Source organism: Phodopus roborovskii, unplaced genomic scaffold (genome assembly GCF_943737965.1).
Source record: "Phodopus roborovskii unplaced genomic scaffold, PHOROB, whole genome shotgun sequence".
Lineage (NCBI taxonomy): Eukaryota > Metazoa > Chordata > Mammalia > Rodentia > Cricetidae > Phodopus > Phodopus roborovskii.
The window spans coordinates 20,002,176-20,221,814 of record NW_026126588.1 but is presented as its reverse complement, the minus strand read 5'-3'; the positions used below and the strand labels follow the sequence as shown (position 1 = coordinate 20,221,814).

Here is a 219,639-nt window from a genome sequence, read left to right as displayed (position 1 = left end):
CGTGATTGACAGCTCCCCTCTCCACCACTCACCCTTGCTCTCTCTCCTCTAGAAAGTGACTGCTGGGCAAAGCGAAAGGAGAAGAGGCAGAACTTCCCCAAACGGGCTGGGTGTGAGTGTGAGTACAAGCAACGCTAGCCACTGTCCACTAGATCAGGGCATGCGGCACTCCACCCACCCACACAGCCCTCAGTCACCACTCCCCGTTTGCTCATCGGGTACAACTGCTCCAAGTCACAGCAAGCTGAGGACGGAACCCAGAAAGCTCAAGCCCGTCCCTCCCTGTGAGCCGGGGGGGGGGGGGGGGGGGGGTGCTTACCCTTACCATTCACCTCCCTCCCTCTTCTCTTCCAAACAAGGTACCTTGACAGTTCTTGGCATCTAGCCTCATCCCAATTACTCTCTGCCAGTCATTCATCCTGCCCTATGTCATTTCCACCCAGTCATGTGATGGAACTATTTTATCTGACACTCTGTATGTAGAACACAGAGCAGTATGTGGAAATGTGTCAACACCTGACACTTCAGGGCACACAATGACAGACTCTGACGTGCCTTAAACAGAGTTCCTGGAGGACACCTGGGTCAGCAACCACCTAGCTAACAGCTGGGGGGCTCAGCCCCTCCCTTTCCCTCTCCCATCACCCACACTTCCCTCCCTGACTTTCGCGGGCTGTCCCCACTTCTCCACACCTCTCTCAACATTTATGTCCCCAGGGGCACCTAGTGATGGGACAGATGCCAGTCCTGTTAGCGCTTTTTTAAAAGACAGTGTGCAGCCCTGCCTAGCCTGGAACTTAGTAGGCTAGGCTTACCTACCACAGACATCTACCTGCCTCTGCCTCCGCCATAAATAGCCCCTGGAGCACATTTCCCAATGGGGCACACTGTGCAAAAAACACTTACCAAGACAGTAAAGGTGAGCTTCCACGCGTGTGACACACACGTACACACGCACACACACTAAGTAGAGTTTTATAAAACTTCTGCTGAATGAACAGGCTCACAGCCACAGACTCTGCTGCCCCTCTGAGAGTCAGGCTAAGCCACAGAGCCATCAGGAGCATCTGGCCTGGGTGGCCAACTACCACAGACCACAGCTCAAAGCAAGACTGAAATTGTCAGAGCTCTCTGTTGCTGCAGCTGCCACAAGTTCACCAGTCCCACGGCCCTCCCTCCGAGCTGTGTCTGATACCAAGGCCAGTCACCCAGGTTTTCATGAAAGTCACAGGCCCTATCCCCAAGAAAGGCCCATGTATGCACATGGGGTCATGTCCCACCCTCATTGCAAATTAGTTCCCCTGCACTCACTCCTAAGGTTCGACAACTCTTTACCAAACCCAGCAAGAGACATTCACACTATTACAATATTCACAATATGCCGTGTACAAATAACTGAATGCTTTATTTAAAAATGCTTACCCTTACTGTAGGAAAAACACGTGAATATTTGATATTTTATTTTCAACCTTAAAGTACCGGCCATAACCTCAAGCTGATTTCAACAGTCGCCCTTTGAGGCACACTGCGCCTCCTCCTGTCTCTCTGCCACCTCCGTTTCCAGTACCAGTGCAAAGGGCCCCGAGTGTGACGTGAGCCTGCTCTTCCTGTCGCCTTTATGAACTAAGATGAGGCATTGGAGTGGTAAGTCAAGGGAAGCAGACACACTCAGCTCCCCAGCTCCAGGGACAGCATGAACAGGTGGGCCATGCGGGGCACAGCTGTACTCGGTGGCGGCTGTCACTTCACCCAAACACGAAGCCAGAACTGTGCTGGCGAAATGAGGACACAGCAGGTCACATTAGGGGAAACCACAGTGCAACCAACCACCACTCCAGGTTCTCACTTGAGCCGACTCCAGGCAGCTTCCCCAAATACTCCCCCAGCCCCTTCCAGCCATACTGCGTACCACTCTCCACACGAGCAGCAGCAGCAGCGCTCAGTGCACCTAACGTATGAGCACACACTCAGAGACGCCATGGAACACTGCGTCAGAAGATGGACCCCAGCTATCTTCAGGGCCAGCCTGGGCCTGTGGGCCGCAGACAGAAGCTGGGGCTGGGATGTAGATCACACTGCTTCCTTTGGTACCCCGTCTCCAGAGAAGACACAGGCCACACTCAGAGAGGCTGGCACGGGGCAGGCACAGCGCCAGGAGACGCCGCTGGGTGGGGAAGCTAGGACACAAAGCAGAGCAGATTCAGCAGGGTCAAGCTCCCACAGTCTTAAACACTTGTCAGGTCACACCCTGAGCTGACCACCCAGTGTGGCTGTCCCTTCTGCATCTCAACGTCAAGGAAGGAGCCGTGGTTAAAATAAGGAGGCAGGGCCTCTGCATCCCAATCCGGGGCATCCGGGTTAGAGTCGGAGGGGGCTGACACACTGCACCTCCACCAAAGTTTCAGCCGGTGCTGGTGCTGCGGGTCTGGGAACACCTGGGGGAAACTGGTCAAAGCCACTCAGCACACAGCACTGTCCTGCTGCTGGCCTGGAGACCCTGGGCCCCTGCAGAGCAGAGGGAGGATGCACAATGACTGACTGAGGACCTGGCTTGCTTGTTTCCTTTTCTGTCCCGATGGATGGAAGTAATGAACCACGTAGTCCCGCCAACCCTAGCAACCACCTTGCAATCATGAGACAACCGCATCATCAGTGATGAAGACAGGAGACAAGAATCTAGGTCCCTGACAGGACTACTGAGCTGCTGACACAGAGCACTGTTTACTCCGCAGCTGAGAGCATCCAGCCTGATACCCTCTAATTCAGGGCATCCCCCTTTCTCAGAAGGACACTCTTCCCAGAGATGTCCCGTTGCCTAAACATACTTCCTTCAGATGTCCAGAATTTACATGCCTGGCTTCACCAGTCTTAAAACCCTGAGTCAGTGAGTTAGAAAACAGATCATCTAAAATGCAAGCAACACAGGAAAGACAAAGAAAGTGGCCCCCACCCTCTAGTGAATGAACTCAGACAGCTTCTGTAAGAGCCCACCCCAGATGGGAGGGGCTGTGGCCACAGGTGCCCAGCAGCGAGCACAAAGGGCATTTTCAAGGGACCGCAGCACCCTATCTAACTAGGTGCAAGAGGCTGTTGTGGGAAACTGAGGTCAGGAGGGGTCCCAGGTATGAAGGAGGGAGAGGAGAGGCCAAGGAAGGAAACATTAGGAGAAGCTGGACAAAGATTTTCCAAAAACTTACTTACATGTATACTATTCTTACAATTTTGCTGAGTCTGAAAGGATATCAAAATAAAAAAAAAAAAAAGTTAAAGAGAGCAAGGGGCACTCCAGGGGTTTCTGAGGGTTGGTTCATGATGGCCTTTTCCCTCCCGTTCTCCCTCCCTCCCTTCCTTCCTTAAGTTTTTCGAGTCAGGGTTTCTCTGTGTGGCTTTGGAACTAGCCTGGAACTAGCTCTTGTAGACCAGGCTGGTCAGGCTGGTCTTGAACTCACAGATCCACCTGCCTTTGTTTTGAACTCACAGAGATCCACCTGCCTTTGTCCCGAGTGCTGGGATCAAAGGCGTGCACCACCAGCCCAGCTGATGCCCTTTCCTTTGAAGCACAGAGAGGCAGTCTGAGTGAAGCCTGCAAGGGGTTGGTTAACACTGGTCTCCCTAATGCACTCTACTCAGAGCTCTGCTCCAGGACCACTGCTGTTATCAATCAAGTTCTGCAAAGGAATCCAGCTTCCTCTACCACAGAACTGTATTTACTTCCCCAGTGAAAGTCAAAGCCTCCTGACACCATTTAGTGAGCAGCTGATGATTCCAAGAACTTCTCTGGAATATGGAAGCTAAGGAGGAGTTTCTCCTTAAAAAGTCAAAGCAAGATAAAACTGGCTGGATGGGATGGGAGGCCTGCCTCCCCCTCCACTCTGCCTTACTGAGTTCTTGAGACGCTAACTGCTAACCGGTAGGGGTGGGGATGGAGGTTACCAGGTCCCCAGTGCATTCAAGGAGGCTGGCTGATAATTCCGCCAGCTAGGCAGCACACGGACCCCATTTCTCCAGTGTTCCGCCATCTACGTAACTCTTCCGTGCGTTTCCTTAAAGTGACTTTTTTAACAACTAATATTCATGTTAACAGTAGTGTCACCAAGTACCAAGTTTGCAAAACAGTGGAATAAACTATAATGCATGCCCTACACTCCGAGTCTGTTTGAGAGCCTGGGGTTACCTAAGCAGATTCAGAGATGATGATGACAAATGAAAAGTAAGTAGACAGGCAGAGTGGCTAAGTAAGAATGACACATGCTCTCGCAGAGCTCAGTGCAAACACGGCCCTAGTGTTCCTCTATACATCTGTCTGACATTGTTCCGGTAAGCTCCGTCTTTACGACGGCCCTCCCCAGTGACTTCGGCTCATTTCTACCTCATGTTGACAAGACACAATGAGCGCCACCTGGTAATGCTGTTCGCAGGCAGCGCTAGCCCGGAAGCAGCAGTGTGATCCTGACACCAGTACTCATACACAACCACCAACACTCGGACCTCCCCGGATGAGCACCACCTCCCATCAAAGCCCTGAATTTTCCCGGAGAGACCTTTCTGCAAAGTACTCCCCATACAAGGGCCTCAGCCCGGGTCCAAAGACAAAATCTGCCGTCTTCGGTTGAAGAAGGCAAGGCTAAGTAAGTAGGACAATCTGTAACTGTTCACTGCCTGACACTAATAGTTAGATCTGGAAACAAGCTCAGCAAATGAGGTTCAGTTCTCACCTTTTAGAGATGAGGACACTGAGAACGAGTGACAGGACTCTCAGGGTTCACACCCAGGTCAGGCCACTGTGTCCCCAGGCCCCTGTGACGTCCCCATTGTCCACACAACCTACTGGGCACAGGAGTGAGCCAAGCACAGTATCACCGCAACACCCCAACCTTGGTGCCACCCTACCCCACCCCCCATTCTCTTGGCTCAGATGCCCTAACTGGCAGGTGACAAATCACATTATACTCTCAGACAAGCTCTCAACCCCAAACACATTCAGAGGCAAAGCGAAAGACAAGCCGATGGGATTTGCAACAGCCTATACTTCCTTGTTACCCAGAGGGATGCTTTCATGCGCTGTCAACTCCGGGCAGGAGGAACCCACCATTACGTAATGTCAGAGGGCAAGCGACAAGGGGCAAGAGAAGCCAAGGCCCATCAAGGCTCCCTTCCCTCGCCCACAAAGATATAAATTTGTGTCTGACATTTTGAGTGTTTCAATGGCCTACACATTCATGACTGGCTTTGCAAAAGACGACCACGTAGCCCTGCAAACCTCTCAGGCCTCAATTAGCTCACTAGCAAAGCAGAGGAATATAAAATATATATTTAAAAAAAAAAAAAAAGGTGAGGGAGGTCCTGTCAGGGAGGATGCGCGGACGGAAAATGCTTGAAGAGTTGCGAGGATGCAGTCGGTGTCCTCCACCAAGATGCATGTTTATTTTTACCCGATGTTCTGACACCGGAGATGCCCGCGAGGCCTTCAGAGTCGGATGGATGCCCGGGATCCAGCAGAGATGCACACGGCTGGCGCACCGTGCAGCATCCCACAGCTCCCCAGGAGGCCCGAGGCAAGGGGCCGGCAAGTCTGGGACCACTCTCCAAAGGCGCAGCCAGCCAACCGCTAGGCTAGGCTGTACCACTGCCATGACAACGGTCCCCAGCGTCCTCAGCTCCCAGCCGCCCGGCATCTCCGCTCGACCCCGCTCCACCCGACCCCGCTCGGCCCAGCTCGGCCCACCTACCTGGCGAGCCCCGACCCGGGCACGCTCAGCCCCCAGCCTCGGTCCTCCGGGCCGCGCCCCGGCCTCGGCGCCGACGGCCACTGCCGGGTCCTGAAGACTGGCCGGGACTTGGGTTCTGGCCGCCTTGCTCCGGCCGCTGGCGTCCACCGCAGCCCCGAACCCGCCGTCCCCGCGCAGCGCCAACCCTGCCGCCGCCGCCGCCGCCTTCACTCAGAACCCGGCGTACAGCCCCGCCCCGGTCCCGCCCCCTCGCCGCGCATGCGCGCTCCACGCCCGGCCGGCGCCCTGCCCCCTCCCTCGCTGACTCCGCCCCCAGGGGGCCGCACCGCCATAGACCCCGCCCCTTGTGTGACGTCACCACGGAGCGGGCCGGGCCGTTTTGTCCGCTTCTGCTACACGGGACAGATAATTAGGAGAAAAGCGCGGGCGGTCCTAAGGGCAGGTGTAACCGGTCAATCACGCGGTGGGCGTGGTCACCAACCAAGCTGCTGGCAATAGAATGTCCTTCCAGACTCGTCCTAGCTTATGTGCGCAGATTCGCATTTATGTAGACTCCCAAGAGAAAAGGCTCGTAATACTTCTTCCTCAAAATTCGATTTTTTTCCATAGGGAAGAGTAGTCAGAACTTTCGGGAGATACGAGTTTATTTTAATTTCATCTTACTATTTATTTTAATAGGGACTGGAGTTCCCTGCCTGACGATTTGTTTTAACTTTTGCTATAACGTCCATATTTCTATCCGAAGGGAAACTACCGGGCTAAACATAAACATTTACTCTTCGGTTTTTTTTAATACATCACTTGTCCTTTTTGTTGCTTGTTTTGTATCGTTTTATTTTTTTTTTTTAAATAGGGTCTCATGTAAACCACGTTGTCAACACACTACATAGCTGAGCTCTCCATGTCCCCTCCACTGCCTCCCAAAAGCCGAGATTGCAGGTATGCCCCTCCACACCCACTTTTATCTTCTGAAAAGTAACTTATTAACAAAATGCTTATCTTTTGTTATTTCTTCAGAAGAATGGGTGGAAATATTGGCAGAACCTTAACCCTAAGCTCAAAAGCTGAGTAAATCAAACACCCTGGCAAGAACGAAAAATGCCTTCCCATTTCAGTCTCTAAAATTCTAGTGACTGGCACACCTGGTCTTGTCTAGGAGGGTCCCACTTCACACCTCTCTCCCAGTAAAACTATTAGCGGCGATCGATCCCCTCTCACTCGCAGAAGCATCCCCGCTTAGATAATAAATGTCATGGCCAGTGTCCGAGTTTGCTTCTCTATTGCTGTGGTAAACGAGTTTGCTTCTCTATTGCTGTGGTAAACCACTAACCAAAAACAACTTGGGAGGGAAAGGTTTATTTGACGTGCAGGTTACAAGGGAAGCCAAGGCAGGAACTCAAGGCAAAGATCTGGAGGCAGGGATTGAAGCAGAAGCCATGGGCAAAAGCTGCTTGTTAGAACGCTCAGTTTGCTTTCTTACACAACCCAGGACCACCTGCCCAGGGCGGCACACCGCCCACAGTGGGCCTTGCCCTCCCCCATCAATCAAGAAAATGTGCTACACAGAGGAGCTTACAGAGCAGGCTAATGGAGATATTTTCTCAATTGAGATCCCTTCTTCCTAGGTGAATCTAGCTAGTGTCAGCAACAACAGACTAACCAGGACAGCCATTCTATTTATACTCAAGTTAAGGAGGATCTTCAAATCAATAGCCTTGAAGGTTTTTTTTTAATTCGAAAGTTTAAAAATAAATGTCAGTCTCATTTGAACAGCCATCCAAGACAGTAACGAGGACTAGAGAGATGGCTCACAGGTTACGAGCATTGGCTTGCTCTTCCAGAGGGCCTGAGTTCAGTTCCCAGCAACCACATTGTGGCTCACAACCAGCTGTAATGAGATCTGGCGCCCTCTTCTGGCCTGCAGGGATACATGCAGGTAGAACACTACATTAAAAAAAAAAAAAGACAGTAACAAATCTGATCAGAGTTCCAATATTTGCCCCTTGACTCTTGCACACTTCTGAGTAATATTAAAAGACCACTTGTATTGATGAACATCCCCGATCCACTGTACAAAGAAAATTAGCAAAGAAATGGGAGGCTGAATTGCCGACATATATGTGCATTTGGACAACAGGACAGAAGATTTAGCCTGGGCACAACGTACCAGTCTTTCAACGTTCTTGATCCTGGAGCCCCAAACACCAGCAATGTGAGCATCTTGGCAGGAATGGAATTATTCCAAGCAGACAGGAGTACCCCTCCTTTTAACTGTCAAACTACTGAGATAATACAACCCAAGAAATTGGGATTGACTTAGAAATCTCCCATGCTGGGAAAGAGAAAAGGTTAGGAAATCTGGTGTCAGTCAGAAGTGGAGCCTGTCTCCCAGAAAGATGTCACACGTCTCCCACAACTTGTCAGAACACTCTGCATGCAGCAGAGATCAGAAAATGATGGTGAGCACAGATGACCTTGGCTGGGTCAGCTTAGCTACACAGAACTTTTATTTCTCTAAATGGCACACTGTGCCATGCACATGGCATTTTAAAAATAAAAAATACAACCACAAAAAACGCTGGAAATGTAAATTTCCAAGCCCCACCTCAGATCATTTTCAACAAGCCCTGTAGAGATGCTGAGGGGCATACCAACTTAAACCATCTATGTACAATACATAGCTAATACAAGAACTAAGGACTGGGCAGTGTTATCATTAGGACTAGAGCCATCCTACGTGAGACTTTGTCTTCAACCATTAAATATGATGATTATGTGTAGGGTAGTCTTGGTAGAAAATATACATAGATTAGAGTACCATGGGTTCTGAAGCCCTCAGAGCTGTGGGAAGTCACCCCAGTGGTGTCCACTGAAAGGTCCACAAGGACTTAAGTACCTCAAAAATGTCCTATTCCCCAAGACTTAGCATTATTTGACTTGTCTGATAACATCCTGGCAGGGCTTGCCTTTAAATAACAAGACTAACAACTTTCTCATAGAAATGGAGCTATCTGCCCTGGGTGCAGGAGGGGGGCTTCTGGTTGGAGTTAAGCAAAGGCTTACCTAAAATTTAAAAGGAGAAGAAAGTGATTGTGGTGGGAAAGGGATAGTGAAGGAACTGGAGGGGAGGGAAACTGGGGGGGGTGGTCAAAACACATGTATGAAGTTCTAATATACACACACACACATATACATATATATACATATATATATATATATATCCATTTTTAAAACTTTAGAAAAGATGGGTAGAGAGATGGCTCAACAATTAAGAACAGGGTTCAGTTCCCAGTACCCACAAAGACAGTTCACAACCATCCCAGGGAAGTCAATGACCTCTTCTGGATTCCGCAGTCACAGCATGCATGTGGCAAAACATCCATACACATAAAAATAAAAGTCATAAAAAAAAGAAACTCACCACCTTGAGACTTAGAGTAAGCAGGATGTGACACTTAGAAGTTATCATGCCATGCACACATAGTCCAAACTCTAAACTTGAGGAAGTCTCTAATCACTGGAGAGCTAATAAACTAACCAGGCAAGGATCTGTGATGGTCTGGATGTGACATGGCCCCCTAGACATTCATGCAGACTTCCTCTTGTTTTGATTTTGTGGGGTCTTGTTTGCTTGCTTGTTATTGTTTTTGCTTTTACTTTTATTACAAGAGGGGTCTTGCTAGGTAGCTGGTATGATGTGCTTTGTCAGAAAGAGACAAATGTGTTTATGTCTTTCTACATTGTCAGAACTTATTGGATAGAACAATGTTTTCATTGGCAGTAATTTGCCATATGGTTCCGTTTTCCTTCCTAGCCCTGCCAAAGGTTAACACCAGTTAATGCACTCCAGTCTTAATGACTGATGTTAACTCTTTGATCGCACATTACACAACAATAAATGCATCTAATGTACATATACATGTAGGTTACAGAGAGGCTTGAGATGTCAAACCTGGAAAACGGACAGGAATGCAAAGGCATGGGGGAGGGGATCTGTCTTAGCTTGCCTTGCATTGCTGTGATAAAACACCATGGCCAAAAGGAACTTTGGGGGAAAGGGTTTACTTGTCTTACGAAGCCTGATGTCTTTCTTCACTGGGAGAAGTCAGGGCAGGAACTCAAGGCAGGAACCCGAGGAAGGAACTAAGCAGAGGGCGTGAAGAAATGGTGCTTCCCGTCTTGTTCAGTTATTTTCTTCTACAAGCGAAGACCATCTTCCAGGGATGGTACAGCTGCTGATGGGCTGCACCTCCTCCGTCAATCATTAATTTTTTAAAAATGCCCCTATAGATGTACCAAAGGGCTAATCTAATGGAGGCATTTTCTCAGATGAGGTTCCCTCTTCTCAGGTGACTCGAATGGTGTAATGTTACCAGAAAGATAAGGAACACAGGTGTATTAGTCAGGGTCCTCTATAATACCAACTTACCAAAAGGATCTCTCCATATATAGATAGGGGATTTGTTAGAGGGACTTACAGGCTGTGGTCCAGCTAATCCATCAATGGCTGCATATGAATGGGAGGCATGAGAACCCAGGATGCATATATGTCTGTGTAAAGGTGTCAGATCTTGGAATTATAGTTGATAGCCGCCATGTAGGTGCTGGGAATTGAACCTGGGTCCTCTGGAAGAACAGATAGTGCTCGTAACTACTGAGCCATCTCTCCAGCCTCACCCCTGACAAAAATATTGAACAATTATAAATATAGTCAAAAATTAATTTAAATAATTTCTCAAAAAACTAAGGAGAAATATAAGAACAATGAATACATCAAAAGCATAATGTTAAGATGAAGAAATTATACTTTATTTCTATATGTTAAAGATGTAATGACTGAAATGACAATTCTGTTACAGAAATATAACTATGGATCGAGCCAGAAAAAGAGATTTAGCAATTTAGAGGGTTAGCCAGTTGATATTGGATAGTCTGAGTAACACATAGGGAAAACCATAGAGAAAAAAATCAAATTGAAAGAACTTAATGGTAGATTACAATTAAGCATTCTAGTAGTCCACATTGGGAACTTCGGTGGGGAGAGAAGACAGAGAGATGGAGGAAGCATTTTTGAAGAAATAGCTACTAAAATCTTACAAATTTGATGAGAAAATATTAATCTCCACATCCAAGAAGTCCCAATAGACTTCAACTAGAATGACCTCAAGAAGATTCATGCCTTGACACAGTATTATGAATTGTCAAAGACCAAAGATGGAGAGAGAGAGAGAGAGAGAGAGAGAGAGAGAGAGAAAGAGCTCTTTGAAAGCAGAAACAATTTATCACACATAAGTGGTTCTCAAACTGTTTTCTGAGCAGAAGAAACAATGAGAAGCCAGCAACATTGTCCAAGTCAGAGTTATTGTTGCTGTGATGAACACCATGACCAAAAGACAAGTTGGGGAGGAAAGTGTTTATCTGGTTTACACTTCCACATCATAGCCCTTTATTGAAGAAAGTCAGGGCAGAACTCAAATAGGGCAGGAACCTGGAGGCAGGAGCTGATGCAGAGGCCATGGAGGATGCTGCTTACAGGCTTGCTCCCATGGCTTGCTCAGCTGCTTCCTATAGAACCCAGGATCACCAGCCTAGGGATCGCACCTCGTACAATGGGCTGGGCCCTCCCCCATCAATCACTAATTAACAAAATGCCTTACAGCTGGATCTTGTGGAGACATTTAGCCTGTATTAAGTTGTTATAAAACTGTCTAGCACAAATGTAGTTCAAGCAGTGAAGGGAAAAGGCTTCAAATCTAGAATTTTATCTTTAGAAAGACTAGCCTTCAAAAAAGGGGGGAGAGAGTAAGACTTGAATTTATTTTGGGCAGACCCACCTTATAAGAAATACTTACGTTTATTTGTCAGGCAGTGGTGGCCACGTGTCTTTAATTCCAGCAAGAGGGAGGCAAAGACAAGTGATCTACAAGTTTGAGGTCAACCTGGTCTACGGAGTGAGTTCTAGGACAGCCAGGGGTACATAGAAAAATTCTGTTTCAAAAAGAAGCAGATCATGATCCAACTGTAACCACCTTAATACTAAAGAGCTACTCCAAGTGTGTTCTGGGGCCAGCAGGTCAGTGTCACCAGGGAACCTTCTAGAAATGTAGAATGCCTGGCCCTACCTGATCCTCCTGACAAACTGACTTGCTCATAGAATCCCCAGGTGAATCCCATGCATGCTAATGCCTGAGAAACAGAAGGTGTCGCACGAGCTCTTAATTGCTTGCTCAGTATAAATTTTATTTCCTCTTTGGTCCAAGGGTTTTTGCTGTCCTTTCCAAGGGTGTATCATAACTCATTCTCTTCTAAAGTAAAACGGAACCTCTAGTCTGAAAAAGGCTGCGGTTAGGTAGGGGTGGAATGGGATTGGCAGAGCAGAGATCCCTGAGTGCGGAGGGAACAGGGAAGGGGGCTCTGGTGGACACGTCGTCGTCTCTGTGGCTCAGCACCCAGCAGTCCTTTGATGGGTCACTTAGAAAGGAAGATGTCTGCTCCTGGCATCCTCAGTTCCTTTGGGGTGGTCCAGGTATGCTGGAGAGATGCCTCAGCCTCGGGAGCGGTCACAGAAGCAGGGCATTAACACATTAACCACACGTGTGTGGGCATGTGTGCGTAACAAACACAGTCACCATGGGACTTCTGGGACAGTGTCAACTGTCTGTTATTTTTCACCTGTATTCCCTTCAAACTTGTGATTTGATGGGTTCCATGACTCAAGAATGAATTGCAACCCACATTTTTTTTTAAGTTTTCAGTAGAATCATAGTAAACTTGCAAGGAAAGCATTTGCATGTATTCTGCTTAGATTTATGAAGTGGATCCAACCCCGTTGAGCATAATCTAACACAGAGATGACAGGCATAGGCTCCTGAGTCGCTTTGACTTTGAGGGCATATGCTATCAACACAATTTAACTTTTCCACCTGAAAATGAATATAATTAAAGCTCCCTCCTCCTCATCCCACACCTCTCCCCACCTAAGTTCACCTTTGGCTGTGTGTGTCACAGTGGTACAGAGTCCTGAACTACAGGGGTCCTGAAATAGGCAGAGTATACCATGGATGCCCAAGGACAAGGACAGCGCCCTCTGGAGCACTGGAGTCCAGGAGGCAAATTTGGTTTCTGTTTGTTTATGAGGTAGAGTTTCATGTAGCCAAGGTTGGCCTTAAATTTGCTAAGTAGCCAAGGCTGGCCTTAAACCAATGCTCCTGCCTTAGACTCCAAAGTGCTGGGATCACAGGTTTGAGCCACCATACCCAGCTAGGGGGAATGTTTGAAAATGACTGTTCAACTATAAATATATCCCTTATTCATTGGCACAGGATGTGTTTTTCTTTCATGTGAAAAGGCAGATTTTTAAAATAGCTTTTTTGAGGTAAAAACTGACAGTCTAAAAGTGCCTGTGTTTAATGGATACAATTGGATGGATTTGCATTTATGTACCTGCCTATAATGACAATACCATAATCAAGGCAACGAGCATGCCTATCTCCTGCAATGACTCAACATTTTTTTATAGTAACTACCTAAAAGGAGTCAAAAAATTACAAAAAGCAAATATGACCGACTCCCCAAAATGAAGTTTTATTTTCCCACTCACATTTCATACTTTCATACCTTCTTTTTTTTATTACATTTGTTCGTTTATTTGCTTATTTATTGTGTTTCTCTTTGTGTGTGTGTGTGTGTGTGTGTGTGTGTGTGTGTGTGTGTGTGTGTATGTTTTGAGGTTACAAGTGTCCCAGACCATCTGTACAGTTAGAGGTCTACTTTGGGGGTTTGTTCTCTCCTTCTACCATGTGGGTCCCAAGGATCGACCTCAGGCCACCAGGCTTAGCTACAAGAGACTTCCCCCACTGAAGCATCTTGCTGGCCCTCGTATCACACACATCTTTGAGGACTACAGGAAGAATACCGGGTCCACAAGCTCGGCCTGTGGACATATGCTATTCTCTGTTCTGATGGCAGAGCTTCCACTCCAGGTCAGCCGACCAGGGATGATGAGCCAAGGCGCCTGACTGCAAAGGGACTGAGGTGTAGACAGGGTCAGCCCAGGTCAGACAGGAGGGAGAGGAGAAGCCGATGTGACCACCGCTGGCATCATCAAAAGCCGCCACACATACTTAACTATTTACTTCTTATCAGCCATTGCATCTTAAATTTTATAAATGGCATCAACCAGAATGTTTACTTTGCAACTCTGACTTAATTACTAAAAGGAACAAGCAATGCCTTGCTACCAGCCTCCAGCGCTGTGCGTGTGAAAAGCAGCTCTCCCGCTCTACCTCCTCAGATCTGTGTTTCAATCATGTTCCCTACACAGGGGGAGGCTTCAGAGAGGAGTACATGCATAGTGCAGCCGTATGCACAACAGTCAGACATCTACAGCCCACAGTGTGCTGGCTCCAGCAAAGATCAGCCGGGGCCCTGAAGAAGGTCCACGTCTCTGCACTGGCCTAGCTGTCTAGATGTCTCTAAGCCCTTCCAATGCTCTACTCAAAGCCATATCTGGGCTGTTAATCCTTTTGCTCCAAGTTCTCACTGTAGGATCCTGCTTACTCAACTGCCTACCTAACTTGGTAAGACAGGAAGTAAATTCTGTTGACTTGTTAATACCGAAGGGATGAAATAGCCCACTGCCCTGTGAAGAGTCCGATTTGACTCAGGCCCATTAAGCCAGTGAGGAATGTAACAGGCACTCAGACTTCAATCAACTGATACCAAGTCAGAAACCCTGTTCCAACCTAAGGAACCATCATGGAGACACAATGCCTGCCAAAATGAAAACAAAGACCTAGCCCATCCTCGTCCACAGCTCTAGCAAAGTCCCTAAATGCACCAACCCTGCTTTCATGGCTTCTATAGCTCTGCATATTGCTCACTGTTCTTGCTAATTAAACAGTGTCAAACCAGGATGTGGCTTTTGTGCATAAAAAGTCAAACCAACAAAGCTTGGGGCACAGTTGTCTTAAGGCAAAGCAGTAAAACAGAAGACAGGGTGAATAAAGAATTATAAACAAGAGGTGTCTTCTCTGGCCTGGGCAGAAAGGGGAGGGCTCAGATATGGCCACCAAAGGTTCTGAGGGGCCCTGGCCTAGGACTCTGCCTTGTTTATCTCTCATAAACATACACACACCCAGGTGCACTAGAGAAAAAAAATAATGACAAAAGCAACACAGGCTTCCGATTTAAAAATTTCTGGAAGGTACCAATGAATAATGAAGAACAAGAGAAAAATGAAAGGTAAGATGATGGTGTCAAGGTTTGCTATCCATCTTCTCCTCCCATACCCAAGGCTCTTAGAATGAGGGGCACATAGAACGAACACAGACAGAATAAGATTGGCTACAAAAGTATTTTTCAAGGTCACTGTCTTAATCTGATTTACATTGCTGTAAGAAGATATGGGCGACAGGGTGATTTGTAAAGAACAAAAGATTTGTGGTTGTGCAAGCCTACAATCCCAGTTAGTCAGGCAGAGGAAGGTGGATTCCTGCCAGGTTGGGGTCTACACAGGGCAGTAAAGGAGAGCCAGGGCTAGAGAGAGAGACCCTGACTCACAAAACAAAAAACAAAGACAATTAAACAACAGCAAAGCAGCTTATGAGCACAGCAGAAGTCCATCTCCAAGCAAACCCAACGCAAACAGAATGGAAGGGCAGAAAGGAAAGAATGAAGGACTAGGAGGAAGCAGAGGCCTCGGGGAGGCCCAAGCTCTCTGGAGGCTGAGGAAGAAAGCATCACAAGTTCAAAGCCAGGCTGGGCTACATAGATGTTTACGGTTCTGCCGGCTGAGAAGGCCACAGTCAAGGGGCCCCTATGCAACCAGGGCCTTCTCTCTTCCCTAGGGAGCACCAAAGCTAACGGTGAGGGCTCCATCTACGGTCCGCCCCCTCCATCCCTCTCCCATACCCCATGCATGTGGATTTTTCTTTTATTCAAAGTAAGTGGATCATATGGATAAATGCTCCAAACAGTGGGGATTTTAGTTGAAACATGGTGTCAATTTGCAAAAACATTTCGTTGTTGTTTGTGTTTTGAGACAGGCTCTCACTAAGAAGGCTTGGCTGACTCAGAGCTCTGTCTGTCTGTAGACCAGGCTGGTTTCCAGCTCCTAGATCCGCACCTGCTTCTACCTCCTGAGCGCTGGGATGAAACATATACATCACCACACCCAGCTTTAAGTCATTTTACTGTGAATAACTGAGTGGCTTCTGGGAATAAAACTGGATTACAAGGACATAATTCTACATTATATAAGGTGCATCTAATTGGAACTATAGAAGTCAATAAAGCGCCCCTTCCCAACTGACTGTTAAAAACCTGAATTAATGGGTCAGGCATGATGGCTTTTGTCTGTAGTTTCAGCACTCAAGGAGGCTAAGATAGGCAGCTTACTGAAGTCCAAGGACATTTTCAGCAATGGTGAGTTAGAGGTCAGACTAGGAAAAATAGCAAGAGATTGTCACCGGGCAGTAGTACAGCAATCACCCAGGGAATTCTGGAGCTGTGTGGAAGGCGGGCTGGGTTGTCAAGGTGACTGACTGTAGCTACTAGTGGACTTTGTGTGTGCCTGATTTTTTGTTAAGTGTCTGGGAAGGGACTCCAGGTGATCAGCATCCTCCATGAGATGCCCTCTGTCTACACGACAACCTCATGGGCATTGCCAGTGAATACATAGAACCAGCTGCTTCCTTCCAGGTCCTGTTCACTCCCAGCATGAACACTTTTTTTTTGGGGGGGGTCAAGATAGGGTTTCTCTGTATAACAGTCCTGGCTGTCTTGGAACTTGCCTTGTAGACCAGGCTGGCTTCAAACTCACTGAGATCCACCTGTCTCTGCCTCCTGAGTGCTGGGATCAAAGGTGTGACCCACCATACTACCCCTGCCTGGTGTATGAACACAATTTTAATGCTGGGGAACACTCGTCAGGGCAATCTTAGGACCAATGGCCACCAGAGTCAATGACCAGGAGCCTGGACTTCTCAGTCCCCAGAACTATAAGAAATAAACCTCTGTGCAGCCTAGTCTGGCCTCCAACTTGTGGTGATCCTCCTGCCTCAGCCTCTAGAGGGCTAGATAGAGGTGTGAGCACTATGGAGACCACCCTATTCCTTCCTCCCTCCCTCTCTCCATCCCCCACCCCTTTTCTACTGGTAGGACTCCAGGCAGGCAGCAGAACTACAGGAACCTTGGGGACTGGCTGATCTGAGGTCCTTTGCCCTGTGCCAGGGACAGACAGATGCAATAGTTCTGGGGTCACCTGTTGGCTGTAACATTACCAGCCCACAACAGCCCCAGAGCCCAAACCCAGGATACGTTGCTGACAGAACTTCTAGGAACTTTGCTCATCCCTCCTACAGATTCAACTAAGTGTGAATAGGCAAAATTTTCTCCTAATAGTTCCTATCTAAGGTTGGCCGAATCCACTGTAACTGAAGTGGGCATCCCAGCAGCTCATCACCATGGCAGCCGGCCCCCCAGCAGCAGGGCAAATACCACTTTTTAATGCATCATCCCTTCCTTCGCCGTTACCTTTACGCTTTTCCTTGTCTTTACTGAGTCAAGATCTTATTAAACACCCCAGGCTGGCCTCAAACTGGCCACCCCCTGCCTCTCTACTCACCCGATCCCGGCAATATTTATTTCTCAGTACAAATAATGATAAAGAACAAAGCCATTCTTTAAAGCGAGGGCAACCAGCTGTCCAATATGAGTGTGATATTTTGAACTCCCAGTCACAGTTAGGAATGCAAGGACACTAAAATATGCACATTTGTGGGAAAGCAAACACCTTGGTTTTGTGAAAATGAAATTCTCTGACAACTTTAAGGCATGCGTGCCTCATCGTTTCCTTTGCCCGTGGAAACGAAAGCTTGATTATTTTTTTTCCTGTGATATTGTAAATCTTAAGGAGTTTTAAACTAATTCTAATTTTGAGACGTAAATCTATCCACTAGCAAGCAGCACTGGCAGAGTTAAATATGTACTAAAGAGTTCAGAAATGGGATATACCGTTTCGAAGAGTGGCTGCAGCAGCCTGGGGCGGGGGGGGGGGGGGGAATTAAACAGGAACATCTGATTAAGAACCCCTGTCTTGGGGCAGGAGAGATGGCCTAGAGGTTAACAGCATGTGCTTCTCTTGCAGTGGACCTAGGTTAAATTCCAAGCACCCAGATGATTCCAATTTCAGGGGATCCAGAATACTTCTTCTGGTCTCTGTGGGCATTGGACACACACACATTCATTCATGCAGGCAAAATACATACATACATACATACATACATACATACATACATACATATATTAAAAATAGATAAATATTTTTAAGAACCCCTGTCTTTATTTCTATAGAGCCACCCTGCCCAGACAAGACTTCTTAGCTCCTCGTGAAAACTATCAACCTGCTTAGCATCACCATATTCAAACTGGACCCTCTACTGCCATCTGCTGGAAGATCAGCATAATGGACACAACAAAACAATCTGAAAGTAAGAACATACACACACCTCTTTCAAAGGCGTGCTTTAGTGGAAATGCCCAGCAAAGTGTCCTGCAGTCATATATGGTACCTCTGAACACACGTGGTCACTAGAGAAAGGCACCAAACGAAGTTTTCCTGTCCTAACTTCGTTACTACAAGCTCTCCAATAGAAGAAGCTATATTACTGATTCAAGCAAGACCTGGGATTTGGGTTACTAACTCTGATACACTAAATTACACATTTAGAACCATAAACCAAAGGGAATACTTATGTGGAGCAGGAAAATTCATCAGGTGTTACCAATTGAAAAGGCTACAAGAAACAGAACAATGTTAATGTTTATCGGCTGATGCTACTGATTTGGGCTATTTATCCTAATGGATTATTTATGTATGAGGGGAAGGGATTTGGACACGAGTTTTGATGATAACAAGCCCCATCCACACTACAGGAGGGCCAAGGGCTCTGGTGGGTGAGCCCAGGGGAGATTCTTGCTCACAACCACTGCCTCCTTACTGCTTCTGCCTCCTCAGAACTTCAACTTGTCCAAATCAGGTTCCTACCTCAGCCCAGGACTTCTGTCCACATCATCTTCTGGCTCTAGTTCCCACAGATGAAAGCTGTGTTATGGATGGGGTTTGCTTTAAAATGCCTGACAGCATGGCCTCATTGGTCCGTCTAGTCTTTTTTTCAGAATGATGCCATCGGTTAGTATTGCCGGGTAAGTTGCCCGCTTTGGTCCCTGAGCTTTTGCTTAAGACGAGACACTGTGTAACCATAGCTACCAAGTCCTCTCGTGCCTCAGCAGGGAGCTTCCACTAGAAAAGGACAGAGGATGGCTGGACATGCTTAGGACTGATATTCATCCTTCAGCTACTGGTTTACAGGAGCTCTAGGTGTGTTAAGCAATAGTCTTCTCATACTGCAAGTAATTAGCGATCAGAGAGAAATGGGTGCTCACACGCTCCCGTGCTCACGTATGCTCAATTGGATCTCTGCACTCTTACGTAGTTTAGGACGCTTAGGGAATGGTGCCACTCACAGTGGGCTGGGTCTTCCCAAATCGATGAACTCAATCAACCTTGACAATCTCTCCACAGACATGCCCACAAGCCAACCCTAGATAGTCCTCCCAGGTGACTCTGAATTGTGTCTGGTGGACAATTAGGGCCAACCATCACAGGGGTTGCTTCTTATATGTGTTTTGCTAAGTGGAATCTTTGCATTTTGATACACAAGTTACGTAGCCCAGGATAACAACTATGGGAACCTTTGAAAGGCATTTGTGTGTTTCCTCATTCCCCAAAGTAAAACCCACAGCAGATTATAGCTATTCCTTTCCAACCAAACCAGTAAGAGACTCTACAGTGGTGATACAAACCCTCCGCTAGTCACAGGGAGCCCAAACTTCTGAAAGGTTTTACTCACACTCTGATCCCTTTGTGAGAAAACATAAAACAAATGAATCAAATGCTTGATCTACAGGTAGACATGCCCAACAAAATCAGTCCATGCATCCTCCAAATGCATTTACAAAGCACTGATAGCAACTTTACTGAGAATAACTAAGTACAGAAATAGCCCAAATGCCCTCTTAGAGGGGTGGATGGGGGTGGTGAGTTGTAGGAGAGGTGGGGGGGGGGTAGGCGGAAGGGAGGGGGAACTGTGGTTGGTATGTAAAATAAGCAATAGCACAGATGCCCCTAAGCAATACCAGAAGGGATAATTCCATGCTACACTTAACTAGAGGAAATAGTAATGCAGCCACGGGATTCTCACAGACTTCTCTTCCATGTTGAGCATTTATAGGTAAGTCTAAAAAACTATGACTCCATTTATATGGAATTTTAAAATCTGCAAAGCTAGCCTTTAGCAACTGATATAAAAATGTATTAACTTTAGCGGGTGCTACTGCCTGCAAAAGGGCACAAGGCAGCCAGCTGCGGGGCGGTCTGGGCGGTGTGGGCACGTCTACATGTAAATATGTGTCAGACTCTGGGTGTAGCATCTGTCTGCGTCACTGTATAGGTGTCACCCAGCAAGTAAACATTCCCTGGGGCCTTGTGGCCTCACTCTCTCCCAACCACTTTTACCTAAAAGTAGTCTTTCCATATGGATCAACAGGAATATCCGGGCCAAATATTTTCATATGTGATGAAGTTGTAAAAAAAGTTATAACAAAAGTATGTGTGGCTAAATTTCTACATCTCAGATGAAAGGGCTTCGATATGACAGATGCCAGAAGTGGTAAAAATCAGAGAGTGATAAATTTAGCCTCATCAAAACATAGAACCATGGCTCCAGGTCTGGTTCTAAGATATGTGAGTGTGGGCTATAACTCCACCAACTAAACGGAATGTCAAATAACTCACAGATGTCTCCCGGAATTCTCTTGTAAACACATCTGTCCTCTCACAGCTTATTTATTCTGTTATTTGTTTTCCGGGCATTTATTTATAGCATGAGTGCACACTCAATGACCTTCATGTTGTAGTTTAGACTAGAACATAATACTATATTTAAAAATTGCTAGATGGTTTCCATTTTGGCCACTGGGAATCTCTTTTGGCATAGTTTTTGTCTCTTTGACACACTCATTTGTGTTTTTCCAGCACTTTCTAGCACTGCAAGGGGGACCAGGCATTTGGTTTATTTTCTCTGCTGCAGACCTAGAACCATCCTGGTTCCTTTTATTGGAGAAAGATATTTGGATACCAAGATGGGTGTTGTTTACACTAGAGATTAGCCAGAGCTAGGAATGTATCTATGTGCACATACGTACGACGATCCCCGTATCTGTCTGTCTATATGTATACAGAAAAACAAGTTCATATCAAAGCTTTGGTCTCTCCTCCTCCGATGGTTGGCTTTAATTGTCAACGTCACACAATTTGAAGGAGAGGCACAATAAGGATTGTCTACATTGGGTTGGCCTGTGATCTGTAGGGGGTTGTCTTGGTTGATTGGCATCAACCCTAGATCCCACATCATTCCCTAGGCAGGCTGTCTGATCTGTGTAAGAGTAGAAGGGTCAAACTGGAAACACGTACACCTCAGTTTCTCTCTGCTTTTGATTGTGGATGGGACATGACTAGCTGTTTGAAGTTCCTGCCTTGACTAATCTGGAACTGTAAATTGAAATAAATCCCTGTCTCTTTTAAGTAGCCACTGCCCTAGGAATGCATTCTGGTGCTGACCCTAACCTTATGAAAAGAGCTAAAGCAGGAATGTCAGCAGATTTTAATCCAGGTCTTTATCTTTCCTATATGAATATGGATGCATTATGCATAAGTGATAGCTAAGGCTGTTAAAATATATTCATTGTTATAAATAGTCAATGTTATAAAATATATAACATCACGGACTACATCTTGCTGATGATATGAAGTTGAACCTATGTTCTTTAATAAATCTTCTAACCATTAAAAAGCATTAAACAGCAGATGGTCTACAAGAAATGGTCATGTGACCCCCAAGAAGAGACCCAAATGCATAAATGAACATAGAGTATCTTTTGCATGAACAATATTAGAACTCAATTAGAGATTATAACATTTGACCAACCCCTGAGACTTCAGCATTGTCTCAAAGCAAGGGTCGGGGAAATTTTGTTCGATAGAAAGAGAGAAAGAAAGAAAGAAAGAAAGAAAGAAAGAAAGAAAGAAAGAAAGGAAGAAAGAAAGAGAAAGGAGAAGAGCAGAAGGATGGAGGGGATGGAGGGAGAGAAGGAATGAAGATGGGAAGAACTTCCAACGTGCACTGAAGGATGGAACCCTGAACACATGATTCACAGAACCCAAGTGCAAAAATGTGAACGGCACTCTACTTGCTAGTTAAAAAAGAGTTCTTGCGATGTGCAAGCTTTCTGATAACTAAGAGCTCTTACCTGAAGATGCAATTCCATGGGGGGGGGCGGGGCTTGAAGCTTCCTCGGGGTAAAGGTGCAGGTTACAAGGGCATTGTTCATGGGTCTCAGCTTTTATGTTTCCGTTTTCAGCTTAACCACATGGGTTTTATGAGTATGGGTGTTTTGCCTGCGTGTATGCTGTGGACGTCATGTGTGCGTAGTGCCTGTGGAAACTAGAGAGGGCATCGGATACTTAAGAACTAGAGATATAGATGATTGCAGGCTAATATTTGGGTGCCAAGTATCAAACCCGAATCCCCTGGAAGAGCAGCAAGTGCTCTTAACCACTGAGCCATCTCTCCATCCCTAGTCATCTCCTCTTAGAACTTAGGCCGCTATCCAACCTTTCCACCTAAAAGTCTCACTTGAACATGGACCTCCACTTTGAGTTAGAGTAGGTGGCTCCAGGGAGCTAGGTGGCTCTAGCAGCAGGCTTCTCTTGTAGTGACAGTTGGATCTAGCCTCCCCGGGATTAGTCTTACTATCAAACGCCCCCTTGTAGATACTGTCCAACCTCTATGCTTGCCAATTTCTAGGAAATTCCCAACTACTATATCACTGGTGTCCAGGAGAAACCTCTACTCAAAGGTCTGGCTTCTAGGATAACAGGAAGATGTCTTTCAATCTGTTGGCAAATGAGAAGAAATGAGACAGGCTGTCCCATCAAGTGGAGAGATGCCATTGTGGCTGGATGTCAGGGGAGTCCAGATTTGCTTCTGTGACATGAAGGGCTCTCTGTCTCACAATGATGCGATCCTACAGAGTCAGTGTTTTCAGGGTCCCAGGAGGCGCACAACGGGGAGATGATTCCAGGCTCAGAAACAGCCCAGACTGTCCTGTGTAAAGCTGAACTTAAGTTACAACTTGTGTTCACGGCCTCCTGCTGTGTTCTTGGTTTCCTTTGTTTGCTGGTTTTTGGAGGAACAAGGGTGTGAAGCCAGAGCTGCTGTAAACAATAGGTAAGTGCTTTGTCACCTTTTGTCACTGACCTATATCCCCGATCCTGTGTTCTCACAGTCAGTGGTGAAGGAGTGAGGATGGGAGATTAAACATCCATTTATCAGGAAGCTGGGCTGAGGCTTAATCATTTCCACATGGATTGTGCGCGCGCGCACACATGTGCGCACACGCACACACACACACATACACGCACACACACGCACACGCACATACACACACACAGAGTGGGCCACGCGTGCACACACACACACGCAATGCACACACACGTACACACGTGCACACGCACACACATGTGCACACACACGTGCACACATGCACACACGTGCACACACATGGACACACACATGCACACGCACGCACGCACACATGCACACGCACGCACGCACGCGCACACACACAGAGTGGGCTGGAAACAGTGCAGTATGCCTTTGGTCCCTGCTTCTTGAGACACAGGAGTTGAAAGCTGGATTGAGCAACTCAGCAAGAGCGTCCCTTCAACAGATGTGGGAAGGGCTGCAAGTTTGCATCTGTGCTGGTTGTTTTTGTTTTTGTTTTATCTCAACCTGACACAAGCTAGAGTCATCTGAGGGCAGGGAGCCTCAACTGAGAAAATGCCTCCATGAGATCCAGCTCTAGGCAAGCCAGTAAAGCATGTTCCTAATTAGTGGTGGATGTAGGAGGACCCAGCCCATTGTAGGGTCCTGGGTTCTATAAGAAAGCAGGATTAGCAAGCTATGAAGAACAAGCCAGTAAGCAGCACCCTCCATGGCCTCTACATCAGCTCCTGCCTCCAGGGTTCCTGCCCTGTTTGAGTTCCTGCCCTGACTTCCCAGTGATGGACTATACTGTGGAAGTGTAAGCCAAATAAACCTTTCCTCCCCAACTTGCTTTTGATTAAGGTGTTCCATCACAGCAATAGTAACCCTAACTAAGACAGGATCCCGGCACCCACTGGGCAGCTTACAACAGTACATGTAACTCCAGCCCAGGGGGTCCAACACCTGCGTCTGGCCTCCACAACCAACAGCACATACCCACATACCCTGTTAACACATACTACATAACACACTTGATTGGGGACACTTCACACTTTCCAAAGCCCCAACCCCTTGCCACGTATCATGCAGACCTCACGATAATCTGGAACTCCATGGAGTTGCCTCCCATGAGTCCCATTTCCTAGATGGGGAAACCAATCTTGCAGTCGCACCACTTGCAAGGGTTGAAAGCACCGAGCTAAATCCCCAGCCAAGCCCTGTGCCGTCTGGGTGCAGATAGTGTCCACTGACGGTGGGAGGCAGGAGGCAGACAGCCACCTGCCTCCCTCACTCTGTCTTTGCAGCATCCCCAGAAGTCTCCCCATCAGGCGAGCCGTCACGACCCCTGCCAGTCATCTGGCTCTCTAGCTGGCTGAGGCGCTGTTTGAGTTTCGCCTGCGAGGCACCGTACTCAGCCAGGAGTCGCGCGAACCTCGTCTGCAGAGTGTCCAAGGATGATTCCAGGTAGTCCAACTTCTCCTCGACGTCTCTAGTACCTTCTCCGGCCTTGACCAGGTCCTCATCAATTAGATTGTCCTTCAACAGAATCTGTCGACCCTTTTCCTCCAGGGCCTTCTTAGCGTCTGGGTATTCCGTGAGAGCCTCCATCAGATCGTCCTTGGAGAGGCAGAACAGGTCTGAGTAGCCAATGCTCCTGATGTTGGCCGTCCTGCGGTTCCCCGACTTGCTCCCCTTAATGTTTAAGATGCTGATCTCCCCAAAGTAACTGCCGTCACTGAGGACCACAAACTGGGTGACCCCGTCATCAGCCACCACGGCCAGCTTGCCCTCCTTGATGATGTACATCTCCCTTCCAATGTCACCCTTCTTACATATGTAGTCCCCAGGGCTGAACACGGTGGGGCGAAGCTTCAGCACCAGCTCCACCAACAGCCCCGCCTCACAGTCCTGGAAGATTCGGACTTTCTTCAGGGTGTCCAGGTGCACGCTGATGGCGATCTCAGCCTTCAGCTTGTCGGGGAGACTCTTGAGCACTTCCTTCTCATCCACGGTCTTCCTGTTAGCCCACAGGTAGTCAAACCACCGGATAACCCGAGCCTCCAAGTCCTTGGTTACTTTCCGGAACTGCATGTACTGCTTGATGGAGTCGATCTTAGCCTGGAACTCTGCTCTTGAAGCATTCATGTTGGAAATCATGGAGCCCACGTTGCCTACTATAGTGGCAAAGATCAGAACACCCACCAGGAAGTCTATGACCACAAAGAGATACTCCTCATCTTTCACAGGGGGTGGGGTCTCGCCAATGGTGGTCAGGGTCAAGGTGGACCAGTAGAGGCTGTAAATGTACTTCCTGGAGAGACGCCCGTACTCTGGCTTGGAGATGTTTGGGTAGACCCAGGAGTCTGTCCCAAAACCAATGAACTTGGAAATGGCGAAGTAGATACAGGCATTCCAGTGGATGATGATGAGGATGTACAGAACCAAGTTTCCTATCCTGAACACATTGGGGTAGTTGGTCCTTGTCTCTGTGCGGTCAAAGAATTCAAAGAGTCGAGAGAACTTCAGTAGACGGTTGAACCTCAGTTCCGGGTAGTTTATGCCCAACTTTAAATAAGCCAGGTCTGTGGGGATGAGGGACAGGATGTCCAGCTTAAAGTGCGAGGTCATTGTGTAATGTTTCCACAGCCTCTTGGTATCCCTGACCATTAAGCCTTGCTCAAGAAAACCTAAGGAGGGAGAAGGGGGAGGTGTCACTTGGGCATCAGAGAGGCTTAAACTGGCTACAGAAAGGTATTCCCCGGTATTCCCCATCACAGTTACACAGCAGTGATGCGTATGTGACAGAAACAATATGAGACACGACATACTGATGCCGAGACCCACTCTGCTACGTTTCCTATAATGTTCTTCTGTTTAATTTTTTTCCTCTGTGGGAATTGAGCCCAGCGCCTTGTATAAGCTAGGGGTTTATGGCTAAGTTGTATTCCCAGTTCTCTATTCGGGTTTAAAAAGCATGACTTTGAAAATAGACTGGATATGACAACAGCAAAGAATGAAGATTAAGTTTTAAAAGGCAAACAGATTATTAGTGTAACTACTGAGATTGGGCGAGGGGGCGGGAGCATTCCTAATGCTATTCCCTCCCTCTGCTTTCCGTGTAAGCTTGAAAATACTGATCATCAAACTTTAAAAACGCAGATAAAAGCCTACCGAGCCGGTCTCGCCAGCTATGGTGTCCAGTGAAATATTTCAGGGCCTGTCCTGCAGGGCTTAAACCATGAGGCTCCTTCACAAGTTCAAGGTGTTGCTGCTGCTGACTCAGCCAAATCCAAGTCCCCCTTTTCTCTGTTATTCTTGTCAAATAATTGCCTTTCTGGATCCATAGGGGACTGGTTCCAGGACCCCCTTAACCTCTTTCCTTCCAAAGAAACCAAAATCCTTAGATGCTCTGGTGCCTTCCATGGAATGATGTCACATCTGCACATTACCCATGCATAGTCAGTCTCTTATTTTAAAATCCTCTCTAGGTTTCTTATAGTACCCAATGCAAACAGCATAAATGCCACAAAGTCATTTTTGGGCCCTGTGAGGATAATGACAAGGAAGACGAAAACATCCAAATGTTCATCACAGAATTTTTTTTTTCAAGTATTTTCTATCCGGTCAACTGGATCTGCAGGTGCAGGATCTGTAGATCTTGGGTATTTGTGCGTGTGTTTATGGAGAGCCGTGTGTAGCGTCCTGGCTTTCGTGTGTAGCATCCTGGCTTTGGGACTTCTTGCCATTTTTATGATTCTCCCAAGTCTGAGGGAAGCTCTTTTCCTTTTGGACTATGATCATGGCCACCTGGTGTCTTGACCCCTCTCTGCCGCTGAGTCTGGCATTGCCAAGGACAATATCCAAACACATCAAGGGGTGGAGTTGATTTCTGAGAGAGGGCATGTTGTTCCACTGAAGCTTGTGTGAGACAGGGCAGGGTCTCAGTGTCTATTCACAGACCACTGTGACTACGTACGCTGAAGCCAGAGCAGCAGAGCTCAGCGATGCCAACCTCAAGCCTTCTAAGTTGAGATGCTGGGTACTGATGTGGACGGGAGCAGTGGTTGCCAGTCTGGCCTGACTGTGGTGTGAATGTGGATGGAGGGCCTTTGTTTCTGAATCAGCAAGGTGAAGACAACCTTACCATTTGTTTCATGGTTCTAATGAGAAAGCAAGGTGAGCTGAGGGGGTTTGTGCATTGCGCTTTGCTGCTGCAATTTGGTGTGTTTCCCTTGAGCGTTGGGAGCGGGGTTGTTAGTTCCAAAATCTTAGATGCAACAAGAAGGGCCTCTACAAGGTGAGGGATGTGTGCACATTCGAGACAGATCCATGAAAGCCAGGGAGACCCGGTTCTCACACATAGGTGTAGGTGGGTCTCAACCCCAGCCAGAGCCTGTTTGGAAGGACTCATCATCTTCCTAGGCCCTGTTTTGAATTTCAGTTCTTCACATGCTGACACTTCTTTGAGGGGCTGGGGGAGGTGACTCAGCACTTACAAGCACTTGCTGCTCTTTCAGAGGATCTGGATTCAGTTCCCAGCACCTGTGCCCAATAGCTCACAAATGCCTGTAACTCCAGATCCGTGGGGGAATGATGCCCTCTTCTGGCCTGGGTAGGCACTACACTCACATGCACAAACCCACTCACTTTTTTTTGTTGTTTTTGTTTTGAGACAGGGTTTCTCTGTACTGCTTTGGAGCCTGTACTGGACCTTGGCCTTGAACTCACAGAGATCCTCCTACCTCTGCCTCCCAAGTGCTGGGATTAAAGGTGTGTGCACCACCAATGTAAAACTCCTCTGAGAACAATAAAGTAGTGGTTCCTGGATCTTCCACATTCCTGAGGAGAGGAATTAATTCCCAGACTGAACACAGTGAGTGCTGAAAAGGCCGTTCGTGTGGCAGTTTAGCCCTTATGTCACAGGTGACAAATATGAGGCTCAGAGAGCCAGCTTGACCTGCTCACAGAATGCTGGGACAGAGGGTCCCAGAGCCCAGGTGTCTTGACGATGCTCAGGTCTTACTGAAGGATTTAGCATACCGAGCATCAAGATACCAGCACCCATCTACTCTGTGTTTGGTGGGGCTCAGATCTCCCAGGCACATCTTAGTCAAAGATGGGCAACATCCAGTCCTGAGAACCCTATGCCCCGCCCCCCACTGAAGGTCTGTGACCTGGACTACTTAAGTCCTTGGGCTTGGGGTACACTCACCTGTCCGGGCTCTAACCAGCATATCCACAGCATAAAGGGCATCTGCAGAGTAGTCCAAGACCAGCCACAGCATGAGGTGCTCTGACTGAAGCTCATCAAAACACGCCCTGGAGAACCCAAGACGGGGAGATGTGAGTGAGGACAGGGCTGAGTGTCAGAGCACAGACCCCTCCCTCCCTGGGCCGTGAATAGACTCATTGTATCTAGTTGCAGTTCCTCCGGGTTACACATGTAATGTAGCAGTTTCCGCCCTGGCCTCCCAAAGTGATGCCCCTGCTCCTACCTGCACACAAGTAGACACCAGTTATAGAACACCGGCAGGGCAATGACGGTCAGCCAGCGGTAGTAGATGTTGCTAGAAGGGTCCACCACAATGGCATCCTTCTTCCTTCTGGGAAAACAGACACACAGTACTGTGCGTGGAGAGGCTTTGGGGGAGCTAAGGGTCTTGATTAGCTCAGTGACCTGAGGGTGGCGGTTTTAGGTTGAGGCTGAAGAAGCAGAGGTTACAGAAGTTCCAAGGGGGGTCTCTGTGGGGGCGACAGGCTGGGAGTCAGGCTGGACTTGGAGGTCTCTCCCTCTGTGCCGAACCTGCATGACTGCCTGTAAAATCTTGGTGGTGATGTTTCCAGATGCCCCGTGACACCCCCCTTGTCCTTCACGTGGCATCCCAGAATGAAAAGGCAGGGAGGCAACGCGAATGGGTGCTGGTGAGGGGACATGTGAATATTGGCTGAGCTCTGTGGCGACGCCAGTTCCCAGGGTCCACCCATGCCTTCCGCATAACTGAGGCTGGAAGTGCGTGGGTGCATGCGTGCGTGCGTGCGTGCGTGCGTGCGTGTCTGCAGCAGCTCCACAGGACTGAACTTGGAAGCAATGGAGAGTGACCTGGGACTCTCTCTACCTCTCACTGTATTTGTGATAAGAGAGTTCCGATTCCATCATGACTATTATTCTAGAAGTCTGAGGCAAACCTCTCTATTAAAGGACTGAGAAATTAGTATCTTGGGCTAGTGTTTTACAATTTATCATCCACTTCCACTAGTCCTTGGAAAGGTACATACAGCCAGAGGCCAGAGACATTTTGATGCAATGGGTTATATACTGAAATTCACATACAAGGAAAAGTGTCATACAGGCTTTTAAAAATCATATGTCATGCCAACTGGCTGAGTAGGTGCGGTTAATAAGCTAACTGCAGTGATCATGTATGGAGGAGGGAGGGGAGGAGGGAGAGGAGGGAGCCACCATTGCAGCAGGAGCAGCTGTGGCATTTCTTCATTTCTGGTACCATTTCCATCCTCCGTGTGAGCTATTATGACCTGCCTAACCCTTCAAAGTTTTGGCAATAAATACATTTTAAAAAATGTTTTAAATTCAACTTAAGCCCAAGGATGCCTTCACAAAAGAGCCCTATAACCTGCTTTCATAGAAAGAGTCCCAGCTTCATTTAGCAAATTACATGAAGCCGCCTGACTCCAGTAAGACAAACTGCCAAGCTCTAGCCTTTCCAGTCACAGTTGTACCTCATCCCTGGCCTTAAATGCTGTCCAGTTGTTACAGGGCGACAGCTCTGAGGTCCTGTTTGGTTTCTGCGGGGGAGGAGGAGCACATGATTGCAGAATCGTGGATGAGACAGAATTGAGATATCAAGAATAATGTTATCTTTTGATAGTGGATAAGAACGAAGAGTTCTTCCATTTGTTAATCAGGATGCACAAAAGGCAAGTCACCATTGATGTGATTTTGACCGCTGGTGTCTTAATGAGTGTCACCACCAGAGGGCACTGCCCACAAGCTTATTGGGCTCACTTGAGACTGCCCAGCCCCTCAGCTTGCTTTGGCCAGGCTTTGAGGCTCTGTGTTAATAGGTTTTGGCTTTTTCTAAAACCCCCGCTACCCAACCATTGAGGACCCAGCCCAGCACCATCCAGCTGACCCCTAGATCTACCCACCACTGCCCCCAAATCCTATACAGGCTTACAAAATACTAACGGTTTAAGCTGAGAGCAATTTGATCCCAAAGGGAGAGTTATACCATATTTAGGAACCAAATAAAAGTTCTAGAAATGGGAAGGAAACAGGAAGAAAGAGGCCCAGAGAGAATCGTCATTGTGCTCTGAAGGAATTAGAGTCCTACTCAAAGAAAGGAGCGGGAAGTAAGTACCAGTCTGGCCCGTTGTCAACTGCAAGTCAAGCAATTGGCATTTCTTACTGATGTTGATGGCTCCCCGTCATCTTTCCTGAGGACATTCCTGAGAGGCAGAAGCCGCAGATGTGTGTGCCCGTGCTTGCCTGCTGCCACTCATGGGCATAACCACTCCCCTCCACACAGTCCCAGGGTTCTTGGGTGGCATGTCACAGGCATACACTGAATGAATTCATCTGCCAGCTCAGGGACTGTGACTGAACCTAGTCATGGCAGTCACACTTTCAAGAGGCTGGTCATCAATTCAAGGGGGGAATTTTCTGCATAGGTTGCTCTGATGGTTCCCTCAAGATTAGCTTAGGCCACTCATAAAACAAGGGCACTTCCCAACTTCCCAGGACCTTGAGGTTGTACCATGGAAAACTCATGCTTGTAGTCAAGGAGACCACCTACTGCTCTGCAAGGAAATTCCAAATCTGCACCCTGGAACATGCAGTGGTAGAGGGTATTAAAGCTGAAAGGGCGTATCTCCTGAAATCCCTTGACTTTCTGGATAAGAAAAACAAAGAACAGAAAAGTAGCAAGAATTCCCCCAGAGAAGTCACACAGACTCGTCTCCTCCACCCCTCTGCCCTTGGGGATGGATTTGCAACAAAAGGAAGGACTCTAGAATGGTTTTCCTGCGTTCGGAGGAGATAAGCAGGAGTAGGAGAGAGAGGCAAAGTGAGGTTCTATGTAGAGGTGGGGTGGTGAGGGGTTGCTAGGGTGGTGGGGTGGCTCCTAGGATTGAGGGAAGTGAAAGCCAGTATGCTTGGCTGGGGCTTGGGTGCTTACTCTTCCTGTGAGTTGTTGCAAGTATTAGCATCATTTTGGGCTATGAACCAGGCCAATGGGGAAGGTTTCAATGACTCAGGCTGAGGAGATGATGCCAGCAGCTCCACCCACTTATTTCCAGCCTTTCTGTTCACAGCTTTCTGATCACAGGATATTGTTGTTATCAGGAACAAAGTGTGTGTGTGTGTGTGTGTGTGTGTGTGTGTGTGTGTGATTGTGTGTATGAGTGTGTCTCTATGTATATGTGCATGCCTCTGTGTATGTGTGTCTGTGTGTGCACATGTGTGTGTATGTGTGTGTCTGTGTGTGAGTGAGTGTGTGTATGTGTGGCTACTGATGCCTCAGCCAGACTAAATGTGCTTCTTCTATGCTAATGTGGCTACCTTTTCCCGAGACGACTTCTCCTTGTTTAAGATGTGGCCTCGGCCACTTGATTCTGAGTTGTTCTACTCCTCTGAAAATTCTTCACTGACTTGAAATTCCTGGGAGTGGTGGAGAGGGCACCCATCTCTTGGGGTACACTGGCCTTGCTCCCAAACACTAGATGCACAAGAGGGAAGCATCTCTAAGTGATATTTTGCTTTGCAGTTAGGACTTAGCTTCCAAACATTTAAAACCCTCCTTCTCCATGAAGCCCCCGACCCTGTGTGTTCATATTCATCTGAGCCTCCTGGTGAGCAGCCAGGCCTCTCTGGTCTAGCCCTAAGTGGTTCTTACCCAACCCTCCACTTGTTTGGTCACACTGGACTTATGCATTCAGTACAACATCTGTCTCCATTAGTCTAAGGTTGTAGGAAGAGAATTTAATCAGATTGCCCAAGGAAGTCTTTGTTTATATAAAACAGATTGAGCCAGTCTGGCTACTTGTAGAAAGTTCCAGACTGCCTTCATCTGAAAAGCAAGCAAGTGAAGAGGGCAATGGACTCACTATGTCCTTTGTCCGGGACTGTTGCAGTACCCAGCTCACCACCCCGCTCAAGGACAAACAAAAGGCTAGCAACCCTTTCCTGGGCTGGGGTGTAGACTGCAAGCTGAGCATACATCAAGCCCTGGGTTTGATCTTCAGCACTGCAACAGCCAGTGTGGCCATGCACACGGGAAACCCCAACCCTGCAGGCGGAGGCAGGGGGGTTAGAAACCCAAGGCTGTCATCCACAATACAGAGTTTGAGGCTCAGATGGGAAGGGCAGGGCATGAGACCCTGCGCTTCCCATAGGACGCGTCCCCACCCCTCAGATCCTCTTCTAGATCATTTGCCATGTCTCCTGTTTCTCTGTGTCCACACTCCATCAGGGTCTCCAGTGGCTGGTTCTGTTCTGCTCATGTCCTAGCCAGTACCCAGGACCCCTTCAAACCCAGAAGGGTTTGTAGCTGTAGCCTGCTCGGAACCTCACGTGTGAACACGCCTCTCCAGGGGGCCCTTGAACCTCAGCCAGGGACCTTGACACCTCTTGTGGTATTTTGAATAAGAATGGTCCTCATACATTTGAGCGCTTGGTCCCCAGGAAGTGGCATTCTTTATAGGATTAAGAGGATGAGGAGGCGTGGCCTCGTTGGAGGAAGTGTGTCGCTGGGGTGAGCTTTGAGGTCTCAAAAGCCCCTGCCCGGCCCAGAGCCTCTCTTTCTGGCTATGAATTAGGATGTAGCTCTCAAATAATACTTCTCCAGCACCACACCTGCCTGCCTCCATGTTCCCCCCACCATCATGCTCCCTGCCATGACGACGTAGACTAATCCTCTGAAACTGCAGCCAAGCCCTGAGTTAAATGCTTTTTTGTTGTTGTTTGTTTTTAAGATTTTTATTTATTATGTATACAGTGTTCTGCTGGGAATTGAACTCAGGACCTCTGGAAGAACAGCCCGTGCTCCTAACCCCTGAGCCACCTCTCCAACCCCCAATGCCTTCTTTCAGAAGAGTTGGTGATGGTGCGTCTTCACAGCAATAGAACACTGAAGGTGCCTTTCTTCAGTGCAGATCAGTGCAGAACACCAAATCTGGGTTTATTGGCACTATCACTTGCAAAGAAAAGTCCCACACACTTGTATGATTTGTGTTAAGTGTGTCTGTGCGTGGGAGCATGTGTGGAGATCAGAAGACAATCTCAGTGTCATTTCTCAAGTAACACATACCATTATTTTTTTGTTTCCCTTGTTTTTATTTATGTGTATGGATGTTTTGCCCGCATGTATGTCTGTGTACCGTGTGTATGTACGCAGTGCCCATGGAGACCAGAAGGTGACTTCAAATTCCCTGGGTCTGGAGTTACAGATGCTGTGAGCCAACATGTAGGTGCTGGGAATTGAACCCGAGTCCTCTGAAACAGCAGCCAGTGTTCTTTACCACTGAATCACCTACTCCAGCACTACGTACCCTTTGTAAGACAGGGTCCCTCACCGACCTTGAACTTGCTAGGTTAAGCTGCCCAGGTAGAGCATGTAGTACTCCCCGAAGGACAGATGTCCACAGGGGTCTCCTCGGGGCATCTCAGCCCTGAAGGACAGATGTCCACAGGGGTCTCCTCGGGGCATCTCAGCCAGACCCATGGGCTTCTCTGCTGGAATGCAGGTGGCCCTCTTCCCTTTTTCTGTGTCTTACCCTTTCCCTCTGTCTGGTGGCTCCTGTCCGCCTTCGTTGGGCTGGGCATTGCTTCCCCGGATGGACACCTCATTCAGCTCAGCTCCTTGGAAACGATCCAAGAAGGAATCAGGCCTCTGGTCCTGGTGGTGTAAGTGCCTGGCAGCCCATGCTCGAAGTGAGACGATGAGGCGTGACACCCTGGAAGGGGAAAGGATAGACTGACGGGAGCAGAAAGGACAGGAAAAGACCCTACTGTGGCCTCCAGGGGCCCAGAGGCAGCAGAGGCGCCCAGTGGAGGTGGGACTGGTCTCTGGCTCAGGGCCCCGTCTCCCCTTCCCTCTCCAGTCTGGGGCAGAGTCTCGTTGATAAATGATGCTATTTCTTTATTATATTGGAAGGCTTTGTCCTTCCAATTCTCCCACAGCCGTGCTCTCTGTCCAATGGGGCGTTAGCCAGCATTTGCACTCATCATTCCTTTTGCCCAGAGCAGCCCTCTTGTTAGGGTTATTAAAGAGAGCTGGATGGCTCATCAGTTAAGAGCACTCGCTGCTCCTGGAAGAGGACCTGGGTTTGGTACCAAACAGCTCGCGACATTTGTAGCTCCAGTTCTAGGGGTCGGATGCCCTCATGTGAACTCGACTGCACAAGTCACTCACGTGGCGCCATACATACATGCCAGGTAAAACAGTCATACACATAAAAATTGAAAAATAAAACCTCTGAAGAATATTGCTAGGCACGGGAACAGTGAAAGTATACAACCCTTGTGGTCTACATGTGACTTGTCCCCCACAGGTCCTTGCTGGAGAAAGTGGGCCATGGGGGGGGGTGGCGGGCTCCGATGTGTGATGCCCGGCCCTGCTGCTCTTGGTTTTCTCAGCTGAATGTGCGGTGTGCCAGCTGCGCCTGCGCCTGCGCCATCCTCACTGTGATGGGATTGGACGCCCTCTTCCCTTTAGTGGCTTCATGTCAGGTACTCTCTCAGACCATGAACGAGCAACCACACAGAGTGTGAGCCCCTCCCTCTGCAAGTGTGTTCTATTCCTTATTTTTCTCCCAAGCTCCAGGACTTTGCTGAGGCTGGTGCAGAAGTACCTTCGCAATGTGTCTGGTCCCTATCCTCACAACAGACCAGACCCCCGCTAGGAGCGTGCTATGGGCTCAGTCCCTGAGACTGCACCCAACCCGTGTCTCCAGAACATTCTTAGGGAAGCCTGCCCTGCCATGCCTCTCGCCTCCTGTGTTTTCACCAGAGAAAGAGAAGACAGGCCCAACCCCAGCTCGTTGCTTTTGTAGCTTTGCTCTCTCTCTCTCTCTCTCTCTCTCTCTCTCTCTCTCTCTCTCACTGTGTGTGTGTGTGTGTGTATGCTCGTGTCCGTGTGCACCTGCTTATATGTATCGTATGTGTGTAGAGCACTGTGAGGCAGCTTATGTGAGTTCTGGGAACGGAACAGCAGGTTCTCTTGACACCGGGCCGTCTCTCAAACCCTCTTTCCCCCTGCCTCTGTTTCTCCGCTTGTGCGCCTCTCTGGTTTCCTCCAGGTCATATCTGTAGAGACCTCCATAGATGGTGTTTCTAGTACAATCAGCCTTGAGCAACCTGCAAGTCATGAATCGCTAAACACCTTGACCCTAATTATACCCTCGCAACACTGAAGCAACAAAGTAGCCCCTCACAATCTCTTGCACAAAGCCTGGTTGCATAGACATATTTTGAGGGGCCTGCTGCAGCTGCTCTCAGCTCTGGACACTGTCCCTGCTTATCCTCTGCTAAGGGAATGGAAGGAAGACCCACCCCACCCCCCACAGCTCCAGCCAGAAGGATCACACAACTAGCCCAGAGTGCATCACCCCTGCCTCTCTCTGAACAACTGGCAGGCCCATGATGTTGAGGTTGAGGGTTTCACTCAAGGTCATCTTCCTGACTGTGTGATCAAAGAGAGGCAGAAACGAGGGAGGCATGTAGAAGGAGGCATAAAGTCGATGACAATCTACAGGACAAGGAAGGGGGTGGCAGCTGCCTCCCAACCCCCTGCATGTCTCCATCTCTATCACAGACCACATGGCTATCCTGAAACGGTGCCCTGTCCTGAGGTCTTTACTACGTCGCACTGACTCGAAGACGCTTTCTTCTTTGCAACCAAGAGGCTCGAGAGAGCAAATCTTACTGATATAAAACACTGGAAACCATTTCGATAGTAAATAGCATTCTCGCTGTGCAAGCACGAAGACCCTATTTCTGATCCCAGCACCCATGGAAACGGCAGCAGGGGTGGTATGTGTCTGTCATCTCAGATCTGAGGGACAGAGGCAGGAGGGCCTCAGAAGATCGGTGGCTAGTCAGTGACCTTCAAGTTCAGAGAGAGACTTAAGGTGGACAGCAACTGAGAAAGACAGTTAATGTCTCTCCCTCTCCCCCCCCCCACAATACAATACAATACAATAATACAATACAATACAAAATATAATAATAATAAATAAAAGAAAGAAAATGGATAAATAAATTCACTTATCTACTTATTTGACAGTCAGCTTAACCAACACTATAGACGGCTGGCTTAAGAAAGTTGCCGGAAAGTAACAGACTCAGCATCTGGGGAGCATCTGTCCTGAGATGGCTGCTGGGGATGCTGTAGCTGCAGCCAGCCCTGCAGCCAGCACTGTTAGAAGCATTTTCAGATGAAGCTCGGAAGGGCGGAATGGAATGACTTTCTTAAGTCAGGCATCCCCAGAGGGAGAGAGAGCTTAGATATTTGCCAGTCTGTCGGGTGCTTTTGCAAAGGATGCATGCAAGAGTCTAGACATACTAAGAAACCTTCCAGAGCTATTTCAGAAAATACCACCCAACGTCCTCTCGCGGCTACCCAGCCTTGCACGGCCTCTTTTGGGTTTGTTCTGAGTTTCTCCAGGACTGAGAGGCACTCCATGCTATTTTTTATTAAAGTCATTTCAGGCTAGAGCTATTTTTCTTTGACTTTTCTGAGCTCAGATGATCTGGCTCAAGAGGACAGAAGTTAGCCACTGACAGATTTCAGGTACTCTGCTCCTTGCCCTGTTCTGCAAAGCTTCGACCCTATCTAACACGCCTTCTGAGGTCTCTATTCTCCCAAGGTGAAGACTGTGCAGGGTCCATTACCTGGCTGGCCCCTGGCTTCTGAATAAGCTCCGTGCAGATCTAGCCAGTCCTTGGGTCTCCATGGCGATCCCCGGCTGCAGTGTGGAAGATGTCTCCTCACATGGTGAGTGAGACCTCGGAAATCAAATATGCAGCATGCTAATTGATTCCAAGCGCATCCACCTCCCAGACAGTCGGGAGTGAGAAGAGCAGATGCTGGCAGTAGGAGGAAAGACACCATTGCGGATTCTCAAACCAGAGGCCCTCTTCTTCCATCCATGGCAAATCTTGGCTTCTGAGCTAAACATGGCCCTTCTTCTTTACATTTATTTATTTGGTGTGTGTGTACCTTCCGTGCAAGTGTGGAGATCAGGGAACAACCTGGGGGAATATGTTTTGGCTTTCCACATGGGTGTCCCAGGGATTGAACTCAGGTCCTCAGGCTTGGCAGCAAGCACCTCTACCCACTGAGCCATAGTGTCAACTCTAAGAAACACTTTCTTTATAGCAATTCTGACCAAGGACAGCAGATTTTGATTAGCTACTATATATGAGTTAAGTGGCAAGTGTTAGTAGCATGGTTTCCTTCAGAGATCAGGCCAGGGGAAGTTCCAGAACCTGCCATCTTAGACCACAGCAAGTACTTCCATGCAAAGCTTCCAGAGCCAAGATTTTTACTTCCAACATATCACTGACTTCTGTGTCTGCTCTATCTCCTTCTAGAAGCCTCCCTTCCTACTCTGTATGCTGTGGATAAGCTTTCTGGACACTTACGTGTTTATCATCGCATGGGGTTGGCCTACTCCTCCAAGCACAGTTAAAATAATTTGAGCAGTGTTTAAAAAAACAAAAACCAAAAAACCAAATTCACTCACCCTTTGCCAAACTCTGTCTCTGTCCCCAGGAATGCAACGGTGAAGAGAGGTCACACTCCATCTATGCACTCAGGCTGGACAGCACATGTGTTGATAGGGCAGGAGACGACCACACTGGTACAGGTCCACGTTGGGCGTGGAGCCTTGTGTGTGTGTGATGGATAAGACCAGGAGCATTTCTCTCTGTCTTTTTAAAAACCACCCAAGGCTGAATTTGACCACCTCGATTAAAAACCAGCCAGGCAGTGTCCCATAGGGATCTGGACTTCACTCTATGACTCTTGAGGAAACCCAGCAAGGCAAATTAATTCTATCACATGGCCTGTTCCAAACTAATCGAACTAATCGGCTTTCTTAACGAGGTAGATAAGCAAGAAGCGAAGATTAAGTGGGAGTGAAGCTCACTCCCTGTGGTGAGAGAATCCCAGGTGCTGAGTTCTCTGTAGCAGCATTCTACCCGCAGGGATGGGTGTGTGCGGGAAGGGTAGGGACTCATTCCCATGCCACAGCCTAGCTAGGATGTCTTTGAACAGTCACAATTGCCAGCATGCACCCCCTTGTCCCAACTTCCTCCCAGCAACTCCACGACCACCCCCACCCCCACAACCATGTGAAATTAGACGGCCTCGTCTTTTGTGTTGGCCACCTTCAGTGATAGGGACCAGGACAAAGTCAGGCTGTTCAGGTCACAGATCCCATTCAGTCTTCCTGAGGTTCAAGTCTCCCCTCATCACAGCCAATTCACTGAGCTCTAGCTTGGCCATGCAGTGAAACCAAGAGGTCCCTGTGATTACTGGGACCAAACCAGGAAGTATGTGTTGGTTTCCAAGTCCCAAAGTCTTACAACACAGGTTGGTGGGAACTCTGACGTCCTTAACTTGTACTGGTATGACTGATTTTTTTTTTTTTTTTTTTTTTAGTTGACTCTTAGGCCTTGCCGTCTATCTGAATCATGTGATGTTTTGGGTCTTTGGTGTACAGAGAGAGCCATCCCCCAACATGATCACAAATACAACAAAACACAGGCTGACAGATTCCTGTGTATCAGCTACAACCAGTTTACCATGTATCAGAGCGACGATGCCGGAAAAGAGAAAATAGAAGTCCAGAGGGTTTCCTACCCCATTTCACAAAGCTGTCCTTTGTGTTTTCACTGACAACATAAATGAAAACAAAGTTTAATGGGACATAGCTAAGGATGGAGCCCTGTGGCATGCGGTCAGAGATAGGGCTCTGATTTGCCTGGCTGCACTACACGAATAGGGCTCTGTTTTCACACTGCTGGATACAAATACCCCCCCCCCCCCCGTACCTTTAAGAGACAACTTGCATCTCACCGGTGTGCCCAGAAGACACACTGCCACAGGTCCTGCTGACATGCTGCTGCTGAGACCAAGGTGGGAGGGATGTCCCACAGCACCTTGGTGCGTGCATGCCTGCGTGTGTGTGTGTGTGTGTGTGTGTGTGTGTGTGTGCGTGCCTGTGGCCTGTGTGTGTGTGCGTGCATGTGTGCGTGCATGCGTGCGTGCCTGTACGTGTGTGCGCGCGCATGCGCGCAGGTATACGTGTGAGCATGTCTTTCTTAAGCCCTTGACTCTTTGGAATGCCATGGGAGGTGGGTAGCAGCTGATGCCTAGAGCTCTTCAGATCAAAGTGTCTGGAAGATACAGAGGCAATTCTAAAGATGGAGGTGTTCTGTCCCTACCATCAGCTTTACCAATTCCAGGCTCCCTACAGCCCACCGAGCATTTCCACTCAGTCTCCTGTCTGCCCTTTGCATAGTACCAGACTTCCTGGCACACGCAGCAAAAGAATCAAACTTGTGATACGTGAGGAGGGCAGAGCTGTGAGACACTGCATGCAGACCGCCTCCTACCTACTTTCAGGACGGGTGGCAGAGTGGACAGCCAGGAGGCTGGATTTAATTTCTTATTCAGCATCTGTCCACTGGGTAACCTGAGGGCTGGACACTCACCCTCTGGTAAGTTAAGTTTCTTTCGTAAAGAAAGAAGTATGTGCAACCCCATGTTGATTTAAGTATTGTTCCAATACTCCAGCCCCTACAGGCACATTTATCCCCAAAGGATGATGAGAACCTTCTACTGTATGACTGTAGGGAATCCTAGGGGGGTTTTCTTCTGATGCATCTCCTCCCTTGCTTCAGAATGCCTGAAATTCTGCTACTCATTGTTCTTCGTTGGCCTCTAACTTTGGTAAATGTCTGGGGGGCATTTATACAGCAAATCTAATTGTAGCTCACACTCTCCGAAGATGCTCAGCTCAACAAGGGGACATATATAAAACATGGTGGTCCTATGAGATTAAAACAGACTTAAGAATCGCTCCAGCTAGTCTCGCACACTCCATGGCTATACCAATGCGACATTCCCTGACAGACTTCCAGTATCCTTACTGTCAACGTCATGACTGTCGTTACTTCTCAGAGAAACTTATCTTACCAAATGCATGGAAGGTAGATGGACAGAGCAGAGAGAAATTGAGTGTTTGAGGTGACACTTGAGCCCCCAGGAAGATGCAGATACAGATGAGATTAAAGTAGGTAGTCGGTGAAATGATGGGGATCTGGAACCTTCCAAGAGACGGACAGGCAGGAAACAGGAAGAGATGCCAGGGAACAGCCTGACACCAACTCTGGTGATGACTTCAGGTGTGACGCTGCCTTCTAGGAACAAATTGTTACTGGAGTTAATAGAGTCAGGCTGGACCCTGGCATCTCTGACAAGTCACTCTTAGTCACCGGCCCTAAGTAAGCCAGTTAAAGAGACAATTTAATAGTGAAGAGCAGAAAAAGATTTATTTAATATGGCCACATTGGGAAGAGGGGCTAAGAGGTTCAATCACTCCCCAAGTCCATCTTCGGGGTCCTGGCGTGAAGTTTATGTCGAAGGCCAAATGTATACAAAGGTAAGTCATTTTGGTCCCGGCATGGCCCTGCCTGCCATTCGTCCATCTGTCGGGCCTGCTCCAATGAGTCGCTGGGTAACCTGAGTAGGGGCGTGAGGACTGAGAAATGGAAGATAAAGAAACAGAGACAGAAACATGGGATAGATACCGGACGACTGTTCATGCCTTCAGCACACCAGACAGCCCTGAGTTTAATTTAGACCCTGCTTTTATGCAGACCAGAGGCAGAGCAGAACAAAGAGCGGTATTATTGGTTAACCATCTCTCTGCACTGTCCTTGAATTGAGGAGCAGCCAGGCTCACTCTCTACCACATGAGTCCTGCTAGCAGCAAGCAGCTTCATTCCCTATCTCCCTGTGCCTACGGTGGCATTGGGAGCTCATTAGAGAGATAATATACCCTAGCCCATGGGCTTAATCAGAACTTTCTAAGGGCTCTCAGGGAGGCTGGAGCAAGCAAGCTTGAACTCTAATGTCTTATAAGTCAGAATAGACTCCAGGTAGAAACTGAGTCACTTGTGGGCCCCACACCCATCTTTATCTTGGCTCCAGTATCTCCAACAAGGTGGCCTGATGAATTGTCAACCATGTGCAGAATCTGTTCTGAGGAGATCAGATTCCCCTCTGGGTGGTACCAGGTTTCAGCCTCCTTCCTCCTCCCAGCGTGAAAGGCTCCCCGTAGTCAACAAGGACAATGACAAGCAGTACAACACACTGAAATGACTTAAAACACAAGCGACATTTCAGACTGTGACATTCGATCTCCAAACACGTTTGTAGAGGGAAGTGAGTGTTGGGAAGGTTTCCCACGTCACCTGTCACTGGGCGAGGGCAGAGGTGTCCATACACCTCAGAGCTGGTGACTTTGTAACATCTTGTCTTATTCGGGTGACATGGGAACGGAAGAGTAAGCACACATGACCTGCTGGCAAGGCTAGAGAACACGACGCTGTTCTTCTCAAGCCCGAGGACCCCGAATGTCTCCAGTGCCTTTGGGCACACGTGAGCAGGGAACAGAAGGCAGGTGCATTTTTAAGTCTTTGGTCCCTGAGAAGCAGGGTGAAAATGTCTTTCTTTGGTGATAATTGCTTTGGGTTCTGCTCAGACAGCAGCATGAAGAAAACCTCTCTCCTGTGAGACACAGACCCCTGCACCCCCAAAGCGCGATCGAAATAGCTACAGCAGGAAATAGGTAGGGATTTAGGGTGGCCTCAGACCTCATGGTAATTCTCTGTAGTACAGTCTGAAGGGCTTTTGCTAGAGTAGTATCTTAAAATGGAGTCAAACAACTAAGAAGAAAAGAAAAATGCATTTGTGAGACATGTTTTCCTGTGACCCCGAGGTTGGCCTTGATCTCCTGATTGCCGTTCTCTGGTTTCCGGACACCGAGATTGTAGGCATGTGCCACCAGGCTCAGATTGAGACACTTTTATTTCTGGTATTCTCAAGGTGTATTTTTTTTCCATCTGAAGGAAGCATTTTCAACCTTTCTTATGTCATTCCCTCAGGAAAATCATTCTAATAACTTAATAAGAGAAAGGAAAACCAGACCTTCAATGTGATAAGAGAGCTGCTGTCTCAGGGGACAAAACAGTGGTAGCTCCGTCTTCTAGGGGCATTAGAAGGGCCAGGGGCACGCTGGTGATGGCAGGCCCCTTCTCCGATTGGGAACAAACAATGTCTTCTATTTCAGTACAAAAGTCTTAATTATTTATTCCAAGAGCTCCCCTGAAGGACTGGGGTTTGGATGTAATGATGAGGTCTGTCCAAACACGATTTCTTCCCCTAAAGTAGGGATTTTTGGACTCACAATGTTTTGTGTATGTGCCAGAGTCCTTTGTAAATCTGCCTTAAGATTTTTATATACATGGGTGTTTTGCCCACATGTATGTCTGTGTACCACATATGTGCTTAGCGCCTGAGAGGCCAGAGGAGGGCATCAGATAGATTCCCCTGGGACTGTGAGCTACCATGTAGGTCCTGGGAATTGAACCCTGATCCTCTGGAAGAACAGCCAGTGCTCTTAGCCTCTGAGCCATCTCATTTGTTCAACCTTACATGGAGAATAAATAAATGCTAGGTGGGGGTGAAAACCCCCGATGGACATAAGACTCTGCCTCAGTCCCCGAGGCAGCTTTAGTTTTATCTTGAATACATGCTGGGCTCTCCTTGCTGATCCCAAGGAACATTCTGGAATTTCCTGTATGTATGCAATGTTAGACTCCAATGGTTGTTCAGGCCACAACACCTTGCAGCATTCCATATCCTGCCTAAGACCCCGTGAGCCTCCAGATAACAGGCATCCCTGTGCAGTGACGTCTCCCCTGGGAAGAAAGTTTACATCAAAGTGGGTATTGGTGGCCACAGGTCCTGCTCCCAACCCCCTCTCCTTTCCCTCCTGCCTGGGAATCAGAAAGCTTGGCTGCAAGCTTAAACCATGAAACTTCCCCCATCCTCAGAAAGGTACAAGAGACTTATGCTTCTGCCACACAGGCTCTGGTTTCCTCTCTCCAGAGCCCTTGCCAAGCTGCTATCTGCCTGTAAACAGCATTAAATAAATATTGTAGCCTCACCAGGCAGTGGTGGCACATGACTTTAATCCCAGCACTGAGGAGCCAGGGACAAGTGGATCTGTGTGAGTTCAAGGCCAGCCTAGTCTACAGAGCAAGTTTCTGGAGAGTCTCCCAAAACTACAGCGAAACCCTGTCTTGAAAAACCAAGAAAAAAAAATCTTAATAGCCTCAAGGAACAGCCTCTGTCTCAGTGTCCACTGTGGTCGGGATTTGGGGTGGCCTCAGACCTCATCAAAGTTCTCTGTAGTACATTCTGGAGAGTCTTTTGCTATTGTAGTATCTTAAAATGGAGCCAAACAACTAAGAAGAAAAGAAAAATTTAAGGCTTTTGTGAGACATGTTTTCTTACGACCCCGAGGTTGGCCTTGAACTCCTGGCTGTACTTCTCCGGCTTCCGAATACCGAGATTGTAGGCGTGTGCCACCATGTTCAGATTGAGACACATTTATTTCTGGTATTTTCAAGATGTATGTATGTATGTATGTATGTATGTATGTATGTATGTGTACACACACACACACACACACACACACACACACACACATTCATTTGAAGGAAGCATTTCAACCTTTCTTGTGATGTTCCTTTCGGAAAATCATGCTCTTCATTGGGTTAACTTCTGCTTGCATGTGAGAAAGCCTGTTTCTCTCTCCCACAGGAAGTACTTCCTGGCTGTTCTGTGGAAAGCTCTGTATGATTCCAGGGGACCCGCAGTACTTTCACTGTGTTGGATGAGGACACAGGTGGGCTTCGGGAGACTCGGAGAGTGGTCAGGCTGAGAAAGCACCACTCCGGCACCGGCAAGGGAGGGCTAACTCTAGACACCTGGCTACCTGAGAGGTCTGAGGACAAGAGGCCAGAGAGGGACGGTGATTCCTAAGTAAGGAAGAAGACGACGGACTACAGCAAGACCCATGCCAAGAGCACTGTGTTCAGCAAGTTTTAATCTCACCACAAGCCAGGAGGTCAACGCTAGACTCAAGCCTGTGGATGTTCGAGGAAATGGGCTTAGAGCAGTTGGGCAACTTTCTATTGCTAAGCAACCGTAGAGCCTGAACCATGCTGGTCATGGGGGTGGGGGGTGGTTGTCTTTCTGTCTTAAGGAAATATCCGAGATAACCAACTTATAAACAAACAGGTCCATTTTGGCTCACAGTTTTGGAGACCAGCTCTGCTGCTTTGGGCCAGTGACTGCATGAAGGCAGCCCGTCATACACAGTGGAGGAAAAAGCAGAGGCCTGAGTCCCACAGCTCCTTTTGGGGCCATGCAGCCAGTGACTTTAGGTCCTTGCACAAAGCTCACCTCTAAAGGGTTCTGCCTCCTCCCAGTACCACCCTTAGACCCAACCATTAGCACATGGGCCTTTGGGTGACGTTCAGGATCCAAATCTAGGATGGCAAGTAGCACTTTTCGAAGGGCATCACTTCAGATCCCTTGGCCGTGATGCTAACACCTTTAGAGTGTATATGACTCTCGCCTGCTCAGAACATGGTGAGAGCCTGCAGCAAGGCTGGTAGGAGCCAGAGGCCCAAGGCAGGGAGTTAGCATGGCTTTGTGTGATGGCAATGCATTTGGCAGATGATCAAGAGCTCCCATGATCCCACAAGTCAGGTGGGGCTTACAGATTACTGTCAAGTCAGGGTCAGGACAGAGTCCACAGTGGTTTCTGGTTAGGCAAACATCTGGGCTGATGCCGCAGCTCACTACCTCCAATGGGCCTGCCCTTCTCTGAGATTCATCTCAGTGAAAAGAAGCAGATGGACACCCCTGTGGCTGTGCTCTCTGCCCAGAGGACCTGGAAGGTGCATGAGGAGCTCTTGTCCAGACCCACTGCAGGCAAGAGGCAACTGGGAGGAGTTCCACTTGCCTGTGGCAATCTCTGCTTCTTCCGCTGAACCCAAAGTCCCGGGAGCCTAATGTTAGTGCTGGGCCCTGTGCTGCGGCTCTTTCTCCTACACAGCCAGACCTGACATGGAAGGTCCTTTCAAGGGCATTTATTAGCTGATCGTGGCAAAGAAACTGTTTTTGCATGCGAACGCGTTAGCAGTAGACATGTTGTAACGGTGTTCTTTCTTGGAAATAAGAAGCAATGACTCAAGCAATAGGAATTGGTCCCCAGGGGTGGGACACCAATGTCAGCTAAACTGTCCTTGCAGGGAGCTTCTGTGTCAGGTTTGGGTGTGCAGGTAAAAGAGTCACAGCACAGGGCCCAGCAGTAACATCAGGCTCTTGGGATTTGAGATTTTCCTTGCTTTCCTGGCATCTTAGGAGGATATAGGTTTGCAATAATAGGGTCTAGTATTTGGAAATTGCTGACATCCCTTCTTGTGTTAAGTTATTTTCCTCACTGCTCTACAAAGCATCCAAGAAAAGTGGCTTAAAGAGGGAGGGTTTATCTGGGCTCTCAGTCCGAGGGTACCACCCACCATGAGGCATCAAAGCCGGGAGGCAGAGGAAAACGGACACCGGGCTCCCCTGGCATACTCCTTTGGTCTGGGAGGCAATGCAGCCCACGCAACGGTTTTTACAGTCAGGGTGGACCTCCCTGCTTGGCTGGTTTGAGATGGGATCTCATAGACCCAGGGTGGCCTCAAACTCCTTATAGCAGGAAATGATGCCCTTGAAATTCTCAGGGGCTGTGCCACCATGGCTGGGTTTATGTGGTACTGGCAACCAAACTCAGGGTTCTATGTATGTTAGCAAGGCAAGAATTCAACCAACTGGGCTACATCCCTAGCCTTGAATGTGGGTGACTCTAAGACAATCTGACACTCAAGCATGTGAGCTTAAAAAACAAAAACATGAGACGATGCCTGATGGATACATAGCTGTCTGTAGGAGATACTCCAGAATCCCCATCCCAGACAATGGCCTCATCTCCAGATGCCCAAGTCCATTATATAAAATTGTAGAATTATCATAAAATCTACACACATCCTCTCTTTTTGCACCCCAGTTAACTTAATCTGGAAGCTCCCTCCTGCACATGCTCAGAACTTTGTCTCCTAGGTAATTCTAGAGTCTAAGTTGACTACCAATACTAACAACCGCATTTGTTAGTAATTCGCTCTGAACACGCAAAGGGTCTAGACAAAGAAAAGAACAAGCGAGCATCTGAGAAAGGAATGGAGGCTTGCAACTGAGAAGAAATGATGGATGAGGGGTGGGGGAATGAGGGACTGCCATGGCTGTTTTGAGCCATCAGTCACCATGCATTTCCATAGCAGGGAGAAATTTCTAGTCTTGTATAGGTTGGACCATTCTATAATGGCAGGACAAAATGACAAGTATGAGAGAGTTTCTCATGGTTCAACTCAGTCCTCTCGGCAAGAACTTAAGAACCACAAGCTTGAGAGATGACTCAGCAGGTGAAGGTACTTGCCATGCAAATCTGAAAAGTTGACTTTGATTCCTGGTACCCCATGGTGGAAGGAGAGAGCCAACTCCCCCTGACCTCCAAATGTGCTGCGGTACACACACCCAGTTATAATAAAATACAAAATTAATAAATGTAGCAGTCACCCAATAGCTTCCTCAACATGATGGACTATATCCTTGAACTCACGAGCCACAACAAACCTCTTCATTAAGTTGCTTTGGTCAGAGTATTTGATCTTAAGGACAGGAGAAGAAACTAAGATAGCACAATGACCCGTGAATGCCCTGGACAGCATCCTGTGGCTGGCCAACACTAAGACACTCTTCTTCTTAGTCTCAGTCATGGGCCCAACCCATAAACCCACATGAAACAAAAATCGCATCGTACCTGCTGAGGCCGTCCTCAACGTGATTGAGATCCCTGTCCGGGGTCTTTACTGGAGAGTGGGTCGGAGAGGGCTGGGAGTACTGGGTGTTGACCTTGGCCATCTTTATACTTGTCACATTCCGCCCCAAGTGGCTGCTAAAATGTGAACACAAAGTAGATACATCATCAGGACACCCACAAAGCCAACTTACTGTAGACACGGGTGAGCAAATGAAGACAGGATAGATACCACTCTGTGTGGTGTCCTCAGGCATGCTCGGACACGTGTGTCTCCCCAAGCCCTCCACCTCCTGTTATAGACCCCTGTACCCTTCCTTCAGCCTGAGGCTCAAACAAGCTCTTTTACACAATGCAACAGGCTGAAGAGCTGCTCCCCATTCAGTGCTAAACGATAGATGACGGATAAGTGAATGAATAAATGAATGGCTAGATGGGTTTCTGATGTGAGAAGCCCACGCTTAGGGTTCTCCAGGGCAATACTCTATATGTCCTTTGGTCCCACATTTTCTCATTGCCTGACGTTCATCTTGTCACTGGTACATATGTCAGTGGCTCCCCTGAGTTCTGTTTTATAGCAAAGTGTGGTGGATTATGGTGGCATGTATGGGAAATCAACCAGCTGCAGAGGCTGAGGCAGGAGGATCATGATTTTAGGGCTAGCCTAAGCTACTTTTTATTTTCATTTTTAAAAAAATAGTTCTTAAAGCACAGCTGTTTTTTTAATTTAATTTTTTTTTTTGTTTGTTTGGTCAGTTTTTGGTTTTTCAAGACAGAGTTTCTCTATGTAGCTTTGGAGCCTATTCTGGTACTGGCTCTGTAGACCAGGCTGGCCTCGAACTCACAGAGATCTGACTGCCTCTGCCTCCCAAGTGCTGGCATTAAAGGCATGCGCCACCACTGCCCGGCTTAAAGATGTACTTTTATTTTATATGTACGAACTAAACCTGGATGCCTTGTAAGAGCAGCAAGCACTGTTAACCACTTAGCTATTTCTCCAGTTTCAATATAGCTTTTAAAGCTAGTTGTTCAACTCAACAGTAGATTGCACTAGCCGAGAGTAAGTACCAAAATTGGAGGGTTTACTTTTCAAAATAAGATGCTTGAGTCATTATAAGAGCTTAGGACCAATTACAGATGAGCATCAGACACTGGGAGCCTGCTAATCCAGCTACCCGGTCCTGACCCTGTTCGACATTGAAAATAGAAAATTACTGAGTCAAGCTTTGTTGACAATCTGCAGACATAACAACCGTGTACTCTCTAAGCTCTAAAGGAAGTGAGACATAAAGCACAGTTATAAAACCAAATGACGAATATAATCAGCAGCGGGAAAGGTAAGACGCAGATGGTGCTCAGGAGCCCGCCCTCCTGAATGCTTAGCCAATGAGAAAAGGGAGGGCGGGGCCTGTTCTCTGTGTTCAATCAGTAATGGCTGCAAGACAGACTCTCTGCTATTGCCACCCTGAGAGGCTCCGGTGCTCTTATTATGAAGTCCCGCAATCCTCACCCCCAGCACTTGTGGGGTCCTGAATTTGAGCACTACCATTGAAAGAAAAAGAAAAGAAAAACCTCTGGACTTAGCATGTGAAAGAAAATAACAGTATTCGCCACAAGGTCCTTACAAAAGGGTGATACCAGGGCCAGGTTCAGACTGCCGGGAGTTCAAGGCCAGCCTGATTTATATAATAAGTTCTGGGCCAGCCAAAGCTACATAGTGAGATTTAAAAAAAAAAAAAAAAAAAAAAAAAAAAAGTCAAATGCAAGACACATTCACCTCGTTTAATAAACAGTGTGAGCTTTTTTGTAACCTTTATCCCTACTGATAGATGACCAAACCAAGAGCCAGAGATGTAAAGAAGCATGTCCAGTCAAAATAACAGGTAAAGTCTACCCTGTGGCCCGTTCACTAAGCCACAAGTGACGCCAGGCTTCTTGTAGCTGGCCATGGAAGGTGTTCTTAAGACGGGGAGACAAGGACGTTGGTATGAAGTCACAGCTGTGATGGAGCCACTTTTGTAACTTCTGGAGAAGTCTCCCAGCTTCAATAAAGCCCCCCGAGGTTGGGGTCACTGAAACGGGCAACACAGGCTCTCTGGATGAGCCTCATAGCCCAAGCGTACCAAATGCCAGTAGAGGTCACCTCAGGGGAAGATGGTAATTTCTACAAATAGCCCAGTGACTCATGGGACTAAATGAATTCTATTTCTAAAGGAAGGTCAATTCAAAGTGCCCAAGACACTGTACAAAGCGGCTGTGGCCGACAACCAAGGTCAGGACACCCGAGCGGTGTCCTGATTTCCTAGGTCAGACTACCTAGGGCCGCCCTGGCTCAGCTGGGCCCTGACTCGTCTCTGGTGTTTATAGTTTCCAACTGCAATTTTAAATTTTATAACTTCTAAAGAAAGATAAAGCCTGTTGCTTTAGTTAGCCTTTCCCCCCTGTGATAAGCAACTTGGGGAGGGCAGGGTTTATTTCATCTTACAGCCTGTGGTGGAGGCAGGAACTCAAGTCAGGAACCTGGAGCTGTGTTTACTGGCTCGCTCTTGCTGGCTTGCTCAGTTTGTTTTCTTACACAATCCAGGACCGTGGGGGGGGGGGGGAGAGCACAATGAGCTGGGCCATCCCACACCAATCAGCAATTGAGAAAACACCTCATCAGCTCTAGCTGGTGCCCAGTTGACAAAAACCAAACCAAGGCAGATTTTTCAAGAGCCTGCAGTTTCGAGAGGCAGCTGGCACCTTCATGTGGTACCAAGGAACTTGAGCATCTCTCTGAGGGCCAGTGAGGATGTGACCAGGGGTTCTGCATCGGGGAGGGTGTCTTCAGGGGGACCTGAGTGGGAGTGAGGAGAGCAGCTAAAACCTGCGGCAGGATCTCAGGAGGAGAGGGAACCGTAGCCTGAACTAAACAGCCAGCTGGCCTCGATAATGAGCTGGATAAACGGAAACACCAGTGAATGGGTAGGAACTGCCAGGGCTAGGGAAGAGAGGTGCCGGACACCAGGACGGCTGGCCTTTAGGAGCACCGCCGCGAACCCACAGAAGCAGGAAATGAGGGGAAGAAACAGGCTTAAGAAGGGAATGACTCCAGTTGGAGAGACCTGGTGTAGTTGTTAATTTCCCTGTGCTCTTGGAAGACACCATGGCCAGGGCAATGTATAGAATAAAGAGTTTGTTTGGGCTTAGGGATTCAGAGGGATACGTCCCTCACGGTGGGGACGCGTGGCGGTGAGTGGTGAGCGACAGGCATGGGAGCAGGAACAGGAAACAGAGAGCTTACATCTTCAAATGCAAAGCTCAAAGCAGAGTGAACGGGAGGTAGTTCAAGGCTCTTAATCCCAAAGGCCCCAGTGCCAGGCTGCAACACCTAACCCTCCCCAGACATCACCGCCAGCTGGGGCCCGAGTGGTCAAAGGACTATGGGGGACATTTCTCATTCAAAATGCTACACCCGAGGGAACTTTAGAGCCAATGTGTGGCAATACACTCAATTTTAAATTGCCCAGTCTACATTTTTAACTGAGCACTTACTACGTACCACGGGACACCCTAGCAGCTGGGATTAATCAGAGACTAATAATAAATGATAAGCTCCAGATGTTAGAGTGTTTTCTGTGGACGGAGTGTACAGCCCAGTGCAGTCTACGGCAGGTTTTAAACCAATTTGGGGACTCTTTGTCTATTTGCCAGCAAATGGCACCAAATAAAGGACACTATCTCAAGCCTGTGTTCCCCGGCCGGCTCTGCCTCTCAACTGTACTCTCCATTCTAGGCAGAAACCCTGTTCAGTACCACTGAGTGGAGGAAGTGCCTTTGCCCCCTCACAGGCCTGCTTTCTGTCCGTGCAGTGGGGGTAGGTGCTCCGGGCACTTTCTCACTAGAGCCTCTAAACAGTTTCCCCTTCCTGCTTTACAAATGAAGAAGCCTAGCACTGGGCAGATGTATAAGGCTAGCTGCTTATGCCAGGCTGCCCAGTCTGCTACGGAGTCAGCAGACTCCAGAACCCCCACAGTGTAAAGTTTACAGCAGCAATGAGCAGGTTCTTGGTCCTAAGCAGCAGGGACCCCTGCTCTTTGCCACAGCTGTCCCTCCTCCAACCACATACCAGGTGTCAAAGGCACATACAAACCTAGAACTCTGATCCAGACTGTTAGGGATGCCTAGGACTGTGATCCAGACTGTTAGGGATGCCTAGGATTCTGATCCAGACTGTTAGGGATGCCTAGGACTCTGGTCCAGACTGTTAGGGATGCCTAGGACTCTGGTCCAGACTGTTAGGGATGCCTAGGACTCTGGTCCAGACTGTTAGGGATGCCTAGGACTCTGGTCCAGACTGTTAGGGATGCCTAGGACTCTGGTCCAGACTGTTAGGGGTGCCTAGGACTCTGGTCCAGACTGTTAGGGATGACTAGGACTCTGCTCCAGACTGTTAGGGATGCCTAGGACTCTGCTCCAGACTGTTAGGGATGACTAGGACTCTGATCCAGACTGTTAGGGATGCCTAGGACTCTGGTCCAGACTGTTTGGGGTGCCAAGTCTTGGGAATTGCCCCTCCCCATTCTCCCGAGGCTCTGACCTGTCACAGACCCACCTGACCCTATATCTGGACTTGCACTGGTTAGATTTTTGTGGACTTGACACAGCTAGTGTTATCTGAAAGGAAGGAATCACACTTCAGAAAATGCCTCCATCAGAGGTCTGTAGGCAAATCTTCAGAAGCATTCCCTCGACTAATAATCTATGTGAGGAGGCCAGCCCATGAGCCATGAAGAACTAAGCCAGGGAACAGCATTCTTTCACAGTTCCTGCTTGAGTTCCTGCCCTGACTTATCTCAGAATTGGACTATGACCTGGACATGCAAGCCAAGCGAACCCTTTCTGCCCCAAGTTGCTTGGTTAGAATGCTTTATCAGGGCGACAGAAAGCACAGGAGGACTCTCGCCTTCCTGGGCATGACCCTAATGTGCTCTTCTCTAGGGGCACGTGTCACCAGCCAAGGGAGAAGCGTCTCTGAGGGATGAGGGAGTGGAGTGCGGAAGTCTGGGCAAAGTATCCACATACATGTGCAGAAGGACCTTTGTGAGATAAGGCGGACCCAGGGCTGGGAAGGGAACGGCGCAGGTCATGGATGAGGCTAGGAAACCAATGTCAGCATGCTGTCGCAGTCTGAAGCTCAAGCTCATGAGGAAAGAGTACTTGTCAAACAAAGTAGGGAGCTGGGGTGCTTTTAACTTCACAATGTGTTGACTGGGCCTGTGCAATGGGCAGCTTTCAGCTCAGCTGTTGCTATGGCAACCAGATCACACTGGGTAGCCTGGTAATCCTTCGGCTGTGCTGCGGGCTGTTTATCTTCCCCTTGCTTCCCCCAGAGGAACACCTCCTTGACACACTTCAACTATTCTGTCATATGCATAAACCCAGTGGCACTTAACAGACTACACCCCTTGGGTAACACTTGATTAATTGGATCAGGGCTCAGAGGGGAGGGAGACTTCCATCCCTCAAGAGGAGAACCCTGAAGAACACTCTGTAGGCTCTTTGGACAGGCCCTGCTGCCTTGAGCTGTGATCTGTTTGGTGATGCACATTGCCTTGGCTCTCCAGTCCTCCCTTTTGTCTTTGTCCAAGGCCCCTACTGCCCTTCCCTCAAAACTCCCAAATATAACTCATAAGATTTTGTTCTAATTGGTTCGTAAGTGTCATAAAAGATCACCATTATGAAAAGGTAAAAAGGATCAGAAATTCAAATAAGGTGCATACATTTTTCATGACTGACCACATCTATGTCACAGTTCCAACTCTAAGCCATGCCGCCTGAACTAAGGGATGTTCAAATTTGAAATCCAGTTTTATTTTTTTGGTAAGGTGACTTCATAAGAGGGGTGGGCTGGGGAGGGGGGCTGGGGAGGGGGGCTGGGGAGGGGGGCTGCGTTCTTCCATTAGAAGCCCTATTGAACCTGACCATAGCTTCTAGGTGATGGTCACTAACAAGACTCATCAACTCATTAGAAGCTGCAAGTACACAATTCTCCTTAACAGGTGAAATGTTCTTTTTGTTTTGTTTTGTTTGAGGCAGGGTTTCTTTGACATTGTCCTAGATAAATGATTAGGCCAGGCATTGATATGTCACATCCATGACAATAATCTTATACTTTTCTTTTATGTTTCTAATACCCAAAGCCTCTGGGTAACGCCTCTGGTTTACCTAAAAATCGCATCTTCAAATTCCCTGCACAGACACGTAAAAGCCAATAAAAAGTATATGAGGTAAATGGGTAAGGGGTGGCAGAGACCTGGAGGATGGCTCTCACCACAGAACCACCACAGTGCCCTGGGCATGGCGCTCTGCCAGGGTCTGATTCTGTGCTGGTAACGTGAAGCGTATGCTAATCTACTGGACCCTCACACAATTCTGTGAGTGATTCACACTGGAAATTTCCATCCCGCTTGGAAATGGGTGGCTGGATAGGCTCACTTTGTCAAAACAAACTCCAAACAGCCAACAGTTCCCATGGGGTCCCATGTGTGGGGCCTCCTTTCTCTAAATCATGCTTCCAATGATCTTTATAGTCTTCCTTTCCACCCCCAAACTGCAGGGTAGGAGAAAAATCCTCATTACTGAGTCCTGACTCACTCTGAGACTGTGAGCCTGCTGTAGGGCAGACATTGCCATATCCAGTTCCAAGGGTTATATGCAATCAAGCAGTCTTAGGCTTACATAGAAGGAAAACACCCAAATCTTCCCAAGACAGAGAGTTTAAGTGGCTTTACATAAAGGACAGGTTAAGTAGATACAAATCAATGGAAATATAGCTTTCCTATAGATTGTGTCTAACTGTCAATCAGCTGACAAATTGACAAACGATATGTGTGATAAGCCCACATAGTCACCTGCCCTTGCAAAAGGATTAAGTACTCATACACATTGTAACGGGGATAGACATTATGCAGAGAGGAAAAAGCCAGACACGGGAGAATGTGTGATTTCATGGAAACCGGCAGACTAGATAAATCCATAAAGACAGAAGGAAAATCGATTGCTTAGGGTTAAAGTAGGGAATTTAGAAAGAAGGGCCATGCTAATAGGTACAGGAGGTGGTGTTTAAAAGTTCTAAAATGATACTGTGATGGTTCCAAAACTGCCAACATACTGAAAATCCAATAGTGGATAATATTTGTAATATGTGAATTATTTCTATTTATTTATGTGTTTGTTTGTTTGTTTTGGTTTTATGAGACAGGGTTTCTCTGTATTGCTTTGGAGCCTGTCCTGGAACTAGTTCTTTAAACCAGGCTGGCCTTGAACTCACAGAGATCCACCTGCCTGCCTCCTGAGTGCTGGGATTAAAGGCGTGCACCACCAACACCCAGCATGAATTATTTCTTTAAAAGGAATAATGTTCAATCTAAACGTAAAATACTCTGAAGTACAGAATTCACAGTATCTGAGTAACTGACAAAACACAATATAAAAACACAGATGAGACATACAGAAAAAGGTATAAACACAATTAAGGGGACGAATGATGTCAAAATAGCATGTTCATCATCACCATCACAGTCGTCACCACTGTGGCTACCATCATGGTGGCTCAAAGAGGGTGTCCCCATAGGCTTGAATGTCTGAACACTTGGTTCCCAGCTGACGATACCATTTGGGGAAGTTTAAGGGGCCCCGCCTTGCTGGAAGAACTATGCCACTGGCGTGGGCTTTGAGAGTATGCAACCTCAACCTATTCCCAGCTTCTTTCTACTTCATGCTCTGGCTGCCATGCCTTCCCACCATGATAGACTGTCTCCATTGTATAAGCTGGTTTTATTTCTAGTGTTTTATTACAGTAGCAGAAAAGTAACTAACACAACATCACCACCACCAGGACAATTTGAGGAGTAGGTTAGGCGCTGCACTGCTAACTTGTATTCGTATTGAAAGACCCCCACTATGCTTATTGCCTGTTTGAGCTGCTCTCATTAAATGCCAAGGTCAAGCTATGGGAAAAGTACAGGATGGAACCAGGTGCTGCTTTCATCCGACGCCAACCAGATATCTGTGGTCTGCAGCTTGGACCAAAGCAAGGTCAGCAGGACGGTGTCCAGTATGCTGAGATAGTCATAACTGAATTCTTTGTATTCTTTGTGCCCAACCCTAATAACCAACTGTCCTTGGTTAACTACAATCGCTACATTTAGATGAAACAATGAAATCCCTGTAACCATGCTTCTGCTTCTGTAAGCCTGCTTCTTGCCACCCCCAACCCTATATAAACTGCATATGCTTTAACCAGGCATGCTCAGTCCCCCGAAAGACTGAAGTGTCCACAGGTACCTGTGTAACCAATAAATAACCTCTTGCACTTGCATCCAGTGGTCTGGTCTCGTCTCTTGGGGGCAAGAGCCTTCCCCCCTGACAGGCTCCAAACTCTTGGGGTCTGCATGGGTCTTTCAGTATTGACTAATTTAATCCTACCAATAGCTCCATGAGGTAGTATCGGTGCTATTTACTTCACAGATCGGTGTGCTGAGGTAAAGAATTCACACAGCAGGACCTCATTAGCTAGCATTACTGTAATGGTGAGACTTTGGCGTTTAATTCCTGACTGTCAAAGGCAGTTTCTGGGACCAGTCAATATCACAACATCCTCTACCTGCTCACAGGGTCCCAAAGAACATCTCAGGTCATAGATAAGGTGTGTCAGGGTGTGCTGGGGTATGTTCAAGGCTGAGGGGGAAGGCGATGAAGAGGGGATGTCTCTGTAGAGTGAGTAGACACCCAAAGCCAAGGTAACCTGCCTGCAAGAGGATGGGGGCGGTGTGCTCGAATTAGGAGAGTTCCGTGTTTCCCGAGGAAATGGTGGTGGCTGAGATCCTCCCTCTTTTTAAACATTTTCATAACACAAGCAAGAAGCTTCCAGATGCCAGCTGCAAATTTTCAATCCCTGCCTGAGAAGAAAAGGGAGCACTGTTTCCAGGAACAGGAAGAGAGCGGGGGTAGGGGGGTGAAAGAGAATGTTCTGAAAAACGGGAACAAGATTACCAATTACAGTTGTTAGTCGGGGAGGCAGAGGCCTGTCTTACGCTTAGGAAGTGCTGTGAGCTTCTCCAGGGATGGCTGGAGCCACCAGGGCCCTGGATTCCTCAGGTCCAAGGGTGCTCGCAAGGCTTTGTAATAAGAGCCAGCTGTTTGGATTGGCGGCATAAGATGAGGGTTCCCAGCTCTTACTACAGTGAGGGAGCCTAAATCCCTGTAGCCAACCCCTTCTTGCTCTCTTGAGAACTTCTGTCTTTCCTGCCCTGTACTAGTCAAGCCAGCCCAGGAACCTCAGCTCCCTCCAAGGATGACATCACCATGCAACTATGGGGGTGGGGTGGGGGATATTTATTGCTAATTATGAAAGCAACACTGCCATGGTTGGAAATACTCATGGTTATATCTAACTGAGTTCAGGGAGTGTGAGATGCCTCAGAGGGTAGAGGTGGTTGCTGTCAAGTCTGACGTCCTGAATTTGTCTCCCAAGACTCACGTGTTAGAAGGAAAAAACAGTCGCCCCCCCCCCCCATCAAACGAAAGTGTCACTTAAGATTTGCAGAAGCTGAGATGCAGAATGGTTAAATAACTTGTCCCAAGTCACCCTGTGGCAGAGCTAGGGCGTGAGTGAGGACGTCACATCTTCTGTCTTCTCTACAATTCCACAGAGGAGGGGTTTGACTCCAAGGATGACTTTGCCATGCAATGACAGGAGGTATTTGTTGCTAATTAACTGTAGTATTGTAGCTCAAGGCGAAGGACATAAGCTCTGCAGATGGCAAGGAGGTCCTGGGACTTCACTGCCGCCCAGGGTGGGCACTGTGAAGGGTGCAGCCTAAAGAGATTCCTGGGGAAGCGCTCCATGCCCGTGTGTGTTTTGATTGATACTTGATGATGCTCAGAGCCAGCTGGCCACTCGGCTAAGGCTATGAGTCTTCACCCTCTCTGTTCCTTACTGCCTCAGATGCTGCATTCCCGAGTCCATTCAGTTACCACAAACTAAGCAAAGATACCTTCTGTCCTCTCCACCATTCACTAATTCAGAAACGGCCTGAGGACCAGGCTCTTCCTAGGGGCTGGGAACCAAATAGAGGCAGGGCTCCTAGCCACTTTCATCTGAGTCCCAGCTTTGTACAGGGTTGTTGGAATGCCCTTTACTTCACTCCTGAACTCCATCGAGAGCAGTGGTTCTCAACCTTCCTGACGCCGCGACCCTTTAATACAGTTCCTCATGTTGTGCTGACCCCCCCAACCATGAAATTATGTTCATTGCTACTTCATAAAGGCAACTTTGCTACTGTTATGAATCATAGTGTAATATTTTTTTGGAGATAGAGGTTTGCCAAAGGGATCACGATCTGCAGGCTGAGAACCAGTGATCTGGAGCCTGGCTCTTAGGAAAGTAAGATTCTCAAGGACTGTAGGATGAATAAATAAATGAAAGAATGAATGCATCTCTAAGAGCCACAGCAGAGTCTTTCTAAAAGCTGGCTCTGGTTCTATTTCTCTTCTCAGGAATCCATACTGCAGGGTCCTAATATCTCAGACCATCAAAGCTGAATGAGCCACAGGCTAAGCAGAAGTTTTGAGTTTCCCAGCCCCCATCTCCTGATCAGTCAGCCACATACCTCTTCTTCTCCTGCTACTTCTGCGCCTAAGAGAGTCCTTTTGCTTTTCCTCAACTTCAACTGGCAGTTTCAAGGTGACCTTTCCTGAGAGGCCCTCCCAGGAAGAGCCCTCAACATCTATTTAACCTCAGGGCGGCTATTATATCCACTCTAGTCCAGAAAAGCAGGCCACTCACAGGTGCCGTAAGCCTCATCTCTCACATTGCACAGAGAAGTCCCCCAGGGCAGAGACTGAGCCTGCTTAATTCATTTAATTCTGTTTCCCCCACTGAACTTCCCTTTGTGCTTAGGAGTCATCAGTGCACAGAGAAGTAAGTGCAGCAGAGGCAAACCACGCCCCTCTGTGCCCAGTCCCAGGGTGTGCAATGGGGGTCTGGTGTGGAGAAAAAGACTGACCCATCTCAACCTTCAGGCTTGATGGTGGGGGTTGGTGAGGGCTTCGGGTGGGCAGCATGCTGCAGATAGGTCACAGCCAGGTGCTGGGACCTGGCTATTGTCCCTCAACTCCTACAGGAAGCAGGCAGCTAGAGCTCTGCTCTTCCTGAACTAGAGAAGAGGCTCTGCAGCTTCCAACTGTTTACCTCTGGGTACCATGGAGACCTGAGACTGGTCACCATAGCAACCCCATTCTTAATCAGAAGTGCATCCTCCCCCCCCCGCCCCCCCCCCGCTGACCGTGAATGAGAACAGAAAAGGCATGAAGCAGAGAGAGAGAGAGAGAGAGAGAGAGAGAGAGAGAGAGAGAGAGAGAGAAACAGGCACATCAAAGGCAAGAGGCACAGGAAGTCATGGCCGAAGTCCCAGAGAAAGTGACTGAGATCTTGTGCCATCCAGGCCACCTTCTCTGGCATCCTAGGCCACGGAGGATCCCCTCAGGGGCAGAAAAGAGAGAGGGTGAAAAGGAAGAGTGTGTTTGAACATGGGTGTGAAGCAGAGCAGACTTCACACCCATCTCCATTTGCACCAGAGGGTCCCTCAAAGCTCAGTAGACATCACAACCATGTCCCACAGAGATGTGGCTAAATTTCCTGTCTACAGGCCCCCTTCCCCATGGACTCTCACGTAGGAGGTGGGTACACTGCGATTAGTGACTGCCATGACCAGACGACAACATCACTGTCCCTTGTAATGAATGGTATTGTATGGCGGTGAAAGAAGGTGGTCCGCAGAGAATGTTGGCGTGGATCTCAGCGGCCTGCTATGGGATGGCTTTTGAACCCAGATGCTGGACCACTGTCTATGGCTTTGAGGGATTGGGAAAGGGGCATCAGACCCTGGTCTCAGCCCAGAACAGGAACTGATGATGATTACCCACATGGGGCAGTCTAGCTTTGGGGGACAGGTTACTTAGGGCCAATTGGTCTCACCCGGGAGGCTCAGTTTCACCAATAACTAGTCAAGGCTGCAGCCTCCACACCACTCTGCTTAAATTCCTTGCTTTCAGGATGCAAGCTGTGCCTAGGAAGATGCTTTCATCTGAGGACTGAAGTCCCAACAAGAGCAGAAAGGGAGAGGATGGGGAAGAAAACCGGAGCAGCTCTCCCCACTTCCTAGCCGAGTGCCGGGGATGGGTTATGAGTAGGAGAAGGGGGGTGCTGAGTTGTTGAGGAAATCCTGAGGACAGAACGACACATCTTAGCAGATAAGCGGATTTTTAAGGGATCAGGGGCCACTGTCCCTTCTCTGTACTCTAGCTACTAAGCTGTCTGGTCCTGTGGCTAAGCTGGGTATCATTTTATTATTAAAATCAGAGAAGATGCTTTCTTCTCAAAGGAATCCCCCACCCCTTCATTATTCCACCTGTCTCCTTGTCTTTCTAGGCTGGGTAGGGTTTGGAAGAGGCGGCTCACATCCTCCTTCCTGCAGCCTCAGGATGACTACTTCCAAATACCCAATACCCATGTCCCTAGTGCGGTGTTAGTGCTGGGAGACTCTAATCCGTTGAGCCAGAGGGACAAGGTGGTCCTTGAGCCCCTTCCTGGTTTAATGACAGGGAAGATGCTGCCTCTGGGTACAGTGTGGCTGGGGTGTCCCAGCCATTTCTGCTTGGCTCCTCGATGGCTTAGCGGGCTTATCTCAGTGAGTCTTCAGGAGCGGGGTGCTACGGGAGGACTAAGGATGTTTGCTCTTGTTCCCAGCGTACTGGAGAGATGCGGGGTGCCCTGTGTCTGCAGAATCATTCAGCACGCATTTTCCCACCCGGACAGGACCCATTTCAGCACCACTGGTTTCGGACAGCGCCACGCTGACTTTCTGGATCCAGCCTGCACTCAGCCTTCCCCGTGCATCTCCTAAAACCCCAGCAACTTCCAGCTCAACCCCTCTTAAGTCCTTACCCTGTCAAAGTTTGGGCTTCTCAGCGCGCCTGGATCTGGAAGAGCGTCTCCTCACTCCCTCTGGGCTCTGGGCAGCAGCTTGGACTTCTCCCTCTCCTCAGCTCCTCGCCCCCAGGACCCTCCTCTGGGGCCAGCCGGGCGGAGTAACCTGTTGTCTCCTCTGAGTGGGAGGGTCAGCTGAGGCGCCTGAGATTCAAACCGAGGACAGAAGCCGCTTGCTTGTATCTAGGTCTCCTCCAAAGGACGAGGAGGTGGCAGGAAGCAAGAAAGCAAAGTCCAGCTGTCAGCTTTGGACATCACCCTGATCTCGAGCGGCTACTGCAGACGGCTTCCAGTAGTCCACCCCGAGATAGGACGGCAAGGATGTGGCAGCTGGTTTAAGGTGGGGTGTGTGTGTGCACGCGTGTGCACGCGTGTGCTCTCACCTGTGTATGTTACGCTCATCTACCTACAATCTTAGTGAGGCTTCAGAAGCAAGTTCCTTTTGGGATGTCTATCCTGCACTTTTTTGTTCCCTTCTTTCCCAGCTAGTTTGCCCCACTTCGCACAGAATTCAAAGGGATTTAAACTCTCCTTGGGAATAAGAACTTTTTGTAATAAACCTTTGCAGTTCCCAAAATTCAATTTAGACACAGCAGGTGCAGGAGTACAGGACAATGTTTCTAGGAGTGGTGCTACAGGCGACCTGCCTCCCATGTGCTACAGGCGACCTGCCTCCCATGTGTGGGGTCCTGGGTTCAACCGCTATTTGGGAAAAGGAGGAGGAAGGGGAGGAGAAAAGATGGAACCCCACCTCCATCACTACAGTAGCCATCTCTGGCTCTGAGGCCCTCAAGCAAACTGAGTCTTATTGTCTGATATGGCTGGGCAGTCTCTTGAGTTCCAGGCTCTCATGGGCAATATCACAAATGAAACATACAAACAAAAAACCCCACAAAAGCAGATTTTACAGCAAACAGCATGCTGGAATTTCTCCAAGGAGCTTGTATGAAATTTCCTGAAAATGCCTGTCATACTTCCTTTTCATGAGGCCAGTCATCTTCAGACAGCATAGGTCTTCAAGTTCATGCCATAATCAAGAAAAAAAAAGTTGAAATCCATAGCCCTCACTTGAAAACTAAGAATTAGGAAAACTGTGTACACATGCATGCCCTCATACACTCATCATAAAAATAGGAAACAAAGACTAGGAAAAAAATCCTATGAAAAAATCTCAGTCTTGTTTGGAGTCAAGAGATTCAGATGAGAAAAAAAAAAAAAAAAAAAAAAAAAAGGCAGAAATGTAAATGAACAAAACAGAGCTGAAGCCAAGTATGGGGGCCATGCCTATAGCCTTAGCACTGGGAAGGCATGAGGGTTTGAAGGCCAAGGGCAGCCTGTGTTACATACTAAGTTCTAGCGCAACCTTTGCCATTGTGCCTCAAAATACCAGGAAACAGAATGACAAGAACACACACAACAAACCCCAACCCAAACCTAATCAACCAAAGAAAGAAAAATTCAAATCAAAGCCAACAAAGGGTGGGGTAGAGAATGTTTGTTTTGCTGTTTATGTGCCAAGAAGGAACTTGAAATTAATTCAACACACGAGAAAACATAAATTTGTAAGACTTGGCTTCATCAAGGCGCTGAGTTAGTGTCTGCATTTCAGAGAACCTCTGACGCATCTCAGTTATCATGTGCAATTGTTTTGCCTTTGCCATCAGGAAACGATTCATTTCCTCTAATGCCAGTAATTTATGCTACAAATTAAAGCTGTTCTCCATTGGCCTGTCCTCTGAAAAGACAGGAAGCAGATGGGTATCTTCTGTTGTTCTGGAGACATTTCAGAGTTCTAAAAGAATCTTAAAGCCCCATTTTGGAAAATGCAGTGGTTATCAGGATGTGACTTCAGACATCATCTTGCAAAATGAAAGTCCCTTTATCTGCTGGTTTCTGAAATGGATACTGTGCCTAAGACTCAAGGGGAGATGGGGGAAAATAAGACTTTGCAGAATTCATGATAAAACCAAGAGATAGACCACATCTGATGGAGTGAGCCAGAGCACTTAATACAGGTCTGGGCATGTAACTGGCCCTTAGGCACTGATGTGTGTGGCACCAGTTATCTCTGAAGAACTTAGGCTACTGGTGTGTGTGTGGGGGGGATGGGAACAGATAATCCGGGACAAAAATGATTAGAGAAAGCCCGAATGGGGTATTTCCATGATGGCGTGTGCAAGAGGCAGCCAGTAGCAAGGTCCGAGGATACAAAAGTGTAAATGGGAGTGCTTAATTGGTCTAGATGATAAAAACCTGGAGTCAGATATGGAGGGGAACGCAGAGAGATCAGAGAGAAGGAGCAAGCCACCGCCATACCTTACCCCCTTAGAGTCTCAGCAGACAAGAGAGTGAGTTCCCGTCTCTCCCTGCTTTTATCCTGTCCCGCCCAGCTACCTCACTTCCTGTCTGTCTGTACAGACCTCCAGACCCCTATGGTTAGCTGGTGGCAAGCTCCAATCTCTGACCTTCAGACAGGAGTTATTTGTACAAGCAAGATATCAACACCCAAAAGGTCCAGACACACTAAAGCGGAGTGTCCTGGGGACCTGTGGCATTGCTAAAACTTCACCCGAGGAATGACACCCGAGGAAGGAACAGTTGGGCCTAGCTCAGTGTGGAAAAACCCCCACAATCGTTGGTCAAGATATAGGACACAGTCAGGAGCAAGCAATCCCAGGAGAGTTAATGGGATGCTCCAACTGCCCCATGGCACCTAGGAGGGAAACCTTCAGAAACTCCGAGTTTCAAAATGGACCAAGAAGGGAACTGTGGGAAAGTATTCCCTTCTTCTGACAGGACAGTGAGACTGGAGAGGGAGGCAGGGACAGGCGAACCCTCAGCAATTTGAGCCTCAGCATGGCCATGTTAGGAAGATGGAGGGGGCTGGGGGGGGGGAGGCTTCCAACCTCCAGGGGCAGGGGAAGCTAGAATCAGGGTCCCTGTTGTGACTAGCTCTCTCCACCTGTGAGTTAGGTATTGTAGGCTTGAAAGGATGAGCCCTGGCCATGCTCAGAGGTCAGATCCTAAGGGACAGCCCTCAGCCACACCCCACTGGACCATGGTTTTGAGTCTGAGGCTAAGAGGGCTCCGGAAGGATTTCCAGGCGTTCTGAGGCAAGTAATGAAATCCCCGCTTGAAAAGGAAACATTGCTGTGATAAATCTGTGTTCTGAAGCTGCCTTCTAATGCTTCTTTATATCGTCATCCACAACAACAGCAACAATGACACAAATTTATTTTGCTGCTCAAATTTAATTATCTCTCATATCTAGATAAATGGCCTATCGTGTGGCACTAGCTTCCCAAGAGTTTTGGCCATGGCCAAGTAATTTATCATTGACCATGATCATGTTCAAACGAATCACATAATAGAACATGAACAATGGTCAGTTTTTTAAGAACACATTTTAATTATGTGTGTGTATGTGTAAGTGTCTGGGCATCTGTAGAGACCAAAAGAGGGTGTTAGATGCCCTAGAGCTGGAGTGATGGGTGCCTATGAGCTGTCAGATGTGGGTGCTGGCAACTTGAACTTTGGTCCCTGTAAGAGGCAAAGCCTTTAAACTGCTGAGCCATTTCTCCAGCCCAACTGCTGGTTATGCTGAACATTTGTTTACAGTATCCCCTATTTCCACTCCAAGGACATAAACAACTAAAGTTAGATGCCCTAGCAATTTCTACGGACATCGGTCACTCCCCAGTTTCAATACACATTTTATACTAACATCTATTTTATTTTCAAATTTAATAAATGGATGGACCCTATTCTACTTGAAATTTGCATCTCAGTAAGAGGAAGTTGAACATTTTCTTGTCTACTTCTTTGTCAATTAACACCCTGTGAATCTATTCACGTCCCTTTCCCACTAACATTCAAGCTTTGTATTGTGAGATTTTAATGAAATACTAACCAGCTCCTTTTTGTTGTTGTTTCTTTTGGACATCACCCTGCTCCCATCTGCTTGAGTCCCGATAATTGTTCTTGAGATTTGTGTACATCTTTCCTCTTTAATTTGCCCACTGGAGGCCTAGAAATGTGTAATTGTACTAACTCTAAGATGTCTACTCTTTTCTGTGGTGCTCTCTTGCTTTTATTACTAATACAATGTAATATTGTTTAATGTAATTGAACTTATTTTGATATAAGGCCTAAACAACTTAGCTTGAAATTTCTCTAAAATGTGAGCAAAGTTAAATTCAATGTGAAATTCAGGTTCCCTATATAATAATAATAATAATAATAATAATAATAATAATAATAAAAAATAATAATAGGAAGAAGGAGGAGAAAGGGAAGAAGAAGAAGAAGGAGAAGAAGAAGAAGAAGAAGAAGAAGAAGAAGAAGAAGAAGAAGAAGAAGAAGAAGAAGAAGAAGAAGAAGAATAAGAAGAAGAAAGTTCACTTCTATTCCAGAATCTTCTAAGAATGAGGAAATACTCAGATCAGAGGAAACCGGTTGTGGTCCAGACCCCCAAATGCTGCAACTTTTTTCTTTCTTATAAAGGACTTTGTGGGGCAGTTAGTGAGTTTAGAACGAGGTCTGCTGACCATAGAGCCCTGCCAGTGTTCATGTTAATTGTGCACTGCGGCTAAGTAAGAGAATGTCTTCGTTTTTTAGAAATTTGTTCGTCGAAATCATGCAGGTAAGAGTATAATCTCTGCTGTTCAGTCTCAAATGTTTTAGAAAAAACTCTTGACTGTAAGTGGTGGCTCACACCTGTAATCTCGGAGCTTGGGAGGCTGAGGGGGGCCACAAGTTCAAAGCCAACCTGGGCTACAGTGCAAGAGCCAGTCTCAAAAAGCAAGCAAACAAAATTACATGACATACACACACATACACACAGGAGACAGAATCAGACCGATTGTGTGGTAAAAGAGATAGGTATGGTGAAATATTAACCCTCATGATTTATGAGGAAGATTGTGGAAATTCTTCGGACGGTTTTTTCAGTTTTTCTGCAAGTCTTAAGTTATTTAAGAGGAGTGTTGCAAAAAGGGGTGCATAGATAGGCTCCAACACAGATAGGCTATCCACACATGTGCGATAAAGGGTTCATTTTTAAAGTGAACAAAAACTCCACATCAAAAAACAGAACAGTGAGTGGGACTACTATTTAAACAGACACCTTGTCGAGGAAGATACAAGCGATAGGAAATCTACCCATGAAAAGTATCCAATGCACTGGTGGTAAAAACTCTAATAAGGTTAAGATGCAAATTAACATTACAGCGAGTTACTAGTGTACACCCCCTAGAATAACTAGTGTCAACAAAACTGGCAGCTCCGGGTCTTGGAAGTGATGTGGGACAATGGTCTCACGCATTGGTGTTGGGAATATAATGAAGTGAGTTCATTGTGCCATTCTTACACACATCCCATTATAATTTATTTTTACTCACTCCTCTCCCCTGCTTCCCCTCCCTCTTGCTGGCCCTTTTAATTTCCCTGTTGTCCCGCCTGCTTCCATGGCGTATACACCTTATTACCTTCCCTTTCCCCTCCCCCTTGCCCTCTAGACCTCGTCTTCCTCCCTCGTGTGTCTAATGCCCATTCTAACTTTTAGGGTATTTTTATTTACTCTGACAATTTCATACATGTGTCTTGATCATGCCCTCACTCCCCCCAGACACCCCCTTCAACACACCCTTCTCCTGCTTTACTGCTCTTGTCTGTTTGGCTTTGGTTTCTGTAGCTCACCGTAGTTGAGTGACTGCCAGGATGGTGACAGGGATCCTGGCTTGGCTTGGACTTGTGCAGATGATCACAGCTGCCGAGGGTCCCCACATACAGCAATCGGGTTCCTAGTGCTCCTCCTGTCTTGCCTTTTGGCTTTTACAACGATCTGTCTGCTCGTCATCCACCGTGTCCCCTGAGCCCTGAGGTGGGTGTGTGTGGCACAGAGGTCTCACTTAAGGCTGGACACCCGGTGATCACTTCGTCCCAGCGTTTCTACCAGCTCTGTGTCTTTACCTTGCTTCCTGCTGCAGAAAGAGGCTTCTCTGGGCAAGGCTGAAAGCGTCACTACCCACTGGGTATAAACATTAGTAGTGAGAGACAATTTGGGGGCCCGTGTATGTAAATTAAATCTGCAGGATAGAAAACGAATGACATAATGCTTTCTGAGCCTGACTTGTTCACTTAGCGTGGTGATCCGCAGTCCACCTATTTATTCCTGCCAGGTTCATAATTATACTCATCTTTACAGCTGAATGAAGTTCCTGTGTGTGCGTGTGTGTGTGTGTGTGTGTGTGTGTGATTGACTGTGTGTGTCTGTGTGTGATTCACTGTGTGTGTGTGTGACTGACTGTGTGTGTGATTGACTGTGTGCATGTGTGTGATTGACTCTGTGTGTGTGTGTGATTGACTCTGTATGATTGTGTGCATGTGTGTGATTGACTGTGTGTGTGTGTGTGTGATTGGCTGTGTGTGTGTGATTGACTCTGTGTGATTGACTGTGTGTGTATGATTGTGTGCATGTGTGTGATTGACTCTGTATGTGTGATTGTGTGTGTGTGTGTGCATGCGTGTGATTGACTGTGTGTCTTTGGGAGTGGGGCTTCCAAGTCTGTGTCATCAATAGGGTCATTTAGAGACACATTAACCTTCAAACCCCCACTGTAGGTGATCCCTCAGTGTGATCTCTGAGGTGATCTCTGCAGCCGTTTAAGCCCTTACAAGTCATGTGATATTTGCACAGGACGCTGTGCCCACCCTCCTGTAAGGAGCTTTACAACCTCTGGACCACACAGTTCCTAATGCAAAGTGAATGCTGCGTAAACGGGTGTTCTACTGTATTCTTTAGGGGAAACTGATAAGAACAAAGTCTGTACACACTAGCACAGACACATTTTCCCCTGCATATTCTAACTGCGGCTGGTCAAATCCACAGGTGTAGAACCTGTCTTTGCGTGCAGAAACTGACTGTGATCATCGTGTTCCATGATTCCTAGAGTCCTCTTTGGGAAAGGATTGAGACTTATATGACATTATATATAACATATTATATAATAATACACACATACCCAGCATAGGAGAATCACTCTATATGTATCCTGGAAGAACAGACATATTCACAAAGGCTTCTGAGACTGTGAGATGGTTTGCTAGATTGTACCTTCTAAAGCTCCCAGGAGAGGCTTTAACGCCCCAAAGCCTTCCTGCAAGGACCATGTGCAAGTCCTCACAATGCTGAAATTACTTTTGAAACAAAAAATTGAATCAGGATAGAAAGACAAGAACAATTATGGAGACTTTGGAAGAAAAAAGAGACTCTCACTTTGGAGTCTGTCTGAGGCCTCTCACCAGCTAAGAATCAAGAATTCTAGTACAGAGCCTGAAGAGATGGCTCAGTGTTTAGGAGCACTGGCTGCTCTTGCAGAGGACCCAGGTTCGGTTCTCAGCACTCACATGGTGGCTCGCAGCCATCTGTAACTCCCGGTCCAGGGGATTCAGCATCCTCTACTGGCCTCCATGGATACCGGGCATGTACATAGTATACAGACATACATGCAAACAACACACCTATGCACATAAAAATAAATCTTTTAAAAATGTCCAGTATAAATATCAATATTTTCAATGAAGGTTGGCAATCTAGAGACAACATTTGTTTTGTTTCATCCAGAAATATCTTCAACGAAGAAAGTCAAATAGTAACAAGTCAGCCTGATCACAGATGGCCTCCAAGCACCTTCAGTCCTTGCCTGATATTTTCTGGAACTCTCACAACCAGGATGCTTAACCTTTGTCGACAGTGATGCACCTTAACTTCCTGCATCCCTGTGGCCATGTGCTGGGAGCTAAGTAGTGCTGTTTAGCTTCCCATCTTCTCTTTGGGGCACAGGATTCTCTCCCCACTGTTCCCACAGAGAATCTGGGAGAACACTCAACAGATGCTTGCTATGGTTAGACCCATGTGTCCCGCCGTAAAGTTGGGCTTTTCTGAGTAACGTTTTAAATCATGATTGACTATTTGTAGCAAGTCGGTTTCTAAGAGACCTGAATTTCTGCTAACACGGGGCGGGGGCGGGGCCGAGGGGGCGGTCACAGATCTGTTCTCAGCTGCCTTGCTCTGGTGGAATACGGTGGGGAGGTTACATTCTCCTTCCCAGTTTCTCCGTGCGGCCCCAAAGCAACAGCGCCACCTATGGGATGCTTTCCTAGCATCTTGTTACCTAGATAAAAACAAGATCCAGATGACGTCATTTGACATTCCCAATTGTAATGCTGGACTCTCGGTCCTCAGGACACCATGGAATCCCTTCCTCCTCCATTTCCCTGCTTTGCTATGTGGAGCCCACACTCTCCAGCATTTTCTCCTGGTCCAGTTGTACCATCACCTACTAGCTCCATGCTATATTAACTTGAGTGGGTATTTTGCTTGTTTGTTTTTAAAGAAAAGGGATGACTGCCCACGTTTAATCTGTGAGGTGCCTGAGTCCCACTGGAAATTATATACTTGTGTGGGGAGGGGGAATGGGATCAATTTATGAGGCGGCTGAGCTCACAACTGGTAGAGAGTCATCGCGTGGCTTCGTTACCATTCTAGCTAGTGCTATCATGAGCTTGGTGGAAATTACATGGCTTGGTCACCAAGCAGATGAATGAATGCACGAGGGTATCCATGCTCTCAGGGAGTGAGGGACATCCCTCCTCCCCACCCGTGCTCCCTAGGCAGGGAACTGACACACATCCTTCATGCTTTCCTCTCAGGGCTGTCCTGACAACAAGGTCTTGTGTCTTTGGGGCTAGGGTGGGGGAGGCCCAGCTGCCTCCCAAGGGCTCCCCTCCCTCCTCCTTCCCCCTTTAGGGCTTCCCTCGGTACCCTATCATTTTCAGCCCAAGCCTCATTCTCCCAAGGTTTTGGAAGCGGCCCCTCCTCTCAAGTCTTCAACTTCGGCTTTCAGGAATGTGAACACCATGTTTAATTAGCTTGTTCATGGTTTTGGTTTTTTTTTTGTTTGTTTTGTTTTGTTTTGTTTTTTGTTTTGACTATCAGAGTCCTTCCTACCTTTTCCACTTTCCAAAGGTCTCCCATATGTCTCTTGTTAATAATATTATGGTTAGCCGGGCGGTGATGGTGCACGCTGCCTTTAGTCCCAGCACTCGGGAGGCAGAGGCAGGCGCATCTCTGTGAGTTGGAAACCAGCCGGGTCTACAAGAGCTAGTTCCAGGACAGTCTCCAAAGCCACAGAAAAACCCTGCCTCAAAAACAAAACAAAATATATTATGGTTTTTGTTTGCTTGTTTTTTCATAGCTCAAGGACTGTGACCACCTGGGAAAAGGAGACTTTGAGAGAGCTATTTCAGCTTTGAAATTAGTGAGCAGAACTGAATACTTTTTACATCGGTACTAAACCGATTAAAGAAGACAGTAGCAAATGAGCATCCAGAGCAATGTTTCCAATTTAAGAGATTTTATTCAGGTTCTGCACTCAATTAGAGGTACCTACAACAGACTACAGACAAAACCAATTAGGAAGGGCTCTATAAAAATGTTCAGAAAACAGTAACACAGAGAATGCTCACTCTTACAGATCTCAGACAAGCTACCAACCAGGTCTTAATTTCAGTCTCCATGCTGTGTGACAACATTCTTAATTCACAAGGAAGAACCAATTTAAAATAAGGTTGTGGGGGTGGAGGCCTAACTACGAAGACTCCCCAAAGAACCCTGAGAGCATTCTGACAGCTTGTCAAGCTGGTGCTGTGAACAGTTTGTGGAGATGGGGAAAGATGGATACAGAATAATCCCTAAGTTCAAACAGTAGGTTGGGGAGGGGTGGGGAGCTGGTTCTCATTAACAGTGAAGGTGGAATGAAGCAACCCTTACCTCAGTAGAGAGGCTTGCCCCACAGGGTCCAGACGCTGGGCTCTGAGTAGGCCTGGAGGAACCGTGGCTTGCTCAGAGTTAGCTGCCACTGGGATGCTTGCCTTAGGGTCCCTCAGCAACGGGTCCTCGGCCCCTTGCGCTGTGGGTGGCTGGAATCTGTCAGCACAGGGCTGCTCCTGGTGATCTTGTGGCAGCGAAGGGGAGACTTGCAGTGTCCTAAGCCACGGGTGGAGAGCCTTCTCTGGGAAAGTGGGTGTCAGCATGACTTGGGGGGAGGGGTGGGTGTTTTGTGGTGCTGGGACCTACACTGGCCTGGAAACTGGGGCATGATCTCACACACACTCTTTTTGAAAGAGGGTTCAAAGTGTGATAGGGGTTCAGGGCGCCTCCCAATCCCCCACCCTGGACTCGGGGAAGGTGTTGGGGTTAGACTCTGGGGACCTGGTGTCATGGGAAGAGCCATCCGAATCTAGGGACATCATCTCCTGAAGAAGCGGCCTCTTGGTGGGCTTCTTCTTCTTCTTTTTAAGGTTATCTAGTCTCGGCTGTTTCAAATTTCCATCGTCTTCTTCAGTCACTGTCCAGAGTGGGAAAGATTTATTGGCTTCTACTTCTTCCCTAGAGAGAGATGGAGGAGAGCTTAAGACTGATTTTAGGCACTTGGACTTGACAGCTGCAGTGTGTGTGTGCAGAGATCTGTCTCGTCTCTGCGGAGGTAGCCAAGCTTTGCCTGCTGCCTTAGGTGTTGGACACTCTGGGCTTAAATTCCATTCGGTTCATGTCCATACATGCAGGAGCCCCACGCAGCAGGGAAAACCTACCCATGTGGACCCAGCCAATCAAGAAACAGGTAACGCAAACTCAGATACCCCATCCCCAGGCTTAGCTCTATCACAGCTGAGGTTTCTCAAATTATATGGGTCAAGAAACTCCCAAATGTCAACAGCAATGTGACTTTTTATTACATTTACTAGAAAAAGACGCAAGCCTGCCTATGGTGTCATACTTATTTAGAAAATGTGCTGGGTGGAGCTTATTTATGGAGGAGAGTTGGCCTTTCTTCAGGGAAAGCATCTTGGGAAGGCCATGAACTTCATTGTGGCCTACCCGCCACTGCCCACTGAAGTTTCAGTTTCTCTTCTTCAGAGCACGGAATACCTGGGCCTGAACCTCACTCCCGTCTCACGCTTCTGCATCGGTTAGTTGCCTTGACCACCCCTGCTGCACTCAGAATCAGTGTTGTTCCGGTTTTGCCCTAAATCACTTCGGATCATTACTGTTTCCAATCCTTTGGGAAGATACGAGAGAAAAAGATGGGCTGGGAAAATCCCATTATTCAAATCCCTCTGTAATGGATCAAGATTGAACTACCCGTGACTATTCTCAAAGACTGGCACAAGACTCAGGAGGGAATTCCTGAGAGAGGCTGAAAAGAAATGGCTCAAGAAGTGGCGGGTGGCATGTAACAGAAAGGCTTTCCTGGATCCCACACACAAACCACCTTATGCGAGGTCTGGGCTTGTGCAGACGTCAAATCTCTGGGAGAGCATGTGCCTAGAGACATGGAGGCCACACCTCAAGATGATACCCTGGATGCCTGCCCTGTGAAACCTGAATTCTCCTCACACTTTGCCTCTACTGTTACTCACAGATACCTCCCTCGAGGCTCAGGCGGTTCTATTTTGTTTGTCTCCACTGGCCATGCATGAGCTTTGGTCTGTTTTTATGACAGACTGCTTCCTAGGAAGATGGGCAGCAAGGAGAGGGTGGCAGGGTTTTCCAGGTGTGCTAAAAGCACTCAAAGCTTAAGCAGAGAGACCTGTCTACCTGCCCGAAGGAGACCTGAACTATTTAGGCCCAGAAGTGTTCTAAATTTTGGAATATTTGCACATACGTAATCAAGCACCTTGCAGAGGGAACCTAAGTCTAAACACCAAGTTCAGATCTGTTTCCCACACACCTTAATGCGTCTCCTATAGACTGACTTTTCCTATATCTCTGATGGCCCTGAATCAGCTTTCCACTCGCAGCCTCATGTTTAGAATTTCCCAGTGTGCTATGAACCTATCTATGGAGGCCGTAAGGGCTGACACTATAGGGAGGTGTGGCTTGCTGGAGTAGTCGTGGTGATGTTGGAAGGAGTGAGCCACCAGGGGGCTGTGAGGTCTAAAATGCTCAAGCCAGCTCTGGAGTAACGTTCGCCTCCTGCTGGCCCGGATGCAGAACTCTCAGCCCGTTCCTGCGTCTCCTGGCCATGATGATAAAGGACCACACCTCCCAACCATAAGCCAGCCCCAGTGTGAGAGTTTTCACGGCCATGGCGTCGCTTCACAGCAAGGCTGGGTTTTGGATTTTTGGATTAGGGGCGTCCAAACTGCAACACGATAAACAGGAAACAAGTGTGCACAGTGGGGTAGAATGGAGAGCCAGACACAGTGTCTTAACTGGCTCTTTAGAAGGTTTTGGTCTCTCCTCTAGGGAGAAAGTGCTGAGAAATCATGATGCACTTCATTTCTGGGTTCAAAACACCCCTATTCAGTTGATCAAGATTTGCCAGTATCCTGGTTCTCTTGCTGGCCCCCAGAGGTCTGGGTCCTACATTGGCCCAGTTGTCTCTTTTGCTCTGGAAAAGGCGTCAGACAGACGTCTCATGGGGATCAGACGGCCTCTGAATCGACAACTAAAGGAGCAGAAGATCAGGAGACCAACACCAGTGGTCTAAGGGTCCCTGTGACTCTTGAGGACACCTTAGCCTTCCCTTCAAGGTCGGAAACAGCCTTTGTCCTTGTGGACAACATAGGATGCGCACAGGCAGAGGCTGTTTCCCCAACTGCTCATTTTTCAAGGCTTGGCTCCAGGATGGAAAATGGGGCTCTCATGTGGGTACAGGGATGAAGGGATAAGAAGTACAGACTTGCTGATTTCAAACACCCAGCTCGCTCCCCGCGGAGCACTGTCAGGAGCGATGCTGGACTGCCATGTTTCAGTCAGTGAGTTCATCCTGCCTCCGCCGCTGCTGAGAAAGCACACTATCCAGGAAGGAGGCTAAGTCACTGGGGAACCGCCCCTCCCACGGAAACACACGCCTAGTCCGTGGGAAGTCACCAGGCTGCTCAAAGGAGAGACCATGGGAGGCGAATTTTCGTGCAGTGGGAATAGTGAGCCGACCACAGACTCAAACAAAGCCACTTCCAAGTCCTGGGAAAGTGTTCCTTTTGTCAGTCACACACACGACAGTGTCCCCAAGGCCACACAGCACCAGCTACGCAGCAAGGGAAGACCACTCCTTTCCCTCAGGTGCCTGATTTTTGTTTTTGTTCCCATCAGATGGATTTTTCTGGAGCACCCCCCTCCCTCAATGATTAGTCCTACTTGGCTTTCCTGCAATCACATTGGGATATTGTCACTACTGTCGCTATGATTGTCGTTATAATTAAGAAATAATAAACCTTCCCAAGAGAATGTCTTCCTAGAGGGCTGACTTGCCCAGGCCTTGCTCTGTCAAGTGGGCAGGTAGACTCCAGCTTTGCTGGAGGGATTTGCAGCCAGCTAGGGTACCTACCAGGTGTGTGGATTCTGCTCAGGCCTGCCAGACACCCTGGTCTGGAGACAGCTTCATGACACCTGGCTGAGGTGATTTCCCTGGGGGGGGGGGAGAAAACCAGAAGCCACCCCATCAAACCCACCAGGTGCTGCCTTCCCCTGCAGCAATCAGGGCCTCAGCCTTCTGACAGGATGGAACAAGGCCCCAAAAGAGGTGGCCAGGGAAATCCCTACCTGGGTGAGGCCAGAGAATGCAGAATTGGGGAGGGGGGCGGGGTTGTGCTGGTGGGGAACGCTTCCTGTTCTGCTCGCTCCTTAGAGCTACTGAGATCACGTGAAACTGCATATGTCTTCTTGAAGTGAATGTTCTAGACTACTTAGAGACTATTTTCACTCAGAAAGGGTATAGATGATGCCACAGAACATAGAGGAAAGCCCGGGGACACTGAGAGAAAGGGGGGAGGAAGAGATGTTGGGTCCCCTCCGCTGACCCACTCCTAGTGGGCGGCGCAAGAGGCAAGAAGGCAGCCAGCACCCATGCCACACATTTCCTGAGGCAAACAAAGCGAAGCTGGGGCTGCTGTCCCCTTGAGAGATACATCTTTGTCAACATGGTGACGAGTTTTGCAAGCCACTCTTAAGGAAAGTCTCCAAGAGTCACTTAGCTCTCAAGCAGGGGTTGAAAACGGAACACTGCACGAACTAGTTGGTCAGTTTTGATCTTAGCATTCTGCTGAATAGTTTCCTTCCCACCCTCCATCAAGGACTAGCAGAGGACGCGGCTACCACCGCAAATCCACTGGCCGAACAAGATGCCACTACATGCATGTACGGGTCGGAAATACTATGCTAGTCATAGCTGAAGGCCCCAGGAAGGAAGGGAAGAGAGTGAAATGACAGAGGCCAGGTTTCTGGGGGCAAAGGGCCCTGACTGATCACCCCAACTGAGTCAATGCCTGAGGAACTCATGTTCGGGTGGAGTCACGGGTACTCATGTTCGGGTGGAGTCACGACCCGTGGCGCAGTTCTTTGATGACACGTGAACATGAGAATCAGGATCCTCCTTGGTATAAAGGACTTGTACAGATGTTCAAGAGGAGATGGCATAAGAGGTAAGTGAGGATTAGGTTCCAGTGGAAGCGCTGAATAGAAGGAGAGGCTAGAAGGCAGCTAAATTCATTCTTGTATTCAGCCCCGGTTATAGAAGCAGAGACCGACCAAGCTCTGGAATTAGCTAGCCTGAAGGTGGCTCCTGCTTAGGAAGATTAAATGTAGCTTGTTGCTCCTAGGAAGGCATTGAGAGTTAAAAAAAAAAAAAAAAGGAAGAAAGGAAAGAAAACGTGAGAATCAATGAACACATCTCCTGTGTGAAGCCCCAGAGGTGAGGGTACATAATCAGCAGCTAAGAAATTTAAATAAGTGGAGGTGAGAAACAAAGCCCCCCACTTCATACTGAAAGAAATGAATTTTAATTAAAAAGTGATTAATGATAATGCTGAGTTCAGTGAAAACTGTCAATACCTAGAGTAACATTCATATTCCTCCTGGGCTAGCATTGAAGAATATTTTTCTCCAAAGGTTCGTATGCTTTAGGGTTGGTGTTGAAAAGGTGATGCGTCCTTTAACAGGTGAGACCCAGTAGGACGCCACTAGGTCCTTGGGGACTTGGCTCCTTTAAAAGATTATTGGGGTCTCCCGGAGTGAGCAGGTTGATAGACGAGAACAGACCTAGCCCCAGAATATTCTGGCTTCCTTGTACCACCATGTTACTGCCTCTTTACTCGAATGCACAGCAGACTCCGTTATGTTCTGACAGGACCAGACAGGGCCTCACCAGAAGCCAAACGGACGGAATCCATTGAGCTTGCCCTTTCTATCTTCAAAACTGAACTATAAACACTTTTTTCCCCTTTGAAAGGCTCTTAACCTCAGACATTTTGTTATAGGGACAGAGTGGACTGAGACAGTATAGCACCAAGGGAATTTTCCATAATGAAAACCTTCACGAGATACGACAGGATCACCTTAGCACATGGGAGAATCTGGCTAGGTGCTAGGGCACTTTATGGTAGCGGGAACGCTTGCACCCAATCTTTAGGATTTCCCAGGAGGCTAAGGAGTACTGTTCCGAGAAGGTGACACAGAGTTTATGCAAAGTACAGAGATCTGAGAAAGCTTGCTGCTGGAAGGTAGTTAGTATGCCCTGGAGGGCTGGTTAGAAGTGACTAGGAAGCAAAGCCAGACTAGGGAGACAGGGCCCACCGCAATAATGCAAGGTTAAGATAGAATAAGGGGAACTCAGATGGGGGAGATTCTGGGGGTTCTTAAGTGAAGGAGGTGATACAAGAACCATCTGTAATCAAAGAAAACCATCTCCAAGCCTGGATCACAGTAACTGGGAGGCAGGTGGGATGTGGTGAAGGACCAATAGATGTCTGCTTGGACAATGCCATCCATCACTCATGGGAGGAAGAGGCGTTGAGAGAAGGAGCCCGGGGCTGGGAAAAGGCGTGGGGACTGAGTTCGGTCTGTATATATTGAGTTGGAACTCCTGTAGCGTCGGGTGGAAACAGTCCATGGGAAGAAGCTGGGGAAATGGTTTAGGTTTGCTGTGAAAGCAAGAAGGCTTGAGTTCAAACTCCTGGCATAACTGCATGTGCCTGTAACCCTTGCGTTGAGCAGTGGAGAATGGCTCCTCCAGCTGCCCATTACATGCCCACTGTGTGGCTTTCATGAGGACACACTGTAGGCCTGTCCTCAGGGCTTGTAACTCCGATGCAGAGGCACAGGCTGGGTTAGAGAAAGAGACACAGGGCCCTTCGTTTAAGTGGCATCCTGGGAGCAATGGTGTGGGTAAAGTCAGGCAGAGAGAAAAGCCAGAGAGCCACGGCAGGCTTGAGAAGGCGCTTTCACAAGCCAAGAGCAGTCCCAAGAGAAGCATTGGGTCAGGGTGGGCGGGGACACGGGAGAGTCTCACTCAGCTGGGCTCTGTGGAATCTGTTTCTGGCAAGAAGTACAGGGAAAACTGATACCTACACTTAGGGAGGGAACTAAATAGGGACAAGGCTGTCCAAGTCTACAGAAAAGACTGGCAAACAAGGGAAACGTGAGTTAGGTCACACTACAGATACCGCAGACAGGGAGACACAGGCAGGAAGGGAGGAAAAAGGGAGGGAGAAAATGTGCACGCCACGTATACGCACACTGTGGGTAAATTCAGGGGAAACTCGTTCTTCCCTCTGAGGTGAAGGTTTTGCGAAGGAAACTAAGGAGAGAGGATGTTAGAATGCAGTGATCACCCACAGAGTAAGGGCCCAGGGCATTGAGGGATGGGCTTCTAGAACTGGTGGGTAGATCAAGTTTCAATAGCATGAGAGACACTAATATTTTTTGACATCACAGAGACCGGTTAAGAGTCCTACGGGCACCAAACTGAGAGATACGCAGTGTTTCATTTCTGTAATGAAGGTGGATGAAGACCAAATGCTACCCACAGAATAAAAGGTTCACTCCCCAACACAACGCGTTCACTCAGTGGAATGGGAAGGCGTTTCCCAGAGCCCTTCACCACCACCCTTGCTCAAAACCCACGTCTGCTTCCTCTTGCTGTCCTGGTGGACCCTGGTTTTGTCTGCTCTTCAGGCCTCGAGTCTTTTCTACTGACACTGGGCCAGTCTGCCGGCACATCTCACTAACCTGGTGGAGATTTCCTCACCCCAGTGTAGATCCCGGGAACCCCAAGTCACTCCCCAACACACTCATCCCATAAGGCACTTCATCACCTCCCCATGTGGAAGGGGCAGTTCCCAAGTGATGTTCAGTTAGAAGCTCTTGAATTCTTACACACAAAGGGGGCATGATCACTTCTTCCTCGTGGCAGGATTGAATGTTTTTACGAAGGGGTCAGTGAAAATAACGTTGACTCTGAGATTAGAACCAGATGGAGTGGCAGACAGCAGTTCAATGGTGGGAGGTAGATCGACTAATGATCTCAGAAGCGAGCCATCCATCTCTACTCTCCCCTAGTACCACAGAAGGTGTAAATCTCAGCAAAGGAATGAAGTTGCGAGGATGGGAGTTGATGTCTAAGAGGTAGGAGCTGGGCGTACTCACCCTGTTTGGTCCTTCTCAACCGGGGGCGATTTTATCTGTGAGCAAGAGAGCGCGTACTTGTTTTGGCTTATCTTTATAAGTGCACTCCGAGGGCAAAATTCCTGTAATCACACCAAAAGAGGCCACGTCATCGAACCCAGGGAGCTCCCAATGCGTGAACAGATTTTATTTCAGCTCAAGCTGTTATCCTAGCTACTAATCATTACCCCATTCCGGTGACACTTAAGAGAGCAGGTTAAGATCACTTTGCTTTGTAATTGTTTGCTGAATGAAAGTCATTGTTAATTCCTCTGCATTCATTCATCTAAATTCTAGGTCAACTGCCAAGTCTACCCAGGTTAATCACACATGTACACCCACCCCACACACACACCTTTCAACCTCAGTCATCTCTTCCGGATGGCTGTGACCATGAACCTATTGCTCAAAGTCCTGCTCTCCCTTGTGAGGTTTCCCAGAAACCGTATGAGAATCTTCAGTGTCCCTTCCGACTAGAGTGCTCTGCCTTCCCAGGCACTCTCTGGAATCCGAGGCCTTTCTTCAGGGACCCCAGACCATCTGCTGTGTATCTCTCTGCGACTCTGAGGCATGCCTCAGAGCATCATTTCACAGGTCCCTGGCTTGCTCTTCCCAGGCTCCCCAGGCTCATATTCTCAAGCAGCCCTGCGCAATGGGGATGCTAGGACCATGAGTGGCAGAGGAAGACAAGGCTGAGAAAGGCCTGGGACATGCCTGTATCTACAGGGCTTGCAGAGGAGCACAGGCAGGAGCAAGGCAAACACACAGACACACACACACACACACACATGCACGCACGCGCACGCACGCACGCGCACACACACGCGCGCACACATGCACACACAGGCACCAGGCCTGGAGAGCTGGCTCAGGGATAAAGAGACTGTGGCATAAACATTCGTGGAGGAGGGGTGGAGCCTGAGGGAGCACTGCCATCCACTCCCCCTACTCGTGTGCATCCCTTGTGGCTTGCACTCTGCTGCATAGGCACAGCAGCCCATCTGTGACCCCAGCATTTAAAGGGCAGAGACAGGATCTCTGGTTAGCTAGACTTGCTGAATGGGTGAGCTCCAGATTTAGCAAGAGACCCAGCCTCAGTTTAAAAAAAAAAAAAAAAAAAAGTGGAGGGTGATGGAGGAAAACACTCAATGGCAACCTCTTGCTTCCACACACATCCAAGCATGCATGTAGTCACATACATACCGTGTGTGTGTGTGTGTGTGTGTGTGTGTGTGTGTGTGTGTGTGTGTGTGGCACCTGTCCAGCTGTCAACTGCAGTTTGACAAGGAGAGAGTCAAATGACTCTCCCACATAGAAGCAAGGAGACCACAGAGCTCTTTAGCATGAGCAGAGTCTGAGCCACAAGGGGCACGTGAGAAGGGGGAGTAGATGGCGGTGCCCCCCAGGCTCCACCCCCTCCTCTGCCTTGTGGGAAAGCACTTCTCAGGGTGGATACTCACTCTGCGGTTGTTACACTTCAAAACTGTGTAGAATTTTTCTGAAGCCACACTGTGATTCGGAAGCGCTATGACGATGGCGGGGACATAGAAGTCGAATCCTCTGCTTGTCACAATTTTGGCAAACACATAATCCCCAACCTGTAAAAGAAATCACGTTTCACAGCAAATGAATTATTTACAGAGCTCATACATAATTGAATACAAGCTTGTTTCACAGCAACCTTCTTCAGTGACTGGCAGGTACTGTGATAGAATTCTGATATAGAGCTTTAAAAAAAAAAGAAGAAGTCAGATAGAAAGGGTTCCAGAATTCTCTGAGTGTATTGGGACACATGTGCGTTTTCGTGAGCACTTTGGAAAACCCAGTTTTGGTGGAAGTTTTGCGACTGTCGAGGGTCCTGGGACAGTCAGCAAGATGGTTAGGGTTCTGAAACTCACGGAGATCAGAAGAAACAAGGACAGGCTGGAGGAGTGTCCAGGGCGGTTCATATAGAGATGGAGCCCACATCCTCAGTGTTAGGAGGGCTGCCCCAGACAAAGGAAAGGAGGGGTTTGGTGAATGGAAACCACGGTGAAGAGTACTGAGGTATAGAAGATTTTGCAAAAGGCCACATCGAGACCGCCAGGTACCAGGAGAAAGATGCAGGAGGCGTGCTGTAGGTAGGACGTAGGAACAGACCAAGGCTAAGCCATCTGATCCCTCCCTGGCTTACCCCAGGCAAGAAATAGCAGCATGGCGGCTTTGAAAGGCTTTCCTTCTGTGCCTCGCCCTCCAGTCCCATCTTGGTGACAAGAGAGTGGCAAGCGGAATGAACCCGACACAGTGTGGTGCTCATTCATTCACAACCAGATGAGAACATATACGGCTGTCTCGTTTGTGGAAGGCATGCTGGAGGCGACTGCGCTACGACTTCACAGGTTGGCAGGGGCTCACTATGGGGTCACGGAAACCACAAGTCCTACCCTTGACACACATGAAGCTTTCTTCTACAGCAGAAGCTTCAGGAACACTGGGAGCCACACAATTTCCTTCCCCCTTGTGACAAGTGTCCCAAGAGATCCTAGAAGCCACTATACACAGTGGCCAGCTACACTGGGAGGGAGTTGGCACATCAGTCACAAGCAGAGAAATTGTCAAAGGATAGAGACAAGAAACCGGCTGCTGCTCTTCCTGCCCAAACACAAGCCCCCTACAGGAGCCCAAGAGGGCCATATAGGGACCTTTGCCATCCCAAAATGCCGTGGGCAGTATAAAGCAGTGGTCTGAACCTTCCTAATGCTGCGACCCTTTGATACAGCTCCTCATGTTGTGGTGACCCCAACCACAAAATTTATTTTCATTGTTACTTCATAACTGTAACTTTGTTACTGTTATGAATCATAATGTAAATATCTGTTTTCCGATGGTCTTAGGGTGACCCCTGTGAAAGGGTCGTTCGTCCAGAAAGGGGTTGTGACCCAGGGGTTGAGGACCACTTGTATAAAGGGTCCCAGAAGGGATCAGAGAGTAGGTACCTGAAGTTGTGGGCAGGGCATGGCGCCCCCGATAGGTGTGATGAAGGAGATGGGTACAGCCGTGGTTTCTCCATACCTGAACTCCACCAGTGCCTCGGTGGGGCTCACAGATTTCTTCACAACCCCTGGAGGGATCAAGAGAAACACAGCATGATGACAGCTGCAGGTTTTCTCTACCCTGTGGCGTGTGCAAAGTCACAGCACACGCCTGTGTAAGTCACTGCACCCTATGATCCCTGCGGGGGTCCAGGGGCGAGGTGGGCAGGATGGACAGATATAGTCTGATGCCTTCATCAGTTGAAGAATAGAATGCTCTGGCTTTCGAGGTGCAGGAGAACTCACTCATCGAGCACCAGCAATACCCATCCTGCTGACTGCTCCAGGGACAGCTTCATCCTGAGTGCTTCCCACAACCACATCTCCTTATCTACTTATTCTAGCCCCGTGTCCATCTATGGAGACTGAACGCAGGTGCTGTTAAACTGTGAGAGTAGAGAGGAAACATAAATGCCCACCTAAATCAGCTTTTCATTTGATATTAGATAAACGAAAAGGTCACCAGGCTCAACACGCCCATGGCTTTCCTAAAAAATGGAAGAAAAACCAAACCAAACCAACCAAACAAAAACAGCTGCAAGTAGCTTGCCACTTTGTTATACTCAAAGGAAATATTACACATACTTTTCAATTTCATTTGGAAACATTTTGTTGCTCTGGCTGGCCTGGAACTATCTACGCAGACCAGGCTAGCCTGGAACTCACAGGGCTCTGTCTGCCTCTGCCTCTCAAGCACTGGAATTAAAGGCGTGTGCCACCGTGTCTGGCCAACTTTATAATATGTTCGATGTGTGCCCATTGTTAAGCTGGTGACTAAACACGGGGACCTGTACGGTTAAGGTTAGCACATGTAACTAGCAAAGTGTAGTATTCGGTCGGTCCTATGCCATGGGCAGAACAATGCTAGCAGGGCGCTAGTCATTTCAGACCCTGTTTGGAAAGGCAGGGTCACTGGGGGGCGGGGCCAAGCTGAGTGACTGCACTCAGGCAGCCAACAGCGGAAGAGGGGATGCAGGCAGACGAAAGCTCGGGTTAGCTGGCTAGAAACACATTTCAAGGGGTATCCTGCCCCCCCGTTTATTTTTTCCCATCATAACTCGTACCTATGACGCAGGGCTGAAAGCCACTATGAATTCCCTGGTGTTAAAATGCTTCTGGTCATTCACTGATCAAGAGGAAGAATGATCCCGTTTTCACGAGTAATGACCCCCATAATGTTTGAGATGGGTCTTCCTCCTTGACGGTGTTTTTTGAGAAATAGAGTTGGGATGTGTGATGAGCTCTACCTAACCTCCAACAGTTCAGAAAAGGGGTGTCTGTCTGTCTGTCTGTCTGTCTGTCTGTCTGTCTGTCCATGTGTGTGTCTGTGTGTAGTAAGGGAGAGTGAAAACATGAAAAAGCAGAAGACTCACAGATTATAAGAAGTGAAAAAATGTTTAAAAAAATTAGTAAATCTGGGTAAAGGGAATTTAAGAATTCTCTATTTTTCTTGTAACTTTTCTACAAGTTTGAGTTGTTTTTTTTTTTTTTTTCCTTAAGAAAACCTGACTCTTCGGCGGAAGTTACAGTCCCCAATTTAAAAAAAGATCCCTTGACTCTGAAGGGTGGAAAGGCAAAGAATGAAGGATGTATGGGTAGCCAGCCCTCCCTTGCACTGTCTGGGAATTCTGTGTCTGCTCTCTCCCTGGGGGAGAGCTGGCATCCCAGACCTGCAGCATTGCGAATGACTTAACATCAGTTCTGGGCCTCAACTCAGGTCCTCATGCTGGCGCAGACATCGCTTTACCCTTTACCCGCGGGTCAGCTCCGCAGACCGCCATTTAATTTGGTGGCGCTAGTGTTTACGGACTAACGGCAGATCCAAATGACTGGTTCTGTAACTAAATCCCAGTGTTTACTCCCTCCCCATTGACTTTTTTGAACCCAACCACAGCTGCAAATTTACTTGTTTTGATCTGGTGGCTCACATGCAGTTATGAGGACGCTCACTGGCTTCAGTCACACGTTTAAGAACAAATTGCCATGCCGTGCCGTGCCCTGTCTCGGGCACTTTAAGCGGGTGTGGCGTTAACACTGCCCTTCTGTCCCCCAGCCTGGGCTGCTCTTCATTCCCCTGGAGTCCTGGCCAGCAATGGACCCTAGTCCATAAGCCACCCATCTGGAATGCGGTCCTCTGTACATTCCCCTTAAATGGCAGATTCGCTTAGGAGCCTCTCCATGGCTTAAATTCAGAAAAGTAAAGATGTCTGGCCAGAAGGGGCCTCCACACACCTCAGCAGAGCACTTTCATGCTCAGGTCCATGAGCTACTCCAAATGCCTAGCTCTGTTTCCCTCCATCCCGTCAACTCCAAGTTCATTTTCCAGATGTCGGAGAAGACATCTTAGTCGACAGTTCTATCCACATGCTGACTGGGAACCAAATGTTTTGCTGAGAAGTTATTTCTTTCTCACTCCCCGCAGACATTATCTAATTAAATCTGATGAATGGCTAGGCTTCTGCGCTTGAACTTTTTGTTTTCTACAGGCTTCCCTGGGCTTTCTCCAGGGTCATCTTTTGCCTGCTGACCCTTCCCATGATGTTTCCAGAGTCTCTGTCCCTGTCCAGATTCCAGACTCCAATGGCGTCTCTTAACGGTTTCTGTTGGGCGTTGGGCATCTCACAGGCACCTGAAGCTCATATCCTCAGCAAATAGGCATGTCTTTCCATCCACGCCACTGAGTCATCTTCCCAGCCCATCTCCCAGCTTTAAACGTGACCTTCCAATGCCCTGAGAGCGATGTGCAAACTCCTAAAAAGGACCTGCTCCGAGTGACCCCCATGCTTGCCTCCCTGGAAATCGTTTGTGCCAGCTGGTTTTTGTGTCAACTGAGAAATGCGTTCACACAATCAGGCTGTAGGCAAGCTTGTAGGGGCATTTTCTTAATTCATGATTGATGCTGGAGGGCCCAGCCCATTGTGGGTGGGGCCACTTCTGGGCTGCTGGTCCTGGGTGCCATAAGAAAGCAGGGTGAACAAGCCAGGGAGCACAAGCCAGGGAGCACCACTCCTCCATGGCCTCTGCCCCAGCTCCTGCCTCTGGGTTCCTGCCCTGTCTGAGTTTCTGTCCCAACTTCCTTAAATCATGAAGGGGGGGGCTCACAAGCATAAGCCAAATGAACCCTCTCCTCCCCTAGTTGCTTTGGCCATGGTGTTTCATTGTAGCAATAGTCACCCTAGCTAAGACAGCTTTATTGTTTCTCACTGTTCTTGAGGGTTCCTGGATCTAAGCACAGTTGCCTTTCTATCTCCAGACACAGTATCTTTACTTACCGCTAGCCCTTGCCAGGTAGGATTTTCACTGCCCATAAAGCCCCCTTCACACCTCCCTTCCCTGCTGAATGCAGCCGGCTGGTTCCTTGAGGAACCCCATCTCCCGGGACGTCTTGGGAGCATCTCTCCAGTCAACTGTGATAGTCTGTCTGCTTTTTCTGAAACGTGTCTCTTGCATTCCACCCTTGAGCCTTTCTCCCAGGTGATCTGATGTTGACACCTTCTTCTTTATGTCCTTATCACATCACGTTCCCCAGGAGCCATTCCTTAAGCACTGTATTTAGAATTGCAACCTTCTGTGTGACCCACTCAATCCTCTTTGTGGCTTGGTTTTCCCTTACAGTACACGTTGTGTACTTTTACTGTTTATTGGGTGGCTCTCCTGTGTCCCTTGGTAAGAAACAACTTCCCCCGAAGACAAGAATATTCATGTATTTGTTTACTGTATTACATGGCTACTTCTAGGGCTGGCGAGATAGCGCGGGTGGTAAGGTGCCTGTGGCTAAGCCAGATGACCTGAGTTTAATCCCTGGAATCCACACGGTAGAAGCAGAAAGCTGATTCTTACAAGTTGTCCTCTGACACCGCCCCCCTCCCTCCCGCCACACACACCATGGCACATGTCCCCACCCACCAATATAAAGAAAATAAATAAATGTAGACTGGCATGTTCAGAATATTATACACATATCACATATACAACATAGGTTGCAATAGAAATGTGCTCTCTATACAAATGATAGAATAAGAGAAATGCCACTTTTCTCCTACCCTTTTGCCTCACCTATGAGAAAGAGAACTTTTTACTTGAGAAGCAGAATACCTTTAGTCAAGCTCACAAAATATCAGTGTTCTAGGATGGAAACTTCTACGCCCCAGCGTCAGGCTGCTTAGCAAACTTCTACGCCCCAGTGTCAGGCTGCTTAGCGAATGAGTCTGAAAATGTACCTGGAAAATAGAAGCCATTCTCCTCACATCTGGCAATAACCTTCTGGCCTCTGAGGGGGTCCACCTTTCTTGATTTGATTTTCTTTGCTGGATACCCTTGCAATTTCTGCTGTTGAAAGAGACCAACAGTAAGAAGTGATGAGCACAAGGTAATGCAGATAGTAATAATAGGTGACATTATGAATAGAGGGAGCCTTATGTCCCCTCTGCTCACGTGAGGACCACATACTCACTGGGACACCTCTGCCCCACATTGACTGAAGACCACCCTTTTTGTAAGGGTAACTTTGGCTCTCTCTCTCTTTCTGTCTCTCTGTCTCTGTTTTTCTCTCTCCCTTTTCTTCAATTCGTTATCCAATTCTTTCACTCAAAACTAAATTATATATACATTTGTTTTATTATATGTTCATATAATTGTATGTAAGCGTTATGTATCGTTATTATATATGCATATATATTTTGGTTTAGAGTTAAAGAATTTGATAACTAGTTGAAGAAAGGGGAAACTTTTAAAAAACTATACATACAATTAGAATTCCTAAGATTCTAGATGGCTTCACAGCTGGACACAGACTACTTGAGACCCATGGCTGTTACCTTCCTAGAACTGTGAGGAGACTATTATGCTTTCAACGCAGTTAGCATCTCTGAGAGACAAGTGTGAAAATACAGGGGTTTACAGAAACATAGTGGCCCACCCCACCCCTCCATGACAATGACAATGACAAATCCTTAGAAACTCTACCTCACAGAACAGAAATGCATGGGCTATCAACTGGATTATTCTAGTCCTCATTCCTCCTGGCTATTGACTGGATTCTCCATGTCCTCACTTCAGGGAAATCATCCTACTAGAAGGCAATGGGCCACACTTTCAAAATTCTGGAAGAGAATTCCAATCTAGAATTCTAAACCCCAGCAAATCATTGATCAAATCAAAGAGCAGGTTAAACATAAAATCATCTCCCTAAGTGGAAGCATTTCCCTACATCATCCTGTCTTAGGAAGCTACTTGGAAGTATACTCCAGCAAAATGGAGTAAAGTAAGGAAGAGCAAAACAAACTCTAGGAGCCAGAATTCACTCTGAGAGAGCAGGGAGATAAATCTCTAGTGGACAGCTGTGTGCAGCCAGACCAGCAGGAAAGCTTGGGGGTGGAAGGTAAGGAAATAGGAATCCAGAGAATATATACATATATGCATGCATACGTACATATGTAAACTCATGTACATAAATTTAAAGCATGCAAAAGTAATTTATAGTGCAACCTTACATATCAAGGGACAAGCATTAAAGAAATGGTTTTCTCATGATACTATTAGCAATCTTTGTCTGACTATAAGACTTCAAAGAAGCCGTGTACTCCTAACCTGTGGCTTATCCTGATATTGGACAATATAATTAGAACAAAGGTGCTACTTTGTGGGTTTAAAAATTTTTTTACAATGACTCTTTGGAAGCACACACCACCAACACGGTGTTCTGAAGACTGCTTTTGGAAGGTGGAGTTAAAAGCCCACCATGCAGAGTCAGGAACTAAGGAAGAAATATGACACATCCAGAAACATAGGCTTCAGCACATTAAATAAAGCATCACAAAATGCAAGTAGGAGAAGGGATTGACGAGAGGCATCGTCATAGGATGGAATGAAAGCTATTGTTTAACTGTGAAGAACGATGACTTACAGGAACAATCGAGTTCGAACCAAAGACCTAAAAAGAAGCCAACCTTTCCTGGATGCTGCTTCTGAAGAGCAAGGCTGGTACCAGTATCATCAGCATCACCTCTACACCGAGTCAGTTGTTGCTGTAGGCAGTGTTGTGTTAGGATTAAAAATTAGGCAGTTAGTTTCAGAGAGGAATTTGGGCTCGCCCGCACAGTGCACATGTATAGAAGAGAAAGACACAGCAAATGTTTTGAGAATTAAACTAAAATGTACAGCATTGCCCAGGACCCAGACCACCACACTAAGCCTCGAGTAACGTGAGTGAGGGCAACCCCGAGCGGACATCAACCTGAACTAATGTGAGAAGTCCTGATAAGGTTTCAGAGGACAGGGAAGCGCCTACAGATGCAAAAGCGTAACCACGTTTTATTAAAAACGTTCAGCCTTCAACAAAGAGTTTAATCACAAAATCTTGAAACCCAATATTCAAAATGTCCACTGTACAATAAAAATGTAACAGGTAAACAATAAACTATGGGCAGTTCTTCGGCTAAAAGGCAACCAATAGGTTCTGACACTAAGATGATCTAGATGCTAAAATGATTGTTAAAGACGAAAACCAGCAATTTAAATACTTCAAACGATAACTTTTTTTTTAAAATTTAGAAATATATAAACTGTTATTTGGTATATATATATAACATATATAACATATATATGTTATAACATATAATACATATATATGTATGTATATATATATATACTTATGAAAATTTTAGAGATAAAATAGAATATGCAGACAAACATTATATCTACCTTAATAGAACTGTCCTATCTTAGGAAAGACCAGTATACTTGAAGTCAAACTAACAAAGGACAGAGGGGAAAAAAAAAAGAGTTTTAAGAAGGAACAGTGTCTGTCTACTGAGCCAAATAACTCCTTTCTGGCCCAACTCAGTGATCACCTTACTGAGGTCACATGCAGGGAATCTCAGAAAGAACACAGGAAAAGACAATTTCCTTCCTTCCAGATGGTGTCTTTGAGTTAAAGTTGGAGTGAATGTCTTGGCTATGTCGACTACATGAAGAAACTAGTAACATTATCTTACAAATGTCAAAAAGAAGCTTTTAATTTTAATTATGGGCCTGTGTTTGTGTGTGCGCGCATGTGTGCGTCTGTGTGTGTGGGAATGAATTGTCATGGTTGATTGAGTTACTTGATTTGGGAAGACCCAGTCCACTGTGGGCAGCACCACTCCCTAGGCTGGACCCTGAACTGTGTAAGAGAAGGATAATGGAGCTGAGCAACAGGCAAACAAGCAAGTGAGCATGGATGCCTTTGTTTTTCTTTGCTCTTGACTGTGGATGTGATGTGAGTCTGAGTGAGCATGAATGCATTCATTTCTCCTTGCTCTTGACTGTGGATGTCATGTGAGTCTGAGTGAGCATGAATACCTTTGTTTTTCTTTGCTCTTGACTGTGGATGTGATGTGAGTCTGGCTGTTTGGAGTTCCCACCACTGTGGCTTCCTTGTAATGATGGACTATAAGCTGGGACGATGAACTGAAATAAAGCATTTCTCCCTGAAATTGCTTATTGTTGGGACATTTTATCACAGCAACAGAAATGCAACTGGAACAACACTGTGCCAGTTCTGAAACAAACAAAAAAACACTGAAACAAAACAAATGAGTTTATGACATGTAAATTATACTCCCACAAATCTGCTTCTTCCTTCCTTTCTTCCTTCCTTCCTTCCTTCCTTCCTTCCTTCCTTCCTTCCTTCCTTCCTTCCTTCCTCTTTCCCCCCCCACCCAGGGGGTTGTAAGAGTAGGTGGCCATTTGTTTCTGGATTTTTTTTCAAATTTTGATATTTTATTTATTTATTTTTTTTGGTGTCCCCACTTTGAGGATATTTGGTTTTTTTTAATTATTATTATTTTATATAACCAAGTCCATTTAAATGAAAACAAACATTTATAGACAATATTTGGGAATTTGGGCGTTGTTCTTTCCAAACTACTTCCTGTTGGTAAGGAGCATTTCTGGCTTTTTCTATTTAATTCCAGTCACAGTGTTCTGTGTATAGTGGGCCCAGTGACCAAATGTGCACAGAAGTTTCTGAGTCTATACCGAGCCACATCCTCAACCCTGAATCTACTTTTCAACCAAACCATGTTTGCAGCCCCTTCCCACCTCCAAATTTCTACACTGTGCAAGCTGAGGGCTGTCTATCCTGGGGTATTCTTTCCTTTTTCTTTGCCATTAACTTAGTAATTATGAGAGCGCCCACCAAGTCATTTTGCAGGTCCTCCTCCTTACGGACCATCAAATGCCCCCTTCCTCATAACACGCGCATCTGTCCTCTTGCCTTTGAAATCTTCCCGTGGCTGCAGTTCCTGGGCAGAGTCCCCTGCCAGGGACTCTAGCAGCTGCGGGTCACTGCAGTGTTGGCTGAGTGTGCTCTTTGTTACCCTCTCTCTCCCACCCTTCCACCCCTTGTCTGTCTGTCTGTCTGTCTGTCTGTCTGTCTGTCTGACTGTCTGTCTGTCTGTCTGTCTGTCTGACTGTCTGAGATTTCGGCTCACTTAGGCCATCACACCTGGACTGCTGTCTGGGGACAATGTGGCTGGTTTTCACGTCATTCTTTCTCAGATGGCAATGTCATTATTGCATGGCCCAGGCCTGTGCCCTCCCATCTTCACATGAGAGGTCTTACGTTATCAGAGAATGTTCACAGTACTAGGGAACTAGTGTCCCACCCAGATCCAGATGTCAGCAGAACAGACAGATGTTTTCACCTGTAGCATGAGAAAGGCTCACTATCGGGGTTAAGATGTGATGTCCCTTAAGAGGGAACCTGAAAACTATAGACAAAATGTATGATGTTGTAATGCATGAACAACAACAGGTCCAGTTGCTATCTGGGAACAAGGACAAGATATATATATTCTGACTTCACTTTATATAATGCATAAGGTCCTGGATCCCCTCTCTCTCTCCTCGCTCTCTCTCTCTCTCTCTCGCTCTCTCTTTCTCTCTCTCACAGTTGCACCTCATTCCTCTTTGTGAATTTTCCTAACACGTTATCCAGGAAAGTTTTTCATAAAGTAGCACATGAAATCCATCACTCCTGAGATCCATCTGCCACGCCTCTGAGAAGCAAACACAAGCCGCCAGCTGTTCTGTGTGGGTTCATTCCCAGGGCTTTGTTGGGGGTGTGGATGCCTGTTCTCACAGCCTTTAATAGACGATTTCATGCCTCTGTATCACCCCAGGTGGTCAAGGCCATGGGGATAAAGCAGGCTTTGGATCTTTCTGGCTGTGGATTCTGCAGGATGTGCTGTGAGAACAATGTGCACTGAGCTTTCCAGGACCAGACTCCCGTGGAGCCTGCAGGAAGTTGGTGATCATCCACAGATGCCCTTCACAGCTCAGCTTTGGGGGTGCAGGCTCAGCAGCGGACAGTGGTGCTGGTGAGTGGGGGGGGTTAAGGATTTCAGACTTAAGCTTTCGTCTTTACATGGCCAGTGAGCCAAACATCTCCCTCTGGGGATGTCATAAAACTGGTGGACCATGGTTCGCAGGGGATCACTAGGCACTCAAGCACAGAGTGTGCAGGACGCTGGGCGGAGTAGTAAGAACGGTGATTCTCCGCTTCCATGTCATCTGCGGCCATCAGGGACTGTCAGTGGAAGCCTAAGGGGGAAAAGCAAGGCCAGACTCCATGGGCAGAGTGTTTATAGCTCATCTCCTTATCTCGCCATCAGAAAAGTCATGACTCTGTCGCAAGCTCAAGAGCCAAATGGATAGCGCTGTTGCGTCAGCGAGCATGGAAAAGCCTTAGGTCTCGATCACACCAACTCAAGTTGGACCAAGTAGAGTGAGCGCAGTCTTTGGAATACACGCGGACATTTCTCATAGATCCCATGGAAAGGAAGGTCCACCATTATTGTGACATATTACTAGTAAATTCGGGGGGGGGGTCCTTAGGAATCGAAAGTTTCTTCTTCTCTAACTTATAATCATTGTTCCAAGTCATTGTCCTTTGCTAAAAGAATTTAAGATGAGATTATACTTATGTATGGAGAGGTGTGGGGTTACAGATTTTTTTTTTCACTTCAGGATCTTAACCTGGCCTTTGCTACCTTGAGCTTTGCTTCTACCAAAGTGTCTCTCCCTGGATCTTAGCCTGCTAGTAGTGGGCTATGAAACCAGATTAGTGGGCATGATAAAAATAAAATTAAAACAGTCTCAGAAATACCATATGTAGTGATACAGTTTGTTTTAAGGAAACAATGTACAGAATCTTCCATTGCAGAAGACCATGATGAAAATGGAAAACCCTGTGGAAACAAGATGTCAAATATCCCCTGGTGATTTCTTATGTTTTTGGTTGTGAGTCCAGCCTTTAATGGCTGAGCCACTCACTCTCCAGCCCAGCCCCTGGTGATTTCTTTAGGGTAATCGTGCTGGGCATGTGCGACCCCCTCCAGTGGAGAGTGTGGGCTTTGGAACCCTGTGTGATGACAAATCAATGAAATGGGAGGCTTAGTTATGAATGCTGCAGGAGGGCGGAAATGGATCCATGACGTATTACATAAACCAGCGTCTTCCCCTACACTTACCCATGCCACCCGTTCTAGCTATCATTTTCCGTTTGCCTTCCTGGAGAACAGCTACAGACTAAAGCCTCTGCTTCCTGTACCGGCTTCCCTGACTTCTCTTGACTCCTCTGCTCAAAAGCAACCAGGCTTTTGCTCCCACGATTCCATCGACACTCTCTGGGATGATGCCACTAACTAGCTGCCTCTGGCTAAGTTGAACGGCTTTCAGACACCATTCTGTATGATGTTTAAAACACTCACTGATTGCTCATGCATGCACGCATCCATAAATACATACACATGTTTTAGATGGGACTTCTGGCTTAGTCATTGTTCTATGGCTGAAGAGACACCATTACCAAGGCAACTCTTATAAAAAAAAATTCTTAATGTATTTAGGGGCTTTTAAACTTAATTTTAATAAATTAATCTTAATTAAAAAGCTATTTAATTGGGGGCTTGTTTACAGTTTTAGAGGCTATGTCCATGACCATCGGGGACGGGGTGGGGGTGGGGGAGAACGTGCAGGGCACTGGAGTGTTAGCCGAGAGCTACGTCCTGATCCACAGTCAGAAAGAGAAACACTGGGCCTGCTGTAGGCTTTTGAAACCTCGAAATCATTCCCAGCAACACACTTCCTCCAGCAAGGCCATACCTCTTAGTAATTCTAATCTTTTCCAACACTTCCACTACCTGGTGACTGAGCATTCAAATATATGGGCTTATGGGGGCCATTCTTCTTCAAACCACCACAGTTTTACCATGTGAGTCCTGGCTTGTCTAGGGCTTCCCAAGTAGACCAGGCTGGCCTTGAACTCACAGTTATCTGCCTGCCTGTGCTTCCTGGGTGCTAGAATTAAAGATATGCATCACCATGCCTGGCCATTGAGAACAGTTTTAATAATGGAAGAAACGTAATAGTATGCGCTGAATAAATGTCCTGTTGACGGTGCTGCCTACTGTCTGAGGGACAGTACCGTCTACTGTCTGGGGGTCTTGAATTCAACTAAGGCTGTAGGCTTGGGTACAGCAGCTGGATCTGCCTGACAGCCAGGGCTCCCCTTCGTCCTCACAATGCAGCTCTTTGAACGGAGCCTCCTGTTTCTCTAACTTTGCTGTCTTGGTCCCTTCAATCACCTCCCCCACCCCATCTGAGTAACACAGATGATTCCAAACCTATCTGCGACCCAGCCTCTCTCCTGAACCGCCAGCATGTTGCTACTGTCTTGCCTCTGCTGGATGTCCTGGAGAAAGGTAAGAATTAAGCAAACTGCAAGAGAATTATCTTGGCCTAAAACCTCATTTTTGTCATTACACGGTATCACTTTGGGTGACCTCAAGAAGGGTGAGGAGGGAAGGCAGGCCTGTGACTCGCTGTGCCAAGCACACGCCCATTCATAGTGTGTGAACACGTATTTTTGAATGAAGAAATTATAGAAATCCAGTTTACGGAAAGGGAATGAAGAAACAGAACAATTAGTCCAATTAATTCATCATAGCCTATCAACAATGAGTCTTTGGCTGTCAGTCTTGCAGACAAACTCATTAGCATAAACTGTTTTTGTCCTGGTTCCTAAGGGGGTTTCTTTTCACTCTGTTCATAATATTTCCTATTGAAAACTTAATATAAAGCATAAATAAATTGCTACCAAGTTCTGCTGTTCAGCAGTGGTGCCTCCACGGTTGGAATGAGAAAATTCATTACTGCAGTTCAATAATTCTCTCCCCATCCAAATGAGAGCAGGACTTAGTCTGCGTTCTAGACTCGGCTGGCCTCTATCATTACACCTGGCACTCTGGGATCCTCATAAATATTTTAGTTAGTAAATGGAAGGAGGAGGAGGCAGGAAGAGTTAGAAGAAGAACATATTTTCAAGGAAGAGTAGGTAGTTCACGTTTGGTCCTCTGGATTCTTAGGTGTCCTTTGGCACCTGCCAGTCGACAGAAGAATGCTGGTAGCCAGAGGGTGCCTTACAAGGATGCAGTGAATACTTCCAAGGAAGTCTCTTTGAACAATGTTAATAGAGAGCTAATGCTTTGTGATAAGGTCTTTGTACTCTGCACAAAAGGTACAGCTTCTTACATATTGAGGGGAAAGTATAATTTGTGGAGGGAAAAAGAATAAAGAAAAACAATGAAAGCAAAATGTCTGGAGAGAGCGATAGATAGCTCAGCAGCTGAGAATGTGTGCTGGTTTTGCAGAGAGCCTGAGTTTGGTGCCCAGCATCCATGTTGGGTACCACACACACATATACACAAACCCACATGCAGATACATTTGAATAAGAGCAATTAAAAACCAAAAACAAGGATCTAAAATAGTGGCTGCAGGGATTAAAACCAGGTAAACCCTGCCTCATTTGACAGATGCTGAAACTAGCAAAGAAATCGCGCATGTTAGTTGTCTCAGAGTGGTTTTCAGACCTTTGTTTAATGGCTTTTTGGGAGCTATCTAGGTCTTGGGATTCTGGACGGACTACCCCACATTTACAAGTACCTACATGCACTCAGAAAGGAGTGTGGCATTCTAGCACAGATATTTAATAGCGCCCGTGTTCATGCCTATGGTCCTCAAACGCCACTCCTAAGACACTATGCTCACAAAACAACGGTGTGCACCATGGGATTCACAAAAGCTCGAGGAAGAACCGAAAACAAAATAAGACACCCAAACAACAGCAACAAACCGGAAGGAGACAGCTAGGTGAAGAGTTAAATCCATCCTGAATACATATCCACCAATGACGTCTGCCTGAAGAGTCAGCGAAAACACAGACATTGTATGAGATAATGCAAAGCTCAAGGCAGACTATAAAGTAACTACAGGCAGCCTGACTATGCCAGAAAGAGAGAGAGAGAGAGAGAGAGAGAGAGAGAGAGAGAGAGAGAGAGAGAGAGAGAGAGAGAGAGAGAGAGAGAGACAGAGAGAGAGAGAGAGAGAGAGAGAGAGAGAGAGAGAGAGAGAGAGAGAGAGAGAGCCTTATTAAGGAGGAAAACAGACCAATAGGAAACACTGGTTCCCAATGGTGCTAGCTGGGCAGTAAGGAGGTGAGTTGGTTTTCTTTTTGGGTCTGTTTTCTTCCTATAGAAACTGACAGCATTTTTGTGGGCTTTCAATACTAAAAACATAAATTCACTTTTTAATCTAACAACAACCCAGTGGGCTTTAACACTCTTAGATTAGATATAAAAATATGAACGTTAAGACAGCATAAAGATTAAGTAGCACAAAAAAAAAAATTTCAGGCGAGTACTCGGTCTGGATTGGATCAAGGAAGATACCTCATCGGAACAAAATGATACTATTCAGTTTCGGTTTTTCAATCGAAAGATAGCTTATTCTAAAAATAAGATGTTAAAATCCAATGGTATCTCCTTTATCTCTCTTAGAAAATCAGTATCGCTGTGTGGAAGACATAGGAGGCCCAGGCAGAGATGGCAATAACGGCAGCTGGGAGGGTCTGGTCGGGGTACAGAGAGCTCGGTGGGACCCACCTCCTCCGGAGTCTTGCTGGTATAGTTCCTCCTGGCAGTCTCCTGGAGCTCCATGGCTTGCTGGATGTACATTTTCCCAACCAAGATTTCATTTTCCAGAATGGACAGCTCTTTCAACGAAATGGGCCAATTCAGGCGTTCCAGAGCTTTGTTTAAAACAGCCTTGTTTTCCAAGTATTGAATGGGCTTGATGGCATCCAACCTGAGAGATAAAGAACAGCATCAACAAAATGAGAAGGATCCCCTGCTGACACAGACATCAGACGGCATCAGTGCGGGCCGAGCCTGCAGGTCCACCCCTCCACTCCCCAAAGCTCCCACTTCTCAAGGCTAGTCATAAGGAGAAACTGTCCTTGGAAATGAGTGGAATACAAGCCTGGGCACTGATCAGAGCCATGGCGCTACGGCAGCCCCTCGATTCCATCAGCTGGTGACACAGGCGTCTTAGATTACGTTCACATGGGGTTGGGGGGCAGACTGCCTAAGGACACGTCTGTCAGCATGTATAGCTAGAGTCAATGAATTATCATATCTGGTGTTTTGTTGTTGTTGTTGTTTTTGTTTGTTTGTTTGTTTTTTGCTTTGAGATAAAAGTCTCCTTGTGTGGGCCAGGCTGGTCTCAAAGTCATGTCTCCCCAGAACTAGGATTATGGGCAACCACCATCACGCCCATCCAGCGACCAAGGGTGAGGACACAGGGAGGTGGGAAGGCTCGCAGAGCTGGTAGGAATGTGAAGGGGTGGGTCTGCTGGCAGCAAGCCAGGACCCTTCTCAGACTCTGAAGCACAGAATTATCATGTGATGAACCTCTCCTTGCTATACATGCTAGAGAAATAAAGGTGTGTCCACACGGAAACATCCACGCCAGTGAGCATAGCAGCTTTAGTCATAACAGCAAAAAAAAAAAAAAAAAAAAAAAAAAAAAAAAAGGAAAGAACTGAAATGTTCATTAGTGGGAATAGATAATCAGTGGTGTGTGTGTGTGTGTGTGTGTGTGTGTGTGAGAGAGAGAGAGAGAGAGATAACTTCCTTAGTGCATGCATATGCGTATACATATACATGTGCATATATGTTTTCATGAGCTCTGAAAATATTAGGTTTCCCCATTAAGTAATAGAAGATGAAACAGAAGTGCCCATGTGAGCTTCCTTTCACATGTTATATCCAGACGGACAGACAGATTTCATGGAAACAGGAAGCAGACTGGAGTCAGCTGTGGCTGGAGAAGACAGCAAAGAGGAATAATTGCTTTATGGGTACGAAGTAATCTTTTTCTGGGGTGATGAATGTCTGGGGGGAATTACATACTCTAAATACCACTGGACCATATGCTTTAAAATGGTTGATTTCGTTTATGTGGATTTCATTGGCATTTCAAAAACTGAGGCAGGAATGGAATGACTTACTTCTCTTTTTCCTCTTGAGACAGAGCTTGCCAGACGATTTTATTTAAGCGTCTGTTGAAAAAAAAAAATACAATAACAATAACTTAGGAGCAATAACATGTTTTAAGTTAAAAAAAAAAAAAAGTTGACTTCAGGCTCTGAGAGGGATTGCAAAGGGAAACCTGCCAGCTGCCAACCATTATAGGACAGTACCACGGCCACTCACTCACAGAGATCTCACAGGCACATCTCCCTGCTAAGCAATACTGAGGCAGCCTTGTGGTTGGATGGGAGTAGGGTCAAGCGCTAAGGAAGTCTTTCCTCTCACAGGAAACACTGTGAGCAAGCCGGTCCTCACCATGTCTGCATTAGGAAGGCTTCTCATGGGCAGGCAAGGTGGTATCTAGTAGGAAAAGGTGCTTGCTGCCAAATTTGATTTCCCAGGACCCATATGGTAAAAAAATACAACCTGACCCCCTCAAGTTCCCTTCCACATACACATTGTATACTAACACACACACACACACACATACACACACACGCATGCACGCACACACGCACACACTCATGCACACCCTAAAAGCAAATACAAATGCAATACAAATATTTTAAAAATCAGTTTCAGGGACTACAGATTTGTTCCTAAGGAGAATGTAAGCATCCTCAGCTTGCCTTCTGGATACACTCTTCTGCCTGGGTTCTGAGAGCAAAGGAAGCTAACGCGAGCATCAGATATACATTCAGGGTTCACGATACAAATCATCCAGCCTAACTAACCACCTTGTTTTCTGGATGGCAGCACAAAGATGGGCAGCCTCAAATATCCACCTGGCTGGCTCTCAGTAGGAGACTGAGGCCCCTCACTGGCCATAGTCTCAGGGAAAATCCACCTGCCCAAGGGGAAAGGAGTTGGAATAGCGGATCCTTTCCTTGTGACCAATCAATGATGCTTCTGTCAATGGATTCAGCCCAATCGGTGACACTATGCCATCACCTCGGACTTTGTGGACAGCAGGAATCGGAACATTGGCTGCAAAGCTTGTGGGGTAGGAAACTGCCTTCCACAGGAAGTGCCTTCCTGACCACTGAGGCTCTGCCCTGCTTGCCCACCATGAGCCTGGAGGGGCTGGGAAGGCTCATGTGGGAGAAGAAGCCATAGTAATGGGGCCCAGACCTGAGTTTCTCCCATTCCCATGAGACTTTGGGCTAGGATGGAGTCAACTTTTCTGTCAACTCGGGGTGACAAGAAGATCCCCCCCCATTGCAGTTATGAGGACTCTGTGCATAGCTTATGTAGTGTGTCTGACATTGGCAAAGACCCTGTAAGTGATGGCAAAAAGTCAGGAACAGTGGGGGCTAGAGAGATAGTGTGGCCATTAAGAGCTCTTGTGGCGCCTACAGCTGGCCCCGGTTCGGTTCCCCAGCATCCACATGATGAATCACAACCATCCATCACTTTATTTCCATGGCAACGGATGCCTTCTTTTTTACCTCCGCAGGCAAATCACTCATAAAATAAAATAAATGGGTATCAAACAGAAAGAGTCAGGGAAGAGGGAATTAGGCCAGCTAGTGCTTTGGTCTTATTTGAAGGGTTTGGCTCTTTGGGTCCCCTTAGGAAATTAGGTTTCTTTGGTCACTCGGTTCGGGTGACAACGATCAGGGCTTCTAAGACTGTCTAGCTTCCTGTGCTTTTCTTAAAATACATTCAACACTCTCTTCGATCTAAACTTGAAAGCGGGCTCAGGGTAGCTCGGAAGCTGGGAGGGCAGAAAAGGACTTTAGCGCAGCACCCAGCCCCACCTGGGCGCTATGTGACCCTGCTGGATGGGACCCTTTGAAGCTCTGCTTTCTCGGGGATAAAACAAGGCTAACAGCACCCTTCTGTGGCTTTGAGAGGACGCAGGGGGAGACATGTAAAGTGCCAAGGATGTCTCACTGTTCCTCTCCTCTGATGACTCAAAAGGGTGAGCCTAGAAACATGGGAGAGCACTGGTAATGTGTGTGGGTCCAGTGGGTCCAGTTAGCTAGCGTGGATCGAACTTGAACTCAATACTTGAGAAAATGTTTCCCAGGGACACATATAACATCTGTGTCTACGTGTTTTGCAAAATTTCAGTGCTTTATTGAGTCGGTGCAGTGATTACGGTGAAGCCACCAGGAGTATGTGAGGACCATCCTCCCCACTCAAGGCCCCTGGAGGGCATTGAATGTGAGGGCTTTTCTGAAGCTGGCCCAGCCCCTTAATCCTGACCGCTGCTTTGCACCCACTGGATGCCATAGCTCCAGCTCAAGCAAGAAATGACTCATCTACAAAGCAACGTGTAACTACTGGCACATCATAAATCCGACCAGCAAGAAAGAGGAGACCTTAAATAGAGTCTCAAAGCACGGCCCCAGAGCCAGACTAGAACTGAGGCTTCTCCCCTCCCGTGGATCCGAGGACTGTGATCTTGACTTTGACAATCAAAATAAGCTGCAAGAGAAAACCCTGACTCTGAATTTAGGCAGCCCTAGGAACATCCACAAAGCCCAGACTCTGGTAATGCTGGACCAGAAGGACAGCCACCCGTGGACACGGTATCTAAAAGAGATCCTTTACGTCATCCTGTGAACTTCCGTTTGCTTGGTCTCTTCCTAGCTTAAATGGACTTATGGATGAACAATACCATTTATTTTCAAAGTGACACTGGCTTGCTTTGGAGAAAAACATCAGGGATGCAATGGTGGATGTGAAACTATTTATGTGTCCACTACTCATCATTCGCACAGGACGAGAAAGTTGTGCATGATGAAATACAAAAGAGAGGGTTGATGCTTATGCAAACAAAATTCTTCAGTGCTATTGAGCTCAAAGGCTTGGGGAGTCTTTGTCCTATTATAATATTATTACTGTTAATACTACTGAACTATTATCAAATAATTCAACACACACACACACCACACACACACACACCAAAGCAATAAACTCACTACTAATTAGATGAATACACTCAAAATATTAAACATAGGCCACACTAAAGCTTTGTCACTAATGTAAAAATTATTACTGAAAGCATACATTGAATATCTCTAACCCATGAACTTTTGGAATTTTATATTTTGAAATATATTTGCATGTACATAATGAGATATTGTAAGGATGGGACCCAAGTCCAAACACAAAATTTATTTACCTTTCCTGTCTCCCTTGTGCACACAACCCAGAAATAAATTTATGCACAATTATTAGTGCATGTACCAACATTTTAACTGTGGTCTTTCACATGGGACCAGGGATGGAAGTTACTGTAAATGGTATCATTGCAGGCACTCAAAAACGTTGGAGTCTGGAGCATCTGAGGTTTGGAATTTTTAGGAGTTTTTGCTCAACTTGTAGGAACAGTACTCCTCTAGCATGAGCAGAAGAGTTTTTCAGAGTTACTTTCAGGGACAAATCACTTACTCTGTGATTTGAACTTTTTTTTCCTCAAGGGAATGCTGTTCTGCCTGGTAATAGGGTCCCCTTCCTTTCCGAGACCCACAGGAAAAGGTCAGCATAGCAGAAAGGATTAAGGGACTATTATGCTACAAACAGTCATGGCTATTTTAGGAGCGACAGATTTGGGATGGAAGGCAGATCCATTTGGAAGGCTTCTTGTGTGTGTTTACCTCTATCATCATTCTAATTCTTGCCCTTCAAGGGTCCCCAAAGTGTGTACACTAAGGCTTAATTCTAGGCAGGTGTGCAGGTCATGGGCAAGGGTAACAGCCAAGCCACCTGTCCCTGAGGAAAGTCTCTACCTTTTGAACTGTTTGAGTATAGAATTCCTTCTGTAGTCAACTTAATCAGCGTCTTGATACAAAAACATTAAAAAATAATAATCTATATTTACAGAGTTACCCCTCAGTGTTCATGGGGGACCGGTCCCAAGACACCCCATTTACAGCTACAAATTTCTCAGGGTCACGGACACTCAGTTCCTGCATGTCAAAAGCTATTGCATTTGCGTATAATCCAGGCATACCTTCCCAGATACTGTAAATCACATGCAGATTGCTCATAAGACCCAAGATCATGTAAATGCTGTCTACATACTTGTTTTGTATTTGGAGGGATGCGACAAGAAAGCAAAATCTGCCCAAGTTCAGGTTAGACGTCATGTTTTTTTTCCTGGTTATTTTTACTCTGTGGGGTCTGAGCAGGAGAAGCAGCTCTGTCTCTACTGTGGGGTTTGTTAGTTACTTTTCAAAGTGTTAAATGCCAACATGACCAAATCCACTCACTGCATGAAGAGGAAGACTTGGAAGTTTTCCTGGAAACACAAGACATCTACAGAGTTTAGGACGGGAAGGTGGCTTTTTGAAGCTGTTGGAAAGGTCAGCTTTCAGGAGTCCTAACTCAGCACCCAGCAGGACCACACGTGCGTGAGCCATCCCTTTGTGTTGATGCTGGGCCTCTTAAAAACTGCAATCTCAGATGAACCAATCTGAGCTAAAACAAGGTAAAAGAAGCCAAACCCGATTATCTGTCAGGAGCATTTGGGAATAATACTCACTTCTCATAGGATTTAATAGCCTGTTCCACGTTTTGCTTGTAGATATTGAGTTTGACTCCTTGGGGGTTTATCAATATCATCTTACTGGTGTTGTTACCCACATGTGCCAGAGGGGACACCTACACAGAAATGTCAGCAGAAAGTAAAGTGTCACTTGATGGGTTCATGCAAGCCTTCAAACGTACGTTTACACGGGTACATGCTTTCCTGACTATAAAAACCACACTGAGCATAGAAAAGTAGAGTGTAGTAAATCTTAAAAGAATAAGAGATATAATTACTAACCTTTCTTTTTCATTTTTTAAAAGCTGTGCATTTTGAAAATTAGCACCATAAAAACAACAGAAGAAAACCCAAAATTGCCATTACTGAGTATTATCTCTAGAAGCATGTGTGTTTGTGTGTGTTCATATAAATAATTATGTTTTGCTTGTGTGTATGTATGTGCACCTCATGCATGTCTGGTGTCTCTGGAGGTCAGAAGAGGGTGTCAGATTCCCTGGAACCAAGTCTATGGGTGGTTAGAAATTACCATGTGGGTGTCGGGAATCAAATCCAAGAGCCAACAGGTGCTCTTAACCACCGAGCCATCTCTCCAGCCCCAAGAAATTACTCTTAATGAGGAAACCATTTAACTTTCAATCTAGGCGATGCACTTCATGTTATGTTCCCCAGCTTCTAAAATTCTGCAAAAATATATAATAAGAAACCAGTGCAAAGGAAGGAAGAAACTAAATGTGGATATAGTTATAAAAATTGAAGTGTGAACAAGCTGACGCTGTGGGTTGCTGGTTCTGTGTCCAGGGCTAACACAGCAGTGGGTGTCCAGCTCCTGGAACTGGGACTATGAATGTTCTGGAGAACAAGGGTCCACACTGGGCTCAGTGGCCAAAGTTAGTCCTGTGTAAAGGCCACCCCTCCTTGGGAGAAGGAACTGACTAGCAAGAGTGGACATTCACATAGCCTCACAACCAAGGAGCAAGCCTTGAGGAGTATCAGTGTATAAATACCTCCTACATTGCCGTTATCTACTGCAAGGAAGAAATCGTTCTTCACCCTTTCTTAGCTGGGCTCGTTTGAGGCTTTGCACTCTACCGAGATGAGAACCTATAGTTTGGGTTTAATTAGGCTGTTCCAAGACATACAGGAACTTACTGAAATCCTAAGTGGATGCAAGAAGTTCTGAATCTTGGAAGAATCTTGGAAGAATGACATTGGAACTGGAACAAAGACATAATCTTCATAGATTGAACAAAGTTGGAACTAGGCAGTCCCTTAAAAAGGCCTTGTGAAGTGGGTGATGCATAAAGACCTCCCCCACAGACAAAAACACGGATAAATGGGTAATAGAGAGGGGAATATGTGGACAGGCATTGAGACGCGTCAACGTATAGTAATAGGAATGTCAAAAGAACAGAAGCAAAGAGGAAGGTCATACAAGAAGCAACATTTGACTGTGTGTGTGTGTGCTTGCACGCACATGCATTAGCTTCACAAATGGTGGCTTTATCTAAGTGCTAAACCATAGGAGAGATGGAAAAGACACCATTTGTTAACAATTGTCATTGGTGCTGGTCGAAGTTAAGCTGTTTGACTTTTTAAAAATGGGCCAGACACAATCTGTCTGTATGATTTGGGGAAGGGGGCAGGGTCTGTGACCTAGTCCAGAGGGCGCAGCTGTTCGGGATCTTTTCCACTGTTCTGCCCCCAGGAGGGATAGTCTGCAGGTTCAGCTGCTAACCTGTCTAAAGATATAACACCAGCCTGGCCTCCCAAACTCCATTTTCAGTCCCCAGAATACAGGTTGCACCATTTTGAATATTTTTTAACATAGTAGTTTTAGGTTGGAAGCAAGGTTTAGTATTTTAGTATTGAGGAATATACAAAAACTCAGGTTAAGGATTATCTTTGGGGAAGGGGGAGAGGAAATGATAAAAAAACGGTGACATGGGGGTCCTTTACATTACTTGTAATTCCTTACCTACCTTTACAAGTGTCTAAAACAAGCTGGGCAGTGGTGGCGCACGCCTTTAATCCCAGCACTCAGGAGGCAGAGGCAGACGGATCTCTGTGATTTGAGGCCAGCCTGCTCTATAGAGCAAGTTCCAAAATAGTGAGGGAGATACAGAGAAACCCTGTCTCGAAATAACAAATCAAAACAAGTGTCTAAAACATGTATAACATTGGGTTTTAAACTATCAAAAGTAGTTAGGTCTAAAACTTGGGAGTTACAGGAGATAGGCAAGATGATTTTACTGTGTAATTCTTTCAAACTATATATATTCACTCTCGAATTAAATCATTAGGGTCCACATAAGCAAAACAGGCAAAGGTTTAAAGAATGGAAGAGAAAAGGCATGAAAAGCTTTGGGGTTCAACCAGCCACTTAGAAACCAGAGTCAGCATGTGGCTCCTGATCATTCCTTTCAAAGGGAAGGAAACAGAACAGGGTGTTAAAGGTGAAATGCCTGGGCTTTGAAACTGAAGATTGCATAAGTTTGTAAAATAAAATAAAATAAAATAAAATAAGACAAAATAGAAGAAAAAGAAAGAAAGAAAGAAAGGAAGAAAGAAAGAAAGAAAGAAATTCCTCAAAATAGGACAGTATCACAAAAACTTGACAGGAAAAAAAAAAATCAGTGCCAACACAAATGAAAGACATTTACGTTTTCTGTGACCTGGTAGGAAAGTACCCCTTTAGAAGCCTGTATATGTCTCTCCTAGTTTACCAGCTTAGAGTTCAATGATAACTCAGTATTTTTTTTTTTTTTAAATGCTCAGTCAAAATCTTGACTGGTCTTCACCTACGTAACCACAGGCAGATTCACACCATACTTCCCTCTTTGGTGGATCTAGATCTCATGCCTGGGGTGGCCATCAGGGACTCAAGCGTAGTTGTTCAGATTCGACGTGTGTGCACACACTCTTGTTCCCTTCTGCACGCAGGCTCGGGGGGACACAAAGGCATACTCCACAACTTCAGTCTTTGGTCTTAGTTTTTACAACATGGTGGCTTCTTGGAGGTCACATGGCCCACCTTCTTTATGATGTCAAATTTAGTGTCACAAGGGACATTCCAGGCCGTAGGGGATCACAGTCAGAGGGGGAGTGATATGAGCTTCAGGAAGAAGCTGAGGGCTGATTGAGAGGGAATAAAGGCTACGATCCCAGTCCCTTGAAAATGATTTCCTTAGTACTTTTTAAACTCAGCCGGGGGTGGGGGGTCCTTCCAGGTGAGATTTGGTAATAAGAAGCCGCCTAAGGCATCCTCTATTTTTAGTTCTCTGAGGCAAAACTATAGTCCTCACCAAATTCATATTAAAAACCAATCTTCAGTGACAAGGTTTTAACTATAAGAGGTAGACCAGAGGGCCATGTGGGGTGTGGTTTGTGGCAATGGGGAGGAAAATGGAGATGGATAGAAGGAGAGACAGAGCATAGAGGTAGAAATTTCTAGAATTCATGGTGTAGCTCCAGCTGGCTATACACCTGCAGCTGTTATCTTGTGTAGCCTCCTGAATGCTGGGAATATAAAAATCCTCCTACAGTTGAAAGCAGGAAAATGTTATTTAAACAACATTCCTGGTCTCTTTGTAGCTAATATGCCTATCAGCTAAATGATGAGATGAATAGATAACTTCCCAAGTTGCTCTAAGATTTAGGGCAAATACTTTAATGACATCGAATACTTTTCTCGGAGCCTAGTACATGATTGAAGCATTCATCATAGAATAGATCAGGGACCTTGCCATGTTCCTCTAGAAGTAAATGACAGAGATGTTGTACTAAGGCACAAGGCTATGCATAGAGACCCGAGGACAAGGCAGAAGGCCTTTATGGGAGGAGGAGGAGGAGGAGGAAGGAGGAGGATGCTGTCAGCTCTGCAATAATGCAGGCTAATCTTCCCAAATTATTCCAATCTCTTTTTTAAAAGCAATTGTCAATACAGAGCTCCGAATTCTAGGCTCATCAAATGGCTAAAACAATTTTATTCTGTGTATGGCTTAGAGATGAATTCATCTTTTTGAAAGAGCTAAGATAAAATAATTTGGTCCATTTTATATCTTATAATGAAGAGTTGCTAGGGCAACCTTTCTGCCTGGTACTTCATTTCCAAGGTGACAGACTTGCTGCTGATCCAGGGAACTGGTAAGCAAAAGAGAATTGAGCCTCTGGAGGAGAAAGATTCTCCCAAGTAAGCCATGAATGAAACAAAGATTTCTTACAAAGCCACACACTGCTTCCTGGCCCATACAGACGCTGCCTGCCATGCATTGAACAGAGGAGAGCCAGTTCAAATTCTCAGTGCAGGGAGATTAGATTCTGGCCCACCTGCCTGCCAGCTCCAACTGTTTCACAAGACGCTCATTTCAAACTCAGAAAGGGTCTCTAATAAGCTAGGAGACATGTTAGCGTATTTCATAGCTGAGGGTCTCTTCCAGTCTAAGGAACTATTAGGGAACAAAAGATACAAACAGAAGGCATTTGAAATTTGCTCTTGGGGTCATTTTGCAGGCGCGCACTACATTATTAACTACTAAAGTTGCACTGCTGTGTGGTAGATCTCAAAACCCATTCCTCCCGTCTGTCTAAAACTTTGTGTCCTTTGACTAACAGCTGCCCATGTCTTCCTCTCGGGCCCCTCCACTGCAGCCTCAGCAACCAGCACTCTCCCCTGTTCCTAGGGGCCCCGCCTTTCCAGACTCTACATATAGGGGGCCTGGAAAGATGGCTCTGTAGTTAAGAGCAACTGTCGTTCTTGCAGAAGACCCTGGTTCAGTTCCCAGCAACCATGTCTGGTGGCTCACACCCACCTCTGGGGATCCAATGCCCTCCTCTGGGTACTATACTTTCATGCACATACATATAGGCACATATGCATAGAAATACTTTTTTTTTTTTAAATTGCCGGTAAGCAAGGTGATGGATATGCTAATTGGCTCGAATTAATCAAGATATTGTAAACCGATATCAAGTCGTCACATTGTGCCCTGTAAACATATAGTTACGATTTGTCCAAAAAAAAAAAAAAAAAAAAAAAAGCTAAAAATTTAAAGACATAAACTATGCTTTGGAGAGGAGATTGAAATGTATTATGGTTCACCTCTATCATCTAATTCTTGCCCTCCTGTTAGTGATGAAGGGTGAGTTTGCTGGGCAGAGCACTATCTTGTCTGTGTGCTTGTGATGGAAATGGATGGTCCCCCAAAAGGTACCAAAGACGCGTCCAAGAGGAAGGAAATGTCCATCCACTTCTCTTTGGCCTTGCTTTTCTGGAGGTGAAATGCTAGAATGTTCTCCTAGAGATCAAGATCCTAACTCCAGCTCCTCCTGGATTTTTCCTTCTTAACACTCGAGGCTGAGACCTAGTTTTTATTAGCATACAATGTATTGGTCTCATTGTGGTACCTTTTCAAGCAAAATTTATTTTGTTTCTGTCGTTTCTCCTCTCCTCCCCCCCCCCACTCTTTTAACCTCTTGCCTCCTTTCTGTGACTCAGGGGTCCTTATATCCTCCTCCTATCTTCCCTTGATAGCTTCCTCCCCTCGCGGGCTCCTACCTAGTTTCTCCTACATAGCTTCACAGTTTGTAACTATTCTCACACCCCTTCACTTACATACTATAAATATTAAAAGTTGGGATCTGTGGTGGTTTGGGCTTCTTGTTAGTGGCATCGTTTGGAGAGACTTGTGTGGTGTGGCCTTTCAGGATGCATGTCCCTGGACGCAGGCTTTGAAATGAAAAGCATTATGCCACTTGCAGGTTTTGCTGTAGCTGGTGTTCTTGTGTTAATTCTTCTGCTTTGTGCTTGCGGTATAGGATGCGAGTCCCCAGCTTCCTGCTCTGGCCACACTTGCTGACCACAGCTCGCTGTCATGCGTCCCCACCATACCGGACTCTCGTCCCCTGGGAACCACGAGCCAAAATTGCTTCAGCCGTGGCCTTTATCACAGCAACAGAAAGGTAAGTGATCCAGGACCCACAAGGAGAATGTGTGATTTTTGTCTTTCTGACATTGGCTTACTTCACTAAATACAATGCTTTCCAGATCCATCCATCTCCCGCAAATTTCGTCTGTCTTTAACAGCTGAGTAATACGCCATTTATTATATATGTCACATTTTCATTATCCACTCATCTATTGATTGACATCGAGGCTGGTTCCATTCCCTGGATATTACAGATAGGGCAGCAACAGGCACGGAGCTACAGACATCTCTGTGGTAGGATAGAAAGCACTCTGGGTTTTTATATCCAGATCATACCACAGTCCCATTTCAAATGTTTTTGAGGAACTCTTCCATGCTCCTCTCAGCAGTGAGTCAGGCTCCCCATCCTTACATCCTTGCCAGAGTTTGTTGCCATTCATATTCTTGATGCGAGCCATTCTGACTGCAGTGAGATGGAACTACCAAAGTAGTTCTAATTTGCATTTCCCTGGTAACTAAGGATGTTGAGGGCTTTGAAAAATACTTCTTGTCCTTTTCTGTTTCCTGTTTGGGTAACTGTTCATTTCATTACCCCATTTCTCAGTGGGCTGTTTCGTGTTTTATTGTTTGATTCATTCAGCTCTTTACATATTGTAGACATCAACCTTCTGTCTGAAGTGTAGATGAATTCCGCCCGAAGCACAGCAAAAATTTTCTCCTATTCTGTGGGTTGTGTGTTTTCTCCGATGATAGTTTCCTTTCCTGTAGAGAAACACTTCAATCTCATGTCATCCCATTTGTTGATTCCTGGGCCCATTTCCTGTGCTACCTGAGTCTTGTCCAGAACATTCTTGACTGCACCTATGACCTGAAATACATTCCCTGCGTTTTCCTCTAGCAATTCTTGTGTTTCATATTTTAAGCCAAGGACTCTGGTCCACTCTGGATTGCCGCTTCTCTGGGATGAGAGCTGACGATCTAACTTCATTCTTTTTTTGGGGGGGGTGTGTATCCAGTTCTGCCAGGACCATTTGTTAAGCAGCCTTTCTTCTACTGTATGCTTTTGATGCTTCTGTGTGGGTGCAATCTTCAGAATCACTCTGGACACTTAGCATTCAGTCCCATCAACGTCACTTCCCCCCAGCCCTCCGCCTACGCTCAGTGTCATCCCTGAGTCATTGTCCAGACTTGTCTCTTGACGCTTCACGTGTCTGCCTACCAGGGCCATCCCTTAAAGAAAACTAGCGGTCCCCCTTCCAGAAGCTATCTGTTGCCAATAGCTCCCGAGCTATGGTAAGGTTTCGTGCCTACCTACCCTGCCCCTGCTGGAGTTTGGACTAGTTTGAGCAAAGTCTTGTATATGTTGTCACAGACACTGCAAGTTCATTCAGCTGCTCTTATGTGCAGCTGGAAAAAGCCTGGAAAAGCCTGTTTCGCCGACTGCCTCTGGCACCCTCTTCTGCACTGATCCATTTTGATGTAGTTAGGGGATACATATTCTCTTTATGGTTTCTTCTTTTGATCACATGCTTGCATTTCCCTAGCCTGCCACATTTATTTTGGAGAGCTTTCCATTGCAATGCACCTCAAGTCATGGGGAGAGTTACAAGCAGGAATGATGTAAGTGCAAGAAAGTTCTACTTCCAGGAGGAAGTCATGAAACAGGTTTGTTCCAAATAAATCCCTAGTATATTAATAGAAGAAATACACAGAACATGAAGAAAATGTCACCAGATTTCCTGGAAGAGAGATGTCAGTGTTCACTGGCTTCAGTGCCTTTGGAGCCTTGAGGCAAAGTAAGAGAAGAAGGTAACCAATGTCACCTCCAGCCTCCAGGGTGTTGCTGACCTCCATGGTCACAGTTTTAAATGTGACTAATGGCTAACCGAAGAGAATCCCATTGCTCTCTGCTGCTCTAGGTAGCAATCCCAGAGAGGTCAAGGGCAGTTAGGGCCCTATCATTAGATGTTCTCCTGGGAAACCTCAAATATATAAAAAGCAAAGAGAATTGCACAGTAAGCCTTGCCTCCCCGAAGATCTTTCCCGAACTTAAGAATTATTCCAGCTGCTCTCAGTCCCTGACGCCCATGTCTCTAGGCATCCCGAGGCAGACACAGCATCCCATCCGTAAACAGTTCAGGATGTCCCTTTAGGGACGTCACCCCCGGGAAGTCTGATGGTCTCTGCTTACACTCCCAGCCTCTTCGGGACTTGGCCCTCGTATTCACATCTCTTCAGGGTTTGACGCCCCGCCCTAACGTGGCTGCTTGAGAAGCTGTTCTACCTGAAGACAAGGACCTCCCTCTTCCCACACCACGGCTGCTTCTTATTACAACTGGTCCTCACTGTGGGAGGATTGGCTCTAGAACATACTACCACCTCTGCCAACACTCCCCACATGCTCCAGACCCTTATGTAAAATGGAAGGGTGTAAGGAGTATGGTTTTTCCGCCCACCGCCAGTCTTGTCCCGCCGCCACGCCTGCCCCAATTAACACACTGAGACTCTGTATTTGATATAATCCTGTTGGCCCATTACTAGTTTCTTATCGGCTAGCTCTGTCTTAAGTATTAACCCATTTCTATGTATTTTCATGTGGTCTTACCAGCGAGAGGCGGCTGGCAGTTCTGCCTTCTCCTGACTCTTCATCTTGACGGCCTCCTTACTACTTCCTATTTCCTCCTTGTCTCCCACCTATCTTGCTTTCCTATTGGCCAACAGTGCTTTATTCATTAACAAATATGAGAAACATATATACATAATGGCATCTCCCATCATCTCCTCTTTTCCGTCTAAATAAAAAGAAGGGTTTTAACTTTAACAAAGCAAAAATATGTAACACAGCACTTATCAAGTAAGAATCACAGTTAACAATATTTAGTACATTAACATTTAGCAAGATTTGAAGAAAATATTTCATCATCTATCCTATCTTTGTGTGTCTAAAGTTTAAGTAACTTATCTTTAATCCTAAGTAAGGAAAACTATAACCATAACTATTTGTCTTCAACTCCATCAAAGACCACAGAAGGATAATATATAAACTCTAGAAATGACAGAGACAACTCACTGTCTGGCCAGTCACCCGAAGTTCTTCTGTAATCTTCCATCTTCAGCCCATAGGCCATAGTGTGTCTGGCAGACTCTTCAGCAAAGCAGGAAACTTTAAACTGTCTTCTTGTATTGGCAGTTTGTCAGTCATTTTTCTCTGTGTCCTGCCTACTGTCTGGCAGACTCTTCCATGAAGCAGGAACTCTGTAGTAATGTCCATCTTGAATCAGCAGTCACTTTTCTGTGGGTCCTTTCCTGCATGTCCAGTTTATACAGCATAAAGTCAAACAGTCCAGACAAGAGCAGTATCTTGTCCAAATGGCTAGTCATGCCATACTGGAAGTAAACTCCATAATGAGTTTCTTGAATGTCCATCTTCCTTTTTGACGAAGGTGGTGTTGCCAGGAGCATTTATGTCTCATTGTCGAGAAAAACCCTAAACCATTTTAAATGCCATATTCTGTAGGTCTTTGAAAGGTTTGAAGAATGCCTATCCATCTCAAATATATGTCTGTACATCTAGAAATCTTAACTAACTTAATTATAATATCTGACTATCATAGATACTATCTATAATCTGTATTGAATTATACATTACATTTCTAAATGAGCTATATAAACACAATACCTAAACAAGAGGAGAAACATATATATCACAAAATTGACCTTAAATTGTATCAATAAATGAAAATCCATTCCAAAACAAAGTATCCATATCTATATCTATATCAATATGACATCTCCCATCAGAGGGGTTTCTGCGTGTAACCTCCCTCCCTCCTCCAGTGTACCTTAAGCCATCAATGATTCCTGACACCCACTACAATGTAAATGCCATATGAGTAGCTATTATACTGCACTGGTTAGGTAGTGATGGGGAAATGCTCAAGGTCGGTATAGATGAACCTTCTGATCTAAGATTTGCTGAAGCCACAGATGAAGAGCTTGCAGACAGTAAGGGCCTGCTGGACCGAATTGTACATAAATGCCTTGGCCACATATATCCTCCCCCACACTCTATTACTAGAGGCTCTTTTCTTCTCCAGGAACATGACTACTTCAAACCCACCCTCCACCTCCTCTCTCCTTGCCTGGGGTGGTTTTATAATAGAGAAAATGTCATTCAACTTGGGAAGAGAAAAGGCCTCATCTCTCCAGCAAATCCAGCCTGTCTTTGGTTCCTCGGTCCCCGGATGCCCGTTCATAACTCTGAGCCAGAGAACTTTCGACATCTCTGAAGCTCCACAGGTACCCTCAGCAGCAAGGAGCTACAAACTTCCAGCTCAGCAGAGGCCAGCTCCTCCCACCCTACAAGGGGACGTGGTAACAGTTCCTTTTTCTCCTCTCCCTCATTTACTGCCTCTACACATAACTTCTTCCAATACATCTCTGTTACAACTCATCAAGAAATTAAATCGGGTTATTTTTTATTTGGCCAGAAAAAAAAAATAATCCTCTGGCACAGGGGCACAGGGATTATCAGTCACATTACCTCATCAAAGACCTTGGAGACAACGTGCTTATTCAGGATGGGAACATACGTGGGAATGTGGGGCACCACCGTACCAGCCAAGGCATCCATGATGGTGAGCTTCTTGGCCGCCAGGCCATGGGTTTGGAGCCAGTTTTCGGAGGACATGTCTAAAGAGCTAGGAACACACAAGACTGTAGAATTTAAAACTTGTGACTTAGTCATTCACAAACAAAACCAGAACCAACTGCCCCCTTGGATCAAAGCACTCACGTGCGGTCATTAACCTGGCTTCGGTTTCCAGTGAGTCTTTCCGACAACTTGTCATTGAGGTATTTATTCATCTGCAGGATGCTTATTTCTGTGGGATGGAATAGCAGCTGTGTACATGGGGGCTGACATCAAGGATGGATCGATCATGCAGTGAGCGCCCACCAGCTCCATAGAAGGGTCAGGTGTGCTCGCAAGCCATTTCTTCACAAGCCGCATTTAAGATGCTTAACAAGGCTATGATTTACCAGTGATTCCCCAGCACTAGGCTCCCCCACAACTACCAGAGGAGTGACTTGATCGATATTTTCCAACCCAGACACTTTGTTTCATGGCTCTTCAGCTTGGTGAGGGAAACCACCAAGTCTGTTGGGTTTTTAAGTTCAAATTTTGAAATTAGCATGTGGAGTTTTAAACGTACATCTTTATATAAACGTGGGTTTCTAAACGGAGAGGAATATTCCTTCACTGCATTCGCAGCAGCTAGAAGGTGCGCATTGGTTAAATGCTTAAGAAACCACGTTGTAGCCACCATGTGCTAAGTTCCATAGTGAATGGACTGCGTGTGGGCAGCTGAGGACATGCAAGCTACTCTGAAAGGGTTCCCACACAGCATCAATGAAGCTAACAGAGTCTGATGCAGCCACGACAAGTTAACACAGGCGTACTTCCTAAGGGACTGTGTACCGTTCTCAGGATTTAGTAATTAATTGTTTGAAATGTAGAGAGCACACGCTGTAGAACTCAATTTGATTTAAGAAAAACATCACCTCATAATTAGCCGCTGAACGCACAAGTTATACCTTCCTCATGCTTAGCCTTACGAGTTTGACAGCTGGAACCAGAAAGGAGCTGCCTGGGTAGCAAGAGTTTCAGGTTTACAGCACAGAGTAGCTGACATTTCTAACACGGTAGCCAAGTGAGCCAAGAGCGTGCCAAACACCCAGACACACAAATCTAGTAGCACAAATCTAGCCCTAGGAATATCCAGGGCACCGAGGTAGGTTTATCTGGTTTCCAAGGGAGGAAACTACAACATTGTAAGTGTGACTTCTTTGTTTCTCTCCCCTCAACATCTCCCACCCGTCTTTCAGACACAGAACAGAGGATAAAAGGAAGATGAAAGGAGTCCCCTGGCCCTCTCACGCTTGCCTTTGTCACCCAGAGCAAGGCAGCTGCTGGAGTTGGAGGTCTCCTTCGTGTCTCTGCAGGTCTTGGATGTGTGGCTTCTGAGCAGGCTGGTTTTGGTTGCTTCTGTTGAGACCACACAGAGAAGGGTTGGGGATGGGAGATGTCTGATTAGACAGAACTACTCTACCAAATTACTGTTCACTTTAGGCTGGGGACATGGCTCAGTCAGCAACGTGCTTGCTATGCACTTACAGAAACCCGAGTCTGATCCCCAGAAACCATTTGAAAGCAAAAGGCCAGGTGTGGTTGAAATCCCTGTCACTTGGGGATGTGAAAGCTCCTTAGGCTTGCTGATTCACAAGTCTAATCTGGCCGGAGAGATCAAGGCCAGTGAGAGACCCTGTCTCAAAAAAACAAGGTGGAGGGTAGGTGAGGAAAAACATGCAAAGGTGACCTATCTCCTCCATAAGTACACGCATGCACACACGCGCGCATGCACGCGCGTGCTCGCACACACGTGTATGGCCCTGCACGGACCCCCGAGGCACCTTGAGCAAGCCTGAAGCTGTTGGCTGGAACATCTTGCCCCAGAGTTGTTGCTGGTTCTCTTCATGATTTGCTAACACACATCTGCTGGGGAGGAACTGAGCCCGAAAACTTGCACGCTTGACCCTTGATCGTTTTCCACCGTGCTGTGAGTCAGCATACAAGCCCGCTCCTTCCCCTCAATAAATGACATTGGGCATTCGGGCATTCCTGTCGCACGAATGATCCGCTGTCCTGTCTTTTGTTTAAATCTCTAGGCCTTCGCCCTCAGTTTTCTTGCTGTGTGTGTGTGTGTGTGTGTGTGTGTGTGTGTGTGTGTGCACGCGCGCGTGCGTGCGCACGCATGCACGCGCTTTAATTTGGTTAGAGTTTGGTGGGTTTTATTTTCTTTTCCTTTGCAGCATGGTTTTACTTTGCTTTCTTGGTTTTGGGGATTTTGTTTTTGAATTGGGTTTTTGTTTGTTTATTGAGAAATAACAAAGTTAGGTGAGTAGGGAGGGGAGAGGATCTGGAACAACTTGGAGAAAAGGAAGAATATGATCAAAATATATTTCAATAATAAAAATATAATGAAATGTCAAACTATAGCAACAACTATAGCCAAGGAAGGAAGGAAGAAAGGGAGGGATAGAGGGAGGAAGGGAGGAAGGGAGGGGAGGAGGGAGGGAGAGAAAGAGAGAAAAAGAAAGAGGGAGGAAGGTATTTGAGCTGAATCTCAAACCTCATACAAAATGAACATCAAATATAGAAAAGAAAACCCACAAAATTTCTAGAAAAAAAAATCTTCAAGACTTAAAACTAGAATTTACATGTGTCATCAATAAGGGTCCAAGAAAGGAGAACCTGGCCCATTAAAATCCCGTTTGACGAAGAAAGATACTACGGACGGAAACACAAGTCACAAACGGAGAGGGAAAGTTTCAAATGACTGATCTGAGTCCCCGTGCCTAGAACATCTGAGCACTCTTAAAACTCACCAGTGAAACTCAAAGCATTCATTTACTATTCATAACACAAGTGCACAGAACAAACTGCTAACCCATGTATAATCTTCTATGGATATACAGAAAATGATGCTAAGTGAGAAAATAGCCAATTCTGTGATTCCATTCCTAAAACGTTTGTGAAATGTAACATTTTAGAAAGGAAACAGTCATCCCCAAAGGCCAAGGTATGTAAGATGTATGGGTGTGATGTAGAAGGGCAGCCTATAGAGAGAGCCCTCATGGTGATGGAATTTCCCTGCATCCCTACACAGATGATAAAAACCCAAACAGTCAGACAGGAAAAGCTGGGACAAATCTGAATAGAACATTTGGGATTTACCAATGTCAACATTCTGCTTGTGGTGTCATAATATTATTCTGTAAGACGTTACCATGGGAGGGTGTCTACAGGGTAATGCTGTGATATTATGCAAACTGTCTTAACAGAAATTTCATTGAATAAAACAAGCAGAAGATGAGGGTAGCTCAGAGGTGGTAGGCTTGCCAGGAATGAGCGAGGCACCCAGATAAACAAACAGATGCTTAAATTAGGGTCTTAAAAGAAATCCCCTGTGGGGATTCATCTCACTGGAGGAAAACCAGCCAAGAGTCACCTGGTCCTATGCACGGGTACCTGCATGGAGGATTTTCTTTTTCTGGGTCTTTCCATCCAAAACCTTCCATGGTCCTTTAAACATATTTGGAGGTGAAACAGCCATTGAGTCAGCATCCGATTGAGAATTTGCATTCTTTTCTGAGGTTAAAAACATGGAGGAGAGTTCCTTTCCATGCCTGTTTGGTTAAAAAAAAAAAAAAAAAAAAAAAAAAAAAATTTTTAAAGTAGATCAATAAAAAAGGAGGGCAAAAACTAAAAACATGCCCATTAAGAAGGAAGACAAGCGGATTAACACACACCGAACCCTGCAGACTGAAAGTGGACACCCCCAGCCTGTGCGCTCAGCGGGAAGTCCTCATAACTAAGAGTGTAAGCAAAATGGGCGGGCTAAAATACATGCATTAATCCAACCTTCCTGTCCACCAAGACCCAGTCTTCCTGTTATCAAATTAAGCATGAATCTGCCTGAGTGCGTGGACAGAGCAGGGTGTCAGGTCCAGCCCCTGAGTCACGCAGTGTGCCCGCTATTACAGATGTGTGACCTCACTCAAGTCACTCAGTCCGGGCTAAGCTTCTTCAGTTGTGTCATCAGTAGCCCTGGAGCTTCGTCTGTGCACTGAACATGGGGGCTGCTGTGAGGACCAATTAGGGACAGCGTGCCAGCACTCTGGAAACCCGTTCTCTAGCTGGTGTCACTTAGCAAGCTCCTGTAAAAGCCCGGGCTTCACACACTGGCAAAGACTGTAGAGAATCTCCGAGACCAGGAGGGATCCAGAAATGTTCAAGTCTCATCCCAGACATTTCTGTCTGGGGGCTCTGAAAACAGCGGCCACAGGACAGCTGTGCGTCCCCACCCCCACGACCTGTCCTTTGTGACTGTATCCACACGGCGCATCCATCCCTCAACAGGACGGACCAGGCTTCAGGCACCCACTTCTCCTGCTGCAGGGTTTGTCCTCGGTACATTAAAAAATAAATACAAAGATTTGGAGGTTGTTACATTCCCCCCCCATGGAAAACTTCAAAACAGTTGTCTGTTGTTGCTAATGGCTAAGTGGGAGAAATCACTTTCCTAATGCCCTTAACTAAAGTGAGAAGTGAGGAAGTCTGGAGGCTGAGCCACGCCTTTTGCTGTTTTCCTCTTAAGTTGGAGAGCCTACTGGGAGCTCCACACACCCACTCCACCACCTATCACCGCCCTTTCCCACACAACAGGTGAGAAAGCAGGCTCTTTGAGATAAGCATCCAAAGTGTGACAGTTGCAACAGTAACATGTCTCTAACTCCAGAGTGCTGTCCAGGCTCCGGACCTCCAAACTGAAAACACAACACTGCTCAGTCAGATAACAGGAGCAGCTGGTCATTTGTCTAAGATGTCTTTACTTAAACAAGGAAGACAGTCAAGGGGCTGGCTGGAAGAATGGGAAGGCTTGCTTATATTCAAGTGATGCTTACTGATTTGATTTTCAGTTCATTTGTGAAGTTTGGAAACACATTTGCGCTTTCCCAAATTCTCAAAAGAAAACACCGTACAATCCCTTTCTAAGACAGCCCGCTGTAGGACAGGCCTCTTTTTTTTTCTCCTAGTTTAATATCTGTGTTAATGCTTAATTTCTTAACAGGAAGACTTTGTTTAGATGAATAAAAAAATTCTGCTTAATAAATGCCATCTCCCTGACACGGTGGGCACACGAATATCTGCACAAGCAACCTTAAATCACTTCAATAAGATTCGACACATTTCCCGAGTGTTGGGACCAGCTGCGGGTGTGTGTGTGTGTGTGTGTGTGTGTGTGTGTGTGTGTGTGTGTAATCACCACAGAGAAGTGCAGCTACAGGCTGCAGAAAGGTGTCACCACAGCCCTGATAAGGAAACAGATCCCGGCCATGGAAAGGTGTGAGAGGAAGTCAGTGCCTATCAGTGCTTTGCAGAATCAAGCCCAGACCTCACGCTAGGTCTCCACCTCAAGCGCCCACCCCTCTCTGCCCTGTCAGTCACCCCTTTCCGCCCGGGGTGTGTGTGGGGTGCTTTCTGCATAAGTCCAATGTTGCCAGGCCACCCTCTTCTGTCAAATATTCTAACATAACCAGAGGACACCCTCCTCTCAATGGGTCCTTCAGAGAGGGGAGAGTGGGGCACGGGGAGGGAGTGGGTGGGGAGGGGAGGGAGCAGGGGAGAGGACCCAGCCAGCGCCAGGCAGGTGGTTTGGCAGCTCACTTGCTGACCCCTTCCCTTTCTCCACTGTACCACCAGCCCATGACTAAGGACTCAGAGTAAAGCTCCTGCATCTTCTCCAGGTCGCTGTAGCCCTGCTGCATTTCCTCAATCAGAAGGCTCAAGTCTTCGTCCTGCTGAAATGAGAGTTAGACAGTCAGGCGCTCCCACGAGGATGCAAGCATCCTGCACGGAGACAGCGTCAGGCAGAGAAAAAACCTGAAGAACCTCACCGAGTTCTTTCGCCATCCCAAGCCCAAGCAACCTTAATGTCTGTTAGTGGCATACAACGAAGGGGATTTACACACTTGTGACGGTATTGTGACAAAAGCAGGACTCAGCCCCCAAAGCACCCCAGCCCCCATTTGTAAATCTGGTCTCCCTCATCCTCCCTAGTTATCAGGAAAATGTTTAAAAACACATTCTGTCATTACACATCAGTTTGAATTTTCTACAAATGGAGTCATACAATTAATGCTCAAAGCCTCTGGAGCTTCCTTGGCTCATAATTATTTTGAAATTCACTCACACTGGAGTATGAACCTGCCATTCATTTGTTTTACCGTTAAGTAGTTTCCTGCTCTATAGTAAATATAAAAACGTATCCATTCACTTGCTCATGGCCAGCTGAACTCTTTCCAGGCTTGGGTTGTTGCAGATAAAGTATATGAGTCATTTGGGTGGACATAAGCTTCTAATTATTTTTGGTAAACAGGAGCCTTGGATAACTAGATCATGTGGATGATGATGTTGCTGTTTGGAACAAACTGCCAAACTGGTTTTCAAATGGCTCTTCTTTTTATAACCCTGCCAGTAAGGTCTGATCCCAGACGGTCCACATCCTAGGAAATGTAGAGCATAGCTGGCCGTTAGCACTTAATAATGGTCTATTTGTGGCTTTAATTGCTAACCAGGATGCACATCCTTTTGTGTTATTTAACCGTACACATAGTCTTTTGCTAATGTTGTGTTTTTCCCTAAAACGGGGTCTTGTAGTGAGATAGTCCTTCTGTGGCACTGACCACGCCCATTGGGGGGTGGAGCCATGGGCGGAAGTGACCTGTGGAAGGAGGTCTGAGGAAGAGCTGGGAATGCTCTCTTGCTGGCATGACTCGGGTTGAATTTCCTGGTGTTCATCTGTCTAGGTTGTAAGTTATTTCTTCCTGAATAAACATCTATTCGGACTATTTGTTTATCCTGATCCTTATTAAACCGCGATAGGGTCTTGCTATATATCCCAGGTCAGCCTTGAACTCACGGTCCTCCTGACTTTGCATTTTCAGCAGTGAGATTACTGTGTTCCCCCTTGACCTGGTCCCATTTATATTCTTTCTGATTAAAAAAAAAAAGTCTGTTTAAAAATTTGGCCCACATTATTGAGTTTTGAGAATAAGAAATTTAGTGGATACAGAATTAGAAAGTACTTTCCTCCTACTCCACAGGATTTCTTTTTAACACTGTAGCAATCTTTTTAGAGAAGAAGCTTCTAAATTTTGGTTTATTCCAAATGATCAACTTATTCATCTACAGATTTATATCCTATCTAAAAACATATATGCATATATATTTTTCCCAGCTAGGCATTGTGGCATGTGCCTGCAACCTCAGCCCTTGGGAGGTCAAGGTAAGAGAGCCAAGAGTTTGAGACCAGCCTGGGCTACATAGGGAGACCATGTTCTCCAGTTTTGTTCTTCAGAAAAGTTATTTTGGTAATGATAAATCCTTGGCCTTTCCATAGGATCAGCTTGCTGGTGTGTGTGTGTGTGTGTGTGTGTGTGTGTGTGTGTGTGTGTGTGCAGACACATGGAGTTCTGTCTTCTTCCTTATACCTAGCCTGGCATTTGAGGATTTAATTATTACAGAAGTGTGCGTTGAATTTGGTAAAGAGTTTTCAATGTGTAAACTGAAATGGTAGTGTGTGTCTTTTAAAGATGTATTTAACTTTATGTGTATGAGCATTTTACCTGCAGGTATGTTTGTGTATCACGTGCCTGGTGCCTGTGGGAGCCAGAAGAGGGTGTGTGATCCCCTGAAACTGGAGTTACAGTTGGTTGTCAGTTGTTATGTGGGTGCTGGGAACCGAACCTGGGTCCTCTGGAAGAGGAACAAGTACTCTTCTCAATCACCAGCCTTACGTTTCGTTTTGTCTTTAATAAACTGGGAAACTATTGGCTGTTAACAGCTGCTTACGATCCAGTCGATGACCCCACGCCCATCCCCACACGGGCAGCATTGACTAGACTCAGGAAGCTATTAATAATTTTTCTTTTAAAGACTTGAAGTCATGGGAGAGATGTGTTGGTGGGCCCTGGGAGAGTTCAAAGGGAACAACAGAGGATGTGCACATGTATGGAATTTTCAAGGGATAAATAAAAACAACAGTATTGGACTGGAGAGATGGCTCAGCAGTTAAGAGCACTGGCTGCTCTCCCAGAGCAACAAACATCTGGGATACAGATCCAGGGGATCCAATGTCCTCCACTAGTCATGTATGTGGTATACAGACACACATGCAGGGGAAATGCTCACCCACATAAAATAAAACAAGAAAAATGAAAATTAAGAGTGTTGATATGGTGAGCTATATGTTGCTTTTAAAATGCTAACCTAGCATTGCATTTCTGCACTAAATCCAATGTGATTGTGGTGTGTCAGATGTTTTGTGTATTTTATTTGTTGCGTTTTGTTGGCGACTTTTGCATATTTATACCTGAGGAATCTCACCTTCTAGTTAGATTTCTGAATCAGGTCAGTATTTGTCTTATGGGGGTGGGGCGGGAAAGTGCCCTCTCTTCTCGAAGTTCTAGAAGAAATCTATCTACAAAGATCAACGCTCTTTCCCAGATCCTTGCATGTGCTATGCAAGTGTTGTACTACTAAACTATGCCTTCAGCCCTAGAACTGATATTACTTTCATCTTCAATATTTGGTATAGTTCAGCAGGGAGGCCACCTGGGGCTGGAGTCACCTGTGAGGAAACCATTTAACTAAGAACTCTAATATTTTTGATAGATGCAGGCTTACTTATACTTTATATAAGCTTTCATTCTCTGAAATGTATGCCCAGTAGACCAAGGACCAGGCCATGTGGTAATTAAATATTTTGCTTTCATAGAAATGGCCAGATTGCTTTTCAGCGTGCCTGTATTTTGGACTCCAGCCAACAACATGCAGGGCGACCTGGTCTCTCATCCCACCAGCATGTGGTTTCCTCTGCCATTGTCATGGACAGGGAGTTCAAGGCCTGGACTTCAGCTTGTGTTCTCCTAAGGCTGGCGGTACCTGGCGCCCTCTCGAGTGCTTACTCAGCACATCCCTGCGGTCTCTTTAATGCAATGGCTGCATGTGTTCTGCAGCCCTGGGGATTGAACCCAGGATACTGTCCGTGCCAGACAAGTCCTCTGCCCCTGCCCTATATCTCCCCGGAGCCTCTTTAAGTTTTTCTTAAAGGTTTCATTCAATTTTCCAGGCTGGATATTCGAGTGTGCTTTCTGTAGCTGTGATAAAAGCAACTTGGGTCAGAAAGGGTTTATTTCATCTTACAGGTTCACTGTCCTTCACTGAGAGGAGTCAGGACAGGAACTCGCAGGAACCCGGGGCCACGGAGGGCCACGCTTACTGGCTTGCTCACTCTGACTTGTTTAGCCTGCTTTCTTGTATCCCCCAAGTCCATCTGCCAAGATGTAGCACCACACGCAGTGAGCTGGGCTCTCCCACACCAATCATTAATCAGGAGAACGCTCACAGATTTGCCTGCAGGCCAATCTGATGGATGCAATCCCTCAGCGAGGGGCTTCCTCTTCATCGAGGGATTGAGACTCTAGATTGTGTGGAGTTGGCATTAAAAACAAAAACAAAAAATAAAACTAGCCAGCACACTGGCCTTGGACTAAACATAACCTAGGCAAATCTAGAACTCCTGATCCCCTGTAAATTTGTGTTTTATATTCAGGCTCATGATCCACTTTGCATGTGTATGAAGATCAGCATTTAGGTTAAGGTTTACCATTTTGCCTGTGGATGGCTAGTGTTCCAATTATTTGTTGGAAAGATGATCTTTCCTTCTCTGAATTGTCTAAAAGCAGTCAGGAGTGTTGTGCATGGCTGTTCTGATGGTCTATGTAGCTATCCCCCACCAAAGCCATGTTGTCTCCATTAGCACAGCTTCTCCCCCTCCCCCCCACACCCCTTAGCATCAGCTACAGAGCTTTTCCCCCTTTCATTATGGCTAGACCATTCACTGTTGTGCTGTTACACATGCCTGGCAGTGTTTGATTGGTTTCCAGACAGCGTAGATATTTTTGGTTTCCCTACCATTATTTGGGGCAGTTGTTCTATGATGCATGTGGTTGGAAATGGTCTCATTCCCTCAAGCAGCCTTGTCCTTAAGATGTCCACTATGGAAGCATCACCAATCCGTGAACTCTACAAAATACCCTAAGTAGGGTTCCCTTACTCACTGACCAAGCCATCGCTATTCCCCGCCTTGGGTGGCCTCAGAGCACAGTTCCCTCTGAGTTCAGTCCTCAGACTCCAGTAGTCTCAGTCATTAAGTGTGATCAGTTTCTGATTTGTATTGTTAACTTCCTGTTATGGTTTAAAGTCTCTTCCTGGGTATACAAGAAGGCGAAAAAGCCACAACCCCACATTCCTCTAGCAGAGCTCCTTGAGTAATGTTTTTCAGGCCAAGGCTGGAGGGTTAGGGAATACTTTCATTTACCTTCCTCCCTTCTGAGTGAGTTGCTTTATCAGAGGGCCGCATGGTTACATCTCTTAGAGTTAGGGGGCAGATATTTAGCATCTGCGATTTTTAAAAAATGTTTCTCACACATGTGTGTTTATATAGCAGTAGTTAAAAACCATTATACATATGGTCTGGAGGATTGGCCCAATGGTTAAGAGCGCTGGCTGTTCTTGCAAAGGACCCAGATTCGATTCTTAGCAGTCACATTGTGACTTACAACCATCTGTAACTCCAGGACACCTGAGGCTCTCTTCTGGCCTCCTGAGGAACCAGGCATGTATGAGGCATACAGACATATATGCAGGCAAACACTTATACACACTAGGTAACAACACAGTATAGTTTTGAAAAATTAAAAATAGGACACTCTTTACATATGGATCCCTGGGACCCTTGCTTTTAAAGCAGATCCCTGAATTTTGACAAATTGTTCCGAACTGCTGAATTGAGTGGTGGTTAAATTGGATTCATGTACTTTTATATTTTTGTGTCTGTTTAAGACGATCTATCACAAAAGTAAAAATGGAAGGAAACAAAATGTATTAAGATCCTTGGGTCATAGGACTTCCTGGCTTATACCTACGGCCACAAGGTCCACAATGTCCTAAAGTGTCTTGAGACCCTTGGGCCACATTTGGACTAGTGCCATCATTAGTGGATTGGATGCTTGTACAGCTGCAGCTTTCCCAACTTGGGTGCTGCCCGATCAATCCCTGAGACTGGTAACACTCGAATAGATGAATGAACCATCTTGTTCAGTGCATCAAGTTCCCACCTGAATACCCTGAAGAATAGGATCCTTGCAGCCAAAATCATAAGCACGGAACTCTCCTCCAGTCAAGGAAGCAAGCTCCTTCAAGAACCCATTTGCAACCTTATCATTGTAATTGAAGGAGATCGCATAGATAGGAATATTCTGAAAGAGTCTGACGTGGTCCATCACTACTTCTGGTGGCTGAAATGATAAACAAGAGAAACCGGGAGAGGTTAAGAAAGAAAGTGGTATCACATGACAAATTCTTCCTATCTGCCCTAGGCAGTCAAATTCTGAGATAGGAATTGCTCATAGAGTGAGTAACATTTTTGTCTATGGGTTAGTTCACTTCAATATGCAAACCGTCTACCAAAGAGCATGGGGACCCAAAGGCCATGGTCTTCTCCCTCTGAAAGTCACACTGTGGCAGGAAAAGGCAGTTAGGGAAAGGGTTTGTCTAATAGAATCACCCAGCCTGAAGTGCACCTAAGCATAGGAAACAATACAATATAGTTTTGAAAAATTAAAAATAGGACACTCTGTCCTATTTTTAGGACCATGCCAGTTGGGCTGCGGTCTAAGGTATGTAAAGCACTGGAGAGATCGTCTTGGCCACTGGGATCCCACATAGTGGGGGCCTGGCTTCCCAATTTGGCTTCCAAACATCTCTACCAAAAGAGTAAGTTCTGCTTTTACAATGTTGTAGGTAATTTGTTTCTCAGAGATAGAGGGAGAGAAAAAGAAAACCGTCTGTTAAAAGTCTTTCCATGCACTGGGCATTTCATTTAAGGCTTAAGTTCCTGGTTCCTCCTTACAAGCATCAGTTAACCCTTTCAAGCATCTTGTGAGGGTGGTTCTGGAAGGAACGATGACCGCCCCAGCTACTCTCTGTTCTTCTCTGTCCTGTCTTTCCCGGGTCATTCCCTCCAAGTGACACACAGCTAGCACCTCCATGTAAGGTATGACTAAGCTTCCCTGTGTCACCAAGTTCTCAGGTGATAAAGGAGGAGACCACACCCACAGTTCTAGGGCAGATGATTTACACCCCTGCAGTGTGGTAAAAATCACATTACTTGCCTGCCAGGAAAGAATTCCGCTGCCATCTTCTTCCCCACTACAGCCCAGCCAGTGCCTTCAGAAACTGCCCCCAGCTGTGCCAGGACCCCCCCCCCCCCCCGCGCGTCCTCAGTGTTAGAAGTTCCTCTTTGATCATCCAGCTTTCGGGCTCCTTCTGCCAGTTCCAGCTTCTATCCATGGTTCCTGCCCTTTGCCCTTTAACCTAGCCTCGTGTCTTTTCCAATGAATCCCCAGGGCCTTCTCCGAAGAGGCTGCTGTTTAAAAGGTCCCCGGAGACTAAGCCTGTGTAGGCCACCTCTCAAACATACCCCCCGTGTATTTAGCACTATCCCCGAGTCTATGCTACTCATAAATGCACTTCCTCTGACCATCCGCTGGACTATTAGCCAAACATCAATTCAACATAACCAACAAGCTGCCCGTATTTCTCTTGTAAACTACAAGAGAAGTGTGTCATTGATGGGGGATGTCCTTCTGTGTGCTATGAAAACATGTTTCTCTTATTGGTTGATGAATAAAGCTGTTTCGGCCAACCGACAGGCATGATGTAGCCAGACAGGAAATCTGAACAGGAATAGAGAAAGGTAGTAGGCACAGTCAAGGAGATGCCATGGAGCTATCAGGAAGGTAGGACACAGAGTCATTCTCCAGTCAGCCATGACCACAAGGAGATACACAGACTAATAGAAATGGGTTAATAAGTAAGAGAGAGAGCTAGCCAGTAAGAAGCCTGAGCCATCAGCTGGACCATTTATAATATAAGCCTCTGTGTGTTTATTTGGCACTGAACAGCTATGGGACTGGAAGGGACAGAAACGTCAGTCCACAGGCCATCCCTGCCTGCTTCCCACTCAGCTCCCCTTTCCGAGCGCTTACTAGACGCTAGGTAAGTGCTGCGCTCGGGTTTCTCCAGCATCCTTCTATACCTCTGAAGGAGGGATGCAGGTTTCGTTTCCTACTAGGACCATAACAGCCTCTGCTTCTCGACTCAACAAACCAGACAAGAGACAGACCCTTGTCACCAGCAGTCACCACCAGCCTGGTCCCAGAGCCGCATCAGCTCCCAATTAACATGCAGAGACAGTGTATTAATTATGAGACTGTTGGCCTGTTACTAGCATTTCTTATTGTCTAGCTCTGTCTTAAGTATTAACCCATCTCGATCAATCTAAATGTTTCCGCGTGGTCTTACCTTACCCCATGGTCTACATCTTGACTCCTCTCTACTACTACATCTCCCAGAATTCTCCTTGTCTCCTAGTCCCGCCTATCTTGCTTTCCTATTGGCCAACAGGGCTTTATTTATTAACCAATAAGAGAAACATGTTTACAGAATGGCATCTCCCATCAGGCCCTCATTCTGGTCATCAAACAGTGTCAGCAAGGTACTGCTCTTACAGTGACTTACAGCGGAGACGCTGAGAGAGGAAGGAAGTCCACAGGGCTATAATTCCAGCTCCATGCTGGGAACCATAGCTGGCGTCCCCACTTTGTTAGCTACATGACAAGCATCCCTTTGCTCACTGCCTCTCCTTCTACTGAAAGCTTCCCTGAGGGCCAGCACCTTGTGCATCTTGCTCACCGTTGTGGCTTCAGGCTGAGAAGAGAAGCTCTGGTACTTTAATATTTATGGGGGTCGTTTATAGAAATATCATTTATTTCCTCAGAGCAACCCCGAGAGGAAGGAGGACTAGCTTTAAACTGCCGATGAGGAAACTCCTGTTGAAGCACACTTGACCAAGAATACTCAATGCACAGAGTTCCCACCTCCAAGCTGTTCCCATTGCTCTGTCCAGCTAAAGAGCACACTGGGAGCAACATAGAAAGCCCACCACTGTAATCAACCGCAGCTCCATAGTGCTAAGCTGGCATGGGGTTCCAGCGCCCCCTGGGGCTGGGGAGAGGGACAGCAAGCTCCATGCAATGCAACAGCCCTCCCTTCCTTCCTATCCTCTGCCTGCTGGAGACTGCCCCAGTTGGTTTACAGCCTCGGAGCACTGAAGAGGAAGACTCTGAAGGTCAACATCAACCTCTTCCCACAGCAGCCTGGCTCTCTCTCGATTCTTCACAGAGGCTTACTGGCAGGCTCCTCTGGGCCGTGGAGTGGAGGAGCCGTAGCCTCTCACACACCTGTGAGACAGTGAGGAAGCTTTTCTCAGCCCAGGGGCTCTTCTCCTATGCTCCTCACAGAGGATGCCAGCTCTCTTCGTCCCTCAGAGGAGGCTGAGCAGCAAGGTGTGCAGCGAGCTCTCCATCATCAGCCCAGAGCCGTGGGAAAGTGGGAAACGGTTTTCTCGCTACCTAAGGTCTGTCTGGACAGGCTCCTCACCTGTGACTCCTCCATCCCTGAGACCTCACAGGGCTCGTGGTAGGCTTCATCCGTTATTCACATTTTAGAAGGATGCGAAAAATATACATTGACTCCATTTGTAAAGACTTTGAAGGGGTCCTAAAATAACCATAGACAAAGCCGGACTAGACTTCGCCCAGAAATGAAGACTGGCATTTCTAGAATTCTTGTAACATGATGAGTTTGAAAGATGTGTGTCATCTTCTAATGCTGGCCTGACCATGAAACAAACAGTAAGCGGAGGTCGGTGGATCTAGATGGTCCACGTGTTCATCCAAGAAGAAAACACTGCCAAGTATTTTGAATCACACTGGCTTTACACAGGGAGCTTCCTCAAAGGTGGTGAAAACTGACCCCACCCCATTCCCACCCCCAAGGACTCCTCCCTCCCTCCAGATCAACTTATATGTAGAATGCCCCAAAAGAGCTCAGGGCACCTGAGCCATGTGTTGATTTGAGGCTGGGTGAGACTTGTTAATACACTTTTACACGGAACACAAATATCTGATAGCCATTTGCTTTGTTGACAGAATCTTTGAGACAGTGCAAGGTAAAGAGAGCCACGTGTGAAAGGGTCCCAGATGTTCTGGGACAGCTGGCTTGCCCCTGACATCATCAGGGCATCATGTTTCCAAACTATGGAGGGGTGAGAAGTTCTGCTCCTACGGAAGGTCTCCGCTGTGGTGAAACCTACCCTTCTAACCTGCACAACAGCCCCTCACCAAACTTCCTGACCTTACTTCACACACTTCCACCATGCTCTGATTGTTTCTCTGAGTGTGACCCTCCTGCCCAGATGTCCACTCTTCTGTACCCACCACCCAGGACAATTCGGTCTCCTCTGTTCAGAAAGTTCTTTCTCTCTTTCCCAGACACATTACAAATGCCTGCCCTCTACTAGAGGACCCTCCCTGGTTTTCTGTCCAGCTAGACACAGACCAGACAATCTCAGCCCCTGGACCGTATCAAAATGAACTGCATACATCTAACGCATTCCCTAAAGGTGAACTTCCCCGAGGCAAGGAGCACTCAAGCCTACGACACACAGGAGAGTCACAGACTGCCTCTGAATAGAAAGCACCGGGGAAGGCATCCCAAATTAAATCCCATAAAGTGCCACTTCCCTGCCACAGTCTAGCGCAGTGGTAAAACGCGGGGGCTTCAGTATTTAACCCTTGAGCCATCTGACACAGCGTACTTTAGAATAGGCAGTCTGCACACATAAACATCTTCTGAGGCAGGATACATGTTGACACTAATTCACCTTAGCAGTCAATTTACATTGTGCTGGCCTGGAAAATCCTCGTATTTACTTAACGCCCGGAGTACTCGTCTTTCATTCACAAAGCTCGAAAGAAACAGAACAGACTCTCCTGAAACTTCTCAAATATTTTCCAGGCAGGCTAAACAAAGTCAAGAGCATTTCAGTTGAAAGGCATGCTTTTTGTTTAAGGGAGGGTGAAGCTAAAATTGGGGACAGAACCAAGGATGTTGCCTGGTGACATGTTTAGATTGAGTCTTCAAAGGAAAGAGACTGAGAGCAATCTCCAAGGTCCTAGTTTGTCATAAAACATAAGCCAGTGTGCAATGGAAGGCAGGCGTCTCCTTCCTTGTGCATGGTCTCCAAGCCTGTGAATATGGGTCACATTAAGCATAAACATTCATCACCATCACTATGACTATAAATGTTCCTCAGAGTTACAGAAAACATGGGTGTCCCTTAGTATCTTTTCTTACGTCAGTTCTGGTTCCCTATGCCAGAAACATCTCTCACTACCTCCGTCCCAGAGCCTCCTGAATGCTTAGGCAAGTCCGCGACCCTCAGCTGTATCCTTAACCCTCTTTTTATATTTTTCAAAGCAAAATTTTGACATAGGGGTCTTGCTATGTTGCTTATGTTGGCCTTGAACTCATTCTATAACCAAGCAGCTGTTGAACTTGACAGCCTCCCATGTAAGTGGAATGACAGGCCTGAGTCACCAAGATCAGCTTCTCTGCTTTGTGATGTCCTTTGCAAAGGTCTCAGTGAATCCCCCAACTCCCCTACCCCTGAGCTCAGCATCCCCTTTCAGGACATTCAACGTTCATGAACTTGTCTTTGTTAGCAGTTTCAGTGAGTACCTGATCGGGTCTCCCGTCTGTCAAAAGGTAGATGGCTTGTGTTTCTTTATCAGCAAAAGCAATCTTCAGGGCGTTGAGGGTGTTTGTGGAACTTCCAACCTATGGAGGCAGAAAAGAGACAGCCAAAGGGGATCGAAAAAGCAAGTGAAATATATTCTCTGCTCAATGGATCGGGTGGAAGGGGGTGGGACTTCTGGAATAAGAGACAAAATTTCATTGAGAAAATGGTTTAAGACCAGCTATTCCAAGAAACCAAATGCCCCAGGTAGGCTAACGGGGCCTCTAGCCAGGTAGTTTGAGGTGTGCTATAAGCCAAGGCTGTGTATTTCCTGCCTCGACAACAAGGGTCTCAATGCCATCTTCATCTGTATGTCTGTGTGCGATGTTCACTCAGTTAAGGATGGCTTTGCTGTCAGCAGAGCTGAATCAAGCAGCCTGGATGCATCATGTTTGCTTCAACTCGGGATTTATTCATGCCACCTAGCATTTGGCGAACTCCAGTGTGGTCATATTGATGGCCAAATGATGAACACATGAATGTTTCTAGCATAAATCCAACCTACAAAGGTTAGGGTGGAGAATTGACCTTAGAATGCATGGCATATTATTGGTTCTTATGGGCATGCCGGGGTCCTGATGTTCTGCGTTTATTCCTGATGGAAATAAACACACATAGCTGGCAACCTGGGTCTATGGGCTCCATATCCCTGGGATTCAATCAAACAAGTTAAAATACTTAGGAAGAAAATTACACAAATATTGAATATCTAAAATAAGAAACATTATCCCCTTCAAAATATAGTAAGTATGCACTATACTATAGTAAGTATAGCTTCATTTATATTATGTTACATATATGTAACTTGGTGATTGAAAACATACAAAAGGGTATGCACAGTTCATTTGCAAATTGCTCAATTTATATATAAGAAACATCTGTCAGTTTGGGTATCTATGGGAAAAGGGAGATCCTAAGACAACTTTCCCATGGCTACTGAGGGCTAACTGTATAAATTAAAATCACAGTCAATCAAAGAGAATAAATTACGGCTTATTTTCTCTCTCACATATGACACTAATCATAACACCATCCACAATTCTTTGTATAAAAAGAGTAAGAATATACACATTGCAAGCCGAGGAGAAATAATGATAGGTTTTTTAAACAATGTCACCAAACACATCAAAGCAACTACAAATTAGAAAATCTCATGTACCAGTACAGAATGGAATGAAATCAGATAAATTAGATTGGCTAGAATGCACTTTATTTGACATACAAAAATGAGCCTTACCAAGATAAAATCTCAGACAGTAAGACACACGGGACTTCAAGATTTCCAAAGCCCTCATCTCAGACCCAGGGTATCAATTCAACAGAAGTTGTAAGCAAGAAAAACAACTGTGATTGATCCAAGCAAGTGAGAATTTATACAAAGGGCATCTGGATGGCCCTCTGCCAGGAAAACCTAGCTTGGGACCTCACACCATGGAGTGGAACCCAGGCCTGCTGCAATACCAACAGGGCACCAGATGCTGTGGTTGGCCACACTGAACCGGGGACTGTCATCCATGAGACAGACCAGCAGCCCTCTGCCTCTGCCACCCAAGAAGCTTCACAAGTACGCATATGCCACCACTGTCATGGTTCTTGCTGGGAGACCCACCACCCAGAGTCACTGTCGCTCAACTCAAATCCAGGGAGGCTACTCTGAGGCTGTGCACCTGAGCAGAGTGCTGGCTCCTGAGCCAGATGGAGGCCAGAGTTTCAACTTCCATATTGACAGCAGGCTCTACCTCCCTTGTGGGAATCAGGATGAGAAGATGGAGACTGGAAAGGCAAGCATCCAGCTCATATAGAAATCTTATCAAGCTTCGCTGTGGGCCTTGGATGCCCTTTCTGCTAAGGCTGCTTAACCCCAGACACAGGTGGGGATGCTGTGTGTCCCCCCCATGCAGCTCCTCCCCTCTCCTATTAGCCTCCACGAACTCTCCGAGGGTATTTAATAAGCACCCAAGACCCACTCGCCATACATCATGATGGGACTGGAACACCACTTACCAAACCAGACCAAACCCTGTCTGGAGAGGGGTTGACAGGGCAGAGCCTGGAAACACTACCAACCGCTATGCCAATGACACCTGGCATAGGCTGCATTACTCTAGCTGAGTGGATAGATAAAAACGCCTCAAGGCAGGACTGGCATGGAAGGCTATTAAGAGATGAATGGATGAGCAGGCAAACAGAGATTACTTCCTACCTTGTTCGGGATTGCGTTTTTACCCTATGGCATAAGGAGACTCGGACTTAGCAACTTCTATTCCTGTGTCCCCAGAAGGTCCCCCACCAGCAACAGGCAGCCCCTATTACCACACCCGGCAGGAGCTGAATGGGAGTCCAGATAGAATGAGGGGGCTCTGCAAACTAAGTTGTTGCTGGTGTAAAAGCCCACACATGTAAGCCAGATCCAACAGGCTAAACCTAAACACAGCGTCTACTTGCTAAGTGACAAGACTTCAAAGGGATTGGAGTCTCCTGACATAATAATAAAAATCTCCCATAATGCAATGAAGCAAACTCACTCATCCTACAAAGAACCAGAAAATAGTCCTTTTGTCTAAGAAAAGCGGTCCAAGTGCTGCCCTCCGAGATCACAGAGACAACAAAGCAGATAGAATACTAACACTATAAGAGTTTCAGAAAAAAGCGAGGAGGGAGTGAAGAATTTAAACAATACTTATGGCTTTTTAAAAATCCCCAAGGACTTGGGGCTTATAAGTATGTACTGTTCTTGTAGAGGACCCAAATGTCTTTCCCAGGACCCACACTGGGTGACTGTTCCAGGACATATGATGTTCTGACCTGTGTGGGCCCCTGCATTTACATGCACAATCCCACATTATACACACATATGTACACATCATTTAAAATCATGAAAATAAATCTAGTCCCTTTGAACCTGGGTGTTCATTTCAACATCTTTCCCTTCTCTGTCCAGCAAAAGATAAAACACATCGTATCCCCTTTCTCCTTCCCTAATGGTGTGTGTGTGTGTGTGTGTGTGTGTGTGTGTGTGTGTGTGTGTGTGTAGGGGATGTGGAAATGCAAGGCAAGAATGGAGGTCGGAGGGCAAACTGGGAGAGTCAGTTTTCACTTTCTAATTTGAGTTCTGGGAGACTGGATGTAGGTTGTCAGACTTGGTGGCAAGCACCCACCTTTACCTGCTGAGTGGTTTTCTGGTCTTTAAGTTCTTCCAGAATTTCTTACCCTGTTTCACCAAGCACCTTTCACCCCAACTTTTTTGCTGTCTTATAATATAAACTCTTTGCACCTTTGTGTCTCTCTCTTAAATGCCCCTCTCTCCTCCTGAGAACCTAGCTTGAAAATTTGCATCTAAGATGCAACTCATTATTCCATAATTATTTGCCATTTGACAACTTTTTCTTCAAAAACTGATACATGATAGTTTTTTTTTTACTTCATCATATCATGTAGATGGTTCAGAAGAACAGATTTATATAAAAACTTCAATACAGTAGCAACTTTATAAGGTGCTTATCAGCAGTTTGTGGAGCTTGTCTATAATCTTAGTAGTAGCATGAGACAGGATGGTCAAAAGTTCAAGTTCAATGCTAGCCTGAACTAATAAAAAGTTAGACCTCAAAAAAGAAAGGTAACAAGAATAAACAAATAAAAATCTTGATAACTGTTACAAATAAGTAAATCTTTTCTTAAAAAAAGTCCTCAAATTTTCTCAAATTATAATAGCTAAATTTAAGAAGTTTAGAAAACCCCAAATAGTTAAAATTCTATGAAAGTCATAGCTAGAAACATTGTGTGTAAATTTCTGAAAATTAAACACACACACACATATATACAAAGAGAAACAGTATATTATAGTGCCCACTAAGGAATTCTCTTCTGAAACCACAGAGACATAAGGAAGTGGCCCAACTTGTTTCAAGTGTTGAAAGAAATGAATCTCCAGTCATAACTTTACATCTGGTGAAAATATCTACTCCAGGGCTGATGAAGAGCTATGAGATTCTGTTGCTGGGGGTCTCATCTGTAAAGGGTGGCTAATGGAAACTTATGGCTCAAAAGAAAACAATAGTAGAAAATCAAACCCTGAACATGGAAGTCATTACAGAAGACCATCCTTAACTCCCCAAATTTCTCAAGTCATGGGTTACAGTTTAAGGAGGTTTCATACCAATAATGACTTACAGAAGAGCCTTTTCGGTTACACTTTTAATATGTATGGAGCATAAAGGGTGTAAATTGAAATCAGGCTTGCTCACTTCAAGTCATAATATATCAGGACCGGGAGCTGTGATATATGGCAGTTTTGCATAAAGAAAGCCACTAGAACGAGCATTCAGAAAACCATATGAGTTTTCGGCTACAGTAAAAAGTAAAATGAGAAGTTAAAATGGGACACTAAAGGAACCCAAAGGACCCAGGAGAAGGCAAGGGAAAAGGATGAAACCAAGAATTCTACAGAAAGCAAACAACCAATGGTAGACATTACCCTCAGATATCAGCAACACACACACACACATGGTCTTAATACCCTGTTACTTGACAGGGATTGGAGAATTTACAAAGTCTTCACCAAATTCCTTGATGTCTAAAAAAAAAAAAAAAAAAAAAGCCACTTCAAATACAGAAACATGGATAAACTGGAGATAGATAAAAGGATAAAAGTGATACATTGTAGATTTATTCTTTTAAGCAGGAATGGCAATGTTAACAGCACACTTCAGGTTTTTGCAGTGCGGTTGTTGGTTTTTGTTTGAAGTTTTATTTTTGTTTTTGCTAGGTAGATAAGATGGCTCCCAACTCATTGCCCTCCTGTCTCTGCCTCCTAAGGGCTGGGATACTCACATATGTACTACAAAGCCCGACTCACTACGCACTTTAGAGCAGTGAACATTATTATCAGGGACACAAAGGACGCATTAACTAATGACAGGAGGCTCAGTCTATAGAGACAGCAACTCTAATACATGTGTGCCACACAAGAGAGTTTCAAAATACACAAAACAAACTTTGATGAAACTGAAAAAGAAAAAAAAAATAGAGAAATGACCAATTATGGTTATTTTCTTTAATAGCCAGCACTGTGGGAGCTAGATTATGTAAATTTAAGTGTTTTACTCAATTTCCCATAGTTTATAGTAAGTTTTACATTTTTATGAAGCATTTTACAAATATAAAAACAATTTAGGTCATGCCAAGTTTGCCTTCAGCCATCGTGGGATCAAAATTAATTAACAGAAAGGCAACTTGAAAACCTCCCGACACCTGCCAGTCAAATGGCGGGCTTTAAATAGTTCATGGTTCAAAAAAGAAAACACAAAGAGTTAAAACCCTCTAGGAATTATGGGAAATTCAGTAGAATGTAGCCACGCTGACAGGGAAATCCGTGCCAGCTAGTAGTTTATGCTGGGGTAATGGAAACACCTCCAAAAGCAAGAAAGAAGAGCAATGTCCACTCAGAGCGAGCAGAAATAGAGAAATAACGCCAAGAACAGGATCGGAGAACTTCAACAGTACAGCAATACAGAAAACAAATGAAAATAGGGCGGCTGTTTTTAAAAAGCCATTGTAGCTGGGTTCAGGGGCTCCTGCCATCCTCTTGGTACCTGGGAGGCAAGTGGGAGGCTGGATTCGGGCCAACCTGGGCTACACATCGAGAGGCTGCCCTAGAAGAAGCCAGACATGTGGCACACACCTGTAATCCCATCTACATAAGAGACTGAGACAGGAAGGCTGCAAATTCAAGGCCAGCCTAGGTGACTTAGCAACCCTAACCTCAAACTGAAATTGGAAAAGGCTAAGCCTGAAGCTCAGTGAGAACATTCACCCAGCATGTTCCAGGCTCTGACTCAGTTCCCAGTGTCACAAAACCCAAACAAACAAACAAAAAATCAGACAATGCTCTTCAAAAGTGTCAAGGTCATGTAAGTCCAAGGACGCTTTCTCCTACTGGGGAAGACTAAGGAGTTACTGCAGTCGGAAATGATTTTGTGGAAAGTCTAATGGCCTCTGATTAAACTGAACTACCATTCTGCTAATAGTACCAATGTGAGTAAAGCAGAACTCACTGACGTCTTTGCTCAATAAGGCTGGATGTATAATGCCCCAGTAGACAGCCAGCTCTCCACTACCAACATAGCTCCTATTACTGGTAGTTTATTAAAAAAAAAAAAAAAAAAAAAAAAAAAAAAAAAAGAAAGAAAAAAAGAAAAAGAAAAGAAAAAAAAAGAATGCTGGTAATACTGGAAACTTAACAGGTTGAGTATGACCTTGACACTCTATCCCCAGGGTAATATGGCCAATTACTTAAAGATATTACTTTCTTATTCAATATATTGCCTTCTTTTCTCATTTTAAAAGCAATCCCAAAAGAACTTGGGACGACCCAGTGTCTGCCTGGGCCTGCTTTAATCAGGCAGGATTCAGGGAGCTCAGATAATGTCTGGTGTGGCTGCTGGGCAAATCTGGGACTCTATACTCTAGCAGCAAGCTATTTTAAGCAACTTTTTAAACAGTTCTGTCTCGGATATTTAAACGTCTCTCAAAGATCTGGAATGCCATATGGTTCTGGAGCATATTTAAAATTAAGAGAGACTCAAGGCAAGAGAAAATTCTAGAAGAAGAAAATTCTTCCTGGTCGCCCATGTGATGAGAAACAACAGCATAGCAGATCTCCAAGAAAAGCGCAGGCCTGAGAAATGGCTTCTCTCTTTCCCTGAATCCCGCTCCTCTCTCTTGCTCTCAGCCTTAGGTGCTCAGACTGCGCTGTCTCCAGGAGTCCATTGCTTCCGAACAAAGTCCAGTGTTAGGAACAGCTGCAGTAGGCCCTTTGAACCTCTGGAACACTGATGGAGTGTCAGATGGGTCAGATCTGAATGCCTGAGTACCCAAAATACTATCTGTCGAAATCTATGTTCATCACAAGGCTGCAAACTGAGCTCAGGACTGATGTTGAAAGAGAGCCACCTTTCCTTGTCCAAGGTTACACACCCACACAAATCCAAACAACTGTGGAATGAGGATGCACGCGCACACACACACACACACACACGTGCATGAACACGAGAGTGATTGCATCCTGAGTTGGGGAGATGGCTGCATGGGCAAAGCCCTTGCTGTGCAAATGATGAGTATCTGAGTTTGAACGCCCAGGACTCATGTAAAAGCTGGGTGCCATCGTGTACATCTGTAATCCCAGCACTCCTGGTGAGAGGCAGAGAATTCCCAGAAGCTCACAGGATAGCTGCGCTGAGGGTTGGAAGCAGCAAAAAACAAAACAAAGAAGCCTTGTCTCAAACAAGGTGGACCAACACACAAGCCCGGTGGCTCATGTATGCCTGAATGTGCACGCAGAAATATGCATATACACAATACAACGTTGCATATGCACATGCATTGAAAGATTGTCTGTTTGTATCCCCTAAATGATACAGTATAACACCAGTTCCTTGCACTGGATGTGGTGAGCTGTGCAGAGATGATTTCTGGCACATGGAGGTTTGTGTGGGCTTCGCTGAAAAAACTCTCACAGCGTTTTATATTACGGATTTGAGCATCTGTGGCTCTCGTAGGATGCGGGGGAGGTCCTGGAATCAATCTCCCATGGATACCAAGGGATGATGACTATAAATAGATGTTATCTAAACGTTAAGATGACTAATGAGATTGGATGAATGTGACCTTTGCAGCCAAGTAACTGCCTGTGTATAAACACTGCCTTTCTTGGAGCTCAATCCATTTCTCAACAATTTCTGTCCTGTGAGTAAACTAAGTACACTTTGAGACATTTTCAGACTTCTCCCACACCAGACACTTTACCTTAATGTCTCTAATCCACGACTCAGCCTGTTCCAAATTATCTTCATTGATTTCAGTGAGTTTTTCCCGCCAAGCAATTGCCTGGCCATCAAATGTCACAAAATTGAATTTACTCTTGTATCTCAGCTGTTCCTGTAAGAGACAATTACTATTTAACCATAAAACCACTCAAATGTAAGAGAAGCTGAAAAGAGATTCTCTGGGATACCCATATTTAGTTCTATAAACTAGCTAAAACTTATGTTCAATTGAAAAAGAAGCCTCTGCCGCAAGAGGCATTTGAGTCAAAATGATACAGTTTGGAAGCTTGGCCTCTACAGATGTTAGATGTGAATGTATATAGTGTGATAGGCCACATATGCATGTGTAAGCAATATTGCACTATAACATTTAATACTGGTACTAATGCTATGCTGAATAAATCCTTAAACCCAAAATGTCACCATTTTGGTCGCCACCTCTTGGGAAAGGCTCTCATCTGGTACAGACCTAGTCATTTGCCTGTCGGCATCCTCGACCCCACCCCCATCCCCACCTCCAGGAAGCTGGTTACGAGCTGTATTTTGTATTTCTTAAACATTCTCTACTCTTAACACAACAGACTCATGACAATATTATGAGACCTGGTTACTATGGAAACCGGATTCATAAAGCAACCTGCTTCCAGGAAAATGAGTCAAGGGCAGCTCAGGTGAATGGGACAGAACCTGGGAGCTTTTATCACAAGCCTCCCCCCCTTCCCATCTGCAGCTGCGGGATCAGTTCACACAGCTTTCCCAACAGACATCGGAAATTCAATGAAAAATTCAAGACAATGAACATCTGCGAAACAACAGAGACTTCCGTGTGTCACAGGTTAGAGACAGCTCTGGGTGGAAAGTATAGATGCACACTTAAGTGACCCAGAGGTGACAGTGACATAAAGAACCCAACCGAGGACAGGTCTGATCGCCAGGGAACACTGACAGTTCGAGGATGGTGAAGGGGAGCATTTCTGGACTGGCTTGCTCAGGGATCCTTCAGCGCAGTGTGGCCCTGTCCGCTGTCTAGAGCCACTACAGACAATGACTACTGGAAATGTGTTTCGGGGACACCAGCCTGAGCCCAAGAACATGACAGTCCCAGCTCACCTGTATGAACTGAATGATCTTGTCCTTCACCAGGTCCAGTGTGCTCTCCATCGACTGAGATGTGTCAATGAGGACATAGACGCAGTCTCCACTCACTTTTCCAAAGAGGACCCGACTTCCGTCCTGTAGCCACTGAATCCTAGACGGGACAGAGTGTCAAAGTAAGCAGAGTCTATGGACAACAAGATCGTCTTCATCGGAAGACAGGGCTGCAGAACCAGAACGCAGAGGACTCAAATTCAGTTCCCAGCACCTACATCAGGCACTTCACAACTACCTATAACTCCAGCTCAGAGGGACCCAAAACCCTCTTCTGGCTTCGGAAGGCATTTGCATGGGCACATATGCAAGCGCGTGAGTGAATGCGTGCGTGTGTGTGCGCGTGTGCGTGTGCGCGCCCGCGCGCCCGTGCACACACACACGAACACACTAATAAAAACAAATCTTTTTAAAAGAAACTTTTACATTTTGACTGGTCCTTTTATCAGGTCCCTCTACTTCCCATCACCAATTGGAGCAAGGAGGAGGAGGAAGAGAAAGGAGGAAGAGATACAGCATAATTGGTGTAGGGACATGTTAGGGGCTGCAGGTGAAATGGGAGGGGGGGATTTCTATTTCATTACATAATAACAAAATTTTCAAGCATAAATACAAATCATAATAAATAATAGAATTTAGAAGACCCTAAATGGGACTCCTTGAGGGATGCATCTGAAGTGAGAAGTAAATTATATAGCATTAATAGTAAGCAAGACAGCAGTAGAAAAGATCAGAGAATTGTCTTTTAAAAGCATAGCAGTAGGAAGCAAATCAAAGTGAAACAGAAAATTAGAAAAAGAATTTTGTAACATATAAGAAGCATGTCTATAATTAGACTCTATAACAGCCAGGAAAGGGAGAAATAGAAAAGATATTCAAAAAATTTTCTATTTTGATGGAAACAGCGTGCCTACAGATTCAAAGAGGTCAAAAAAACCAACGGAGGAGAAGAAAAGGAACCACAGCAAAATGCATCATGAATTTGATGAAACCCAGTGATTAAAAGCAGCCAGAGGTGGAAAAGTTCACAATGTATTCTTAGGAAAGAGTCTAAGAATAAAGGTCTTTTTTTTTTTTTAAATCATAAATCACACAAGCCAGAATACATGGAAGATTTTAAAAAGAAACAACTGATAAAAATTTCAAACTAGAATTCTGTATGTTGCAAAAATATCTTTTTTTAAAGGTGGGGGTAAATTAAAGGGGTTTTCAGTGTAACAGTGCCAATACAACTCATCACTAACAGACTTGGAAGCACAACAGATCTTAACAAACACTTTCGGGTAAAAATGAAAGGGTGCCCAGTGCAAGTCTGGGATTATATACAGGAGCAAAGCGTAATAGAAATACAACACGTATTTATTCTAATTCTTAGTCATTAGATTAGGATACTAGACTATTTGTAATGCATTGTTGGATTCAGAGACGCTGCATAGATAACTCTGTAGTAACTGTGGAAAAGACACAGGGGATGGACATTGTAACATTCTCATACACAAAGTGGTATGACTGTGTCTGAAGGCAGACCGACAGGTTAATATGTATAATGAAAATGTAACAGATAAGGTGATGGAGACAAAGGGAAGTCATAAAAAGGTAACAGAAGAGGGCATACAAGTTTAAAAGTAAACAAAAAGGAGACAGGGCAAACAGGAAAAAAAAAAAAGACAGGATCCCAGATTTAAATGGAAGCAAGTTAATAAACGTCAACCATCATGACACTACAACCACTGGTACACATTCTGTCTCCAAGTAGCTCAGTTAATAATGAGCCAGAGGTAGGCAAAGAGAAAAGGATGGGAAAAGAACCATGGAGACCGACTGTTCAGCCAGAGTGACTAACTGTTCAGATATCAGACCAAGTACACTGCTTAACGAGGACTCTTAGCAGAGCTGAACAGGCTATTTCACGTTATAAAGGAGCTGGTCCGCCAAGTAAATGTAACAGTCTGAAACACATATGCACCAACTAACAGGGTTTCAAGGTAGCGAGGGAAAGCTAACAGACCGGAAACAGCCACATAGAAACGACTCAGTGATTTCAACAATTTCCTCGATAATGTTTAGAACCAGTGAAGAGAAAATCAGTGAGTGCGGGCAACCAGAACAATACTGCCAACAAAATGCAGCCTGTATGTAACCGACATACAGAGTACACTTTCCAAAGAATACAAAAGTTTGCTTTCTAAGTTGTGTGCCACAAAACCCTCCTACAGGGAAGAAAGTTCCAGGCTTCAGTGGTGTTAATGGTGAATTCTTCCAAATATGTAAGGTCAGCATGGTGCCAATTCCCAGAGTTGTACAGAAAGTAGAAAAGGAAATGAGATCCTGCTCATTCTTGACTCCAGGAAGACAAGGAACAAACGGACTCAGAGCTGGAGTGCATTTCAAGCAGCATGTTCCCTACAAGACTGGAGACACAAACCAAAGAGTCAGCTCTGAAGCCATGGCAGAGGAGAGTCTCGATACAGGGACAGCTTTCTGTGAGGTGCTGGGGCTCTGGGTATAAATCCTGGGCAGGTGGGTGTCTGCTACATATGGCTTTGTAATAAAAACAGCTTGAGGATGGAGGGGATGCTCATTGTTGAATGACTGTAGCAGACTGCCACTGCCTTAAACCCATTAGATTTAGCATGTGGCATAATCCTCAGAGCAGATTTACAAACGCCATCACCATTCCCACTTTATAATCAAGGAAACAGATGCAAAGACACATTAGCTAACCTGCCTAGGGTCAGACAGCAAGCGGTAGAGCTGTGGTCTTCGTTGTTTTTAAATTTCTTGTTTTTCCAGTTCTCTGAGACCTCAGGGCCAACGCCCCTCAGTGAATTTCATCTCCATAGTCTAAAGCTGTCCCCTGACGTCTGAAATCTGAGGGTGCTCATTTAAATCATCCACAGGGAGACAACCCTGAGGTCATGGCTTCAGTACACTATTCTACAAGCATAGCACATTGTAAGAGCACAACATGATAAAGACTGATAGGAAGTCATGTGTTTTCAAAAACATACATAGCATCTGATTGTTTCCCAATATGTCACAGCTATGGAAGAGTTGCCTTGAGATGAAATAGCTCTGTAAGAGAGAGTATAGACACAGTATAGTCTGCAATATACCTGTGGCCCACAAAAGCCCCCAAAGCACAGACAGAACTACCCTTAATCTCCTGACAGCCAATACTTCAAAATAGCTCCTTTGGAAACTGAGGAGATGGCTACATTGACAAAGAACCTGTCACAAAAATGTGAGGACCCTCAGCTCCGATTCCCCAGCATCCACATAAAAATCTGGGTATAGAGGTGTGTGTCTGTGACCCCAGCCCCAGGGCGACAGAGACAGGCAGCTCTGTGCAGTACATTTACCAGCCAGCCTAACAAATCACTGAACTCCAGGTCCGTGAGACACCCTATCTCAAAAATTAAGATGGCATCAACCTCTGTGTCCCTTTCACATGCATACATGTGTATTTCCACCATGCACACATGTGCACGTGTACGTCCACCATGCATACACAATAACACCTCCATGTTCTATCTCTGATGGAATCTGGGTACCAGTATTTCCCTTTAGCTAATAATGCCATCAATAAACTATCAGATGGGAACTTTGACAATGGTGTCTATTGGCCACTTCACTCGGTGGAGCCCTCGTAGTATGTCACGAGAGACTAGATGGCTAGTGGCCACATACAGACATACCAACCTCCTCTGGATCCTGGCCAGGGCTGTGTGAATTTTCCCACTATACCATTTGCACTTCTCCTTGGTAATGTTGACATGGACCAAGCTTCCATCCTTCCAGGGGACGTGGATGAATCTTCTGCAGTATCTGGCGTGGACTGTCTTCCTGTTGATGTCCTAAGGAAAGGACAAAGCTCATTCTTAGGAAAACAAAAGCCACGACCCCTCACGTGGGCCCACAGAATCACTGAAAACTGAATCAAATCCCGGCATCTCTGCCTCCGTTTTGTATCTGTTTCCTCTGAAGCCATCACCCCATCACTGGGTAAATCTGCACATTTTGGCATACTAGTCTCCAAAGGCGTGCCTGAGTGTAACACAACAATGGCTAACATTGCTCCCCCCCCCCTCGAGGATAACGGTAAGAGCACCTGAAACCTCTTACTGTGCAGTGTCCTGTTCCGGATCCCCACCCTCAATCCCACCCCAAAAAGGAGACTGAAGGTGTATGGTAAACCTGCAAGTATTCTGGATTCCAGGACCAGCAGAGCCTCAAAGACACATGACTCCACAATGAGATGCCCGTTCACACACACACACACACACACACACACACACACACACACACACACACACACAGCACTAGCCAGCTTACAGGAACCAGACCATGCCTCTCAACAGCAGCAGTAACAACTTCAAAGTTCACAGAACCAGAACTGAGACAAGATCAACCAGACCGAGCTTGCCCAGGACACCTGACGTATGCAGCCCTTTCCCTTCACCCCAGTCCTTCCCGCGTTAAGGATACGGTTCAAGGCGGTGCCCCCCTTTTCCATACTTCACACTGTGATCAGCAGCCATGTCGATGGGATCGTTCTCTGCCAGTGACTGCTGCCTCTCGAAATGAAGCAGTGGGGTATGGAGGAGCCTGTTCTATGGGGAAGCCCAAAGTTTGGGCTTTGGGGCCAAACCTCTGATAACAAGGCTGCTCAGAAACCATAGTAAGGAAGAAAAATAGCCAGGTGGCACCCCACATGTCTGCTTTACTTGTACAGCTCCTAGCACACATCTCCACGGCAACACGCAGGTTAAATAGCTTTGGGATTGCGCTGGATGCATGGAACAGTCTAAGATGGGTTATGGGGATGTATGGGAGAGGCAGACACACAGAGACAGGGGACATGGGCAGGGATGATAGCCTGCAGACCACACTGAGGCTGACAGCGTGGTGGTGGGCAAGCCACGGGGGGGGGGGAGCCCTAGAAAAGTAATCTAAGTGGTATGGTTAGCACTGGTTGTGTGGGCTGTTTGCGGTCCTTCATGATAACGAGGCCAAGGGCACACCTGCGGTACCAGGGCAGGATGGGAGAGGAAGTCATTAGAAGAAGGGATAAAGAAAAGAGAGATCGGAGGGTCGTGCAGAGTCATCCCCATGGGACTGACACCCTGAACACAGGGGTTGGAGTCAGGAGTGACGAGGAAGGAAAACCCATCTTCAGGGACAGGAGCAGGTGCGCTGGCCAGCACAGCCCAAGGTGTTGCGACTGTCTAGCGACTTGGTAAGAATGGTCAGGAAGCAGCCAGAGGGGGAAAGGCTACCACCCACACCAGGCCATTGGGTCCAAGAGAGAGTGCAGTCCCTGATGCAGAGGACACGAGTTCAAGGGTCACACAGGGACAGACAGGTGGTGGGCCAGAGGTGAGGACAGGGTTTAGCAGCGACATGCTGTCAGGGGGAGAGCTCTGTCGTGGTCCCTTTCCTCTCCTTCTGGGCCACATCTCTGGGGCTGTCACACAAAAGCTTCCTCCCTGCCTGCCTCTCAGTCTCATGATGCCATTTCCCTAGAAGTCTGAAGCACAGCCGAGTAAAGCAACAGCAAGCCACAAGGCCGTGGGGGGGGGCAAGCTATCAGGTAGCTGCGTGGCAGAGTGATACGGTGACCCAGATGGTCCCATTCCCACCTGCCTCCGGTGGAAAACCTGTAGTGAGATAGTTCTGTGGCACTGACCACGCCCATTTGGGGTGGAGCCATGGGCGCAAGAGGGCCTTTCCTGGCTCTCCCTCCTTCCACAGGTCACCTCCTTCCACAGGTCACTCCGCCCATGGCTCCACCCCCAATGGGCGTGGTCAGTGCCACAGAACAATCTCACTACAAAAACCGATAGCACCAACAGCTTGATGATGCGGAGCACAAAGCACTGCTTGGGGGGGGGGGTATGCTGATCCTCTCCACCTGTGATGTCAGTGTCTGTGATGGAGAAAAGACCACGTCTCCTGGCTATCTCCTGACTGCTGGGCTCCGTGCTTAGACAGGCATTTCCCAAGCTGTACCTGACAGAATGTTCCGTTTAAAGATATGAAGAAGGAAGCTCTCCAGGCAGTGCAATGATCCCACCTCTTCATCCATCTTGGGAACCCATGCACAGAGATCTTTCTTAGTCATTTATGTCCACGATGTGCAGAACTATACCACATCTAAACGAGTGTTTACACAGATAATCATACGGGGGGCTCACCCGTGGCTGCCAGGGAACCCTAAAGAATCTACCCACTTAAAGCCACAGGGCCTCCCTACTAAATACGTAACACAGCCTTAGGAGTAGCCTGATTTGGGACCTATGGTCTGCAAATATGAAGAAACAATGTTTTTCCCCACGATCTATGAAGGAGAACAGTTAACATAATTCTCAACTTTCTCCATATTATTCTTCATTGGCACAAGAAATGTGAGCTAAGCCCGCCATTTGTAAGACATGTTCTTCAAACAGGCCCGTAAATTTTCATTACCACTGCCAGGAAGGAAGGGAAAGATCAGCATTGGAGCCCGTCCAGAGCCTGCCATACTGTCAGAAGCTCACAGCGGGCTATGCCAAAATTGGCGAGGATTCATACTTTGAAATGCCCGGGACTGAATATTTTCTAAGTGAAAATTTAGTTATGGATGATTTCCTGAATATGACTGAATGATGTCTACAAAGCTAGAGAACTGTGCTCAGGACGAGAGCCACTAATGAGATTTCCCCTGCGCTGGGGCAATTACTCTGCCTCCTAGGATACGCCAGGAAGCAAGCATTTCGTCAATGCTGCGTTTCTCTAATTCGATTTAATACGGTTTCCTCCTGCGGTCCACTGCAAACACGCAGGGTAAGTGGATAAAAGCACAGCATGGCTGAATCTGAACAGCTGGAAGAAAGCAGCCCGACTGGGGAGAGAGGGCGGGCAACGAGCTGGGTGGTCAGCCAGCGTAGTGACACCATCAGAGCATGCAGTGTCCCTCTGTTGGGTCCACAAGCCTGTCAGTATGGCCTTGAGCCGGGATCACAGCCTTTAAGGACACACACGCATGCATGCGCACACACACACACACACACACACATGCACGCAATGCACACACGCATGCGCGCGCATACACACATGCTCGCACGCACATGCACACACACGCACATGTGCACGCACATGCACACGCACACACATGCACTCACGCACATGCACACATGCACATGCACGCACGCACACATGCACACACACACACGCGCGCGCGCACGCGCATACACTGATTTTCTGCTTCACGCTGTGACATTGCTTAGTCTCTCTCGGTGCGTTTACAGTTGGTACTGAGTTTCGTGGCCCCTGCTCTACACACGCGCGTGATATTTCTCAATGTGTAGCCGTTGGTCCTCCACCTTCTTCCCCTCACCTCCGTGTGCCGTCTCTTTCCTCCCCGCCCTCGCCAGGCTCTTGTCTATGCGCTCTTCTACCCATGCCTCCTTCCCTTCTTTTCCACACTGAGTCGGCACAGTGGCGTGAAGCCCGCACCAGAAACCGAGCAGATGCTACACCACACCCTTTGACCTCTACAACTGTGAGCTACATAAGCATCTTTTCTTTATAAAGTTCCCGGCTACAGCAACACAAAATGAGCTGGCTAGGACATAACTAACGTAAACCTCAGACCGAACACTCAAAAGCACACCGTGAGGGTTTAGAAATCATTCATACCGAGAATAACTTGGCCTGTGAGATGCTGCCTCCCCATGGACCCCATTTGGTACAATGGAATTACATCTTTCAGAGCTTGAAACACGTGCTCAGCTGGTGCTATGATTCTTTGGAGAATCCTATTTTATGCTTACTGGAAATCCACTGTTCACTGGCAGCTGCTCGCTGGAGTAATGCATCCTCAAGATGCTTGAGATTCAAGAGGACCACAGAGGTGCCTGGTTCTTTACATACTCACCCACACTCTCTCCCTTCCATTCAACATGGTAGAGCACAGAGCCTCTCCTGTGGCATAACACTGAACAATCCCGGCACTTATAAGGTTTGAACTTCCATTAGCCCCGCTGCTGGCTTGGATATAATTCACATGTATCTGCTGTTATAGGGTAAGCATTTGAGTGTGTCTCCAAAAGCGTCTGTGGTATAGGTCCCCAGTGTGGCCATGCTGGGAGGCAGGAGGGAGAGCTCTAAGGGGTGGGGTCTACTGGAAGGTCTCGGGGTCCAAAAGTATGGGATAAATACAAGCTTTTCTTCATAAAGCACCTGACATCAGGCATTCTGTTTTGGCCACACAGAACAGACTAAGGTATGTAGAAGCCACGTCCAGGCTTTGACTGCCTTCGCGGGTACCATTTAGACAAAGTGGCGGGAAGTGACTGGACACCTATGTCATGGAAACCCTCGATGATTTCCTCCTCTGCCACCTTGGGCTTCTGATCTGAGGCTCCACCCCTCCCCCCCCCCATCAGCTCCCACCTACCGCACTGGTCTTCACAGACTCATCTCCTGGCTTGGCTTTTATATCAACAACTCCATCGGCATGGCGGAAGGAGCAGTCGGCGAGGACATCATAAAAGGTCAGCTTCTGCGCCTTCAGGCCGTATTTGTGGAGCCACTTCTGAGAATCCCACATGTCTTCTGCATTTTCCTTACCCTCAACAGACGTTGCTCCTGGAATCATAGTTCATCAGCCATTCGTATTGCATGACCAGTCCTCAATACTCCTGACCTCGTATTTACCAGTCTAGAACATTCCCACTGCCAAACCATAAAGCCCACGTGTGCCTTCAAGAAGTACACTGCAGCCAGGACTCTTCTAATCTCCTCCTCTATGTGCATGGACTGGCCTCATATCAGAATGGCTCTGGTTGGGAGACCAGGGTCAAGTGTCAGGAAAGCATTGAACACAGGATCAGAAGCTCTGGGTTCAAGTCTGGGCTGTGCCATCTGCTATCTCAGACAAGTGGCCCCAGTGTGACCTATCCATTTGGCCATCTGAGCTCAAGCAAATATCTTTACCTACAGATGGAGATGGTATCTGCCTGGCCTTATATTTATTAGAAATGCATTCTACACTCCCAGGTCATTGAAACAATGCATTTGTTCTATTCAGTACGTGAGAAGGATGGGCTTTTCTTTTGACATACTGTTATCTAATCCAGGGACTCCTAATGCCTGAAGCTCATGGCTTAGGTATAACTCACATAAAATTAGTGATACGACTTAGAAATGTTCTGAGAATGGCCCCCAAAATGTGGTAGATATTTGGTTCCCGATATGGTAACAGGGTCCAAATGAGTATGGCTTCTCATAGGCAGTCCTCAACACCAGTGGTTTCTAAACTCTAGCAACGTGCATGAGAGTCGGGTGTCTCAGATGGAGACCAAGATTTGGCATCGGTTGTGTCTTGGTTCATTTTGTGTTGCCGTGGCAAACAGCAGCTCAGTGAATCCGGTCACATGAATGTGCTTTAATGTGTTAAAAGAAGGTCTGTGCAGCCTATAGGCAGGCAAGGTCAGGCAACACACACACACACACACACACACACACACACACACACACACACACACGTGCGCCTGTGGGCTCAGAAAGTCAGCTGAGGCGCCTGTAGCTGTATCTAGGATGCCTCGTCTCGTCTCACAAGGTCCCAGCACAGGAGGCTAGCCGCCCACCCGCTTTAGGTATAGTCTCCTCTGGGGTCTTCTGAAAATTATCAGTACCCCTGTACCCTGTACCCAGGAAGGACCCAACTGTGAGGTCCTCAGCCAGGGGCTGCTCAGACACCTTGTGATGTTGCACCCTTACTCCTGTGCACGTGGGATTATCTCTAGATCACGCACAACGCCCAGCACAAGGCAGCGGTTGCGAGCAGCTGCTGCGCTGTACGGTTTAAGGAACGATGACAAAACCCCTGCGCGCCGCCACTACAGCTGGCTTCTTCTTAAACACTTTTGGAATCATAGCTGGTTCAGTTGTCAGAGCCTGAAACCACAAGGCACCGACTGCCATTTAACGTTGCTCCTGGGGTTTGTACTGAGCTTTGCCTTCTGTTGCTGCAATGAAACGCTAGACTAACTAAAAGGGTTTATTTCCATTTACCGTTTATAGCTCACCAACTAGAGAAGCCAAAGCAGGAACTCAAGGCAGGAACTGAAGCGGAAGCCAGGGAGGATGCTGTTTGCAAGACACACGCACCTTGCTTTCTTATACAACCCAGGACAATCTGCTTAGGGGGTGGCGCCACCCACAGTGAGCCGGGCGGCCCCTCCCACATCAAACATTAGTCAAGAAAATGCCCCCCCCAGGCAAGCCCACAGGCAGATCTGATGGTGCAGTTCCTTATTTGAAAGTCCCCTTTCCCAGGTCACACTATAGTTGATGAAAGCTGGCCAACACAGAGTTAGAGATGGTTCAGTGGTTAATAGCTCGCTCTTACAGACGGGGATATTTGTGGTCCCAGAACCTGCATTGGGCAGGTCACATCTGACTGTAATTCCAGCTCTGAAGAATCCAATGTCCTCTTATGACCTTTGAAGACACCCACCCACCCACCCACACACACACACACACACACTTTTTAAGTAAAAAACGTTTCTCTAAATGAAAGATTAAATTACTGCCAGGCTTACCACATTTAAGGGGCTATATAATTAGAATAGGGCCTGGGGAAATAAAACAGCTTGCAGCCAATTAGTCCTTGATAACATGTAAAGAGGCTGCCCATGATCGTGTCAGATGAGCCAGGTCCTCGGATTTCAATACAACGCCTTGACAGAATTCACTCTGAAACCTATTAGCATTGGAACTGATCAAAGATGGCTGCTGCTCTCAAACTTTCAGTCAGCGTGGCCCAAAAGCCCTTGTGAGAACCATCCTGAATGCCCTCCATTGGCTTCCACGAAAACCACGATGTCCTCTCACCCTTCTCAAGGAACTCTGTCAGGCGTCTCTTAGAACACAGCCCCTTGAGGGCTCCTGGTACCACTGCAAGCAGCTAACGGATCAGCCTCATTGGGGAATCCTTGCCATGACTTCTTCAGTCGCTGTTAATTACTCTCCGTGTCTTGGGCTTGTTATTCCCTCCTTATATAGCTGATTTCCTTTGCCCCTTTTCAATCAGGGTGATGGGAAATACAATTTCCATTCAACAACTTCCATAATGACACATAACCGTTTGCTCTGTTTTGGGGGCTACCTTCTTAGGTAAAAGATGAAAGCCCTTCATCAAGCTTAAGTCCAAACTTAGAAGAAAAAAGAACTTCTGGAAGCCATACATACTGATCCTAGCAAGGGTTTTTTTAAAGGTGAGCCTTCACCTTGCAGCCTCATGCTTAAGGGAAGGAGTCAGGTTCCCAATTACCACCGGAAAGAGGGTGAAGACCCCTTCCAACCCGAGCTTCATAAAGGAAATCAGAGGCAGCCAAACAATCAGGGCAGAGAGCTCGGTCACGCCAGAGCTGGAGAAACGAGGGGGAAGTGTAGTATTTTTCATTCTCTTTCACTGCTAATTACACCAATTAGTGGCTGAGCCTTGTTAGCCTGAGGAGGGGAAGAAGGGCATCCGTCTGTTCATTAGCGTCACTCACTAAGGGATCCTTTCCCAGTTCTCCTGCAGTTCTTTTAATTAAGAGTGTGAATTCTCACCTTCTGAGCCTTAGCGTCCTGTACTGTACTGCAGAGGTGTGAGATCACAGCGATGCCCGCCTCATCCGCATGACAGACCACTAAAGATGTTCTTGGAGTTCCATGCAAGGGAAGCAGACCGTGGAGCACATCCACGCTGCAGAATTTACTCGCCCAGTCCTCTCCATCCTACCGATCAGTCTCAACGTGTGTATTTCTTCTTCAGGCATGAAGCCGTACTGAATAGTGCATTTGAAAACCATCATGGTATAACCCGGGGCTGGATCAAAATGATACTGGGTGTGGCTTATCAGTACTCACACACCTACCCTCAAAATCAGACCCTTAAGGGTTTACTACACCACACCACACCATACCACACACACACACACACCACACACACGCGTGCGCACGTGCACACACACACACACCACACACACACACACCACACACACACACACACCACACACACACACACACACACCATACCACACACACACACACACACACACACACACACACACACACACACACACCCGCCAACTGCACCCTCTATCCTCCTCCACCGAAAGCTACTCAGCTGCCACATCATTCCTGCTATGCTGGGTTTGTCTACTGTCAGTGAATGAATGCATTCAATTTCTAGAGATAGCGTCAATCTGATGATTCTGCAGTGAACTCCACACGCTCTGCCCCGCCCCCCCCCACGGAGTGCCAATTGCTGCTACTCAGAAAGAGGGCTCCTTAGGCAAAGAGCTGAGGGACCTAAAAACCTTAGGGATTATTATTTTTTTTTTCAGAGCATGGGCAAGGGGGTCTCACCACAAACAAGATTCCCAAGATTCCCAATCCTACTGTTTGGGATTCTGAAGCTATTTAGTTCCAGAGTCTCTCCGGTGAGAGAATTGTGGAGGGCTTGTAGTCTACACACCAGAGACTGATACACACTGGAAGGGAGGGAGGAAAGTGTGGGGATACAGAATTGAGGGCATCTGGGAACAGAACGACATGGACAGGGGACTCTAAGGATTCCAGTGCCTCCTGCCGGGTGACTCCCTCAGTAGAGAAGAGCTGCAGTCCTGTGGTTCCTCTGAAGGTGATGAAGCCAGCTCTGGGTGGGAACCCCGGGGACAGCTGTGACAGAATGGCATGAGCCTGAGGCCCACCTTTGTGCAGTTGCACACATTTCTACGCTCGCTCTTGCTAAAGCATTGGATGCTCAATGCACATGCCCAGTACCTCACAGGTACCAGCCGGGAGGATGGAGATGGTGGACAGAAACCCATGCTTCTTGGCAAAGATGGAGGAAAATATCCTTGGTGTCCTGGAGGGTTTAGGCCGGATGGGATGCACTGAGGGGCCTCGGGTCGACTGTCAAATGGGTGCCTGAGTCTAAGCAGGAAGCTCTAGACTCTGCTCCAAAAGGATTATCAGGTAACTTGCAGAGCCTCCAGGGGAGAATGAAGTGGAGTTCCCAGGGAGCCCTAGGCCTGTCCTCCTCTTTCAACTGTGAAGTGATTTTTATTACTATTTATTTATTTATCTTTACTTCCTTCTTGTTAAATCTGTAAAAATCAAAGTATGGTTTCCATTGCAATGAAGGGCTCTGTTGCTCACCCCATTAGTTTATTCCAGTACTTGGGCGAATAGTTCCTAGAATCCTCTGAGGGTGGGGGAGAAAGGGAGAGGAAGGTAAAGAGGCAGGAAAGGCCCGGGTTTAAAAGGAAGGCAAAGTATTAACAATGACGAGAACACAGAGGAGGGGCAAACATCGTTCGGTCCACAGTTCCCATCTTTCTCTTCCTTACTCGCCTTTCTCTTCCTTACTCGGAGATGCGTGCTGGAAATGGTTTTCCATGATGGCAGCACCTCAGCTGTGAGGGGCCCAGCTCCACAGGACGCTAAACCCTAACACCCGCCCAGATTACACAGCCCAGTGACAAACCTGCACAGGGTTAAGACAAGAACGTCACCAGGAGCTCAGACTGCAGGGCAAGAATCACAGAGCATGCTCCAACGAACCTGCACTCAAAGCCCACTTCAGCTGGGAGCAGCTGAGTACTGCTGGGGCGAGCACCAAGCCCGACCTCCAACAGCAACTTTAGAAACAATTGTGCTGGGAGCCAGAGCGATGGCTCAGCACCCACATGGTGGCAAGCAACTATCTGATGCTCTCTTCTGGCCTCTAGAGGTACTGCACACATGTAGTGTATAGCCACCCAATACCCATACACCTAAAATTCAGAATACTAATAAATCTCCCTTATTAAAAATAGTCAGGGTGTGGCAAGATCTATAAACCAATTCAGGATTTACATATAAAATGGACAGATGAGGTTAAGATGAGGTTTGAGTCCAGCCTGGTCTACAGAGCTAATTCCAGGACAGGCTCCAAAGCAATACAGACAAACACTGTGCCAAAATAACAAAACAAACAAACAAAAAAAAAAACAAAAAAAAAAAACAAAACAAAAACAAAAAAAAACACAAGTCTAAACAGATGTTGGGAGTTTGAGAAATTGTGAGATCTGAAGGTCTCATAAAACTGTAATCATCTGTTGCTTTTCCTCACCTAGAGTCGTTGTGAACATCTTATTTCTAAAGATTCCCGTTCTCGGGCGCCTGTCCCTTTTCTCCATAGGGTTCACTGAAGCACAGAACAACACACACTGCTGAGGTCCCTGACTCAGTCACTGTTCCATTGCTGTGAGGAGACACCATGACCAAGGCAGCTTACAGAAGGAAGCATTATTGGGGGCTTGCTTACAGCTTCAAAGGGTTAATCCATTCTCATCATGGTGGCAGGCAGGCAAGCATGAGCTGGAGAAGCTGAAAGTTTTCATATGATCTGCAATGTGCAGGCAGAGAGGGCGAGCAAGACTGGGCCTCCTGACACACCTCCTCCAACAAGGCCACACCCCTCCAACAAGGCCACACCTCCTCAAACAAGGCCACACCCCTCCAACAAGGCCACACCCATTCCAACAAGGCCACACCCACTTCAACAAAGCTACACCCACTCCAACAAAGCTACACCCACTCCAACAAGGCCACACCTACTCTACAAGGCCACATCCACTCCAACAAGGCCATACCTCCTCCAACAAAGCCACTCCTCCTCCAAGGCCACACCCCTCCAACAAAGGCCACACCCCCTCCAACAAGGCCATACCTCCTCCAACAAAGCCACACCCACTCCAACAAGGCCACACCTCCTAACCCTTCCCAAACAGTTCTACAAACTGGGGATCACCTAGAGTCACTCACTCAAACCACCACAACCCCATTTATCTTATGTCTGCTACTCTTGCTATCCATAACAGCCACACCACTGCTGAGCCTAAGACAACATGTGCTTGTGTATGCTTGTCCCAAAGTATTATGATTTAACTTTTACAAGTAAGTATTTAATACATTAATGCATTTACAAGTAAGTATTTAATACATTAATGCATTTTGAGGTAATTTTTTGTGCATGGGTGAGGTAAGAGGCCAACAGCATTGTGCGTGTATACAATCGAGTTGCCCCCATGCCCTTTGTTGGAAGGTTATTTTCTCCACACTGAAATTGTTTGTCAAAATTAAATCTACAGTAAATACATAGATTTACTTTGGGGCTCCTCTGTGAACCTATGCATCCATCTGTGTTTTCAGAGGGTTTTTTCCTTTTATGTCCAAGATCAATGGAAATTCACAGTTGACTTTGAGGCTGCTGTTTTCCTGCCTTGGCCTCCCAGGATGCTGAAACTACACATCAATGCCACCACATGTGGCCTTTATGCATCCATTTTTGGCCAGCATTACACGGCCTTCATTATTACAGTTCTATTGCAGATTTTAAAGATGAAACAAACATATCTTCCAACTTTGTTCTTTTTCAAGACCATTTCTGGCTATTCTGTGTCCTTTGAATTGCCATATGAGTTTAGGAACAGCCTGTCAATCTCTGCCAAAAAGACAGCTCAGGTTTCTTGCAGGGATTATGTTAAACTTGTAAGTCAGTTTGGAAGAGGCTTCTCAATGAGTTTATCACACAACTTTATTAATATTATTTTATTAATATTAATGATCGGCATCTTCTTTTCAGTATACAATTCTTATGCCATGCTTCCATTAATTATCCCTAGTATTTAAATGTTTATACATGTGCATGTATGGGTGTGTGTGTTTGTGTGTGTGTTTGTGTGTATGGGTGTGTGGTTGTGTGTGTGTTTGTGTGTGTGTATGGGTGTGTGTGTGGTTGTGTGTATGGGTGTGTGTGTTTATGGGTGTGTGTGTATGGGTGTGTGTGTGGTTGTGTGTGTATGGATGTGTGGGTGTATGTGGTTGTATGTGTGTATGTATGTGTGTGTGGGTATATGAACACATGTTCACGTGGAGACCAGAGGATAACCTCTAACGCCTTCCCCAGGATCGCCATCCCTTCCTTTGAGACAGGTCTCACATTGCCCTGGTGTCACCAATTAGGCTAGAGTGCCTGCCCAGAGAGCTAGGATGTCCCTCTCTCCACCTCTCCGCTGCTACAATAATAAGCATGTGTGACCATGCCTGGCATTCTATCTGAGTTCTGGAGATCAAACTCAGGTCCTTCTGTTTGGAAGACAAGCCCTTTACTGATGGAGCTATCTCCCCAGACCCTTCATTTTCATTTTTGGTGGGTTTATACGGGAAATTCTTTCCTTGACTTCACTCCTGGCACGCCCCTTGCTAATCTATAGAAACACAATTGACTGGGCTTTGATGCACTCCCTTCCTGCAACCATGTCGAAGCCTTTATTAGCTGACAGTTTCTTTGTGGAGTCTGTAGAGTTTCTATATAAGTGACTGTCTTTCCTCTGACATCAGGAAGAATATTATCAGGCTCTCATCGGTTACTCTAGCTGTGTGCATTTCACAGATCTCTTTCTCAGGTTAAGAGTGACTTGGCAGTTAAGGGCTACTCTGGGGAGAACCTCTGTTTGATTCCCAGCACCCACGCTAATTGGCTCACAACCTCCTATAAATCCAGCTCCAGAAGATCCAATGCCTCTGGCTTAATAAGCACCCACACACATGTCACACACACACACACACACACACATATGCATATATATATTCAGGCGTATTCGTAACCACTGAGCCTTCTCCTGTGCCCAGTACACGTATTTAAATGTAGCTTTCTTGAGTGCTCAGTTTGCTTGTTTAGAAAGCTGTGGCACAGATAGCATCTTTACCAAGAGGCACATGCAGGAATGGGCCAAGCCAGCTTTAATCTTTAATGCGTTCCCAACTGCAGTTCCCTGCATCTCACCACCACTCCGGCCTACAGCAAAACCTTGCTGGCTATTTTAATACAGTGCCAACAAAACGATCATCTTCCCTCTCTGTTGGTTTAATAAGCACTCTCTCAAAACCCGCCTGACGGGCTTGAAGGAGCCTTTAGCCTGTGTCATCAAACCTGATATTTTGGAACAAGTCAATATTCAGAGTCAGAGCTTGGGCTCAGATAGTAAACTCTGGGGCTCTCAGTGTTCACGATGAAACCACGAGGAGCCCTTGAAATGTTTGAGCTGTCGCATAATCCAAAAAAAAAAAAAAAGAAAGAAAAAATTGTCAAAAGTCTTTAATACTCTATGACAAAGGCCAGATTCTTCTTAGATCCTACACAGAGGGGGCACCCAGGTGAATGTGCGGTGCCCCGGGCTGCCAGCCCTGTCTCCTGTGCTCTATGAGTTACCCTGTATGGAGGTATAATTAACCACAACAACCAATTACACACTTACCTTGTGGAAACCGGCACCTCGGAACGGTAAACACGCACATCCCCGCTTCTCCTTATCAGCAAAACCCATTTCCTGTCCTCTGACTTTTTTTTTCCTAAGAGTTATTTTTCTTCAATCTGGTATCTCATTTCATCTCCTTTGTTGTGCTGTTCGTAATCTCAGTGATGGCTTGCAGCTAACAGTGCACAGCTTCAACCAGTCCTGGTCTAACGTCAGATGACATATCGCCTCATCGACGGCATGTACTGGTGATAAACTCAAATTCTGTATGTCTGAACGTGTGTGTGTGTGTGCACATGTGTGCGGAGGCCAGAAGCGTATGTTGAATATCTTCTGTTGCTTTTTTTTTTTTTTTTTAGACGGGATCTCTCACTGAGGCCGGAAGCTTCTTGGGTTCCAAACTACACGCCTTTTGTTTCCTTCTCTTGTTCTGGGTCACACTTCAAGAGCTGCGCTGAATAAAGATGATGAAGTGGGCATGCTTGGTTTGTTCTAGACCTTACGAGAAGGTACTTAGGTTCCCCTCTCAGTATATTGCAGCTACAGGTGGCCCTTAATGCGTTCTTGTCCCCAAATCATCCAATAGATTGTTTTTGTTTTCTCATGATTCAGTCTAGGTGAGCTGTTGCCTAGGAACCCATCCATTCCCTTCAGGTTATCCAACTCGTCGGCCATTCCCTTCAGGTTATCAAACTCATCGGTGCACAGCCGTGCGTAGTGACCTCAGTGACGCCCTCTCCCTGTGACGTGTCAACTGTTTTCCATTAGCATTGCCTGTCCTTTCCTCATGTAGTCCAAGTCAGGGTTCGAAGAGCGCCGATTTGCCGATCTCTGGTGAGTGTTATCCTTTCTATTTCCTCTCTGCTCGAATCTTTATTTCTTTCCCTATATCCACATGGGGCGTGGCTGGTTCTCCCATGTCCAGCCCCTGGAGAGGCAGTGATAAGCTGTCTCAGATCTTCCCCCGCGTCACCAACGGGGGAACAAGTTGCTGTACACGTTCACTTTGCTACACTCCTCTGCTGTAGGCTTTGATACATTGTGTCTCCCTTTGCTTTGGTGTCAGGAGAAAAGACTAATTCTCTTCTTGATTTTATCTTTGGTCCATCATTTACCCAAAAGTAAGCTGTTTACTTCCCAGGTGTCAGGTCACTTTGCCACCATCCAGGATAGCTATGGTGCAATCCAACGTAAGATCAGAAACATGTCCAAAACATTGTGAGGGGCTGGAGAGGTGGGTCAGTGATTAAGAGCACTGACTGCTTTTCTAGAGGATCTGGTTCAATTCCCAGCACCCGCATGGTAGTTAATCGGCATCTTTAACTCAAGTCCCAGCGAATCTAATGCTCTCGTCTAGCTTCCAGGCACACCAGGCATGCATGGGGTGCCTAGACATACTTGGAAGCAAAACATCAACACACACACACTTAAAACACCTTGAGCAGGAATCCTGTAGATGCCAATAACATGTCTCGATGTCAAAAGGTTGGACACACCTGCTAGAATCATGCGGTCACTTTCCTTAATTCAGTACTGGGTGGCAGCCGGGTAGAGAGATAAACCAGGAGTCTGCTGTCAGCATGTGGTCACTGTTTCAGGGACAAAGGGCAACCCAAGCCCAGATTTCTTGAATATGCTGATGGTGTGTTGTTCACCAAGTGAGTAGGCTGTCCCCCACAAGCCACTCCCTGTGACCTAGAAAGGTCTGCATGTCTCATTCACAATCACCAGCCCCAGAGAAGACACTGAAGGACTCTGTCTGGCTCTGAACACAGTCACAGTGTGTCTCTCTAGTGACAGCCATGGCTACCAATGTCACCAACCTAAGCCAACGACCTGCCAAGACCAACAACTACGCTACAGCTCGGGCCACATGGCTATGGGTTGCCAGCAGAGTCAGTGAATCTCTGATCCACAACCATTGCCACCACCACAGTGATGCCAGATGGGACAGTGGTCCATGTCCCAGTGTGGTATGTCTTCCAGCTCTACAGCTACTTCAGAGGTCCCATCTACTGGCAGACATAGGATGGAGGCCATTAGAATACGCCTAGCATTCAGTTTGACCAGCTGAGCACTCAATTCCAGAACATCTTTTGATTCTGATTGTCTTACTCACATCAAATGGGATCCTGGGTCATGATGCTATGCTTTTCCAGACTGGCTGAAACTGGTGACTGCAGTCCCTTAACCATCTTAGCATATGCTAAGCTAAGCTACCTGAGTATCACAGCTGGAAGTACCCACACAGTCTTGGGTATCTGAGGCCGATTACACAGCTGGCGGAGATGTAGCCCAAAACGCAAGTATGTCCTCTTGGAGCACAAGTCGTGCTACCCAAGTTGCGGGCTGGGGATGGTAGAGACAGTACCTTGCCCATCAACGGTGATGGTAAGATGGGCTGCACTTCCCGAATTTCATAGTGACAGGAGTCTGCACTGGCTCACGAGGAGGCGTGCTCAAACCTACTCCCAAACCAGATGTGACATGGCTAAAACTAGAGTCTGTCCCATTAGCACACGGGTCTGGGAGCTCAGGCCCACCTCCAGCTTCCACCGGCTACTGGGTCTCCCTGCAGTGAGCCTGCAATTGAGCACTATCTCAAACCTTGTGGGCTAAGGTTCTGTCCCTTCCCCAGGGTGAGCTATGTCTTACTCCCTGCTCTGCAGCTAGGGTTAAAGTAAGGGTGGGTGACATGGCCACATGGCCCACTGTGCAGGTAGTGGCCTACTGGTAGGCTTTGACCACGGTAGGTATCACACAGCTCTGACCACCACTGTTTCACTATGGCAGGCCCGAGTTTCAAGTCTAACGCCTGGGCATCATAACTCCGTCTCCCTCCACCAGTCCGTCAGGGAGGCATCTCAGACTGGGCTACTTAGAATTGAAGAAGCAGTAGTGACGAGGGCCAGTTGCCTAGATGCCTTGGCTGTTGCTGTGACAGAACAATGACCAAAGCAGTTTGGGGGAGGAGAGCCCTTATTTGGCTTATATTTGAACATCGTCATCCATTACTGGTGTTAGACGGGACAGGAGGTCAAGGCTGGAACTGAAGGCAGAGACCACAGAGGAACACTGCTTACTGGCTCACTCGCTCAGCTACCTTTCTTAAGCAGCCCGGGTCCACCTGCTTAAGGAAAGTACAGTACGCAGTGGCCTGGACCCTCCTCTATCAATAAGAAATGCCCCACAGGCAGGCGATAGAGGCCAACGCGATAGAGACAAATCTTTAATTCAAGTTACCTCTCCCCAGCTGACTCCACTTTGTATGACTGATCAGTACCAGTGACCCTTACCCGAACATGTCTCTGGGCTATCACGTCATCCTGCCTCGCCCTGTCCATTTTGACAGATCAGTTTTTCCCTCTTCTTGCTTCTTTTCCTGCGTGATAATCTTTGACTGAATGCCAATTGCTGTGAATCACATCTCACTTTGATGGCCTCTGGGAAGTGCCCAGAGCAGTGTTCTGCTTGAGGCTCGCCATTCCTGGCTGTTGAAGTTAAGACCTTCCCACGTAGTCTTAACACCCCCATAAGTCACAGGGCCCTCTGACACTGGTCCTGAGGCTGTGTGAGCATTATCTTTTTTTCCTTCTGGTTCCTTCCAGTAGCCCCTGACTGTCAGACAGTTTTCTTCCATGTGTGAACTGATTCTCAGGGAGCAGCCCGTGCGTGCCGCTTTGGGCATGCATTTCTTCCCATTCTGGCATGCTCTGCAATGCTCTGCAGCCGCCTCATTCCTTCCAGACCTCCCAGCTCTGTCTCTGCAAACAGCAAGTTTTGACAAGCTCCTCCCAGCTTCCCCCTCCATGCCCCATGGCCTCACAAGGCAATCAACTGGGAAGAGCAACGGTCCCTTCTTTCTGTCCTGTGCCTTGTTGTTGGTCACTGCCTGTCCTGTGCCTTGTCAATCACTGCCGTTGTTGCTTGGTATCCATTGTCTTCGCGCCTTCACGTTGTCCACTGTTTTGTTTTTTTCCTTACGGAACTTTTATGTCCTGCTCTTGGGATTAAAACAGGTCAACTCCCAATGTGGGCTTTGCTGCCTTCTTATCCCAGACATCAGGCTAATAATGAGTCACCTCAACTAGATATTGCCCCCTCCCCCCCCCACCACCACCGTGGTGACATGTGCGGACTGGTCCCTGACCGCCACGCCCTCCGGGGAGGTGGATATGGGAGTGAGTCTGTGACAGGAAGATGAGGACAGCTACCTCCAGAGACCCTTCGTCTAATTCACCTGCAGTCTACCCAAACGACAATCCAAGCCTTCCCCCCCCCCCCCGCCACCTCCTTCAGGCCTTGAGCAGTCAAGCTGAGGGATTGGCTGCCAGCTGCTCACACTGAGCACGGGCTGTGACTAGGAAAGGGCTGGTCAGACATTCTCCGTGAAGATGCTGGAGTCAAATTCAGACAAAAGCTCAGATGGCCACCCACTGGAAGAATGATCATGATCAAATTCCCCTTAGAATATAAATGCTACATCCTGAGTATTTTTTTTTTCCTCAATGGCTGCTTAGAGTTATCCTCTTTGGGGGACATGCATGTGCTGGGTTGCAATGAAGGTATTTACATACAGATCATTATAGAATTTCAGACCCACAGCTCATCCCAGAGGAGGCTGTAGATCTGTAGAGCTGCCCGCAAATTGAGCAGAGAGCTCCTGGTTCCAGCTTTCATGAGTTGTCACCCATTGCCAGTGAGGGCCTGCAGCAAGGCACCGCCTTTGGGTTGTCCCTATCACCGTAAGTGACTCCCATAAACTCGCGTATTCACCAAGTGGGGGTTTGGTGGTATTGTTACTTTGGTCCGTAATGTGCTCTCTGTCTTGGGACAATAGATATTTGCTTCCCAGGAGTTGTGTCACACGACAGTTGTCATTGATACTTGAAGCGTGACAGGTCTCTAAAGGTGGAGAGGTGCAAGTACGTTCCAGTGACTTCTTTTGAATAGTGGCAATACAAAGCCTCACACACCCTAATCCTCCCAAACTGCATCCGCATCCAACAAGTGAATTTCTGCTGTTCAAAGGAGATCAGTGGCCTTAAATTAGGATGCAGTGAATGCAGCAAATGCAGCATTTTTGTGGTTGTGTGAAGGTGAGAGGTCAGTTGGATGTGACTCAGTCTGCAGGCAAGGCCCATCCCTGAGGACTCACGTGCCCTGCCAGGGGAAGTGGCGCACGCCTTTAATCCCAGCACTTGGGAGGCAGAGGCAGGCAGATCTCTGTGAGTGTAGACCTGGTCTACAGAGTGAGTTTCAGAACAACCAGGGCTACATGAAGAAACCCTGTCTCGAAAACAAAGGAAACCCCCACATGCCTCTTGGAAGATGTCTAAGTTTGAGTGGTACTTCTCCGTGTCTTCTTTCCAAATGTCCTCTGTCTTTGGACTTCCATGTTCAGCTCTGCATAGCTAGCACAAATCTTAATATGATGCTACAACGAGAATCCCAGCCCCCAACTGATAAATGATCAACTTCAATATTTCAGTGGGAGCTCTCACACCCATCACATCTGATCCAGTCTTCAGCAAGAATCCAGACAGAAGCCTCCTTATCCATCCATCTCCTCCTAGTAATTTCCCACTTACTGAGCCCCACTACCCCTCACTGTGGGTGTCTGTGCTGTGTTCTGAACTGAGCCCAGCTCTACCAAACCTTGACCCCTCCTCTTGCTAGAGACAGTTCCTGCCTTTATAGCTCAACTACTGGTTCTTCTTTGGGAATGAGCCCAAGCATGTATATGTACATATCTGTGTGTGCAACACACACACACACACACACACACACATGCACACATGCACACACATATACACACATCCCACAGCTCCAGAGACTCTGCCCAGCAACGCCTCCAGGCTGAGCTAAGAAGTTCTCCTGTTTAGAAGCATGGGACTCCAACCCTCCCACGCGTCCCGGGCCACCGATGTCCCTGAGTTTTTTGCACCACACACATATAAATGGCACCTACTGCAGTCTGCTGGGGACACGTCCGACTGAGGAGGCTTGTCCACCAGCCTCCGCACCTGAGCCAGTATGCTGCAAGCTTCTTCCATTTCTCTCCAGATGAGAAACACATCCTCTCTGACCCCAGCACCTGGAAAGGGAAGTACAGTGTAAGCAGGCAGCTGAGACAGCCCCCAAAACTCCATGGGGTCCAGCAAGGCATGGCACATCAACTCACTGAGGACATCCCCGAACATTTCCCCAGCTGGAACCCACAAGCGAGCTAGGCATGGTGGCGTAAAGCTGTAACCCCAGTGGTCAGGAGGCCAAGGAGGGAGAACTGCCCCCACATTCAAAGGCAGCTTAGGCTACAGCTCACCCATATTCACCCCACTGTGAATCCTGTAAGCTATAGTAAAAACCAGCATGGCAAGGTAAGCCCATGGGCGCAATGGTGGGGCAAATGTTACAGGACTAACTAATCTCTTTCTGTCGGTCTGTTGGTATTCAGGCATCTGTACCAGCCTTCCCTTGGGGTTCTGGCAGGACACACCCTCAGCTGCAGCCACTAAGAGCACCACCTGTGCACATTCACTGTGTTCCCTTTTAAAGGGCCCTGCCCACCTCCCATCCTTCTCTCTGTTTCTTTCTCTCCCTTTGTTTGTTCATCTCTCTCTCTCTCTCTCTCTCTCTCTCTCTCTCTCAATGTTCCTGCCCTCCCCTTTCTCCTTAATAAAAAACTTCTCCGCTCGAATTCTGTCAAATGGTGTCTTTCTCTCTCAAGCCACTTTTTTTGTTTTAATTACAACACTTTCTATTTGGTTCATTCTACAGAGGAAGCACATGCCTGATACCAAGAACTAGCCAAGAACTCATGGCTGAGGAGCTCACAGGTCCAGGGGTGAAGCCACCACTATTATACTGTTAAATGCACCCATACCAAGCTCCCTCCAAATTCACATCTTCTTACTCATAGGTTAGTGCAGCTCTCGGACCACTTGGCAGTTAACAAGGAAACTCACAACTGATCCAAGAGTAGAGAATGGTATTCACAGAGCTCTCAGCCACAAATGGAGCGTCTATATTAACTCTTCCCTCAAAGTCTCAGCGACCACGGGAGAAGGGAGTTTGTAAAGACAGTAAGAGCCAGAAGTCAAAGAGGACCTGACAAAACGGAGTCTTCCAGATGTGTTAGGGCAACTGCGCTCACGAACTGATGGTAGCTGTAGTTGCCTCCACAAGACCTATACAAGATCAAACCAGTCAACCACTAGCACAGAGTGGGGAGGGGGCTTGTGAACACCCACCCCTACCTGAGAAGCATTGGGGGCTTCTGGGGAGGGAAGACCAGTTTTCTTTAAGGGCATAGCCCTAGGTAGGTTAACACACTCCAGTGGATGTCCGCATACGTATGAGTGTAGGGGCAGCAAAATTAGACTCCACGGTCACAGGAAACAAGGAAGGAAAGCAGAAAAAAGTGGGGGGTGTGTAAGAGTGGGGTGGTAGGAAGGGTCTGGGTCATGGGAGGTGTCATTCTGTAAAAATGTTTCTCGTATTGGCCAATAGGAAAGCAAGATAGGCGGGAGGAGGAGACAAGGAGGATTGGGAGAGGTAGGAGGAGATTTAACATGGAGGACGAAGAGAGCAGAACGCCCTCTCTCCGTTAAGATAAGGCCACGTGGAAACACTTAGATTAATAGAAATGGATTAGTATTTAAGGCGGAGCTAGCCAATAAGAAACACTAGTACCTGGCCAACAGCTTTATATCTAGTCCAGCGTCTCTGTGTGTTATTTGGGGCTGGCGTGGCTGTGGGACCAGGCCGGTGGGAAAACTGCTCGTACCAAACTGGCGCCGCAGGGCTCTGTGCGAACGCTGTGTGAGGTGTAGGGCAGACACAAACGTCTCACAAGCTGCAGTGTGTCTGCCTGGTTAGGAAGGGACCTGCCTGTTCAGCGATGGTGGGGAAGGCAGCAGCGTCTGCCGCCTGGGTGAAAATCCGGATTCCGCTCCTGACACCACATATCAGGTAAGGGTCAGGATAAACAGATGTTTGTTCAGGGAGAAATAACTTACAACCCAGACAGATGAGCACCAGCAGGTTCCTCCAGATGCTCTCGGGTCTGCGAGCCACAAGCAAGAGAGCACCCGGGCTCCTCCTCAGACCTACTTCCCCCAGGTCACTTCAGCCTGTCTCCACCCCCCAATGGGCGTGGTCAGTGCCATAGATGCAGATAAAGTGAATATCTCACTACTTCTGGGAGGATTTGGGGGATGAATGAGGGTGAATATGATCAAAGTTCATTTACGCGTGTATGAAATCCTCAAAGGATACAGTATTACATATTTTTAGGCACCAACAAAACCAAGCCAAAAAAGAAATGCCCCCCCCCCAGAGAAATGCTGCCACCTCCACGAACCGTACATGCAGATGTCGGGGTGCAGCCAGTGCCTGTAAATATTTGTGGCAGCCAGAAGAATGGTTTAACATTACCCTTCAGCAAGATAAGGGGAGAAAGCAGAGGTGTCTCACGAAAGCCTCGGTCACTGTTGGGAGCGGGTGGAACCGATTGGTCTGTGACAGCATCGGCCCCTGATCCTTCCCACTGGTCTCTCCTTTACTCTAAGGTAGCAACAATCTCTTAGCCTCCGTTTCTGAGCTTCTTCTGTCTTGGTACAGGGTGAGGTTTGACTGCACGACAATTTTTTAAAAGCATACGATTTAGTTCATATAGATGTTTGTGTCTCTACGGTTAAGTGGTCCAGGTCTGGGATGACATGATGTTGTCATCAAGATTCAGGCCTTACGGAGCTTCTCCAGAGGTCAAGAAGCTGCAGGGGCAGGAGGGAAATGGGCATGGTAGTGAAAACACACAAGTAATTTTTTTTTACCAGATTTTAGAAAAAAATATGCATATGAGTGTTTTGCCCGTGTGTGGGTGCACCTCCTGCATACAGTGTCCTTAGGGGCCAAAAAAGGATGCTAGATCCCTTGGAAGTGGAATTACAAATAGTTGATATATACCATGTAGGTTCCGGGAATTGAACCCAGGTCCTCTGGGAAGAAGAGTCAGGTCTCCTAACCACTGCACCACCTTCCCAGAATAACATAGGAGATCTTAAGTGTATCAAAGTGAAAATCCCGGCTGTGGCAACTCCTGTAATTTTGCAAGATGAAATCCTCTAAATGACACTTCACACATCTGTATCCCTTCGTATAAAGAACGTCAAAATCCTCACCACACTTCATCTTGGTGCCACGCCCTCCCAGCTTATCCCGTCCTGAAAACCACACTGGGTTCAAGGCGGCTTCCAGAATAACAGGGTGCACATCCTAATTAAAGTCTGGAGGCGGGACAACTATCTCTTGTAGAGTCACTCTCTCTCAGGCACCTTACCCTGAAGTTCTACACAACAGCCTCGCTATCGACCCCTGGCCAGGGCCTTGTCACAGGGCACTGTCCCGACAAGGTGGGAACAGAGTACACCATGGCCTTAAGTAAAGCTGGAGTTCTGCCCTAAATAGGAGTAGTCCCTGCCACATCTACTGAGATGTGGTCTGTGCCTGCAGCACATAGCAGCACATGCCCTGGCATGTGGAGGCAGGGTTCCCTGCTGGGTTTCCATTCTCTGCTGTGGTCAAGACATGGTTTCCAGAACGCACTTCCTCTGCAGAGCCTGATTGCTCTGCTGTGTGAAAGGCCAGGGTGGAGGCTTGTTATCTGCCTTTCAGACAGAAGCCTCAGGAATGTTTTCCTTCAAGGGCCAATGGGCATAGGAGTGCTAAGGGGATGCCTCAGTGGCTAAAGGGCTTGCTGCGCAAGCATGAAGACTGGAGTTTGAGTCCCTACAGCGCATGAAAGTGGGGGCGGTCATGCACATCTGTAGTCTGGGCACTGCTTAGGCAGAATGAAGGGCAGAGACAGGAGGACCCCAGAAGCTAGGAGACCAGCTAGCCAGGCTCACAGGGTAGCAAACAACAAAGAGACTCTGTCAAAAATAGTTGAAAGGCAAGGACATACATATGAGACTCTTCCCTAACCTGCACATGTGTGCTTGCTTACACAAGTGCACATGCACACACATGACCACATAACACACACGCATGCGTTCGCACGCACACGCGCGCACATACACACAGGTTTTGTTTGTTTTGTTTTTTAAGAATAAAAAGAAGGACAATTGCTGGAGACCTTATGTTCCAGGCTTTCTTTTGGACCAACCATCAGCTCTCAAATCATGCCAAGGAGAGTACTTATTAGTTGGGAACGCTGGGCCTGGCTTTGGCTCCTTTCTGGCTGGCTCTTTCTTATCTTTTGCCTCGGGGAGTTTTACTTTTCTTTCCTTCTGTACATCTGACTTGCACTTCTGGCTGGCCGCTGCCTGACTTCTTGCCCCAAATGTGTCCCTCGCGTTCTCCAGTTCTCCTGTTCTCCCTTCAAGCCTGGATTTCGCCTCCCATTTCTCCTCTCTGGCCGCCAGCCCTGACTACCCCTCTCCTGCCTCGATACTGGCCGTTTGGCTCTTCATTAGATCAAGCAGGCAAGGCGTAACTAATGCAACACATCTTCGCATAACTAAACACGCACCCTTCCATCATTAAACAAACAAACGCAGCATAAACAGATGCCACACATCTTTGCTCGGTTAAAATGACATTCCGCAACAACCTTATGGCTGGTGGTGACAGATGGCCTTACCCATCCCTATTCTGGTCCCCACCTCCCGGCCCCTGTGCTGCTCAACCATAGCCTGCTAGGCATAAGAGATCCACGCTGAGTCTACAATAAAAACCCCTAAACAACCTCCTCGTCTGAAGGATGTACTGCATTGGCTCAGGGGCCACTAGTGATGTTATCATGAGAGTCAACAGAGGAGCGAAACTGTCAGGTGACAAGCGCCTTTGTACCCGCCATGGGCCTTTTTTTTTAAATCAGGAACGCTTCTAAAGGGGCTTAGCTAGACATTTGAGAGTTAAGCTGAGGTAGAGAAAGGCCCATTGGAAATTCAAGGGGACAGAGGAGGAGGAATGGGAACCTCTGTGAGTTGGAAATGCTCCTGGTCTAAGTCAGAGGAGAAGAATCCACACGAAGCCCTGTGTCCTGGCTAGCCCGGCTGAGACCAGCCTCACACAGAAACGTCTCAGAGGGCTCAAGGAACCTTCCTCCCAAACAGCCGCCATTGCACTGACCTCTAACCTTAGAGGAGCAGTTGGGAACTCATGTTAAAACACTAGTATCACCTGGGAGTGAGACGCCATGCAGCTGCCCTTTTATAAGACTCTGTGTTTGGGACTTTCCAAGTTGCAGGCAAATTCTATGTACTATTTACACCCGGGTAAATGGAGGCAGAGAGGGGCTGTCTAGGATCAAGCCAATGAATTACACAGCATAGATTACACCAACGTGGCTAGCTTGTCAGCTTCCCTTGGTAATGGGCCCCGGAGACCCTCCCCAGAGTGTCCACTGGCCACTGTGTCTACATCATAGTTGACAGAAATCCAAGATTTTATTACCAGGGCTGGAGACTGGCCACTACTCCCCACTCAGGCCAAAGGACTGGAGGTAAGCCATCAAGACGGACTTGTGAAACGTGGCCAAAGGGACATTGGGGGTCCTGGCTTTTTCTTAGGTAACTAGATGGAGTAAGATGGCATTGATGGTTCTCATCCCCATGACACCAGTGACAAGCCCCGGCAGAGGTCAGCACAGCTTCGCAACAATGCCTAGCTCAAGGAGCAAAACGCGAAGTGTGCTGAGCTCCACGCCGGCACTCTAGAAGAATCTTACTGTTGCCAATGCAAACCTGAAGTCCACAGGACTCCTGACCTCTGTGAAAGCGAGATGGCTCAGCCGCTTGCCTCAGCAAGGGGGGGGGGGTGTTAGGTAGCAAAACTTACTCTTCAAAAGTTTCAAACGAGACAAGGCTTTCTCCCCTTGATAACGTGCCAGCACAGTCTATCCGAAGTCACACAGAAGGAAAAGCCTCCAAGGAGATATGGTAGCCTCCTGTCATCCAGGGGCAGGAAGTCAGGGGTGGCTTCGACCTGACAGGAGATTTTCACTACATTGACTGATGACTGCGCTCGGCACGATAAACTTCTGCACTCACCGGCGATTAAACTACAGATAGCTTTGAGGTAAAGGAGGGGGAAACAAAAATAAGCTGGTGAAAAACCCAGAGTGTGCACAGGCGTGATTTGGGATGTACACATTTAATTATAGGACACTACGCACGCGGTGAGGAGGGCTGGTGCTCTGATCAGGGACTCTTTCCTTCCACAGGGCTTAGCTAGACATCTGAGAGAGGACAGACAGAAGCCCTCTAGAATTGCAGAAGGACGGAGGATGAAGCACAGGCAACTTCAGTGGGTTCTGTGAACTGGAAACCCTTCAGGGGAGATGAATGTGCACGAAGCCCTATGTGTCCTGACCTCTGAGGGCTAAGCCAGCCAACACCGGACTCAGGCAGAAGCAAGATGAGCAATCTCATAGAGATAACTGAGAAGCCTCCAACCAAATAGCCCTAAGCCTGTACGGACTGCTGACTTCTGGGTGGCAATCTGGAGGATCATGTTACAACGCTAGCCTCACCTAGGAGCCGCATCACATGAAGCCACGTGAGTATTGAGCACCCAGGACTGACTTCTCCGAATTGCCAGTTTGACAAGTGACACAGCAGCCACACCGGGTGTGGCAGGGGGACATGGCTGCCCAGCGCCGCCCCTCCGTTATACCCCCACGTCTCACATGCAGGACCAGTCAGTTGTCAGAGTCAAGTTGGTATTTATTTGCCTTCGGCGAAGACAAGCAACCTACTGTGTGTTGCTTGTGCTGTGTGGCTCTAAGAATGTAGTGATGAACAGGGAACATCGCTGAGTCTAGGACTCAAGGTTCCCCATCATTGTCCCTCCAATTCTCTGCCTTTATGAGCTGCTCACGGCACTGTCCTGCCAGCCCTTAGGGTCCCTGTGCTCCCTATCAGGGCTCGCCCACGCTCGGCTAACCCTCCGCCTTCTTCAAAGGCTCCCTCCTCACCCCACGGCCGTCCATCGCTGGCCAGCTACCCAGAAAACTGAGCTTCCTGCAGCATGCCTGCCTTCCTACCCATGAAATATTCTAGCCACAGCCACGGCTGCGATGGTGACTGTCAACTCGACAGGATCCAGAATCATGGAGGACACGAGCCTCTGGGAGTTCTGCAAGGCAGTTCTCATGGGCAGCACCAGTTTCACGGGTTGGGGTCCCAGACTGCATAAAAAGGAGAAATCAAACTGAGCTCCAGCATTCATCACTCTCTGCTTCCTGAGTGCGGATGCCATGTGACCATCCCCGTCACACTCGGGCCACCAGGCCTTACCTCCACCACGGTGCTCTATACCCTAAAAACTATGGGCCAAATTAAACCCTGTCTCCTTTAAGATGCATTTGTCAGCCATTTGGTCTCAGCAGTAAGGAAATAACCAGTACTTCTAGGTCCGTTTGCTTCCAGGACAGACAGTGATGCTCTGCTGGCACAGGATGATGATGATGATGATGATGATGATGATGATAATAATAATAATAGAATAACAGAGAAGGAAATCCCAGAAATAAGATGAAAGGAGGCAACTGTGGAAAGCCTGGCTGCCTTTAGTCTGTCTAAGCTTTGTTCAGGCAGGAGGCATGCTTAGGGAAGCCCAGGCTATGCCAGCTTTGGAGAGCAGGACTATGTTAATGACTTGTGAAATATCACTGCAGGCCTTACCCCAACCCTTCTCTCTCTTCTTGACATCTTGGAGCTAGGCCACAGGGGAGGCATGGCACACCTCCAGGCTCCTCTGTGTCTCCCCTTTAATAAGCTATCTCCCTCCCTCTAGCTACCCAAGCATCTTTGTGCAGTGTAATTGTTAAGAGGCACAAGAACCTGGAAACTCCGGTTTCTGTTCTCTAGACTCAGATCAGCACCTGTTATATGGCCATTGACTGTTGGAGCATATTCCTGGCTGTCACTGCAGCCTCAGTCCCAAGGGACACAATGAAGCATGAGCCAGTGCTGGTGCCGTTAGTGTACATATCGTCTCAAGTCCAGTCTCATTTAAGGCAATCCCTCACAAACAAGAAGCTTATATTTAGGAGACAGCTGCTCAAAACGCAGCTCATCTCTGCAGCCTGGCCTCCAGCCCTGCTCCAGTGTTCATTGCGCAGGCGCAGCTGCTGCTCTGGCTGCCTGGGCTGCCTGGGGCAGAGGGTTTGTGAACTTCTTGAGTACAGAAACAAGGTATCTATCTGCTTGTTTGTGCCATCCTTATGCTCAGCACATGATCGGAATTGTTATTAAATCTTATTCTTCCTTGCTGTCATTTGGCTGGTTACAAGGACACATTTATTTACCGCCTGCTACTTCTTCTCTCCTGGACTTGCAGGCATCTGAATGTATGGCTACCATTAATGCAAGAAACTAACACAGGGGTTGGTTTCAAGCAAATGGCTCTGCTCTGAGGAATCCAGACATTAACTTTGGCAGTCCCTAAACAAGTCACTGAGTGTCTTAGTCCAGCTCTTACACTGTGGTGAGGCAGGACTGTCTTGAGTACCCGAAATGCAAGGAGTCTAAGGTCAGGAAGAGGAAAACAAACAGAAAGAATGGCACAGTCTGAGGGACACTTAATGCAACCCTGGCTGCTGGTGCTAAACAAAAGCACTCACGGTGGGGGCGACTCTCAAACCCCAGCCTAGTCCCTAGGTGGCCTCCAATCCCCCCCCCCCCAGGGCTCCCGAGTGAAGGACTGATTCAGCTGAGCGGCAACTCTGCTGTGGTCTATTGCTCCTATTTGACCATATAGATCTTAACAAGGCCTTAATATAACCATGAGAAGACTGTATGCATCGGGGGAAAAGCAGAAAATAGTTAGTTTTGTTTTTGGAAAGCAATACACTTTTAAAATTATGAACTGTGTTAAAACTTCCAAGAGACTAAAGGGGATAGTGAGGAGGGAGGGTCAAATGGAGAGGTATGGGAGGGAAGAGCAGGAGGGGCAGGGTGGGAAAGGGTTATTAACACCAAGGATGCTAGGGGGAACCGTATTAGACTTCTGTTATCACACACACACACACACACACACACACACACACACACACACACACACTCCATATAGACAACCTAATCGGAGTTACTCTACAAAAGACATTTTGCTCCTACCCAAAGCCATATGCTGTCAAGTAAAAATCCCAGTGCCGGGGTGGGGCACCACCCCTGAGGTTGTTGACCGGAGACCCCCAGAATATTACAGCATATTACAGCATCTTGCTGTCGCTCTTGGTTGCCCACCAGCGTTTGATGGTGAGACCCTATCGCTGAAGATAGCACACACATAGTACGGGAGTCACAGTGTGGGCTGCTGGAGGAAAAAAACAGTCATCACCACGCAATATCGACTGTTGTGGCGCCCGAGTACAGTAACGTGAGCGTTATGGGTGTAGCCACTCTCTAACTGGATTGGAGCCTACTCCACAGGTTGAAGCATGGGCCCAGCCTGTAACTCTGGCCAAGACCCTGTGATTAAAAGCGCACGGGCCCTACGGTTATTCTACCAAATGGTCCCAGCATGGAATCCTTCTTGGTCCCTACCTCTCTGCTTGTAGATTAATGCAGCTCTCAGACCCCGTGAGAGATGTTTCTTTGTGCTGTAGACTCTAGTCAAAGCAGAAACTCACAACGGGTTAAAGTTCATAGGATAAGGGAGTGCCCAGCTACGACTGGAGCAACCTATTGTGGTCGTCTGCACAAGAGCTGTAAGATTTGAAGCCAGTCAATACTGTAGCATGAGGCGGAAGGGTTCATAAACCCTTACCCTTTACTCAAGAGTTATGGACAGGTAATGGCCTCTACGGGAGGGAGATTCAGTTTTCAGTTCAAGGGTGTGGAGGCTGGTAGGTTGACCACAAACTCCTGTGGAAGGTCCCACACACACGTATTCAGGGTACAAAGTTGGAGTGTTGGTAAGCTTGGTAAGGGGAGGGGGGGTGAACATGGTCAAAATGCACTGTATGAAATCTGCAAAAAATCGTAAAATATTTTACAAAAAAGAAAATTTCTCAGAGACCTAAAGTTACCGTGTGGGTTTAATAAAAGGGGCCACATTACATCCACGTAGGTAGAAAGTGGTAAAAATCAGTAGTTTTGGTTGTTGTTGTTTTGTTTTTTGAGACAGGGTTTCTCTGTATTGTTTTGGAGCTTGTCCTGGATCTCACTCTGTAGACCAGGCTGGCCTCGAACTCACAGAGATCCACCTGCCTCTGCCTCCCGAGTGCTGGGATTAAAGGCCTGGGTCACCAACACCCGGCTAAAATCGATAGTTTTATGGTAGAGAAAGCATTCTTAGTGGTATGACATGTGTTAAAATGTTGTGCTGTTGATCAGTGATTGAAATCTGCTGGCTGGATCTGAACTCATGACCCTAACGCCTAAGGCGCCGTGTGAAGCGTCACTCAGTCCCACTCCATGGAAATTACCCATTAGTTAGTTTAAAACAAATACAGAGTCATCCCACCATTTGGGAGAGAAAGCCTGCCTCCTTGGCCAGGTCGTATGTAAGCTTCATATGGGTCCCTCTGTTGTTGCCTCAGCAGCAATCCCAAACACAGAGGGCGGGCGAGGTCCGAGGGAAGGTCCAGTGTGTGACTCTCTGCTGGTCCCTTCTCCCTCATCTAAGCAGAGTGTGTAAAAGTGCAAAAGTAACGTCATCAACGGTCCCTTAGTAACCCTGGAAGTAACCGTTCCCGGACTCAGGAGACACCCCCACTCAGAGGCACCTGCCCAGGCTCTCGATGGTACTGGTGAACAGATGGTGGGCAGAGAGAACAGAGGCACGAAGAACAAATAAACCCCTGCCCTGTTGCCATGATGAGATGATGCAGTCGAGGGGCCCTCGCTACAGTTCTAGCCATCCTGTTGGACTTTCAACCCGTGGGAGCTAAGTAATCTCCTGGTTTTGCTGCTGCTGTTCGTGTTGTCTTTTGTTAGTTGTTTAAGTACTCAGCCTTCGGTGCAACAATAGAAAACTGGCTAAGATATCTGACTGTGGCATCCTGAAGGACGGAATTATGTTTTCTTTCTTAAAAAAAGGCTAATACGCCCATGACTCTTGGTTAATACCTCCAAATAGACTGTTCTAAAATCGACTTTTTGAGAGCCCTCACTTTTCCGTCACCATAGCCCGAAGCCCAGCAAAGCTCTTGATTTTTAAATAACACATCTGGAGGGCTCTCTCAGCCTGAAATCAAGGCAAGTTTATTCTAATGTAATCAGAATTCATATTAGCTCTCTTTTTTCTAGCAACCAGGTCTAAGTTTTTAAAGACCTTTGATGAATTTCTCTATACCTCGTGTGTTGCTAGGTGATGCCTGCAGGGTACTTGCACTATCGGTTAGCTCTGGGGTTGATTGCAATGGCTGAGCTCAGATTAGACTTGATCTCACCACTGTCCGGCCTCAGTGAATAGGCCACACCACAGCTGAAAACCCTAACTAAACTAGGAGCCTAAGACAGGAGCCCAAAATAGAGACAGGAATACCGGGACCTCTAGCCATGGGGGCTCACTCTTAGTGAGCCATGGGATCTTCAAAGATGTGAGCTAAGGGCAGAGGAGAAGGAGTTACAGGTAGGCAGTTCTTACATTAGCTGGGCTCTTGGAGCAATGGGTAAAGGAGCAACTGGAATCACAGAGCAGAAGCAAAAATGGATGCTCTGAGAGTCTGGGGCCATTGGTTCAGAGCCTTGTCCCCTATTTCTTTGAATTTCTTCATCTTCGCCCTAGTGAGACTTTAAGTCCCACAGGAAATACTCCATAAACCCTCACTGATGGAGGCCTGCCTGCCTCAAGCAATGATAAGACACTCAAGGAACCAAATGAACAGGAGGAGCAGAAGTCTGGGGGTCATCGCATCTCTCCGCCAGATAAACCATAATATGGCAGCAGCTTTGGAAGGGCAGCTGTTCCGGCCTCGTCCACTGAATTAAGCTCAATTCTAGGGAGATGGCAGGCGAATTGTGAGGGAGCCTCCTGCTGCCAATAGACACGGCTACCAACAGGCACCAACCAGCGCTTCTAAATTAAATTGGAGACGGGAAACAAGGAGGCTCGATGCCAGGCCTGAGTGATGGGCCACTAGACTCACACTCTAATTAAAGATACATGTGTCTGCCAAGAAGGGGATGGCTTCTTTCTTTACCCTCTTTAAACATAGCAACTTGGTGTATGCTCAAGTAAACAAAATGTAATTTTTAAATGCATGGCCTTAGCTCGTGCCACCCCCCAACACACAGAAAAAGAAAATTTCAAAAATAGCCAACCAAATCTTTACAGCTTTTATTCTTTAAAAAAAAAATAGCCTGTTGCATTTTGATTCATTATATGTGCGTGTGAGCACACACATGTGCGTGAAGGTCTGAGGACACCTTTCAACAAGTGGCTCTCTCCTTCCCCTATGTGTGTCCTAGGGGTTAGACTCGGGCCCTCAGCCTTGGCAGCAAGCTCCCTTATCTGCTGAGCCATCTTGCTGGCCCCAGAACAGCTTTTCTAGCTCCCTTTTGTCTAAAGTACCAGATACAAACAAAGCAGACACAGTAGAGTGTCGCTGCCTTTTGGTGTGGCCTTGCGCTAGGGCACACTCCTTTTAATTTGTTCATTACGTAATCTCCTCCCCCCCCCCCTTATCTGGCGAGCAAGATCCGGTGGGCGATCACAGCAAAGCCTGCCTGCCGTTTTACTTCGCATCGGTGAGCTGGGCTGGTGACTAAGTTCTCTCGGTTGTGCCGAGAATGCCAACACCCAGTTACAGGCTCAGCGGGCTGATTAGTGACAGCTGCCTGACGAGATGATTCTGGAAGATGTGCCTTGTTGCCCTTCCTGTTCCACTGCAACAAGGAGAGGGTTCCCTTGGGGCGGTCCCCAAGTGTAACATGGGATTGAAGTTAGCTCCTGCTGCAGATGTTTGCACCTGTGAGCCTCTGCCTTGGAGAAGGGCCACACTCATGGCTCTGAGTGGGGCTTGCAGCCCAAGTGATCATGCCGCCCTAGGCTTCTTGAATCTACCAACCTAAAGAGCCTGGCACCTCCAGCCATCTGAGCCAGGTCCACTGTCAGCTTTGATGACTCGCCCTATGCCTGAGCTATGTCAAAATTACTCCATTTTAGTGACAGATGGCACATGCTCAGTGACAGCTTTCACTCTGATCTAATTTTATAAATCCACATTCATTATTTCTATTTGTCTTTTATTTCTTTATGATACAACAAGAATAGAAACGAAACAGAAATGGAGCCTGCTCCAAACCCTAATACCACAAGTCTTCTTCCTGACTGAGGGGTCCCCAGACTTTTTTGTGGGCTCACCAGTTTTCAGAGCTTAAGGGGCAGCCCAAGGGTCAGGCAGGCAGCCCAGCGGACGCCATCCCTGAATGCACCAGCCATTGAAGCTCCTCCTAAAAAATGCACAGGCCCAGCCTGTATGCAGAGCTCTACAGGTGAGTTTCTGAACATTATCGTGTCCATAAACATTTGAACAGTGTGATCTCTCTCTGAGCTTACTCTTGCAAAGGATGAAGTCCCTTCCAGCTTATCATCCTACCTTACAATTCAACTTCCAGGAGAAGACGGACTCGGGCTCCTGGTTTCCACAGTAGGAAAGCCCGCCCTCCTTGGTCACCTCAGTTCCCTCCTAACAAAGGGAGCTGTCCCCATCCCTCCCCAGTCAGGATAGTTCACTTATATCAGATTCACTTTCCTGTCCCCAAGTTCCAATCCCAGCCATCACTATGCTCCTCAGTGCAGTGACTGTAAACCATTCATTGTCATAGAGGCTGCCATGCTCTTCCGGGTTATCTCAACGTTCCAGAGCCAGCATCTACAGGAAATGCCCATTTGGACTTCTAAGAAAGGAAAAGGCAGTCGCTACTGATTGAATGCTGGTTTGTGCTGAATATTTCTGTGTGTGTTGTGTGCTTTGAGGCCTCCGACGCTCATGTAAAGCAGACGCTGTTATTCCTACCCTGTAAACAAGAAGGCATACAGTTTCGGGAAACATGCTAACATCCCAAAGTTTGTGGCAAAACCAGGTTTTTGAATCCAGATCAGATACCAAAGTTGATTCATTTTCCAACACTGTCTCCTGGGGCCGAACCCAGATTCACACAGGAATGAAAGGCTGTGGTAGCATGCATTGTTGCCTACCCAATAATTGTTTACACGTTCTTGTTTTCCCTCCTCAGCTTTCTGCTGATGCAATAGTCCTCCCCCACTGGCGCTACACTTGGTCATGTGACTGGCTCTGGCCAATGAAATGTTAGCCTTCAGTGTGTCTGACCGATTGGCTTTGGTTCTTATGCAATTCACCACGATAAAAATATGCCTTGAGTAGCATTAGTTAAAGGAGAGTAAGTCTGTTTCAAATTAATCAAACCACAGCTGCCCTGAAGCTGTGTGGCTTTGGAAGAAAATAATAATGATGACAAATAATTGCTATGCCTAGCCAGATGGTACAGACTGGTAATTCCAGGTACTCAGGAGCCCGAGGTAGAAGGATCACAGGCTCAAGGGTTGCCTGGGTTACAGAGTGGGTTCAAGATCAGCCTGGGCAACTTGGTGAGATCATATCTCGAAAAAACATTTTTTTTTTTTTTTAAAGGAGAAAGAGGGCTGAGGACACAGCTCAGTGGAAGGGCACCAGCCTAGAGTGTGCGAGGCTAGAGTCAGTCCCTGCTACCACAAAATGCCACTCCTACTGCTAACCCTATCACCACTAATGGTAACGGCTGGGATTTTCCAGATTCAATGAGATCAAGTGAGAAGCTCAAGGGACCCCAGGTGCGAGGGATCCATCATTAGGGGGAGGAGAGGACTCAGTTCCTAAGAAGAAATAGTGAGAGGCTTCAGTGAAGATGGAAAGACAGGGGAGCCAGAGAATGTTTCCTCCGCCTCCACTCAGTGCAGCTCCTAAAATCCACTTAATGGACAGGAGAGGGTGGGATTGTGCTGGGAGGGATATGGTCTTCCTCCAGGTTAACATGGAGAACCAGACACCGTGCAGGCAAACAGAAGAGCCCAGAAGGGTCATGGGACGAACGGTTGTGTCTCTTCCCTACAAGTCCATGGAAGTTCCAGGGGAAAGGTCATTGGACAGTACCGATAATACTGAATTTCTCATGAAGACCCATAGGGCTGGGTACCACCATCATATCTGAGTTCCATTTGCACCATAGCTCAGAATGGTTCCTGACTCCGTAGGTAACTCTGAAACCTAGTCCCCTTCTTGTTCTCCTAGCTAAAAACACAGGTCATAGACTCTCGGCGAGCAATGTAAGCAAACTGAAATTGCAATGAATCATTAAGTAAATGTGTTGATCAGACTCTCTGACACTGTGATAAACACAACTCTTCTGATTTTACAGATTTCTACCCATGGTGGCCTGGGTGCCATTGCTGTGGGCTTGAGGAAAGGGCCTGGTACCACAGCGGGAACATGGGGTTAGGCAAAGCAGCTCACGTTGTGGCTACAGGCTGGGAAACACAGGCGTCCATTAAAGTCATGACCACAGTGGCGTGCATCCTCCAAGCAGGTCTGGGCAGCCAGAGTTTCCATCCCTTCCATCAAGGGGTTTGTGCTCTCAAGAAGTCAGAGCCATCACGATCTAATGACCTCATGTGTGCACTAAGGTCAAGACTTTAAAACATGAGCCTATTGAGGGGACATTTTATATCTAAAACGTGACAGTGAGCCATCCCAAGCTGTACACAGTGCCCATGTCAAAACACTCGAGGAGCTTCTCATCGCCCCAGGAAAGCCCAGCCCAAGGGAAACAAACAGGGAGAAAAGTCAAATTAGGGGAGAAATTCCTCCAAAGAACTAACACATCTGTAAGAAGCCAAATAAGCAAAGAATAAATTATTTTATATGAGTGTGTGTGTGTGTGTGTGTGTGTGTGTGCGTGTGTGTGTGTGCTTGCTCTTGCAATGAGGCAGGAAACAAGGCAAAATTCCTTTTTTTTTTTTTCTTTCGTTCTGGGGAGCAAGTTGGTGTAAGGAACGGTCCCCCAAATACAAGACTTAAAACTTGGTAATCATCCACAGGCAAGTCGTTGTGTGTGACATTATTACAGCTTCTAAAACCTGCCCCATGAAATACAAACCCCTAGGTATATACACTTAACAAGTACATAATTGCTTTCCTGTTGCTGTGGCAAGAGCACCATGACCAATGCAACTCACAGAACAAAGAGTTTATTGGGGCTGAGAGTTTCAGAGGGGTAAGAGAATTTCTTGGCAGGAAATCGGGGCAGCAGGCAGAGCTAGGAGTTCAGGAAGCAAAGAGAGAAAGCTGGGAATGACATATGAGATGGGAAGCTGGGAGTCTGGAGGGCATACTTCCTCCATCAGGACCACACCTCCTAAACCTACCCGAACAGCGCCACCAGCTGGGAGCCAACTACTTAAACATCTGAGCCTACGGGGGACGTCCTCACTCAAATCACCATGAGCATCAACATAAAGATGAAATGAAAGCAGATTTGATGTCAAGATACTTATCTATAACACATCCAGGTTCTAATAATCTAGAGCAGGGCTGTCCAAAGTCCTCTGGAAATTTGAGATAATGCATTCACGAGTTTATATTGCCAATGGCTAATGGTTGTTGCTACAGGTATTTAAATGCTTTCTTTACTTCCCCAACAAGCAGATCTGCGGTAATTTGCAGATTTCTCTGCCCTTTTCAGTCACGGCACCAGAACTCTCTAAATCTGTTCTGATAAACTGGACAGGAAGTAAAGTGAGGAGAGGAGGAAGGCGTGCGTCACGGGAACCCCCAAAAGCTTAGTGCGTCAAGGAGACTGAGAAAATAGGCTGTATCCTCCTACAAGATTCAGCCTAGAAACATAGCAAACCAAAGTTCACTTGGTTAACACTAAACCCATCCCCATGCTTAAGATAAACATGCAAGGTGGTGAGAAAAACCAGTGTCCAAGTCATGCCTGAGTGGGAGCTAGGTGGTTGAGGAGTAAGCCCATCATAGCTGAGACTATATTTACTACAAAGGATGACATGTATTCAGTGTGAAAAAAGCCAACAGTGTGAAGATTATTAGTATATCTTCAGGAAAAAGTCCACTCATCCCATCCTATCCCGTTCCATCCCATCATACTTCGAAATAAATCTAGCTAGACCAAAAATATGTTTGCTTTTGTTTAATATCTTCCTCTCTCCTTTCTCTCTTCTCTCTCTCCCTTCCTCTCTCTTCTCTCTCTCTGTCTCTCTGTCTCTCTCTCTCTGTCTCTCTCTCTCACACACACACACACACTTCAGAAGATAAACGAAATCACAAAGGAGCTAGAAGATAAAGATTTATAGGCTGCCGCTGCTATGTAAGTTTAAATTTTTTCATATGAAAAATGGCCACATGACTCTTTGCTGCCACACCTCTGCCATCATGGGTCTCTTGCACACTCCTGGGAAGGGCCTGATCCAGTCAGTGCTGCCCTACACGGTAGTGTCCCCACGTGGCTGAAGCTGACCTCTGAGGACATGAAGGAACAGATTTACAAACTGGCCAAGAAAGGCCTGACTCCCTCCCAAATAGGTGTGATCCTGAGGGGCTCACATGGTGTGACACAGGTCCATTTTGTGACTGGTAAAATCTTGAGGACCCTTAAGTCCAAAGGCCTTGCCCCTGATCTCCCTAAGGATCTCTACCATTTGATTAAGAAAGCTGTTGCTGTCTGAAAGCATCTTGAGAGGAACAAGGAGGATAAGGATGCTAAATTCCACCTGATTCTGATAGAGAGCAGAATTCACCAGCTGGCTCATTATTGTAAGACTAAGCAGGGTCCTCCCACCCAACTGTGAATATGAGTCATCCACAGCCTCTGCTCTAGTGGCATAAATTCTCTTGTGTACACAAGCAATAAAATAATTTTGAATAAAAAAATAAAAATAGCCACATGAAAGAAAACATAATTGCTTGACAGAAAGGTAATTTATGAAAGAAGCAAATAAATACAAAATGTATTTTATTCACTATCAGTTGACATTAATCTCCTCATTAAATAAGGTCTAATTGGAACAGTAAAATACCATTTTGATGCTAATTGAGATGGATATTCTTCATATACTCTTGGTGTGAGTTGTATTATCGCAAAAACGTTTTTGGAATGACTCAAAGGAGAGATTACCCTTTGGTCCTACATTACATTTGATCCAGAGTTTGTACTGCTGGGAATCTGTTCCTTTAAATCCTAAGAATATAAGGGGAAACATAGCATATAAAATATAAATGTAATAGCTCTAACTGAAAACATTACAATATTACTGAAATGTCTGATAGGCAAAGATTGACAAAATTATACCATACAACTCAAAAAAGTACTAGAATGTCTGTAGTACAAAACACTTTATACTACTTTGAGAAAATACTCACCATAATATTAAATATAAAATGAAATATTCAAACTATAGAATAATATGATGCTTACATCTTGATTAGATTTTAAGTATACAGCAGGAAGACTAAAGGGAAAGACCCCAAATAGCATTGAAGGTTTTTTTTGTGTAGCAAGAACACTACTTCTCAAAGTGACTGTACTGACTGACAGGCACTGAGGTCAGCCTAGGCTCATACTTCTGGCTCTGTCCTACGCCAGCCATGCACATTCAACAAATTACTTTCAGGCTGTTTCCCTCCTACAAAAAAGGATTGAAGTTGCTCTGTCACTTTCCAACACATGACCAGTGTGACTTTTAAAGGAGACACTGTATGAACTATGTCTAGGGACACTTACTTAAGAGTAAACTAAAGTTATATAAACTAAAGTAATTATAACGGGAGAAACACACACACACACACACACACACACACACACACACACACACACAGGTACAGAGAGACAAGCAGAGAGAGAAGGAGAAGGAAAGGCCTTTATGCTTTAAAAAGAAACAGAAGGCAGCCACTGGGTCAGTAAATGTCCTCGCTCTCATTCAGTTTAGAGACCAGATATAATCCACATGAATTCTAAGACCCTTTCACATTCCCAGACTGGCTCCTGTTGGATTAAATGGTTTTTTCCACTTGCTCTACAGAAGCTTTTCAATTTCATGAAGCCCCGCCCCTCCCCATTTATCAGTCGTTGACCTTATTTCCCGATCCTTTGGAAATGGTCTTCAACCTATTCTGTATCTTGAAGTGTTTTGCTCTCCATTTCCTCTAATGATGTCAGTGTTTTGAGCCCTCCACTGAGGCCTCTGATCCCTTTGGAATTGATTGATGTTCAGGGTGAGTGGCAGGGTCTAGACTGTTCCCCAGAACTGCTTGCTGAGCCTATTTTCCTTCCTTTGGATACTTCTAGCATCTTCGTCCAAATGTGTGGCTGTTGCTGCCTAGGTTTATAGCCCACGCTCAGCTCTCTTCCATTGCTCTGTGTCTGATTTGCACCTGCACCATGCTAATTTTGCTTCTATATGTGACAAGGAATTACACCCAGGAAATCTTAACACCATGGCTACCTGAACAAGACCTGCATAATGACAACACCAACTGGCATCCCAAGGTGGATGCGGGAAAGCCTCACAAAGCCTCGTCTAAAGGAGGAGATACGAGCAACTAAGGACTGCTCAGAGAAGGAAATCAGTCTTCTCCGGGGATGAGCCCCCTGATAGGTTATTCAATTCCAGCCCTAAACAAACACATATGTGAGCAACACTCAATGGACTGAGTGTGTGTGTGTGTGTGTGTGTGTGTGTGTGTGTGTAAAACAACAATATATAAGGAAGAGACCATGAATGTGAGCAGTGAGATGGGAGGAGTTGGAAGAGAAAGGGAAAGGATGGGACAGATGTAAATACAGTACTCACAGATGAAATTAAATACCCAAGAATAAACCTATCCAAGGAGCCAAAAGACCTTGTCTTGGGTAGGATTACTGTTGCTGTGAAAAACAAACAAACAAAAAAACACCATGATCAAAGCAACTTTGGGGGGAGGAAAGGGTTTATTTATTTGGATTACACTTCCATGTTGCTGTTCATCTCAAAGGAAGTCAGGACAGGAACTCAATCAGGGCAGGAGCCTGAAAGCAGGGGCTGAGGCAGAAGCCATGGAAGGTGCTATTTACTGACCTTCTTTATCATGGTTTACTGCTTTCTTAGTGAGCTCAGGACAACCAGCTCAGGTACAGCACCACCCACAGTGGGCTAGGCCATCCCCAGTCAATCACCAATTAAGAAAACACCTTACAGGCTTGCATATAGTCCTATCTTATGGAGGCGTTTTCTTAACTAAGGTCCCCTCCTCTCAGATGACTTTAACATCTGCTGAGTTGAACTAACACTATCCAACACAGACCTCTACCATGTCAACTCCCAGAAATTGATGACAGAAAGATATCTCGTGCTCATGAGTTGGCAAAATTAATACTGAGTCCATATGATTCCCCTCCAAATCCAAAGGAGACTAACATTGGAAGTATAAAAGGAAATGCTCAAGTTCAAATGCCAAAACCAAAATCAGGTGATTCGACCAACACATGGACAAGAGAACTGAACAACAGTTCCCAAAGGAAGAAATACACATGGCAAGCAAACATCCTGACATGTGTTCAACGTCCTTTGACACAAGGAAACGTAAAGAAAACCTCATCTGAGAGTTCAGATCTGGCGAGGAAGGAACGGGAAGGGGAAGCCTATCGGTGCCGCTGCCGTGAAAGTCGTGGCGGGGGGGGGGGGGCAGAAACTAAATTAGAGCTACGCATCTCTCAACGGCACCGTTCCTGGGTACACCGGAAAGACTCCAGCTCACCTCAGAGACACCTGAAAATCTGTACCCACGGCTGCGCTAGTTGGAAAACGGAACCGACCTAGACGTCCATCAGCAGCTGAGTGGATAGAGCTAACGTGGTACACATATGACAATGGAGTTGGACCGTCCCCTTAGGGACTGCCATCACCCACTTCTGACCAGCTCAGGCCTGCAGCCTGTGGGCTGAGAAAGCCCTCCTTCCCTCCAGAGAACCCCCTCATTGGTACACCTTGGAGTGTAGAGAACCCTTCATTCATACGTCTTGGGGTGGCTTCTGCTCAAAAGGGCAAAAAAAAAAAAAATCAATCATGACTTTCTAGGACAATGGACACAACTGGAGAACATTAATATAGATAAAATGTATAAGTAAAATCAGCTCGATTCAGAATGATAAATACTGAGGGCATTTAAGTGTATAGTGTGTGTGTGTGTGTGTGTATGTATGTGTGTGTGTGTGTGTGTGTGTGTGTGTGTGAGAGAGAGAGAAAGAGAGAGAGAGATGAAAATAGAAAAGGGACCAGCTGGGCTTTGGTGCCTTTAATCCCAGCACTCGGGAGGCAGAGACAGGATCTCTGTGAGTTCGAGGCCAGCCTGGTCTACAGAGCGAGGTCCAGGACAGGCTCCAAAGCAACACAGAGAAACACTGTCTCAAAAAAAAAAAAACCAAAAACACAAAAGAAAGAACACAGAAAAGGGACCTGTGATGGAAGGAGGGAGGGGACGGGGATGTAAAGAGAGAAAGCAGCAGAATAAATACATGTGACATAAAAGCCAAGAGAGGAAACAATCTGCAGGGAGGGAGACCGGCAAGGGGCGGGGAGGCCGGGGTGGATGAATAAATACAATGCCGCACAGGTGGGAAAACTTCATAAGGCGTCCGCTACTTTGTGTGCTAACTTTAAACAAAAGAAGTCTGGGAAAATAGAAGTAACCACCGGATGTAACAAAAGAGGGCAGGGGAAGGAGAGAAGGAAAGAGGAGGCCCTGCTAGAGAGATGCACCCGCGGGGTAGCAGCACGCACCGCAAGAGCCAGAGATTTAAAAGAGTGTACAGTCAAGAAACGCCATCCAAATTACATAGATATAAGAGGAGTAAAAGTCCACAAGCTGACTCCAAAAATAATAGCAAGGGCGTAATAAAAACCATAAGTGAAAGAAAAAGCAAAAGAAGAAACAAAACAAATTTTATGAAAAAAAGAAACCCCACCCACAAAGCCAAGACATTGGGGCAGCTTCTTTCCTAACGCCCTGACACTGGAGCCCGCCCGGTTGATGGGATGGTCAAGTGAAGGTGGACAGTGTTCTGTTTCATCTTGTAAAACTGGTGCTGAGCCAAGGGGCCCCAGCAACACTGAAGCGCCCGCCCCCATACACAGCAACACTTCCTGACCACCTCAGACTTGCAGCCCAGAGGTGAGCTAGCTCAGAGAATCCTCTCATTTGCCCACCCTGTGAGGTGGCTTATCCTGAAGTGGCAGTTTGACACCTAGTTACTGCAAAGGACCCCTGGGTAATGACCAAGGCTCAAAGAAGGGGTCCCCCACAGTGGCTGGGATTAGTTTCCAGCAGGCTGGAAGGAGGCTGGGTCATTTATCTCTATCATCATGGATACTTTGCGTTCATTTCCAATTTTTAAATACTATATTATATTTCTTTCAATAAGATCATGAAAATGTTAAATATCACTACAGGAAATGCACATCAAAACCACACTGAGACACCATCTCACACACATTAGGATGACTACTGTCAAAAATACAGAAAGTAACAGATGTTCACAAGGGCACAGGACGATTGTACGCTGTTGGCAGGAATGTACAACAATACCACATCTGTGGGAAACAGTACAGGCTCCTCAAAAAATACAAACAGAGTTACCACATATGATTCATGAATCCCACTTTCAAGTATATACCCCAAATAATGAAAAGCAGGGAGTCAAAACGTATTGTAAACCCAAACTCATGGCAGCATAGTTTATAACAGCCAAAAGATGAAAGCAATCCACATGTCCATCACCAGTGGACACACACACACACACACACACAGAGGCCATGACTATTATTCTTTCAGTTAAAATTATAACCACTTTGAGATTCCATATCACCCCAGTGTGCTGGATAATCTTATGTCACCTTGACGTAAAGTCATCTGAGAGGGTGGGACCCCAATGAACAAAATGCCTCCGTAAGATCAGGCTGTAGGCAAGCCAAAAGGCACTGAGTGGTTCTCAATCTGTGGGTCCTGCCCTTTGAGACACTGAATTGCTCAGCCTCCAGAACTGTAAGAGATTGATTTCCGTTCTTTAAGAATATCCAGGCTCTGATGTTTTGTTATGGTGTCACAAGCAGAATTAAGACACGAGGAACTCATTGTTTCCTAGGAGCAGAGTTTCCACTTGCAAAGACAGAGTTCAGGAGCTGAGTGGCTATGACAGATGCTCAGAAAGTGAGATTCTTAATAAAGCTGAACTATGGACTTAAAGATATTGGCATTATGTGTGTGTCATATATATGCATCATAATATATGGATATATGTGTGTGTATATACTTATATACATGAAATATGTATATATAATTTACAAACTATTCTTTATCTTGGCTGCAGAGTGGTTCTTTAGTCTTATTTTTGTTTTGCTTCTGTACTGGGGTAGAGCAAGGAGCACCAGACTTTAATAATCAAATATGTAGAATCCAAAGTTAGTGACAACTGGAACTTCCTCTCAGGTTGGAGAGGGGGATTCTCTAAGTAGTGCCTGTCTAAATCGTCCTCTGAAAGGTTGTTTTCTGAAAAAAAAGATCTCCTCAGGAGTCAGACTCTGCACACCCTGTTGGAGGTTTGGGAGACTGGTAATGCTAAATTCTCATAGTGGCTGGTGTGGTAAGGGGGACACGGACCCGGACCCACAACACCAACAACAAAAAAAAGATTAGAGGACTGGAAACCACACATATCATCTGTCAAAGATTTCTGGGTAGTTCTTGCATGGAGGAAGTCAACTTTGGAACGCTGGCATTTCTGGGGCACCGTGATGGATAGGTGAGATCGAATATTTAGGGCCTTACACCTCCTTCACAAATTTGGAACACAAGCTTACTAAAAGGAAGGTATGCCGAGCATTTCATTCTTAAAAAGGTATTTCTATCGGTACTGTAAGCTGGCTGCTTCCAGGGCTGAGAAGATGGTAGCTGTGGAAATGCTATCTAGCTACATGGGCAGATGTTGCCTTTGTCACCGGATGTCAGGTTTGTATGTGACTCCCCAGAGCAGCAGAACTGGGAAACGGGACTTGCTAAGAGCTGACCAGGTCAAGGGGACTCTGCCCCTGTGAACAAGTTAATGGCATTATTGTGGGTGTGGGTTAGTCACTGTGACGGAGGACTTGATGTGAGACCCACCTCCCTGGCAGGCAGGACGCATCACAAACACCGTTTCTCCATGCCAGCTACAAGCTCTTAGGTTTCTCAGCTTTGGGGACTATGTGCCAAATACATTCCTGTCCTTTATCAATTATTCAGGTAGTCAGGAGTAGCAGTAGCAGCAGCAACAAACAGACCAGGACCCCAGAGAATGCACAGGTCAAAATCAAGTCCCGTTTGTAACAGCTGACAAGCCTTGGGAAGCTGGTGACGTTCACGTTCTCCACCCTGACTCAAGTGGTTCTGTCTTGTTGCTGAGGTAAACATGGGGAGGAGAGGGTCTATTTCATCTGTAGAGCTTAAAATCCATCATGAGGAGAAGTCAGGGGAGGGACCTCAGGCGAAAGCAGATGCAGAGGCTATGCAGGGACACTGCTTACTGGCTTAAACCCTCCACCCCCACCCCACCCCACCCCCACTCTCCCACTCTCCCACCCCCCTCCCCATGGCTTGCTCAGCCTGTTTTCCTATACCTATAGCACTGAGAACCACATGCCCAGATGTGGCATTGTCCACAGCAGGCTGGGCCCTCCCACATCAATCATTAATTTAAAAAAAAAAAAAAAAAAAAAAAAACTTCATAGTCTTGCCTACAGGCCAGTAGTGTGATGCAGGCAATTCTTCGGTTGGTGTTTGTCTTCCCAGGTGACTCTTACGTGTGTCAAGTTGACAAAAAAAAAAAAAAAAAAAAAAAAAAAGTGTCGGTTATCCACAGCCATGCTGTAGAGAAATCTCCCGGGCTATACTCTCTGCAACACGAAGAGTTTGAATGTGCAAAGCCTGTGTCAGGTATGGGCTTTCCACCTGACACCCTGCCATTATCTCCATCCTGAAGGCTAGCTGCTGATGCAAATACCCTCCTCCTCCGAGACTTGGCAACGCTGTTGAGAAAAGCAAGGAATCTTCAGCTCCTTCCCTCCCCTCCACCCAAGGAATCATCCTTGCTTTGTACTGACGCTAGAAGCCTGTTTAATAACTACAGCTGTGCAGCAGGGCAGGGGCAGACACTGGCTCTCAGAGTTACTTTTCTGTTGTGGTGGTAAAGTACCATCACTTACACAAGAGTGTAAGCTTTTAGAGGGATTCGAGTTCATCACTCAAGGCCCTCGCCTCGCCCCCTGCTTTAGCAGCCATGATGGGCTGCAGAAAAGAGCCAGCAACATGTGCTTGCCTGACCTTGCCCCTCCCCCCTCCTCCCAGGCACTGGCGGGTCAGATACCCTCCATGTGGCAAGGAACCAATCAGAAGTTGGAAGGCTCTGGGCTTGCTTTACAGGGCTTTACTGGGCTTTAAGGTAAAAGAGTGACATGCAGAGCATAGCAACCGCGCTGGGAGGGCCTACAGGCCATAACAACCAGTTGACCAATCAACACAGGACAGGTCGCCCACGCCCCGGAAGCGCACCGATCCTGAGACTCTTGTACCCCCCTACACACTCCCCTTGCACACCCCAGTAAATTCCCCACCCCGAGGTTTCTGCAGGTCCTTCTCACACCACCCACGTGATGAACAGTTAACTCGTTAAACAATAAGACTCTTTGCTTTTGCATTGGAATGGGTCTCTTGGTGATTTTGGGGGTTCAGAACGGGGGTACAACACTCACCATCATGGTGGGGAAGCTGGCAGTTGGCAGGCATGATGAAGGGAACAGCAAGCTAATAGTCCTTTTTTTTTTTTGGTTTTCTGTGTAGCCCTGGCTGTCCTGGAACTCACTCTGTAGACCAGGCTGGCCTCAGACCCACAGAGATCCGCCTGCCTCTGCCTCCCGAGTGCTGGGATTAGAGGCGTGCGCCGCTACCACCACCCAGCAAGAGTTCACATCTTAGACTGTAAGCAGGAGGCAGAGTGAACGGTGTGTGTGTGTGTGTGTGTGTGTGTGTGTGTGTGTGTGTGTGTGTGTGTGTGGATTTAAAACCTCAGTGCTCACCCCAGGCGCCACACTTCTAAGCAAGGGCACAACTCCTAAGCCTCTCCAGACATCAATCACCAGCAGTTGGGGACTAAGTATCTAAACACTGGAGGAAACAGGGGACATCTCAATCAAACCACAACAATTTCTAGACAGTTGAGGTGCCATGCCGTGCCCTGTCTTGTAATATTCAGACAGGACCTTCCTTCCCTGACTTTACTCACAGTCTAGCATTTTGCCATTTCATCAGCCCCAAAGGAATTCCATCTCTTGGCTTTCTGAATATAATTCCATTACTGGCTTTCTGAATCATAGTTCCCTTTCTCCCTCATTTGTGACCTCATTCACTAGACCACATTCCTGAATGAAAAATGAGGCTCCCTCAGCCTCCATAAAAGTCCCTGTTTAGCCTTGACCCTCACAAGGGCAGGCTCACCCTGCAAGTGCAACTTCCATCACAAGGCACACAGAGCGCTACCCTGAGAATTTCACAGGCCCCCAGCTAACCCAGGAACAGGGTGCCTGGCTAAGCCTAGCCCCAGCAATAGCATGGCTAGGGCCCTATCCCTATGTCAGCAACCACGCATCACTTAGATTCCGTGAACGATGCATTTAAAGCCGTTTCTAGACAGACCAGCTCACTCTGAAATTCTACTGGGTGCGCCCTTGTGCCACAGAATTAATGCAAAACATATGGGTGGTCCCTGCTTTGTCCTTTATTTCCCAACTGTGTTGCAGACCACTTGAAATGACTAAGATTGTAAGTGATACTGCTCCTTCAGGGTTCCAGGTACCTGGAGGGAGTCTCCCTTTCAGTTTCCTTGAATTCCAAGTCATTGAGCTGTCAACCTCCTCTGTGGAAAAGGCAGAGAACTCTAGACACTCGATTCTCTCAGCAAAGGCGTGGAATCTGAAACATGAAAGGTGTTCCATATTAGGCACATGCCTATCAATTCTCTCGGTCAGTTTGCTGGCGCTGGTGCTCCAAATCCTGATTTCGTTTGTTCGTTTTGTTTTCTCAAGATTGGGCCTCACCAGGTTGCCCCGTCTGTCCTGAAATTCTAGGCTCAAGCAATCCTCCTGCCTCTCTCGCCCAAGTAGCTAGGACTGCAGGTATACAATGCCACACCCATTGCCAATCCTCTATACCTTAACCAGATCCTCTGATCTCCCCATACCTCGTCTTGTAAGTCTAAGCCTGGCAGAAGAGACGGCTCAGCTCAGTTTGCTGAGCAAGCGTGGAGACCTGAGTTCGGGTCCCCAGCACCTACATATAAAGCTAGGGGTGGCAGCATACTTCTATGACAGATATGGACAGACAAATTCCTGGAGCTTGCTGGTCAGCCAGGCTAACTGAATCAGTGATCTTCAAGTTCTGCGAGAGGCCCTGTCACAGAAAATAAGGTGACAAGTGGTTAGAAAAAAAATGCCCAGCATTGACTCTGGCCTCCACATACACAAGAATGGTTTGGTGGTGGTGTGGCTTCTCAATATAGACGTTAGCTCAACCAAGTGGTATTTCTTGGTCCTAGGAAAATGATAGGTAGCATTATTTTGTCTCTAAGTCTCTATCATATTAACACAGTTTTGATGGCCCAGGCATCAAATGAGGGACCCTCACTAAAAGCCATTAGCGCCGATTGGCTCAGCATTGAGAGCTGGGGCTACATCTGGCCTGGACTAATTTGCCTATTGCTGAGTGGCTTCAGTCAGCAGTAACTCAGCAAACACGTACTGCCCCAGGGTTTGAGCTTAAGAGCTCATGAAAAGAATTCCTGTGTGGGTAAGTTTGGGGGAGCCTGCCGGCTCAAAGTGTGGCCCAAGGAACAGCAGCAGTTGTCGCCTGGGAGCCCGTGAGAGATCTGTGATTCCAGGCTCCTGCCTGGACCTGCCGAGTCAGAATCTGACTTTAATAAGATCCCAAGAGGATTCGTGTGCACGTCAAAGCTTGCAGCTGCCGATGAGGTGTGAGGTGATGGGCTCAGTCAGCTCTCTTTCTCTTTCTCTGTGCAGTGCTACTGTTGGATTACAGGTCCGCACGCACGCACGCACGCACGCACGCACGCACGCACGCACGCACGCACGCACGCAGGCACCTTAGTCACCCTGAGCTACATCCTCAGCCCCCAAATCGCACTCCTGAAACTTAGCCTCTGATTCACAAAGGAAGTTTCAGGTGATGTGTAGTGATCGGCCTTCTCCTCATCACTGCTAATTCCACTCAGGGAACCCTGCTGGACCACTCGGAGTGGACAGATGGGCAAAAAAAAGTGGGAGGGGTCTCAGGGCCTCCTGGGTTGTGGAAAGACTATCATTTTCCTAGAGAGTCTCACAGTGACTTGGTGGCAATGAACATGAACAGAACAGCCTTGTTCCTGTGGCCTGGAGGCCGCGGCACGCAACCTCCTTCCTGTAGGCACTTTCCAGAGCAGAAATGGCCAGCGGCCTGCTTTGGTGACCCCCTGACAGGGAAAGGTGTGTATGGCATTGGGAGAGGCATGAGTTCTGTCCTGGAAGGCCCTGAACCCTGAGCGCCAACGTCTTGGGTGTCTAGAACTTTCTGCTCTCTGGTTTCTTCTCCAGGTTAGGAAAGAGAACAGGGCAGACGCTCCTCTAACGGGGTGAGACACAATTATGAAAAGCTCTTGGAGAGTACTACTGTACCACAGGACCCACACCAACACCGGTGGTCCCACACAAACGCAGCCTTGGCACCTTTGCTTGGGGGAGCCCGTGGCCTAAGCAACCAGCAGCTATGCCCACAAAGACATGCTTGTTTCCAGTTGGGTACTCACTGCCCTCTAGCTGGGCCCAGAAGCCCAGAGCACAAAGGAACAGCAGAAGGCATGGTGCAGCTGAGCCCACACTACAACAGGCACTAAGGATTGTGCTCTGGGCCCCCTTGTGAGGGGCCGGAGCTCACAGGGGATGGCATGCCTCCACCTGAGCATTGTGTGCAAACCCGCCACACCGCAATGGACGACCAGAAAGTCAGTAAGCAGCTGAGTCAGCGCGGCCTGTGACATGCCCTTCCCTGGGTGCTAAACCTCCTGGAGAAAGTTCCCCGGGAGGTGGGGGGGGGGGCAAGGACAAGCCAGGGTGGGAATCCTGCCATCTATCTTTCTCTCTACCCCAGAGAGACGGGATGAGGAGCCCCCTTTTAAGTGTTTGGGGGATACTCGGGATCCCAGGGTCAAAGCCTTGTGCCTGATGATTTCAAAGTGTTCAAAGAGTCTCCAGGGTGGTGAGCTCAGATTCTCACAGGTCTTGTTGCACATCAAGACCCTGACCCTCTTCAGACATCGGGCATCAGGTTTCCTGGAGCTGTGGGCAAGGACAGCATTTCCACCAACTCTGGTAGGCAAAATGAAGGGTGAAAATACGTATTTCCAGCTTGCCTTTGGTGTCAACTAAGGCTAAGTCCGGGCCCCAGTATCACTAACAATCCCCTCTTAATTAACATACAATTGCCTGTATGTTAGAAAAAGATATTGGCTCATGTGAACAAGTGCAGTGAGCTATGGGGTGCAGAGCTATCTCCAGTTGTCCAGCATCTGGCCCTAGGGTGAACCTGCTCTGAGCAAGAGAGCAGATGGTAAGTACCTCCAGACGGCACTTACTGTCTCTAGGAATTAGCTGGCTGAGACGGCAGTCTCTGCAGTCCAAAAGGCTCCAAGACATCAAAACTTAAGAACTGGATTGATGCATGATAAAGAAAAGGGCTCACAATCATGGAGACTGTCCATGAGGACACATTGGGTAGGCGTCTAGATTGTAAGTGGCCCACCCACTCCCGGGGCCTCTTGAGTCCATCTTCTGCCTACCTGCCTTGGTTCTTGGCACTCAGATCCTTTAGGAAAGCTACTGTTTCTTCTCCTCTGGCATTGAAGGACACTGCGCAGACTGGATATGGGATCTCCAAAGCCCTCTGGAGAAGAAGTTCCTGGGACTCCTCAGGAACATCCCCCACCACAAAGTAGTAAATGGCTTCGATCTGCAAAACAGAGGCACCAATGGCAATGACTCATCGCCCGCCATACACCCCAGCCTTGCACTAGACTCATCAGCAACACATCTTCTAATTGCTGCAAAAAAGAGAGGACAGAAAGAAGTTATTCCCAGTGTTCTGTGATGACACTGAGGGTTCCGGGTCTTCTCGTGACAGTGGCCATGGTCCTTGGGTGCCACACAAGGAAGACAGTTGGAGAGCAGCTGCCTCAGGCCCACAGGCACTTAGACAGGAAAGGGAAGGTTTTGGCCCAGCCAGCCACTGAGGGCAGGGGGCATATGATACCCACGTCCCCAGGTGGTACCAGAGTTCTACAGCACAAATTCATCCATTGTCAATCTGAGGCAGGACTGCAGAAGAGAGGGTGTGTCCCCAACTGGTTCATCCTCTGCTCTCTCCACGCTGGGGAAACACGTGCCTGGGAGGTGAGGCCGTCCTGACTCTATGCAGCTGGCCAGGAGAAGCATGTGCCTCCCCCCCTGTGTTCCCCACAGCCGTGCCAGAGTAGAATGCTGAATGGACAATCCATGTCAGAAGCAACACACGCACAAGGATACCCACACACCACACTTACACACACACACACACACCATACACCACATACATACAATTAACACACACACTACATATCACACACCACACTCACGCACACCAAATGCAACATGTGCACTACATACCACCCCTGACATACACATCATACCACACAGACACACACCATATCCTCTATATACCCCAACCCCCACACACACCATACAACATACTACACACACACACACACACACACTATGCCCCCTACACTACACACCACACCACACATACACATCATACCCCATAGACACACACCACACACACCATACATAACACACACACACACCACAATACACATACACCACACACACTATGACCGTCCATGCCGTAATAGTAAACACACACATACCATCACCACCACACAGACACACCACACGTGTACTACGCATCACACTCAAACACACCACACACGGACAAATACACCACATGCAGCACACAAACACACATTACACATACACATTTTTGCATTGGCGAACATTAATCGCACAAAATACTGGATACTCCCCCCCCCCCGCCAGCCTCTCATCTCCCCTCTTGTCCCTTGTCCCCTTCCTGTTGTAGATTGGATGTGAAATGTCCTCCATTGGCTCTTTCCTTCCCCCATGCAGTCCCCAGCTGGTGGCACAGTCTTGAGAAGTTCTAGAGCCATCAGAGGCAGAGCCTTGCTGAGGCGCGCTTGTCACCGGCAGCAGGCTGTGAGGCTCACAGTCCAGTTCTGCTCCCAGTCTGCTCTTATCCCCTGACTGCTACAGAGCTTGTCACACCGCCACCGCCGCCGTGCCTTCCCAGCAGTGACAGACGGCGCAGTGACAGACGTCCCTTCTTAAACTGCGAGCCAAATAACCCTGTCTTCAGTTGAGCTTCCTGTCTATGAGCCCCGCCCCAGTTTGAGCATCTGTGAGAGAAAACTGGCAAGGCTTGTGTTAATGGAAATGACTTACTTCCTCAACTGCAGTGACTTACCCATGTTAACCCAGGCATTCTGGGAGATGTGCATGTCACCAAAAAAAAAAAAAAAAAAAAAAAAAAAAAATCTTGACATAATCCAGGGATGTGCAAAAGCCTGCGGGAGAAACTGCTGCCAGCCTACCCAAGTGCAATGCAATGACCCTGCCCCTGGTGCCCAGGCCAGAGCATGCGCAGCACTTCCTCCCTGAGCCAAGCCTGCCTCTATGCCCAGAGACTGCTGATGACCAGAGACACCATTGAGGGAAGGAAAACGCAGCAGAGTCAGCGCCTGAGCCAGTGGGACCTTGGGAGGGATAAAGGTAGGCCTGACTTCCTTAATAAGGGGTCTGCAGCGCGCTCTGCTACACACTGACTCCCAGTACTGCATCTTCTCACCCCTCCCCCCAAGGGGTGTCCGAGCAGGGTCACCCTCGACAAAAGCCCACCAAAGGGACTGTGAGATGTGTCCTCCATGGCACCGTCTTGCCCTTCTCCTGACATGAATGTATGAACTCAGGCAAGTGACAGTCAAAATGAGACAACACAACTCATCGTGCATGGTCTGGTCTTCTACACTTTGGGGAATCTATACAGAAATTCCCAGAAGCACAGATCAAAGCAAGCCAGGGATACACATCACCTGAACCTGTCTCTCAAAATCGCCTCAACTGATCACTTCCACAGAGAACTGGGTAGAGGCCTCCGCAAATGTACTGTGTGTGGGTGAAAAACAGGGTTCTTGGGCCCGTGAATTATTGATGCTTTAATCTCAGCCCCTTATAAACTGAAGCCAGTCAATAAGTGTTTCCCCCTTAACTTTAACCCTGACAGAGAGGGGGTGATAGACTCATGACTGGGTGCCCGGTTAGGAGCCTATGTCTGTAGCAAAAAAGGGCAAGCAGAGCAGGGGTAGCAAGGACCCAGGTTGGGCGTTAGATGTCCAAAGTGAGACTCCCAGATTGGACTATGTCAGCCACTACCTCCTCCCACAGGCACAGAAAAGCCCCGCCCCCTCGCGTGCCTCTTCCTCTCCAGTCTGTCAACAGTAGCTCCCAGATTGTTAAAAGTAAGCCTTATGAATGCCATAAGCTACCCAGCAGGAAAAACAAAACAGAACAAACAAAACCCTACAAAACAGCCTACCATGAACCCACCATGAAGTGTTGACTGGGTTGTGTTTCTGAGCACGTGCATCGCAGGTCATTCCTCTTCCTAGCGGGACACAGGCCTTGTGCCAAGTGTACGTACAAGCAAGGGACTGTCGCTCACAAGCGTTTTCCAGTTACCTCTGTGCCCAAATCTAATGAAGGAATAACTCTCACAGGCACCGGAAATGACACGTGGCCCCAGACGGGGAACAGACGGAGTGGCTTCCAGGGTCTGTGAGAGCAAACAGGAGACGAGGACCTAGAGATGGGGACGGCGCACCACTGTGACGGGCAATGGCCCAGGAAACGGAGCTCTCGTGTACAGAAGAGATGTTTTCCCCTTGCGATGTCACTGGGCTGAAGATTGTCTTTACCGCACTGAGGTGTTCAGCCTCTTCGGAGCCAGCCAAAAGCTCCTGCCATTTACTTCCCATAAAAGAGAATGGTAAGGTCTGGGGAAGACGGTTCAGCCGGTAAAGCACCCGCAGCTCAAGTATGAGGCCCTGAATTCGATCCCCAGGACTCCTGCAGAAGTCAGGCTCGGTGGGTGGTGAGTGACTATAATCCCAGTGCTTGGGATACAAACTGGGGGACCCATGGGGCTCACTGGGCAGATAGTCTAGTCAATCATAGAGCTCCAGGTCCAGTCAGAGAGCCTATCTCAAAAGGTAAGGTGGAGCGCACTGTGAAGGTGTTACACAACTGTGTGTATTTCTATGAAGGCCGGAGGTCTGCAGACGTTGGGTATCCTTCTCAACTGCACTCACTTTGTCTCCCTGTGAATATGATTTTAAAAACCCCATATCTAAATGTGTGCCTATCATGTACATGAAGGGAAGGGCGAGACAAACAAAAAGTCGGGCATCTTGCGGGGCAGACGGCCTTCTGGAAGCAGTAACAAAGCTCCTCGGATAGCTGTCATGGGTGACCAGAACTCTGCTGAATATCCCTCTTTCCCCAAAACCCTACAAGCTCTGCAGGGCCTGCTGGTGCCATGGAAACCCTGTGCTGGCCAGCACATCTGGGCTCTGAGGACCGCAGTCATCACCTGCCAAGCGCTTCCTCAGTGGCTCACAGGCTGCCCTTCCCACAAGCCAGGGCCTTTTGCACAGGATACAGCGATGGCTCAGACTTCCCTTTTGAAGACTTGACTTAGGAAGACCCCTCACACTCTACCTGGGCTCCTCAGACCCCAAGACCCACGCCCATCTCCCCCTTCTTGTTCATTCCTGTAGGTGACGAAGCCCAGTGCTAGACGAGCCCTGTGGTCTCCTCCACAGATAAGGTTCATACAATATAGGTTTGGGTTGTCACCAGTAGAAGAAGTCCAGGTGGATATAGTCACTATTCCAAAAGTAGCTTGACATTTAAGTCTTTCCTTTTTCCTAGCAGACTACATGGATAAACTGAAATTCTATGGGATGGTCATGAGGGGCATGCATGAAGCAGAGGAGTGGGCCCTTATGGAAACCAATCTATTCCGCCATACACATGCACACCATTTTTTCAGTCTTACGAGACACAGAGCATGGCATTTTCTGATGCATAAGACAGCTGTGCTCGCTAGGGTTCCCTTGAGATCACCCACAGGTAGAGGCTACTGGTGAAGGATGTCTGTGGTTTGCATACACTTTGGATTTGCTCTAGGCCACAGATTGAGTGCGATGGCCAGTACCTTTCTTGGTTCTTCGTCTATAGGATGCCCCGTCCCTGGCACTCACAGGGTTGTTCATATTCTCTAAAGTAGGAACGAACCCAGGGGAGGTAAAGGAGGAAAGCAAGGTCATCTGGAGATTGGCGTCACATCAGATGGCCAGAGTCAGCCGTGATAGACACAGTCAAGTTCACAAAGAAAGAGCATGTTCATGTGCACGTGTGCGCATGTGCACGCACGCACACACACACACATACACATCACACACACGCACTCACACACACACATACATACACATCACACACATCACATACACATCACACACATGCATGCACACACACACTTACATCTACACACACACACACACATGCCCCCCACACACTCATCCCCCACAAACACACATACACATGCACACACACATGCCCACACACACACAGACACACACTCACACATGCACAACACACATCCAAAGCCTGGGAAACATTCCATTTTGAATGCTCATTAAGATCCAGACACTTGGAATTTTTCAGATGTCGAAACAGACTTGAAGAAGCCAAAGAACACAGTGATTTGTATCTGGTTCTTCTTTAATGGAACGCGTATGTTCAGCTGGCTTTGTGAGGGCAGAAAAAACGTGTTCCCAACTTCAAACCGTCACCTTAGTATTGATAAACATGGGCTGGCGGCCAATGGGGCTAGGCCAGCATGCATGCATCTATTTATTTAGAAAGAAAGGATTCCTGGATGCAGCTACATAAAGACTAAAACACATAGAGACTCCCATCTTCCAGAGTAGAGGAAGTGAGTATTTAGCCTCTATATCTCAAAGGCAAGCGGGCCTCCACCTCCCACTCTGGAGGAGTTGAAGCTGGCTAAGAAATCCCTCCCACCCAAAGAAATTCCTTGCCCGTGTATCACTCTCTTTTAAAGAGTCTCGTCAGCAGGGTCACTCAAAGAAACATGCCTTGTGGCGGGAGGAGACACCAGGCACTGTCTCTTACTTGCCTCAGGAAAAGTTTTATTATCAAAGGTGCCAATCAAAAACCATGTGTCAGCCAGGCACTTGTGGTGCGTGCCTTTAATCCCAAAACTGGGGAGGCAGAGGCAGGCGGATCTCTGTGAGTTCGAGGCCAGCCTGGGCTACAGAGTGAGTTCCAGGACAGGCTCTAAAGCAATACAGAGGAACCCTGTCTTGGAAAAAAAACAAAACAAAACAAAACAGAACCAAAAAAACCATGTGTCAGTATATCAGAATGCATGATTGCTGCTGTCTCGGTTTTATTTCTGTTGCTGTGACGAAACATCTTGACAAAGAACTACTTCGACGAGATATTCATTTGTCTGAGCTCACACTTCCTGGTTTCAGTCCATCACTGTCACAGTGATGACAGAGCCTGAAGCAGCTAGTCACATGATAATGCACAGTAGGAGCAGAGACAAATGAACGTGTGCATGCTCCCTTACTTGTGCTCAGCTCGATTTCTCCTCTCAGGCCTCCCTGCCTAGGCACTGGGGCTGCCTGTAGTGGGCTGGGTCTTCCCATGTCAGCTAAGACAATCCCACACAGACATGCCCATAAGCCTAACCCCAGGATAGACAATTCCTCATGGCAACTCCTTACTTAGGTGGTTCTGTGTGGTGTCGAGATGATGATCACAGCCAAGCATCATACAAGGCTCATCCATCCATGAAGAGAAGGGTCTGGGAAAGATTTAGAACCTGGGTGCTGGAGAAAGCCTATTTCCTTGTTCTCAGGATTCTTTGAGGGGGCCCCAACTTCTCTCTATGTCCTATAAGATAGGGACTCATTTCTCTAATCAGTAGGAGGGAAACAGGTTAGAGACATGTGGCTTGGCTTCACCCCTGTGTGTTTCCTTCAAACTAGCTACTGAACGTGCTGTCCTGAGGCCATAATGACCCCACAGAGAAGCTTGGGGAGGCTCACTGGATGAGTATGTGGATCCCGGTTTGGTTTTTCCAACTCTGCTATCACCGAAGCTTTCATTTTGATCCCTCTCTGAAATCTGGAACCTGCTTCTTTGACTGGCTGTGGGGTTGGGGGTGAACAGGATTATGCTTTGCGGACCGTGCCGGTTAGTTTGGCAATTTGTCACCATCTGGGATCAGCTGAAGAGCTGCTCAGTGAAGGCTATCCCAGATCTGGTTGGCCTGTGGGCATGCGTGTGGGGGGTTACTTTCGCTGCACTAATTGATATAGGAAGACCCCGCTAAATGTGAGTAGCATCAGTCCCTGGGTTTGGGTCCTGAACCGTATAAAAGAGAAGACACGCTAAGAATTATTGTAGGTTCTCTCTCTCTCTCTCTCTCTCTCTCTCTCTCTCTCTGTCTCTGTCTCTCTCTCTCTCTCTCACACACACACACACACACACTCAAGCTCCTGTGACATCCCCCCCTCCTCCTCAGTGAGGACTATAACCTGGAACCATGAGCAAAAATAAAACATTTCTCCCCAAAATCGCTTTTGGTTGGGGTACATTATCATAACAACTGGACAGGAAACTAGGGCAGGTCCTCTCGGTGGCAATGCTAGGGTTTCCATGAGAAACCTCTGGGAGGAAGCCCAGATCAGCAGTGTGAGTGTATCCAGTGAAGCTTGAAGCCAGCTTGGTGAGCTGGGCCGGCCATGGGTACACACTTACAGTTTCGTCTTTCCCAGCTTCCAGCAGAGCATCCAGGCAGCTAACCTCTGCCACAGCCATGGGCTCAACAGCCGTCTCCTGCATCCAGCTGATGGCAGCAGCGATGGAGTGTTCAGTCACAGAGGTAGCACACTCCTGCCATTTCACTGGCTCTTCAGAAACCCTGAAAGGAACCATAGGTAGCGGTCACCAGACTGTGGTTAACACTGCCACTCAAGTGCCAGCCTTTGGTGCCGACCCAATTCACCTCAGCGAGAAGGGGAAACCCAACTGCCAGTCCCCTGAAAGTTACTGTGAAAATACATGAGCCAGTTTGGGCACACCTGTCTTGTTCAGGAAAGCGTGCTGAGTGTAACCCATGATTTCGAAGTACTATGACTTTGCACGGGCACAGTGACCAGGACACATGACTGGAGTGACGAGGAGACAAACAAAAAGGTTCAGGTGTTAACTAGAGCTTAAAAAATACTAAGAGAGGCTAAGGAGACGGCCACTTCATAAGAAGCCTGCTGTGTAAGCATGAGGACCAAAGCGTGGTTCTTAGACACCCACACGGAAAGGCAGTGTGTCATCATACACTCCCTAAAGCAGGATGGGCGAGACTGGGGGGTCCCTGGGGCCTGCTGGCCACCCAGTCGAACAATCAGTGACTTCCAGTTTCCATGGAGGACTGTCTCAAAGCCTGGGGCGGGGGTGGATATAAAGTGAAGAGTTGTTGTGGAATATTAGTGGAAGACGTGTTACATTCATCTATGCTGTGGAATATTTGTTCGATGGCACAGTGAGTTGCATTCGCCTATGTTGAATGTGTTTAACTCTGTGGAGCTGTGTTACTTTGCCTGCCTAAAACTCCTGGTTGGTCTGATAAAAAGCTGAATGGTCAATAGCTAGGCAGGAGCCAGTAGGTGGGGCTGGCGGGCAGAGCGAGTAAATAGGAGAAAGAGACCAGAGGAGGGGAGGGGATGTCCGGGAGCCAGGCATCCAGACACAGAATGAGAAGGGAAGAAGATATGCAGACATAGAGAAAAGATTAAGCCCAGAGGCAAAAGGTAGATGACAGGCTAATTTAAGAAACATTGTTTAGAAAAAAAGCCAAGTTAAGGCTGGGCATTTATAAGAAGGAAGTAGGCCTCCATGTAGCTATTTGGGAGCCAGGTGGCGGGTGCCCACAAAGGAGCAAAGAATAAAAACCAATAAAGAGTGACAGAAAAAGACACCTCTAGCCCCACACAGCTACATACAATGCACACACACACACACACACACACACACACGCACACACGCACACACACACTCCCACACACATACACATGCACACAATTGCACACATACACACACTCACACACAAACACACACAGGATCATACACACACATACACACACACTCACACACATACACACACTCACACACACACTCACACACACACACACAGGATCATACACACACATACACACACTCACTCACACACATACACACACTCACACACACTCACACACAAACACACATATACACACATACACACACAGGATCATACACACACACACTCACACACACACAAACACACATGCACACATACACACACACACTCACAAACACACATGCACACATACACACACACATACACACATATACAACACACACACAGACATACACAAACACACGCACACACACACAAATACTAGGAGAAATTATCTTCATAAACAGGCAGGATGTATAGAACTGTCCTCTATCAATAGCAAATTCCTAACAACTTACAGTACCCTGGTTGACAAGTTGGTAGCATCTTATTGTTATAAAATCTACTCCCAGTGACATTGTCGCCCTTGGCCTGGCAGGGTCCCACCAGCTGTCCTCTCGGGATCACTAAAGTCCTGCTTTTAGTTTAGCAGAACATGTACTTGAAAGCCCTGAGAACCTTTGTTTAAAACTATTTATTTAGGGTTTTGGAATGACTGAAGGGTGCCCTCACCTCAAAGAGAGGAGCCGTTTGAATTGATCTGTGTTTATAATGGCAAGTAAATTGGCTTGGCTGTTGCCAATGGCCATTGTCACAGGGGGTGCTGCCTCATACCTGTGTCCCCGTGCTGGGCCTCCTCTGGGTTGAGGGAAACAGTCTGAGAAAGTAAAGGCTCTGCGCACTCAAGTCCTTCACTGACAAACCCGTGTCAAAAGTCAGGGTCGGGACCGGAGGCCATGCACAAAGGTGTCCTCTGTTTACATAAAAGTGCATTACTCAATCAGGCACGTTTCCCTCCACCCACTTACCCAGATGTTTCTTGTCAAGGAGGTTGCAACCACCGAGGTGGCTGAGAAGTTAGCACGGAGGCCCACATTCCTGTGGCTCCAAGGATCCATAAATAATCAATCAAGAAAACTCTAAAATAAGTGAAATTCTAGAAAGGCAGCCACCTGCTGTTCTGATTAAAGGGGTTTAAACCGAGGTCAATGAAAGCTGTGGCCTCTAACCGTGTTATCCAATCTAAAATGAGACTCGCACCTTCAATACACACGCAGGCACATATACATATATCATATGACTATGTAATTCACAGCCTCATATTCTGACCTGCCGGGGGATTGAAGAAAGGCAAGTTTCTAAATCTCTCTTAACATGAAACCCAAGGCGCCCGGCGAAAAGCAGATAAAGGTTGGCTAAAATTTATTATTTGCCGTGTGTTTTCTGTTGAAATTGTATATTCTACAGAGTTATGATAATCCCCATCCCTTGCCATCAGGCTAACTGTGTTAGCTCTGCTACTTAGCTCTGAATGCGTGCAAGTCGGGTGTGACGTTTCAATGAGGCGGATGTTCGCATCGGGGGCTCACCATATGATGTTGAACTTGGCGAGCAGGGCCACTTGCTCCTGGAGGACCATTGCCAGAGCCTCCTGGCACAGACTGAGCTCCTCCATCACAATGTCATTGAAATCCAGTACTATGGTGATGCTCTGTTCCAAGATGACACCAAAAATCTGCCGGCTCCTGCTGGTGAGCCAGTCCAACCGCTGCTTATAAGTCTCCACAGCTTGTGTTAAACAATCCACAAACTGGCACATCAGCTCTGACTTTGCTGTCAGCTGAATGGAAATAAGAAAACACAACAACAACAACAATGAGACAGCAGCCAAATATGCAGTTAGAACCGCAGTCACAGGAATGCAGCTGCAGTTAAAACCGCAGCCACAGGAGTGCAGCTGCAGTTAGAACCGCAGTCACAGGAATGCAGCTGCAGTTAAAACCGCAGCCACAGGAGTGCAGCTGCAGTTAGAACCGCAGTCACAGGAGTGCAGCTGCAGTTAAAACCGCAGTCACAGGAATGCAGTTGCAGTTAGAACCGCAGTCACAGGAATGCAGTTGCAGTTAGAACCGCAGCCACAGGAATGCAGCTGCAGTTAGAACCGCAGTCACAGGAATGCAGCTGCAGTTACAACCGCAGTCACAGGAGTGCAGCTGCAGTTACAACCGCAGTCACAGGAATGCAGCTGCAGTTACAACCGCAGTCACAGGAATGCAGCTGCAGTTACAACCGCAGTCACAGGAGTGCAGCTGCAGTTAGAACCGCAGTCACAGGAATGCAGCTGGAGCTGAGCTGTGTAACTACAAGAATTCTATAGGTGGCCTTCAAACTCCACAGGACCCAGGAACGAGAGATTCTAGCCTCTCAGAAAGACAATGTGATCTCTTCAAACTGTAATGCAAAAGAGAGAGAGAGTGTGTGTGACAGAGAGAGAGGCTTCCAGAGGTTTTATTTTATTTAATAATTATATATAGAATGGCAGAAAATGGCCAGGGGTACTTTTTGAAACTGAATAGAAGAAAGAAAAACCAGCCAAGACAGGGTTTAAAAAAAAAAAAAAAAGAAGTCTCACTAAAAAGCTTTCCTGTGTAAGACACTGAAAAACATTTCCGCAAACACTGTAAGAACAGCAGCTCAGTTACTCATCCTAGTGATGGTAACTTTGTCTCTCTGCCCTCTCTCTCCTACACCAACCTCACCTGTACCTGGGTCACCCGGCTACTCACAGCCACCACCGGTACCTTCGGGATGCCCCCAAAGGTGGCAGAGACTTGCAGGCAACTTCTTGCATGCATCCTTCAAGCAGACCAGGCCAGCAGACCGGGCACAACGTGCTAGGCCTTTTAGAGAGCGAAGAGGCAGACGACAGGAAAGGAGAAGGGAAAAGTTGAAAAGACCTGGTGGAGTCCTTTCCTACGGCATCTGCGTCTCTCTCTTCCTTGAGCTGGTCCTGCCATTTCTCTGCAGCATCTTAGTGCTGGGGACTCTGCACATACTCAACCAGTGCTTTGAACCACACTCCAGGCCCCTACTACACCTCTTTCCTGTTTCGAGAACTCACCAGCTTCCGGGACCTGAGATCGCGTTGTGTAGCTATTTCCTCCACTGTGGAGGAGGGAGGGGACTGGATAATTGCGCTGCAGGGTTGCAGCTGGCTCATTACCCGAGCTTCTTGGTATAGTGGGCCGCTTTTTTTCCCCATGATGCAGTTGTCATTGGGTCCTGTGTGTTCCTTCAAGTAACCCCAAAAACTCCCCGGTTCACTAAGCCAGATTTGGATGGAATCCTTCCTCCCTTCTGTCATGGGTGCCCTGTCTGGGGTTAAACTCCTTTGTTCACATCCCCCTAAGAGAAGTCACAGCACAGAAAGGTCTCAGGGAATGTGGCAGTGGATTTATGTGGACAAAGACATCTGTTCTATTTGCTCTGTGGCAGTTTTAATGTGGACCAGTTAAAAACGGCTCCGGTGAACCAAACACAGAAAAGCAATCTTAAAATATTAAATGCAATCAGCCCTCCCTATCCATGGCGGGGTCAATATTCTCAGATTCGACCAAGCTTGGGTGGAGAATATTAAAAAGTGAACTACGTGGATGCTGTGAACAGGCTTTTTATTGTTCTTATCCCCTAAACAATATGATGTAAGGCGTATTCTCACAGCATTTATATTGTGTTGGGTATTGTAAGTCATCTGGAGATAACTTGAGGTATAAAGGAGAATTGAACAGGCTTTAAGCAAATGCCATGCTCTGCCAAAGCCAAATTGAGCATGCTGAACTCGGTTGTGATTGTGATGAATACTGGTTGTCTACTTTGATTACGTCTGGAATCAGCTGGAACCCAAGCAACTTGGCACTCCTGTGAGGGATTTTCTTGACTGGACCTTTTAAGATGAGAAGACCCACCCTAAATCCGGGCCACAGCTTCTGGTAGGAGCACACGGGAGAGGACAGGAAAGAAACCTTTTCCTTTTGCCTGCTTGCCCCCTGTCTCTCCCGGCTAGGTCACCTATCCTGTTACTGAGGCGGTCCTTTGCTGGCGGGAGGGCCCACTTCTTCAGGATGCCAATATAGACTAGAGGCCAGCAGCATCTAGGATTCCAGCACCCAACGGGGACTGCAGAGACACCTAGTCTCATGGGCTGAACAGCTACACATTCTTGGCCTTTCCCTCTGGAGGTAGTCATTGTTGGATGAGCTGGACCACACAGTGTAATAGTCTATGTATCCTATTCCTTTAGACAACGGACCCTGGGAGGGTTTCCATGGGTCCCAAGGGATGACTGTGTCGAGGAACAGTCCTGGCGGCACACAGATGTACCTTGACATACATGGACAGGATGAAGTATGTGTCTCAAACAAGACGGTGAACTCCAGTTCTGGGTGCTAGTATGATATGTGTGAACTCTCTGGATGTAGAGTTCCACTTGCCAGTACTGTCCCTAGTCCTGCACTGGGTTAAGTTCAGGAAATGCTCTCACATTGCCTTTGCTTCACCCTCTTCTTTAAGGCCAGACAAAGTGCCGGCGTGTAATCAAGAGGCGATTATCAAGTATCTGATCAAGAGCTTCCTGTTCTCATCTCTTTCAGGCCATGGGATAACCACAACTTTACCATTCTACCACTGCCCAAAGAAAACCTGAAGCCAGAATCTCCATAGCCCCGGGATCTTTTTCTTTTTTTCCTCTGTGTAACCTTGCCTGTGCTGGAACTTGCTCTGTAGACCAGGCTGGCCTCGAACTCAGACATCCACCTGCCTCTGCCTCCTGAGTGCTGGGATCAAAGGCGTGTGCCACCACTGCCTGGCTGTCCCTCCCCCCATCTTCTCCCCGGGATTTTAATGTGACTACCGTCTCCTCCCATGAGACCTGAACACTGAGGGAACACTGACTTACATTGTAAAGCTTGCCATCTTCTGCTGTGTAGAATTGTGGAAACAGGCCATCAGCATACCGAGAAGCCACGAGTCTCCTCAAGGAGGTCACATAATCTGTATTTTTATAAAGACAATCAAGATGGTACATCAGCAAAGCTTCTCTTGCTTATTTTCCAACACTTTTCTCAATAATTTTTAATTTCATATTGTGTTCCAAGTCGTAGTCTGTCTAAGAACTGTGACAAATATAAGTGCTTATGGCATGCAGAATGTTCAAAATCTTGAATGAGTAGGAAGAATGGGCTCCATTTCCTAGATCTTCTGTTGTGGGGTATTCACCAGAGGAGGTCGTTCAGGCATGGGTTTAAGCCAATAGAAAGTCTTCATTAGCCAGCCTGTGGCTACTCTGGGTGCTTGGGATCCCAGTGTAGCCCCGAGCCTTTCTCAGTGTGAGTTTTTAAACCATGTTCTGGGTTGACACAGTTCAGTTAGCACGAAGCAGAACTACAGAAGCCAAAATCAAGGCCAGTTTATTTAGAGACTTTCCCAGAACTGTGGACTTTGATGGATTAGGTCCTTGCTTTCATTTTTGGCAAAAGGTGCTATCTACTACACTCTGAGTTCTACAGCCTGAATGTCATTTCCACCTAGGGGTCAGTTGTGCTAAGGTCTGGGAGCCTACTAATGTCTGGGGCCCTGTTACACTTTTATCTAGGATAATTAAGGCAGAGTTCAAAAACACAACATGAAAATTGCGCTTAATGCCTGAAATTTTACTGAAGGTTTGTACTTAATTTACGAAACTTGAAAAACAAAAGTTACCGGGCATGGTAACTCATTCTTTTAATCCTGATACTTGGGAGGTGGAGGTAGGAAAATGAGCTCCAAACCAGTCCGAGTTAAATACATATTAGATTGTCTCAATAAACCAAAAACAGAGGCATGCATATGCATACATGTAAGTACACTACACACACACAGACACACACACACACACACACACACACACACACACACACCACTACACAGATACACACACGCAAATAAAAATTTCAAGATGAAAGGTTGTTTCTTCGACTGGCCAGAGATAATGAGCAAATGTAAAAATCCAACTTGGGTACTACCTATTGCTCAAGCTTTGATTCATGACTTAGTGAAATGAAGTGAGCAAGTAATTGATGCAGAATTAAACATGGTGTCAGTACCACAAGATCTGGCCGAGGCCCGAGGCGGGTAGGTCTACGGAAGTCTCAGTAGCTGGATGAAATGCTGAATGAAAGGACTACTGGATTATTTGCTCAGCTGTGTAAACCTCTAGGCGCATGCTCTACCTAGCCCTGTCTGCATGTCAGGAGAAATGCACGCTGGATAGGAATAGGGTGTTAACCTCAAATGCATGCCTAATCCTTCTTGGAACTGCCAGTAGACCACAGAGCCTCTCAGGATGAACTATGAGGGTGGGGGACGATGAGGCAAACTTCTCAAAGGCATCCTTATAATGATGATGTCACAAAGTTGTTGTCCATCGGCCCCAGAGACAGTGTTCTTGTCTAGTACCACCTTTGCCCTGGCTCTAGGGAGTCCTCTATCTCTACTTCGTCACTAGGGTTGCAGGCCTGTACCACTATACTGGCTTTTCATGTGGGTGATGGGGACCCAAACCCAGGGCTTCCCAGCTCTGAAGAGGCAGGGAATAACCCTCTTTAGAAAGGAAGAAAAGGAGGTGTATAGGTTAGGTTTTTTTTTTTTTGGTCTGCCTAACACAAGCGTCTGAGAGAAGGAACTTGAGAACATGTACGCAGCCCGTAGGCAAGCCCGCAGGGTGTTTTTCTTGATTGATATTTGATGTGGGTGAGCCCGGTGCACTGCAGTGGGTTGTGCCATCCTTGGGCAGGTGGTCCCACGGTGTATAAGACAGCAGGCCGAGCGAGCTACCAGGAGGGGGCCAGGAAGTAGCGCCCGCCCAGTTCCTGACTCCAAGTTCCGGTCCATCTAGAGTGCCTGTCTTGGCTTCTATGTTAGGTAACTTTTTATTGCTGGGATAAAACACCATGGCCAAGGCAATTTACAGAAGAAAGAGTTTATTTTGGCTTAGGGTTCCGCAGCGGCAGGGAATTGTGGCATGGCAGAAATGGTGACAGGAACAGGCGCGAGCCAACTGAGGCTGCGAGAAGCTTTGGAAGCTCAGTGACGCACGTCCTCCAACAAAGGCACACCTGCTAAGCCCCCTCAAACCACACCAACTGGGGACCAACTATCCAACTGCCAGATGTTATGGGGCCAGCCTCACTCAAACCACTACAGCCTTTCCCATGGGAGTCTCTACCTGAAAGCCATAAGATGATATAAACTCTTCAAGTCGCTTTGTGGTCATGGTGTTCAACACAGCAATAGAAACCCAACTAAGATGTGTCATGTGACGGAGAACTGGCTCACGGGTTCAGAGCATGTGCTGCTCTGCCTGGGGACCTTAGTTCCCAGTACTCATATCTCACAACTAACCGCCTGTAACTCCAGTCCCAGAGGGACCTGTCACCTCTGGCCTCCTAGGGAACTACACTCGTGTACACATACCCAGACACACACATAATTAAAAATAATTTTTTTTTTAAAAAAAAGAAACTTCTTAGAAAGAAAAAGAAAGGAAGCTATCAAGATGTCCGAGCAATCTGAAGGTACCTGCCAGCAAACCTCACGACCTTAGTTCGATTCCCCAGGACCCACATGGTAGAAGGAGAAAGATGACTCCCACAAGTTCTCCTTTACCCTCCACTCACATGCCAAGGCACATGCACACATACACACATAAACAAATGTTTAAAAAGAAGAAGAAGAAGAAGAAGAAGAAGAAGAAGAAGAAGAAGAAGAAGAAGAAGAAGAAGAAACAATAAGAAAGGTCAAGTATGAACTTTACAGCCCCCTTAGCCAGGTGGGTCCCAAATCACAAGGATCATGATAAGATGTAAAGTCTTAAGTCCAGCTCTCTCATCAGTAAAGAATAAAGACCAGATACCTGCATTTTGTCATTACCACCCACTCCCCCACATCAGACCTACATACTCTGAAATCCCTAGTTCTGAGATTTCGGCTTCTTACCTCACATTGATTCGGGGACTTCAAGTCAGCAACCTCAGTCTTTCTTTAGGAGAAGCATCTATCTTATCTCAGCTCCGAAGAGGGGCTGCTTGTGGAGGCAGGAAGGAGCCAAGTCTGTGGAAGGCTAAGTGCATTGCAAGTTCTGCATCCAACAACAACAATGATGTGGATCCTATTCCCCTAACCTCGGCACAATTAGAAACCCGGAATCAAGCGCCAAAGCATCTCTCTAAAGGTGCTAAAGCACAATCGGAAACAGACAGAGCCTGGACTGCTCTCCATCCTTGAAAGGAAGGCACTGGCTGGCGAGACTGTGTTTAGTGGGAGAGAAGTTGGAGTTTGGGTTCTGTCAAGTTCACTTCCAGTTAGAATAAAAACCAGCTTTCCATCTGTCAACTGGTAATCAAATAGTTAAACTGTGGTGTGCCTATACAATGATACTGAATGGCTTGTTCTTGTTCACTGAAGACCTTGAATGTTGCATTAAGTTTAAGTTATTTGAGCTGTCTTCACAGCTGCTCCTCTTTCCCCGCCCCCTGCTCCTCTTTCCCCGCCCCCTGCTCCTCTTTCCCCGCCCCCCATCTCTTTCCCCGCCCCCTGCTCCTCTTTCTCCGCCCCCTGCTCCTCTTTCCCCGCCCCCTGCTCCTCTTTCCCCGCCCCCTGCTCCTCTGCCTCTTCCCGCCCGGGTTCCTATTCCTTCTCTTCCCTTTCTCCTTAAATGTATTTATAGAAGTGTCACAAAACCCATTAGTTTGCCAGTAATAATGGGTTTTTTGTTTTGTTTTGTTTCAAGATGAAAAAGGAGAAATGAGCCACATTCCCTTGCTGGATCTAAATGTTCTTTTAAAAATAGGATAACCAAAATTAAAAAAAAAACTCAGTGTTTGGGCTCAGGAGTAAAACAAGGAGTAAATGAAGATAGAGCAATAAAAAAAAAATAGCCAATCTAAACAAAAGATATAAAAATAGCCTGACAAATATGAAAAGGGACAGGGCCTTCAGCTTGATCTCCAGCTTAGGGAATAAAAATAAGAAAGACACAAACAATATTATCTCTTAAGCTGTGGACTGGCATTTGATACACCAGCCCCTGGGCTTCATACATGAACAAAACCAGCCAAACTGAGGGGCAGAATCACTCACAAAAGTTACTAAATATATGGACAACACACTATCAATGCCCTTGACCAAAACAACATTTACAAATATTCTTGGGCAACTACTAAGGATGGAGAGTTCAAGACCAGCTTGAGCCACAGTGCAAATTCCAGGTTCGCCTGGACTACATAGCAAGCCCTGTCTCAAAAGCCAAAAGTAAAGAAAAGAAGCAGGGCAAGGTGGAGAACCTTTAATCCCAGCACTAGGGAGGCAGAGGCAGGAGGGTCTCTGTGAGTTCGAGGCCAGCCCGATCTACAGAGCGAGTTCCAGGACAGCCAGGGCTACACAGACAAAACCTGTCTGGAAAAACAAAACTGAAAAGTAAATAAACAAATGAAACCAAAACAAAAAAAAGATGTATAAAGAGAAATGAAAATTATGAATATTAGAAATAAAGGTAACACCAATGTAAGCTCTACAAGCAAACAAAGCTGTTAAAGGACATCATCAACAATATTTTCTTAATGTGTTAGGAAATCATAGGCAAACCCCTAGCCCATAGTATGTAGATAGCACATAGCCCTACTAGCCCACGAGAGGGGACATACGGGAGGGCAGAGCACTAGAGAACAAAGCCTTGTATCGAGAGGGTTCCAGAGCAGTCTGCAGAAACTGGACCATCCAGACTTCAAATGACCTGCCACAGGGCTAGTGCTGACCATGATGTCAGGGAATTCAAAATTTGTTATTGCTGACAGCTGAATAAACATTTGTTTTATAGACTGTGGTAGTGTGAATGTAATTGGCCCTCCTAATCCCTCAATCCCATAATCTCATAGAGTGGCATTATCAGGAGGCGTGGCTTTGTCAGAGTGGGTGTGGCCTGTTGGAGGAAGTGTGTGGCTGTAGAGGCAGACTTTGAGGTCATGCACTCAGGATACCGCCTTTCTGTTGCCTGCAAAACAAGATACTTGGCTATTTCTCTAGCACCATGCCTACCTGCATGCCATCACACTCCCCGCCATGATGGACTGAACCTCTGAACTGTAAGCAAGCCCCTTAGAAAGCTTTCTTTCTAAGAGTTTCTGTAGTCATGGCGTCTCTTCATAGCAACAGTAAACCCTAAGACATAGACTACTTCAGAGGTACCAAATAATTAGAATTGTCCTAAGGGCATGCCTTTTATACACCATGTTGCAGACATGTTGGAGAAGGGTCTTCCTGTGCAGTGGGCTATCTCTCACACTGACACTCAGTAGCCCTGATTCCCAGACCCCACATTTCAATACCCCTCAAGGCAATCCAAAGAACACAAATAAAAATACTCTCACACATTTTCATACTGCCTGGGGGTGCTGAGTGGACATTACCAAGATATAAGGACCAACCCGACAGCCAGGACTTACAGAAATATACGCATCTGGGCTGGAGAGATGGACAGCAAGTGACCAAGCCTGCTGTCAACACTGACAGCCGAAGTTGGATCCCCAGAACCCACAAGAGAAAAGCAGAAAGCCAACTCCCACAAATTGTGTACTGACCTCCAGGAATGCACACTCACATCTTTGTGTGTGTGCACGTATGCACGCGCGCGCACACACACACACACACACGTGTAGCACACATATATACACAACTCCCCCAACACAAATAATGAAATTAATGGGTCCTGGAAGAGGGCTTGTTGGATAGACTGCTTGTTGCATAAAAATCAAGTATTGAGTTTTGATCCCCCAGAACCCAGGTAAAAGAACCAGGCATGTCTGCACATACTTATAACCCCGTAGTTTTAGTTAGGGTTTCTATTGCTGGGGGGAAAAAACCACCATGAGGGAAGAAAAGGGCTTATTGGGCTTACTTACCCTTCCATGTTGTAGTCCATCACTGAAGGAAGCCAGGACAGTAACTCAAACAGGGCATGGAGGATGCTGCTTAATGGCTAGCTCTCCTGGCTTGCTCAACCTGCTTTTCTATAGAACCCTGGACCACCAGCCCAGGGATGGCACCACCCACCATGGGCTGGGCCCTTCCCCGTCAATCACTAGTTAAGAGAATGCCTTAATAGCCAACTCTTATGGAAGCATTGTCTCAACTGAGGTTCCCTCCTTTCAGGTAAGTCTAGTTTGTGCAAGTTGACATAAGACCAAACAGCACAGCAGCGATGAGCTTGGGAAAGAGAGGAGACCAAAAGATTTCCGGAAGGTGGTGGTTCCCAGCCTAGCCAAAAACGCTGTGAGCTCCAGGTTCAGTGAGGGACCCCGCCTTGAGGAAATAAGGTCTACAGAAATAGAGGGCAACACCCGACATCTTCCTCTGGCCTACACACACATGCACATCCACACACATATGCACACACCTTCACATGCATGCATACACAGGCACACACGAATGAAATGAGACAGTGATGATATTGAGCCTGTGTAGTTACAGGCGTATCTCTATATGGTAGGTACAGATTGGGAAGGAGCATGCGCGAGCATCTCCCCCTGGCTGAGATGTGGGATCCAAGCAAATGCCCAGGCCTACCATTTCTCCGTAGCTGAGGGAGGTTCCCTGAAGGGAGTACTGTACCTTCACACTGTGGGAATCCAATCTGGGACAAGATCTGCTTCAAGCTCAGCTTCTTGCTCTTAAGTCCGTGCAACTGAAGCCACTGTTCAGATGAAATGAGACTCTGCTCAGCCATGCCTGTCTTGATGTTGCTCTGTCCCGCCAGCCTCTGTGGCTATTGCTTGGAGACAAAAGAGGACGACGATCCTGATTCCTCCATCTCTAAGTCAAGACCGGAGTCACAAGGGACCTCCTGCAAGGAAAATTGTCAGGCTCAGGGCGCCCGAAAACATGGCGGGGTAGGGGGTCTAACTAGCATCAACATCACTGTTGACTTACTATAAAAGAGTACGGGCATGAAGCAGAATTTTATTTACCCATAAAACTTACAGTATAGATGCATGCTACCAGGTGGTATCCAGAAATTACATAGATGTGTGCTGTGAAATGTCTAGAAAAATAAACACTAGCGGGTCTGCAGTTTTTGCCTTTTCCAGCGTGTTCCAGTTTTTGCATTATTTCTAAAATGGGATTTACTTTTATAGCTAGAAAAATACAAGACTCTTCCATTTTGGAAGATAAACACAGTCCCTGGAAGCCATATTACACATCTGCATGCTAATTATATTCACACAAAATATTCTGAACCCAAGGATAAAGAAGATTTAAACAAACAAACAAACAAACAAACAAAACCCTGATATGGACTAGCTAACTGGGAGATGGCAGACAGCAACCCAGCTCCACTGGAACACACAGATTTATATCCCGGATGCTTTGCTTTCTGGGGCTACACTCTAAAATTGGACTTCATCGCTCTACCTAGTGGAACCTGCTGTTCTGGGATCAACTGAACCCAAAGCAATATGCAGTATATTGAACTCATCTCTACTGGCCTAAATATAGTGAGTGTACACAAGAGGGGGAGACTGCCTAAACTAATGCAATCTTAACCCGCTCACCACAACTGTGCAGGGCCTAAGATGGGGGGGGGGAAGTGTGACCTTGTAAGGGCAGAGTTCACCAATATCAGCAACTGGGTAGCAGCTAAAAGGTTCTAATTACTATGCAGCCGGTGTTCAGCGTTTAAAACTTGTTTTCCCAAGACTATGAAGCATTTCGATAACAAATAGACTCCCCTTTCCAATATCTAAAACTGGACTTCTAGGGCCTGGAGAGATGGCTCCACGGGTAAGAGTGATTGTTACCCATCATGAGGATGAAGTTCAGACCCTAACACCCTTGTGACAAGCCAAGAGTCACCCTCACACACACTCATGGACACACATGTGCATATGTGAAAATAAACCTTGTTAAAAAATACGTAAATGAAAAAGAAATGAAACTCCATTTCTTCACCATCTTAGTGTTATGACATGGAAATTTAGTTGAGCACAATAATCAAGTAGTTTCAAGCCAGGGATGTTTTAAGAAAAGAAGTTAGAAGCATGGACAGCAAACACTTAATGCTATGACATACATTGTAGAATACATTCCTATAACAGCCTTATGAGACACAGGGCTCAGTGGTTAAGGAAATGTTCTGCTCCCTACAGGGGACCTGAGTTCAGTTTCCAGCAGCACACTGGATGGCTCACAACTGCATTCAGATTCAGCTCTAAGGACCCTCTTATAGCCTCCCAGAGCACTGCACACATGGGCATGAACTCACACTCTGACACATCTGTAGACATGCAATATTTAATCTAAATTTTAAGTAAATCCAAAACAACCTTACAGGAGAGATACGACTCTTTTTCTCATGTTACTTATGAGGAAACCAAGACAGAGAGGGTTAAGAGACCTGGCTCACAATCTCACAGCTAGTAGGAGAGCTGTCTAAGAGTCTGGTCCAGGCCCTTCAGCTCTCGAGTCTGTGGTCTGACTTTTATCATGGTAGAAACAAACACCCGTGGCAGCTTCCGTCTGTCAATCAGCCTATAGTCTGAACCTTCCTTTCGCACCCTCTTACAGAGTGCTCATGAACGTAGCCGGTACACAGTGTTAAGACCCTGCTTGTAGCTGAAGAATCAGAAGCCTTGAGAATTTCAAGAGCTTTTCCACAGGTTCTGTCATAGTCCGTGAGCAACAGGAGCAGGATTCAAAGCCATTTCTTAGCCACCTTGTTACCATTAGAGCCAAGAACATTCTGAGGATGGCTTCCCCCATCCTCAGGCAGAGAGCGCTAACCTTGGTTGTCATGGCACAGGCTCATCTCTCAAGCCGTGAAAGATAACGATTCCATGTCAAGGTTTCTGTGAATTTGTACTATCCATAAAATGTCGCTTCTAACAGTCTACAAATCCAAATGGTGGGGGAGACTCATCTTGTGAGAACAAGGTAACGAGACTCGTTTTGATGGATGTGTGACAAGATGACTCGAAGAGCATCATGATGGGGGGGGGCAGTGCCAGGTGTCTATAATGCTAGCACTCAGGAGAATGAGGCAGGAGGATTGAGATTTGGGTGCCAACTGAGATACATAATGAAACCGTGTCTCAAGACCCAAACAAAAATCAAACAAAAAAATCCCCAACAAACTTCAGCATAAGCCTGTCCTGTTACTATAGCAACTGACTTTGCCCCTCTAGAGTAACACACCTGACATGGGAACCCGAGGCTGCTGCCAAGAGCAAATGTGCCTAAGTGTGCAGAGTTTGTATATAAGTGTGTGCATGAGCACTTAGTATTTTGGAAAGAGCTAATGTAAAACTAAAATATCTAAGAGCTGTTGTTGTAGTAACTGCTTCTGTTTTGTGATACTCCAAGCACTGTGTGTGTGTGTGTGTTTATGTGTGTGCTTATGAATGCATATGGAAACCAGAGGCCAAAAGTTGGTGCCTTCATAAATCACTCTCCACCTGGCTGCTTGAGCCAGGATCTCTCACTGGGCCTGGAGTTCTCCAGCTGGCTAGACTGGCTAGCCATACACCTCCAGGAATCTTCCCATCCCTTCCATGCAGGTGGTGTCATTGTACCTGGTTACTTACATGGGCACTGAGGATCCAACCCCAGATGCTTATCTTCCAACGACAAGCACTGTACTAAATGAATCGACCTCCCCGGTTCTTCCAAGAATTTCCCTAAGCCCTACTACCCAGTCATGCCAGGCTGTGAAGTCTAGAATAAATCAGAGAACATGGAAACAAGGGCAGACTAGTATGCCTTTGGAGATCTGCTGTCCACAGAGAGGGCAGCTGAAGAGCGTGTCTCTGTTGTTCCACTAGAAACAAGAGAGGCTCAGAGGAGTGACCGCCAAGTGCAGCTAACCCCTCACTTCCCAGAGACACACCCACCTCCCCCATTCTTCTCACAGACATTTAACATTTACAACCTTACCGGCTGTAAGAAGGGACACACCTCTGGCTTTTCCACCAAAGGGAAACAGTCTTTAATTTGCTTGAATTTTCATTACATTTAAAAGGACACCTGCTTGCATCCTTTACAAAGCAACTGAACCCTCATCTCCTTACAGCACTTGTCCCAGTCTCCCTAGGGGCTCTGACGACTTGTCCTAGAGTTAATTTTTTTTTTAAAAAGCTGTAACTGGTTCTGTCTGGTCTGAGAAGCTGTGTGACTCATTCAGACTCAGATCTTCACCCTGGGGCTTTATAGCCTGAGAATACCTGGAGGGAAAGGGCTGGGAAGTGAAACTGAGCCAGAGAAAGTGAGCAAAGGAGAGAAGACACCTCCCGGGGAGGGAATGAAGGGTTGTCTGCGGAAGCCTGCAGGGGCACAGGCCTAACAAGTGTCCTCCACACAGCCCACCGGCTTTCCTCTCCATGCTGACAGCCGCTGCCCAACCTTTAGCAACTGTGTGGAGTGCCTTCCTTCACTAGACCTCTAAGACCGCTCTGAGCAACCCTCAAAAAGCCAACCTTTTAAAAAAAATGTGTATGTGTCTGTCTGTCTTTGTCGGTGTGTGCATTACGTATGTAGTATGTATGTATGTTTGCCACTCATGTCCTTGGAAACCCTGGAGCTGGAATTACATACAGAGCAAGAACCAAAATTGGGTCCTCTGGAAGAATAGAAACTCTTTCTGACCACTGAGCCATCTCTCCAGCCCCAAAAGCCTAGTTTATCCTTGGAGGATTCATCCCTGTGGCCTCAGACACAGGTCTGTCCTCTCTGGACCAAACAGAAGTTTGATGGCTACAGGGAAGTACTGTACATGAGCGCTGCCAACACGCTACTGTGTCCCGCGCACTACGAATAGCATTGAGATGAGTTCAACCAGTCACTCACACCAACTGAGAAAATGCTGATTGTCTTCAGACAAAGCAAAGATCAGGTTCTAGGGAAGTTGTGATTGGGAAATAGCTACCCTTTAAACATAGACACACTGTTTTCTGGGTGTGACTATGCTATTTGTTTAGCATGATTACTCAGTGTTTCCTCTGAGGCAAGGAAGCCCAGAAGTCAGATTATATCACCGATGAGCATGGCTCTACAATATGGGATAATAGGGTTTTTGTTGGTTTGGATTTTGGTGTTTTGAGAGAGGGTCTGACTATGTAGCTCAGGCCAGCATTGAACTTGTGATAACCCTCCTACCCCAGCCTCCTGAGGGCTGGGAATTACAGTCATATACTACCACCTCCAGCTAGCCTCAGTTTTAAAACTTGGAATTGTCTAATGAGCCATAGAGTTCAGAGAAAAAGGAAAGGATTTCCTGAATATAGGAAGGAAGTAGAGGCCTGAGCTAAAGCCATAGTCAGGCAAAGCTCCTGGGAAAACCAAAAGATTAAGATGGCCAAAGCCTGTAATCCGAACACTTGAGAGACTGAAGCTGGAGGACTGTGAGCTTGAAGTCTGCCTAGGGCTAAACACACACTTGTGCTCATACACACACACACACACACACACACACACACACACACACACACATGCCCCAACCAAAACAAGTAAAGACCCTTTTGTGCCTGCTGCCCATACTGAGAAGACATGAGCTATCCCATCACTCCTCGTGAGGATGGATATAAGTGAGACTCCATTAATTCCGGTTAGACCCTTTATGATAAACACCTCCAAACTTTCTTTATCTTTGCTAGTTGAGAGAGAGAGAGAGAGAGAGAGAGAGAGATATCTGGGCTGGGGTGAGGTGGTTGTGTTGTGGGAGTTCTGAACTTGGGATGATGATCCATGATATACCCTATTACAATTCTTAACAGCACGCCCAACCCCATCTTTCTGTCCTTAAAAGGCAAAGCTAGGCTAAGATCACCGCCTCGGATAAACGTGGGCAGAGTTAAGGAGATTGAACTGGTCTGTCTTGCTGTTGAGAGAACGGGATGGAGAACTGAACATCGAAGCGTCTGAGTGCTTCAGGGGGTAGGTCATCGATGAGAAGAAAGGAAATGAAGAGCTCCCGAGAAGATGAAAGGAATGAGTACATGAAGTTAAATGTTAAAAAGAGGAAGTGATGTGTGTGTGAACCTCCCTCCAGAAGAATTGGACCGAAGGCAAACAGAAGTTCTCCCCAGACTAAAAGCAGCAAACAGCTTTCGCTAAAGAAGATCGTTTTGGGTTTGGACCGTTAGTTTTTATCATTGCTTCTTAAAAACAAGTTTCTAATATACTGATTTGTGTACTGCATCTTCCGATGACCGTTAGCCTGTGGATAGACATGCATTAAAGAACTTATCTCCATCTTCTGCAGGGAGTGAGGATGGCGAAAACCCTCTGTATAAGAAGGACACACACAATGTCAGCGACCCTGACTCTGAAACCCAGGTATCCTGACCGCTGCGCTTTCCCAGCAGAAGCGAGGTCCAGCTTGGAAACTGCAAACTTGTTTTTCCCTACACGACCGGTTGGAAACCTGGAAGGTTCTGGTCTGCAAGGAAGGTGTCCCACACTTACTATGTAATCTGTCAGTTGCAAAGCCAGGCGGCTCGCGTTCAGCAGCGTCCCTCCCACCCTCCAGGGCCTCGCTGCCCCGAGCAGGTGGGTACGGCCAGCATCCCACTGCTGGACAAGGCTGTGACTCCCGCAGGAGCTGGCGAAGGGTCCCCGTCCCAGGGAGAAGGTTTGCAGGAGTCCAGTCTCTGTTGACGACCGCATCGCCACGGTTGCTAGGACACCGCCAATCACGGTGTGGCTCGGGATCCGGCCCCGCCCACCGCTGCGCCTTGGAGGATTAAAGAGGGGCCTGACCCTGGGGAAGTTGACAGTGGTGAATATTAAGAATTAGGTTAACAAACAAAAACAAAGATGGGCAGAAATGCAGGCGGGATGGAGCTAAGGGAAGAAGGCAGGCGGAAGCAGTAGATGCTGCCAGATGAAAGAAGTCTATTCTCGCGTCTTTTGATTTCCGCCTCGGTGTTACCAGGAGGTCTTCGCTGCATGGTTAAGTTGGAGCAGTCCCTTACAGGAGCTCCATTTATGGGGAGCAGGGACAGGGGCCATCAATCAGAAGAGCGTTCACACTTTTGCCCTGTTACGACTCTGGATGCAAGGGCCGCAGTGATCAGAAAACAAAAAAAGTAAATGGAAACTCCTGAAAAGAGCCTGGTCTGAACAGGCTAGATTTTCAGTTCTGTGGAGAGATTGGAATGTTGCAAGTCTAGAAGCTAGTTACCTTATCTTGGGCTAGTTCTAGCCCTCGGGGACACATGTGCTGGAATTAACATCTTGTGACTAACAGAAATCTTTTAGAATCTATTAACTTAGCAGACAACCTGTCTCCACCAATGTAAAGCCAAGAATGTCACATAGCATCTTGAGCCTTTAGGAAAACTCCCCCATCTTGCTATACCTGCCTCTCTGAGGTCCCCTCCGGTGTATTTTAAATTCATCTTGATTTATGAAGTTCTTCGGTGTAACTATAGAAGGTTCATGAAACTACTTCCAGGTTGGAACTTGGAATTTGGGGTAACTTAAATCTGTGTTCCCAGGCCATTGCCGCTCAGAATGGCTCCGGAATAAACTCTCTCTCTCCACCCACCCCCCCTCTAATTTTTATAATGTTTATTTATTTTTTAATGGTTTTTTATTTAAATTTGAAACAAGCTTGTTTTACATGTCAATCCCAGTTCCCTCTCCCTCCCCTCCTCCCCTGCCCCCCACCAACTTCCCATCCCATCCCCTTTCTGCTCCCCAGGGAGGGTGAGGCCTTCCATGGGGATCTTCAAAATCTATCATATCATTTGGAGCAGGCCCTAGGCCCTCTCCCGTGTGACTAGGCTGAGAGAGTATTTTTCGGTGTGGAAATGGCTCCCAAAGTTCATTTGTATACTAGGGATAAATACTGATCCACTACCAGAGACACCATAGACTGCCTAGTCCTCCTAACTAACATCCATGTTCAGGGCGTCTGATTCAGTTCTATACTGGTTCCCCAGCTGTCAGATTGGGGTCCATGAGCTCCCCTGCCCCTTGTTCAGATCAGCTGATTCTGTGGGTTTCTCCAGCCTGGTCCTGACCCCTTTGCTCATCACTCCTCCCTCTCTGCAACTGGATTCTGGGAGTTCAGCTCAGTGTTTAGCTGTGGGTCTCTGTTTCTGCTCCCATCAGCTACTGGATGAAGGCTCTAGGATGGCATATAAGGTGGTCGTCAGTCTCATTATAGGGGAAGGGCATTTAAGGTAGTCTCTCCACTATTGCTTAGATTCTTAGTTTGGGTCATCCTGAACAAAAACCATTAGCACAGACATTAAGATTGACAATTAATAAATGGGGCCTCCTGAAACTGAGAAGCTTCTGGAAGGCAAAGGACAGTCAACAAGAAAAAACAGCAGCCTGCAGAATGGGAAAAGATCTTTGCCAACCCCACATCTGTCAGAGGGCTGATCTCCAAAATATACAAAGAACTCAAGAAGCTAGTCATCAAAATACCAAATAATCCAATTAAAAAGTGGGGTACAGAAATAAGGAGAGAATTCTCAATAGAGGAATCTAAAATGGCTGAAAGACACTTAAGAAAGTGCTCAACATCCTTAGCCATCAGGGAAATGAAAATCCAAACATCTCTCATTCCTTTTAAGATGGTTTTTGAATACCCACTTAATGCTTCTTTAGTCTTATCTTACAATGGCTCAAAATGAACATCTATGATCCTTCAAACACAAGTACAGAACATTGCACTTATGAAAATCTGTTAATAGATTCCACAAGCAAGTACTGACTTAGCATTTGAATATTAAATTATGTTTTAGATTTTAAAACTGAAGAGCTTGCCAGATCATTTCTTGAGTTTTTATAAACATATTGCTAATCCTACCCGTTGAGAATAAGACCGCTACCACAAATTAAAGCTAAATTTGAAGCAAGCTTTAATTAAATGCTGGCCAGGTAGATGAACTCTGGCCAGTCTCTGGGTTTTCATAAAATGACCACAAGTTACAATTTTCAGTGGCTTTAAAAGGCAACCCAGCAAAGTCACCGTATTTCTCATTAGATCCAATCAGGAGCAAGCATACATCCTGACATACTCCCTACCTGTGTACCTTCCACCCACTTGTGATCAAGCAAATCTGGGCTAGTTGTGTCAAGCAAATCTGTTTAAGGGAGTGAAAATATGTGGCTTGTTATCTCTCATAAACAGCAGCCTCCAGCATTTCAGGAAGCATCTGTCCTTGGGCAAGAGTCTTGCATTTTTGTTTCACGGATCTATTAGAAACAGTAATCAAAACTTAAAATACAACTTTGGCTCTCACAATACATACATACATACATAGTTGTTTATTTATGTATCCGTGTGTGTGTGTGTGTGTGTGTGTGTGTGTATCCGTGTGTGTGTGTGTATATACATATGTGCAGTAGTGGATATATGTGTAGAAGTCAGAGGACAACTTGTGGGAAACGGTTCTTTCTTCTACCGTGTGTTTTGGAGGTGGTTGAATTTAGGTTGTCAAGTTTGATAGCAAGCATCTTTACCTGCCAAGCCTCATTGATGGCTCCATTTCTTGGTTTTTGGATCAAAGATGTAATAAAAGACAACTAACCTTAGAAATAATTCTGTCTCCAACGGAGAAGTCTACTGCATCCTCGGGGGTTTGTTTTTTTCCTTCATTCTTTTATTGCCTTAGTAATTTAAAAAGAATTGAAAGGTTTGACTCTTAATCACAAATCTTCCTGTGCAATTATTACATCACTTACCTCAGCTACACAAATCACAGCTTCCATTCATTCACCCCACCAAAACCAAAACCAAACCAAACAACGTACACCAGCCACTTCTACCAATGCCACAATCATCCTGCTGTCCACACCCTGTGAGGGCCACACAGCGCAGTGTCCTCCCCCCTGAGATCTCACCAAGCAGTCCCGCTTTACCTCCATCCACCACATGCTTCTCCCTTCGTTGGGACACTTGC

General features: G+C 46.9%; 2 protein-coding genes across 2 annotated transcripts; both read right to left on the bottom strand.

Annotated features, from left to right (window-relative positions):
- Window positions 1–24,406: 24,406 nt before the first annotated feature.
- Window positions 24,407–47,247, bottom strand: Cnga3 (cyclic nucleotide gated channel subunit alpha 3). Its single transcript, XM_051204304.1, has 6 exons — window positions 47,147–47,247; window positions 37,029–37,142; window positions 33,911–34,090; window positions 28,615–28,722; window positions 28,332–28,438; window positions 24,407–25,806 (listed from the first exon to the last, which is right to left on the bottom strand). The coding sequence occupies exons 1-6, from the start codon at window positions 47,245–47,247 to the stop codon at window positions 24,407–24,409; spliced, it is 2,010 nt and encodes a 669-aa protein (XP_051060261.1).
- A 22,337-nt stretch (window positions 47,248–69,584) lies between these two features.
- Window positions 69,585–216,279, bottom strand: Vwa3b (von Willebrand factor A domain containing 3B). Its single transcript, XM_051204574.1, is given in 29 exon segments — window positions 69,585–69,634; window positions 70,009–70,626; window positions 77,665–77,765; window positions 79,143–79,280; window positions 80,658–80,782; window positions 84,974–85,082; window positions 94,741–94,942; window positions 96,147–96,197; window positions 100,664–100,782; window positions 111,137–111,293; window positions 111,389–111,476; window positions 112,538–112,639; window positions 114,683–114,840; window positions 116,882–117,015; window positions 122,398–122,577; window positions 127,925–128,023; window positions 135,786–135,917; window positions 136,916–137,054; window positions 140,657–140,811; window positions 145,395–145,582; window positions 147,969–147,977; window positions 160,271–160,396; window positions 187,191–187,306; window positions 190,221–190,390; window positions 197,404–197,566; window positions 200,230–200,480; window positions 203,595–203,689; window positions 210,341–210,572; window positions 216,185–216,279. Coding segments are annotated over 27 exon segments (3,747 nt in total). The 5' UTR covers window positions 210,540–210,572; window positions 216,185–216,279; the 3' UTR covers window positions 69,585–69,634; window positions 70,009–70,385.
- Between the last annotated feature and the right edge of the window lie 3,360 nt (window positions 216,280–219,639).

Excerpts from the sequence above, each read along its gene's own strand:
- Cnga3 (XM_051204304.1), bottom strand. The coding sequence starts at position 47,247 with ATGGCCAAGGTCAACACCCAGTACTCCCAGCCCTCTCCGACCCACTCT. Across the intron at positions 34,091-37,028 it reads AGAAGCCAGGGGCCAGCCAG|GGTGTCACGCCTCATCGTCT; the intron begins GTAATGGACCCT and ends TTCCCCTTCCAG. Across the intron at positions 28,439-28,614 it reads TGGTGTCTACTTGTGTGCAG|GGCGTGTTTTGATGAGCTTC; the intron begins GTAGGAGCAGGG and ends TGGGTTCTCCAG.